The sequence below is a fragment of the Podarcis vaucheri genome (genome assembly GCF_965113315.1).
Source record: "Podarcis vaucheri genome assembly, chromosome: 3".
Taxonomy (NCBI): domain Eukaryota; kingdom Metazoa; phylum Chordata; class Lepidosauria; order Squamata; family Lacertidae; genus Podarcis; species Podarcis vaucheri.
Window position 1 is genome coordinate 3,451,392 of NC_138761.1, and position 277,025 is coordinate 3,728,416.

Sequence of the window (277,025 nt, forward strand, 5' to 3'; positions counted from 1 at the left end):
CAGAACGCCGTCACCAATCAACCACACCAGACCCAAACCCAGACCCTCTCCACAGACATATTACAGACTCCATCCAGTATCCAAACTATAGTGGCACCTCCGGATGCTGCACCCCCCTGCAATCCCTACACAGATCTGGCTGGCACAAGGCACAAAACCACAGCTCGCCCCTATACACGAAGCCAAGCCAGAGCACAACTAAATGCAGCACAGCCATCTTCTCAGAAAAACTCTTCACAAGCTCAAGAGGTCAAGACACGAAAGCTTTAGCAACTAATCTACACTTAATGACCCACCCAGTGGTATTCATAATATCACTCATGAAATCACCCAAGATATCCCTCAAGTAATTAAGGAACAAAAGAAAAAAAGGCACACTAATCTAGGAACTTCCTCTCTGCCCAGAACGTTGGAGGCTATACACCACACCCCTCAACAGTATTTATAGGAACTCAAACACCAGATTCTGCTCTGTTCCAGTAACAAGAAGCCGAAAGCACCAGCCTGAAGATGACGAGTGAGACCTCGTCGAAACGTCGCACAGACACCCCGACTCTTACACGGGAAGACACCCGAAGACACCAAAACCTGCATTCCTGTACCCGTGAAAATCTACGAAAGCATATATATATATATAAGCACCAGCCTGAAGATGACGAGTGAGACCTCGTCGAAACGTCGCACAGACACCCCGACTCTTACACGGGAAGACACCCGAAGACACCAAAACCTGCATATATATATATATATATATATAATGCAAGACTTGTTGCCAAAAACAGAATAGTTAGTAGTTCACCAGCAGCATCAGCATCAGCAAAACCTGCTCTGTGTGGAATAACATGTATGTTATTAACTCTACAGGAATGTAACATTTTTATATATGGAACGGTATTTTTTGCAACATTTTGCTTAAGTTGTCTGTTGTATTCATTTTCCCCAATCTGAACTATAAAATGGTGATTTTATGGAGCCAAAATGAGACGAGCCAATTTATATAGAAAAAAAGCACTGCGTACACCACTTAGAAATACTTCAAATATATTCACCCATCGTGGGTGAAACTTGCGGCGCTAGGACCTGCCCATCCCCTGCCGGCTTGGAGGAGGGGGGCAGCGGGGGCGTGGCTCGACGTGAGGGGCGTGGCTTTTTCGCGCAGGTGGGAGTAGGCGTGGCCCACTTGTCCCTGGCCGACTTCTTGGAGGAGGGGGCGTGGCTTCCCTCGGCGGGTGGGCGTGGCTTCGCCTTCCCCTCAGATTCTCCTCAGAGACTCTTTTCCCTCAGAGCGTCTCTACCTCGGGAGGCGATGGCGGCGAAGCGGCGGGCGGTGCTCTTCGACCTGGGCGGCGTCCTCTTCGGCAGCGGCCTCCCGGGAGTCTTCCGGCAGCTGGAGCCGTCGCTGGGCCTGCCCGGGTGGGTAGCCGGCCGCGAGGGGGGCAGGACGCGGCGGCGGCGGCGAAGGGGGCGGAGGCAAACCCGCCCGCCCGACTGCTGCTCTTGGCTCGGGGGGCGACGCCAACCGCAAAAAACAGCCCCGCAGCCGCCGCCGCGTCTCTCGCGTGTGCGTTTGTGTGTTGTTGGTCGCGCCCGGCCGCGCGCGAGTGAGAGAGAGGCTGCTGCGCTGAATGAATGTCTTGGGAGTCAGAAAGAGAGAGAGATCCACTCGTTGGATATTCGTGATAATTATCGCAATTTAATGATCGCTATTCTTTAATTGACAGTTAAATGAGAAATAATTACAGAATCGTGTGTACTCAAAAATAAATGAACAATAATGTTTATATAATATAATACTTAATAATAGTTAATAGTAAGGGAGAGGAGTTGGTGGAAGAAGACTGGAAAAAGTTTAAAGAATATCTACAGAAATACTTTAAAATTTATGAATGTTAAACAGACGTTGGATGGAAATTAAGCGGTGTTGGTAAAAAGATTAATAAGAATATGTAAATATAGCCTGATAATGAGGAAAAATGTATTTTTAATATAAGTTAAGATGCTGAGTAAGGTTAAGTGATAGAGGGTAAGGATTTGCTGAACTAAATATCTGAACTGGAATACAAAAAGGGAGGTGCGAGGAGGTCAAGAAACTAGGGAATGAAGTATAGGATATGAAAATATTAAGCTTTCTTCTATTTTGCTTTTTGGGGATTTTTGTTTTTCCCCCCTATTTTGTTAACTACTTTTTTCATCTTTTGTATTGTGTATTTTTGTGTGTTTTGCTTGGTGTTTTCTTGTTTTTGTGGTTTTTTCTGGCTTTTGTAATCTATGTTTAAATGTTCAATAAATATTACTTTAAAAAAATAATAGTTAATAGTAATAATAATTTAATTATTTTTAAATAAATTTAAATTTATTATTATTATTTATACACTGCCCCTCTGGCTGGGTTTCCCCCTACTGTATATAATCACATATAGTTAGCTAATTATAGTTGAATACTGTAATAGTAATCAATTATTATATAATTCCACGTAATCATATAATCGTGAATGACTAATTAATTATAACTAAATAATTCTTAACTGTTACATAATATAACCCTGGAATAGAGGGGCCGGGTGGTGCTGCCTCGCGGTTGCCTTTGGGATTGGTGGTGGTGGCCCCGGGGGAGTTGTTGCGCTCTGCACGTGCCCAGAAGCTTCCTGAGCCTGCTGCCTTGTGGGAAGTGAGTGTCCTGGGCATTGGTGCCAGAAGGCCTTCAGAAGTGGTGGCAGGGGGGAGTTGTTGCACTCTGCACATGCTTAGGTGTTCGTTGCTACGCTCACACAGTGCTTGACAGAAATGGTACCTGTGGCTTTTTTTGGACCCAGGACCCGCTTTGAACCCAAACGTGCGTTGGGGGACCCGTTTCTTAATCCTTTACCACATGTTTGTTTGGTTGCAAACTACCCTGTGATCTTCAGGGGAGGAGTAGTATATCAATCAATCAATCAATCAATCAATCAATTTTAATAGATAGATAGAGGTTCTGCTGAATGTATTGGACATCCCTGAGAGTCAGATTGAGAGAGACAAGTTCATTAAACATATTAAAACCCCAGGCTTATGTGCCCCCCAGCCGCTGGCAAGGCAGTTGCTGCACTCTGCACATGCTTAGAGGTGTTTCAAGTCTGTTGTCATGTAGGCACTGTCCTGAGCATTGGTGTTGGAAGATTGAAGATCAGGGCTCTGTGGTGAACGCCCCACATTTAGGACTCTTGAGATATGTTTGCACCTTGAGGTGTTTACTGGAATTGTTTGTGTACAGGGGAGGGAGATGAGGACGGCTAAAGGGGTCCTATTGCTTTGTGGTTATTGTTACGTATTGCTAATTTTGTTATTTATTTTGTTATTTATTTTCCAATTTCTCTTTACATTTTTATACAATGTTTCAAGACAAGTTCACAAGCCGTAGAAACAGCAAAGATTGCACATCTTATAACAACCCGATCCAATGGAAATAAGTCATAATAATAATTAATACTAATTTATTATTTATACCCCACCCATTTGGCTGGATTTCCCCAGCCACGCTGGGCAGCTTCCAACAGAGACTGAAAATACATTAAAAACTTCCCTAAACAGGGCTGCCTTCAGATGTCTTCTAAGCGTCAGATAGTTGTTTATCTATTTGACATCTGATAGGAGGGTGTTCCCCAGAGCGGGCGCCACTACCAAGAAGGCCCTCTGTCTGGTTCCCTGCAACTTGGCTGGTGCTGGATCTCAGTGTCTGGGCAGAACCTGACTTTAAAATAAACAACATGTATCAAATAAAGTAACATGCTACTGTGTCATTAAACAAAAAACGGAAGTAGTTTGCAGCAACAAAACATACCGTATTTTTCACCCTATAGGATGCACCGGCCCATAGGACGCACTTATTTTGGGGGGGGGAGTAAAGGGGGGGAAATTATCCCCCCCCCGAGCCCCAAAGAGCAAATAAGCCATGACAGCGAGCGGGATGGATCCCGCTCGCTTTCCTGGCTTCGTTTTTAGCCTCGGGGCTGGGGGTCCAAGAGCAAAGGCGAGGTTGCAGAACCTCGCCATCGCTCCCGGAGCTTGCGGGGCTGGGGGCAGGGGAAGCCCGAGCTTCCTCCGACCCCAGCCCCCCAGAACAGGTCCGAGAGCGATGGCGAAGCTGCGCGTGGCTTCGCCATCGCTCTCAGAGCTTGCAGGGCTGGGGGGATAGCTTCCTGAAGCCTGGAGAGTGAGAGGGGTCGGTGCGCACCGACCCCTCTCGCTCTCCAGGCTTCAGCGAAAGCCTGCATTCGCCCCATAGGGCGCGCACACATTTCCCCTTCATTTTTGGAGGGGGAAAAGTGCGTCCTATAGGGCGAAAAATACGGTAGACAGCGTACAGTAAAACCCACTGAAAAGTTGTGAGTTAACCATTGTACAAAGATGTCGTCTTAATTGCCTGCACAGGCCTGGCACAATAGAAAGGTTTTCAGCAGGTGCTTAAAACTTGGCACAAAAGGCACCTGCTGAATCCCTAGTGGCAGAGCATTCCACAGGACTGGGCCAATGACACCAAAGGCTTGGTTTCCTGTTGCTGTCAAATGGGCATGGTGCCTTGCAGAATGCAAGAGACGGCAGGTGTCTGCACCAATGAGCCCTGCAAGCTAAAATTTGGCGTGATGGAAATTGAGGCAGCTGGTAAACAGGACAAGAAGCGTGCATATACACATATATATTTACACTTCACTGTGATCCTCATGCATAACCATGGCAACAAACCAGTATGGTAGGATGCTATTAAGTTTGTAATAATTGCAATTCAACTGTGGAATTTACACCCAAAAGGTGTAAAGGTAAAGGGACCCCTGACCATTAGGTCCAGTCGTGACCGACTCTGGGGTTGCGGCGCTCATCTTGCTCTATAGGCTGATGGAGCCGGCGTTTGTCCGCAGACAGCTTCCGGGTCATGTGGCCAGCATGACCAAGCTGCTTCTGACGAACCAGAGCAGTGCACGGAAACGCCGTTTACCTTCCTGCCGGAGCGGTACCTATTTATCTACTTGCACTTTGATGTGCTTTCGAACTGCCACCCGCATCCCTTTTGCAATTCATAATTGCAATTCAGCTGTGGAATTTACACCCACAAGGTGTAGTAACCATTTATTTGTGATGTTTTGCAACATCCCTAGGTATATGCTGACCTCTGCCAAGAAAATCAGGTTGCTTGTAATCCAGCTAGCACAGGCTGTGCCCAACTCTTATCAAAAGAACAAATCTTTGCCTCTGGTCTTGGAATATAGTAGTTTCCGGGGAACGGAAATGGGGAGAGTGCTCCTATTGCTGGATTAGCCATTGTGAGAATGGGATGATGGATTTAGAAGAGACTTTGGCTTGATCCAGTAGCCACGCTCTTAAGTCACGTTCTGATTGTTCTTAAGAGTGGGCTTCCGGAAGCCATTTAGCAAGCTCCTGGTAAAGGTTGCACTTGAGCTTGAGGTTTCCTCATTTGTGGCTCACTCCCTTAATCGCTGTGCAATATCCTGAGTTGAAGGACAGTACCCGGGCAGCCTTTCAACTTCTGCCAGGGCTTCGTATTGACAGTAGGGGCTCCCATGATGGAATGGGCCCTCTATGCAAAAGTGTTTCATGCCGTTGCAGGGGATTCAAACCGCCGACCTTCTGATCGGCAAGCCCTAGGCTCTGTGGTTTAGACCACAGCGTCACCCGCGTCCTAATCTGCACATGTAGTATGTCCCAAAACCTTTATCAATTGCAACTAAAGAATTCCTGACAGATGGCCATCCAACCTCTGCTTAAAAACCACCACCATCTTCTGAGGGAGTCTGTTCCATCGTTGAACAGCTCTTCATAACTTTTGTCGGAATCTCGTTTCCTGTCATGTGAATCTGTTGAGTCTGGCCCTGCCCTTTGGAGCAGCAGAAAGCAAGCTTGGTCCATCTTTCATATGACAGGTATTAGCACTGCTTGTGAGCAGTCCTTGATTCCTCCTGCCAGTCATCATAGAAGAGCCAGCCTGCTGGGTTGGGTCTAAAGGCTCATGAGCCCAGCATCCTTTTCTCCCAGACGCCTTTGGGGAGTCCGCAGTAAAGATCTGAGTGCAGCTGCCATCCCCACTGGTGATTGATTCCCTGCAACTGGTGCTCAGGGCATCCTACTTGACCTTCTAGGGAACGGGTGGTGCTGTGGTCTAAACCACTGAGCCTCTTGGGCTTGCCGATGTTCTGCCCAAGTTTCTGTCAACCTAGCAGTTCGAAAGCATACCAGTGTGAGTAGATAAATAGGGACGGTAAACGGCGTTTCCATGCGCTCTGGCTTCTTTCACGGTGTCCCATTGCGCCAGAAGTGGTTTAGTCCTGCTGGCCACATGACTTGGAAAGCTGTCTGTGGACAAACACCGGCTCCCTTGGCCTGAAAAGCAAGATGAGCGCTGCAACCCCATAGTCGCCTTTGACTGGACTTAACCGCCCAAGGGTCCTTTACCTGACCTGACCTGACCTTCTCTTCCGCTCTCTTCCCATTCTCAGTAAATTATGAATGCTTCTCTCTTCTGTGCTCAGACTTCCGTTGCTGTTCTTTGAGCAGGTATGATCCAGTCCAAGACTGGAACTGTCCCAGCTAAGTGGATATGGGAGAGGTTGCAACGTTTGGGGCTTCTTAGTTGAGAGCAAAGGGGAGTAAGAAGATGCAAGACAGAACTGTATAAAATTATTCATGATGTGGAGAAAGTGGATAGAGGAGTTACTTCTCCCTGCCCTTTAATAACTAAAACCCTGGACCACATGTTGAAGCTGAAAGCTGGACAATTCAGGACAGACAAAAGAAAGTACTTTTTCACACGGCACAAAGCTAAACGATGGAATTCGTTGCCATGAGAGGCTGTGATTTATTCATTTTTTGCATTTATATTGTTGTTTAGTCGTTTAGTCGTGTCTGCCTCTTCATGACCCCCTGGACCAGAGCATGCCCCCTGGACCAGAGCATGCCAGTTTTCCACTGCCTCCCGCAGTGTGGTCAAACGCATGCTGGTAGCTTCGAGAACACTGTCCAACCATCTCTTCCTCCGTCATCCCTTCTCCTTGGGCCCTCCATCTTTCCCAACATCAGGGTCTTTTCCAGGGAGTCTTCTCTTCTCATGAGGTGGCCAACGTATTGGAGCCTCAGCTTCACGATCTGTGCCTTTATATAGCCCACCTTTTTATCCAAGGAGCTCAAGGTAGCAGTCATGATTCCAGCCAGCATTGGGTTGCCAGTGATGTGTGTGCAACCATGTCACAGCACCAGCAAATGATAAATGGGGTTCAGGCAATTACACCATCTGTTGCTGGGCTTGGAATGGAGGGTGGTGCAGCTGAATAGTGAAGGTTGCAAGATTCAGGGCAGATAGAGGATTTTTTTCACGAAGCGCATAGTTAAACTATGGAACTTGCTCCCCCAGAAGGCAGCAGTGACCACCAACTCACTACTTGTAGGTACTTGGCATTGTTTTGAGAGGTATTGTATTGAGCTTGGCTTTGCAGGGAACAGATGGCGCTGTGGTCTAAACCCCTGAGCATCTTGGGCTTGCCGATTGGAAGGTCGGTAATTCGAATCCCCACGACGGTGGTGAGCTCCCATTGTTCTGTCCCAGCTTCTGCCAACCTAGCAGTTCTAAAGCATGCCTGTGTTGTTGTTGTTTAGTCGTTTAGTCGTGTCTGACTCTTCGTGACCCCCTGGACCAGATCATGCCAGGCACTTCTGTCTTCCACTGCCTCCCGCAGTTTGGTCAAACTTATGCTGGTAGCTTCGAGAACACTATCCAACCATCTCATCCTCTGTTGTCCCCTTCTCCTTGTGCCCTCCATCTTTTCCAACATCAGGGTCTTTTCCAGGGAGTCTTCTCTTCTCATGAGGTGGCCAAAGTATTGGAGCCTCAGCTTCAGGATCTGTCCTTCCAGTGAGCTAATCAGGGCTGATTTTCTTAAGAATGGATAGGTTTGATCTTCTTGCAGTCCATGGGACTCTCAAGAGTCTCCTCCAGCACCAGTGATCCCCCTTCATGGATCACTGCCTTGCCATGGCAAAGGGGCTTGAATAACTCAGAGAAGCTATGAACTATGCCAAGCAGGGCACCCAAGATGAACAGGTCATAGTGGAGAGTTTTGACCAAACCTGATCCACCTGGAGGAGGAACCGGCAAGCCACTCCAGTATCCCTGCCAACAAAACTCCATGGACAAAGACAAGAGGCATATAAAAGCATGCTTGTGCAAGTAGATAAATAGGTACCATTGTGGCAGGAAGGTAAACGGCATCTTTGTGCGCTCTGGCTTCCATCAAAGTGTCCCATTGCGCCAGAAGCAGTTTAGTCCTGCTGGCCACATGACCCGGAAAGCTGTCTGTGGATGAACGCTGTCTCCTTCGGGCTAAAGCGAGATGAGTGCCACAACCCCATAGTCGCCTTGTACTGGACTTAACCATCCAGGGATCCTTTACCTTACCTTTGGTTTCAACTAGATTTGGGGGAAGATCTCTCCAAGTCAATATGGGGGTTACTTAATGCGATGTCACCTTCAGGCCCTGTTTGCAAAAGTTGGTGTCTTCCCTGCCTGTTTGGGAATAAGTTCAGACCGCTGTGTTCGGTGATGTCTACTCAACAGATAAGCTTGCACAGGATCTACATCTCTCTCATCTGCTGCTGCTGTCCTCAGAAGGGACAGACAGCATTTTTTTTTATAACCGTCTCTTATCTTTGACTTTAGACTTCAGATACACCACAAAGAGGCTAATTTTATAAGGCGTTTGGACATGAAAAAAGAAAGCATATGAGCACGTGTTTCCACTGGGAGAGGGAGAAGGGGGAGACAGCATTTCACTGCACCCTCTTCTTTTATTTTGTGATTTTAATTGTGCCCAGAAAACACCATAAATATCTGTTTATTGAAACAAACAAACCCCATGCCATTTGGTCCTGTCAATTTTGCCATTCTCTTTAGAGGGATATTTTATTGATCTTTGTCTGAAACTACAATCATTTCGTCCCACCATTTCCAGCAAATGCACCTTAAGGTTACTTGCACTGAAACTGAACTTAATACACATTTCAATCACAGTACAGTTAAAAGGAATTTTGTGCTTTAAAAAAAGTGTTGCTAGAATAAATCAATCAATACAAACAGTGACAGGAACAGAGGAAACTGTCTCTTTTTTCTTTTCCCTATATAATTGTGTTTTGTATTTTTGTATAAATGAGTTAGAGTTTTGAGTGTTTAATGGGTTAAAAAAAGCTTTCAATAAAAATGTTATTGGCAAATAAGGAAACTGCCTTATTATATGTGAGTAAGTTCGAAAGCACATCAAAGTGCAAGTAGATAAATAGGTACCGCTCCGGTGGGAAGGTAAACGGTGTTTCCGTGTGCTGCTCTGGTTCGCCAGAAGTGGCTTTGTCATGCTGGCCACATTACCTTTAAGGCATGAAAACTGCCTAAATCTCTCTTACCTAGGCAACACAGGGACCTTGCTTTATTTCCTTCACGTATTTTCCAACACCTTTATCACTCAGTGTTCTCATGCTAACTGCACCCCAGCTTTCTTTGAAACCACTCACTCTGTCTAACTCACAGGTTGTACCCTTTGGAATGCATAAAGCAACACCTATGTACTTTATTGTGACATTTCGGAAGGTATCTTTTGTAAAGTTATCTGAGTTGATCAGGGATGTACAGTGGTGCCCCGCAAGACGAATGCCTCGCAAGACGGAAAACTCGCTAGACGAAAGAGTTTTCCGTTTTGGAGGTGCTTCACAAAACGAATTTCCTATGGGCTTGCTTCGCAAGACGACAATGTCTTGCGAGTTCCTGCTGGTTTTTTTCCCTCCCCCCTTTTTCTAAGCCGCTAAGCCGCTTATCAGCTGACCCGATCAGCAGATAAGCCGCTAATAGCGCTAATCCGCTAATCCGTCAATGGGCTTGCTTCGCAAGACGAAAAAACCGCTAGACGAAGAGAATCACAGAACGGATTCTTTTCGTCTTGCGAGGCACCACTGTACCTGTAGGCTCCTGTAGGTGTTAGGAGTGCAGTTTCTTCATGTAAGAGATAACATTGAGTTTAGCCCAGTCAGTTGCTGAGCAAGTAGTGTAACTCCTGTTTATTCATAGACTGCAACAACCTGTTTGCACAAGGCAGCTTTTGCAAGAAGATGAGATGGAGCAATAAGCCAGTTGACTTCTGCTGGGAACTGATTGGCAACCCGTGAGCTGGTGGTGGATTAAATGCTTGCAGAGTGAAGCAGCTACTAGTCACTCTTGAGAGATGAGCTGGCTGCCTCTCCAGGCTTGAGGCTGGAAGAGAAGAACCTTGCAGCTGAAACTCTCCCAGAGACATTTCATGGGTGTGTGGGAAGGCAGGAGAAATGGGACTGGTTAAGCAGCCCAGACCATTTGTCCCATTAATGTTGCTAACCACAATCACTCTTGCCTGCCTAACTCTTCGCACGTAACCATGGCAAGTCATTGTTAGTGCATTAGCAGCCTAAAGAGAGCGAGGCAGATTCATGGAGGAGAGGGCTACTGATGGCTTCTAGCCATGATGGCTGTGACCAGTTACTGGAAACCTGGATGCTTTAGCTGAGATTCCTGCACTGCAGGGGGTTGGACTACATGACCCTTGGGGTCCCTTCCAACTCTACCATTCTATGATTTAGGACAGATAGAAGAATATACTTCTTCATGCAGTACATAGTCATACTATGGAGGCAGTGATTTATGAAGGAGAGGGCTGTCAATGACTACTAGCCGTGATGCTTCTGGCTACCAGTTGCTGCCAACCACGAGATGGGAGAGCGCTCTTGCTCACGTTCTGCTCGCTGGTTTCCCAACAGGCTTATGGTTGGCCATTGTGAGCAGAGAATGCTGGACTCGATAGACCAGATGGGCCACTGGCGTAATCCTGCAGGCAGCAATAATAATAATAATAATAATAATAATAATAATAATAATAATAATAATAATAATTTATTTATACCCTGGCCATCTGGCTGAGTTTCCCCAGCCACTCTGGGCGGCTTCCAATCAAGTGTTAAAAACAGTACAGCATTAAATATTAAGAACTTCCCTAAACAGGGCTGCCTTCAGATGTCTTTTAAAGAAAAGATAGCTGCTTATTTCTTTAAATCTGAAGGGAGGGCGTTCCACAGGGCGGGTGCCACAACCGAGAAGGCCCTCTGTCTGGTTCCTTGTAACTTCACTTCTCGCAATGAGGGAACCGCCAGAAGGTCCTCGGCGCTGGACCTCAGTGTCTCGGCTGAACAATGGGGGTGGAGACGCTCCTTCAGATATACTGGACCGAGGCCGTTTAGGGCTTTAAAGGTCAGCACCAACACTTTGAATTGTGCTCGGAAGCGTACTGGGAGCCAATGATTGTCCTTTTTACCGATTGTTGTCTTTTTAATTGTATGTGTTGCTTGTTTTATGTTACTATGGCCATTGGCTAATGCGAATAAAGTTTATCTATTGTGCTTGGAAACGTACTGGGAGCCAATGCAGATCTTTTAGGACCGGTGTTATGTGGTCCCTGCGGCCACTCCCAGTCACCAGTCTAGCTGCCGCATTCTGGATTAATTGCAGTTTCTGGGTCACCTTCAAAGGTAGCCCCACGTAGAGCGCATTGCAGTAGTCCAAGCGGGAGATAACCAGAGCATGCACCACTTTAGCAAGACATTCTGTGGGCAGATAGGGTTTCAGCCTGCGTACCAGGTGGAGCTGGTAGACAGTCACCCTGGACACAGAATTAACCTGTGCACCTGGTCCTTATCTTATCTTCTTATGCCCTTTGACATCAAATGGCATAATTGGTAGGTAGTGTTCTCCTGCATTCTATTGTTTGCTTCACCTTCATGTTCCCTCCCCTTTCCCTACCCTACAACTCTATGATGGGAAAGATCAGCTCCTTCCATTTGATATATGATGTCAAACACAAAGCCCCACTTTCAGAAGAAATGCTTTGATGAAAATCCAAAGCCCTCAAGGAAGAGAGTTGGTACATCTGGAACACCACGTTCTTCCATTCTCCATACACACCACGTGCAAAATTCCATCGGGAACATGGAGACATCCTTTCAAAGGCACTCATGAGTGATGGCTTTAAGAAGAGGGATTAGGGGAGGTTGCTGAAATGCAACAGAACAAGACAGCACATGCTGCCTTCTAATGGTAGGACAGGGTAGCAGATATAGGATCAAGACAGTACAAGAGGTTCTGCCATCTAAGGCCCAGCCTTTAGCCTGAGGGATGAAACAGTCCGTCTACGGAACAACTAAAGCTCTTCTAGAAAAGACTTGAGAAATTGTATTTTCATCCCAAATCCCTTGGTTGATCTTCAGCCAGACCCACAACTGGATATAATTACTAGGTGGAGATTCTGGGGCTGCTGAGTGCTCTATTCTGCCTTGGTCAGACCCCACCTGGGGTCCTCTGTCCCGTTCCAGGCACTGCAGTTTAAGAAGGATATTGACAAGTTGGAAGCTGTGCAGAGGAGGCTGAGCAGGATGATGAAGGGCCTGGAAACCAAGCCATATGAGGAATGGTTGAGGGAGTAGAAGATGTTTGGCCTGGAGAATAATAATAATAATAATAATAATAATAATAATAATAATAATAATTTTTTATTTATACCCCGCCCTCCCCAGCCAAGGCCGGGCTCAGAGCGGCTTACAAGCAATAATAAAAACAAGATGAATGATTACAACTTAAAAACAAAAATAAAATACAACATTAAAATAATGGAACATTAAAATATTAAAATGTAGCCTCATTGCAGGAGAAGGAAAAGAAAAAAGAAAATGGGGGGGGAGGGAATCAAATTGGCTCCAAGCCAAAGGCCAGGCGGAACAATTCTGTCTTACAGGCCCTGCGGAAACAAATCAGATCCTGCAGGGCCCTGGTCTCATGAGACAGAGCGTTCCACCAAGTTGGGGCCAGTGCTGAAAAGGCCCTGGCTCTGGTTGAAGCCAATCTAACTTCCTTAGGGCCTGGGACCACTAGGGTGTTGTTATTTATGGACCTTGAGGCTCTCCGTGGGGCATACCAGGCAAGGCGGTCCCGTAGGTACGAGGGTCCTAGGCTGTGAAGGGCTTTAAAGGTCAAAAGCAGCACCTTAAATCTGACCCTGTACTCCACCGGGAGCCAGTGCAGCTTGTAAAGCACTGGATGAATATGCTCCCATGGCAGAGACCCCGTGAGGAGCCTCGCTGCAGCATTCTGTACCCGCTGGAGTTTCTGGGACAGCTTCAAGGGCAGCCCCGCATAGAGCGAATTACAGTAGTCAAGCCTGGAGATGACTGTCGCATGGATCACTGTGGCCAGATCGGGGCGGGAAAGGTAAGGGACCAACTGCTTGATGCGGCGAAGGTGGAAAAATGTCGCCTTGGCTGTTGCTGTAACTTGCGCCTCCATGGAAAGGGAGGCGTCAAGGATTACACCCAAACTCTTAACGGAAGGCAATGGCACTAACTGGGCCCCCTCAAGAGAAGGGAGTTGGTCCCTCATCCCCATACCATCCCGACCCAGCCATAGGACCTCTGTCTTCGAAGGATTTAGTTTCAATCGGCTCCCACGAAACCATCCAGCCACAGCTTCCAAGCATCTGGTCAGTGTGTCCGGGGCCGAGTCAGTGTGGCCATCCATCAGCAGATAGAGCTGAGTGTCATCAGCATATTGGTGACAGCCCAGCCCAAAGCTCCGGATAATCTGGGCAAGGGGGCGCATAAAGATGTTAAAAAGCATCGGGGAGAGAATTGCGCCCTGTGGCACTCCACACACCAAGGAGTGGCATGACGACATTTCCCTCCCTAGTGCCACCCTCTGTCCCCGACCAGAGATAAAAGAGCACAACCAGTTACGGGCTATGCCCTGTATCCCCACGTCTGCGAGGCGATGGTCCAGAAGAGGAGGCTGAGAAGTGATAGGATTGCCATCCTCACATATCTGATGGGCTGTCACATGGAAGATGGGGCAAGGTTATTTTCTGCTGCCTGAACCAATGGTTTCAAATTATAAGAAAGGCGGTTCCGACTAAACATTAGGAAGAACTTTCTGACATTAAGAGCAGTGTGACAGTAGAAGAGACTCCCTTGGAAGGTGGTAGACTCCTTCCTTGGAGGTTTTTAAGCAGAGGCTGGTTGGCCTATCTATTACAGAATCTTCAGCTGTGATTTCTGCATTGCAGGGGGTTGGACTAGATAGAATCTATGATTCTGATTCAGCCTGGAGCCTTCCGCATGCAAATCAGGTGTTCCGCCGTGGAGCCTTGACCCGTCCTCGTTACCATTGATTTTTGAAGGCCGAGATTGCACTGTTATAATTTGAAATGATAAATAAATGAGACAAAAGCAGAGCTGCCAAACAAAGAAGCCAATTAGCATAAATATGCATTATGTAAGGAAAGGGCATTCTTAATGGAAGCAACTGTGCCAGAACCGTCGGAAACGGATGAGCTTTAAGCGTCCCTCAAGTTGACAGGTAACTCTATCAGAAATGCAGAGCTTCCGGCTGCTTTGGGTTCTCAATGAGCAGAAGAACAGGGTACAAATAAAAATATAGAAAGAGAAGCTCCAGAAAGTTGAGTTCCCAAGAGGGATCCTAAGAAGGGAAGCCAAGGGAATCTATTTAGTGCAGAGAAGGAATCAAAGAGCAGAGTGAAAGAATGGGAAGTTAGGAAAAATAGGCAAGAGAAATTCAAGTCTGTTCAAGTCACAGCCGAGTGCTGGCCTTGAATACTGAAGCTCCATAAGAACTTAATAAGAGCCTGCTCTACCTGGCTGCTGGCCAGTCTCGTCCAGCATCCTTTTCTCGCAATGGCCAACCATTTGCCTGTGAGAAACCAGCAAGAAGGATCTGAGCGCAAGAGCCCTTTCCCCCCAGTCAGCTTCTAGCACCTGGTGTTTCAGAAGCATCACTGCTTCCAACTGGGTGGAGACCGAGCATAGCTAGCAGCCATTCATAGCCCTTTCCTCCATGAGCTTGTCTAATCCTCTTTTAAAGCCATCTAGGATGATAGCTGGGATGCGGGTGGTGCTGTGGGTTAAACCACAGAGCCTAGGGCTTGCTGATCAGAAGGTCTGCAGTTCAAATCCCCGCGATGGGGTGAGCTCCCGTTGCTCAGTCCCTGCTCCTGCCAACCTAGCAGTTCGAAAGCACACCAGTGCAAATAGATAAATAGGTACCGCTCCGGCGGGAAGGTAAACGGCGTTTCCGTGTGCTGCTCTGATTCGCCAGAAGTGACTTAGTCATGCTGGCCACATGACCTGGAAGCTGTACGCCGGCTCCCTTGGCCAATAAAGCGAGATGAGCGCCGCAAACCCAGAGCTGGCCACGACTGGACCTAAAGGTCAGGGGTTCCTTTACCTTTACTATTGCCTCCTGCTGGAGCAAGTTGCATAGTTTAACTGTGTGCTGCCATGAAGAAGGCACCTGTTGTTTGTTACATTGCTACTCACTCTTCTTCCAAGGAACATGGGCTCCTCCACGTCAACTCCCTGACAATTGTGTGAGGTAGGTTAGGAGGAGATCGCAACTAGCCTAAGTTTACTCACTAATTTTCATGGCTCAGAGGAACTCTCATTTAAACCTAGATCTTCCCAAGCCAAGGGCAGCACCTTTAAACTACACACCACCACTGGCTGTCAAAAGCGGGTTAAAGTACAGCCTCTGGAACTTCTTTCATATGAAGGCTACACTTGCAGCCAGAGTAGAACTTGCCATGTGCCATCAAGAATGGGAGGAGGAAGAACGGGGTATTTATGGGAGACCAAAACATCATAATTGTAGGTGACTGTCAATGATAACTGAACTCTGTTGCTTAAACCAGGCAGAGGGTCTTCTCGGTAGTGACGCCCGCCCTGTGGAACACCCTCCCATCAGATGTCAAGGGAATAAACAACTACAGTGGTACCTCTGGATGCGAACGGGATCTGTTCCGGAGCCTCGTTCGCATCCAGAAGCGAACATAAGACGTGACTGTGTGTCTGCGCGGGTCGCGTTTCGCCGCTTCTGCGCATGCGCATGACGTCATTTTGAGCGTCTGCGCATGCGTGAGTGGCAAAACCTGGAAGTAATGCGCTCACTCCATTACTTCCAGGTCGCCATGGAGCGCAACCCGAAAATATTTAAGGTGAAGCGTATTCATCCCAAGGTATGACTGTACCTGACTTTTAGAAAACATCTGAAGGCAGCCCTGTTTAGGGCAGTTTTTAATATTTGATGTTTTATCGTGTTTTTCATATGTTATTGGGAGCCATCCTGAGTGGCTGGGGAAACCCAGCCAGATGGGCGGGGTATAATTTTTTTTTTTATTAATAATAATAATAATAATAATAATAATAATAATAAATAATAATAATAAATTAAAGCACCTGTCGAAGCTAGACCCTGCTACAGGAGTGCATGATTTGGGTTCATGTGCAAAGCCTTGCACCCTTCATTAAGAGCAATAACCTTAGGGAAGGGGAAATAAGATTGGCTCCCAAGTCCTAGAATGTTTGATTTGCTATGTTTACTACAGGGTCAGCATGTTCTTCCTCTGTAAATCTAAAAGAAAATCACTACCGAGGGTTATTTGACACCTTTAGGATTGAGCATGGCTTATGCTGACCACAATGATACGTTTTGGAAATGTAAATATAGTGTCTGCTCCTGGTTTAACATAGGGGAAGAGGGAAGTTAGAAGAGGCTTTTGGATAGAGATAATGAGTTATCCACAAAGTGCTGACCATCCTGAATGCTTTGAGGTTGTATGGCATCTGTGGATGGCCGCATGGGATGGTACCCAGCACAAGGCATCTGAGAAAGCTTTGGGTCTCAGATTTATCTGACATTGTCTTCTTGCACTCTATATTGGGGTGGGGTGCCAGTGGCCCTCCAGATGCTGTTGAACACCCAACTCCTCTATCAGTCCCAGAAGTCAGCATGGCCAACGGTGAGGGTTGATGGGAGCTGGGACATGGCCACAACATCTGGAGGGCCACAGGTTCCCCACTTCTGCTGATCTGCTTGTTGTGTGTTGATGATGTGTCTTACCTTTGGTTTTTTGCTTTTTTAAAAAAAGAGGGATGAGACTTAATACATAGACACCATTTGGAGAATGGTACTTCCTGAGACAGGGATGTGGGTGGCACTGTGGGTTAAACCACAGAGCCTTGGACTTGCCGATCAGAAGGTCGGCGGTTCAAATCCCTGCGACGGGGTGAGTTCCCGTTGCTCGGTTCCTGCTCCTGCCAACCTAGCAGTTCGAAAGCACGTCAAAGTGCAAGTAGATAAATAGGTACCGCTCCAGCGGGAAGGTAAACAGCGTTTCTGTGCGCTGCTCTGGTTCGCCAGAAGCGGCTTAGTCATGCTGGCCACATGACCCGGAAGCTGTATGCCGGCTCCCTCAGCCAATAAAGCAAGATAAGCGCCGCAACCCCAGAGTCAGCCACGACTGGACATAACGGTCAGGGGTCCCTTTACCTTTTACTTGCTGAAACCCCAAGCCCAGGCATGCAGCAGATTGGTGGAACTGCACAGCTGCCAGTAATGGCAGTGCCCAGGGCAGAAGGGCTGAGACACAAAGAAATAGGACAGTTCAACGAGGCCCTTCAGTATTGCCTGGAAAGGCTGGGGAAGGGAACGTGAAACAACAGAATGCAGGAGGACATAAAATAATAATGATCATTATTAGCACTACTACTGTTTTACTTATTTCCTGACTTTCTCCAGAACCAGGACCCAAGGTGGCTAGAAAAAAACAAATGAAAAAAGGAGAAAAGAGAAAAAGTGTTGCTGAATCTGAGGAAGTGATTGCGCATCAGGGTGGCTTTCTGGTTTTGCCCAATGCTCCTTTCCAAATCTTCCTGGCTGCTGAAAAGCAACCCTTCCCCCCCCTCTATATCTCTGGCATCTCACCCCAACCTTCCCACTCAACACTTCTGCCTTCATTTGCTCAACTCTGCCTCCTTGTTTTCCTTCATTTGTGGGCAGCATGGAGGTGTGAGGAAGGGTTCCCCGGGTGAGGAGGCAAACTCCTTTCCCTGGCTGTTCTGTTTTCTGCCGCTGCCCCTTGCAGAATGAATTGGTTGCAGGCGCTTAGCAGGGAGCAATGGCCCTTTTTCCGTCAGGAAGACCTTTCTGACCCGTCTCTCTTGACCAGAGAAGGTGCCAGTTAATTCCCCCGGCTTTTCAGATTGTTATTGTGGTTTCTTCTAGAAGAGGAAGATTTCTGCTTTCTGCTGAACTGTTTTTGGCATTGAAAGAGCAGTGCTTTCAGACGATTTTTGTTCTTGTTGCTAACTATGCGCAGCACTGAGCCCAGAGCTCAGAAAGTGTGCATTCTAATGAAATTCCCTGATGCAAAATGCACCTAGAACAATGGGAGTTTTGAACACTGGACGGAATCCTTTCCACGCTGGGCTGCAACTTCCTGACCCACAGTCACTGGGACAGAAAGGGTACTTCCATTCCCACAAAGCCCTGAATGCTCCCCCCATATTGAAAACACTCTACAGACAACCAGTTACAGTGGTACCTCGGGTTAAGTACTTAATTCGTCCCGGAGGTCTGTTCTTAACCTGAAACTGTTCTTAACCTGAAGCACCACTTTAGCTAATGGGGCTGGTCCGCCGGAGCACTATTTCTGTTCTCATCCTGAAGCAAAGTTCTTAACCTGAGGTACTATTTCTGGGTTAGCGGAGTCTGTAACCTGAAGCGTATGTATCCTGAAGCGTATGTAACCTGAAGTACCACTGTATTCACCACCAACCAATTATGGCAATTGGTGTCAAAGGGCATAAGAAAATAAGAATAGCTTGCAGGATCATGCCAATGGCCCACCTGGTCTGTTGAGTCCAGCATCCCATGCTCACAATGGCCAACCATAAGCCTGTTGGGAAACCAGCGAGCAGAACATGAGCAAGAGCGGTGGACTCGTAATCTGGTGAACCGGGTTCGCTTCCCTGCTCCTCCACATGCAGCTGCTGGGTGACCTTGGGCTAGTCCCACTTCTCTATAGTCTCTCAGCCCCACTCACCTCACAGAGTGTTTGTTGTGGGGGAGGAAGGGAAAGGAGAATGTTAGCCGCTTTGAGACTCCTTTGGGTAGTGATAAAGCAGGATATCAAATACAAACTCTTCTTCTTCTTCTTCTTCTTCTTCTTCTTCTTCTTCTTCTTCTTCTTCAACACCTGTGATTCTCAGCAATGCATTCAGAGCCATATTCCCTCCAATACACTGGTGGAGTATGTAGCCATCATGGCCTGGGACAGGGTTCTGTTATCATCCATCCATCCATTTCATAATATTTATACGCAGTGGAACAGGCTCCCAGTGTGAGATGGTGGACTCTCCTTCCCTGCTGCCAAACATCTTACCCTGGTTTCCTTGGGGCCACATCGGCAAGGCCAAGATGGAGGGCTTGTCGTCTGGGCAGCCTGGGACCTCTATGCACACTTCCCAGGCTTGGGGGTCCGGCGGTCACTAACAACACAGCCTTTTGGCTTCACCCCCAGAGGCACACTCCATTGTCTCCTGAGATAGACAGATGCCACCAACAACTGGGTCTTAATCTTCCTTCCTCCCTATCGCCTGTTCCACCCCGCAATAATGAAAGAGCACCAAAGAGATTAAAACACCAAGCACCGGCTTCCAAGGTATTGCGTACATTTCACCTGGAAAGGCTAAAACTCACTTAGTCAGAATCCGCCCTTGAGCAGTTCCCCGGAACAAAGAGATACGGATACTGCCTTAATTACAAAGGCTGGAGATTATCTGATTGAAAAGGAGGCAGATGAAAGAACCTGAGGTTTGGTCCGTTTCCCTTCTTGACATCTTAGTACTACAAGGGTATGCCTGGAAAGATTATTATTGCTTTAATTAACAACCCACCCTCCACCCTAAGGTCCCAGGGCTGGTTGCAACAGTTTTGAATGCAGTCGGATTGGTGAAGCCATCACTTTTATAGCTTTGGAGTTCAAACTTAAACCTGTGGTGCTGGCTGGCATTTCCATTGATGCAATTGAATAAGAGTTTGTCCTTGAGCTCTAGTTGACTCCCTTTTGTCCACAGGACTCCCTCCCCTGCTTGTGAAGCCTCTTTGCCTGTATACCCCCTTCCTTTGAACCCTGCAAGGCCCACCAAAGTCCTTCCTAGAATGCAACTAGAATGATCAAGGGGGTGGAGTGGCTCCCCGTGAAGTTAGGCAACGCCGGGGCTTTTCAGTTTCAAGAAAAGGCCAGCAACAGGGGGCATGGTGCAAGTTTTCAAAATTATAGAATGGGGAAGATGGATAGAGAAAAGTTAGATAAGCCTCCCAGGCCAGATGAGTCACTGGTCTGCTCCATGTTCTGTTGCTTCTGGGAAACTTGGCTTGGTTGGGCTTCCCAGGCATGTACAGTGGTGCCTCGCAAGACGAAAAGAATCCGTTTTGTGATTCTCTTCGTCTAGCGGTTTTTTCGTCTTGCAAAACAAGCCCATTGACGGATTAGCGGATTAGCAGATTAGCAGATTAGCGCTATTAGCGGCTTTTAGCGGCTTATCTGCTGATCGGATCAGCTGCTTAGCGGCTTAGAAAAAGGGGGGAAGGGGGGAAACCCCAGTAGGAACTCGCAAGACATTGTCGTCTTGCGAAGCAAGCCCATAGGAAATTCGTTTTGCGAAGCACCTCCAAAACGGAAAACTCTTTCGTCTAGCGAGTTTTCCGTCTTGCGGGGCATTTGTCTTGCGGGGCACCACTGTATACCCTTTTGAACGCTAGGCTGCTTTCTATACATATGCACGGGAGCCCCCTCCTCCTTCCATCCAGGCAAGCCAAAGGCATTATCAGAGTTCCAGGACACATTCCAGCCTGGTGCAAGCCTGCTAAAGGGGGCGTGGTCTGGAGAGTCGCAAGGGCCACTTGGAGAGAATGTGGGGGCCACAGAAGGCCTGAGTTTACCGACCCTTGGTGTAAAGTGGGAAGCCCTGCTTGGTTTTCAGGGTGTGTTTGTTTCATTTATATATGTTACAGTGGTACCTCGGGTGACATACGCTTCAGATTACAGACGCTTCAGGTTACAGACTCCACTAGCCCAGAAATAGTACCTCGGGTTAAGAACAGGGAGAGAACAGAAATCGTGCTCCGGCGGCGCGGTGGCAATGGGAGGCGCTTCAGGTTAAGAACAATTTCAGGTTAAGAACAGACCTTCGGAACGAATAAAGTACTTAACCTGAGGTACCACTGTATATTGTAAGCCGCTCTGTATTTCGGATGAAAGGTGGAATATTAATATTATTAAAATTAATAAAACTTAAGGTACCTGAAGGAACGTCTCCACCCCCATCGTTCTGCCTGGACACTGACGTCCAGCGCCGAGGGCCTTCTGGCGGTTCCCTCATTGCGAGAAGTGAGGTTACAGGGAACCAAGCAGAGGGCCTTCTCGGTGGTGGCACCCGCCCTGTGGAATGCCCTCCCATCAGATGTCAAGGAAATAAGCAGCTATCTTATCTTTAAAAGACATCTGAAGGCAGCCCTGTTTTGGGAAGCTTTTAATATTTAATGCTGTATTGTTTTTAACACTCGACTGGAAGCTGCCCAGAGTGGCTGGGGAAACTCAGCCAGATGGGTGGGGTATAAATAATAAATTATTATTGTTATTATTATTGTTATTATTATTATTATTATTATTATTATTATTATTATTATTATTATTATTATTTATTAACAAGCTGTGCTATCATAATGATTAAGGCCTTAAATGATAGTTTTAGGTTATATGTTAGCGACTAAATTTTAATTTATATATTTATTAACTGTTGCTATATCTGTATTGTCGCTGTTATACCTAATTTGCAAATTCATATGTATCCCTATTGTGTTTTATGATTCCTTGATATTGTATGTGGGCTGGAACTGGTCTGTGACCGAAATAATAAATTCATCATCATCATCATCATATTATTAATTTACAGTGGAGCAGAGATTCATTTGCCAGTCTTACTGTGGTCTAATTTTGTATGTGTGCGTGTGCTTTCATCTTCTAGCGATTTCTTCCAAAATGCTGCCTTGCAAGGAGGCAATGATGGACACTTCTCCAAAGTGATGACGGGCCAGATGGCACTCACTCAGGTAAGACTGAGGGGCTGGGGGGGGTCTTGGCTTGGGGCAGAGCGTGTCATGGGGAGTTCCATCGTTGGGATCTCTAGACAGCAGGACAGTTCCGTCAGGCCTGGTCCGGTGGGATCCGAAATACCTTCTCAAATACCTGCCTTCTCAATCGCGCTTGCTGGAAAGACCTAGCCTTTTCTTGCACAACTGTTTCAAGATAAATAATGCAATTCTCCCTAAGGTTTGATGGCTGGGGAGCACACAGGGAAGATCGTAAATCTGTGGCAGGTCACCTGCAGAAGGTCCCAGGTTCAGTCCCTGGGTAGGGAACCTATAAAGCCTGGAAACCCTGGAGAGCTGCTCTCCATCCATTCAGACAACACTGAGGTGTTGTTGTTGTTTTGTTGTCTAGTCATGTCCGCCTCTTCGTGACCCCCTGGACCAGAGCATGCCAGGCCCTCCTGTCTTCCACTGCCTCCCCCAGTTTGGTCAAACTCATGCTGGTAGCTTCCAGAACACTGTCCCACCATCTCGTCCTCTGTCGTCCCCTTCTCCTTGTGCCCTCCATCTTTCCCAACATCAGGGTCTTTTCCAGGGAGTCTTCTCTTCTCCTGAGGTGGCCAAAGTCTTGGAGCCTCAGCTTCAGGATCTGTCCTTCCAGTGAGCACTCAGGGCTGATTTCCTTCAGAATGGAGAGGTTGGATCTTCATGTAGTCCATGGGACTCTCAAGAGTCTCCTCCAGCACCAGAATTCAGAAGCATCCATTCTTTGGCGATCAGCCTTCTTTATGGTCCAACTCTCACTTCCATACTTCAACACTGAGGTAGTGGGACCCAATGGTCTGACTTGTCATGAAGCAGCCTTCTGTATTCCTGTGTTTCAGATGATGGCCGGCTTTGAAGAAGACTGTAAGAAGGCTGCTGGTGCCTCCGGAGCCTCCCTCCCAAAAGAGTTCTCGGTGGCTCAGGTCGTTGAGAAATTGATGGAGGAACATTCCTTCAATACCCCTTTCCTGCGGGCAGCTGTGAGGCTCAGGGAGAACGGTAATGGCTCCTTCGTGTGGCAAGGGGTGGCTGTTACACAACCTGGGTGCCTCCGATGGTTCACGGCTATGTTGGTGTGGTATTTTTGTAGGGTGCTTTTTTGTGAGCTTAGAAAGAGCCCTTTATTTATTCACAATGTTGATATCCTTCGTTTATTGCTTGTATGTTTAAAAGCATTTCTGAAACGCTTAACATTTTAAAAACTCTCAAAGTGGCATAGTCATGCCTCAGGTTACAGACGCTTCAGGTTCCGTTTTTTCAGGTTACGGAGCACCAAAACCCGGAAGTAGCGGAACGGGTTACTTCCGGGTTTCGGCGGTCGCACATGCGCAGAAGCACTAAATTGTGCTTTGCGCATGCTCAGAAGCACCGAATCGCAACCCGCATGTGCACAGACGTGCTGCTGCGAGTTGCGTGGCAAGTCCCCTCCCCCATGTGAAATGCAGACACTGGATACATTATTTAAGGTTAATGGGCATAAAAAGGCCACAACTTTATTGATTACAGAATTGAAAGGTATTGGCCTTAGGCATTGGCTCCTATCGACTACCCGGCATGGAGACTGGGAAGGGTTATCCACAAGCCGTGGGAGTCCTGTTGAAGTACGCCAACTAGGATCCCACGGGTGTCACTGCTCGGGGGCGTACCGGAGGCCCTTACCTCCCTAGGTTTCGGACAAGGCAACGCCCCCCGGAGTCCTCTACCGGACTACCCTTTCCTTGGGGGAAGCTGATGGCGCTTCCTTCCCCCCCATTCATTTGCATAACAATGAACCCTGCCAATGCCTAACCGCCAATACCGCGGAAGTTGTGACGTTTGCTACGAGGTAGGCGAAAAAACCAAAAGGCTGACAGTGCGCCAAATTGGAAAAATTCCTACCAGGCCCCTTGCGGCGACCAACCGGAGTCCATAGCAAGGTCATACCTAGCTAAGCCTAAGGGTGGGTGGGATGGGAAAACCGCTCAGCTGGCAAGGGGAAAGAGGGCGGTCCCCGGGCGTACCTGGCCTTAAGAATGCTAGGCCACGCCTCCCCAGCCCGCCGATTGGTGGGCCGAGTCAAAGGCACGCCCAGGGATTCCCTGGATCTCGTGGGGGCAAAAGGCCAGCCCCCTCATGTGTGGGAGGGGGTAGCCCGCAACCCCCTCTCCTCCCAAGCTCGGAAATGGCTTTGCGAACGTGCATCCCACACCAATCAACGTTTGCAGCCCGAGCGTCCACTGTACAGCGATCCAACAGAAAAGCAATATGACAGTATTCCGAAAACAGGTGCAGCATGAAAGCTTTCCCCTCTGAATGGGTCATGTCAGGGGATGGTTAGCTGCTTGTGCTTAAAATTGTGCCCCTTCAGAGTTTGTGCGACCCCACAAACCTCTGTGTGTGACAGAGCTCCTCAGACATGTCTGCTCTAGTCACTAGTAGAGTCTGACAGTGGCTGTCTGCGGAAGCGCTTCCAGCAAAGAAGTTCCTTAACGGAAACGCGTCTCCTGGACTCACGACGTGGCAGCTTCCGGCGAAGCATGGGTCTCCCTGCAGTTGCTTCTGACACCTCCCCGCTATTTTCGCTCGAAGTGTCTCTCACCCCTTTCTCTCCCCTGCTGCTTCCTGCCTGGGCTGCTGCGTCTCTCTCAGCATTACTGAGATCCTCCTCCAGAGACCCCGCGCTCCCCCTGCTGGTCCCTGCTTTGGCTGTTGACTCTCTCCCAGTCTCTGGGAGCCTTACCACTTCCCTTTCCTCCGATGTCAGTTCCCTGACATCCACCTCCCCTCCAGGGCCCCCCTCTCCCCCGCCCCTACTCTCTCCTCTGGGCGGTGAGGAGCTGAAACCCCTAAAAGAATCCTCTTCATCTTCCGACGTCTCGAACAATTCCCTCCATCGGTCTTCGTTCCGACTCGCTGAATCCTCCTCCACCTCGGAATCAGCGAACCCCTCCAACTCTTCTTCGTCGTCGGTGGTGGCGAAGTATTCCCTCCGGAACCTCGCCACTGGCTGGGGTTTTCTAGGGAATCTCTGATGAAAAGTTTCAATCAAAACCTCGTCATCTACATCCTCTGCCCTGACCCAGGTGTTTTCCGACTCCGGCTCCCCTTCCCACATTACCAAATACTCTACTTGCTCTCCCCTCCACCTGGAATCGAGAATCTCCGCTACATGGTAGCTGTGTTCTTTTTCCTCCATAGCTGGTCCCCTATTGACCCTCCCCTCTCTGTCCCCTATATACGGTGACAGCAATGATCTGTGGAACACTGGGTGCAACTTCATGTGGTTCGGTAACCGGAGTCTGAAAGCCACTGGGTTGACCTGTTGCGTGACTTCAAATGGGCCCAGTCTTTTGGGTCTTAACTTCTTACAACCTCCTTTAAATGGTAACCCTTGGGTGGACAGCCACACCTGGTCCCCCACCCTAATGCTTTCCCCTTCCCTTCTGGTTTTGTCTGCCTGCCTCTTATATTCCTCCTTCGCCTTGTTTAAATTAAGTTGGAGCTGGCGATGGATCGCTTCCATTTCTTCAACGAACTGTTCTGCGGCAGGAACGCTCCAGTTCTCCCCCTCCCCCCCTGGGAAGGCTCGGGGATGACACCCGTGATTGGCCAAAAAAGGGCTCATCCCCGTGGACACGTTCTCTGCATTGTTATAGGCAAATTCTGCCAACGCCAGCTTCTCCACCCAATCATTCTCTCTGTCATTCACATAACACCTCAAATATTGCTGGAGGACACCATTAGCTCTTTCCGCCTGCCCATTGGTTTCTGGATGACGGGCAGTGGAAAAATTCACCTCTACATGCAATAAGCTCATGAGCTTCCTCCAGAACCTGGAAGTAAATTGTTTCCCTCGGTCCGAAACCACCCTCAAGGGGGCACCATGCAACCTAAACACATTTTCCACAAACAATTTAGCGGTTTCTTCTGCTGTGACCGCATGTGAGCAGGCTATAAAGTGGGCCATCTTGGTTAACAGGTCTACCACAACCATAATGGCTGCCTTCCCTTTGGACCTGGGCAGATCAGTCATGAAATCTATTGCCACTGCCTCCCATGGTCTTTCCGGCGTGGGTAGTGGTTCTAATAAACCTGCCGGTGCCCGCCTCTCCCCCTTGGCTCGTTGACATCGGTCACACCCTCTCACATATTCACGCACATCTTCCCTGACCTTGGGCCACCAGAATTCCCTGGTAACCAGCCACATGGTTTTGTGTTGCCCAAAATGCCCTGCTGTGGGGCTATCGTGCAGTTGCTTGAGTACCTTTTCCCTCAATTCCCCTTCAGGTATGTATAACGCTCCCTTGTAGTACAACGCCCCGTTTCTCTCCTCAAAACCCCCGGGTTTGTCTCCCTCCCTCCTGAGACCCCTGAGTTTGTCCTGGGCGTATTCATCCTGCACCGTTCCCTCTACCAGTTCCCTTTGCCCCACCAAAGCCGCCCCACACACCCAGCGGTCCTCGGGAATGACATGGGTCTCTTCGGGTGCACCCTCTCCCTCCAAATATTCAGGTTTGCGTGAGAGAGCGTCCGCCCTCACGTTCTCCGGGCCTGGTACATAACAAATCTCAAAGTTAAATTTGGAGAACTCCTGGGCCCATCTCAACTGCCTTTGGTTGAGCACTCGCGCAGTTCTCCAATACTCTAGATTCTTATGGTCCGTGCACACTTGCACCTTCTGTTGTGCACCAATTAGTAGGTGCCTCCATCTCCGGAAGGCCTCATAAATCGCAAGAAGTTCCCGGTCGTACACCGTGTAGTTTCTCTCAGATTTGTTCAGCTTTCGCGAAAAGAAGGCACACGGTCGCCACTCTGACCCCTCCTTCCCCGGCCGCAGAAGAAGCACCGCCCCTATGGCTCTGTCAGAAGCGTCTGTTTCGACCCTCAGCTTTTTTTGTAAATCCACATGTAGAAGTTGTTCGTCAGAGGCGAAGGCCCTTTTCAGTTCCTCAAACGCTCGCTCCGCCTCCCCCGTCCAAACAAACTTCTTTTTGCTGCTGAGACAGTCCGTGATGGGCGCCGTCAGGTGGGCGAAGTTTCGGATGAACTTACGATAAAAGTTTCCAAACCCTAGGAACCTCTGCACATCCTTCTTGGTCTTGGGTGTTTTCCATTCCAGCACCGCTTGAACCTTGCCGGGGTCCATGGCCAACCCCTTGTCTGACAAGCGGTACCCCAGGAATTCCACCTCCTTGGTATGAAACTGACACTTCTCCAGTTTCACCCACAGTCTGTTGGCTTGCAGCCTGCTCAACACTTCTCTGACGTCTCTCACATGTTGCTCCTCATTCTCCGAATACACCAACACGTCATCTAAGAAGGCCACGCAATTCTTGTAGAGCAAAGGCCCCAGTACATGGTTCATAAAGGCTTGAAAACACGCGGAGCCTGTTTGTAATCCAAAAGGCATAACGAGGTATTCAAATGCCCCCAAAGGGGTGAACATGGTGGTCTTCCATTCATCCCCTTTCCTTATACGTATCAGGTTGTACGCCCCCCTTAGGTCCAGCTTTGTAAAAATCTTTCCTTTTCGCACCCTGGTCAAAATATCATCAATCCTGGGCATAGGAAAAGCCGCCGGCTCTGTCACTGCATTTAGGGCCCGAAAGTCACATACCAGCCTCGGCTTGTCCGTGTTTTTTTTTATCCACAAAAAACACTGGGCTACCCCCCGCTGCCTTGGACTCTCTGATGAAGCCTCTCTTCAGGTTCTTGTCAATGAACGCTCGCAACTCCTGCATCTCCCTGTCTGACATGGCATACAACTTGCCTACAGGAAGCTGTGCTCCAGGGAGTAAATTGATCTGGCAATCAAAGGGCCTATGCGGGGGTAGTTGGTCCGCTTCCTTCTCGCTGAACACGTCGCTGAGATCAGCATACTGTGGTGGCACCTTCCCCTTCTCCATTACTTCCGTCCCTGCTAGGGTGGCTTGGGCCCCTGCTGACCCCTTTTCCGCCCTGCAGTGTTCTAAGCAGTGTGCGGAACCGAAGGAAACCACTCTTTGATGCCAGCCCACCAGCGGATCATGTAGGGCTAGCCAGCTCATTCCCAAAATAATGGGAGCGCCTCCCAAGGTGGCCACATTAAACGCTATCAGTTCTGTGTGCCTTGCCACCCTCATTATCATTGGGACGGTCTGCAAGCTGACGCCTCCTCCCAACAGTTCCCTGCCATCGATCGTGGTCACCTGCAGGGGGTTGCTTAAAGGGATAGTCTGTATCTGGTGCTCAGCAGCAAACTCCTTGCTCATGAAATTGCAGGAGCTGCCTGAGTCCAACAGCGCCTTTATTTTTAGGGGGTGTCCATTTTGCAGCTCTAGCGACACTTCAATCACTAGAGCAGGTCGAGGAGCTTCTGGCACTGGCACTTGGGGAAGGGGCACTTTCACTGCTCTTTGGCCTGGCTGCAGTGCCCTGCTGGCAACCAGGCGTTGGCTTTTACCTGCTCCGTTTCTCCCTGCTCTCCCCCCTCTTAAAATTGTGCCCCTGCTTAAAATTGTGCCCCTTCAGAGTTTGTGCGACCCCACAAACCTCTGTGTGTGACAGAGTTCCTCAGACATGTCTGCTCTAGTCACTAGTAGAGTCTGACAGTGGCTGTCTGCGGAAGCGCTTCCAGCAAAGAAGTTCCTTAACGGAAACGCGTCTCCTGGACTCATGACGTGGCAGCTTCCGGCGAAGCATGGGTCTCCCTGCAGTTGCTTCTGACACCTCCCCGCTATTTTCGCTCGAAGTGTCTCTCACCCCTTTCTCTCCCCTGCTGCTTCCTGCCTGGGCTGCTGCGTCTCTCTCAGCATTACTGAGATCCTCCTCCAGAGACCCCGCGCTCCCCCTGCTGGTCCCTGCTTTGGCTGTTGACTCTCTCCCAGTCTCTGGGAGCCTTACCACTTCCCTTTCCTCCGATGTCAGTTCCCTGACAGGTCATTTCTATTATTATTAAATTTCCATGCCACCCTTCACCCGAAGATCGCAGGGCGGTTTACAAAGTACCCAAGCCCTTCTCCCTGCACCCTAATTCTTTATGCTATCTGAATCCACACCTGGAATTAAGACGTATTTCCTAACTATGGTACGGAATGTGGCCTGGGCTTTGGTTCATCTTCTGACTCTCCTGCCTCTCCCCTTCCAGGCTTCAAGACAGCTGTCCTGACCAACAACTGGGTTGATGACAGCCACTTCAGGCACCGTACAGGCCTTGCCCTGTGTCTGCTGAACAGATATTTTGACCGGGTGATTGAGTCATGCCGTGTCGGTCTGCAAAAGCCAGATCCCAAGATCTATGAGTATGCACTGGATGTGCTGAAAGTGAAACCTGAAGAGGTGGGTGGCACACATCTGAGAGCCAGTGTGGTGTAGTGGTTAAGAGCAGTAGACTCGTAATCTGGGGAACCGGGTTCGCTTCCCCACTCTTCCACCTGCAGCTGCTGGGTGACCTTGGGCTAGTCACACTTCTCTGAAGTCTCTCAGCTCCACTCACCTCGCAGATTGTTTTTTGTGGGGAGGAAGGGAAAGGAGATTGTGAGCCGCTTTGAGACTCCTTCAGGTAGTGATAAAGCGGGATATCAAATCCAAACTCTTCTTCTTCTTCTTCTTCTTCTTCTTCTTCTTCTTCGGTCTTGTACTTGCAAAAACTTCTGTTGTTCCTTTCAGGATCTCTCTCTCTCTCTCCAGATGTGTTTAACATCAGTCCTGAACTGCAGGGGGTTGGACTAGATGACCCCTGGGGTCACTTTCAACTCTACAATTCTATGCTTCTAGGCTCTGGTGCAGGGATGGTGGTGAGGAACCTTTCACTGTCAGAAAGTTCTCCCTACTGTTTAGCCAGAATCTCCTTCCTTGTACAGTGGTACCTCGGGTTACACACGCTTCAGGTTACAGACTCCGCTAACCCAGAAATAGTGCTTCAGGTTAAGAACTTTGCTTCAGGATGAGAACAGAAATCACCCAGTGGCAGCAGGAGGCCCCATTAGCTAAAGTGGTGCTTCAGGTTAAGAACAGTTTCAGGTTAAGAACAGAGCTCCGCAACGAATTAAGTGCTTAACCCGAGGTACCACTGTAGTTCGAATCCATTGGTTCAGCTCCTCCCCTGTGGAGCAGCAGAAAACAAGCTTGTTCCATCTTCCATGTGACAGCCCTTCAGATATTTGAAGGTGACCATCCTGTCACCTCTCAGTCTCCTCTTCTCCAGGCTAAACACACCCAGCGCCCTCCAACTTTCCCCGTAAGATTTGGTTTCCAGACCCTTGATCATCTTGGTTGTTTTCCTCTGTACACTCAGTGCCAGTTGTGTGGCAGGTAAAGACATGGCAGGGCCAAAAAGGGGCTTGTATGCACCACTGATCAGCTGCTTGGCAGCACCCACAACTCCCCCACCCCTTTGCAATTGCCAACAATCAGCTGACTGCGCGAGCAAAAAATGGCTCACCTGATGTCGTCGTGATGTCAAGCGAGTATCCTCACCTACCTGTCAAACTTGGCCACAGGATGGTGGCGGGAATGGATCTTGTGGTGAAAAACAAGGATTCAGAGAGCAAATTGGATGAGGCCTTGGGAGAAAATCCATGATCCGTTCTCCTTTCTCTTTCATTTTAGTTTCAGAAGTAGGTCTGTGTGTATATACATGTAATTTGGACCCCAGTGGTGGTCAATGGGGAGAGCAAACCCATACCATTTTCCTGATTTGATCCACACACTCAGTATACTCTTTGCCACATTAGAGGGGATAAGGCCTGTGGTCCCATTCCAAACAGAGCAAATTGCAGTGTGTATGTTTGTTTGGCGCTCTCTCTCTCTCTCTCTCTCTCACACACACACACACGTGCACACACAGACACACACTCATACTTGGCATGTTTGTATTCAACTCTTCAGTTAAAAAGGCTCCCTGAGTAGCCTACATGTGATCAGTTGAAACAGTCCCTGCCCACAAGCTGCCAATCTAAAGGGGGGGGGAGCACATCACACAAGGGAGAAGGGACAGGGATGGAAGTAGGGGGCAGGAATCAAACTCAGGCACCCGTTCTTAGGGAGCTGTTCTTACATGTCATCAGCCAGTCCTCCAAAGGAGAAAGAGAGAGAAAGAGACTGTGACCTGTCCAGGAAATTGTGGCGGAAAAAGGGTTAACTGCCCCCACTTGGCTGCTGTTTTGATTCAATCTTGCCAGACCACAGAGTTAAAAGTGTGAAGCCCAGGATTGCAGATAATGGATCTCTAGGCTCTTTCCTAGCTTGTCCACCAGCATTCTGCTGCAGATTGTAGTCTTCCCCAGTGGCTATGGGGTTATGCTTGGGGCTGGCTGACCTAGAGGGTCAGAGGGGTGAATGGATCAAATCCCTTGAGGGTTTTGGGGGCAGAGGGTGGTGTCATGACTCCTAGCCCCTTCAGATTATGCCAGTTCCCTAGGCCAATTTAAAGGGGGGGGAGCACAACACGCAAGGGAGAAGGGACAGCCGCCCAGAGTGCCTGGGGAAACTCAGCCAGATGGGCGGGGTATAAATAAAAAAAAATTATTATTATTATTATTATTATTATTATTATTGAAGTAGGGGGCAGGAATCAAACTCAGGCACCCGTTCTTAGGGAGTTGTTCTTACATGTCATCAGCCAGTACTTCAAAGGAGAGAGAGAGAGAAAGAGACTGTGAGCTGTCCGGGAAATTGTGGCGGGAAAAGGGTTAACTGCCCCCACTTGGCTGCTGTTTTGATTCAATCTTGCCAGGCCACATAGTTAAAAGTGTGAAGCCCAGGATTGCAGATAATGGATCTCTAGGCTCTTTCCTAGCTTGTCCACCAGCATTCTGCTGCAGATTGTAGTCTTCCCCAGTGGCTATGGGGTTATGCTTGGGGCTGGCTGATCTAGAAGGTCTGAGGGATGGATGGATCAAATCCCTTGAAGGTTTTGGGGGCAGAGGGTGGTGTCATGACTCCTAGCCCCTTCAGATTATGCCAGTTCCCTAGGCAAATCAGGACAGTCCTGTTTTCCTTGCTGCAGAATTAGGACTGGCTGAGTGCAGAATAAGTTTTTTAAAAAGAAAATTGTGGTGTATACAGTGGTTCCTCGCAAGACGAAATTAATTCGTTCTGAGAGTTTTTTTGCCTTGCGAATTTTTCGTCTTGCGAAGCATGGTTTCCCAAAGTCTTCAAAATCACCAGAGTCTTCAAAAAAGGCTACCACACCGCGTGCTATGAGTTGCTCCTCGAAGTCAAGTCGCAACTGCACCTCTTCAAGCAATGCACCCTGGGTATTAACGGTTTTAAGAAAAAGGAAACAAACTTGCAAGACGTTTTCGTTTTTTTGTCTTGCGAAGCAAGCCCATAGGGAAATTCGTCTTGCGAAGCAACTCAAAAAACGAAAAACTCTTTCGTCTTGCAAGTTTTTCGTCTTGCGAGGCATTCATCTTGCGAGGTACCACTGTATACACAAGGCATTCCTTGCAGCCACGAGGTAGTCAGAGGCCCACTAGATCTAATAATGGCAGAACAGGATAGGTGCGTTCCTCCTTTCCTTTCAGCTGACTCTGGCTTTTGCTTTTTCCTCGCGCCAGGTTATTTTTCTGGATGACACTGGGGCAAACTTGAAGCCCGCTCGGGAGATGGGCATGGCCACCATCCTCGTCAAAGATTTTGACTCGGCTCTGAAGGAGCTGCAGGACCTGACGGGAGTTCAGGTGAGGAGCTTTTCTGCATGCGGACATTGCGTGGAAATGACTTTCTCTCTGTAGGTTGGTTCCTGAGTTTCAGCAATTGCACCTGTGGATTGCATTGCAATCCTTATGAGTAATGTTCTCATAAGGACATAAGACGGAGGCTGCTGGATCAATCCAATGTGCTCTCTAAATAATAAATTATTATTGGATCTTTAGAAAAAGGCAGCCCTGTGTGGGGAAGTTTTTAATGCTTGATGCTTTACTGCGTTTGCTGTTTTAATTCGTTGGAAGCTGCCCAGAGTGGCATATAAATTATTATTATTACTAATCCAGGATCCTGTTTGCACAGTGGCTATCCGGAGGCTGCAAATGGAAACCTACAAGCAGGATTTGAGCCCGAGAGCATTCTCCTCTCCTGTGGTTTCCAGCGACTTCTGTTCAGAAGTTCTTGCTGTCTCCAATTCCTTAGTCTGGACACTGTGCCTCTGTTGATGCAGCCAGTGTGGTGTAGTGGTTAAGAGCGGTAGTCTCGTAATCTGGTGAACCGGGTTCGCGTCTCCGCTCCTCCACATGCAGCTGCTGGCTGACCTTGGGCCAGTCCCACTTCTCTGAAGTCTCTCAGCCCCACTCACCTCACAGAGTGTTTGTTGTGGGGGAGGAAGGGAAAGGAGATTGTTAGCCGCTTTGAGACTCCTGAAGGGGAGTGAAAGGCGGGATATCAAATCCAAACTCCTCTTCTTCTTTTTTGCTGCTTCATCAAATTGTTGACGTGTTTATTTTTATTTGTTTGTTTATTTATTTAATTTTATATATACCCCGCCCTCCCTGGCCAAGACCGGGCTCAGGGCGGCTAACATCAGGTATAAAAACAATTGATTAAAATACAACTTAAAAACAAGATTATAATACTACTTAAAATGCAGCCTCGTTTGAGTGGAAGCCCAGATCAAAAACTGTTGGAGGTGGTGGGGGGAAACGTCAAATCTTCACCAAGGCTAACTATCCAGACTGGTCCTACGTGGGCCAGAAAAGCCAGGGAAGTCCCCAAATAGGAGTTCCATCACAGAAGGAGAAAGGAAAGGAAAGAGGGGAAGGGGATCAAGTTGATTCCAAGCGAAAGGCCAGGTGGAACAACTCTGTCTTACAGGCCCTACAGAAAGAAATCAGATCCTGCAGAGCCCTGGTCTCATGAGACAGAGCGTTGCAGCAGGCTGGAGCCAGTGTTGAAAAGGCCCTGGCTCTGGTTGAGGCTAATCTGACTTCCTTAGGGCCCGGGACCTATAAGGTAAAGGTAAAGGTACCCCTGCCCTTTCTCGGGCCAGTCTTGACAGACTCTGGGGTTTGTGCGCCCATCTCACTCAAGAGGCCGGGGGCCAGCACTGTCCGGAGACACTTCCGGGTCACGTGGCCAGCGTGACAAAGCTGCATCTGGCGAGCCAGCGCAGCACACGGAACGCCGTTTACCTTCCCGCTGGTAAGCGGTACCTATTTATCTACTTGCACCCGGGGGTGCTGCTGGGACCGAGCAGCGGGGGTGCTGCTGCGACCGAGCAGCGGGAGCACACCCCACCGCGGGGATTCGAACCGCCGACCTTTCGATCGGCAAGCCCTAGGCGCTGAGGCTTTTACCCACAGCGCCACCCGCGTCCCCCCCGGGACCTATAGAGTGTTGCTATTTATGGACCTTAAGGTCCTCCACGGGGCATATCGGGAGAGGCGGTCCTGTAGGTACAAGGGTCCTAGGCCGCTTGTGGTCTCCTAAGACCCCTAGATCCTTTTCAGATTTACATATTACATTTGTGCAGCTGACCATTCCTGCCTAAGTGCATTTATCCTTGCATTTATCCCCATTGAATTTCAGTTTGTTAGTTTGGTCCCAGTTGTCCGATCTGTTAAGGTCATGTTGAATCTCGATTCTGTCTTCTGCAGTTTGGTTCATCTGCAAATTTGACAAGTGTTCCCTCAATTCCTTCATCCAAGTTGTTTATAAATATGTTGAACAACAACGGGCCCAGGGTAGAACCCTGAGGCTCCCAACTTGTCACCCAGGATGATGAGGAACCAGCAGTGAGCACTCCTTTGGGTTTGGTTGGTCAACTATCTGCACATAACACAACAGCCTGTTCACATAACGTAGCTTTTGCAAGAAGATGAGAGATGTGACAAGCCAGTTGGCTTCTGCCGGAAACTGGTTGGCAGCCCGTGAGCTGAAGGCTTAAGTGCTTGCAGAGTGAAGCAACCTTCAGTCACGCTTGAAAGGTGAGGTGGCTGCCTCGCCAGGCTTGATGCTGGAAGAGAAAAACCTTGCAGTTGTAGCTCTGCAGGAAACATTTCTGACATTTTGTGGGTGTAGAAAGGCAGTGAGAACAATAACAATCATTTATTTTTTGATACCCCGCCCATCAGACTGGGTTTCCCCGCCGCTCTGGGCGGCTTCCAACAAAATATACAAAAACACAAATGTCAGGTCTATTGGGATACTGCTGGGGAGACGGGGGCATCTTGCAGGCCCCCAGCTGGCTCCAGCCACCGGCCGGCAGCCGGACAATCACCGGTCTCCCTTGGAACAGCATCAATCAGCGACACGAGCCTCAGATACGTTTAGAGACCCGTGCACGCTCTGTCAGCAGAGTGTGTAAATCTCACAGCAGAAGAGGCGGACAGAGCCACGTGTAAGCAGTATATTACAGCATTTTATTCAGCAGCAGGAACAAAGGGAAAAAAATGTCTGCTTTCCTTAGTCTCCAGGCAAAACAGCAGCAATGCAAAAGCTCTATACAAACGGAAGTTCCCAGCAGATCTGTGCTGAAAGTAAACAGGCATGTGACACACAACAGTCATGCCTGTACTCTTTTAAGGTGGAACAGAACTATATCCTAACAAGGTCTTCCTCAGCCTTCTGGAAATACCAACTGATGGCTCATGTCTTATTGCACTTCCATATTTAATAATCTAACTAAGATCATGGCCACTGGGCCCATCACCTCCTGGCAAATAGAAGGGGAAGAAATGGAGGCAGTGAGAGATTTTACTTTCTTGGGCTCCAAGATCACTGCAGATGGTGACAGCAGCCACGAAATTAAAAGACACCTGCTTCTTGGGAGAAAAGCAATGACAAACCTAGACAGCATCTTAAAAAGCAGAGACGTCACCTTGCCAACAAAGGTCCGTATAGTTCAAGCTCTGGTTTTCCCAGTAGTGATGTATGGAAATGAGAGCTGGACCATAAAGAAGGCTAATCGCCGAAGAATGGATGCTTTTGAATTATGGTGTTGGAGGAGACTCTTGAGAGTCCCATGGACTGCAAGAAGATCCAACCTCTCCATTCTGAAGGAAATCAGCCCTGAGTGCTCACTGGAAGGACAGATCCTGAAGCTGAGGCTCCAAGACTTTGGCCACCTCATGAGAAGAGAAGACTCCCTGGAAAAGACCTTGATGTTGGGAAAGATGGAGGGCACAAGGAGAAGGGGACGACAGAGGACGAGATGGTGGGATAGTGTTCTCGAAGCTACCATCAATAGTCTGACGAAACTGCGGGAGGCAGTGGAAGACAGGAGGGCCTGGCGTGCTCTGGTCCAGGGGGCCACGAAGAGTTGGACACGACTAAACGACTAAACAACAACAATTTAGTCATCTAGCTTAGTATTGTTTGCACTGACTACCAACAACTCTCCAGGCTTCCAGGCAGGGACTGGAGATGCTGGGAGCGTCTTCACGCAGCGCAGATGCTCGCCCACTGAGCTATGGCCCTTCCCTAAATGACACCTCAAATTATCTCTGCCACTAACATCCCCTCCACCAACAAGGAATGAAATGAACCTGGGGAAAGAGGTTAACAGCAGAGCATCCTGAGGCTGCGAAAGAGGCAGCTGCGTCAAGGGTTATCCAGGACTGCTGATTTCAGCAGTGTTGGGCATATTAACCTTGTAAACCTTCCTCCGTGACTGGCCCAGCAGGATCTCGTTACTCAGTGCCGGAGCAAAGTGCCTCTCCGTAGTGCTTCCGTTGCTCCTAGTTCTAACAAGCTGCTGCATTTTCCCTCCCCGTCTACAAAGGTAGCTCACGTACCAGCTGATTCTTTGAAAGTGGATCCCCTCCATCCTTTGGAAGGTTCCTTTCTTCTGCTCTCTAGAGAGGCCTCTGCTGAGTGAACTATTAACCGCAGAAGCGTAGAAACTTTCTCTTCTGCACTGACTGAGCCAGGCTTGTACTTTGGCACTCACTGAATTGCTAGGTTTTGTGGTACGTCCTGAAAAAAAAAGAAAATACAAAGGGCGCTTTTAGATGACAAGATTGTTTCAGAGCAGGAAAAATCTTTTGAACCTTTGGATCATCTTAATTGCACTCCATTTACATTTCAATATGGGCATTTGCATGTGTGTGGCATTGAGCAGAACTTTGCATTTTTGCTTGCTTTTTAAAATGCAGTAGTATTTAATATTTAAAAGGCAAGTTTCCAGACCTCATGGTTGTAGATATTAGAAAGGTTGCTATTTATCTAGGCCTCCTGTGTGTATGAGAGCTAAGCATATTTGCTGCGCATGAAAAATACCTTTGCCTCTTTCATACACAAACGTTTTGGGATATTTCCCAGGCTTCCTGACAATTCACTGAACCAGTTGTCATTTTCTTGGGTTGGCATTTGGGGACTGAGGTTTGCAGGATTTCCTTTGCTTTAGTGCAGGTCAGTGTCTGCTTGCTCCTCAGTCTGAAAAACAGCCCCCCCAAAAAACACCACCAAACAATTCCTTCACCACCACCACACATAAGCACCTTGCATGGGATGCTATGGTGAACAAGAGGTTCTGAGTGCCAAACAAGTGACCAAAGAGGAAGCAAGAAAAACCAAAATAAAGAGAACCTTCCAGCCAGCTTGACGAGATGCCAGAATGTCATTGTGGGTAGGCTCTGGTGCTAGACTCTGGCTGCATTCCCATCTCTGATAAACCTTGAAGTTCCTTGAATGCTTTTAGGACGGTCTCTCTCTGCTTCTTTGCCTCGCCACAGAATCATGATGGGGGTAGAAATTTGGTTCAGCTTGCGGTCTAGGTCCCACTTACCTACGGGACCGCCTCTCCTTAAGGTCCACAAATGACAACACTTTGGAGGTCCCAAGTTGCAAGGTGGTTAGATTGGTCTCAACTAGGGCCAGGGCCTTTTTAGCACTGGCCCCGACTTGTTGAAACTCTCTGTCACAAGAGACTAGGGCCCTGAGGGACTTGACATCTTTCTGCAGGGCCTGCAAGACAGAGCTGTTCTGCCTGGCCTGTTCCAGTCTGACCCTTATGTCTTCCCTCCCCTTATGGTTTTGATTTACTAATAAAACGAGGCTGCTTTTTAAATTGTATTTTAATCTGTATTTTAAATTGGGTTTTGGGGGTTTTTGTTTTGTTTGCCCCCCTATTATGTTTCTATTGTAATTTTACTGGTGTTAGCTGCCCTGAACCCGGCTCTGGCTGGGGAGGGCAGGGTATAAATAAAAATTGTTGTTGTTGCTGCTGCTGCTGTTGTTGTTGTTGTTGTTGTTGTTGTTATTTCAAGGCAGACCTCCCTGCTTTGCGCTTTCCCAAACAATATGTGAACTGAAACGCATCCATTCTTTGAAATCCTCACTTTCCCGAATTTTTCGGTGCAGTTCTCCAGCCAAGTAACGTGCACATAAATGCATAAAAAACCCCACATGCGGTGAAAACTTGAATGTTCGCTTTAAACAAAAGTTCCCAAAGTGGGCAGTGGAATCACCTAGTGGGGTGCTAAGAGGCAAGGGGGAAGCAGGGAACCAAACTTGAGACTGGAAAAATTGAGAAACCCAAAGATGAACATATTGGTCCATTTCGATTTCTTTCGGGTTTCTCATTTGGCCACATTTCTGTATCCGTTTGCCGATTTCTTTGGGCAGCATCCAACTAACTTGCTCCCGTCAGTTCAAAGATTTCCACTTCTGCGGTAGCGCTTTTCCTGCCTCTTAAAGGGTAAAGGGACCCCTGACCATTAGGTCCAGTCACGGACGACTCTGGGATTGCGGCACTCATCTAGCTTTATTGGCCGAAGGAGCCGGCGTACAGCTTCTGGGTCATGTGGCCAGCATGACTAAGCGAACCAGAGCAGTGCACAGAAATGCTGTTTACCTTCCCGCCGGAGTGGTACCTATTTATCTACTTGCACTTGATGTGCTTTCAAACTGCTAGGTTGGCAGGAGCAGGGACCGAGCAATGGGAGCTCACCCCGTTGAGGGGATTCGAACCACCGACCTTCTGATCGGCAAGTCCTAGGCTCTGTGGTTTAACCCACAGCGCCACCCGTGTCCCTTCCTGCCTCTTATGCTCCCCTAAGTGAGGGTTCCCCTCATCCCTCAGAAAAGGGTTTGGGAAGGTTTCAGGGTGTGATCCAAAAAGAGTTTAGGTTCGCAAGTGGAAGTCCTTCCACTAACAGAATGAGTTAGTTGGATGTCTCCCATTAAAAAGGAGTACTTGTCAAAATTCATCTGTGCTTTACTGCGCATGTCTCCTAATTACACACCTTGTGTATTAGGCAGCTTTCTGCTATTCCTGAATCTGCAAAAGGTGTTTGAAATCTCTCTCCTTCCTTCAATTATCTACTTCTTCCCAGCTTCTTGAGCAGGAGGAATGCCTTCCGCCCGCCTGCGAACCGGACAGTGTGGTCCACGGCTATGTGACTATCAAGGTAAGAGCAGATGGGCTGCTTTGGGGGTTAGGATCCTATAAGTGCTTTCTCCGGGGAAAAGAATCCTGTGAGTTGTTCCTTGAAAACTGCCATGAGACACTTCGTTGCTGGGAGGCTGGCATGTATACACTGCAAACAAATAAAGCCAGTCCCGTCGCTGCTACTTTGCAGTTTTCAAATCTGCTCTGCAGATTGACGCATGAGAGTCCAGTGGTGGCTTCCCAGACTGCAGCAATCTTGACTTTCTGGCAACTTGGAACTTATTTATTGTATTTTTATTCACCTGTAGATTTGTAAACCTCTTCACAACCCAAATTCACCAAAGTGGGGTACAATAAACCGAGATAAAATAGAAAACACAAAAGAAACAATCTTTCCCCCAAAAAAATTTTTTTTATTCATTTTATAACACATATAAAGAACACAAACAAAAACAAACAATACAAACAAATTCTTTTTTTTTTTTTATTCAATTTTTATTCATATTCAACAAAAAAAAAACAACAAAAAACAAACAAACAAACAAATGTGTACACAGACAAGTCAACATAAATTGTCATTTCCATTTCCCATTCCGCACAAACACAGATTAGACACACAAAATCATAAAATCATAAAGATAGACTTCCCTCCACCCTTTTGGTAAGTTTCTAATAAATTCTATAATTACGTATTTATTTTTAATCTTAGGATTGTCACTGATAGAGTTTTCCTTTCCCCGCCAGATCATCTTATAAGTCTGTTCCAATATAATTCCAGAATTTACTCCAATTTTTTTTGAATTTCTGTTCATCTTGATCTCTTAATCTGCCTGTTAATCTGTCCAGCTCGGCGTAATTTACCATTTTAACCTGCCATTCACTTATACTAGGTACAGTTTCCGATTTCCAATTTTGTGCCAGCAGGATTCTTGCAGCTGTGGTGGCGTAGAGGAATATTATTTTATCCTCACTTTTTATTTCTTTATCCATTATTCCCAACAGAAATGACTCTGGTCTCTTGGGAAAAGTGTATTTCAATATTTTTTTAAGTTCATTGTAGATTAGTTCCCAAAAGACCCTCACCTTACTGCATAACCACCACATATGGTAAAGATCTCCCTCTACTTCACCGCATTTCCAACATGTCCTGTTCTTTAATCTGTACATTTTGGCCAATTTCGCCGGTGTGAGATACCATCTGTACATCATCTTCCAGATGTTCTCTCTTAATGCCATACAGGCCGTAAACTTAATATTACTGTTCCACAGTTCCAGCCACCTTTCAAAATCGATATTATACCCAAAGTCAATTGCCCACTTAATCATTACTTCTTTCACCTCCTCATCTTTTGTGTACCATTCTAACAGCAAATCATATATTTTAGATAATGTTTTGTTCTTTCCTTCTACTATCTCTATGTTAAATCTTGATTTTTTATCCTCGAAGCCTGTTTTCCTCTTATCCTCTTTTAGTAGGTCGTTCACCTGATGATATTGTAACCAACCAATGAATAAATGTTTTATCTCTTCATAAGGTTTAAGTTTGGGTCCTTGTTCCGTTTTTCTTACCAGATCTTCATAGGTAGCATTTTCCCCCTCCATGTTAGTTTTCTTAATTGTTAAAACCTCTATTGGTGAGATCCACCAGGGGGTCTTTTTTTCAAGGAGATTTTTATTTCTCTCCCAAACCTGATATATTGGTCCCCTGAAAATATGATTCAGGAAGCCCCTATGGACCTTCACCTTCTCATACCAGAGGTATGCATGCCACCCATGCCAGTTGTTGAAACCCTCCAGGTCCAGCAAATCTCTGTTCTCTAACTTTATCCAATCCTTTAGCCAGAGTAGGCATGCTGCTTCATAATAAATGCCCAGGTCTGGTAGTGCAAAACCCCCTCTTTCCTTTTTATCAATCAATATTTTCATTTTTATCCGTGGTCTTTTCCCCTGCCAGATGTATCTCGCCAGGGCTTTCTGCCACTCTTTACATTGTTTTAAGCCTTTAATTACTGGAATAGTTTGGAATAAGAACAGCATTCTGGGCAAAATATTCATTTTAACCACTGCTATCCTCCCCAAAAAGGAAAGTTTCATCCTCCCCCAAATTTCCATGTCTTTCTTTATATTCCTCCAGGTGACCTCATAATTATCCTTATATAGATTTAGGTTTTTGGCCGTAATCCACACTCCAAGATATTTCACTTTTTTAACTGCCGTTATTTCCGCCTTTCGTTCTACTTCTATCGTCTCTTCCTTATTTAAGTTTTTAACCAGCATTTTAGTTTTATTCCTATTGACCTTAAAACCTGCCACACCCCCAAATTCCTCTATTTTTTGTAAGGCTTCTTTAACACTCTCCTTTGGATCTTCTAGGGTCAATACGATGTCGTCCGCAAATGCTTTGATTTTATATTCCCTTTTTCCCACCTTAATTCCTTTCACTTCTGTTGCCTCCCTCAATCTCTCATTAAGTATCTCCAATACTGTTATAAATAATAAAGGGGATAGGGGGCAACCTTGTCTAGTTCCTTTATAGATGTTGAAATATTCCGTTGTGGTATTATCTATTACCAATTTTGCTTTCTGCTCCTTGTATATTGCTTCTATCCCTTTTCTAAATTTTCCTCCTATTCCCATCATTTCTAAACTTTTCCTTAGGAAGTCCCACGAAATATTGTCGAATGCTTTTTCAGCATCTATGAAGACCAGAGCGGCCTGTCTATCTATTTTCATATCCAAATATTCAATAATATCTATCAGATTTCTTACATTGTCCCGTAGTTGTCTCCCTGGAAGGAAGCCTGTTTGATCTTTATGTATTTTATTAATCAAGACCTTTTTTAATCTTTCCGCCATTATATCTGCGAATAGTTTATAATCATTATTTAATAATGAGATTGGCCTGTAATTCTTCACTTCCGTATTATCTACGTCTTTTTTAGGGATCAATGTGATATATGCTTCCTTCCAGGTATTTGGAATCTTTCCTTCCCTCAATACATTATTCATCACCTCGCCTAACACTGGGGATATTTGATTACTTAGTGTTTTATAATATTTGGCCGAGAGGCCATCTGGCCCCGGGGCTTTCCCCTCTTTCATCTTTTTTATTGCCTTCTTTATCTCTTCTTGACTAATTTTCTGATCTAATAGCTCTTTTTCCTCTTTTGAGATTTGTTTCAAATGGTATTTTTGTAAATATTGGTCTATTTCTTGTTCTGTTTCATTTCCTCTTTTATACAGATCCTTATAGAATTTCTGAAATATCCTTTTTATTTCTTTGGGATCTTCCACAATTCTTTCTCCTTCTCTTATTTTACTAATCGTATTTTGTTTCTTCCTTTCTCTTATTTGCCATGCTAGATACTTCCCTATCTTATTTGCGGATTCAAAATTCTTTTGGTTCAGTAATTTAATTTTCCACTCTATCTCTTGGTTTATTATTGTGGAGAATTTGGCTTGTAATATTTTTAAATTCTGTTTTATAGTCTCATCGCTAGGGTTAATAGTTAATTTTCTTTCGTTTTCCATAATCTGTAATAAAGTCTCTTCTTTCTTTGTCTCTTTTTCTTTTCTTGATTGGCTGTTTTTCTGTATCAAGAATCCCCTCATAACTGCCTTTCCTGCATCCCACACAGTTTCTATGGGGGTTTCTCCATTTAAATTCCACTTAAAATATTCTTCAATTGTTTCTATGGCTTTGTTTACAATTTTCTGATCATTAAATAGGAATTCATTCATTCTCCATCTACCTATTTTAACATCTTTGCCTTTTAATTCAATAGTAACCGCGTTGTGATCGGATATTATTCGTGTTTGAATTTCAGATTTAGTTAAATTCCGTATCAGTTCCTTCGAAATCCAAATACTGTCTATTCTCCCCCAGCTTTGATTTGGGTTTGAGAAAAAAGTAAATTGTTTCGTGGTGGGGTTCTTAAATCTCCATGCATCAATTAACCCCAAATTGTTTACCATATCGAAAAAGGATCGCGGCAATTTACCATCTTTCATCTCAGATAGGTGGAACTTGGGGAAGCCCATTTAACAATGTTTAGAAAAATAAGGATATGACAAGAATTTGTAGAGACGAAACAAATTCTTGTCATATCCTTATTTTTCTAAACATTGTTAAATGGGCTTCCCCAAGTTCCACCTATCTGATTTTCATTTTACTTCATCATTAGCAGTTTATGTATATCATAATTTCTAACCATCTTTTTTCTTTTAATCACACTTAAAATAACTTCACATTTTATCACTTACAAATAATACTATTTTAAAATACACTATTTTCTACTTCTAACCCTACAGCCTATATCCACTTCCAAAGCTATTCTGAGATTTAAATATTAACATATTTTTTCAATTATTCCTTAAACTTCTTCCACTCTTCTTCTACCGTCTCTTCTCAGTCTTGCTCCCTCTTCCATGTGACAGTGCTTCAGATAGTTGAAGGTGGCTCTGATGTCACCTTTTCTCCAGCCTTGATGTTCTTTGTCATGCTGGGCTTTGTCCTGCGATTTGGACGTGATGTTGCTTCCAGCTCTGTCTGTGATTCTGACTCATGTCTTACACTGTCTCCCCTTTAGCCTGGTACCCGGCTGCACTTTGTGGAGCTGGGTAGCGGCCCGGTCATTCTCCTGTGTCACGGCTTCCCAGAGTCCTGGTTATCTTGGAGGTACCAGGTAAGAGATATTCCGTGCAGGTGGAGAGAAGGGTGACCTCCATCCTTTATATTTGCAATAGGGCCCCATTAGCGCCCACCGCACTGTGTGCAGCAGCCTCCCATAACCTGATGCTTTGGACTACAACTCCCATCAGCCCCAGCCAACGCACCTGGGATTCGTAGTGTGGAATGGCGAAGAGGGAGGCGGGTCTTGGGCAGGCAGGCTGCGTGCATTGGTTTCTCCTGCGCACAGGGAGCTTTAACCCAGCCTTCTCCTGGTGTTTTGGAGCACAACTCCTATCCAAGCCCATCTTGGGCCTCACCCAAGACCTGAGAAATGCACAGAGGACCCAGTAAAAGGTGGAGAGGTGTGAACCGCACGGACTGGAAAATGAATTCAGCTGCTGCTCTGGTTTGCATGGAGAAGCAGAGTCCCCCAAACCCTGGGCGGCCCCCTTGAGGAATAATGACTCAAGACAACATGCTATGGGATTAAAATTGGCCACAACTTTATTATGTTTCAGATGTGGGTAGACCTTGGCTCAGGCATTGGGCATTTATCCCTCCCAGTCCCCCGCCAGGGATCTGGGGAGCATCAGGGTTATCCGGGGGGGGGGCTGGCTCTGGAGAACATATGTTCAAGCAGAGAGAGCCCGCCCCCGTTACGCCGCCGTCACAGGGGAGAGCAATGACGACCTCTTGGCGTACAGCCAGAGCCTCCCCTCAAACAACCCCTTTTAGGGGGAACCCTGGTATCGCCGCTGCAAAGAGGAGGGGGGCGTGGGTCACCGCTGCACGCCCCCCCCCATTCAGGGAAGATAGACTAAAGGATTCCGTCCAAGGTCTGATACCGCCAAAGTTGTGATGTTTTGCTACGGAAAAGGCAAACCTGCCAATGCAGGAGAATTCCTTTCCGGCCCTTCAACAGCGACCTTGACGTAGTAGCGCCCGCGTACCTGTGGAGAAAAGGTTAAGCTGCAAAAGTAGTCTTAACTGAGGGTGGGTAGGGTGGGAGAAGCTCTGGAGCCAGATTCCCAGGTAAGATCCTCCGCCTATTGTGTGGGCAGGTAGTCCCTCCCCCTACCTGGCGCGATCACCTTGGCAATGCCTCCCCAGGCAGGATTGGGCAACTGACGGAGGTAGGCGGAGACCTCCAGGTATCCCACCTGGGGGGAGGCGAAGCCAAGCCTGTGCTAATGGTGCCGCATAGGGTCCAGGGGGCTGCACGCGACCATGCAAAGGGCGCCCCCCCATTTAATGTGGGGAGCAGTCATTCCAAAATCTCACCAAGTGTTGCCCATGTGTCTTTCCATTTGAGTTCATGCCTTCCCCCCATTCCTTCCTTTGCCTGTTCAGACAGTAAGCCTGTGGTTTTTTTATTATTTGTTACAGTACCCGGTTTCTTAACAGTTCCTATCTGTACTTCGCTACGATGCCCACCTTGATAGCGGTGACTGTGTGTTGCTTAGAGCCTGTTTCCACTCCTAATCCCTCGGAAAAAGACTCCTAAGCTCCTTGCGTGCAGCAAGTGTTGACAGGCCGGATGGTGCAGGATGAAAGCAAAGGAACCCTTTGTGGCCTGGGGGCAGACCTGGATGGAGGAAAGAAATAAACATTCCAATAATCCGAGTTAATTCTCACCCCACTGCCTTGCGGTTCACTCTTGTTTTTCCGTCCTAGATCCCGGCTCTAGCTGACGCTGGCTTCCGTGTCATTGCCGTGGAAATGAAAGGATACGGAGACTCCACAGCTCCCCCAGGTGAGCTGACTTTCAGCCCTTGTCTTGAACATATGGACAGAGGAAGTCGGGATCCTGCATAGCAGTGGGTTGGGCTGGATGACCCTTGGGGTCCCTTCCAGAACTCTACAATTATGTGAAGCTGCTTTCCACCACATCAGGCCTTAGTTCTGCCCAACTCAGTACTATTCACCAGTTGAGGTAGCCAAATGGCACCCTCCAAATGTTGTTGGGTTACAACTTCCATCACCCGTTAGATCTGCCTTTGCTGCAGGACACCAGCTGCCCACTGGACGGTGTGAGCCTTGAAAGGCAAAGGCCTTGCAAAGCCGCCCTGCTTGTGCCCACAGTAATAATAATTTATTATTTATACCCCGCCCATCTGGCTGGGCTTCCCCAGCCACTCTGGGTGGCTTCCAACACAGTATTAAAATACAGTAATGCCTCAAACAAGGGACGCGGGTTGCCCTGTGGGCTAAAGCCTCAACGCCTAGGGCTTGCCGATCGAAAGGTCGGCGGTTCGAATCCCCGCGGCGGGGTGCGCTCCCGCTGCTCGGTCCCAGCGCCTGCCCACCTAGCAGTTCGAAAGCACCCCCGGGGGCAAGTAGATAAATAGGTACCGCTTACCAGCGGGAAGGTAAACGGCGTTCCGTGTGCGGCTCTGGCTCGCCAGAGCAGCGATGTCACGCTGGCCACGTGACCCGGAAGTGTCCCCGGACAGCGCTGGCCCCCGGCCAATAGATGTGAGATGGGCGCACAAACCCCACAGTCTGTCAAGACTGGCCCGTTCGGGCAGGGGTACCTTTACCTTTACCTTTAATGCCTCAAACATTAAAATCTTCCCTAAACAGGGCTGCCTTCAGATGTCATCTAAAAGTCTGGTAGCTGTTGTTCTCTTTGTCATCTGGTGGGAGGGTGTTCCACAGGGCAGGTGCCACTACCAAGAAGGCCCTCTGCCTGGTTCCCTGTAACTTGGCTTCTCACAGGGAGGGAACCGCCAGAAGGCCCTCGGCACTGGACCTCAGTGTCTGGGTAGAACGATGGGGGTGGAGATGCTCCTTCAGGTATACAGGAATGAAGCTGTTTAGGGCTTTAAAGATCAACACCAACACTTTGAATTGTGCTTGGAAACATACTGGGGGCCAATGTAGGTCTTTCAAGACCAGTGTTATGTGGTCTTGGCGGCCGCTCTCAGTCCCCAGTCTAGCTGCCGCATTCTAGATTAGTTGTAGTTTCCGGGTCACCTTCAAAAGTAGCCCCACGTAGAGCGCATTGCAATAGTCCAAGCGGGAGTTAACCAGAGCATGCACCACTCTTGCGAGACAGTCTGTGGGCAGGGAGGGTTTCAGCCTGCATACCAGATGGAGCTGATAAATAGCTGCCTTGGACACAGAATTGACCTGCGTCTCCATGGACAGCTGTGAGTCCAAAATGACTCCCAGGCTGCGCATCTGGTCCTTCAGGGGCACCGTTACCCTATTCAAGACCAGGGAGTCCTCCACACCTATCCACCTCCTGTCCCCCCAAAACAGTACTTCTGTCTTGTCAGGATTCAACCTCAATCTGTTAGTCGCCATCCATCCTCCAACCTCCCCCAGACACTCACACAGGACCTTCACCGCCTTCACTGGTTCTGATTTGAGAGAGAGGTAGAGCTGGGTATCATCCGCATACTGATGGACACCAAGCCCAAACCCCCTGATGATCTCTCCCAGCGGCTGCATGTAAGGGCGCCTCTCCTCTTCCTTCGCTCTTGTTAATGCCAGACACGTTCCTGGCAGCGGCTCATAAGATCCCAAGGGCTTTTCATCCACAGGTGAGGAACCTCTGGCCCAAAGCATAGCTGGAGATTAGCCTGATGAAAGGGTGGGTGGGAAGGAAGAGAGAGGCTGGGACACACTCCCTTCTTGATCTGCTTAAAGCTCGGCTGCCCTCAGCTGCCCTCTCCTCCCTTCCATCAGCTCCCCCCCCCCTTTTTTTAAAAAAAAGCTCCCATTGCCTTCCAACTTTGAGGAAATAAGCGCAGGAACCTAGAGTCATAAAACTGTAGGGTTGGAAGGGACCCTATGGGGTCATCTAATCCAACCCCCTGTAGGGCAGGAATAAGAGTCTCAGACCATTATGCCATCTAGTTCAGTATCGTCTGCTCTGACTGGCAGCAGCGCTCCACTGTTTGGGCAGGAGTCTCTCCCAGCCTTGCCTGGAAATGCCAAGGACTGGACCTGGAGTGTTCTGCATGCAAAACAGATATTCTAAGTGACGAAGGTGTGCTGAGCCTCGTGAATCCAGCATTTTGGGTCTGTCCAGCTATCCTTTTTCTCCTCCATTCATGACAATTTGTGCTCTCTTAATGATATATTTGGGGGGGGGGGTGTTACAGGAGATTCTCCTTTCATTCGTGCTGTTGCCTGCAAGAGTTTTGGGGTAAACAGATAGCTTCGTTTGCAATCATTGTGTGCTCCGAAACTTCCAGCTAACTTTTCAAACCACAAATGGCAATTTGTTTAAGTTTATATCCATATAGTTAAAGCTATGGTTTTCCCAGTAGTGATGTATGGAAGTGAGAGCTGGACCATAAAGAAGGCTGATCGCCGAAGAATAGCCAGGTGTCCCCAGTTGTACCGCTGGTTCTTCCTGCTTAAGCGTAGGGCCCTACAATTGTCCCTGCTGAAATTCATTTTGTTAGTTTTGGCCCAGTTCTCTCTTTAGACTCATCTTGAATCCCAATTCTGTCTTTGTAGCATTAGCTGCCCCTCCCAGTTTGGAGCCATCTGCAAATTTGATGAGCGTCCCCTCAATTCTTTTATCCAAGTCGTTCCAAGACCTGTTGCTGAATGCTCCAGTACAATGCTTATTCATCCTTCTCCAAAAAGCAGCTTCTCTTTCTGTATCGAGTCCAAAGAGGCAGACACTTGCAGAGATTGGAAGATTGCTCACGAGGAGAGGCGCATGGCAGCTTTGGAACATTAAAAATGAATTTTGAGGGCACTAAAATGGCTTTAATAATTGATTTTGTTTTTGCAGAGATAGAGGAATATTCACAGGAAGAAATATGCAAGGTAGGTCACAGCATTCAGGAGCCTACCTCTGGCATGCGCTCGCTTGAATCGATCCCGTGCAAATGCTTAAAACTAAAGTTGGATCAAGACTGTATTAGAACGGAGAAAAGGTAGCCTAGACTTCGTTAATGGGGCTGGGGGAAAAGGTGCAGAGTTCAGCCAAAAACCAGGAAGCTGCTATGTACTGAGTCCATCTAGCTAATTACTGTCTACACCCCAGGAATCATAGAGTTGGAAGGGACCCTGAGGGTCATCTAGTCCAACGCCGTGCAATGCAGGAATATGCAGCTGTCGCAGGACCTGCAACCTTGTCATTATCAGCACAACACTTTAACTGGCTGAGCTATGAGCGATTTATTTATTTATTTATTTAGAATCATAGAATCATAGAATCATAGAGTTGGAAGAGACCACAAGGGCCATCGAGTCCAACCCCCTGCCAAGCAGGAAACACCATCAGAGCACTCCTGACATATGGTTGTCAAGCCTCTGCTTAAAGACCTCCAAAGTAGGAGACTCCACCACACTCCTTGGCAGCAAATTCCACTGTCGAACAGCTCTTACTGTCAGGAAGTTCTTCCTAATGTTTAGGTGGAATCTTCTTTCTTGTAGTTTGGATCCATTGCTCCGTGTCCGCTTCTCCAGAGCAGCAGAAAACAACCTTTCTCCCTCCTCTATGTGACATCCTTTTATATATTTGAACATGGCTATCATATCACCCCTTAACCTCCTCTTCTCCAGGCTAAACATGCCCAGCTCCCTTAGCCGTTCCTCATAAGGCATCGTTTCCAGGCCTTTGACCATTTTGGTTGCCCTCCTCTGGACACGTTCCAGTTTGTCAGTGTCCTTCTTGAATTGTGGTGCCCAGAACTGGACACAGTACTCCAGGTGTGGTCTGACCAGAGCAGAATACAGTGGCACTATTACTTCCCTTGATCTAGATGCTATACTCCTATTGATGCAGCCCAGAATTGCATTGGCTTTTTTAGTTGCCGCGTCACACTGTTGGCTCATGTCAAGTTTGTGGTCAACCAAGACTCCTAGATCCTTTTCACATGTACTGCTCTCAAGCCAGGTGTCCCCCATCTTGTATTTGTGCCTCTCGTTTTTTTTGCCCAAGTGCAATACTTTACATTTCTCCCTGTTAAAATTCATCTTGTTTATTTTTGCCCAGTTCTCTAATCTGTCAAGGTCGTTTTGAAGTGTGATCCTGTCCTCTGGGGTGTTAGCCACCCCTCCCAGTTTGGTGTCATCTGCAAATTTGATCAGGATGCCCTTGAGTCCATCATCCAAGTCGTTGATAAAGATGTTGAATAAGACCGGGCCCAAGACAGAACCCTGTGGCACCCCACTAGTCACTCTTTTCCAGGATGAAGAGGAACCATTGATGAGCACCCTTTGGGTTCGGTCAGCCAGCCAGTTACAAATCCACTGAGTGGTAGCATAGTCAAGACCGCATTTTACCAGCTTCTTTACAAGAATATCATGGGGCACCTTGTCAAATGCCTTGCTGAAATCAAGGTAGGCTACATCCACTGCGTTCCCTTCATCTACCAGGCTTGTAATTCTGTCAAAAAACGAGATCAGATATTTATTTATTTATTGCTTACTAACCAATAAGAACGGGCAGGGGTACCTTTACCTTTACCTTTAACCAATAAGAAAAAAACAACAGCAATCGTTTAGGACTTTCAGAAAGTTAAAATAACAATAGACTAAATAAAGGTAAAGGGTAAAGGGAACCCTGTCCGTTAGGTCCAGTCGCAGACAACTTTGGGGTTGTGGCGCTCATCTCACTTTACTGGCCGAGGTAGCCGGCAGACAGCTTCCGGGTCATGTGGCCAGCATGACTAAGCCGCTTCTGGCGAACCAGAGCAGCGCATGGAAACACCATTTACCTTCCTGCGGGAGTGGTACCTATTTATCTACTTGCACTTTGATGTGCTTTTGAACTGCTAGGTTGGCAGGAGCAAGGACCGAGCAACGGGAGCTCACTCCGTCACAGGGATTCGAACCGCCCACCTTCCGATCGGCAAGTCCTAGGCTTTGTGGTTTAAAACTCACATCAACTTTCTGGACATCTGGGCAGGCTTGTCTGAGCAAGGATGTTTTAAGGAGGCACTGAAATGAGCGCAGTGAAAGTGGCTGGCTGATATCAATAGGGAGTTCCAAAATGGAGTCACTGGGACACTGAAAGATTGAGTTCTTACAAATGCAGAATGGGTAATTTAACCCTGCTGGGGCAGGCAGCGCTGGTCTGTGTCAGGGGTAGGCAACCTAAGGCCCGGGGGCCGGATGCAGCCCAATCGCCTTCTCAATCCAGTCCGCGGACAGTCTGGGAATCAGCGTGTTTTTACATGAGTAGAATGTGTGGTTTTATTTAAAATGCATCTCTGGGTTGTTTGTGGGGCATAGGAATTCGTTCATATTTTTTTTTCTAAAATATAGTGCAGCCCACCATATGGTCTGAGGGACGGTGGACTGGCCCATGGCTGAAAAAGTTTGCTGACTTTTTCACATAGCCCTGGGCTATGTGATCAAATTTGCCATGTGGAGCTTGATCATACAGCCAATCGCTAGGGAAAGCAGATTTCAAGTCACCGCCCATCAGCTGTTAGGTGGAGACTTCAAGCCTGCTGATCATTGGCTCTTCACCTGACATCGTTGTGATATCAGGTGATTGACAGGTGGGCAGTGCCTCCCATCCGTCAGATTTGGCCTGCCACGGGTCAGAGAGATTATGAAGTTCGGCTGATTCGAGTGTTCATGCTCTTAAGTTTGCTGCTGAAGTTGTGCAAGCCGTTGAAAATAAAATGGGTTTCCTAACAGCTTTATATCAGTTACGGTGCTACCACACTTGAAATTAAGTTCCAACCCTATGATTCTACAAAAACTACGTAAGATTATGAATGCAGAGGGGATAGTGAGTTTTCCTCTTCCTTTCATTATACGTGAACTAAGGGACATCTAGTGAAGCTGAATTTTGGAAGAATCAGGGCAGACAAAAAGTACTTCTTCACACCAGGCACTGTTAACCTATGGAATTCACTGCCACAGTATGTAGTGGTGGCCTCTAAGTTGGATACCCTTAAAAGAGTGTGGAACGTGTCCAGAGGAGGGCAACCAAAATGGTCAAAGGCCTGGAAACGATGCCTTATGAGGAACGGCTAAGGGAGCTGGGCATGTTTAGCCTGGAGAAGAGGAGGTTAAGGGGTGATATGATAGCCATGTTCAAATATATAAAAGGATGTCACATAGCGGAGGGAGAAAGGTTGTTTTCTGCTGCTCCAGAGAAGCGGACGCGGAGCAATGGATCCAAACTACAAGAAAGAAGATTCCACCTAAACATTAGGAAGAACTTCCTGACAGTAAGAGCTGTTTGACAGTGGAATTTGCTGCCAAGGAGTGTGGTGGAGTCTCCTCCTTTGGAGGTCTTTAAGCAGAGGCTCGACAACCATATGTCAGGAGTGCTCTGATGGTGTTTCCTGCTTGGCAGGGGGTTGGACTCGATGGCCCTTGGGGTCTCTTCCAACTCTAGGATTCTATGAAAAGTCTGGGCAACGGAGATTGGGTTACACATCCCCTTTTAGTGTAGCCTTGTGAGCTGCCAGTTCAGACTCCTGCTTGCTTGCATCCAGAGAACGCCTGGGCATGTCCAGAGTTGATAGATGTGTGTTGCAGTGTAGACTGAGCACATTTGCAGCTGCTTACGATCAGCATCATTTTAACAGCTAGCGTGTGTCAGGGGATGATTAGCTGCTTGTGCTTAAAATTGTGCCCCTTCAGAGTTTGTGCGGCCCCACAAACCTCTGTGTGTGACAGAGTTCCTCAGACATGTCTGCTCTAGTCACTAGTAGAGTCTGACAGTGGCTGCCTGCGGAAGCGCTTCCAGCAAAGAAGTTCCTTAACGGAAACGCGTCTCCTGGACTCACGACGTGGCAGCTTCCGGCGAAGCATGGGTCTCCCTGCAGTTGCTTCTGACACCTCCCCGCTATTTTCGCTGGATGTGTCTCTCACCCCTTTCTCTCCCCTGCTGTTTCCTGCCTGGGCTGCTGCGTCTCTCTCAGCATTACTGAGATCCTCCTCCAGAGACCCCTCGCTCCCCCTCCTTGTCCCTGCTTTGGCTGCTGACTCTCTCCCAGTCTCTGGGAGCCCTACCAACTCCCTTTCCTCTGATGTCAGTTCCCTGACATCCACCTCCCCTCCAGGGCCCCCTTCTCCCCCGCCCCTACTCTCTCCTCTGGGCGGTGAGGAGCTGAAACCCCGAAAAGAATCCTCTTCATCTTCAGACGTCTCGAACATTTCCCTCCATCGGTCTTCGTTCCGACTCGCTGAATCCTCCTCCACCTCGGAATCAGAGAACCCCTCCAACTCTTCTTCTTCGTCGGTGGTGGCGAAGTATTCCCTCCGGAACCTCGCCACTGGCTGGGGTTTACGAGGGAATCTCTGATGAAAAGTTTCAATCAAAACCTCGTCATCTACATCCTCTGCTCTGACCCAGGTGTTTTCCGACTCCGGCTCCCCTTCCCACATTACCAAATACTCTACTTGCTCTCCCTTCCACCCGGAATCGAGAATCTCCGCTACATGGTAGCTGTGTTCTTTTTCCTCCATAGCTGGTCCCCTATTGACCCTCCCCTCTCTGTCCCCTTTATACGGTGACAGCAACGACCTGTGGAACACTGGGTGCAACTTCATGTGGTTCGGTAACCGGAGTCTGAAAGCCACTGGGTTGACCTGTTGCGTGACTTCAAATGGGCCCAGCCTTTTGGGTCTTAACTTCTTACAACCTCCTTTGAATGGTAACCCTTGGGTGGACAGCCACACCTGGTCCCCCACCCTAATGCTTTCTTTGTAAATCCACATGTAGAAGTTGTTCATCAGAGGCGAAGGCCCTTTTCAGTTCCTCAAACGCTCGCTCCGCCTCCCCCGTCCAAACAAACTTCTTTTTACTGCTGAGACAGTCCGTGATGGGCGCCGTCAGGTGGGCGAAGTTTCGGATGAACTTACGATAAAAGTTTCCAAACCCTAGGAACCTCTGCACATCCTTCTTGGTCTTGGGTGTTTTCCATTCCAGCACCGCTTGAACCTTGCCGGGGTCCATGGCCAACCCCTTGTCTGACAAGCGGTACCCCAGGAATTCCACCTCCTTGGTATGAAACTGACACTTCTCCAGTTTCACCCACAGCCTGTTGGCTTGCAGCCTGCTCAACACTTCTCTGACGTCTCTCACATGTTGCTCCTCATTCTCCGAATACACCAACACGTCATCTAAGAAGGCCACGCAATTCTTGTAGAGCAAAGGCCCCAGTACGTGGTTCATGAAGGCTTGAAAACACGCGGAGCCTGTTTGTAATCCAAAAGGCATAACGAGGTATTCAAATGCCCCCAAAGGGGTGAACATGGTGGTCTTCCATTCATCCCCTTTCCTTATACGTATCAGGTTGTACGCCCCCCTTAGGTCCAGCTTTGTAAAAATCTTTCCTTTCCGCACCCTGGTCAAAATATCATCAATCCTGGGCATAGGAAAAGCCGCCGGCTCTGTCACTGCATTTAACCGCCTAAAGTCACATACCAGTCTCGGCTTGTCCGTGTTTTTTTTATCCACAAAAAACACTGGGCTACCCCCCGCTGCCTTGGACTCTCTGATGAAGCCTCTCTTCAGGTTCTTGTCAATGAACGCTCGCAACTCCTGCATTTCCCTGTCTGACATGGCATACAACTTGCCTACAGGAAGCTGTGCTCCAGGGAGTAAATTGATCTGGCAATCAAAGGGCCTATGCGGGGGTAGTTGGTCAGCTTCCTTCTCGCTGAACACGTCGCTGAGATCAGCATACTGTGGTGGCACCTTCCCCTTTCCCATTACTTCAGTCCCTGCCAGGGTGGCTTGGGCCCCTGCTGACCCCTTTTCCCCCCTGCAGTGTTCTAAGCAATGTGCTGAACCGAAGGAAACCACTCTTTGATGCCAGCCCACCAGCGGATCATGTAAGGCTAGCCAGCTCATCCCCAAAATAATGGGAGCGCCTCCCAAGGTGGCCACATTAAACGCTATCAGTTCTGTGTGCCTTGCCACCCTCATTATCATTGGGACGGTCTGCAAGCTAACTCCTCCTCCCAACAGTTCCCTGCCATCGATCGTGGTCACCTGCAGGGGGTTGCTTAAAGGGATAGTCTGTATCTGATGTTCAGCAGCAAACTCCTTGCTCATAAAATTGCAGGAGCTGCCTGAGTCCAACAGCGCCTTTATTTTTAGGGGGTGTCCATTTTGCAGCTCTAGCGACACTTCAATCACTAGAGCAGGTCGAGGAGCTTCTGGCACGGGCACTTTCACTGCTCTTTGGCCTGGCTGCAGTGCCCTGACGGTGGCAACCAGGCGTTGGCTTTTACCTGCTCCGTTTCTCCCTGCTCTCCCCCCTCAACTGCTCCCACCATCCCTTGCCATTCCTTCCTCTGGGGGCATACTCTGGCAAAGTGGCCTGGCTGTTGGCAGAGATAGCATTTCCGGGCTCCCTTTCCCTCCTTCTTCGCCCCCTCACTGGGCTTTGAAACTGCGCGCGCGCGGGCTGTTCCGATTTCCATCGGCTCTGCCGGCGGGAAAGCTGGCTCAGGAATGTCTGGAATGCGTAACTCCTTCCAACGTTCCCCTCTCCCTTCCCGCCTCTCCAAGGCTCTTGCCTCCTGGCGCGCTCCAATGGTCAGCGCAGATTTGGTCAGCTGATCCATAGACACCGCCCTGGGGCTCCTGGCCAGCTCGTCTTTCACAGCCGAAGAAAGACCTTCTTCAAATAGCATCTGAATGGGTGCTGCCGATAAATCCCACCCCAATCTGTGAATCAGCATAGTAAATTCAGTCCAGTACTCACGGACAGATCTGCTTCCCTGCTTGCAAGCCATTAGCTGTCTGCGCACCACCCCTTCCTCAATATCGCTGGAAAACATGATATCCATTGCACGAAAGAATTTCATAGTGTCCTTTAGGATATCGTTGTGCGTTGCCATCAGGGGTCGAACCCAGTCCCGCGCCCCCTTCTCAAGATGCCCAATTACGAAAGCAACTCGCGATTCCTCATCAGGGAACTCATCAAACTGCACATTCAGGGCATATTGCATCTCGGTCCTAAAGGCATGGTAATCCTTGGGGTCCCCCCCAAACTTCTGCACCAATCCTGGTACCTTTCTGGGGAACTGAGTGGTTCTCCCCTTTTTGTCAGCATCCTGAGCCCTTCTCTCCTCGAGCCTCGCCGTCTGCAGCGCAAGTTGGACCTCCAGAGCTTGATACCTTTCTTCCAAGCTTGGACCAGCTCCAACCCCTGCCTCTCCGGTTCCGGCTGGGTTGCTCATGATGCTTTCTCCTGCACAGGCAGCGTACAAAGACTGTCAGACTGCTGTCAGGGGATGATTAGCTGCTTGTGCTTAAAATTGTGCCCCCTCAGAGTTTGTGCGGCTCCACAAACCTCTGTGTGTGACAGAGTTCCTCAGACATGTCTGCTCTAGTCACTAGTAGAGTCTGACAGTGGCTGCCTGCGGAAGCGCTTCCAGCAAAGAAGTTCCTTAACGGAAACGCGTCTCCTGGACTCACGACGTGGCAGCTTCCGGCGAAGCATGGGTCTCCCTGCAGTTGCTTCTGACACCTCCCCGCTATTTTCGCTGGATGTGTCTCTCACCCCTTTCTCTCCCCTGCTGTTTCCTGCCTGGGCTGCTGCGTCTCTCTCAGCATTACTGAGATCCTCCTCCAGAGACCCCTCGCTCCCCCTCCTTGTCCCTGCTTTGGCTGCTGACTCTCTCCCAGTCTCTGGGAGCCCTACCAACTCCCTTTCCTCTGATGTCAGTTCCCTGACAGCGTGGGTTCAGTAGCGACAAAATATTCTCGGAAGAAAAATCCTGGAGGCTTGACTTCCGTATTTACGGGGCCGCCTCTCCTGGTCTGCCCTGCAGAGGACCTTAAGGTCCATGAATAGCCATAGTTTTGAGGTCCTGGGCCCTAAGGAAGTCAGACTACCCTCCACCAGGGCCAGGGCCTTCTCAGTGATGGCTCCCACCTGGTGGAATGCTCTGTCCCAGGAGACCAGGGCCCTGCAGGATTTATCCTCCTTCCATCGGGCCTGTAAGACAGAGCTATTCGGCCTGGCCTTTAATTTGCATTCAGCCTAATCTTTTATTTCCCTTCTCTTTCGTACCCCTCCCCTTTTATGAAGATCACCCGCTCTGAGACCCCACAGCTAATTCTCCCCTGGCCTCCTCGCTGGACCCAGTAGGACCAATTCAGCCAGCTAGCCCTGGGGATTATCTAATTGATTTTTGATTTTTGAATTTTATTGTTATTCATGTTTTTAATGCTGCTTTTATAATTAAGTGTTTTAAATTTGTTGTTAGACGCCCTGAGCCCGGTTTTTGAACTGGGAAGGGCGGGGTATAAATAAAAAAAATATTTTTATAAAAAAAATTTAATATTGACTTTTCATTTGATCTTTGCTTCCTTAGGATCTGCTGGTCTTCCTGGACAAAATGGTAAGTTTCAAAAAATATTCAGACTTGAAACCTTTTCATGGCTGTCCATCTCTTGCGACGTGGCGTATCTGTGAGACACCTCTGTGTGTCCCAGTGGATTCTTCTTCTTTTTCCTCTTCTTATGATGTCTTTTTACCATTTTTATGTTGACTTGCACTGCATGTATGTTTTGTTTTTTTAATTAAGTGACTTAGAAATATATCCAAATAACTAAATTATTATCTGCAGCATATTTGGATCATGCATGTTCTGTTCGCCCACCTGGACCTGCTCACATTTCCTCATCTGCATGGCATAAATGGGATTTTAAAGGGATCCGTGGGACTCCTAATGTTTCGTGTGGATGTTAGTCCACACAAAAGGAGTGTCTCCACCCCCATCGTTCTGCCCAGTCACTAAGGTCCAGCTCCAAGGACCTTCTGGCGGTTCCCTCATTGCGAGAAGTGAGGTTACAGGGAACCAGGCAGAGGGCCTTCTCGGTGGGGGCACCCGCCCTGTGGAACACCCTCCCGTCAGATGTCAAGGAAATAAACAACTATCTGACTTTAGAAGACATCTGAAGGCAGCCCTGTTTAGGGAAGTTTTTAATGTTTGATGTTTTATCGTGCTTTTAATTCTGTTGGGAGCCGCCAAGAGAGGCAGGGGGAAACCCAGCCAGATGGGCGGGGTATAAATAATAAATTATTATTAAAATAAAAAAAATCCTTCCAGTAGCACCTTAAAGACCAACTAAGTTAGTTCTTGGTATGAGCTTTCGTGTGCATGCACACTTCTTCAGATACACATGTGTATCTGAAGAAGTGTGCATGCACATGAAAGCTCATACCAAGAACTAACTTAGTTGGTCTTTAAGGTGCTACTGGAAGGATTTTTTTTATTTTGACTATGGCAGACCAACACGGCTACCTATCTGTAACTTAAATTATTATTATTATTATTATTATTATTATTATTATTATTATTATCATTTATTATTTAGAGTTGGCTTTCGCTGGTGCTTTTGAGGCATGGGGATTGTCTTGTGCCAAGATTCCTGGCTTGGTACCAAATCAGGGATGGGAATACTGCATCTCTTTGGGTATTGCTAGACTTCAGTTCCCACCGTCCCTGCTGGCTGCTGGGAATTGTAGTCCAATAGCACCTAGGGTCCTCCAGGTGTGTTCCCCATCCTTGCACGAGATCTCCAGCCCTTCAGATTCCTGCCCAAGTGCCTTCAGGTTAGCTCTCCTCTCCAAACCGATTCCGCTGTTGTTGCCTGCATCCTTTCCCTCTTCCTGTGACATGTCCTTCCTTTATCCCTCTGATTATAACCGACCGACGGAAAAAGACGGTTAATGGAAGTGCTCTTAAAGTTCAGCCGTGTCATTCTTTGAGCCTCGCTGGGAGAGAGTAGTAAAGGAAGATTCCCCCGTGGCTTGGCAAGCAGCTGGAGTGAATGTTCTAATCAATTTTTCTCTCTTGGCTAAAGTACAGCCTCTCGTATCAGTTTAACAGCGGATGCATCCTCTGTCAAGAGACTGATGCTTCGGGGAGGGAGATGCGAGTGCTCGTTAGCCGTCCGAAAAAACACACAAGCGTGCTGTTGCCCTGTCCGTTGTCATATTCCAGCTAGCCCCTGGACTTGTTTGGGGTCATTAGTTTCTGTTGCCTCTGAGGCTCCTTCTGATCACCCCAGCATCCAGGATGACTTGATCCAGGGGTGGTTGGGGAGATAAATTGTCCCCATGACTCCTTCAGCCCTTGGCATCAGTGGTGGTTTTTCAGAGCAGGCTGGTTTCCAAATGCACCAGCTCTTAAGTTGTGTGTGCATTCGGACTGTGCTCAGTGTTCCTGCAGCAAAGGGAAAGAGCCTAATGGGGGGTAAAACATATATTATTTCAGTTTATATCCTCGTTTTCCACCAGTAACACACAAGACTACTGACAATAGCGATAATAATACAGCAGTAATAAAATGTGCATATTTTATGTGGGTATGTTTATTGCTGCTGGTGCTGCAATAATAATAATAATAATAATAATAATAATAATAAAATATAATAATAATAATAATAATAATAATAATAATAATAATAATAAAATAATAATAATAATAATAATAATAATAATAATAATAATAATAATAATAATAATAATAATAATTTATTATTTGTACCCCGCCCATCTGGCTGGGTTTCCCCAGCCACTCTGGGCGGCTTCCAACAAAGATGAAAAATACACTAAAATGTCACATTAAAAACTTCCCTGAACAGGGCTGCCTTCAGATGTCTTCTGAATGTCAGGTAGTTGTTTATCGCTTTGACATCTGATGGGAGGGCGTTCCACAGGGAGGGCGCCACCACCGAGAAGGCCCTCTGCCTGGTTCCCTGTAAGCTCACTTCTCACAGGGAGGGAACCGCCAGAAGGCCCTTGGCGCTGGACCTCAGTGTCCGGGCAGAACAATGGGGGTGGAGACGCTCCTTCAGATATACTGGAGTGAGGCCGTTTAGGGCTTTAAAGGTCAGCACCAACACTTTGAATTGTGCTCAGAAACATACTGGGAGCCAATGTAGGTCTTTCAAGACCGGTGTTATATGGTCTTGGCGGCCGCTCCCAGTCACCAGTCTAGCTGCCGCATTCTGGATTAGTTGTAGTTTCCGGGTCACCTTCAAAGGTAGCCCCACGTAGAGCGCATTGCAGTAGTCCAAGCAGGAGATAACCAGAGCATGCACCACTCTGGCGAGATTGCAATGCCCTCACTTGGTATGGGCAGGGAAGAGAATGTGTGTCCCAAGGCATCTCTAGGTGCCATTACTGCCTGAGTGGGTTCCTGGTTTGCTGGCGGGCATCCATCTGTCTCAGGAGACAATGGAGGAGTGTGCCTTTGAGGGTGAGCTGTTGGAAGATTGCAGCCAGAACTAGAAACTGAGATATGAAAGCTAGGAGCTAAATGGCACCTTAAACCTAGGTTATGAGCGCAACAACAGAATGCCTAGGCTGGACTTACTGTGCCCCTGAAGGGTCTCTTCTCAGGTGCGCAGCCTGGGAGTCATTTTGGACTCACAGCTGTCCATGGAGGCGCAGGTTACTTCTGTGTCCAGGGCGACTGTCTACCAGCTCCACCTGGTACGCAGGCTGAGACCCTATCTGCCCACGGACTGTCTTGCCAGAGTGGTGCATGCGCTGGTTATCTCCCGCTTAGACTACCGCAATGCGCAATGCGCTCTACGTGGGGCTACCTTCGAAGGTGACCCGGAAACTGCAATTAATCCAGAATGCGGCAGCTAGATTGGGGACTGGGAGCGGCAGCCGAGACCATATAACGCTGGTCCTGAGAGATCTGCATTGGCTCCCAGTACGTTTCCGAGCACAATTCAAAGTGTTGGTGCTGAGCTTGAAAGCCCTAAACGGCCTCGATCCTGTATACCTGAAGGAGCATCTCCACCCCCATCGTTCAGCCCGGACACTGAGATCCAGCGCCAAGGGCCTTCTGGTGGTTCCCTCATTGCGAGTGAAGTTACAGGGAACCAGACAGGGGGAACGCCCTGTGGAACGCCCTCCCTTTAGATGTGAAGGAAATAAGCAGCTATCTTATCTTTAAAAGACATCTGAAGGCAGCCGTGTTTAGGGAAGTTTTTAATATTTAATGCTGTATTGTTTAAACATTTGATTGGGAGCCGCCCAGAGTGGCTGGGGAAACTCAGCCAGATGGGTGGGGTATAAATAATAATAAATTATTATTATTATTATTATTATTATTATTATTATTATTATTATGGTGCACTTTTTTATAACAAGAATAGAAAGCTGAAAATGAATGAACTGCGGCTAAAAAAAATCTTATATTCATTTCTTATATGGTCTAGTCCTCATCTAAAGACTGCAAAAAACAAAGCCATACCTCCCCTGCCCACCTGCCCCCTAATATTCTTAAGAGGGTCTCTTCTCAAGTCTTCAGAGAGTGGCTGGAAGTGGGGAGGCAGAAAAATGTCCTCCTTTCCTTTCACTCTGCAATTTTAATCTGAAATCTTTGGGGCAGTACTGCGCCCAGAGCTCAGAAACAGCTCGCGCTAATGAAATTCCTTGTCACAAAACGCGCCTAGAGCAATGGGAGTTTCGAACCCTGGTTGCAGCGCCTGCTGTGGCTGTAGAGACCGAAGAAGGGAGAGACATGGTTTGCTGCAGCTGGGGAAGATGAAGGCATCCGGTTGTGCTGATGCAAATGCACCATGACATTCCTTTTCTCTGCGCTCCTTCCAGTGGTCATTCCTCCTCTGGTCACTGCTATGGATGCATGACCTGACAGCCTGTCTCCAGGCACTGCGGTTGTCTGCAAGGGATTCCCACCTGGCAGGGTCGACGTTGCCAGCCTACATGTTACGTTTGCAGACATCTTTGTAATGCAGAGTTGGCCTGCCAACAGGCCTGGTGCCAGCTCCCCGTAAAATACCGTATTTTTTGCTCTATAAGACTCACTTTTCCCCTCCTAAAAAGTAAGGGGAAATGTGTGTGCGTCTTATGGAGCGAATGCAGGCTGCTCAGCTATCCCAGAAGCCAGAACAGCAAGAGGGATTGCTGCTTTCACTGCGCAGTGATCCCTATTGCTGTTCTGGCTTCTGAGATTCAGAATTTTTTTTTCTTGTTTTCCTCCTCCAAAAAGTAGGTGTGTCTTATGGTCTGCTGTGTCTTATAGAGCGAAAAATACAGTGCATCCTTGGAGATCCTGCCATCTTCCATTCTGTGCAGGCCACCTAGAAATTGCTGAAATTCTAGATCGAAGCCTCAGGCTCCTTTTCAACCTGATGAGCTCTCTCTGGGGTGATTCTTCCATGCCATTTAAATCTGGTTGTGTTTTTATTTTTGAGATATGCTGCTTCAGTGCTTAAGCTGCCGACGCTTAAGCTGCATTCCCTTCGTGAAAATACGACTTCTTTTTTATATATATCTCTTATAACGTTCTTGAGTAATGTCTACGTAATGGAGCACGTTGATCGAGCCAGTTGTAGATTTCATCCAAGGCTTGGTCCTGGTGCACTTTTGCCGACGAAGCGGATTAATTATTGCACGTCGTTTTGGTTGAAATATGCCAATCCTGCTTCTCTGACCTTCCTGGATAAAACGGCTTCCCTTTTGCTTTTTGCTTTTGATAAACGGCCAGATCTCGAACACAGAGAGAGGTCACCCAAACCCCCGCCTCCGAGGTTAAATAACGATTCCTCCTTTTAACCTCTTTGGAGACATTAATCTGTTTTGACAATATAATTAGGATTGTAGTTCTGATTGCTGGCCCTGTTGGAAGGAAGGAATCAATTCAGGATTTATTAAAATGAGGTAGGTGCGTATATCTTGAGAGAGTGTGTTTGAAGTGTTGGTGGGGGTGTAAAGCTGAATTGTCGAACTAGGCAGGTTTTGCTTTTTCCTGCGGATATCTTGCAGAAGATTTAGGACAGGTTTTATTTTTTGGACATGCTGTTCTACCAAAGAATTCCATTTTTCTAAAATAATAATAATAAAAGATCTCCTCTCTGCACTTTCCAACAGGGGCTCACTATAGTTCTCTTAAAGAACTGATGGTTCAAATAAACTATTAGTCTTGTGCCTTTTAGTTGCTGAGTTGTTCTCAGAGGAGACTTCCCAGTATTTGAGGTCTTCTGCTGAGAAACTTGCACCCGCTGCCCCTGCTTTCAAAGGTGGTAAAGGTAAAGGGATCCCTGGCCATTAGGTCCAGTTGTGACCGACTCTGGGATTGCATCGCTCATCTCGCTTTATTGGCTGAGGGAGTCAGCATATAGCTTCTGGGAGCTCACCCCATCACGGGGATTCGAACCACCACCTTCTGATTGGCAAGTCCTAGGTTCTGTGGTTTAAACCACAGCGCCATCCGTGTCCCTCTTTTTCAAAGTTGGAGTGGGGGGGCAAATATGGCAAAAGGTACTCCAAATTGGTTGACATTCAGGCAACAAGCTAGGATGATTTTACCATCTTATGTCTTTTAAATTTAATTCTACAGTGGTGCCCCGCAAGACGAATGCCTCGCAAGACGGAAAACCCGCTAGACGAAAGGGTTTTCCGTTTTTGAGCTGCCTCGCAAGACGATTTTCCCTATGGGCTTGCTTTGCAAGACGAAAACGTCTTGCAAGTGTTCCTATTTTTTTCCGCTTCCCCCCCTTTTTCTAAGCTGTTAAGCCGCTAATAGCCTTTTAGCCGCTAATCTGCTAAGCCTTTAATAGCCGCTAAGCCTTTAATAGCCGCTAAACCACTAATAGCGCTAATCCGCTAAGCCGCTAATAGGGTTGCTTCACAAGACGAAAAAAACGCTAGACGAAGAGACTCACGGAACGGATTAATTTCGTCTTGCGAGGCACCACTGTACAGTGGTACCTTGCTTCCCAAACGGAAACACCGTTTACCTTCCCTCCAGAGCGGTACCTATTTATCTACTTGCACTTCAATGTCCTTTCGAACTGCTAGGTTGACAGAAGGCAATTTACTATAGTAGAAAAATGCAACTCAGTAAAGCAACACAGTTTGAATAAAACACACCAGGAATACAATATAGTAAAGATAAGGGCAGTAAAATTCAGCAGAACTGAAATAAGTCTGTTTCTTGGGCCCAGTTGGTACCAATGCCCATGCAACTTATGCCACTTGGCAACTTATGGTGGATTTGGTGCCTGCGCCACCTTCATCAGAATGAAATCACATACCCCCACAATTTTATCTAGATTTATACTTTCCTCCCCCCGCTGAAAATTAGCAGTAGTCACTACAGGGACTCTGGTTTGCGGTGTTGACATATTCTCTCCCCTGCTACGGAAAAGGCCCGTTGTCATCTGTTTGCACACCTCCTTTCTAAGGTCAGTAACTGTTTGGTGCCCTCAGAAGAGCGAGATTTGCTGGCATGGCTGCGGCCTGAATAATTTGTTTGCAGGAGTGAAAGTTCAGCAGTTGGTGGAGCAAGGACTTTGGAATGACATTAGATAAAGCAGTGCAGGGCAGCAGGGGAGAAAGCAGCATTAACAGAATTAGCGAAAGCGAAGGAACGTACGCTGGTGGTTTAAATGTTTAATTCATGCAGTGACCTTGATCTGCCGCGGAGCGATGTCGCTGCTCTTATGTGTGGCTTTGTGGAGAGCGTTTGTGTGTCTACAAAGGGGCAAGGAGCGACTTTCCTTTTCCCATTGTGGTTCCTCCTGTAATTGGACATCCATTGAAACGGAATGTTGGAAGATCCAGGGTAGATAAAAGGAAGCGTTTCTTCATGCAGCACACAATTAAACTGTGGGACTCACTGCCACAGGAAGCAGCGAGGGCCACCAACCTAGACTGGTGTTGTAAACCGCACTGCGGGCTCTTGAAAAAGGGCAGTGTATAAATTTAATAAATAATTGTTGTTTAGTCATTTAGTCGTGCCCGCCTCTTCGTGACCCCATGGACCAGAGAACGCCAGGCACTCCTGTCTTCCACTGCCTCCCGCAGTTTGGTCAGACTCATGTTTGTAGCTTCGAGAACGCTGTCCCACCATCTCGTCCTCCGTCGTCCCCTTCTCCTTGTGCCCTCAATCTTTCCCAACATCAGGGTCTTTTCCAGGGAGTCTTCTCATGAGATGGCCAAAGGATTGGAGCCTCAGCTATTATTAATAATAATTATTATTATGGCTAGCAGGAGCAAAGCCCTGTTGCTGGAGATTTGGTCAAAGAATTGGAGTTGGCCAAAGGATTGGAGCCTCAGCTTCAGGATCTGTCCTTCCAGTGAGCACTCAGGGCTGATTTCCTTCAGAATGGAGAGGTTGGATCTTCTTGCAGTCCATGGGACTCGCAAGAGTCTCCTCCAGCACCAGAATTCAAAAGCATCAATTCTTTGGCGATCAGCCTTCCTTATGGTCCAGCTCTCACTTCCATACATCACTACTGGGAAAACCATAGCTTTAGCTATTGTTGGCAAGATCCGCAGACTATAAAAGAAGATTAGATAAATTCACAGAGGAGAGGGCTATCTGTGGCTACTAGCCATGATATCTTCTCTGCCTACACAGCTGGATGCAATGATGCCTCTGAATGCTAGTTCCTGGAAACCACAAGTGGGGAAAGGGCTCTTGTTCTTGGGTCCCGCTTGCCGGTTCCCCAATAGAGGCATTTGATTGGCCACCAGGAGCGTACCTAGCGGATGGTGTTTGGCCCCCATTAAGAGCACAGGCCAAGCACCGGATTTAGCTCAGAGTGTAATTTGACCTGTACAGGAAGTACAGGAGGTGGAGTTTGTCTCTCTGCTGTTGGAGTCTGAAGAGAGCAGACGCGTTTCTCTGTAATGCTGCAAAGACAGAAATAAAGGCATGTAAATACATTTCTGTCTCTCTCTTTCCCCTCCCTGGGGGGGAGCCGGGAGCAGGGAAGAGTGGTGTGTTCTTCTCACGCTTGAGGAGGATCGCCGATCGTGACCTAGCCTGTATCCTGCCGGGAAACGCAGACAGGGAGGTCAACAAGGAGATCAAGCCGGGTGCCTGGAGAGTGGCCAGTTTCTCCTGATAAGGCTCAGATTTCCTGACAGAGAGCCAGCATGGTGTAGTAGTTAAGAGCATGGACTTGTAATCTGGTGAACCGGGTTCGATTCCCCGCTCCTCCACATGCAGCTACTGGGTGACCTTGTGTCAGGAGTTCTGCCTACACTTGAGTAGGACCCTGGCAGAGACACATGCCCGACTAGCATGTTCTCTCCCTCCTGGTCGTTCGTTTGGGAGCTTCAAAAGCTTTCTTCAGCCCGAACATCACAGCGACCAATGCCAACAGACACCGGCACACTTAGGGATCCGCAGAATTTGCGCACCTTACGTGACAGACCTCAGCAACTCAGCATTTTGGCTAATCTACTTTATTTACATATAAACACACACGGAGCACTGAAACATGGCGCTCTCTCTCTCTCTAGCATCAGACAGCAAAGAGAGAAAAAGAACAAAGGACAATAGTCCCACTTCACAGAACACAGTAACACAAACATCCTGTCTCCGTCACTTCCCAAAACATATACCGTCATGTGAAAGACAACAATCCCATGACTGCAATCACGGAGCAGGAATTCTAACACCTTGGGCTAGTCCCACTTCTCTGAAGTCTCTCAGCCTCACTCACCTCACAGTGTGTTTGTTGTGGGGAAGGAAGGGAAAGGAGATTGTGAGCCGCTCTGTGACTTCCTAAGGGGAGTGATAAAGCAGGATATAAAAATCCAAACTCTTCTTCTTCTTCTTTTGCACCTCTTCACTCAGGTTCAGAGAAGCTAGAAGCCTGCCCACTCATCCGTGCACTCTCTGGGCTGTTCCTCTGCTGCTCTGGGCGACCTCTGTGTGCCTGGGCAGAGGAATTTGGTGTGAAAGCAGTGAGCAGAGGGAGGCAAGAAGCCTGGAAATCAAGCCTGCTAACTCACAGAATCATAGAGTTGGAAGGGACCCCAAGGGTTCTCTAGTCCAGTCCCTTGCAGTGCAGGAATCTCATCTGAAGCATCCATGGCAGATGGCCAGCCAACCTCTGCTTGAAAACCTCCAAGGAAGGAGAGTCCACAGCTTCCTTAAGGAGTCCATTTCCAGTGTCGAACAGCTCTTGCCGTCGGGAAGTTCTTCCTAAAGTTTAATCAGAATATCCCTCCTTGCCATTTGCATCCCTTGGTTTGAAGATGGCTATGGTATCACCTCTCTGTCTCGTCTTCTCCAGGCTGCACACACAAGGCTTGGCTTCCAGACCCTTGACCATCTTGGTCGCCATCCTCAGCACACACATTCCAGCTTGTCAATACAGCAGAACCTTGGTTCCCGAACAGCTTAGTTGCCGAACAAATCGGCTCCCAAACACCGCAAACCTGAAAGTAACATGTTCCGGTTTGCAAACGTTTTTCGGAAGCCGAAAGTCCAACGTGGCTTCCGCTTGAGTGCAGGAAGCTCCTGCAGCCAATCGGAAGCCGTGCCTTGGTTTTAGAATGGTTTTGGGAGTTGAATAATAATAATAATAATAATAATAATAATAATAATAATTTATTTATACCCCGCCCATATGGCTGGGCTTCCCCAGCCACTCTGGGCAGCTTCCAACAAAATATTAAAATACCATAATACGTCAAACATTAAAAGCTTCCCTAAACAGGGCTGCCTTCAGATCTGGTAGTTGTTGTTCTCTTTGACTGGTGGGAGGGCATTTCACAGGGTGGGCGCCACTACCGAGAAGGCCTTCTGTCTTGTTCCCTGTAACTTGGCTTCTCGCAGTGAGGGCACTGCCAGAAGGCCCTTGGAGCTGGACCTCAGTGTCCGGGCAGAACGATGGGGATGGAGACGCTCCTCCAGGTATACTGGGCCAAGGCCGTTTAGGGCTTTAAAGGTCAGCACCAACACTTTGAATTGTACTGGGTGCCAATGTAGGTCTTTCAAGACCGGTGTTATGTGGTCCCGGCGGCCGCTCCCAGTCACCAGTCTAGCTGCCGCATTCTGGATTAGTTGCAGTTTCTGGGTCACCTTCAAAGGTAGCCCCACGTAGAGCGCATTGCAGTAGTCCAAGCGGGAGATAACCAGAGCATGCACCACTCTGGTGAGACAGTCTGTGGACAGGGAGGGTCTCCAAACAGATTAAGTTCGAGAGCCAAGGTACCAAGGTATCCTTCTTAAGGATTTCAAGAGAGTTCTAGTTTCCTTCCTGCTCTGTTCTTTTCTACACCTTTGAATGCAGCTGCTGCCCAACTCCTGCTGCCCACCCCAAACCCCATCGCTGGCTTTGCTGAGGTTATTTGATATATTTTTTTAAAGAATATTTATTGAGATTAGACAAAAAATTACACATAAAGAAAAAACAAACACAAGCTAACAAACACAAGCTAACAAGAAAGTTGACAAAAAGGCAACCTAGAAAGAAGGAAAAAGGAAATAGGAAAAAGAAAAAAAATATTTTAAAAAAGGATAAATCCATTTTTCAGCATCTTTGATCTCATTTGCTTATTTCCTTGACCTCCTCACACCTCCCCTTTTGTATTCCCGTTTTCCAAGTCTTTTCAGCAAATCCTTACCCTCTTTCATTTGACTTTGCTCTATACTTAACCTATTATAACTATACATTTTCATTCGTATAACTATCTATATTTACCTATTCTTATTAACCCTATTACCAAATTTGCTGAGGTTATTTGAATTTCCTCCGCGGCAAACAGGAATAAAATTGCCGAGGCACTTTTGTTCTCGGCCCCCTGACCCCAATTCTGATGGTCTTTGTTTGCCCAATCAATAGCTGCTTAATATGCTCTCTTTCGGTGCTGGGCTGGGCTTGCCTGCTTTCCTAAGGGTGGTTCAGGGTTTGCAGGAAAAGAAAAACAGTGCTTCATTTCTTTCCTGAAGACCTAAAGCACAGACCCAGGCAGCCATGTAAAGCCTAGACCAACTTTAAATTGCTTTTTGCCCTCTCCGTGAAATGCCAAGCTTTGAGCAGTGAGGAAGCATCCTGGAAAGTTGAGGGAGGAGATGATTTTACAAGCCTTCAGGTCTCTGATCATTATTGCTTGTGTTGTGTAAGAGGAAACAGGAGGTGGGGGCAGTTTCTTTGGCTACATTTCTCTCCGCAGGAAAAGGCAGCAATGCTTCTGAGTACCAGTTGCTGGGAAACATATGAGGGGAGAGTTGCTCTTGTGTTCGAATCTTGCTTGTGGGTTTCCCTTTGGCGCATCTGGTTACGTTTCCGAGCACAATTCAAAGTGTTGGTGTTGACCTTTAAAGCCCTAAACATCCTCGGTCCAGTATACCTGAAGGAGCGTCTCCACCCCCATCGTTCTACCCGGACACTGAGGTCCAGCGCCGAGGGCCTTCTGGCGGTTCCCTCCCTGCGAGAAGCAAAGGTACAGGGAACCAGGCAAAGGGCCTTCTCGGTAGTGGCGCCCGCCCTGTGGAACGCCCTCCCATCAGATGTCAAGGAAATAACTATCTGACTTTTAGAAGACATCTGAAGGCAGCCCTGTTTAGGGAAGTTTTTAATGTCTGGTGTTTTATTGTATTTTTAATCTTCATTGGAAGCCGCCAAGAGTGGCCGGGGAAATCCAGCCAGATGGGCGGGGTATAAGTAATAAATAATAATAATAATAATAATAATAATAATAATAAAAAATTAGCCACTGTGAGAATAGGATGCTGGACTAGGGGGGCCATTGGCTGATTCAGCAGGGCTCTTCGTCCCCCCCCCATTTCACTTTTAATTTGCATACAGTGGACCCTCTGGATACGCACTTAATTCGTTCTGGGGGTCCCTACATACCCCGAAAAGTCTGCAACATGAGGAATCGCTTCTGTGCATGTGCGTGGCAAAACCCGGAAGTATACACTTCCAGGTTTGCCACGTTCGCAACCTGAAAGTTACGTTACCCGAAGGTAACGTAACCCGAGGGTCCACTGTACTGCCTTTCTGCATTACTAGACACAAGGCAGCAAGCTGAAGCAGCAGCAAAATAGACAGCAAAGATCACACACCTAATAACAATCCGATCCAATTCCAAAAAGTCAGAGTAACTTTAGATGAAAAAAACTTATATCAAATAAAGCAACATTCAGTAGTCCATTAGAATAGTAAACAGTAAAGTTGAATATCAATAAAAATAACGGCCAGTCACAATGCATAAAATTCCACAAAGCCATTTAAAATGATCAAATTGAGAAAGAAGGACACACAACTTGTAAAATATTTAAATAAATAAATAAATAAATCTGCTTTGAGAATTCTTCTTCTGTTCTCAAAGCCATTGCCCAGTGGGCAACAGAATTTCATTTTCCTTTAGAGATCTTTCTCTGATCTTATGATGGGCCAGGTGGAGATTTAGTGTGCAGCAGATTCTGTGCTGGGGAGAAAATCAGTGTTGGCTGGCCCTGAATTGGCCTGATCAAGCATTCTGATGTTCTTATTTGTGGAGGCGAGGGCCACTGAGGGCTTCTTGGGGGTGCTCTGGCCAGAGGCAGCTATGCCTCTGAATATCCAGTGCCACAGGATGGGAGAGCACTGCTCTTCGGCTCAAACCCGAATTGTGCTCGAAAACGTACTGGGAGCCAATGTAGGTCTTTCAGGACTGGTGTTATATGGTCTCGGCGGCCGCTCCCAGTCACCAGTCTAGCTGCCGTGTTCTGGATTAATAGCAGTTTCCGGGTCACCTTCAAAGGTAGCCCCACATAGGGCACATTGCAGTAGTCCAAGCGGGAGATAACCAGAGCATGCACCACTCTGGCGAGACAGTCCGTGGGCAGGGAGGGTCTCATCCTGCGTACCAGATGGAGCTGGGAGACAGCTGCCCTGGACACAGAATTGACCTGCACTTCCATGGACAGCTGTGAGTCCAGAATGACTCCCAGGCTGCGCACCTGGTCCTTCAGGGGGCACAGTTACCCCATTCAGGACCAGGGAGTCCTCCAAACCTACCTGCCTTCTGTCCCCCAAGAACAGCACTTGAGTTATGTGGTTTAAGCAATTGCCATTTCACTATGTACACACAAAAAAACAGAACTGGCATGAATCAAAAGTGCAGAGGCAGTGCCAGAAGCATTTAGGGCACGTGTTTTCGTGTTGCATCCCGGAACGGTTACTTATAATAATAATAATAATTTATTATTTATACCCTGCCCATCTGGCTGGGTTTCCCCAGCTGCTCTGGGGAGCTCCCAACAGAATATTAAAAACAATACAGCATGAAACATTAAAAACTTCCCTATACAGGGCTGCTCTCAGTTCTCTTTTAAAAGTAAAATAGTTGCTTATTGCCTTGAGATCTGATGGGAGGACATTCCACAGGGCAGGCGCCACCACCGAGAAGGCCCTCTGCCTGGTTCCCTGTAACTTGGCTTCTCTCAGTGAGGGAACCGCCAGAAGGCCCTTGGCGCTGGACCTCAGTGTCCGGGCTGAATGATGGGGGTGGAGACGCTCCTTCAGGTATACAGGACCGAGGCTGTTTAGGGCTTTAAAGGTCGGCACCAACACTTTGAATTGTGCTCGGAAACGTACTGGGAGCCAATGTAGGTTTTTCAAGACCAGTGTTATGTGGTCTCTGTGGCCGCTCCCAGTCCCCAGTCTAGCTGCCGCATTCTGGATTAGTTGTAGTTTCCGGGTCACCTTCAAAGGTAGCCCCCCATAGAGCGCATGGCTGTAGTCCAAGCGGGAAATAACCAGAGCATACACCACTCTGTAGAGACATTCCGTGGGCAGGTAGGGTCTCAGCATCGATGGCAGATGGCCCTCTAACCTCTGCTAAAACCCTCTGAATGAAGGAGAGTCCAGCACCTTCCGAGGGAGTCCATTGCACTGCTGAACATCTTTTACCGTCAGAACGTTCTTCCTGGTGTTTGGTCAGACTCTCCTTCAGTATTCTCCATCAGACCACAGCTGCCCCACTCCAGAGGCTCCTGCATGCTCTGACATGCGCTGCAGGATGTGTCCCGTCTTTATGCTGGTCTGCTTCGCTCCCCGCTGCACAAAGAGGACCAACATTTCCCTCGAACTTTCTTTCCTTATCTTTGCTAACCCCCTTGCCTCCTCCGTCAAGCAAAATCTCTCTGGCAGGAGCCAGCTTTAGATTTAATTAACTTTCCAGGGCAGGGCTTTGAACATGTAAGTACTCCATAAGCGCTAACTATGAAAACTGGCATGAGCGACCTGCTTGCGGGGAGGTGCTTGCTTAATTTGCTTGCTGATTAAACGTCCCTCGCACCATCTGCTGCCCGGAAATAATTACGGAGGAAAGTTAAGAACCGTGACTTTGATCCCGGGAGGGGAGTAATCTAGAACAATGCACTCCTGGTAAACTCCTCCTTTGTTTTAATCTTACCCATCCTGTGAGATGCATGATGCAAGAAAATATTTGGATATGTGGGTTCTGCCCCCACCAAGCCGAGTTTGTCTAAAACATTTATATGCTGCCTTTCGACGTTGTAAAGGTCGTCTGTGCAGCTAAATGGCAGTCGAAAGAGTTTCTCCTTGCTTTGCTTTCTAAGATAGCACACATTAGATAAGAGAAATCTTTCTTTAGTCTTCTAATAATTAGCCCGCTAATTAATGTGGCTTGTTTGTTCAACTCCCTGAGCTGGGAGAGCAAATCCCTCTCCTTTTCTGAGCAGCTCTTGGCTGTTTGCAAATGCATTTGTGGCTTTTAATTAATATTGTGTGATGCATCCCTGGGGTCTCTCGTTCGAAGGCTTGGCTGCAAGAGCAAGAGCTATCACAACCAGAACTCCACTCCCATTCTTGTTTATTTTACTGATTTAGTTATTTATTTATATTTATGTGCCACCCTTCATTTGCAGATCTCAGGGTGGTCCACAACATAAAAAATACTATATAAAAGCACAAAATACATGCTAAAAACATTCTTCTGTCTTCTCTTCAGATAGTTTCTTGGAGCAGCTTAATTGCCATCATCATAATTTTGTTCATGCCCTGCCCATCTGCCTGTGTTGCCCCAGTCACTCTGGGCAGCTTCCAACATAATAAAAACACAGCATCAAACATCAAAATCTTTGTTCTTCCTTCCTGCAATCCCAGTTTGGAGTGTTTCCCAGATGTAGAGACCTCTGTTTATAACAGTAGGGCCCTACCTGGGGCGGGTGGAGGGGAGCCTTGCACACACATGGATTCTTCAGGGAGTTTGCATGCGTTTATTACTATTATTTAAATGAAGCATAAAATAACCTCAAATTAGAGGTTCAGGCTATGTCCTGGAGGCACCAACGAGAAACGGCAGGAGGGGAGAATGTTGTGCTCAGGTCCTGTTTGCAGATTTCCCATTGAGGGTGTTATAAGAGAATCCATGACGAGAGAGGCAATCCTGAAATAAATTTGTGAACCCTGCTTGGTGTGCCTATTGCTTTCAAACCATTGCCCTGCAAACTGAAACATTCCTTGCACATGTTGGAAACTGGCTGGCTGGCTCGCCAATTGAAATTCTTATTTCAAAGGAACTTGGTTGCCCACTGTGAGAACAGGATTCTGGTTTTTTTTAATAATATTTTATTAGGTTTTATCCATAAAAAAGTTTAACAAAAAACGAAAAAAATACAAAATTACAAAATACAGAAAAACATTAAACACAAAAAAGAAAAGAAAAAAGCACATATAAAAAGACAAAAATTCCTTCTTTCTTAATTTCTCCTCTTTGATTAACTTATTTTCCTGACTCCCTCACGTCTCCCATTTTTGTATCCCTTTTAAAAGTTAGTTCAGCAAATTCATGTCCTGTTAGTCTATCTCTTTGTTAATCCAATCTTACAATTTACCTTGTTGCTAAAACCCCTGCATTTCATTTCAATGTCCTCAACATTCAAAAATTTTACAATATTTCTGCAAATACATTTTAAATTTCCTCCAATCTTCTTCCACCAACTCTTCTCCCTGATCTCGAATTCTGCCAGTCATTTCCGCCATCTCCATATTAGCTGCATCTGCCATTCTTCCAAGGTGGGTAGGTCTTGTGTCTTCCAATGCTTTGCGATGAGAATTCTTGCTGCTGCTGTAGCGTACATAAAAAAAGTTCTATCCTTCTTTAACACCGATTGGTCCACTATGCCCAGGAGGAAGGCCTCTGGTTTCTTCGGGAAAGTATATTTAAATACCTTTTTCAATTCATTATATATCATTTCCCAGAAAGCCTTGATCCTTGGGCACGTCCACCAAAGGTGAAAGAATGTACCTTCAACTTCTTTACATTTCCGTGAGAACAGGATTCTGGACTACATGGGCCACTGGCCTGACCCAGCAAACTCTGTTTGCATTCTTACATAACCCTTTGGCTGACTCTGTGCAACAGTAGACGTAGCCTTTTGCTGTACAGTGGACGCTTGGGTTGCGAACGTGATCCGTGCGGGATGCACATTAGCAACCCGCAGCAGTGCGCCTGTGCATGCACAAGTTGCGATTCGGCGCTCATGTGCAAAGCGCGATTTAGCGGTTCTGCGCATGCACGACTCCCGAAACCCGGAAGTAACGCGTTCTGGTACTTCCAGGTTTTGGCGGGTCCGTAACCCGAAAAAAATGCAACCTGAAACTTCTGTAACCCGAGGTATGACTGTATCTTCCTACACACTGTAGGCCAGAGTTCATGGGGCTCATCTCTTCCACTTATGCCTCTGGATATGTACCAACAACAACAATTTATTATTTATACCCCACCCATCTGGCTGGGTTTCCCAGCCACTCTGGGTGTCTTCCAGCAAAGATTAAAAATACATTAAAATGTCACACATTAAAAACTTCCCTAAAGAGGGCTGCCTTCAGATGTCTTCTAAATAATCAGGTACAGTGGTGCCCCGCAAGACGAATGCCTCGCAAGACGAAAAACCCGCTAGACGAAAGGGTTTTCCATTTTCCGATGTGCTTCGCAAGACGAATTTCCCTATGGGCTTGCTTCACAAAACGAAAAAGTCTTGTGAGTCTTGCAATTTTTTCCCCTTCCCCCCCTTTTCTAAGCCGCTAAGCTGCTAATAGCCTTTTAGCCGCTAAGCTGCTAATAGTGCCAATCCGCTAAGCCGCTAATAGGGTTGCTTCGCAAGACGAAAAAACCGCTAGACAAAGAGACTCGCGGAACGGATTAATTTCGTCTTGCGAGGCGCCACTGTAGTTGTTCTTCTCTTTGACAACTGGTGGGAGGGCGTTCCACAGGGAGGGTGCCACCACCGAGAAGACCCTCTGCCTGATTCCCTGTAACTTGGCTTCTCGCAGCAAGGGAACCGCCAGAAGGCCCTCAGTGCTGGACCTCAGTGTCCGGGCTGAACGATGGGGGTGGAGACGCTCCTTCAGGTATACTGGACTGAGGCCATTTAGGGCTCCAGTTTTTGGAAGCCACGGGATGGGAGCATGCGCTCATCCTGTTTGCAGATTTCCCACAGGCATGTGGCTGGCCATGCTCGGGACAGGATGCTAGACTAGATGGACCACTGCCTTGATCCAACAGGGCTGTTGTTCTGTTCTTGTGATGGGGAAAGCAGAGCTTTGAGTGCGCAGCAGCTTCTGCGCTGGGGAGAGAATCCGCGTTGGCTGCCCCGGCTGGCCCCATATTCTCTGAACTTGGCTTTGTGCAATTTGTTAATTTTCCATCCATCTGAATATTCTTTAGATCCACGACTCTGGAGATGGCGGGGGGCGTGTGGCACAAAAACGGTCCTCTGTGTGTGTGTTGGGTTTGTGTGTGTGTGATGTTTTTTGTCTGCCAGAGTCTGAAATGGAGAAATAGTCACATAATTGATGCAGAGACTAAGCCACTGCACAGAGGATCCCGGACTGATAAGAGAGCTTAGATTTCAGCCTTTTCTGTGACACTACAGAAACCCATGAGAAATCCAATTAACACCGCCTTTCAGCTGCTGCGGCAGCGGCAGCGTATGAAGCCTCATGAAAGGTTTCTGAAACCAAAATGCCAGAAGGAGATTGTCTCTTACATTCCATTTTTTAAAAAATGGTATTTGAGTTTCCACTGTTCTTCACAGGGTCAGCTCCACCATTGCAGACAATCAGTCTGCTAGCTGAGGTTTTGTAGATCTGGGGGGCTGCTGCTCCCCGGCCACCTTTGTTTTAAAAATACCGTATTTTTTGCTCTATAGGATGCATCCGACCATAGGACGCACCTTGTTTTAGAGGGGGAGAACAAGGGAAAAAAATTCTCCCCCTCTCTGCTCAGTGCCCCTTCAGCGAAGCAGCAGGAGAAACGGAGCCCCTTCCATTTCTCCTCCCGCTTGGCTGAAGGGGCGCTGCGCAGTTCTCCCTCTCTGCTGAAGCCAGGAGAGTCTTGCTCTCCCAGCTTCAGCGAAAGCAACGGGAAGCCTCCGGAGCGTGGAGGGAGCGCTCCCTCTGCGCATCGGAGGCTTTGCGTTGCTATCGCTGAAGCCAAGGATCCTGCACTCGCTCCATAGGATGCACACACATTTCCCCTTAATTTTTGGAGGGGAGAAAGTGCGTACCATAGAGCAAAAAATTCTGTAATAATTGCAAATTTGGGTCCCTATGGGCGTAGCCTGTCCAGTATTGGGAGCTATGTCTACAAAGCGCAGTGCCCTCCTGTCTTTTGACACAAGGGGGAGAACTGTGACTCAACGGTGGAGCATCTTCCTTGCATGAAGAACGTCCCTGGTTCAGTCCCCTGTGGTATCTCCAAGTAGCGCTACGGCCTGAATCCCGGTGCCCATCAGTGTGGATCAGTGGTTCCCAGAAAGTCGGTAGTACCATCTCCCGTGGGAGCAGTATTTGGAAAAGTGGGGTTTGTGGTGTTCAAATTTTCAGGACGGGGTGTAAAAATTGGCAGGTTTGAGGGCTTGCAATGGGCTGCATGCAGGCAACATATCAGAACACATATGGAAATGTCCCCTTAGGCATGTGGAACTAGCTCTGCAGAACGAAACCACCCAAAGTGTCTGTGCTTTGCATTTCTCTCTCTCTCTTTTATACATTTTTATTAATTTTTTAACATATAATTTCCAACAGTCATTTAACACACATTCTTATCTTATACAATATTTTAGACTTCCTTCAACTACCTCTGAAGATTTTCTGTTCTTTATCACTTAATCTGCATTTCTTAATTTCTCTGTTACTTTTAATTGTCCTTAACTCATAATTCTCTTCGTAGCCTTCCTTGCAATATTTCACCTAATCCTCCTTACAGAAAATTCTTGCAGTCCTACTAGCGTAATCTTTTTATTACAATTGCTTTTCAAATAGTTCAAATATTTACTCCAGTCCTCTAAGAATCTTTGGTCCCGCAGGTTTCAAATCCTTCCTGTCAGTTTGTCTAATTCTGCATAGTCCATTAATTTCATTTGCCACTCTTCTTTCATCGGTAATGCTTCTTGTTTCCATTTTTGTGCCGATAATATTCTTGCTGCCGTTGTTGCATATAAAAACAATTTACAATCCTGTCTGTTAATAACCTCCCCTACAATGCCAAGTACCATATTTTTCGCTCTATAAGATGCATTTTTCCCCTCCAAAAATAAAGGGGAAATGTGTGTGCGTCCTATGGAGTGAATGCAGGCTTTTGCTGAAGCCTGGAGAGCGAGAGGGGTCGGTGTGCACCAACCCCTCTCGCTCTCCAGGCTTCAGGAAGCTATCCGCAAGCCTTCGGAGCCTGGCGGGAGTTCCCGCCGGGCTCCCAAGGCTTGCGGATAGCAGCAAGCTCCGGGAGCAAAGGCGAGGTTGCGTACAACCTCGCCGCCGCTCCCGGACCCGTTCTGGGGACTGGGGTTGGGGGAAGCTCGGGTTTCCCCCACCCCAGCCCCACAGCTAAAAACGAAGCCAAGACAGTGAGTGGGATCCATCCCGCTTGCTGTCTTGGCTTCTGCCAAAGCCACGTGCAGCCTCTCCCGGCTGGAGAGGTTGTGTGTGGCTAAAGAGGAAGCCAAGGCAGCCAGTGGGATGGATCCCACTCGCTGTCTTGGCTTCGTTTTTAGCTGTGGAGCTGGGGTGGGGGAAACAAATTTTTTTCTTTATTCCCCCCCCCCCAAAAAAAAAAAAACTAGGTGCGCCCTATGGTCCGGTGCACCCTATGGAGCGAAAAATACGGTACTTTAAGGCATTGCTCCTGTGATTATTACTATGGTTGCCCTTGTTCCTGGCCTGTAGTTGCGCAAACCCTCCATCTTCCAGGCCAGACCTTTGTGCTGCTGCTGCTTCCCCCAACAAGCCTTGATTTTTGTTCCTTTTTCTGCTGCTGCAGCAGAAGCCGCTGCCATCTCATTAACCGGCTGCCTGTGCGGCTCGTGCAGGAGCCTGAGCAAAAGAGCCTGCTCAATCAAACGGAATTTGCCACGCCAGGCTGGGACAGCGGCTGCTGATGAGGCAGAAGCAGAGAGCCTTGGCTCGCAGGGAGAGGCTGAGAACCCAAAGCAGGCTGATAGAAGCTGCTGGAATGACAGAACAGGGGACCCTTTGCTCCTTCCGTTGTTCTTTGCTGGGGGATGCGCTGGACGCCTATCCTACAGCTGACGTGCATGTGTGAAGGGTTGTGTATGTGTGTCCTTGTGCAGAGTTGTATCTCAAGCTTCCCAGGGCCCAAAGGGTGCAGGGTGTCAGGCACCAACTGTTTGTCAGCTCCTAGGCGTTTGTCTCTCTTCCGAACTATCAGTTGCTAATCCAGCGCAGGTTGGATTAATGTGGTTCCTTAACTTATAAGGAACACATGCTCACACGCCCACAGAGCCTAGGACTTGCCAATCAGAAGGTTGGCAGTTCGAATCCCCACATTGGGGTGAGCTCCTGTTGCTCTGTCCCAGCTCCTGCCAACCTAGCAGTTTGAAAGCACACCAGTGCAAGTAGATAGATAGGTACCACTGCAGCAGGAAGGTAAACAGTGTTTCCGTGCAATCTGGTTTCCGTCACTCTTCTAAAGCCATCTAGGATGATAGCTGGGACACGGGTGGCACTGTGATCTAAACCACAGTGGCTTGCTGATCAGAAGGTCGGCGGTTTGAATCCCCGCGACTGGGTGAGCTCCCGTTGCTCGGTCCCTGCTCCTGCCAACCTAGTAGTTCAAAAGCACATCAAAATGCAAGTTGATAAATAGGTACCGCTCCGGCAGGAAGGTAAACGGTGTTTCCGTGCGCTGCTCTTGTTTGCGGTTTAGTCCTGCTGGCCACATGACCCAGAAGCTGTCTGTGGACAAACAGTGGCTCCCTCGGCCTGAAGCAAGATGAGCGCCACAACCCCATAGTCGCCTTTGACTGCACTTAACCGTCCACGGGTCCTTTTTTTTTTTTTGCTTCAGTCAAAGGCATGCATTTATAAAGGCAAAGCCGATCGCATGTCTGGTTTATCTCACTGTGTCATTCAAATGTCTGCTTGCTAAAACGTTGCTTGCTGCTTCAATGGGAAGAGAACCAGGACTTGAACGATCAAGGGAGGCGCTGTAATTTGGTGGCAGCCCATATGCTTTTTGTGCAGAAGGTTCAGCCTTAAGCATCTCCTGTTTTTTGAAAAGTAGCAAATAGATGATTGCTGGTGGGGAGGGAGCTTCTCTGTTCAAGAGAGCCAGTGTGGTGTAGTGGTTAAGAGTGGTGTAGTCGTAATCTGGTGAACCGGGTTCGCGTCTCCGCTCCTCCACATGCAGCTGCTGGGTGACCTTGGGCCAGTCCCACTTCTCTGAAGTCTCTCAGCCCCACTCACCTCACAGAGTGTTTGTTGTGCGGGAGGAAGGGAAAGGAGAATGTTAGCCGCTTTGAGACTCCTTCGGGTAGTGATAAAGCGGGATATCAAATCCAAACTCCTCTTCCTCCTCCTCTTCTTCTTCTTCTTCTTCTTCTTCTTCTTCTTGCCTTTGGAGAATGGCTGCCAGTCAGAGTAGACCAGCTTGCCTCGCCCTACCCCTCACCCCATGTCTTGGACTACAACTCCCATCATCCCTGACCATTGTCCTTGCTTGCCAGGGCTGATGGGATTTGCAGTCCCAAGCTTTTGGGAGAACTTCAGGCTAGGGAAGGTGGAAATAGACAATGCTAGGGTAGGTGGCCAAATAGTCTGGCCCAGGATAAAGCAACCACCTTTGATTCTATGCCGGATTAGCTACCTTGGCAACTACCTAAGTACGGAGAAGGAACTGCCAGCATCAGAACAAAGAATCATCATCATCATCATAATTTTTTATTTATACCCCACCCTTCCCGGTTCAGAAAACTGGTCTCAGGGCAGCTAACAACAAATTTAAAACACTTAATTGATGCAACAAAAAACAGCTTAAAATACAGGATAAAACATGAGTAATAAGGAAGAGCCCTGGGCCAACATCTTCAAAAAGTTATTCACTGCAGTCCCAAGGTTTCTTTCCTTGTGAGTTGCTACCAGTTATGACTCCATTAATGTACATGTGAAGTTAAGATTTATTTTTTTGCCCCACTTTGCAACACTTTACACTTGCTTACACAGAACCACACTTGCCATTTTATTGCCCAGTTCAGAGGCAGCCTTTCAGAGTTCCTCGCAATCCCTTTCTGCCGCCCCGAACGATTTTGTAACACCAGCAAACCTGAACACCACCCTGACTCCAGGTCATTTAAGAAAATGTTGAAAAGCACAGTCACCCCACTCCCAAGGGCTTGAAAAACGTAGATTGGCAAGGCAGGTTTTGGCAGGCTCTGTTTGGGATCAGATCTGGGGTGAGGGAGAAAGGGCTGTTTCCATGAAAGACGCACCCCTTTGCGGGCGGTGGGGGCTTCTTTGGGCAGCCGCTGAGGCTGAGCCAACCTACTCCAAAGGAGCTTGCCTCTTGCCAGGGCTAATTTAGGACTCAAAGAGCAAGCAAGGTGAGTCTCCTTTCCACGGGCTTTCGGAATAAGCGAGGAAAAGGGTTAGTGGATGCAAGCTGTGTCTCGAATGAAGCCGTATCTTGAGCAAACAGCTGGCTCTTAAAAGCCAGAATGGCCCTTTCAAGTTAAGAGAGGGCTTGGATGCTTGGAATTTGGAGTTTAGCTTTTTTTTTTTCCTCGCCCCACTCCTTTTCAAGATAATTTGGCAAGGCACCCCCTCTGAGTTGGCCTGGCTCTGGGCCAGCGTAAAAAGACAAACTGGTCTGGAGCCTCAACCCAGGGCAGAGTTTGTTTTACTGGAAGCCATGCTTTGCAGGACTGAGCACTCCTTAAGGGTATCTCCCCTTCCCTCTTCCGTAGTGGGCTGGTCTAAGCAAAAGGGCTCATAACATGCTGGTAGACTCTTGGACTGTGCCATGACAAACTTTGGGGCAGGGGGTGGGGGCTCAAGGACTGAATGCTGTCTTGTACTATAAATAAAAGACATTATCATGGCACATAGCTGTCCAATGCCAACAAAGGTCCGTATAGTTAAAGCTATGGTTTTCCCAGTAGTGATGTATGGAAGTGAGAGCTGGACCATAAAGAAGGAGAATTGATGCTTTTGAACTATGGTGCTCTTGAGAGTCCCATGGACTGCAAGAAGACCCAACCTCTCCATTCTGAAGGAAATCAGCCCTGAGTGCTCACTGGAAGGACAGATCCTGAAGCTGAGGCTCCAAGACTTTGGCCACCTCATGAGAAGAGAAGACTCCCTGGAAAAGACCCTGATGTTGGGAAAGATGGAGGGCACAAGGAGAAGGGGACGGCAGAGGACGAGGTGGTTGGGCAGTGTTCTTGAAGCTACGAACATGAGTTTGACCAAACTGCGGGAGGCAGTGGAAGACAGGAGTGCCTGGCGTGCTCTGGTCCAGGGGGTCATGAAGAGTCGGACACAACATAGTTGTCCAAGAGAAACATTCCAGTCAAGGGATTGGGGGGAGATTTGATCCAGTTTGCATTCAAAGGTGAGCTTAAGTAATTCACACTTAATGAAATAACCTGTGTGAACTGACCTGAGACCGGTATATACAATATACAAATAGGACAGTATATACACATTTAAACAATAACTGAAACATAGCCATCTTGCAAAGTTTGTGCTTTTCCGAATTTTGCGATTCAATTCTCCAGTGCCAGTAATGTGTATAGAAAATATGTATAGTGTGCATTCACATGCATATTAGTGAAAGTAATATAGAAAAATGCAATACAATAGGGAAATACCTTGCAAAAATCTGTACAACAGGCAAAACTGCATAGCAAGATGTGCATATTAGCATGAACTTTCACGAGCACTAAAAAACAAAGCACATTCACAAACTGATGCGGAAATGTGGAGAACTGCTCTTAAGACTGGAAAAATGAGAAACTGAAACTGATAAATCCACCCGCCCTTGTTCTATGCTCTGAGTTTAATTTTCAGTGTTTAAGGGAGCTTTTCCATGCAGATTCAGGCACGCACTTCCCCGCCTGAAGTGGTGCAGTCCAGAAACAGCTTTACCAGGTGACGATGAACTGTTTTTAATCTGTGCCCAAGACTCGCAAGCCTTTCCTTTCGCAAAAGATAATTGTGCTGCCACAGCACAGGCAATTCCAAGATTGTTTTTGTTGTTGTTTAGTCGTGTCCGACTCTTCGTGACCCCCTGGACCAGAGCACACCAGGCACTCCTGTCTTCCACTGCCTTCCACAGCTTGGTCAAACTCATGCTGGTAGCTTTGAGAACACTGTCCAACCATCTCATCCTCTGTTGTCCCCTTCTCCCTGTGCCCTCCATCTTTCCCAACATGCGGGTCTTTTCCAGGGAGTCTTCTCTTCTCATGAGGTGGCCAGAGTCTTGGAGCCTTAGCTTCAGGATCTGTCCTTCCAGTGAGCACTCAGGGCTGATATCCTTCAGAATGGAGAGGTTTGATCTTCTTGCAGTCCATGGGACTCTCAAGAGTCTCCTCCAGCACCAGAATTCAAAAGCATCAATTCTTTGGCGATCAGCCTTCTTTATGGTCCATCTCTCATTTCCATACATCACTACTGAGAAAACCATAGCTTTAACTATATGGACCTATGTTGGTAAGGTGATGTCTCTGCTTTTTAAGATGCTGTCTAGGTTTATCATTGCTTTTTCTCCCAAGAAGTAGGCATCTTTTAATTTCGTGACTGCTGTCACCATCTGCAGTAATCATGGAGCCGTAAAATTCCGAGATTAAGTGCGTCCAAATGACATGTGATTGCGTGCATTGAGCCGAGGTTGGAAGTAGCCCCAAAACATCACATAAAGGGGCAGAGCAGAATGGGCTTATGTATACAGGGAAACCCCAAACAAAACGAGAATATTCCATATATAAAGCACCTCCCGTTAAGTTGCACCTCGCTGCTTGAAGTGCAGCAGAGCAGGAAACATGCCTTGCGCTTTTGGGAAGGGGAGCTTCCGAACCCTCCGTCAGCTCACTGCTTTTTCCGTTCTCCTTCAGGGCATCGCCCAAGCTACCTTCATCGGCCACGACTGGGGCGGTGTCACGGTGTGGCACATGGCTCTCTTTTACCCAGAGCGAGTCAGGTGAGTTGAATTAGCATTTGTGCAGCATTTTTAATTCTAAGGAAAATTAACATATTTAGCGGTTCCTCTCAACCTCCACCATGCACACATCTTAAGACAAAAAAAAAACCAAGTCAGGTAAGGGCCGTAGCTTAGCAGGGAAGCCTCTGCCATGCAAGCAGAAGGTCTTGGGATCGGTCCCCAATGGCACTTCCATGTAGGGCTGGAAGACTCCTGCCTAGAATCCTGGACAGCTGCTGCTGGTCCGTGTGGACAGTACTGAGCTTGATGGACAACTGGGGTGAGGAAACTTCCTGTGTGTGATGGCCTGGGACTCAGACTCGGGACCGGAGGAGTCTCGGTCCACACCGGATCCTCTGCCTCAGGCGGCACCCGAACCAAGTCTTGGGCCTGATCCTGAAGAGTCCCAGTCTGCACAGGTTCCCCTGCAACAAGCACCAGCTGGGCCAAGTCAGGGGCCTGAGCCTGCCCTGGCTCCAGATGCAGGGATTCCCTCGTTGCTTCCAGCTGGGCCATCGCTTATAGCTGCTCCACTACCGGTTGGGTCAGGGGAGGCTGAGGCGGCCTCTGGGTCTAGTAAGCCACTGATGTTTCCCGAGCTGCAGAGACTGAGGTCTGAGAGAAGGAGAGACCTGAGTACTGTCAGGAAGGAGTGCTTGCCTTTGGGTGAGACAGGGAGGTGAGTCGCCGGGGGATCAGGACCTGCCATTACCCCGACAGAGATAAAAGGCTGTCGGACCCTACCCCAGGTTGCAGGGGCAACATTGCTGCTTGCTGGAACCTGCCTGTTACCCTGTGCCTGACCTAGCCTGGTTTCCTGCCTTGGCCCTGTTGGACTGACTCCTCATGGAATCCTTGGATTCGGGACCAGACCTGGACCTCGTTGCTCGGGTTAACCCCCGGGCCCAGCACACCCAGGGTTCCTGACAAAACAGCATTAGTATCTTGAACTTACCTGGGCAGTGGTGTTAGCAAATGATTCCCAGGGTGCTATGTGCAAACCTCTGTTCTTTGCTCAGAATAAACATGTAAAGTAGGGCAACCTGGCCTCTCTGGGCGGCTCCCAACAGAATTAAAAGCACAATAAAACATCAAACATTAAAAACTTCCCGATACAGGGCTGCCTTCAGATGTCTTCTAAAAAAGTCAGGTAGTTGTTTATTTCCTTGACATCTGGTGGGAGGGCGTTCCACAGGGTGGGTGCCACCACTGAGAAGGCCCTTTGCCTGGTTCCCTGTAACCTCACTTCTCGTAGGGAGGGAACCGCCAGAAGGCCCTTGGAGCTGGACCTCAGTGTCCGGGCTGAATGATGGAGGTGGAGACGCTCCTTCAGGTCTACTGGGCCTAGGCCATTTAGGGGTTTCAAGGTCAGCACCAACACTTTGAATTGTGCTCGGAAACGTACTGGGAGCCACTGTTGGTCTTTCAAGACTGGTGTTATATGGTCTCGGCGGCCGCTCCCAGTCACCAGTCTGGCAGCCGCATTCTGGGTTAGTTGTAGTTTGTCTTGTTATGCTTGTGACCAATCCTTGATGCTTTGTGTTCAAAATCAAGAGCAGGATTTCTTGGCCAGAGCAGTGATCTGTCTCACTCGGGAGGGGTCGTAACTAAATTTATTTAAAATGTTTAAGATGCTGGAAGACTGTTGCTTTTTGCAGCCACAGACTAACACTGCCCTCTGGCTTCTTGCTGCGATGTTTCAGGGCAGTGGCTGGACTGAATACTCCCTACAAGCCTTCAGATCCCGCAGTGGATGTAATGAAAAGGATTGAAGCCATACCTGTCTTTGATTATCAACTCTACTTCCAGGAGCCAGTGAGTATCATAGGGTCAAGATTGTAGAGTTGAAAAGGGTCATCTAGTCCAACCCCCTGCAAGGAAGTGTAAGAGTATGGAAGTTGGTGACGTGTACTCTGTTGGTGTCCAGCTGAGACTGTGCAAGAATCTAGACTTGGGGTAGGTACTCTGTTTTTAATCCAAATCGTCTGCTGTTCATCTTTGGAACTGGACCCTGAACTCGACCATACAGAGGATCCTGGTCTGTAGCGGACCACACGAGGGCAGAAGGCCAGTCCAGTCTAGAAGCTTTGCTGCACAGACAAATCACAGGAGCTGAGGTTGCACTCCTATCCATTCCTACCCGAAGAGGGCTCTGAGACATGAGCAGGCAGAGGCTCCATTCACACATCGTGCTACACACTAAACCATGGTTTCGTGTTCACTTTCTTCTGTTCGCTAAACCATGGTTTGGTATTCATTTTCTGCTGCTCACTAAGCCATGGTTTGGTGTTCATTTTCTGCTGTTCACTAAACCATAGTTTGCTGTTCATTTTCTGTTGTTCACTAAACCATAGTTTGCTGTTCATTTTCTGCTGTTCACTAAACCATGGTTTAGTGTGACACTGCAATTGTGTTGGCTCTCGAGAAGGAGGAGTTTGCAGCCGCTCTGCTCCACTCCAGGCCTGTAAGGTCAGCTCAGGGCAGCCACTAGCTCAGGTTTGGCTTAGTGTGCCATCCAAACCCGTGATCGCAGTTAAGGTTTTCGGATGGCTCAGTTGGTTGGAACGTGGTGCTGATAATGCCAAGGTCCCAGGTTTGATTCCCTTATGGGCCAACTGCATATTCCGGCTCTACAATTCTGTGGTTCTATTACATCCTAAGCCCAACCTGTGATGACCTAAAATGTCTACAGAAAACCAAAGTGGGTAAACTCCACTCTGACACCCCTTTTAGGCAGCAAGACTCCCAGCTCAGAGCTCAGAGCTGAGAGCCAGAGTGTCGGTTGATTCCTCTTTTCCACCCTGGAAGATATGGAGCACAGACAGTTTGGGCTTCAGCTGCTGCCAGTTTCCTGCATTTAGTGTGCTCAGAGCGATGCAATGGTTCAAAGGAAGCAAAACTCTTGTGCAAGCCCAAAATGTAGCTCTTGGTTCCGTGTTGGCCATTTGTTTTGTCGCCTTTGATCTTGGGAGTTTTATCGTGCTTTTCTTGTGCCCTGCCACGAGTTGATTGCTTATGAATAGTCTTAGGGATGAGTTTTTTTGTCTGCAGATTGTTTCAGGCCTGCAAGAATACGTTACGATATGATAATCTTTATTGTCATTGTCCCATACAGAACAATGAAATTGAAAAAAATCTACATCAGACATTCAAAAACCAACAAGCCTGCTATCCCAACCTGGTTAGCCCCCTAAAAACTCTGATACCCCATAATTAAATACAATATACTCCCATAGAGACAACTTTATACCGAGTTTAAAACCAAAATCGCATTTGGGTAGAAACTGTTTCTCAGGTGGCTAGTCCTAGTCTTTATAACCCTGGACCTTCTTCCAGAAGGCAGAAGCTAAAAGAGATCATTTCCGGGGTGCGCACTATCCTGCGCTATCTCTGCCGCTTTCTTATGGCACCTGGAAGCATAGATTTGATCCAAGGTGGGAAGAGTTCACCCAATTATTCTCTCCACAGTCTTTACAACCCTGGACAGCATTGTTTTTCCCCTGACCGTGCAGCTCCCAAACCACACACACAGACCATAAGTTGATACACTCTCAACAGTACAATGGTAAAATGCCATCAACAGGTCCTTTGAGAGATTGTTTTTCCGGAGGATTCTCAGAAAATATAACCTCCCGAATGCCCTCCGTTCAGTCTTTTCCGCGTGATATGATTTTTCATCCCCAGAGGCATGCTGGGACACGGAAGCAAAGGGAGGGACCTCAGATAGCAGCTCCTGTCTAATATTCAAGGGGAGGGAGTTCCAGAGTTTTAATGCCACTAGCACTAAGAGCCCAAATCCTGCATTGAATTTGAATTAATTTTATAATGAAATGATTTTAGAATCTTGTACTATTTTATTGTTGTTAGCCGCCCTGAGCCCGGCTTTGGCTGGGGAGGGCAGGATATAAATAAAATTTATTATTATTATTATTATTATTACTTGGAATGGACCTCCTGATGATAGGATGGTTTCTGCAGCAGGCCCCCCACTGGGTATCTAAGGGAGTGAGATGATCTCTCAGAAACCAAGATAGTCTTCCTAGCACGACCCAGAACTCCAAATACATTTTTAAGGCTGAGAAGAGGAATAAAGGGGAAATTCACAGTTCTTGTATTAGCAAGGCTGGAAGTGAATTTGAGAGAGAGAAGGCGCTCTGTAGAGCAGCCTTTGCAAAGCTGGTGCCCCTCCCCCCAAAATGATTTGGACTACAGTTCCCATCAGCCCCTGCCAGCATGTGCTCTCCCTACTGAACTGCTTCCCTCCCACCCTCAATCGGCCCTCTGACCACTAGGCATCCTGTTTTGCAACCTTCGGCATTTCTTCTTTATGTGAGGTTTTGGTTTTGTGTTGGTTCTGGAGCGAGAGATTTGTTTTGGCCGCGATAAACTATTCCCTTGCCAGAAAAGATCTATTTCTCACATCTGTGGCGAGCTGCAGTTTTGCCTTTGCCAGCATGAAGCAGCCAGCCCTGATTCCGGCTGGAAGGGCTGAGCCCGTCCTGGCAGCTTCTGGGGAAAAGCTTCACTCAGTGGGATGAAGAGGTCCTAAGCTTTTCTTCACATTGGACTGAGTTCAGCCTCTGCCTTCTCTCCTCTCCTCTGTGTGTGTGTTTGGAGGCAGGGTGAGGGAGGCAGCCCAGCTGGAAGTGCATTTCCTTGTCGTCGCCCTGCTTCGCTCGCAGTTTTGATTAAAGGGATGAATTATTGAAGTCGCCCAATTGCCGCTCAAGGTTATTGCTTTCCAGGGTTGTTTTAGCTGGCGTTTATTATGCAAATGCTCTTCTTCTACCCCAAATTGTCCTCTTCCCTAACTCTTTGCACTGATTTTGTATGTGTGTGTGTGTGTGTGTGTGTTCACGCATGCGCGCTCAGTTTTGCACCCTTAGGAAAGTTTGCATCCGTGGGAAGCAGGTGTTTCATTCATATATATATATATATATATATATATGCAGGTTTTGGTGTCTTCGGGTGTCTTCCCGTGTAAGAGTCGGGGTGTCTGGGCGACGTTTCGACGAGGTCTCACTCGTCATCTTCAGGCTGGTGCTTTCGGCTTCTTGTTACTGGAACAGAGCAGAATCTGGTGTTTGAGTTCCTATAAATACTGTTGAGGGGTGTGGTGTATAGCCTCCAACGTTCTGGGCAGAGAGGAAGTTCCTAGATTAGTGTGCCTTTTCTTCTTTTGTTCCTTAATTACTTGAGGGATATCTTGAGTGATTTCATGAGTGATATTCTGAATACCACTGGGTGGGTCATTAAGTGTAGATTAGTTGCTAAAGCTTTCGTGTCTTGACCTCTTGAGCTTGTGAAGAGTTTTTCTGAGAAGATGGCTGTGCTGCATTTAGTTGTGCTCTGGCTTGGCTTCGTGTATAGGGGCGAGCTGTGATTTTGTGCCTTGTGCCAGCCAGATCTGTGTAGGGATTGCAGGGGGGTGCAGCATCCGGAGGTGCCACTATAGTTTGGCTACTGGATGGAGTCTGTAATATGTCTGTGGAGAGGGTCTGGGTTTGGGTCTGGTGTGGTTGATTGGTGACGGCGTTCTGTGTGCCTCTGGTTCTGGTGTCGGTTGTACATTGGACAAACAAACAGACGAATAAATGCACGTATCGCAGAACACAAGAATGCCGTCAAAAAAGAAGAAAAAACTTCCTCTCTTTTCCAACACATGAAAGAAACAGGACACGAAATTAATTTTGCAGATTCCAAATTGCTCTTTAACATGGAACATCACCACAAGAGAATAATCATGGAAGCCATCGAGATAGAGAAACACCCTCACAACATGAACAAGCGTGACGACACGTCCCGCCTGCCAGACATCTGGAAATTAGCCCTCCCCACAAAAACCGACACCAGAACCAGAGGCACACAGAACGCCGTCACCAATCAACCACACCAGACCCAAACCCAGACCCTCTCCACAGACATATTACAGACTCCATCCAGTAGCCAAACTATAGTGGCACCTCCGGATGCTGCACCCCCCTGCAATCCCTACACAGATCTGGCTGGCACAAGGCACAAAATCACAGCTCGCCCCTATACACGAAGCCAAGCCAGAGCACAACTAAATGCAGCACAGCCATCTTCTCAGAAAAACTCTTCACAAGCTCAAGAGGTCAAGACACGAAAGCTTTAGCAACTAATCTACACTTAATGACCCACCCAGTGGTATTCAGAATATCACTCATGAAATCACTCAAGATATCCCTCAAGTAATTAAGGAACAAAAGAAGAAAAGGCACACTAATCTAGGAACTTCCTCTCTGCCCAGAACGTTGGAGGCTATACACCACACCCCTCAACAGTATTTATAGGAACTCAAACACCAGATTCTGCTCTGTTCCAGTAACAAGAAGCCGAAAGCACCAGCCTGAAGATGACGAGTGAGACCTCGTCGAAACGTCGCACAGACACCCCGACTCTTACACGGGAAGACACCCGAAGACACCAAAACCTGCATATATATATATATATACACACACACATACACATACATATATATATATATATATATTATTCATTTTTCTTTTTCATTCATTACATACATCTCAAATTCTTAATATTCACTATGTATTCCTTTCTCCCTCCCCTCCTAGGCTTCCCCCAACTTCCACTTCTGGTTTGTTTCTCCTTTCACCCACTTTGCTACCTCCTAACAGAAAAAGTAAGGTCCATATAGTTAAAGCTAGCAAAATTAGTCATAAACAATAAATATAACACAGGAAAGGACTGGATGGACCCCCTTCGCCGTAATAAAAGCAGGGCTCCTTTTCCACAGTTTTGCTCCCCAGCATGCCTGCAGTGGGGCAAGTAATCTTGACTCATCTGGCCAGCATTGAGGGGAGAAAAATCTCCTGGGCTGGCAAGTGTGTATCTCAAGAAGCAGAGCTGGTAGATCTGCCCACAGCCTTGAAGAATTCTTTCCTGCTCCCTGGTGCCCATCCAAGCTCTGTATGGCCAGCAATCCCACCTCATCAGCAGTTTGGCTTGTGGGGTTGGGAAGAATTAGTGCTGAGGCTGGGCTCTGAATCACAGCTGGGCTAGTCTACAGCAGTAATCCAATTTAGCTTTGCAAGGAAAGAACCCATCATTCACCGAGAACAGAGAGTGGATGACAATCCAACCGCATTCAGGCAATTGGAAATTGGAGCCGACTGGCGCTGTCAACCCAGAGTGATGAGGGGCTATAAAATCTGCTGCTGGCACCATCTGACTTTTATTGATTTCCTGGTTATCTCAAATGTCAGGAGGGTGCTTTGTGTGTGTGTGTCCCCCCCCCCCATTTTTTTTCTTCCAGTGTTATCATTAACCAGTTCTTTAAAAGCAAAGTGCATTAAACCGACTTTAATCCTTTCTTTAACATGTTTAGTAGATAAAGGGAACACTCTGAATGTAAAATACCTGGATCTGCAGCAAGCTGTCTTGCACAGAATGCTGCTGTTGGTTCAGTCTGAGGTTTCTGGGCCAGGAGCGCAGTCTGTTTCGAACAGCACACTCAAAGAAGCACAGGGGCAGAATTTGCAGGCCTTTGCAGGGCTGCTGGATCTCTGGAGACTAGGGGTCTGAGAGCCCAGGGGTGGCAACTGAGCCTAAGACTATAAAAAGAGCCTGCTGCATCACGCCAGTGGTCCATTTATTCCTGCATCCTGTTCTCACAGTGTCCACCCAGATGACTCCATGGGAAACTTGCAAGAAGCAGGATTTGAGCACGAAGACCTTCTCCCCTCCAGCGGTTTCTAGCAACTGGGATTCAGAGGCATCTCTCCTTCGGGCAGTAGAGGGAGAGCAGATGCCGCCATGGATGGAAGAATGGATGCTTTTGACTTCTGGTGCTGAAGGAGACTCTTGAGAGTCCCATGGACTGCAAGAAGATCAAACCTCTCCATTCTGAAGGAAATCAGCTCTGAGTGCTCACTGGAAGGAAAGATCCTGAAGCTGAGGCTCCAAGACTTTGGCCACCTCATGAGAAGAGAAGACTCCCTGGAAAAGACCTTGATGTTGGGAAAGATGGAGGGCACAAGGAGAAGGGGATGACAGAGGACGAGATGGTTGGATAGTGTTCTGGAAGCTACCAGCATGAGTTTGACCAAACTGCGGGAGGCAGTGGAAGACAGGAGTGCCTGTCGTGTTCTGGTCCAGGGGGCCACAAAGAGTCGGACACGACTCAACGACTAAACAACAACAACAATGATTCTTGCATTGCAGCGCCAAACAGTTCCCAGTCGTCGAGGACATGCTTTCATTCCAGCTCAGCTGACCGGCTCTGTGCCAACGCCGTTCCCGTTCTTATACTGCGTATTATAATAATCCTGACCAGACCAAAAAATAAAAGAAATTACCTACTGTAATTATGATACTAAACATATCGGTAAAGTTGTTCTGCTTGATGTTTAAAATATTTATTTCTTAATTTTGGGCTCAAAAAAACAGGGGTCGTATTATACATGGGAGCGTCTTATACACCAAGAAATACGGCAGATACTGTTGTGGGTTGGGGGGGCTGAATCCCTGAGTCCCTTCTAGGAGGCCTGTGCCCACTGAGGGTTAGAACATAAGAGAGGAAGAGGTTGCTGCAGTAGTCAGACACGTTTCTTTGCAAAATGATGGCCTTCTCTGGCCACTGGAGTGACCTCAGCAGCATCCCAAAAGAATGAGCCAGGTTGCGAGAGCTTCAACTAAGTGACGGGGCCCTCTTAGCTAACGGGGGGGGGCTTTCTTCCACCCCCACCCCTAGCTGCTAGGTAGGAGACCGTGAGCCGGAGTTTTTGGATGTGAGCTGAGCTGGAAGCTGGAGACACAGAGAGCTGCTTGCTCTGTGTTGGACCCAAAGCTGGGACTAATGGAGATATGTTGGGGTGATAATTCTGGGAGCCGCTCCGTCTTAGCCCAGAGTTGTCTTATTTGTGCAAATGGATCAAATATATGCTTCCAGGTGCCATAAGAAAGCTGCAGAGATAGTGCAGGACAGAGTGCACCCCGGAAATGACCTCTTTCAGCTTCTGGAAGAAGGTCCAGGGTTATAAAGACTAGGACTAGCCGCCTGAGAAACAGTTTCTATTCAAATGCGATTTTGGTTTTAAACGCAGTGTTAGGTAGTTTCTGGGATGCGGGTGGTGCTGTGGGTTAAACCACAGAGCCTAGGACTTGCCAATGAGAAGTTCGGCGGTTCAAATCCCCGCCACGGGGTGAGCTCCTGTTGCTCCTGTTGCTTGGTTCCTGCTCCTGCCAACCTAGAAGTTCGAACTCCCTATTGATATCAGCCAGCCACTTTCACTGCACTCATTTCAGTGCCTCCTTAAAACATCCTTGCTCAGACAAGCCTGCCCAGATGTCCAGAAAGTTGATGTGAGTTTTAAACCACAAAGCCTAGGACTTGCCGATCAGAAGGTGGGCGGTTTGAATCCCCGCGACAGGGTGAGCTCCCGTTGCTCGGTCCCTGCTCCTGCCAACCTAGCAGTTCAAAAGCACATCAAAGTGCAAGTAGATAAATAGGTACCGCTCTGGCAGGAAGGTAAACAGTGTTTCCGTGTGCTGCTCTGGTTCGCCCAAAGTGGCTTAGTCCTGCTGGCCACATGACCCAGAAGCTGTACGCCGGCTCCCTCGGCCCGTAAAGCAAGATGAGCACCGCAACCCCAGAGTTGGCCACAACTGGACCTAACGGTCAGGGGTCCCTTTACCTTTAAGGTAGTTTCTATGGGAGTATATTGTATTTAATTATGGGGTATCAGAGTTTTGAGGGGGCTAACCAGGCCGGGATAGCTGGGATAGCAGGCTTGTTGGTTTTTGAAGGTCTGGTGTAGATTTTTTCCAATTTTGTTGTCCTGTTTGCGACAGTGACAATTAAGATTATTGTATTGTATCGTATTGTAAAACCACATATCCTCAAGGCACTGCAGTCTCCGCTGACTTCAAGCAAACCAGACCTGGCTAAACTCCCAGAACCCCTGAACTCTCCCCGATATAGGAGTGGCATGTGACAATACTCTAATAAATAAGATCTTGGAAAATCCAGTGCCTGGTTGTAGCCAAGAGAGATATTCTTCCTCCTACGGTGCCTCCTTGCATCCACACTTCAGTGTTTTGCCTTTTTCCTCTGCAGGGAGTTGCGGAGGCTGAACTGGAGAAGGACATCAGCAGGACCCTGAAGTTCATGATCCGGTCGACACGGAAGGAGGTTGGTGTCTCCTGAGTGTGGGGTGTTGGGGCAGGAGAGAGTGTCCTGGGATGTCGGAGGCCCTGCTATTCACGTCTGGGCTCAGGTTGCCCTCCTGCTGAATTTGATGCTGTTTGTACTTTGTGTGCGCACAGGAGAGCAAGGGAGGCCAAATGTGTTGCAGAAGCCCTTGTGGGCATGGAGGGTTTAGTTTATTTTTATAATTTTTATTAGATTTTCTGTTTTACAATTTTAAATACTCATTTAAACATCCTTGCAATATCAGTGACTTCCCTTCTCTTTCTGTGGTTCATTTTGCATGCCATAAATCCCTGCACATTTAACATAGAATCATAGAATCATAGAATCGTAGAGTTGGAAGAGACCACATTATTACATCCATCTAAACTTATTTACACGGTTGAATTTATCTTAATGCCGCCAGTGTTTTCAGCTGTACACAATTATTTCCAATATATTCCATAAACAATTTCCAGTCTTCTTTAAACATGCATTCTTCTTGTTCTCTTATTCTATATGTTAAGTCTGCGAGCTGTGCATATTCCATCAGCTTAAGTTGCCATTCTTCTTTAGTCGGAACCTCGCTCATTTTCCATTTTTTGGCCAACAAAACACAGGCCACAGTAGTGGCATACATAAATAACCTTTTTTGACACCTGGGAATTTCTGTGTGAATTATCCCCAACAGAAAGGACTCTGGGGTTGTTGGGTTTTTTTTGGAAAAGTACTTTAAAACATTTTTTTTTTGATTCATTATGAATCATTTCCCAATACTCTTTTGCCCTTTTAAGTCCACCGCATATGAAAAAACATTCCCTCGACCTCCTTGCATCTCCAGTTTAATGGGCGAGTTTAGTTGAATGGTGGGCAGTGCCTTAAGACCTCCAGAGGGGATACAGTATGGAGGGGGCTCCGTCAGACTTTGCCCCTCCACATGACTGCAGAAGCTAAATTGCATCGTGCAGATTTGGCCGAACCTGTATTATTCCCCCCCCCCATTTCTTTAGCAAATTTATTAATACAAAAATAGAAAAAGAAAAAGTACGTTCTACCCAAACAGAACCACACAAAAATACACTATTATTTACACAAACATAAATCCTTCCCCCCCCCCATTCCCCTCACACCACCTTGACTTCCCTCCACCACTCTGCAACTTCCTTATTTTTTAGTTCTGTATGATCCTTGCACTCTTTAGATTTTGAATTTTTATCTCTTTATAACATTCCTGGATAATGTTGTGCTTTCCGCTTTACTCCTTTAATCTAAACATACAGTGGTGCCCCGCAAGACGAAAAACTCGCTAGACGAAAGGGTTTTGCGGTTTTGCGTTGCTTCGCTAGACGAATTTCCCTATGGGCTTGCCTCGCAAGACGAAAACGGCTTGCGCTTTTTTCTTAAAGCCGCTTGAAGAGGCGCAGTTGCGACGGACCGTGCTTCGCAAGACGAAAAACATCGCAAGACGAAAAGACTCGCGGAACGAATTATTTTCGTCTTGCGAGGCACCACTTTATCATTGTATCATTTTTATTTGTGCTGAAATATCCAGCCTTCCGTGGCTTAAAAGCTGGGTTACGTTTGCTCAGATTCATTTATTTTTTGACTCTCTCTTGAGATTGCTGAGCTAAGTGGTCCATCAGTTCTGACTCTAGCACAGGGATAGGCAACCTAAGGCCCGGGGGCCGGATGCAGCCCAATCGCCTTCTAAATCCGACCCAGACAGTCCGGGAATCAGTGTGTTTTTACATGAGCAGAATGTGTCCTTTTATTTAAAATGCATCTCTGGGTTATTTGTGGGGCCTGCCTGGTGTTTTTAATATGAGTAGAATGTGTGCGTTTATTAAAAATGCATCTCTGGGTTATTTGTGGGGCCTGTCTGGTGTTTTTACATGAGTAGAATGTGTGCTTTTATTTAAAATGCATCTCTGGGTTATTTGTGGGGCCTGCCTGGTGTTTTTAACATGTGTAGAATGTGTGCGTTTATTAAAAATGCATCTCTGGGTTATTTGTGGGGCCTGTCTGGTGTTTTTACATGAGTAGAATGTGTGCTTTTATTTAAAATGCATTTCTAGATTAGTTGTGGAGCATAGGAATTCGTTCAAATTTTTTTTCAAAATAAAGTCCGGCCCCCCACAAGGTCGGAGGGACGGTGGACCAGCCCACAGCTGAAAAAAGTTGCTGACCCCTGTTCCAGCAGATCCCTTTCCCTCTCCCAGCTCCTCTCCACCTCCCCTCTTTGCCTCCCCACCACCACTAGCCTACTGGCTTACTTCTGATCATTCATTCAAAACACTTTCCTTGCAGGACAAGATAAACGGCCCTTCGCTTGATGTCAGGAAATGCCGGGAGCGAGGTGAGAGAACACAGCAGCCGGGCAAGTGCTCCGGCAGTTCCCACGTGATATGGGGTGCATGCATTTGGGCGTGGGGTGGAAAAGGGGAGACGGAAAACCTTCTGCTCCCTCCCTCATCATGTGCTGGTCCCCAGGGTTAACCGTGAGGCGAGGTCCAAGTCCAGTCTGAGGTCGAGGGTGCAGTATGGAGGCTGTCCGTCAAAGCTGAAGCTGGTTCCAAGGCAGGGAGTCGGGTGAGGTCAGAAGCTCCGGCAGGACAGGGCACAGGCAGGAACTGGCTACCAACAATGTTGCTCCCACAACTTGGCACTGGGGCTGGCTGGCTTTTATCTGCCCCAAGGCACAGGGCGGCCCCGATCCACAGGTGACTCGCCTCTCCTGGCCTGGAGGTGAGCACTCCTCCTTCAGCTTGCGAGTTCCCAGCTTAAGTATGAGTGTTCAGTGAATTTAAACTCCTGGTGGGAGAGTCTTGCAGTGAGGGAGCCCTTGGAGCTGGACCTCAGTGTCCAGGCTGGATGATGGGGGTGGAGACGCTCCTTCAGGTCTGCTGGGCAGAGGCCGTTTAGAGCTTTAAAAGAATATGAGATGAATTCATAGAGGAGAGGGCCGTCAATGGCTGCCAGCCATGATGGCTATGCGGCACCTCCACAGTTGGAGGCAACAGTGCTTCCAAATACCAGTTGCCAGAAAGCACAGGAGGGGAGAGGGCTCTTGGGTTTGAATCCTGCTTGCTGGTTTCCCAGAAGAAGCATCTGGGTGGCCATGGTGAGAGCAGGATACTGGGCACTCTAGGCCATTGGCCTGGTGCAACAGGCTCCTCTTGTCGGACTTGCGTTCACTATGACCGAGCTACTCCTCCTCCAGTCGAGTCCTTCGGAATCACCTCCAATGATAATTAACGACCTGAGCCTTTGATAAGCCTCCAGGCATGTTCCCCATTCAGCAGAGTTTCAAAGCAGCAGAAGTGACGAGATTTATGAGCTACATTGCAAAAACTTTTATTTCTCGCTATGCAGACAGAAAAGAAATAAACATGCTCTCTCTGTGAAAGCAGAGAGCAACTGAAAAACAAAGGAACAGGAAATCAGTAACATCACATCCGTCTCCTGTCTTCCATGAGACTTCCAACACTCTGGAATCCCTGGAATGTAAACAGAGTCTTGTGACTCCAAGAGCACTCCACAGTGGCAACACACAGAAACCAACACCTCTTCCGCTCTTATAAATCCCACCCACAAAATAGCGACTGTCTGGAAATGCCATTTTTTGCTCAGGCCGGGCCCGCCATTTGCAATTAATTATGGCCACAAAAGCATTACTTTCATTCCAGTCTTCCTTCATTTGCACTGCAGGAGGACTGCTGAAAGGACTTTCCGAAGACGCACCCTCAAGTTCTCTCCTGCCAGAGCCTGTGCTGCAGTACTATCTCCAACAGTTTCAAAAATCTGGATTTAGGTGAGTGGCAGGGAGGGGATGAAGCAGGAGTAACTTTGGCTCTCATTTGTGTAGGAATAGATTTAGACAGTACGAGAGAATTTATTGTTTAGTTATTATCCTTCCTTATGAGATCAGCAGAGTACCATCCTTTGCATCTTGGGAACTAAGACAAGGTTGACTTAACCATCTAGCAACAATAATCCAAGATGCTTTAAGACAGACTGTGTTTTCCTGGTATTACCTGTTTTCTCCCCCTTAAAAATAGCAATCGCACTCCCATTGTTTTGTGAAGAAATAAAAGAAGTATTTACTTACATAATCCAAGTCTTGAAGTAGTACAAAATATACAGTGGTACCTTGGTTGTCGAACGGCTTGGCTCCTGAACAAATCAGCTCCCAAACGCTGAAAACCCGGAAGTGAGTGTTCCAGTTTGCAAACGTCTTTCGGAAGCCGAACATCCGATGTGCCTTCTGCATCTTCCGATCGAGTGCAGGAAGCTCCTGCAGCAAATTAGAAGTTGCCCCTTGGTTTTCGAACAGTTCCGGGAGTCGAACGGACTCTCGGAATGGATTAAGTTTGGTAACTTTTTTGAATCATTGTAGACGCAAGGACTTACACTGCTGCCTTTAAGGGGAAAGTGAAACTGTTTCTGCATTACTTTTATAGCAGGTGGAACATTATAGACTGTGGAAAATTTTTGTTTTTGGGAAAGTTTCCTTTGTTTCTTTTTGAAGATCTGCTCTGACTGCCCCTGGTGGATTTCTGGAGTTATAACTGCTTGGGATTGGTTTTTTTTTTTTTCTCCTACTTTTTTCTCTAACTTTTTATCTACTTCTGGTGTCTGTGGTTCCCATGGGATTATAAAGGACCTGACCTTGGCACGTAGACAGGGTGGAATGAGTGGCACTGGAAAAACAAGGGCGGCCAAAGCGAAAGCTAAGCAATCTACGCAATTAACATTGACATCCCAGCTGCGTAGATCATCAGTTCCCACGGTCTTGGGAGCACAGGAAGCAGAGATTGAGGTGACTTCATTAGAAGGCATGGCAACTGGAGGAGAGGACTCAGTATTAGATAAAATCCTACAGAAATTGGAAATATTGGACAAGAAAGCAGATGTACAAGCTGCTAAGACTGACCAGAACACAGCCAGCCTTAATAAATTAACTGAACAAGTCACCTTACATTCACAATCAATTGGGAAATTGTTTGAAGCAACAGCTGAGAATCGTAAATTGGTTGAAGCGGCCAGCCAGAAAGTGGAAGCAGTGAAGGAGGAAGTTAGACCACTACAAAAACAGGTCGGGGAACATCAGGCCTACCTGTCTATGATCCAATTGCATTCCAGGGAAAATAATTTGAGGCTGAGAGCAATTCCAGAATCTGAACAGGGAAATTTGACAGACTACTTGACAAAAGAATTTGCCAAGTTTTGGAACTTGGAAGAAAACAAAGACTTTAAAATTTTGACCGCCTTCAGATTGGGAAGAATACTGAAGAAGGACAGACCCAGAGACTGTTTGATTACTTTGAGATCTAAGGAGGAAAGAGATAAGATATTAGGCCTACACTACGAAAAATACCTTCAAATACAGGGCACGAGAGCTGAAATCTACAAAGACATCCCAAAAGAACTTTTGGAACTTAGAGCTTTCTACACGGATCTGACAAAGCTTCTCAAGGGCAACAAAATTCCCTTTAGGTGGGAATTTCCTCAAGGATTATCATTTACCTTCAAAGGGAAGAAGGTGAAAATTAAAACACCAGCGGAAAAAGACAAGTTTTTGAAAGACCACGAAGAAGATCTTAAGAAAGGAACTGCAGGGCCTGACCCCTGGCTATTATCACAACTTAAATCCACACCTTTGGGATCAATTGACAAAGAGAAAGAAACACCATCGCCTACTGAATAACATATTGGTCCGGGATGTCTCTGCAACTTCTTAGTTGGAATATTAATGGCGCAAATTCCCCGGAGAAAAGAAAAAGAATATTTCATATATTAAAGAAAGAGCAATTGGACATTATTTGCTTGCAAGAAACACATGTGATTAGGCTCCACAGGAAAGTGTTAATAAATAAAAGGTTAGGCCAAGAATTTATCTCATCTGATCGAGTAAAAAAGAGAGGAGTGGTGATTTACGCAAAGGAGAGCCTCTTACCAAAGTTTCTTTTTAAAGATGAGCAAGGAAGAATTATGGCAATTGAAATACAAACTCAGGGTGAAAAATTTTTGATTTTGGGAATTTACGCTCCGAATGAAGGAAAATCGGAATTTTATAAGAGGTTGCATGAGACACTGCTGGACTATATGGACTATAACAACATCATAATGATGGGAGATATGAATGGGGTGGTGTCTACAAATATGGATAAGTCACAAAGTCATAACATCACAAAAGATGGCAGACTACCTAAAACCTTCTTTGAAATGACTGACAATATGGACTTGATCGACACATGGAGGATGAAAAACCCCCTAGGAAGAGAAGGAACATTCTTTTCTGAGGCCCAACTGACATGGACAAGAATCGACCAAATTTGGACATCTAGAGGCCTGGCACCTAAGATTAGGAAGGTGGAAATCTGCCCAAAGACTTGCTCCGACCATAACGCTGTAAAGATGGATATGAGACTAACTACAACTGGTACCTTCAGGTGGAGAATGAATGACAACCTGTTTAGAGATCAGGAGATTATTAAAAAGGCCCAAAAAGCGTTGAAGGACTATTTTGAAATAAATTTGAACACTACGGTGGAAAAAAGAGTAATCTGGGACGCTAGTAAAGCTGTTATGAGAGGGTTCCTGATACAACAGAACTCCGTCAAGAAAAGAACACAGAATGAGAAAAAGGACAAGATTTTGGAGAAAATTAAAGATTGTGAGAAGAAGTTAAGATTGAAACCGAAATCACAAGAGATTCTGAGAGAAATTAAACTTCATCAAACACAATATTCTAAATTGATGAATCAGGAAGTGGAATGAAAAATTAAGTTAATGAAACAAAGATCATTCGAATCGGCTAATAAATGTGGAAAGTTGCTAGCATGGCAACTGAAGAAGAGACAAAAATTAAATACGGTGACTAACCTAGAGATTGAAGGAAAAAACATTCAGAATCCCTTGGAGATTAGAAAGTGCTTCCAGAAATATTTTAAACAACTCTACACTCAAGGGCCGCAAAATGCGACTGAGATTGATCAATTTTTGGAAAGGAATGGCCTACCGGAATTGACTCAAGAAAATAGAACAATCCTGAATCATAAAATATCTCAACAAGAGATTGAGGCTGCCATTCATAATATGCAATTGGGCAAATCCCCAGGACCAGATGGGCTTACCTCCAAGTATTATAAAACATTGAGAGACCATTTGATACAACCATTAATGGAGGTTTGCAATGATATTATGGAAGGGAAAAAGGCGCCGGAATCGTGGAAAGAGGCATTCATCACCTTGATACCTAAATCAGAAGCTGAAAAGACACAACTGAAGAACTATCGTCCCATCTCCCTCCTGAATGTGGATTATAAAATTTTTGCTGACATCTTAGCAAACAGATTCAAAAAAGTATTAAATGGAGTAATCCATAAAGACCAAGCAGGCTTTCTCCCAGGTAGACACTTGTATGACAACACTAGAAATATTATCGACATTTTGGAACTTTTACAAACGAACATGAATACTAAAGCTGTGTTGATTTTTATTGATGCGGAGAAGGCCTTTGACAACATCTCTTGGGAATTTATGAAAAAAAACTTGGGAGGGATGGGAGTGGGACGGGGGTTTGAAAATGGGATAGAAGCAATATATTCAGATCAGAAAGCGAAACTAATAGTTAATAATGTGGTGACAGAAGAGTTTAAGATTGAGAAAGGAACACGACAAGGTTGCCCTATTTCCCCTTTGTTATTTATTTCAGTCCTGGAGGTGCTCCTGAACATGATTAGAAGGGACCAGTTGGTTGAAGGGATACAGGTCGGAGCTAAACAATACAAACTTAAAGCCTTTGCAGATGACCTAGTTTTGACACTGCAGGAGCCAGAATCTAGCACAAAAAGGGTTCTGGAACTGATAAATGATTTTGGTCGAGTGGCGGGTTTTAAACTAAACAAGCAAAAAACCAAGGTTTTGGAAAAAAACTTGACAAGTGCTGAATCAGAAAGGTTTCAGAAAGAGACAGATTTAAAAGTGGTTAAAAAGGTGAAATACTTAGGGGTGAACATGACTGCTAAGAACCTGAATTTATTTAAGGATAATTATGAGAAATGTTGGACTGAGATTAAAAAGGACTTAGAAAGTTGGTCAAGACTTAAACTCTCCTTGTTGGGCCGAATTGCTGTGATTAAGATGAATGTACTGCCCAAAATGTTATTTCTGTTTCAGACCCTACAGATTGTGGACAGAGTGGAATGTTTTACAAAGTGGCAGAGAGATATTTCCAAATTTGTCTGGCAGGGCAAAAAGCCCCGAATAAAGTTTAAGATATTAACGGACGCTAAGGAGAGAGGGGGGGTTTGCCCTGCCAGATTTGAAGCTGTACTATGAATCTGCTGCTCTCTGCTGGTTGAAAGATTGGATTTTGCTTGAAAACACTGATGTCCTGGATCTGGAAGGGTTTAACAATGCTTTTGGTTGGCATGCATATTTGTGGTACGACAAGGTAAAAATCCATAGACTTTTTAAGAACCATATTGTCAGGAAAGCAGTGTTTAATGTCTGGGTAAAATATAAGGACTTATTAGAAAACAAGACCCCAAGGTGGTTATCACCAATGGAAGCCAAGGCCCATAAAAGACTCAATACGGAGGCCAAATGGCCGAGATATTGGGAAATTTTGGAAAAAGAAGGAGACACTTGGAGGCTGCAGAGTTTTGAGAAATTAAAGGATAAGGTGCAAAATTGGTTACATTATGCTCAAATCAGGAAGGTTTTTAGACTAGACATGAAAATAGGTTTCCAGGTGGAAAAATCAAAACTAGAAACAGAACTGTTAGAACCTAAGACTAAGGTGCTTTCAAGAATGTATAACTTGTTGCTGAAATGGAACACACAGGATGAGACGGTTAAATCAGCTATGATAAAATGGGCACAGGACATTGGTTATAATATTATGTTTGCTGACTGGGAAAAGTTATGGACCACCGGAATGAGGTTTACGGCATGTAATGCCTTAAAAGAAAACATTATGAAAATGATATATAGGTGGTACATGACCCCAGTCAAGCTTGCAAAAATATATCATTTGCCCGACAACAAATGTTGGAAATGTAAAGAAACTGAAGGAACATTTTTCCACCTCTGGTGGACATGCCCAAGGGTTAAGATCTTCTGGGAAATGATCTATAATGAACTAAAAAAGGTATTTAGGTATACCTTCCTTAAGAAACCAGAGGCCTTTCTTTTGGGCATCGTCGGCCAAGGGGTGGTAAAGAAAGATAGAACTTTTTTTATGTATGCAACTACAGCAGCAAGAATACTGATCGCAAAACACTGGAAGACCCAAGATTTACCCACACTGGAAGAATGGCAGATGCAACTGATAGAATACATGGAACTTGCAGAGATGACCGGTAGAATCCGTGACCTGGGAGAAGAGACGCTGGAAGAGGACTGGAAAAAATTCAAAGACTATCTTCAAAAGCATTATAAATTGTATGAATGTTAGGAGGGTGTAGGTTTGAAAGTAACAGGACATCAGTAATTTGCTATTAGGATATATGAAAATAAGCTGATAAAGATATTTAATTTTAGAAAGATGATACAAAAGTAAGGTTATGAAGGGAAACAAGGTAATAAACTGCTGTTTATAAGATTTGAACTGAGAACGCGGAGAAGGGAAATGTGAGGAAGTCTTAAGGTTATGAAAATATGATTAGTTAAAAATTGTATTGTATATTTATCTTTCTTTTCTTTTTTCAACTATTTTTGTTTAACTTTCCTTTCTTATACTTATGTGGTGAAGGAATTTTGTATGTTGGGTGTTTTTTCTTATTATGTTATGGAAAGAAAACCGCAATAAATATTATATTTTTTAAAAAAAAGGATTAAGTTTGGTAACTAAGGTACCACTGTATGTTCAAAAATAGTGTCTGAGCTGCAGAGAGAGTTCTGTGAGCAGCAGAGCTCGGACATGCATGTGGGGCCAGCTCGGAAGCATGATGAAGAAAGAAGAGGCTGACCAGGCAGGAAGGAGAAACCCCACAGAGAAACCTACGGTCTGCAAATAATAACATCCTCAAGGTCCCAGGCCTCAGAGAGGTTAGGCTGGCCTCAACTAGAGCCAGGGCCTTCTCGGCTGCGGCTCCAATCTGGTGGAACGCTCTGTCACAAGAGACTAGGGCCCTGCGGGACTTGACATCTTTCCGCAGGGCCTGCAAGACAGAGTTGTTCCGCCAGGCCTTTGATCAGGGCGCAGCCTGACTCCCTCCTCTGGCAACCTGCACAGAATTTTGCTTAATTGGTTGCCATCAATTTGATTTAATTATTTTTTATAATGAAATATTTTTAGATTGTGTAACTATTTTACTGTTTGATTATTTGACTGTTGTTAGCCGCCCTGAGCCCGGCTTCGGCTGGGGAGGGCGGGATATAAATAAAATTTATTATTATTATTATTATTATTATTATTATTATTATTATTATTATTATTATTATTTAGTGTTACAGCTTCCTGCCAAGGCAGGCAAAGGAAGCCATCTCACAAGGTTCTCTCTAGCAAATTTAAAGGAAAGCTCTGTGACCCTCAGCCCCTTCATGGGCCTGTCTGGCACAATGTGAATTGTTGGTTTGACCAGGGCCACCTGACCCATAGGCACAAGGGGTGCGGGGCACCCGGGCGCCAGGTTCTCAGGGGCGCCAGGCCGAGAGTCCGGGGCCCGAGAGTTGAGCCCATTGGACGGAGCGTTGCGTTGGGCTCTTCTGCTGTGGGCAGCTCTGTGCCGTGAGTTCGGGGGCGACCGAGCCAGCGATATTGCCCTGGGTTTGACAGCAATATCGTCCCACAATTAGGTATGGAGGGCACTTTGCCTTGGCATGGCATGCTCTCCCGTTCTTCTGCGCAAGGACTGCAATGCAGCTTGTACTTGGGAGTGCAGGCATTGTTAGGATATAGTTCCGTTCCACCTTAAAAGGGTACAGGCATAACCGTTGTGTGCCACATGCCTGTTTACTTTCAGCACAGATCTGCTGGGAACTTCCGTTTGTATAGAACTTTTGCTTTTTGCTGTTTTGCTGGAGACGAAGGGAAGCAGATATGTTTTTTCCTTTGTTCCTGCTGCTGAATAAAAGCTGTAAATATGCTTACACATTTCTCTGTCTGCCTCTTCTCCTGTGAGAAGATTTATTCACTCTGCTGACAGAGCGTGCACGGGTCTCTAAACGTATCTGAGGCTCGTGTCACTGATTGATGCTGTTCCAAGGGAGACCGGTGATTGTCTGGCTGCCGGCCAGTGGCCAGTCTCCCCGGCAGTATCCCAACAGGCATTGCATGTGAAGGGGCTCTGTGGGGCTCAAGGACTTCTGATTCTTTTGCGGTGGTTCACACACTGCAAGGGGTTGAACCGGATGGTCTTTGGGGGTCCCTTCCAACTCTACGATTCTGTAACTGGCCTCTTACGAGCCTCCTGCTCTTCTCCCCTTCACCTCTTTCAGAGGACCACTGAACTGGTACCGAAACATGCAGGCGAACGTGCGCTGGGGATCCCGTGCAAGGAGCTGGAAGGTAAGGGATGGAGAAGAAGTGACTCCCTTGATTTTCCCACCCTCTTGCCCTGGAACAAAGCTCCAAAAGGTCACCGTAAACCTCTAGCTGGCCAAATGCAGTAGATCTTCATCGAAAGGTTTATCTCCAGCACAGATTTTGCCAACCTGGCCCCCTTCAGCAGTTGGAGGGCACCAGGTTGGCACAAGTCTTGAGCGAGCAAGTTGGCATGGGCAGCCTTCCATTCAGGAGAGGAAAACGCACACGAAAAACAAGGAGGGAGTTGCTCTCCTAAGTCATTTTCACAGCTAAAATCTGTCTCTTAGATTTCTTGGCCCAAAACCCTCTTGCGTGTTTACTATTTGAGGATAATACTTCATGCATCTGACAGAGAGGGCCATTCCTGTCCACAAAACCTTATTCCCCCCCAAAAAAAAAACCTATTAGTCTTTTAAGGCACCACATAACAAAGCCAGAAAGCACAACCACTACTCTGGAATTTCCACCGTATAACCCAAAATATTGGGGTTGCTCGCCTACTGCTGCCGCCTGGGAGACTTTGCATCTCCCAAGAGACACTGTTCCTTGCCTATGGGATTTGGCAGCTGCACACAAGCCAACTCTCCCCCCTGCCCATTTCTGCAACACGTAAAATCATGCCTGGATAATCACTGCTGCAAACTGACCTCCATTCCCTTTGCAGATCAGAGTTCCTGCTTTGATGGTCACTGCTGGGGGGGACGTAGTCCTGTCCCCGAAACTGAGCAAAGGCATGGAAGAATGGGTGAGTGACTAGTGCTGTCAACCTCTTCAACAGGTGGGTGATGTTTGCCTGCAGATGCACCGAAGCTGCAGGTTGCTGGAACCGAGGCGTCCTTCTCAAACATCCTTTCTGTGTTGTGGCCTCCCGGGTTGGATTGCTGTAGTGCTCTTTACGTGGGGCTGCCCACGAAAGACAAAAGTCAGCTGCCGATGTTGTTCGAAACTGAGCTCAAATGAAGTCAAAGGCATTGGACTACACAATGCCCCTTCCTCTTGCCATCTGTAACGGCTTCCAGTTCGTTTGGTCTTCTGTAGCCCTAAAAGATCTCAAACAGGGTATCTCAGCAGCACTCTGCTCCCATAGGACTCCATAGGCTCACTTCCATGTTTGCCCGCTGATAGAGGCATGGGGGGGTGAGCCTTACACTTCTATTGGAGGAATTGGCACTGTGTAGAGGTGCCCCATAATCCGCGTCCCCCATTTGTAAGAAATCAATCTTTCAGTATGGCGACTCCTGCACTTTGGAACTCCCTGCCGATTGATAGCAGGCCGTCACCTTCACTGTGCTCTTCAGCACCTACTAAAAGCATCAAAGAGATACCAGACTTTTAGAAGACTTCTGAAGGCAGCCCTATTTAGGGAAGCTTTTAATATTTGATGCATTACTGTATTTTAATATTTTGTTGGAAGCCGCCAGGAGTGGCTGGGGAAGCCCAGCCAGATGGGCAGGGTATAAATAAATTATCATTATCATTATCATTATTATTTGTTCAGACAAGCCTGTCCGGATGCTTAGAAAGTTGGTGTGAGTTTTAATCTGTTTTCAGCCCGTTGTTATTTTAGCTTTCTGAAAGTCCTAGATTGTTGTTCATTTCTCTTAGAGATAATTTTATTCCTTTATCTTTTCTCTTTTTTTTTGTAAACTGCTTTGAGGTTTTTGTTACAATCGAGCGGTGTGTAAATTTTATGAAATTATGAGATAAGAAAGTAAGTTGTGGGGAGAGGTGCTATTTGACCGGCAAGCAAGCGATGAGGCAGTCTGGTAGGGCCTGTCCCTGCCCCCTTTCAGGGCAGCTGCTCCAGAGTCAGATTCGTGGCCCTCCTCCCTCGTTCCGTCACCCTGCGCTGGCTTCCCTGGAGCCATTTCCGTGTTCTTCCTTGGCTTCTTAACCAAGGAGCACTGCCCTGCCCTCCCAGCTTCAGCTTCCCGCTGTCGACCCCTCTCCGCTCGTGATCCCTCACCATGGAGAAGCCATCCATGGTTTTAACCTTTAAAGCCCTATACAGCCTAGGACCCTCGTACCTACGGGACCGCCTCTCCTGGTATGCCCCACGGAGGACCTTACGGTCTTCAAATAAAAACATCTTGGAGGTCCCGCGCCACAGGGAGGTTAGACTGGCCTCAACCAGAGCCAGGGCTTTTTCAGCTGTGGCCCCGATCTAGTGGAACGCTCTGTCCCAAGAGACTAGGGCCCTGCGGGACTTGACATCTTTCCGCAGGGCCTGCAAGATGGAGCTGTTCCACCAGGCCTTTGGCCAGGGCACAGTCTGACCCCCTCCTTGGGTAATCTTCACAGAACTCTAGCCCAGTGGTTGCCATTAATTTGATTTTGAACTGATTTTAAAATGAATTGATTTTAGAGTGCTGTATTATTTTATTGTTGTTAGCTGCTCTGAGCCCAACTTTGGCTGGGGAGGGCGGGATATAAATAAATCATCATCATCATTATTATTATTATCATCATCATCATTGTCCTACGGCTGGCCTGGGTCGTAACCCAAGTCTTGTCTTTTCAGATTCCACATCTGAGCCGTGGGCACATTGAAGAGTGCGGACACTTCACGCAGATGGAGAGGTAAACATGGAGCCCGCTTCCCCTCCTGCGGTTTCCAGCAACTGCCATCCAGAAGCATTTCTTCCTCACAACTATGGAAGTGGAACGTAACCACTGTGTCTAGCAACCACTGGTAGCCTTTTCTTCCTCCGTGAAGTTGCCCAGTCCTCTTGTAAAACCCTCCAGGTTGGTGGCCCTTGCTGCCACCATTTGAAGAAGGACTTCGTTTTCTCAGTCCCAAATCTCCCAACATTCAGCTTTGTTGGCTGCCCAGGAGTTCTGGCGTTAGGAGGGAGGGGAGAGAATCTTCTCCTGTATCCACTTTCGGTGGCGGAGTTACGGAGGTGCTGTGCCCTTCGGCTCCTTCCCATCAGGGAGAAACCAAAATTGACCGCTGCACGTCCCTATTCTTCCCATCAATTCCCATCACCTTGCCAACAAAGGTCCCTATAGTGAAAGCTCTGGTTTTCCCAGTAGTGATGTATGGAAGAGAGAGCTGGACCATAAAGAAGGCTGATCGCCAAAGAATTGATGCTTTTAAATTCTGGTGCTGGAGTAGACTCTTGAGAGTCCCATGGACTGCAAGAAGGTCAAACCTCTCCATTCTGAAGGAAACCAGCCCTGAGTGCTCACTGGAAGGACAGATCCTGAAGCTGAGGCTCCAAGACTTTGGCCACCTCATGAGAAGAGAAGACTCCCTGGAAAAGACCCTGATGTTGGGAAAGATGGAGGGCACAAGGAGAAGGGGACGCCAGAGGACGAGATGGTGGGACAGTGTCCTCGAAGCTACCAGCATGAGCTTGACCAAACTGCGGGAGGCAGTGGAAGACAGGAGGGCCTGGCGTGCTCTGGTCCAGGGGGTCACGAAGAGGCGGACACGACTAAACAACAAAAATTCTTCCCAGTAGAGTGACGTGTGCCTGCAGACCTCTAGGCCACTGCAGTGAAGGTGCACTCTAAACCAAGCCCCCCACCAGCTCCCCTCACCAAAGTTTCCTTTGCACGAAGTTCTTCCATGCCTCTCTGTGTGTATATGTTCAAGGAGGTGCTTTATTTCTTCCATGAACACCCACCCCGCCTCACCCCCTTCCTGCCCCCATTGTTCATCCGCGACTCATAAACCTACATCTCATCCTAATGTCGCACCAGCTGTAAAAAAATAACCCAACTATCAACGCTCTCTAGAAGACCATTAAATGAGCCGCTGGGTGGAATTGCCTTTCGGCAGAGACATCCCCCCACTGACGGGACAATAAATTCCGGCGCATGATGAATAAATCGGGGCGGGAAGCGGGGACAGCTCAGCTCTGAGTAAGGGTCAGAGTCGTCTTTCTTTCTTGCCCGCTCCCAACCCCCACATCAAACTTTACAAGGAGGTATAACATCTTGCCAATTTAAACGACATGGTGGAATATTCTCCTGGATTTATGGGGCGGGAATTAGAGTGATGGGGGGTGAACACAGTTGCAAAGGGCACATGGTATCTAATCTGCAGGTGGATGCAGCACATCGGCAGAAAGACCGCTGTGCATGTGCAGAGGAGAGAGTATTTCTTCGTGCAGCACACGGTTAAACTGTGGAACTCCTTGCCACAGAAAGCAACCTGTTGTTGTTTAGTCATTGAGTTGTGTCCGACTCTTTGTGACCCCCTGGACCAGAGCACGCCAGGCACTCCTGTCTTCCACTGCCTCCCGCAGTTTGGTCAAACTCATGCTGGTAGCTTTGAGAACACTTTCCCACCATCTCGTCCTCTGTCGTCCCCTTCTCCTTGTGCCCTCCATCTTTCCCAACATCAAGGTCTTTTCCAGGGAGTCTTCTCTTCTCAGGAGGTGGCCAAAGTCTTGGAGCCTCAGCTTCAGGATCTGTCCTTCCAGTGAGCACTCAGGGCTGGTTTCCTTCAGAATGGAGAGGTTGGATCTTCTTGCAGTCCATTGGACTCTCAAGAGTCTCCTCCAGCACCAGAATTCAAAAGCATCCATTCTTCGGCGATCAGCCGTCTTGATGGTCCAGCTCTCACTTCCATACATCACTGGGAAGCAACCTAGATGGATTTAAAAGAGGACTGTGCAAAGAGGAGGAGAGGGCTATCGATGGCTCCTCGCTACCATGGCTTGCTCTGCCTCCACCACTGAGGTAGCAACGCTTCTTAATACCAATTGCCGGAAACCGGAGAAGCAGAGACTGCTCTTGTGCTCAGATCCCGCTTGCGAGTTTCCCAGGGGAGGCATCTGGGTGGCCACTGTGAGAACAGGAGGCCGGATTAGGTTGAGCCCTCAGTTGCCCTTCTCTGCAGCCTCCTGCAAGCCAGGATGTGCGCCAAAAGTGTGACAATGCCCCTTGCTTGTCTGGGTTGAAGATGGCAAAGTGTGTGTGTGTGTAGAGTCGTACCTTGGTTCTCAAACACCTTATGACTCGAACATTTTGGCTCCCGCCTGCCGCAAACCCAGAAGTAAGTGTTCCAGTTTGTGAACTTTTTTGGGGAGCTGAACGGACTTACGGAACAGATTCCGTTCGAGAACCAGGGAACGACTGTATAAACCTCTGGAATGTACCCTGCTGTTCAAATATATGAATCGCATCCATTGCTCATCTCACTTTGCCCCTGGCCACACACACTACTGGCGAGTGACTCACAAAAGGGTTGCCCTTGAAGGCAGGCAGCCCTCCGTCAGAAAAGGTTTCCCAACCCTGGTGTGAAGAGTTAGCCTTGCTGGCTAGTCTTAGCCATTCCCTCAATTGCCCAGAGCTGGATTGTAGTGCAAGGCTTTTATCCCTGCCTAATGCCTAAGGGACGCGGGTGGCACTGTGGGTTAAACCACAGAGCCTAGGACTTGCTGATCAGAAGGTCGGCGGTTTGAATCCCTGTGACGGGGTGAGCTCCCATTGTTCGGTCCCTGCTCCTGCCAACCTAGCAGTTTGAAAGCACACCGGAGCAAGTAGATAAATAGATACCGCTTTGGCGGGAAAGTAAATGGTGTTTCCATGCGCTGCTCTGGTTCGCCAGAAGCGGCTTAGTCATGCTGGCCACATGACCCAGAAGCTGAACATCGGCTCCCTTGGCCAATAAAGCGAAATGAGCACCGCAACCCCAGAGTCGGCCACGACTGGACCTAATGGTCAGGGGTCCCTTTACCTTTACCTTTAATGCCTTTCCCAGGTCACCAGTGCAGGACCCGGAGGGACGCAAAGGGATGAAGCCACTCTTGAGACTTGCACGCTGGACAAAGACTGGAGCCATTTCAAGGCACCTGGTTGAAACATTCCCCACAAAACTTCGAGTCTACCCACAAAGTACCTGCTGCCCCTGCCCCCTGAACCTAGGGCCCAGTAACTTACCTTAAGATAGAGCAGGGGAATATACAGAGGCAGAGTCTCCGAGCCCCACAGGCTCATCTGCGCTCCCATCCCTGCTGGAGAAGGGACTGGAACTTCCAGGATCTCTGGCAGGAAACCAGAGAGGATGCAGAATGGACCCTTTTTGCTCCTGTTTCACAGTGAGCTAAACCAGTGACTTGGTGTGTCATTCAGACTGGGACTCAAATTTAAACTTCCACACCAACGGCGAGATGCAGCTCATAAGGAGAGAGGCTTGTCAGGAGGTCCTACACACGAGTAGGAGTCCGGCAGAGACCCATGCCCAACTGGCATGTTCTCTCCCTCCTGATCAGTCGTTCGGGAGATTAAAAAACGTTTTCCATTCTGAACATCACAGCCTCAAAGGCATCGGCACACTTCAGGACCAGCAGAGTATAGGCAGTCAGCGTTCAGACTCAGTAGCGCAGCATTTTCTCTAAACTATGTTTATTTACATATATACACTCGGAGCATCGTAACTCAGCTCCTCCTCCTTCAGCATCAGACAGCAAAGAGAAAGAACAAAGGACAAAAGTCCTACATCACGGAAACACAGTAATGTAAACACCCTGTCTCCGTCACTTCCCACAATGTGGAATGAAAACAAACACCGTCATGTGATAAAAACAATCCCATGACTGCAACACGGGAAATGAATCCTAACAAGGCTAACCAAAAATTCTGCTTCCTATGGCATGGTAGACCACATGTTGACTTAGCTCTGTAAGGCACAAGGCTAAGGAAGGTGCTGGAGGAGCAAAGGAGCTTCTGGGTCCTCTGCAGGATAGGATAGGATAGAATATAGAATATAGAATATAGAATATAGAATAGAATTAGCAGGGGCAATCTAGCTCAACCCCCTGCAATACAAGAATCACAGCAAAAGAATCGCTGACAGATGGACATCCAACTGCTCTGTAAAAACCTCCAGTTGAAGGATTCCACCACCTTCCCAGGGAGTCCCTTTCACCGTCAAACAGCTCTTGCCACCAGTAAGTTCTTCCTAAGGTTTAGCAGGAATCTCCTTGTCACTTGAAACCATTGATTTGGGTCCTACCCTCCAGGTCAGGAGAAAGCGAGCTTGCTCCATCTTCCAGTTGAGGAGGGACCGAGCAACAGGAGCTCACCCTGTCGCGGGGATTCGAACCACCGACCTTCTGATCGGCAAGCCCTAGGCTCTGTGGTTTAACCCACAGTGCCACCTGCGCCCCTAGAAACTACCTTACACTGCATTTAAAACCAAAATCGCATTAGAATAGGAACTGTTTCTCAGGCGGAGTTTCTCAGGTGGCTAATCCTAGTCTTCCGGGTCATGTGGCTAGCATGACTAAGCCACTTCTGGCGAACCAGAGCAGCGCATGGAAACGCCGTTTACCTTCCCGCCGGAGCGGTACCTATTTATCTACTTGCACTTCATGCTTTTGAACTGCTGGGTTGGCAAGGACCCCCTTCAGATATTTGAAGATGGTTCTCACATCTCCTTTCTCCATCTTCTCTTCTCCATGTTTTTGCGATCCCTGTAAAGCCACAGTTTACTGTGTCATGCGAACCCGGCCGCTGTCACTGTGGTTTGCAAAAGGGCAACTCTAGTGTGCTCATGGCAAAAGCGAGATGCAGTCCAGCTCCGTTGCAGCTACAGTTCCCAGGAAGCGCACCAAAACAGCTCCCTTCCACCTTGTGCATTGTATTGTCTGCATGTTCTTTCCCCGGTCATGCTCCACCACACATGAAAAGGAGCATGGAAAATCTGTGCTGCGTGAATTTTTTTTGCAGAATGTGGCCTGGCAGCAGTTTAGTTTCTGTAGGCACTGGGTTGAGGTCTTTGTTTTTCATACCTGCCTTGCCAATGACGTGTTTTCCTCTCAGGCCTGCGGCTTTGAACAAGATCCTCATCGAGTGGTTGCAAGGCGTTCACAAGGATGTGCCCCTGCAGTCGATGGCCAAGCTCTAAGCAGGACCCAGGCAGCAAACCTGGCTCAAGCGCTGGCGGTTGGCTTTGGGAAGAAGCCATTGCGGATGTGCTCTGAACGGCTGTGGGTGCTTTCGGAAACAAAATGGATTTTCACGTTGGTGGTGTGGAAGAAAATGTGTTACAGTGGTACCTTGGTTTTCGAACGTCTCCATTGCCAAACGTTTCGGTTTTCAAATGCCATAAACCCAGAAGTAAATGCTTCGGTTTTCAAACACTTTTCGGAAGTCAAACATGCCACCTGGTTTCCATATTGAGTTTTCTGTTCTGAGGCTTCCGTATTGAGATTTCCGTTTTCAAACATTTCGGAACTCAAACGGTCTTCCGGAAGGGATTACGTTCGAAAACCGAGGTACCGCTGTATAATGTAATTCGTTCTTAACAACAGAAAATGGACTAACAATCATGTTTTAATAGCACAAAGCCCAAAACACCAGAAATAGCCCCTTCCCCACAAGTTCTCAGCTCATATTGATTCTGCTGAAAGTTCGTAAGTGAGAGAATAATTATATTTTTAAGAAAACTGTCCAAGATAATTCACCTGGCTTAAGAATTTCGGGTCCAACACACCATGGTTTATTGGACTGAGAATAAGCACTTCCTCCTTCCCCTCCTTGAATCAAAGAATTGTAGAGTTGGAAGAGACCCAAAGAACCATCTAGTCCAATCCAGGCCTGAAGAGGAGGCCTGCTAGTTTGTTGGAGTACAGTTTCCCAAGGACATGCAAATCAGGAGCTTATGGTTCTTAAGCATGTCCTACAAATAGGGGGGGAGGGGGTCAAACCACAATCAAACCATGGCTTGCAATCTGGGTCAGTCAGCAGCACTTAAACCACTGTTTACAGGTTCCAGCATCAGAGGGAAACCGGCTTAACAAACCCAGGATGGTGATTGTTGTAGTGCAACAACATTTGCAAGGCCACAGGTTCTCCACCCCTCCTGTAAGATTTTGAAGATTTGGTTGCAATTGTGTAAGCCAATAATAATAATAATAATAATAATAATAATAATAATAATAATAATTTATTATTTGTACCCCGCCAACTGGCTGGGTTTCCCCAGCCACTCTGGGCGGCTTCCACAAAGACCAAAAATACACTAATATGTCATACATTAAAAACTTCCCTGAAAGCCCCAGAGCCAGAGAATCTGTTCGTGAAGATTTCCACCAAGTGAGGGTGAGGTTTCTGTGCCCCGCATCTGTGCCCCTTGGCCTTAACTAGGAAAACCAGGACAAATCGTGGAGACTAGGGGAGAGTATGATGCAAATTCTGTGCTCAGAAGTTGGCGTCAGGATTCTAACACAGAGCTGTGCCTAACCGGAGGTCCCAGGAACTGAGGCTTGGGCCTTCCGTGTTCCATGAAAAACATGTGCCTTACTGCTGAACAAAAAACCCAGCCCTGCCTTATGCTTCTGCAGCTTCAGAGTGCCTTAGGAATCTCTTTACTGGGATAGTGAATTATTGGCTTACGTTGATGAGAGGAAAGGTTTCTTCTCTGCTGCTTTTATTGCTGCAACAATTACTTGTAGAAAATCAGTAACTGGAATAAAAAAAGAAGTTTACAAACTGTGTTTCCTCTTCCTAATTTATTTTAATACAGTTTTCATTATTGCCATTTCCAAAAATCACATTCACGTTCAAATGTACATTTCCACCATTAATATCTTTTAATAAAAACATTCAACGACTTCCCTTCTTCCTTTAATTTCCCCACCATCCCTGCATATTTATACATATCCATTTAAATAACCTTCACGCCTTGTTCTTCAGGTTACAGACTCCGCTAACCCAGAAACAGTACCTCGGGTTAAGAATTTTGCTTCAGGATGAGAACAGAAATCACGTGGCCACAGCGCAGCAGCAGCAGCAGGAGGCCCCAGTGGTGCTTCAGGTTAAGAACAATTTCAGGTTAAGAATGGACCTCCGGAACGAATTAAGTACTTCAGTGTTTCCCAACCTTTTTTGGGCAAAGGCACACTTGTTTCATGAAAAAAATCTTGAGGCACACCACCATTACAGCCCCGTGACGTCAGCGCGCAGCGTCACGCCGGGAGGGACATGAATTGCTAGCAAATTACATAATCACCTCCTTGAGGGCTGGCTCATCTTCTCCGAAGGCAGAACCCCATTAATTAACAGCACAGACTCACACCATAGCCAAGACGAGGGGGGAAAACCTCAGTCATGCACATGTGGGGGCTAAATGAGGACGAAGACCGGGCAGAGAGCAGGGTTCAAATCACCCCACCTGGCCAGGACAATCCCTGGGTGCCCCCTTGGGCCACTCGCCTGACCCACCTCACAGGGCTGTTGTTGCGAGGATAACACGGGGAGAACCACGTGCGCCCCCGGGAGCTCCTTGGAGGAGAAAGCGGGCGATGAATGCAATGCACGAAATATATGAGAGGCGACCAGGTTTTGCAGGTGAGGGGCCCCCGCCAGCCTCCGCTTCCAACACCCGGCGCAACGACGCCAAAGTTTCCCCCCGGGCTCGGCTTGGGGAGCAGCGCTGCTCCCCCCCCGGCTCCCCTTCGCCCTCCCGGCTCTCTCTGCCGCCCACTGGGGATCCCCCTCACCTGCCAAGTCCGGAGCGCCGGTGGAAGTTGCATGCATGCATGCAGGGCGCCGCGTTGCCATTGCATTGCACTGCACTCCATGCAACGCCTGCACACATGCATTGCCTTGCACGCCCGCCAAGGGGTCTCCCCGCGGTCCAATGCGTCCCCTCCGGCGCGGATGCAGCATTGCAAAAATAAAAAACCCCCGACGCAGCCCTACCTGGGGGGCAGCCTCCGCCTTTGCCGCTCCGCCTCCGCGGGGATCCCCGGGCTCCATCCTGCCGCCCGATCTCCGCGGGGGCGCAGGCAGGCTGCGCGGGGTCTGCGCGGAAGAGCCCCTGCCCGCCCGGCCGCCGCCGCTGTGCTCATTCCATGGCCGGGAGAAGAGCGCTTCAAACAAAACGCCCGGCCCGCCAGGCCACGCTGGGAAACGTAGTTTGCGCACCCCGCGCGGGCGCGGAGCCCAAGGGCGAGGGGACTATGGATCCCGGCAGCCCCCGTGCCGGGGACGGAGGGGGAGAGGCCGGGTGCAGGGATGGAGGGACGGGTGGGCGAGCGAGTGAGTGAGTGGCAGCCGCCAAGCCTTGGCCGAGAGCCAGGAAGGGCCTCCCCGGAGGAGGAGGAGGAGGAGGAGGGAGGCGCAGAGCGGGAGGGAGGGAGGGAACCCCAGGGGTCATCTAGTGACGGCGCCCCAATCGAAAATTTGACTTTAAAAAAAAAATAATCTTTCGAATTTTTTAATTTTTCCCGCGGCACACGAGGTTGGGAAACACTGAAGTACTTAACCAGAGGTACCACTGTAGAAGTCAAAGAAGAAACTGAGCCAGAATCGACACACTCCTGAGTCTTCCGAGTTGGCGATTCCGGCCCCAGTTTTGCATTTTGCAAGCCAGCCTCCTGTCTGAGTTAGATGGGGACAGGCAGGGCAGGAGGCCTGCCCCACAATTTCACAGAGCGATTGAAAGGGACAGTCCGGGTGACAGCAGGCAGCCTTCCCCATCCCTGAGTTTTCAGTTTAGAGAGGTCCTTCCTTGCCCTGCAGCCAGCCGAGGTGTTGGCAACCACTGAGCAGGGCAGAGGCGATGCTGATGGAACCCAAATCATCAGCGGCGTTGCAAAATGCAGCGTGAGGCTGGCAGCTTCACCCCTTCCGACTCCAGAGCGCCCTGTTCACACATACGTGCTCAAAGATTGGTTTTTGGTGGAAAGCAAGGAGCTGCCTCCAGGGCCTTCGCACTTTCAGAGCACTAAAGCTGAAGTTTGCTAGTGCCGGACGTCACTTTGAACACAATGCTTTTTCAAGGAGCGGCGAGCGAAGAGGCGTCAAAGGAAGCAGATGTGTCAGTCGACCTCGCTCTTTATAGACAAAGCACCAGGCTTTGTTGCAAGTTTAAAGTCCTATATGACCACCCTTAGTGATGTATAGAAGTGAGAGCTGGACCATAAAGAAGGCTGATCGCCGAAGAATGGATGCTTTTGAATTATGGTGCTGGAGGAGACTCTTGAGAGTCCCATGGACTGCAAGAAGATCAAACCTCTCCATTCTTCAGGAAATCAGCCCTGAGTGCTCACTGGAAGGACAGATCCTGAAGCTGAGGCTCCAAGACTTTGGCCACCTCATGAGAAGAGAAGACTCCCTGGAAAAGACCCTGGTGTTGGGAAAGATGGAGGGCACAAGGAGAAGGGGACGACAGAGGACGAGATGGTTTGACGGCGTTCTCGAAGCTACCAGCATGAGTTTGACTAAACTGTGGGAGGCAGTGGAAGACAGAAGTGCCTGGCGTGCTCTGGTCTAGGGGGTAACAAAGAGTCGGACACGACTAAAAAACAACAACATGACCACCCTTTTCAAAGCATTGACAGCCTTTGCTGTGAGCCTTCTCCATTTCCTTCCCTAAATGCCCTACTCCAAAGGAGAAGAGGCGAGTAAAGATAAGCTACTCAGCATTAGACTGCAGGCAGGCAGGGAGTTTTTAAAAGCCCTCTCCTTTTAAATCACAGTTCTGTTTCTCATGAAAAAGGAATTGAATTAAAACTGAGAGAGAAACTGCTCAGGAGCTAATTCTCCCCGCCGCTGCCGCAACTCCCCACCCCCCAGCCCGGCTGCCAAAGCTATAAAGCGGTTGGTGGCAGGTTTATGCAGACTAAATCACGCCTGACAGAGCTGGTGACCTTTTCTTTTTATAGGATTACACACAAAACGGGGCGCCGTAAGGTGGGATTTATTTGGGAGGGTGTGAACGAAAGCGTTTGATACAGCAGTTAGCGGGATACGTCTTGGGGAATGAATTCAGATTGACTTAGACTGAAGCACACAACCTCCGAGGGGTGGGAAAGAAGCAGGAGACTTGGGGATTTGGTTAGTGGGTCCGCTCTGTCGACGAAGCAGGTTGGGGCGAGAGTGTCACAAGAGTGCTCTGTCCACTTTCTACATGCTGTGCATCATTTTTGAACCTTCCTACCATGTCACAAGATGTGGGTGGCGCTGTGGGTTAAACCACAGAGCGTAGGACCTGCCGATCGGGAGGTCAGCGGTTTGAATCCCCACGACGGGGTGAGCTCCCATTGCTCAGTCCCTGCTCCTGCCCACCTAGCAGTTCGAAAGCACGTCAAAGTGCAAGTAGATAAATAGGTACCGCTCCAGCGGAAGGTAAACGGCGTTTCCGTGCGCTGCTCTGGTTCGCCAGAAGCGGCTCAGTCATGCTAGTCACATGACCCGGAAGCTGTACGCCGGCTCCCTCGGCCAATAAAGCAAGATGAGCGCAGCAATCCCAGAGTCAGTCACGACTGGACCTAATGGTGAGGGGTCCCTTTACCTTTACCACGTCACCCTCTCGCCTGCCTTTTCTCTGAACTTCCAGGAGGCAAGAAGGAATGGCCGCTTCATTGGGATGGGGTTGGATTTCCTAGCAAGACGGTGAGGCTGTAAAGGGGAGGTGAAACTGAAGCAGAGAGTCCATTTGAGGCCAATAAGAGAGGGGCACGTCCATTTTTATGCTTGTGAAAACCTGGCAAGAAGCCCATAAGTACATAAGAATGGCCTGCTGGGTCAGGCCAATGGCCTGTCTCGTCCAGCATCCTTTTCTCCCAGGGGAATCCCAGAAGCAGGATTCGGGCACAGAAGCCCTTTCCCCTCCTGTGGTTTCCAGCAACTGGTATTGAGAAGCTTCGCTGCCTCCGACTGTGGAGACAGAGCCTAGCCATCAAGGCTAGTAGCCAGCGATAGCACTCTTGTCCAGGAATTTCTCTGATCCTCTTTTAACGCCATCCAAGTCATTGGCTGTTGCTGCTTCCTGTGGGAGGGAGTTCCATAATAATAATAATAAATTTTATTTGTTCCCCTGCCAGAGCCGGGCTCAGGGCGGCTAACAACAGTAAAATTACAGTAAAAACATAATGGGGGGGGGATTAAAATACAGGTTAAAATGCAATTTAAAATGCAGCCTCATTTTAAAAGTAGCCCATAAATCAAAACCATAAGGGGAGGGAAGGCATAAGGGTCAGACTGGAACAGGCCAGGCAGAACAGCTCTGTCTTGCTGGTCTCTTGGGACAGAGCGTTCCACCAAGTTGGGGCCAGTATTGAAAAGGCCCTGGCCCTAGTTGAGACCAATCTAACCCCCTTGCAACCTGGGACTCCCAAAATGTTGTCATTTGTGGACCTTAAGGTAGTTTCATGTGCTGCCTGAAGAAGGGCTTCCTTTTACCTGCCCAACCATTTTGTGGGTGGATGTTCTGTGTGTATATATTTACAGGGGTTATGGAAGTGTGGAACCACAGAATTGTAGCGCTGGAAGGAACCCCCAAGGTTCATCTAGTCTAACCCCCTGCTGTGCAGGAATCACAGCTATCCTGCCCTTGGCCTTCTTGCCCACTTTCACTGTCCTTCAATCCACCCCCTTCCCAACCTCAGCAGTCTCCACCCCCCACTTCTCTAGGTCACATTCCCTTCCATCTCATGCTAGGCCTTGACAGAGAAGATAATTTGAGCTCATTTCCCTTTGTAAATCTGACGTACAGCCATCGACTTCACTGAGGCTGTGGTTTTCAAATTTTATATCTGTGGGGATGTGATTGAAACAGATGACAGCCCTTCACCATAAAATTTGCCTTTTGCACACTGACCTGGGATAGCCATAAAAGAAAAAGGAAAAAAAAACCGGCTCTTTCATCTGATATATCTCAAAAGGCCTCGTCTCCAACAGTTCTCTCCTCTATCTTTGTAGAGTTTAAATAAGATGGAGGGTAATAAATCTGAACTCAGTTCCTGGAAAAATGGAGCAGTTTAATGAGCCCCAGAAGCTGCTGTAATGTCATGCTATAGCATTGATTCAGCCTGGGCTTTTCATGGAGGATAAGTCTGTCAATGGCTATTGGCCACAATTACTATGTCCAGTGAGCCTCTGAATACCAGGTGCTGGGAATCTCAAGTACAGAAAGTTGCAGTTGACCTCAGGTGTGGCCAGTGTGAAAACAAGTGGTGGAGTCTCCTTCTTTGGAGGTCTTTAAGCAGAGGCTTGACAACCATATGTCAGGAGTGCTCTGATGGTGTTTCCTGCTTGGCAGGGGGTTGGACTCGATGGCCCTTGTGGTCTCTTCCAACTCTATGATTCTATGATTCAAGTGTGAGGTTCTGCACTTAAGCAGGAATAAACAGGTCACAAATATAATATGGGGGACACCTGGCTTACTAGCAGTACATGTGAAAAGGACCTAGGGGTCTTGGTGGACCTCAAGCTGAACATGAGTCAACAGCGTGATGCAGCAGCAAAAAAGGCTAATGCTATTCTGGACTGTGTCAACAGAAGTATAGTGTCTGGATCTAGGGAAGTCACTGTTCTGCCCTGGTCAGACCCAACCTGGAATACTATGTCCAATTCTGATCACCACAATTTAAGAAGGAGGGCAACCAAGATGATCAAAGGTCTGGAAACCAAGCCTTATGAGGAATGGTTGAAGGAGCTGGGAATGTTTAGCCTGGAAAAGAGGAGACTGAGAGGAGATATGAGAGCCATCTTCAAATATCTCAAGGGCTGTCCTATGAAAGATGCAGCAAGCTTGTTTTCTCCTGCTCTGGAGGAGAGGACCTGAGAGGGTGCATCAAAACCTGGTTAACTCCACATTCCAGCGAGCCACCAGGGAATCTTCTGAGAGGCCATCAACATGGGAACTTATTCAGGGACAGCCCCATGGAGCCCATGCTTTCTATGAAGTCCCAAGCAGCCCCATTGTAAGGTTGTGTCGTTATGGATGTTAAAATCCCCTAGGACCACCAAACTAGGTGTCTCCAGGGGAACATCTGCCATGACCTGAAGCAGCTCGGGCAGGGAATCCTTGGTGCAGCGGGGAGGTCGGTACACCCAAAGGAATCCTGCACTGCCTCTATTGCCCAGCTTCCAGAACTTGCACTCAGAAAACTGGGTCTCCCCCATAGGACACCTGGTGAAATCTAATGATTTCCTAGAAAAATCTAGGTGCGAGGCTGCTCAGCCACCCAGCTGGTCGGGCAGAGCCCGCGGGTCCCTGCGGAATAAAGGAAGGAGTCCAGCCACCAACCGGAGCAAATAGCTGTAGACCAAAGTTTATTGCGCAACAGGTTCAAAGAGGAATTTTGAACCCCGTGGATGGGGTGACAAGGACTTTTAAAACTTTCTTATCCCAGCGTACAATTCATTAAGCATCATCACTACATCATTGCTACATCAGAAAAGAGGAGGGATATACATGATTAACATAGGAGGAATGTGTTGGGGCAACAGGCGGATACAGGATATGTATTGGGAAGTACATTCTAAGCACCTACTAAAGGTAAAGGGACCCCTGACCATTAGGTCCAGTCGTGGCCGACTCTGGGGTTGCAGCGCTCATCTCGCTTTATTGGCCAAGGGAGCCGGTGTACAGCTTCCGGGTCATGTGGCCAGCATGACTAAGCCGCTTCTGGCAAACCAGAGCAGCGCACGGAAACGCCGCTTACCTTCCCACCAGAGCGATACCTCTTTATCTACTTACACTTTGAAGCACCTACTACAAAGGGACAATAGAACTTTGGTTTGCATAGTCTGCCACCTGGGCAAGTCCGGAGGAGTGCCTTTGCCCAGCGATTGACACCTATGAGCACCTTCCTGTGAGTACCTGACCTCCCGCTTGAGGGATTATGGGGGGGACTGAGTGGTTTCCAAGTCCTTGGCCAATGAAGCAAATTGGCGGTGGAATGAAGGAAACTGGCAAAGGAGTTGATTTTATATGGCTTTTAAAGCTAGGTAACTTCCCTGAGCTGTCAAGTTGAAAGGATACATCTATGCATAATATTTGTAACATTTAACAACTTTAAAGATGCCCCCCCCCCGTAATTTCCGTAACACCTTAGACCCCCACCCACATGCCCTGGGTTGCTGTGCATAAGAGAAACCTGGCAGACAAGTAGGCAAGAACAGGCCGAATGTGTCCTTCGGCTCTGATCTCCCTCTTGTTAGGTTTTTGGCAAGGTAAATTCATCCAAACACAGACCCTTCCTCTGTTGCTAGGGATATCTTTGAGCCACTTTCCTTCCTGCCCGCATTACATTCCCGTTCGCTGTGGATATCCTCCGCCGGCCAACTGGGGCTCCAGGTTTAACATAATTATTTTTCACTGGTGGGTGGGCAAGGAACAAAAGACTCTGAGCACGGGCGAATGATTGAATCTGTCCAGTGAGAATGCAGAAGAGTCCATTAGACACCTGTTTGACTGGCTGTCAGCCAGAACCTCCTCGGAGCTAACCTGGATGATGGAAGCAGCCTGCGGGGAGCCAGGAGATAACCTTGCTTTTGGCTTTTAATCACATTAGAAGCTAATGCCCTGGCCCGGCATGCTTTCCATCTGTTTTACAAGGAGAGAAAATTAAGCAAACATGATGGCGAGGAAAGGATTGTCTGCCCTCCGGAGTCTGACACAGCAAGGTGTGAAGGAGGGGAGTGGGGAGGGGGAAGCAGGGTGAATTCTCTGCTCTGTGGAAGGGAAGGACTGACTGCAATGCTGACTCTGCTTACCTGGGTGTTTTCTGCAGTCATTAATCCAGGACAATTACTGCACCCCCTGATTCCTCACTCGGGGTCACAAGCGTTCGCAGAAGTTTGTGCTGCATGGAAAGGACAGCAGCGGTTGACATTTGTGCCATCCCGATACAGGAGGGAGGTTAATCGGAATCTATGTTGGAAGATTCGGGGCAGAGAAAAGGAAGGGCGTTTTCGTGCAGTGCAGTGTTAATCTGTGGAACTCGCCACCGCAGGAAGCAGGGATGGCTACCAGCCTGGATGGCTTTGAAAGAGGGTTAGACAGAGTCATGGAGGAGGAGAGGGCAATCGGTGGTGTGATAGGAATCTGAGATATATATTCATAAGTGTACCAACCAGGCACGTACATAGATCAGCACAGGAAGACCGACCTGAAACCGTTTTGATTCCCAAACTGAGCAAATGTTTTCTCTGCTAGGTCAAAGGAAAATGGAAAAGCCTCCCTGTTGTCTTTTCCTTCACAAATCCTGCCTTAAGGGCACATTTAAGATATGAATAGGGTGTGAGGCTGTGACCTGGCTCAGGAACTAAGTATTTATCCAGTTACAGATAGGTAGCCGTGTTGGTCTGCCATAGTCAAAATAAAAAAATTCCTTCCAGTAGCACCTTAAAGACCAACTAAGTTAGTTCTTGGTATGAGCTTTCGTGTGCATGCATGAGAGCCAGTGTGGTGTAGTGGTTAAGAGCGGTAGTCACGTAATCTGGGAAACCGGGTTCGTGTCTCCGCTCCTCCACATGCAGCTGCTGGGTGACCTTGGGCCAGACACACTTCTCTGAAGTCTCTCAGCCCCACTCACCTCACAGAGTGTTTGTTGTGGGGGAGGAAGGGAAAGGAGAATGTTAGCCGCTTTGAGACTCCTGAAGGGGAGTGAAAGGCGGGATATCAAATCCAAACTCTTCTTCTTCTTCTTCTTCTTCTTATTTTAAGTATTTATCATTACAAAAGACTGGCCAGGCTCCCCAGGGTATCCAATCAAGTGAACATTAAACAGGTAACCTGGCAGACAAGATAAACAAAACACTCAGATTTCTGCTGTAGACCGCCTTTTCTGTAATGTAGGTATGATGTATCGGGGGGGTGGTCTTAGGTTACACCCCTTCTGTGATATATGTATAATGAATGGAGGGGTGGTCTTGAGCTCCAGGGCAGGGAATTTAAAATGTCTATATAAGGCCTTGCACGCCATTGTTCTGGGTTCCTCCTCCCTCTTGCGTGTGGGGAGTGAGGACCCTGTTGCAACAGATCAATAAGATCAGGCTTACGAGCTGCTTTGCTTCTCAATATTCTCTGGTTGGCCTCTGTTATTTTCTCCTACCAATAGGGAACCTACGTAAGGACTCTAAATGGGCTCTTGGATACCCCATAAGGGGAAAAGGGCAGATTTTTTTGTTTACAACAGTGGCTTCTAGCCAGGATATGTACGTCTCCACTGCCACAGGCTATAATGCTTTGGGATCCCAGTTTCTGGAAACCACAGGTGGGGAGAGTGCTGGCCTTGTGCTCTGGTCCTGATCACTGGTTTCCCACAGGCATCTGGTGGGCCACTGTGAGAAGAGGATGGTGGTCTAGATCAGTGTTTCCCAACCACTGTTCCGCGGCACACTAGTGTGCCGCGAGATGTTGCCTGGTGTGCCGCGGGGAAAATTAAAAAATTCGAAAGATTTTTTTTAAAAAAAGTCAAATTTTCGATTGGGGTGCCGTCACTAGATGACCCCTGGGGTTCCCTCCCTCCCTCCCGCTCTGCGCCTCCCTCCTCCTCCTCCTCCGGGGAGGCCCTTCCTGGCTCTCGGCCAAGGCTTGGCGGCTGCCACTCACTCACTCGCTCGCCCACCCGTCCCTCCATCCCTGCACCCAGCCTCTCCCCCTCCGTCCCCGGCGCGGGGGCTGCCGGGATCCGTAGTCCCCTCGCCCTTGGGCTCCGCGCCCGCACGGGGTGCGCGAACTACGTTTCCCAGCGTGGCCCGGCAGGCCGGGCGTTTTGTTTGAAGCACTCTTCTCCCGGCCATGGAATGAGCGCAGCGGCGGCGGCCGGGCGGGCAGGGGCTCTTCCGCGCAGACCCCGTGCAGCCTGCCTGCGCCCCCGCGGAGATCGGGCGGCAGGATGGAGCCCGGGGATCCCCGTGGAGGCGGAGCGGCGGAGGCGGAGGCTGCCCCCCAGGTAGGGCTGCGTCGGGGGGGTGTATTTTTGCAATGCTGCATCCGTGCCGGAGGGGATGCATTGGACCGCGGGGAGACCCCTTGGCGGGCGTGCAAGGCAATGCATGCGTGCAGGCGTTGCATGGAGTGCAGTGCAATGCAATGGCAACACGGCGCCCTGCATGCATGCATGCAACTTCCACCGGCGCTCCGGACTTGGCAGGTGAGGGGGCTCCCCAGTGGGTGGCAGAGAGAGCCGGGAGGGCGAAGGGGAGCCGGGGGGAGCAGCGCTGCTCCCCGAGCCGAGCCCGGGGGGAAACTTCGGCGTCGTTGCGCCGGGTGTTGGAAGCGGAGGCTGGCGGGGGCCCCTCACCTGCAACATCTGGTCGCCTCTCATATATTTCGTGCATTGCATTCATCGCCCGCTTTCTCCTCCAAGGAGCTCCCGGGGGCGCGCGTGGTTCTCCCCGTGTTATCCTCGCAACAACAGCCCTGCGAGGTGGGTCAGGCGAGTGGCCCAAAGGAGCACCCAGGGATTGTCCTGGCCAGGTGGGGTGATTTGAACCCTGCTCTCTGCCCGGTCTTCGTCCTCATTTAGCCCCCACATGTGCATGACTGTGCATGACTGTGGTTTTCCCCCCTCGTCTTGGCTATGGTGTGAGTCTGTGCTGTTAATTAATGGGGTTCTGCCTTCGGAGAAGATGAGCCAGCCCTCAAGGAGGTGATTATGTAATTTGCTAGCAATTCATGTCCCTCCCGGCGTGACGCTGCGCGCTGACGTCACGGGGCTGTAATGGTGGTGTGCCTCAAGATTTTTTTCATGAAACAAGTGTGCCTTTGCCCAAAAAAGGTTGGGAAACACTGGTCTAGATGGTCCCACTGGTGGACTGGTCCTGCAGCAGAAGTTGGGGGTGGAGTGCTCCAACCAAAGTCCTTCCAGGTCATTTCTGCTGATTCCAAGGATAGAGAAAGAAGACCTTCTCTGCCTGCTTTCCCCAAGGCCATTTTTCAGGATGGGCGAGGAAGGAAAAACTCAATGTGGGTTTGGTTTTTTTAGCTCAGAGCATATAAACCATCCTTTTTGTGGCTGAGTCCAGATAATGGAATCTGTTGACCAAAACAGCTGGAGGGAATGACAACTGATTGGGGAAAACTCATATGAATCATCAGGCTACCTCTTTTCAAATAACATTCTGGTTATTTTCTCCTCATCTCTCCCCCAACGTGTATGTTTTCCCAGAAGAAAAAGGGGGCGGGCACGTAATTTCTGCCCTTCCATGCTCCCAAATTTCTGAGAATCGCATCTCTGTTTCCCGTAGAACCGGAGCGTCGTCGCCGTGTCGTTTGTTGGGTGTCGTGCTCCAGCTCCTTGTCGCTTCGTTTGTTCAGCTCATTTGCATACAATTTCTCAAAGGTCATCGAGGCATAAATTGAGGAGGTTTGATCTCTCCTCTCCCCACCAAACTGCCCGATTAAATAGGCCGCGATTGCAGGAAACATCTGGCAATGAGCGCCTGGCAGTTAATTCTCCCGGCGCGGAGGCGGAACTCGGGCGACAGCGCGGAGCGGAACGGAAGATTTATCCTGGCACTAAACCTCGTATGCGGGAATAAACAGCTTCATTTGCCCCTTTATTCATTCTCCAATTTAGTTCATTGTTTAAAGCGGGGCAGAGCGGGGCGCTGGAAGCAGACAGGCTGCCGTTCTCACTTGCAAAAAAAAGCAGTAAAAAGACTGAGCTCACCCCACCGGTTTCATAATTGGGTGGGTTTCTCCATCCCGTATAGTAAAAGCTCTGGTTTTCCCAGTAGTGATGTGTGGAAGTGAGAGCTGGACCATAAAGAAGGCTGATTGCCGAAGAATTGATGCTTTTTAATTCTGGTGCTGGAGGAGACTCTTGAGAGTCCCATGGACTGCAAGAAGGTCAAACCTCTCCATTCTGAAGGAAATCAGCCCTGAGTGCTCACTGGAAGGACAGATCCTGAAGCTGAGGCTCCAAGACTTTGGCCACCTCAGGAGAAGAGAAGACTCCCTGGAAAAGACCCTGCTGTTGGGAAAGATGGAAGGCACAAGAAGGGGACGACAGAGATGGTGGGACAGTGTTCTCGAAGCTACCAGCATGAGTTTGACCAAACTGCGGGAGGCAGTGGAAGACAGGAGTGCCTGGTTTGCTCTGGTCCAGGGGGTCACGAAGAGTCGGACACGACTAAACGACTGAACAACAACTCCATCCCCTTCCTTGGAAAATGCCCCCAGGCTGGAGGTTACATAAGGCAGCCGCCGGGTCTCGTGGGCAGATGGGACACTCAGATTTCGGATTGGTTGTCTCCAGGATATTTGTCATTTTTAAGACTCTTTCACTCCCCTAAAAAAACCCAAAAAAAGTTACACTTGTAATCAACAGCCCTTGCACGGGAGACCTAAATCTCCCTTGGAGTGGGGCAGAGAACTCCCAAAGAATGACCCTGAAGGACTAACTGCCAAAAAAAATACCGGTAATTTGGGAAGGAGCTGTGAAAATAGATGGCAGACACTGCCTTTTCTGTGGTGGCCCCCTGTTTGTGGAAGGTTCTCTCCAGGCAGCCTCACGTGGCACCATCTCTAGGGGTCAGCAAAATCTTTCCATCATAAGCAGGCCTTTGGCCTTTAACTATCTGTGACCTTTCAGAAGGGCTTGGGATGGTATAATGTATTCCCCTCACCCAGGGCCATCTTTACACAGGGGTGCAAGGGGTGCGGTGTACCCGGGTGCCAAATTCTAGGGGGTGCCTGCCACTGAAGCCACCTAAGCTCTTAACAGTGATCCCGGGGTGATTGCACTCGATAGGTAATTTCTGCAGAATCAATGTATCTGGCAGTGGCACCTAGTGGTGTCTCATTTTCACATGATTGCAAAACGGAAAGACGGAGTTATCTATCGTTGCTGCTTTTTATTTATTTTTCATGATCCCCTCTTTAGAAGCTCAACAACTTTGAGCTGCTCCTCTACAAAAAGCTCAACAACTTTGACCTCCCCCCCCAAAAAAATGGGGGTGCTGGGTGGATCTTAGCACCCCGGCATCACATATGCTAAATATGGCCCTGCCATCACCCCCTGGTTTTAATGTCTCTATGGGGGGAGGTTGGGGGGTTGTATGTTGCTTTGGGTTGCCCTGGGCAACTAACAAATTTAATTCATAATAATATATTGGCTGTGAGTCCTGGAAGACCTGTTCCTTGCCTTGCAGGCTTTTCCTACCTGGTGTAGGAGTGTGGAGCCTGGACTGACTCCAGCTACAAAAACTGTTCAGCAGGCTCTTGGGGTATTGTTTAGGGAAGGTTGCTGGGGGTGGGGTTGTCTCCGTTACTAATATTATTATTTTTTCCATTCCTAACCACGTTGGTGTCCTTGATTTGAAACCAGGTTGCATCTGGCTTCATTCCTCAACAAAAACAAGGCTTTTATAGGCTGTTCCTGGTCAGCCAAACTGGCCTTTATTTTTACAATGACAATGCTTCTTTAAATTCTGGGCTACTCTCTCCACAATTCATTAAGATGCCTTTTTTGGGGGGGAGGGGAGCAGGGTAAGGAGGATGCAGTTTGTCAAGGGAGAGAAGGCAGGTAAAGATGAACCCAATCTATTCTGACAGGCGGGAGCCTCCGATCAGTGGAAGAGCCCATTCGCAATTACTCCAATTTGTTCGAGCGCCGCTGGCCGTGCCTCGTCCCCTTGTTTGTGTTTACTCTCCAGCAAACAATGTTCAAATCCACAAAAGGAATCGGGCAACCTTGGAACTACTCTGGTCATGAGATAATCAAAGCAATTAAGCACATCAGAAGCTCCTGCTGGAAGCAACCAGCTCAGATGGGTGAGGTACAAATAATAAAAATATTATTATAAAAATATCATCATTATTAGGTAAAGGTAAAGGTAAAAGAGCCCTGGATGGTTAAGTCCAGTCCAAGGTGACTATGGGGTTGCAGTACTCATCTCGTTTTCAGGCCGAGGCATAGCTGTCAACGTTTCCCCTTTTTTAAGGTTAATTCCCTTATTCCAAATAGGATTCCTCGCAAGAAAAGGGGAAAGTTGACAGCTATGGGCCGAGGGAGCCGGCATTTGTCCACAGACAGTTTTCCGGGTCATTTGGCCAGCAGGACTGAACTGCTTCTGCTGCAACGGAGGACCATGACGAGTGCCAGAGTACACGGAAACGCTGTTTACCTTCCCGCCACAGCGGTACCTATTTATCTACTTGCGCTGGTGTGCTTTGGAACTGTAAGGTTGGCAGGAGCTGGGACATAGCAAAGGGAGCTCACCCCATCACGGGGATTCGAACCGCCGACCTTCCGATCAGCAAGCCCAAGAGGCTCAGTGGTTTAGACCACAGCGCCACCTGCGTCCCCTATCATCATCATCATCATTATCTTTATATATATATATATATATATATATTTATTAAGGTTTTTACAATGTTACAAAATGAAAAAGAGAAAAGAGAAAATACAAAATAAAAATAGTTTTAAAAAATTCAATCTTTTCATCACTTATCTTTCATTTACTTGTTTCCCGGACCTCCTCATACCTCCCCTTTTTGTATTCCAGTTCAATTTATTAGTTCAGCAATTCCTTTCCCTCTTTATTATATCCTGATCTTTAATCTTGATATATTGTAACCTAAATTTACCAGTTAAGAATCCAATTTTTTCATATTCTTTTATACCATTACAGCTAGAAACCCCTTAACTTCAATCCAACATCATTCTAATATTCATTAATTTTACAATGTTTCTGTAAATACCATATTTTTCTCCCTATAGGACGCACTTTTCCCCCTCCAAAAATGGAGGGGAAATGTGTGTGCGTCCTATGGGGCGAATGCAGGCTTTCGCTGAAGCCTGGAGAGCGAGAGGGGTCGGTGCGCACCGATCCCTCTCACTCTCCAGGCTTCAGGAAGCTATCCCCCCAGCCGCGCACCTTCGCCATCGCTCTATGACCTGTTGGGGGGCTGGGATCGGGGGAAGCTCTGGCTTCCCCCACCCCCAGTCCCGCAAGCTCCGGTAGTGATGGCGAAGATGCGCTCACCTTCACCATCGCTCTCCGACCCATACATTTCTTGCATACATTTTTTGGACACTACCATAAAAATACAGGATGGGCGCATAGACACCACCTTATACCGCAAACCAACTGACCGACAAACATATCTACATGCCTCTAGCTACCATCCCAAACATACCAAACAGTCCATTGTCTATAGCCAGGCACTACGTTACAGCCGCATCTGTTCCAATTTTACAGACAGAGACTCTCACCTAAGAGATCTACAGCAAACCTTTTCAGAACTAAAATACCCAGCAGATGAAGTTAGACAACAGATCAACAGAGCCAGACTTATACCCAGAGAGAACTTGCTGCAAGACAGACCCAAAAAAGAAAATAACAGAACACCTCTAGTCATCACATACAGCTCCCAAGTTAAAACAGTACAACGCATCATCAGAGATCTACAACCTCTCCTGGACAATGACAGTTCTCTTTCTCAAGCTCTGGGAGGAAGACCTTTCATTGCCTACAGACAGCCACCCAATCTTAAACAATTCCTAACCCACAATAATACTACAACCAGACTTAACACGGACACTGGCACCAGAGCCTGCAATAAACCCAGATGCCAACTTTGCTGCCACATACACCCGGACAACACCATTACTGGCCCCAACAACATCACACATACCATCTTGGGACTATTTAATTGCTCATCGTCTAACATTGTGTATGCCATCAAATGCCAACAGTGTCCTTCAGCTCTCTATATTGGACAAACAGGCCAAACCTTACGCCAAAGAATAAACGGACATAAATCTGACATCAAGAATCACAAAACAGAGAAACCAGTAGGAGAACACTTCAATCTCCCAGGACATTCTATACAAGATCTCAAAGTAGCTGTTTTACTGCAAAGGAATTTCAGAAATAGACTGGAAAGAGAAGCTGCTGAATTGCAACTCATTACCAAACTTAAAACCATGGAGAGACCTGGTCTGAACAGAGACATTGGATTCTTATCTCATTATACATGACTAAGCCATTTTTCACCTTCTCACCCCTTGCCTTTTCCTGCAAGACCTATTACAGTCGTTAAGAGTCGTCAACAGGCTCATCTCAGCTATCTGCCAATCTCCCATTCCCACCACCCTTCTGAGTAATACCCCTCCCCACCTTCTCACTATATAGAAGGATCTGGCTACTTCTGTTTCAGTGTATCTGAAGAAGTGTGCATGCACACGAAAACTCATACCAAGAACTAACTTAGTTGGTCTTTAAGGTGCTACTGGAAGGAATTTTTTTATTTTGACTTCTTGAAACAGTCCATTTTGTCCACAATTTGCAATGTTTGAAACAAAAACAACATTCTAGGCAATACATTCATTTTATCGCAGCAATACGGCCTAGCAGTGAAAGCTTCAAATTTGACCAAATTTCTAAATCTTTTTTCACTTCAACCCAGCATTTTTCATAATTGTCTTTAAATAAATTCCCATTTTTTGCTGTCATGTTAATCCCCAAGTATTTGACTTTCTTAACCACTGTTAAACCTGTCTCATTCTGAAACCTCTCTCTCTCAATTGGTGTTAAATTTTTCTCTAAAACCTTGGTTTTTGACTTATTCAGTTTAAACCCTGCAACCTGACCAAATTCTTGAATCAGTTCTAAAACTCTTTTAGTACTAGATTCTGGCTCCTGTAACATCAATACTAAGTCATCTGCAAATGCTCTCAATTTGTACTGTTTGTCTCCGACCTGTATACCTTTAACCAACTGGTCCCTTCATCATCATCATCATTATCTAGTCCAGCATCCTGTTATTGCAGTGGCCAACCAGATGCCTGCAATCTAACATGAAGAAATCCTTCCTTTTGACTGCCCTGAATCTTCCAGCATTCCGCTGCATTGCATGTCCACGAGTTCTAGGGTTAGAGGGATAAAAACTCTTCTCTAGCCACTCTCTTGTTACCATGCATGATTTTAAACACATAATAATAATAATAATAATAATAATAATAATAATAATAATAATAAATAAATTTATATCCTGCCCTCCCCAGCCGCAGCCAGCCTCAATTCATTCTAAATCAATTCATTCTAAAATCAGTTCAGAGTCAAATTAATGGCAACCATTGGGCTAGAGTTCTATGAGGAGTACAGAGAGAGGGGGTCAGACTGTGCCTTGGCCAAAGGCCTGGTGGAACAGCTCTGTCTTGCAGGCCCTGCGGAAAGATGTCAAGTCCCGCAGGGCCCTAGTCTCTTGTGGCAGAGCGTTCCACCAGATCGGGGCCACGGCCGAAAAAGCCCTGGCTCTGGTTGAGGCCAGCCTAACCTCCCTGTGGCCTGGGATCTCCAAGATGTTTTTGTTTGAAGACCGTAAGGTCCTCCGTGGGACATACCAGTAGAGGCGGTCCCGTAGGTACGAGGGTCCTAGGCCATATAGGGCTTTAAAGGTTAAAACCAGCACCTTAAACCTGACCCTGTACCCCACTGGGAGCCAGTGCAGCTGGTACAGCACTGGGTGAATGTGAACTCGCAGCGAGGACCGCGTAAGGCGTCTCGCTGCAGCATTCTGCACCCGCTGGAGTTTCTGGGTCAGTCTCAAGGGCAGCCCCACGTAGAGCGAGTTACAATAATCCAGTCTGGAGGTGACCATCGCGTGGATCACAGTGGCAAGGTCAGGGCGAGAGAGGTAAGGAGCCAACTGCTTAGCTTGGCGAAGATGAAAAAATGCCGCCTTTGTTATAGCTGCAATCTGCGCCTCCATGGAAAGGGAGGTGTCAAAGATTACACCCAAACTCTTAACGGACGGTGCTGGCACTAATTACGCCCCTACAGTCTCTCATGTCACCTCTTCCTTCCCTTGTTTCTAAACTAAAAAGCCAAAAACATTGAGACGTTCCTTCATAAGAGAACCGCTCCATCCCCTTGGCCATTTGAAATCATTTTTATTTGGTTTTACAAATTAGTGTTCACATTCAAAATCACAAATGATAACAAATACACAAGATTCTTCCGAATCTCTAGACTTCCCTTCGCCCCTCCATAGGTTCTTTATTTAACCTTTTCAGCTGCATACTACAAGTAGCCCTAATTTTTCAGTTCTCCGTTATGTCCAAAGTCTTTGTTACGTTACAAGAGATATTTAAGACCTCCTAAAGAGTTCAAACGTTTCCAGTGGTCTCTCAGATCAGTTTCCTCCATTCTTTATTGAAGTTTTGATCCTCCTGATTTCTAATTTTCCCGGTCATTTCTGCCATCTCTGCATAGTCCAACAGTTTAGTCTGCCATTCCGCTCTGAAAGGGCTTTCCAGCTCTGGGCTTCTAGCATCCTTGCAGCTGTCGTATCTGTCATGGCTAAAAATTGGCCGCTGTTTTTTAATGCTAAAAGAACTAAGTCAGCATGAGTCAGCGGACTACAATGACTCATGCAACCTTTCACCAAATAGTACCTGTATATATAGAGTGATCAATGTCAGTCTTGGGTGTGGGTTGGTTGGGTGGTAGAAAGCTGGTTGTGTTTGGTGTGTGTAAAAGCTGTCGGTCGTGGTTGGAGAAGAAGACTTTTTAAGACTAAAACCAGCAATACTCTGCAAGAATACTCTTTTGTGCCAACTAAGGTCTGAGGAAACCTATGCGTTCTTAAGGAAATCAGCCCTGAGTGCTCACTGGAAGGACAGATCCTGAAGCTGAGGCTCCAAGACTTTGGCCACCTCATGAGAAGAGAAGACTCACTGGAAAAGACCCTGATGTTGGGAAAGATGGAGGGCACAAGGAGAAGGGGACGGCAGAGGACGAGATGGTGGGACAGTGTTCTTGAAGCTACCAGCATGAGTTTGACCAAACTGCGGGAGGCAGTGGAAGACAGGAGTGCCTGGCGTGCTCTGGTCTAGGGGGTCACAAAGAGTTGGACATGACTAAACAACAACAACAAAAAGGTCTGAGGACTAGGCAAAGGAGTAAAAAGGAGGTCAGAACCTTTTCTTTTTCAAACACTGGCAGTATCCCCTCCATCATTTGGGTTCCCTGAACCTTTTCCAAGTCTGCAATATCCTTTTTGAGGCAAGGTGACCAGAATCGGGCACAGTGTCCATTCCATTCTTATCACCCCAGTTTCTTACTCCACACTAAAGCTATAGACTTTTATCCGCAGATGGGACAGATTAATTTGGTCTCGCCTAACAAGGTCAAACTGGCCTGACAGTCAGCCAGAGCTATTGCCTGTTTCCCTGCTGAGATAGAAGGGGCTTTCTTTGCAACAGAGTATGTAGCAAATGGTCATTCGGCTATGATATCAATAACTGTGTTTAAACGACAACAGCCTGCGAGGTCTGAGGAGGCTCCAAGTTCAGACAAACAGCAGATTACTCTTGACCAACAGGTCATTCATAAGCTAATCTTCCACTATATGAAAGCCCCTGCTATTGAAATTTCCGATATTGAAAGACACACACACAGACAGACAGACAGACAGACAGACATTAGCAGCAGACGTAATAGGCTGTTTGCAAAGATGCAAGACTTGCTTTCAGTTTGCTTTCTGAAGATGGTTTATTTGAGCGCTTTTGCTGCTCTGAAAACACAGGCGCAATGGGACAAGCTCTAGAAAGATGGCAGGGAGGGTTTCTACGCCTTTTCAGCCTGTTGAACAAAAGCTGGGTGTGGTTGGTACCTACTGGATAGTGCCTGTGTCACCAACCACCTCTCCTCTTCACTCCCACCTCTCATTTCCACTAGAAGAAGCAGCTACAGTGCTTTTTTTCTTTTAAAAAAACAACGTTTAGGAGTACTCTCATTTTCCTACTCATTTTGAAATACTGCCCCTGAATGAAGCCAAACTTAGATTCTCAAAATGTTTAGGGGTATGCGTACCCCTGCGTTCCCACCAGAAAAAAAGCACTGAGTACCTACATGTTAGCAACAACAATAAAGTGTAGAATTGAGTCAGCCCATTGCATCCTGACTCAGAAGCAGAGGCCTCAGCATTCAATGTGAATAGCATGGCTGCAGCTTCTACAGGTGGAGGCAAGGAAGCTCAGGAGGGGCTAGATTGTGTCCCAGAATTCACAGCTAGAGATGCCTTATGAGGAACGGCTAAGGGAGCTGGGCATGTTTAGCCTGGAGAAGAGGAGGTTAAGGGGTGAGATGATAGCCATGTTCAAATATATAAAAGGATGTCACATAGAGGAGGGAGAAAGGTTGTTTTCTGCTGCTCCGGAGAAGCGGACACGGAGCAATGGATCCAAACTACAAGAAAGAAGATTCCACCTGAACATTAGGAAGAACTTCCTGACAGTAAGAGCTGTTTGACAGTGGAATTTGCTGCCAAGGAGTGTGGTGGAGTCTCCTACTTTGGAGGTCTTTAAGCAGAGGCTTGACAACCATATGTCAGGAGTGCTCTGATGGTGTTTCGTGCTTGGCAGGGGGTTGGACTCGATGGCCCTTGTGGTCTCTTCCAACTCTATGATACTATGATTCTATGATGATTATTCATCATCATCATCATCATCATCATCATCATCATCATGCAAGGGGGGTGGAGTAGATGACCCCTTCGGGTCCCTTCCAGTTCTACAGTTCTGTGATTCTATCATCTTATGCTCAGATCACAGTGCCTGCACTGGTGTGACTGACTGAACCTGCTGCTAATGTGTTTTATTGGTTGCAGGTCCTTAGTAGCTGATAATGTTGTGGCCCGTTTCTCCTATAGAGTGGTCCCTTGGTTCTCAAACGCCTTGGTACTCAAACAACTTGGAACCCAAACACTGCAAACCTAGAAGTAAGTGTTTTGGTTTGCGAACTTTTTTTGGAAGCCAAACGTTCTCCATTTCAAGTGCTACACTTCCGTTTTGAGTGTTAAGCTGAGGTTGGTCTGTTTCTGCTATTTATTTTGCGTTTTTGTTTTTGCAGCTCTTTTGTTTTTGTGACTATGTGGAACAAAGTTCAGCTACTGACTGATTGATTGTGTGACTGCAGTACACGGTTTATTGCTTTCATTTTATGGATCGATGGTCTCGTTAGATAGTAAAATTCATGTTAAGTTGCTGTTTTAGGGGTTGTTTTTAAAAGTCTGGAACGGATTAATCCGTTTTACATTACTTTCTATGGGAAAGTGCGCCTTGGTTTTGGAACGGATTAAGTTTGAGAACCAAGGTACCACTGTACCCATCTGTTGCTCCTATATTTATCCCATATTCATGGCCGTTCCAGTGGGCTGCTTTTGTCCCTCTTAGGAAAACTCCCCTGGTGAAGAAAGGAAAGGCCATCCCATTTGCTGATGGATGAACACCTACAAAGTAGCGTGAGTCGTTCTCGTGATGTTAGTCATCAGCCTTAGATAATATTTCTCTTGTATTACCATGAAATCACCCTTACTCAACACTGTGGCATCTCTGGGTCCCCTTGTCCCCGAGTTAATGCACAATGTTACATGTCTCTGTGTGCATCCATGTATCAAATTGTGCATATTGTAGTTTTTAATCTGAACAAACAAGGCATTGTGTCGTTTGCATCTTCTTGTGGGGACAGAGATAAGCCTGCTTGGTGTGCAATTAACAGATAATTTGTTGCAAATAACAAGAGCGATAACCCGAAGGTGCTCTGCAATTAGCGGGTTTAATTTCATCCTCTCCAACGAAAGCAGCACTCCTGGCATCTGTGTGTTTATGCGTGTGTGATTGAGACAATTTGAGCCTTAGATGATCCAGAAGGGGGAAACGTACAGATAACATGGGAAATGTTATTATGTGATGTGCAAAGTCTCAATCACGCGATGCGATGAAGCTACCTTGGCATTGCCAAATCCCTTGTTGAATAAAGGAACCTTGTTTCAAGCTGTAATCACAGTGCTGAGCCAAAATGGGGTGTATGTGCACAGTTTGCAGAGATGATTATCGATGTATGGAAGTGAGAGCTGGACCATAAAGAAGGCTGATCACCAAAGAATTGATGCTTTTGAATTATGGTGCTGGAGGAGACTCTTGAGAGTCCCATGGACCGCAAGAAGATCAAACCTCTCCATTCTGAAGGAAATCAGCCCTGAGTGCTCACTGGAAGGACAGATCCAGAAGCTGAGGCTCCAAGACTTTGGCCACCTCATGAGAAGAGAAGACTCCCTGGAAAAAAACCTGATGTTGGGAAAGATGGAGGGCACAAGAAGGGGACGACAGAGGATGAGATGGTGGGACAGTGTTCTCGAAGCTACCAGCATGAGTTTGACCAAACTGTGGGAGGCAGTGGGAGACAGGAGTGCCTGGTGTGCTCTGGTCCATGGGGTCACGAAGAGTCGGACACGACTAAACAACAATTATCACAGATGAAAGAAGAAACGAGAATAGTAGAACTGGAAGGGACCGCAGAGGTCATTTGGTCCAGCTCCCCGAAATGGAGGAATCTCAGTTAAGCATCCCTAACAGATGGCCACCCAACCTCTGCTTGAAAACCCCAAACAAAGGAGAGTCCGCCATCTTGCAAAGGGAGTCTGTTCCACTGGCAAACAGCTCTTACTCTCAGAAAGTTCTTCCTAAGGTTTTGTCAGAATCTACCTTCTTGACATGTGAATTCATTGGTTCAGATCTTACCCTCCAGAGCAGGAGAAACAAGCTTGCTGCATCCTCCTTCAGATATTTGGAACTCCCTCAGCCATTCCTCATAAGGCTTGGTTTCCAGACCTTTGACCATCTTGATCACTGTTCCCAGCTTGTCCATATCCTTCCTAAACAGTGGTGCCCAGAACTAGACACAGGACTCCAGTTACCCCACTACCAGTACAATGGTACCTTGGTTTAAGAACATCTTAATTTATGAACAACTTGGATTAAGAACGCTGCAAACCCGGAAGTAGGTGTTTTCATTTGTGAACTTTGCCTTGGCAGCAGAACATGTTCCGCTTCTTGTTGAGTGTAAATTGAGCCCCCAACTCCTATGGGAAAACATGCCTTGGTTTAAGAACACTTTGGTTTAAGAACAGACTTCCGGAATGGATTAAGTTCATAAACCAAGGTACCAGTGTACTAATCAGAAGCCATGGAACACGGGTGGCGCTGTGCTAAAAACCACTGAGCCTCTTGGGCTTGCTGATCAGAAGGCGGGCGGTTCGAATCCCGTGACGGAGTAAGCTCCTGTTGCTCTGTCCCAGCTCCTGCCAACCTAGCGGTTCGAAAGCACGCCAGTGCAAGTAGATAAATAGGTACCACTGTGGCGGGAAGGTAAACGGTGTTTCCATGCGCTCTGGTTTCCATCACAGTGTCCCGTTGCACCAGAGGCAGTTTAGTCATGCTGGCCACATGACCCAGAAAGCTGTCTGTGGACAAACGCTGGCTCCCTCGGCCTGAAAGCGAGATGAGCGCCGCACCCCATAGTCGCCTTTGGCTGGACTTAACTATCCAGGGGTCCTTTATCTTTACCTTTTACTAATTAGATGACCAGTGCAAGTCCTGTCCTGTCCATGCATTCAAAACTACCTGCAACGGCCAAGGGAGAGTCTTCCAGCATGAAACTATCCTCTCTCTAGACAGACACCTGCCTTTCTCTGCCTCTAGAGAGGAAGGTCTTCAAAATTAATTGAAAAAGTTGTTTAAAACAGTCTTTCCCCCACACAAAAATATTGAAGCATTTCTTTGGGGAATAGGGGCAGAGGTCCCCCCCACAAAAGTTGGTTAAACTGTTTATGGATGCTCCCAGCCAGAATATTGAATGTAGAGAAATCAAAAGCAATTCCAACGAAAGAGGAGTAGATTTCAAAGCTATTGGAATATGTGGAGATGGTGAAAAGAAGAGACCCAAAGGACGAAATGTTTGTGGGAGAGTTGAGACCCTTTCCAGGTTATCTGAGAAAATATTATAGGCAAATGAGATCGCAGACTGGGCTGGAAATATAAGCAAAGGAATGTGAATGATAAAGGAATGTAATGTAGTATATATGTTATAGAAATAAGTATTAAAAGGTTTTTAAAAAATGCTGGATGGGTATGTCCAGTCAAATTCGCCTATGGGGTGCGGCGCTCATCTTGGCTGTCATGCCAAGGGAGTCAGAAATAAGTATTATATTTAAGGCAGTCGATAAAAGGTTTTGTACTGAAACATCATGGAAGTAAGGACACGAAGTCGAAATGCTAAGGGAGTATTGTATGGGAACTGAATTGGATTTGTTAAATTGTATGAAAACCAATTACAAAATTATGAGGCTGATTCATTTTTCAGGTATCTGGTGGAAATCCCATTCATTTTTATTTTTAAAGCGAAATTAATAGCCCTTCTTTGCCCTTCTTTGCACAAACGGTTCAGACGTGTGGACCTGGCACACACACACACACACACACACATATATATATATATCCCTTTTGGAAATTGGGAGCGAAAAGGGGACCAGGCCTCCAAAGAGATCTGCCATTTCAGAAAAACACACAGAGCTTCGGCCGCCTCGTCCTTATACTGCGCGCAGCGGGGGCATCGTGACATTTCCTTATCTTCAAGGCCGCTCTATCCCAGAGCAAATCATGTTTGCTTTATTTATTTATTTTCCCTGAGAGTGAGATGCTGAGAACGCCAAGAAGCGAGATAAAAGGAGGAGGATGTTGCAAGGGGGAGAGAGGAGGGGGGGCAAGAACAGAGCAATGAGAAGATTGGGGGGGGGGTTGGTTGGCGGCTTTCAATGCAATAAAAGTCTTCCAATGGAAATGCTTTGTGATAGGGCCGGGTTCCGCCGCTTCGGGTTAGCTAATAAATCCAGGGTGCCGTCCGCAGAGCATGATGCCCTTTCGTTCTGCCTCTTATCTGACGGATGGCGACACTCCTTAATTAGCTGGGGGGGGCGGTCCACCAAAGCCCTTTCTATTAGCCCGACAGCTCTGCTGCTGCAGGGGACAAAAATAAAATAAAATTCTACCCACTGACATTTGTCTCCCAAGTCTTTTGCAATATGATCGGTGGCCCAGTTTAATAAGACGCCTCCTTTGTTAGCAAAACCAGGGCCATAAAAGAGAGATGGTTTGGGCCAGTTTTCCAGGTGGCATTGCCTTCAACAAAGAAGCGGCATGAACAGATTCTCAGAGTTCAAAATCTCTCTCTCCCTTTCTGCCAGTTAATTTCATTGATTTTGTTTTGTTCGTTTATTAAATTTGTATGCAACTTTATACCACCAAGTACTATCAAGAGATGGTAAGGTAAAGGGACCCCTGACCATTAGGCCCAGTTGCGGATGACTCTGGGGTTGCGGCGCTCATCTCGCTTTACTGGCCGAGGGAGCTGGCGTACAGCTTCCAGGTCATGTGGCCAGCATGACTAAGCTGCTTCTGGTGAACCAGAGCAGTGCATGGAAACACCGTTTACCTTCCCGCCGGAGTGGTACCTATTTATCTACTTGCACTTTGATGGGCTTTTGAATTGCTAGGTTAGCAGGAGCGGGGACCGAGCAACGGGAGTTCACCCCGTCATGGGGATTCGAACCACCAACCTTCTGATCAGTAAGTCCTAGGCTGTGGTTTAACCCACAGCACCCTTGATTCAAGAGATGGTACCTCAGTCTAAACCACTGAGCCTCTTGGGCTTGCTGATCGGAAGGTTGGCGGTTCAAATCCTCGCAACGGGGTGAGCTCCCGTTGCTCGGTCCCAGCTCCTGCCAACCTAGCAGTTTGAAAGCACATCAAAGTGCAAGTAGATAAATAGGTACCGCTCTGGCGGGAAGGTAAACGGCGTTTCCGTGCACTGCTCTGGTTTCGCCAGAAGCGGCTTAGTCATGCTGGCCACATGACCCAGAAAAACTGTCTGCAGACAAACGTCGGCTCCCTCAGCCAGTAAAGTGAGATGAGCGCCGCAACTCCAGAGTTGTTCGTGACTGGACTTAACTGTCAGGGGTCCCTTTACCTTAAATATATGCTCTTATGAAACTGTAGGTTATTACAATAATATTGCTAATGTTTTCATCTGTTTGCAATTTATCTGTAAATATTCAATAAAACATTTCCATTCTTAGATTAAAATTTCTGTTATCTTCGTTTCTTATTCTTCCGGTAAATTTCGCCATTTCTGAATATTCCACAAGTTTTTGTATCCATTCTTCCTTTGCTGGGACTTCTGCTTCTTTCTGCTTTGGGGCAAAAAGTGCCCAAGTGATTCTGTTCTCCTTGATGCCCGTGGGTTGCCCTCGCTTCAAGCCGATAGAAGACACGTCTGACATCTGAGGACTGTATGAATATTCAGCAACAGTCGCGGCCCTCCCCAAATCTATGCAAGTTGCCCACTTTGCATTGATTCAATCAGTGTCTCGTGCTTCTAATTGTCAGACGCATTCAAAACTCACAGCCATCAGATCACTGACATCACTCTGCAGTCGCAATCAATTGGTTGCGATCGCAACTTGCCTTCTCAAAATTCCCGTGCATTCTCATGCAAATTTGCATTTGCAGCTTGCTCCATGTATTATTCAGCTGCATAAATGCACCGCATTTGCATGCTCCTGACCTAAACCGATCACGGCAGGCCTGTCTGCTGTACCTGTTTAGCAGACACAATGGCCTTACAGATGCTAAGCGCCATCCTCAGTTACGCAGATTGCTTCCTATTAGTCCAAGGTGATTGGTGGTGTCTCATCAATGAGGGCTAATGATAGAAGACAGGCTCCTGGTAGCTGGGATTCTATCCAGAAACTTTGGAATGAGACACCCAGCATAGTTTGGAGAAGTTCATACTGCTTCAGTGGGGTGAGATGGGGAGAGAGGGAGCAAAAGATGATTAAAGTGGATCACAAGAGCTAAGAGTTTTCTAGTGAGAGTTGACTGGAAATTAGATGGAGCCTTGGAAGATGCTTTATAATAATATAATATAATATAATTATAATACAATACAATACAATACAATACAATACAATACAATACAATACAATACAATACAATACAATACAATAATATAGGTATAATCAAAGGAGGATTCCCTGGATGTCAAGATCCAGGTTTGGGGCAAGAACTCTTTGCTGAGAGCACCCCAGCAGAAATTTAAAATCGCAAAATAGGCATCAAAGTAAAGCATGGAAATATAGACTGTAAAACCTTTAAAATGCAGTCATACCTCATGTTACGTCTGCTTCATGTTACGTTCTTTTAGGTTACTTCCGGGTTTCGCCACTTGCGCATGCGCAGAAGCGGCGAATCACAACCTGTGCGTGCGCAGACACGCCGCTGCAGGTTGCGCTCTTTTCATGTTGCGAACGTGCCTCCGGAACGGACCCCGTTCGCAACCAGAGGTACCACTGTATCTCCTTCTAAGTTGCTTCCAAAGTTCCAAAGTTGCTTGGCAGGGGGTTGGACTCGATGGCCCTTGTGCTCTCTTCCAACTCTATGATTCTATGATTCCCCACTCTCCTTAGCATAGAAAAATACCACTCGTTTGGTGAGTTAAACATGGTTTACTTACAAACTCTTCAAAGGTCAGGTTCATGTGCTTTTCCATACAGCAGTCAGAAAACACAGGCCGTAAAACTTAGGTTCCAAAGTGGTGAGTATTTCTAAATCATTTGTATGGGAGGACAGCCTACTCTATGACCTTATCCCCTTCATGCATTAATGAGACTTAAGCATGTTGGTTATATGAGGCTGCTTATCCCACGGCTTCTGAACCCCAGTTGCTGGAAACCACAGGAGTGGAAGAGGACTCTTGAGCTCAAAACCTGCTTGAGAGCTTCCCATTCAGGCATCTGGTTGGCTACTGTGAGAAAAGGATGCTGGACTAGATGGGCCATTGGCCTCATCCTGCAACCTCTTCTTATGTTCCTATGCTTGTTAAACCAGTTGTAGCCCTTTTGCATTTCCCAGTAAGCCTCTTATAAGCACTGATGTATGGAAGTGAGAGCTGGGCCATCAAGAAGGCTGATCGCCCAAGAATGGATGCTTTTGAATTCTGGTGCTGGAGGAGACTCTGGAGAGTCCCCTGGACTGCAAGAAGATCAAACCTCTCCATTCTGAAGGAAATCAGCCCTGAGTGCTCACTGGAAGGACAGATCCTGAAGCTGAGGCTCCAACCCTTTGGCCACCTCATGAGAAGAGAAGACTCCCTGGAAAAGACCCTGATGTTGGGAAAGATGGAGGGCACAAGGAGAAGGGGACGACAGAGGACGAGATGGTGGGACAGTATTCTTCAAAGCTACTAAAATGAGTCTGACCAAACTGCGGGAGGCAGTGGAAGACAGGAGGGCCTGGCGTGCTCTGGTCCAGGGGGTCACGAAGAGGCGGACACGACTAAACAACAACAAAAGTCCTTCTGGTGCAGAGTCTTGTTCTGCCTAAGGAGCCAGTGAGCTGTGTGCATAAAACAGAGAGCCACACACACATACGGAGCTACAAAATTAATCATCACAAAGTCTGCTCTGTAGCTAGATTAGCCTTCTCTTCTCCAAAGTCTCCTGAGCACTATATTTTGATGACTAGCAGTAAATTCTTTTCAAAAGTGATACGGAAAGGAAGGGGGGGGCTCCTTTCTCCCTTCCTTCTAGGAACATCCGAGGCCCCGCTTATTCCTATGGCCCCGCTTTAGCCAATCACAGCCATGCATTCGTCCTGCAGAAGCTAGCTCAGGGAGCTCCTGCACGCCTCATTTCACCCCTGACAAGCTGCTGACGGCCCCCCACGGCGAGAACAGTGGATCCGAAACCAGGGACCTCCTGTTACAATGTATCCATTCTGTTTCTGCTTTTGCCCTATAGTACAGAAGGGGTTTGAAATAATTGAAATCTTTAGAAATTGATATAAAATCAACCGTAACTCCGATTTCTTCGCTCTCAGTGTCATTCAACTCAGTTCCCCGTGGACTCCATGATGCTATCCCTACTTCCATAATCCCCAAAGCGGCAGGTCACGTACGCAGGAACTTCTTAATTCGCCAAACCTTCCCTTTAGGCAATATTAGGTGGCAGACGATGCATATCTCTGACCCATTGTCTTGCCACCACCGGTACTCAATAAATGTGTATCTATGTATATTTGCCGCTCCGCATATCCCCCCTCCCTCATCCGAAAATGCTAATTAATGTAATCCCACCTTTTCATAATGTATTCATGACGTGTAAAGTATATTCATGATGTAACTTGTGAAACCCAACCTTCCCATAATGTATTCGTGACGTTTCATGCACTGTATTCTGGGATATGGAGGGAAATTTCAAAAGTTCATGTCACCCCTTTCTCTGGGTTCAATCTCGCCTTGAACCTGTTGCGCAATAAACTTGGATCTTCTGCAGTTTGCTCCTGTGTCCGGCTGAGCTCATTTTCTTCCGCAGGGACCCACGGACTTAGTCCGATGAGCTGGGTGGCAGAGTAACCCCGCACCCAGATTTTAGCCGTAACAGTTGGCGCCCAACGTGGGGCTTGCGGTTCTCCCGAGCTGCTGACTGGGGGCCCCGAAATCTTCAGCCGGCTCCGGGCCATTTTGCCTGGGAAGATCCTTTTGGACCCCCAGCCATCTTCTGGGCGGTAATCGAAAGCCCTAGGAGTTCAGCCGGGGAGCAAAGAGGGATCCAGCCGGCTTATTCATCGATCCCGGGATCATCATAGAAGACGCATGAGTATAAGGAAAAAGGAAAATCCAGTGCACTGGTGGGAAGGGGGTGGAAGTCTCCTGGCAACTGAATTCTCTGCCCTCCTCTCTATCGCTCCTTCTTGCCTTTCTCTTGGTCCGGTTAGTGAGAGAGACCGTGGACCGCTGCTCAACCCGAAAGGGGGGTTCTGAGCTCTATCTCTTTTCCTTAAAATCTCCAGCCAGCCGCACCAATTGGGAGTCCGAAAGTAAGACGGTGAGACCCGGCTTGGAAAGACAGCCGACTTTCCGCAACGGGCATCCCAGTTGAAAGCAAGGGGTTGGAGCTCTCTTTCCGAACTTCCCGAGCGCCCTTACGGAGGGGGCAGGAAGGGGTCTGGCTTTCTATCCCAATCCCAGCCGCACTGGTCGGTGCCACGTAACCGTGCGTGAGCCCGCTTCCAAAAGCAAGGGGGATTTTCAGTTCGAAATTCTATCCAGGGACCACCTGATCTGGCACTGCATGGCGCGGGCGTCCAGTAGGGCCCCTTTTCCTGAGATGTGACGATAGGTAGGAGGTTGCCAGGAGGGATAGCCCATGAGGAATTGGGCAGGACCGGCAGAGTGGAAAGAGACCCCAGGTTATAGGAAATAAGGAAATAAGGAAATAAGGAAATAGGAAATAAGGAAATAGGAAAGGGAACGCAAGGAACCGGATAGCTAGAGCTCTCTAAAACCCACTAAGGAAGTTACCAGGCAACTAGAAGCCCCTTCTCCTCTTTACTATACGTCCCTGTACTAAGCGTACCAAACCCCTAGACATACCAATCCTAATCAACCCCTCTTTTTTCCCCTTCTCTATCCCAGACACCCCCCAAAAAAAAAAAGGAAAAAGCAAAAAAGCAACAACAGCAACGCATGCATCTATAAAGGGGTACCCAGTCAACCAAGCGTTGTGAGCCCTACCAGTCTGATTACCTGGTGGTGTGTTTGAAGAGGCAAGGAGGCTCATAAAACCATGTGGGACCTTCCTACTAATTTCACTTAATGAAGCCAAAGGTAGTGGCCCATCTCCTTGCAATAACCAACTAAAGGATGAGAATATATATGTTTACATGTTGTCTGTTATGTGTGTTGTCTGTTAATACATATATGAGAATATGTATGTTTACATGTTGTCCGTTATGTGTGTTGTCTGTTCCTTCTGTCTCTGGCAGACTGCCTTTCTTAAGTGTGCATAGTTTAAACTGCAAGCTTGCTTCAAAATTTAAATCTAAGGAAGTCATGCTGGATCTTAGCAGTCCTAAATAAGAGAAAATGAGAATGAAGTGTGCAAATGTTTACCCCACCTCTTGCTTTGCCCCAACTTTTGAGATTGCGAGTCTACAGTCTTATTTTGGAAGGTGCTGATAACCTAATGTTTCTGCTGCAAAAGCCTAGTTGAGCCAATTGCTCTCAAGCTAAAATGCAGTGTATGTATTTCATTAAGCATATGCCTATGAAAGTATGGTGTTCCTTCTAAGAAAATATCTGAGTCCAGTTTTAACTTTGATTTGGTTGGACAGAAGAGTTATTGTAAGGCTCCTGATATCAGTCTCTATAAGACTTCCTGGCCTCTTTTCTTAGAAAATGCCCCCCCTTGTTTCATTCTGTCTCTTTCAGGGTTTTTTTTTTCCCTCCTTCTCCTTCTTATTCTGTGCCAGGTAAATTTACTCCTGAGTAAGCTTCCTTTAAAGGAAACTGCAAGGGGGGGCATAGATTAGGCTTACTATTGCTCTGCAAGTTCAACAAAATTGTCAAATCTATGGCTGTTGTAATTATTTGTGAGTGGTTATATCAATTGAATTAACTTTGCTTTATAAAAGATCCTCTCCCTATCTTAGGAAAAATGTTAACTTCAATCTTCCTTTAAAGATAATTTCTATAGGTATGTGTGTGTTTCTAGTAGTACAAATCTTGCTATGAACCCTGTATTTTAGGGTTGGACTAGATGACCCCAGGTCCCTTTCAACTTTCCCAATTTGTGGCTGATGAGTTGAAATTCAGCCCAGGTTGGCTCTTTGTTTTTTAAAAGGTGTGATGAGAGGTGAAAGCCATGATGTTTGAAGCAGAACTGGTGATATCAAGCATTTAAGTGATTACAGTGTTTATCATTTTGTCTATTATTTACAAAAATCAGACTTAAAAGTCTACTCAAAGTTTAAGCACATACAAATGGATAATCAAGTAGAATTAGCCTTGACCAATCCATTTGTCTGCAAATGGTAAGGCCGAAATGACTGAGAATGTTTAAAAAAAAAAAATTCCTATGAATTCTAACTCTCTGGCCATTTTTTACTCATAAATAAGAGAGCGGTTGATTGTTCCGCGAATGGCCAGAGGGATATTAGCCCTTTCCTGTACATAAAGGAAGCAGTCCCGTTTGCTTGGGCCGAAATCGCTAGCTTTGGTAAATACTTAAATTGCTGAGTTTCTCTTTTTTGTTTAAAATCAAACCCTGTTTTCAAAATCTACTCCATACCCTTCCCTTCCCTTATTCAAATGTTAATTTAGCCAAAGGATGCAACATTTTCAATAGTACAAAAGGTTTGCTGAGACATGAACTCTGCACATGCACAGAGGCTAGATCAGCTAAAGAAGAGAGAGAGAGAGGACGGGGGGGGGGGACTGTAAGGAGGGAGAGGAGGTTTCTTCCAAATGTAAAAGAAAAGTCAGAACCATTGAGGGAAATCACCCTTAATCTGTCTTTGCTCCAGGGGCTACTTAAGACAAAAGGCTACAAAAAAAAAAAAACTAGCCCATCAAAAGTCAAGAGCTTTCCAGGTTCCAAATCTTAACATGCAAAATTCTTTTCACAGGTAAATATCAAAGCATTCCCCCCTGATTGGGAATTTTAGGAACAGCATTTCCTGACAGGCTTCTCACATGAAATAATTTTCCCTTTTAACAGGATATGTGAACCCCGATAACAAAGTGTTTGTCCCTTTTCCTCCCACAGCAACTTTCTTTCTGTTCTGTGAAACAAGTCTGAATCCCTGCTGTATTAGTGACCTCTATCTCTTTGTGCCTTTGACATTTTTTAAAGTTACAAATAATCTGTTTTCATTTATTTAATCAGTTTCTCCATGATGTCTATGAAGTTAATCGAAGCACAACCAAACATTGTTTGTGGAATGGTACTTGTTTACCTTTGGCCTGAGCATTTCTTACTAATTCTGTCATTTTGGCTAGTGCAAGGTACCTGCACAACTTTAAATTGCCATTCATTTTATTGGTATTAACTCATTTCCCAGTATTCCGCTATTAACATTACAGCTGATGTCACATCAAGAAACACTTTTATTTTCATTTGGGATGTTAGAATGCCAAAACAGATTACTTCAGGTTACTTATTAATTGTGTGTCTTAGCATTTATTTATTTTGGTTCCTCATAGCTCATTTTTGTGTGTTTGTGTTTTACTTTGGGGGACATGTTCATCACATGTTGAAAGTCAGTCTCATGAAGTTCTTTTATTGAATAGCACATGGTGAATTTTAAGTTTTCCTCATTGTTTTTCCATTTTTTTTCAGTCCAGTAGTAATATGTGTGGTTTTGATAATATCTTTGTACTATTTAATAATAGTTATTTTCTGAATCTGATGTCTTTGTGTCAAGTCCATTTTCATCTAACTGGTAATCTAATTTTTTGCTTTCTTTTTTATTTTTTAACCTTTGTATTTTTTACAGTTCTCTTTCTATACATGTGGAGTAATTTTTTATTTTATAATATGAAAAGAACAACAACAACAAAAATTAAGTGAAGGAAAGCAAACAAACTTAGCAGATAATAACAGTAATTATATGGAAATGTGATAATGAATAAAATGTTTAATCCACTAAGATTTTATTATTTGCAACTTCCAACAGAAACCGAAGGACATCCTTTTCGCCTTTTGCCCCCTCCCTTTTCTAACTGTCTTTAAGCCCCAAAACCCTGCCCCTTACAGGATATCACTTCTACAGATGTGCAAGGATGAAAAGCAGCAACAACCCCTCATGGCTAAGGGGAGGAGTTGAATTGCAAGGACATTTTCTCACTTTTGAACCTTAAGACTGTGCTCCAGGATTCAAAAGATACATGCATAAAAGATCACAATTGTGTCAAGATATGTAACTGATATTTAATTAGTTTGTTTTGTATTATGTGTTATTATGTAAGAATGTTGAAATGTGTCTGACAGTGTGATTTCCACAAAGGGGGGCAATTTTTGTGTGTAATTGTTTTTATGTTTAATGTCTTATTGCTTACACACCAATGGAGAATTCTCATGCATTTTATACTTTCTAATAGCTCACACTATTGTGTAGTCCAATGTTTAGATCAACTTATAACCACATTTAATTGTTCCACCTGGCACCCTGCCAACTTTCCCTATCCATTTTAAAATGTGTTAAACCTCGTTTTGCCAAGGACAAGCTTCTGGATCCATAAAACACCAGGTACATGAAGGTGCATATGCTTTGGTTTAGCAGGAATGATCCCTTATAGAGTTAAATTGACTTATTTGGACAACTGCCCTTGTTAAGAATGGTTTTCTTTTAACAGATTGGTTTGAAGAGTTGAGAACCATGGGGCAAGATAAATTCAAATTGGACTCAGTTTGAATTGGGCACGTGTATCCAGGCTGCAATTAGCCTTTTGGTCCTTTAAGTGCAAGTGAGCAACCCCCATGCGTGCAAAACCACAGCCTATAATGGAATCCCATAGCTAAAGGCCAAGGCGAAGAAATCTCCCTCACGAGATGCCCAAACCTGTGCCAGCTATGGTGAATGCCAGGCAACATGGTTAAATGAAAGCCCCGAGGGGATTCAACAGACAGGATGTGTTGCTGTAGCACTATGTCAGTGTGAGACCACAGAAGAGCTAGCTTGACACCTGAGAAATACACAAAAATGGCGAAGGACAAAACACCAACTGCATTTTTCAGTCAATTAGACCTTCCTGCTAGGTGTAAAGCATAAAACACTATTGAGAATGCCACAAGTAATTTAGCAACAAAATACAAGAGGTGTTCTTTATATAATACCCTATATGCAGCTACCTGCACTGCTATACTTGCAAATGACCGTAAGAGGCATGGCTTGCAAGTCCCTTTCAGGTTTGCATAAAGCCACACATCCCATTCACCGAGATTTAGGGTGCGGAGAAAAGATTTGCAAGTTCTTACAGAACTTTAATGCAAATCTATCTCCGAATGGGGGACTGATACGGAAAGGAAGGGGGGGGGCTCCTTTCCCCCTTCCTTCTAGGAACATCCGAGGCCCCGCTTATTCCTATGGCCCCGCTTTAGCCAATCACAGCCATGCATTCGTCCTGCAGAAGCTAGCTCAGGGAGCTCCTGCACGCCTCATTTCACCCCTGACAAGCTGCTGACGGCCCCCCACGGCGAGAACAGTGGATCCGAAACCAGGGACCTCCTGTTACAATGTATCCATTCTGTTTCTGCTTTTGCCCTATAGTACAGAAGGGGTTTGAAATAATTGAAATCTTTAGAAATTGATATAAAATCAACCGTAACTCCGATTTCTTCGCTCTCAGTGTCATTCAACTCAGTTCCCCGTGGACTCCATGATGCTATCCCTACTTCCATAATCCCCAAAGCGGCAGGTCACGTACGCAGGAACTTCTTAATTCGCCAAACCTTCCCTTTAGGCAATATTAGGTGGCAGACGATGCATATCTCTGACCCATTGTCTTGCCACCACCGGTACTCAATAAATGTGTATCTATGTATATTTGCCGCTCCGCATATCCCCCCTCCCTCATCCGAAAATGCTAATTAATGTAATCCCACCTTTTCATAATGTATTCATGACGTGTAAAGTATATTCATGATGTAACTTGTGAAACCCAACCTTCCCATAATGTATTCGTGACGTTTCATGCACTGTATTCTGGGATATGGAGGGAAATTTCAAAAGTTCATGTCACCCCTTTCTCTGGGTTCAATCTCGCCTTGAACCTGTTGCGCAATAAACTTGGATCTTCTGCAGTTTGCTCCTGTGTCCGGCTGAGCTCATTTTCTTCCGCAGGAACCCACGGACTTAGTCCGATGAGCTGGGTGGCAGAGTAACCCCGCACCCAGATTTTAGCCGTAACAAAAAGAAAATACTCAAATGTGCCCAGAAGCGTTTTGGGGAATTTATGGGGACTCTGAACCAATCCAGGCAATAGTTAACTTATTGGCTGCCGCATGTTAACCATTCTGTGATTAACAGGACAATTATCTTAGCTGAACTTTGGCCTGCAGCTGGAGAAAGGGGACAAAACCATTTTCCCGTCTGCTTCTTAAGAGTCTGGGATTTAAGATTTGGGGAGGGGATGCCTGCCCCACCGATGCAGACACTACTATTTATTGATTTGAAGTACCGTTGTGGTGCTATTCATTCGCCCAAGTCCCATGGTGGTTTGCACCAGTTAGAACAGCAATAAAAGCAACAGTAAGGGAGGAGGAAGGGACGTGGGTGGCGCTGTGGGTTAAACCACAGAGCCTAGGGCTTGCCGATCAGAAGGTGGGCAGTTCAAATCCCCACGACGGGGTGAGCTCACGTTGCTCGGTCCCTGCTCCTGCCAACCTAGCAGTTCAAAAGCACATCAAAGTCCAAGTATATAAATAGGTACCGCTCCGGCGGGAAGGTAAACAGTGTTTCCGTGTGCCAGAAGCGGCTTCGTCATGCTGGCCACATGACCTGGAAGTTGTACGCCGGCTCCCTTGGCCAATAAAGCGAGATGAGCACCGCAACCTCAAAGTCATCCACAACTGGACCTAATGGTCAGGAGTCCCTTTACATTTTAAGGGAGGAGGAACCCAAATATACAAAGAGCAAGGCTGCAAACAACATGAGAAAGAGCAGCTGTTGGTTCCAAGAAGCCATCCGAAACTTCTCTTCTGCAGAAAGTGGGCAGGAGGTGATTGAATGTTCGGAATGAAGCACCTATAGGAAAATGTCTGCTCCCGCAGGCTAATGGGGAAAGGGTGTGGCTCAGGGGAGATAATTTGCCTTGCACTCAGAAGGTCTTAGGTCCAAACCTCAACATCACCAGTTAGGGCTTGAAAAAGTTTCCCTCCTTGAAACTTTTTCCTCTGGTCCTGTCAACTGCTAGCAAGCTGCCCCTGGAAAGTTATTTATTTTAAAAAATTGTACACGGCTTGATTGTAAAATAAAATGAAACTCTCAAAGCAGTTTACAAAAAAAGAAAAGAAAGATGATAAACTGGTCACTAAAACAATTAACAGTAATTTTTAGGGGGGGAAGCAAGGGGGGAAGCAATAAACAGAGGAGGAGGAGGGGGAGAAGAAGAAGAAGAAGAAGAAGAAGAAGAAGAAGAAGAAGAAGAAGAAGAAGAAGAAGAATTTATTATTTATACCCCGCCCGCTTCCCCAGCCACTCTGGGCGGCTTCCAACAAAGTATTAAAATACAGTGGTCTGTTAAACATTAAAAGCTTCCCTAAACAGGGCTGCCTTCAGATGTCTTCTAAAAGTCTGGTAGTTGTTTATCTCTTTGACATCTGGTGGGAGGGTGTTCCACAGGGCCGGTGCCACCACCGAAAAGGCCCTCTGTCTGGTTCCCTGTAGCTTGTCTTCTCGCAGTGAGGGAACCTCCAGAAGGCCCTCGGCGCTGGATCTCAGCATCCGGGCTGAACAATGGGGGTGGAGACGCTCCTTCAGGTATACTGGACTGAGGCTGTTTAGGGCTTTAAAGATCAGCACCAACACTTTGAATTGTGCTCGGAAACGTACTGGGAGCCAATGCAGGTCTTTCAAGACCGGTGTTATATGGTCTCGGCGGCCACTCCCAGTCCTCAGTCTGGCTGCTACATTCTGGATTAGTTGTAGTTTCTGGGTCACCTTTAAAGGTAGCCCCACATAGAGCACATTGCAGTAGTCCAAGCGGAGATAACCAGAGCATGCACCACTCTGGCGAGACAGTCTGCGGGAAGATAGGGTCTCAGCCTGCGTACCAGATGGAGCTTAATTTATGGAGATTAAAACACCCACCCACATTCTATATATCTGGGCAGGATAGGCTATGTTTGCATCTGCCGGATACAATACAGTGAAGGCGCCTGCCTGATTTCCATAGGCAGGGAGTTCCGCAGTGCAGATGCTGCCGCAGAATGTGGAATTATGTGGTACTTTTTAACAGTGCCCCTTCCATAGATTGATATGGCCACGTGGGCATGTAACGGGTAAGGCGATCTCGCGGTCAACCAGAATGCGGCTCTCTGGATTTAGAAAGCTTGCTGTCCTTCCTAGAACGCTATCCAGGCTCGTTTGTTCTGCTCGCCCGACTTTCAGCCAAGGAGGTGTGTCAGCAGGAAACAGATGAAGAGGGGAAAGGGATGGAGTCGCAGTTTGAGAAGGTTCGAAAAGCAAGGACATCGGAAGGAAGATCTCCAGCTCAGCAGATGGGAGAGAGAGATACGGGGACAGTGTTTGGTGCAGAAGGGGACTGGGCTGACCCTTTCATTCCAGAGACAACATATCATTTCTTGGCGAAAGCCCCAGAGTGGGTGCCCAGAAACTATCTGGGCGTCATTCCGGAAGCTGCCTCCTTCCCTGGAGTTGCTGGTTCTGGAACCAATGGGCTCTGCCAACTTTTGATTTCACAAATACCAACAATCTGGTATTTTTAAGTTGAACCTGGCAAGGACTTTGCTATAGAATCATAGATCTGTAAAGATGGAAAGGACCCCAAGGGTCATCTAGTCCAAAACTCTGCAATGCAGAAATCTCAACTAAAGCATCCATGACAGGTGGCCGTCCATCCTCTGCTTAAAAACCCCCAAGGAAGGAGAGTCCAGCACCTTCCGAGGGAGTCTGTTTCAGCATCAAAGGGCTCTTTCTGATGTTTAGTTGGAATCTCCTTTATTATTACTTGAAGACATGGGTTCGAGTCCTACCCTCCGGAGCAGGAGAAAACAAGCATGCTCCATATTCCATGGGGCAGCCCTTGAGATATTTGAAGATGGCTCCCCTATCTCCTCTCAGTCTCTTCTTTTCCAGGCTAAACATACCCAGCTCCTTCAACCATTCCTCATCAGGCTTGGTTTCTAGACCCCTCATCATCTACGGTTCCCCTCCTCTGTGCATTCTCCAGCTTGTCACTATCCTTCTTAAATTGTGGGGCCCGGAACTGGACACTGGATTCCAGGTGTGGTCTGACCAAGGCAGAATAGGGTGGGATTATTACTTCCCTTAGGGACTCGGGTGGTGCTGTGGGTTAAACCACAGAGCCTAGGGCTTGCCGATCAGAAGGTTGGCGGTTCGAATCCCCGCGATGGGGTGAGCTCCCGTTGCTCGGTCCCTGCTCCTGCCAACCTAGCAGTTCGAAAGCACGTCTAAGTGCAAGTAGATAAATAGGTACAGCTCCAGCAGGAAGGTAAAAGGCGTTTCACCAGAAGTGTTCACCAGAAGTGGCTTAGTCATGCTGGCCACATGACCTGGAAGCTGTACGCCGGCTAAATCGGCCAATAAAGCGAGATGAGTGTCGCAATCCCAGAGTCGGTCACGACTGGACCGAACGATCAGGGGTCCCTTTACCTTTGTGACTTCCCTTGATCAATGGCAGAACCTACCCCAGACCCAGTTTAGAAACCCCCTTGTTTTGGGGCCCTTCCCTGATACATGTCAAGTTTCCTCTGCTACGCCTCATCCTTCCTTCAGCACGAATTGCCAGGATCATCATTAAAGTTTGCTTTAAAGAATCTCTACCTGTTGTCTGTCAACTATCTCAAACTGTCTCAAATTAACCACAAGCCAGCCTTGCAGAGGTTACTCATTAACCCTTTTTTCCCTGGAAAGTGGCCCTCCTTGCCTTATCCCAATTCCAGCAGCTGTTCTCCTGAGATCTGCTGTAGACCACACCCGCCTTGTCTCGGAGGAAGACCCTCAGTCTCCTGCTAAGCTTTCCTTTGGATATTCAAAGAAGCCACAAACACAATGGTAAGAAAACTCTCTTTTTTAATATATGTGTGTGTGTGTGTGTGTGTGTGTGTATCCTGGAATGGATCTTGTTCTTCATTTTGAAGCTGGTGGGTGCGGGGAGCAGAGGGAGAACCAGACACGGTGGCTTAAAAGGCCATCCATGCACTTAGAATCAGAGAATCGTAGCGTTGGGAGGGACACCTGAGGGTCATCTAGTCCAACCCCCCTGCAATTCAGGAGTCGCAGCTCTCCATTAAACCATGGGAGTGGAGTGCACAGAACAAAACTGTTCCCTAAAGTTGGCTTGGAACGGCTGTCGCCAAAAGCAGTGCAAATGTGAAAGGGTTTTATTTTTAAAAATGTTGTTGTCGTTTAGTCGTTTAGTCATGTCCGACTCTTCGTGACCCCATGGACCAGAGCACACCAGGCATTCCTGTCTTCCACTGCCTCCCGCAATTTGGTCAAACTCATGCTGGTAGCTTCGAGAACACTGTCCCACCATCTCGTCTTCTGTCGTCCCCTTCTCCTTGCGCCCTCCATCTTTCCCAACATCAGGGTCTTTTCCAGGGAGTCTTCTCTTCTCCTGAGGTGGCCAACGTCTTGGAGCCTCAGCTTCAGGATCTGTCCTTCCAGTGAGTACTCAGGGCTGATTTCCCTAAGAATGGAGAGGTTGGATCTTCTTGCAGTCCATGGGACTCTCAAGAGTCTCCTCCAGCACCAGAATTCAAAAGCATCCATTCTTCGGCGATCAGCCTTCTTGATGGTCCAGCTCTCACTTCCATACATCACTACTGGGAAAACCAGAGCTTAAACTAGACGGACCTTTGTTGGCAAGGTGATGTCTCTGCTGTCTAGAATTTTTTTAATAAAATGTATTTATTTAGTTTTTCTGATTAAAACGTTACAGTCACATATCCAACATGCCAAGAAAAAGCACACCAAGAACTCAGGCCAATATAAGTTTCGATAGTGGGAGTGGTCCCTAATCACAAATCAATAGTCAATAGTAACAAAAACTAATCCATTCAAAAGCTTTTCTGTGTGTTTTCAATTTGGAAGTGAGCCTGTTACCTTTTATATGCACTTAAAGGGGTAGATGAGACCCCCTAGATCTTCTCAACGGCATAGAGTTCTAAAGTTCAGTTGCAGTTTAATTTGAGGTCTTAAAGAAATGATGTATAATCCTGATAGCTATTCAGACCCGTAGGGGTCATGGTCTTAAGTAAACACACAGAAAAGCTCAAGATACACGTTGATCTACCCACACATAGTTGTTACCCCTGAGAAACGTAGAAAATAACAGGATGTATTTATCTGAAAGTCTTCAAACTTACAAAAATTGGCTGATGAAGGTGAATACATCGAAACAGGGCCCTGTCCTGGTTTCTAATCCATAATTCTGACATCTGCTCTATGTTTAAAACTGAGACCTTTACGTCGAATTTGACTTCTGACTTCTGTTCAATGATTGAAACTAAGCCTTCCATGCCAAATCTGAGTCTGGACTAACATTAACTTACCTCTACACATAAACTCTTAACCCTAATTCTGTAACGAATTATTGTGTTATACATATCTTTATGAGTTTGAGTTTGTAATCTCTGTTAGAGTTTGTAACCTCTATTTGAGTTTGTAATCCTTGTCAGAATGCATACTTTTGAATGGATTAGTTTTTGTTACTATTGACTGTTGATTTGTGATTAGGGACCACTCCCACTATTGAAACTTACATTGGCCTGAGTTCTTGGTGTGCTTTTTTCTTGGTATATTTAATAACAAGTACTCCAACTTATCTTACATATCCAACATGCAACATAAAAACAAGATTCCAGAGCTTCCTCCCTCCCTTTGTGGGTCCTATTGTGAATCATTTCCTCCCACGTCTTTTATGATAATCCAAATCTTTTACCTCTCCATTGTGTCCAAAATTCACATTAAACTACAAGTGATATTCCAATCCAATTTACGATTTCAGCTGTTTACAATGGATTTTAAGATAAGTTATAAAATTTTGGTCTTCCTGACTTCTGATTCTTCCGGTCATTTTAGCCGTTTCGGCATAATCCATCAACCTGATCTGCCATTCTTCTCTGGCCGGGACTGCATCTTCTTTCCATCTCTGGGCTAATAACATCTGCGCAGCCATGGTCGTGTACATAAATTGTCTTTTCTGCTCCCTTGGGATTTCGGCACCTGAACGTCAAAGGGTTTTTCACTTCACCCGATGTAAATGCCTGCCCAGTACTTTCTGGTGGAAGAAATCCACACCTTGGAGCAATATCATCAGCAAGACCATCAGCAATAAAAGGGCAAGGGATGTCCGTATGTGGCCATATAATGGGCAATAGGTGTCCATGAGGATGTCCCAGCGCTGAAACCATCCTGAATGGTGATGTAAGCAAAATCTGCTCCTTTTCCCTTATGGGGGTATCCAAGAGCCCGTATAGAGTCCTTAAGTGGGTTCCCTATCGGTAGGAGAAAATAACAGCTAAAAAAGCCAATGCAATTACAGCAGCTAAAAAAGCCAATGCAATTCTGGGCTGCATCAATAGGAGTATAGCATCTAGATCAAGGGAAGTAATAGTGCCACTGTATTCTGCTCTGGTCAGACCTCACCTGGAGTACTGTGTCCAGTTCTGGGCACCACAGTTCAAGAAGGACACTGACAAACTGGAACGTGTCCAGAGGAGGGCAACCAAAATGGTCAAAGGCCTGGAAACGATGCCTTATGAGGAACGGCTAAGGGAGCTGGGCATGTTTAGCCTGGAGAAGAGGAGGTTAAGGGGTGATATGATAGCCATGTTCAAATATATAAAAGGATGTCACATAGAGGAGGGAGAAAGGTTGTTTTCTGCTGCTCCAGAGAAGCGGACACGGAGCAATGGATCCAAACTACAAGAAAGAAGATTCCACCTAAACATTAGGAAGAACTTCCTGACAGTAAGAGCTGTTTGACAGTGGAATTTGCTGCCAAGGAGTGTGGTGGAGTCTCCTACTTTGGAGGTCTTTAAGCAGAGGCTTGACAACCATATGTCAGGAGTGCTCTGATGGTGTTTCCTGCTTGGCAGGGGGTTGGACTCGATGGCCCTTGTGGTCTCTTCCAACTCTATGATTCTATGATTCTATGATAACAGAAGCCAACCAGAGAATACTGAGAAGCAAAGCAGCTAGTAAGCCTGATCTTTATTAACTGTTGCAACAGGGTCCTCACTCACCACACGCAGTAGGAAGGAGGAACCCAGAACAATGGTGTGCAAGCCCTTATTTAAACTTTTAAAACTGCCCACCCTGTAGCCCAAGGTAAAGGGTAAAGGTAAAGGGACCCCTGACCATTAGGTCCAGTTGTGGCCGACTCTGGGGTTGGGGCACTCATCTCGCTTTATTGGCCGAGGGAGCCGGCGTACCCAGCATGATTAAGCCGCTTCTGGCGAACCAGAGCAGCGCATGGAAACACCGTTTACCTTCCCGCCGGAGCAGTACCTATTTATCTACTTGCACTTTGACGTGCTTTCGAACTGCTAGTTTGGCAGGAGCAGGGACTGAGCAACGGCAGCTCACCCCCTCGCAGTGATTCAAACCGCCGACCTTCTGATTGGCAAGTCCTAGGCTCTGTGGTTTAACCCACAGCGCCACCCGCGTCTCGTAGCCCAAGACCACCTCCCAAAACATCATACATACATTCCAGAAGGAGGCAGTCTACAGCAGAGGAGACGGTCTACCGCAGAAATCCTGCCTCTCGGGGTACCTGATAATGGTCACTGATTGCATTACCTGGGCAGCCTGGCCATTCGTTTGTGATGGTAAATACTTTAGTTCCTGAACCCAGGTCACAGGCTCACCCTATTCATACACAGATACGCCCTTAAGACAGGTAAGCAAAAGACAATGGAGAGGCTTTCCCATTTCCTTCCTCCTTGCAGAGAAACATTTGAAGTCAATTTGGGAGAGTCAAAATGGTTTCAGGATTGTTCTCCTGTGCTATTTCAGACACGCGGTCTACATACTTATGTGTTTGCCTTGTAAATTTGTGAACATTTAGTTTATATATTTGAGACCTGAACTTCTTATAACAATGGTATTTGTTTTGTGTCTCTGGGCGTTAGGTCCATGGCCAAAGTGGTGTCAGATTCCAGAACTGGGCTAAGACTTATGGCTCCTCCCCGGAGATGTATTTTCAGCCAACAACGGTGGATGAGATCAAGGAGGTAAGTGGAGGGAGGTTCCAGTCAGTGTGACTTTCCCAACTTTCCCTAGATATCAGGTGTAGGACAGACAAACAAAGTTCACCCTTCTAGCCTTCCATCTTTATGGTCTTGGAAGACCAGGAGAAGGATGCCATAGCCACAAGCTCAGTGGGGAGCCAGGGTCAGCAAGGGTTAAAGTCACATGGGAAAAGAAGTCAACAACATATCTCTGAGATATGACTCCAAAATGATAGAGCTAGTAAAAAAAGAACAATGATTTCGGCCAAGGCCTTTGTTTTTCCCTACAATTTACCCAACGTGAGCACCAGAAAACCATGCACAATTGAAATCTCATCTGAATAATCTCCATTAGTTCAATCGGCGTGACATCGAGGATTTTGAAACGGGGCCTTTCTGACTTGAATATGCAAACACTTGTTTTTAACTTGGGTTCATCCGAGGGGGCATCGTTGCGTGGTGAGTTCCCGCCTCCCCCCAGTGGAAATAAAGACACATGACACAATTATTTAGGTTAATGGGCTAAAAATGGCCACAACTTTATTGGTTGCAGGTAATGAGCAGTATTGGCTTAGGCATTGGTCCTAACCGACTATATCCAACTTCAGCCCATCCGCTTGAAGTCCAGGAAGGGTTAACCACCAGTAAGGGGAGTCCTGCTGATGCACATCAACTAGGAAACCCCGGGGTCACCGATAGGGGGCGTGGCTTAGGCCCTCACCTCCATAGGCTTCGGACAGGGCCATGCCCCCCGGAATCCTTTACCAGAATACCCTTCAATATGCGGGGGAGGTGATGACGCTTCCTCCCCCCTCTCATCTACATAACAATACCCTTACCAATGCCTAACTGCCAATGCAGTGGCGATTTGCTACGAGGTAGGTGGAAAACCAAGTGGCTGGAGCCAATTTGCAAAGTGGAAAAAATTCCTACCAGGCTCCTCAACGCCAACCAGCCAAGGTCCATAGCAATGTCGGAAAGAAAAACCTAATGGGCGTGAGGGTGGGAAACCGGAGCAGCTGAAGCGGTCAAAAGAGGGAGACCCCCAGCCGTGCCAGTGCTAAATAGCGCAGGCCACGCCCCCCAGGCCAGCCGATTGGCTGGCCAGGGGATGATGCGGCCGGGGATTCTTTCAATCACGCGGAGGCTGAGGCCAGCCCCCACATACGTGGAGGGGGCGTGAAGCCCGCAACCCCACCTCCTCTCCAGCTCGGAAGTGGCTTTGCCAGTGGGGGCTGGTGCAGCAGAAAGTGGGAGGCCCATGGTGGGTGGGGCCAACTCATTCTAGGCTGGTCCCCATCCTCCTGCCCCCTGTTCATTCTACATCTATATATGCTGGCTGGACTTGTGGGAGTTGAGTTCGAAACATCTTGAGGGCGCCAAGTGAAGGATGAGCCTTCAGAGATCATGGAGGGGATGGGAAGTGGAAAGGGGGGTGGAATATCAGTGCACCTCAAGGCCTCAGGGTATGGATGTGGAACCTGTGACCCTCAAGACTCCAACTCCCATCATCCCTGACCATTGGCTATTCTGGCTGGGGCTGTTGAGAGTTGGAATCCAGCAACATCCAGAGGACCACGGCTTCCACTTCCTTGAGCTCGGGGGTCACCTCTGTACCAATGTCTGGTCGCCCTCTCTGCAGATCTTGGATCTGGCCAGACAGAAGAGTAAGAAGGTGAAAGTGGTGGGAGGTGGACATTCCCCCTCGGACATTGCCTGCACGGATGACTACATGATCGAGATGGGAAGGATGAACAAGGTGCTCAAGGTAAGAGAGAAGGATTCTCCCTTTCTGGGTCCTTCTCATGACCCACATAGCTCAGATTCCAACTCACAGTACCTGGCCAGAGAGATGACTTGGAGCAGAGCTCATCCCTGGGGTGACCTCCAGAACGTGTTAGGAGACATACTGGGAGAGGATGAAATTAAGTAAGACAAACCTTAAACCGCAATTATGTGCAATTTAGGTTATAAACGTCAACACTGGGTGAGCAGGAAGTCACTAGTTGCGTTGAATTGGGATATAATTGTTGAGTAACAAATGTAACTTCCTATATGGTAAAAAGAACAAAATATTACCGTATATATAAAAAAGGTAAAGGGACCCCTGACCATTAGGTCCAGTCGTGGCCGACTCTGGGGTTGCGGCGCTCATCTCGCTTTATTGGGAGCCGGCGTACAGCCTCCAGGTAATGTGGCCAGCAGGACTAAGCCGCTTCTGGCGAACCAAAGCAGCGCACAGAAACGTCGTTTACCTTCCCGCTGGAGTGGTACCTATTTATCTACTTGCACTTTGACGTGCTTTCAAACTGCTAGGTTGGCAGGAGCAGGGACCGAGCAACGGGAGCTCACCCCGTCCTGGGGATTCGAACCGCTGACCTTCTGATCTGCAAGCCCTAGGCTCTGTGGTTCAACCCACAGCGCCACCCACATCCCATTATTATATATAGATACAGATAAAAGAGCCAATCTTGTCGCTTGCAGGTGGACAAAGAGAAGAAGCAAGTAACAGCAGAGGCTGGCATCCTTCTCTCTGATTTGAACACCGAGTTGAGCAAACACAGCTTGGCTTTGCCCATGTAAGTAAGACAACTTTGCACGTGCTGAAATGCCCCCAATATCGGCGCTTAGGGGGGCACCGGGTTGGCAAAGGCCGCTGTGAGTCAAAGGACCCAGCTGGGATCTTTCACCCCCGATGCCCTCTCTTTAGCCCAGACAGCACTCAGAAGCCTTTGTGGCAAATGAGTTCTTTTGAGGAGTGACCTGCGGGAGGCGATGGGCTCGCAGCATCGCATGCAAATTTGCTCAGATGCCCTGACATTGGGGCCAAAGGAGCCTTTTAATCACAGAAGGGCTTAATAAGATTGACTCCTCTTTTTTGTCCTTCCATCTGCAGAATAATTGCAGGCTCTCTGCAATTCAGGACTCTTGTTCTGCTGGAGTTTGGGTGAAACTATTAGTTGGAAGGAAAGGTTCGCGTTGGAGGGGAAATGTCGAAAAGGCAGGTTTGCCTGCTAATTTGGGGCACATTGGAGTGCTATTTCAGCTGCACACATCTCAAAGGAATATCTGTATTTTCAGAAATGCAGATCAACAGCCAAGGCGCCTTCCTATTTCAATGCGCTTGTTCTGCGGCTTGATGTGCCGTGACATGCGTGTCTCATTTGATTTTGGCGTGTTCGGGATCCAGAGCAGGTGGCAATTAATTACCTTTTGTGCCAAACGTCACGTTCGCTAATATCATTGTCTCAGCAGCCGCCTTGGGGAATAAACAATAGAGAAAGCCTCTTTCTTCTTGCCTACAGCTCACAATCCCCCCTCTTCCCCACCTTCAGTCTAGGAGCCGTTTCGGATGTGACAGCCGCCGGCGTCGTTGGCACCGGAACCCACAACACGGGGCTCAGGCACGGCATTTTGGCGACGCAGGTAAGAACCACACGGGCTGTAGCCAGAGGAGTCCAGGTGACTGGCAAGCGAGCAGGTCACACGGCAACTTCTCAAGTAGCACAAAAGAGATGGAAATGCTGAGCAGGACTTGAAGAGTAAAAGCTTTGTCCTAATATTCACCAGGGGACACGGGTGGTGCTGTGGTTTAAACCACAGAGCCCTAGGGCTTGCCAATCAGAAGGTCGGCGGTTCGAATCCCCGCCACGGGGTGAGCTCCCGTTGCTCGGTCCCTGCTCCTGCCAACCTAGCAGTTCGAAAGCACGTCAAAGTGCAAGTAGATCAATAGGTACCACTTCGGCGGGAAGGTAAACGGTGTTTCCATGCGCTGCTCTGGTTTGCCAGAAGCGGCTTAGTCATGCTGGCCACATGACCCGGAAGCTGTACGCCAGCTCCCTCAGCCAGTAAAGCAAGATGAGCGCCGCAACCCCAGAGTCGTCTGCGACTGGACATAACACTCAGGGGTCCCTTTACCCTTTACCTTTAAAATTCTCCAAAAAAGAGAGCTTATAAGGAGAGTCTGCTGGATCAGCCCCAAAAGTCCACATATCCTAAGACATATCTCAGTAAAAGCTAAAGGAGCCCTGGACGGTTAAGTCCAGTCAAACTATGGGGTTGCGGTGCTCATCTCGCTTTCAGGCCGAGGGAGTCAGCGTTTGTCCACAGACAGCTTTCTGGGTCATGTGTCCAGCATGACTAAAATGCTTCTGGCGCAACGGGACACAGTGACGGAAACCAGAGCTCATGGAAAGACCGTTTACCTTCCCGCTGCAGCGGTACCTATTTATCTACTTGTGCTGGTGTGCTTTCGAACTGCTAGGTTGGCAGGAGCTGGGACAGAGCAATGGGAGCTCACCTCCGTTCCGGAGGCCCATTCACAACCTGCAACCCACGCCTGCGCGTCTGTGCATGCGCAGGTCGCATTTCGCCACTTCTGCGCATGCGCATGATGTCATTTTGCGCGTCTGTGCATGTGTGAGCGACGAAACCTGGAAGTAACCCTTTCCGGTACTTCCAGGTCGCTGCAGGACACAACCTGAAAACCCGCAACGTGAAGCAAACATAACATGAGGTATGACTGTACATATATACCTAGGTATTACTGAAATGTATACAGTGGTACCTCAGGTTACAGACGCTTCAAGTTACATATGCTTCAGGTTAAAGACTCCGCTAACCCAGAAATAGTATCTCGGGTTAAGAACTTTGCTTCAGGATGAGAACAGAAATCGTGCTCCGGCAGTTAAGAAGGGACCTCCAGAACGAATTAAGTTCTTAACCCGAGGTACCACAGTACCTACTGTTTCACTAAAGGACTTTCAAATTTGTGCACTCATTTACCAAAGATGTGCCGCACTAGCTGCGGCGCTTGTCGTTCACAACGGCGGCGCTTGTCAGACTTGGGGGCTCTGGGCGGATCTTCGCACCCTGGCGGTGCATATGCTAAAGACTCCCCTGGTTAGAAGGGACCCCAATGGTCATCTAGTCCAACCCCCTGCAATGTAGGAATATTTTTGCCCAGCGTAGGACTTGAATTCGCGACCCAGAGATCGAGTCTCATGCTCTACCGAGTGAGCCATCCTAGTGACTAGATGTGCCATTGGTCTCATCCACCAGGCTATTCTCACGTTCTTACTTTCATTTCTCTGATCTGAATCTTCCAGCTTTCAGATGTCCACAAAATCTTGTGTTATGAGAGAGAAAGAGAAGCATTCCTCTATCTACTTTCTCTCACGTCGCCTTTAACTTGCCTTTTCGTTAAACTGAACAGTCCTAAACCTCGCAATATTTCCTCGTATGGGAGTCACTTCCAGTTTAGGAAAGCATTTTCCTAAACAGATGTATCCTTCTAGCTTTAATAATAAAACATAGGAGGGGGATTGCTATAAGATCAATGATGTGAGAACAGGAATGGAACCAAACCAGATGGCAAATTGACAGGCGGTGAGATCATTAGAAGTTTCCCCCTAGATTTAAGGTGGCAGGAAACGCCGAGGAAAATTGGGCATTTTAAAAATCGTTTGTCTTGCGCCAAGCACCCACAGCGAAACGCTTCCTCAAGATATGCAGAGGGAGCCCCCATATTTCACATAGCAGCAGTCAGGGCTCCCCAGAAATGAAGGAAGGTGAACGGCAAAGGTACAGGGTGATGAAGATTCAGCTAGGGGCACCTGGCACCCAACTGCTTACGTTCAGAAATGATGGGAGTTTGTAAGGTCCGCTGAGCACCGAGACAGAAAGGAAGCCTGCAAAAGAGATTATTATTAATTCAAAGAATGTGATTATTTATAGCCCACTGTTTAGCCAAGACCATCCCCCAAAGCAGATTTCAATTAAGCTACAATAACAAAGGTGCAATAACTTTGGGGATATATTATGGGGAAATAACTGTCTTTCCTGGCCCCGCGCTGTTACCACTGAGTTATTTACTTGCTTGGAGCAAAAAAATCACTGATAAAACTCCCACAAAATTGTGCATCACTGTTAGACTCAGCTCAGTATGCTGTCTTCCAGCCTCTGATAGCCAAGTGCTCTCTGAACATTTTTGGACTACAACTCCCATCAGCCACAACCAGCATGGGTGATGGGAGTTGTAGTCCACGACAACTGCAGGGTGCCAGGATGACAAAGGCTGCTGTAGTCATTTATTTTGCAACCATCTGTCGTCTATTGATTTAGAAGCCAGGAGGGTCTTTGCCCATCAGGTTATCTATTTTATTTGTTTATCTGTAACATTTATATGCCACCTTTCTTTCCAAGGAGTCCAAAGTGGTGTGCATGGTTCTCCTTCTCCCTCGTTTATCCTCACAACAACTCTGCGAGGTAGGTTAAGAGATAGGGACTGCCCAAGCTTCAGGTCTGAGTGGGGATCGAACCCTGGTCTCCCAGGTCCCACACTCTAACCGTTAATGCCACACTGGCTGACTTATATACACATGAGAAAGAAGAAGAAGAAGAGTTTGGATTTGATATCCCGCTTTATCACTCCCCTTCAGGAGTCTCAAAGCGGCTAACATTCTCCTTTCCCTTCCTCTCCCACAACAAACGCTCTGTGAGGTGAGTGGGGCTGAGAGACTTCAGAGAAGTGTGACTGGTCCAAGGTCACCCAGCAGCTGCATGTGGAGGAGCGGGGAAGCGAACCCGGTTCACCAGATTACGAGTCCACCACTCTTAACCACTACACCTTCCTGGCTCTGTTAGATGTAAGAGGTGACATGATTAGCCCATCTTTGAGTATCTGAAGGGCTATTGTCACATGAAAGATGGAGCAAGCTTGTTCAAGGATCTGGAAACTAAGCCTGATGAGGAACGGTTGAAGGAGCTGGGTATGCTTAGCCTGGAAAAGAGGAGACTGAGAGGAGATAGGATTTGATGTTGTTGTTTAGTCATTTAGTCGTGTCCGCCTCTTTGTGACCCCCTGGACCAGAGCACGCCAGGCACTCCTGTCTTCCACTGCCTCCCGCAGTTTGGTCAAACTCATGTTCATAGCTTTGAGAACACTGTCCCACCATCTCGTCCTCCGTCGTTCCCTTCTCCTTGTGCCCTCCATCTTTCCCAACATCAGGGTCTTTTCCAGGGAGTCTTCTCTTCTCCTGAGGTGGCCAAAGTTTTGGAGCCTCAGCTTCACGATCTGTCCTTCCAGTGAGCACTCAGGGCTGATTTCCTTAAGAATGGATAAGTTTGATCTTCTTGCACTCCATGGGACTCTCAAGAGTCTCCTCCAACACCATAATTCAAAAGCATCCATTCTTCGGCGATCAGCCTTCTTTATGGTCCAGCTCTCACATCCATACATCACTACTGGGAAAACCATAGCTTTAACTATACAGACCTTTGTCGGCAAGGTGACATCTCTCTTCAAATACCTCAAGGGCTGTCACATGGAGGAGGGAACAAGCTTGTTTGCTCTGGAGAGTAGGACCCAAACCAATGGCTTCAAGTTATGAGAAAGGAGATTCTGACTGAATATCAGGAAGAACTTTCTGACATTAAGAGCTGATCGACAGTGGAACAGTCTCCTTCACGAGGTGGTTGACTCTCCAAATTACAAGAAAGATGTTCCTAGCTAAAACCTTAGGGAGAACCTTCTAGTGGTGAGAGCTGTTCAGTGGTGGAACGGACTCCCTAGGAAGGTGGTTGACTCTCCAAGGTCACTCGGTGGTCTTTATGGTCTAGTGAGAACTTGAACCCTGATCTCTCAGGTCCTAGTCTGACGCTCACTAACCACTTTACCACACAAGCTCTCATTGACACGTGCCAGCAAAATCGAGGAAGAAACTTGCTGCACCTTGGAGACAAACACATTATTATTATTTTAAAAATGGCATCATAAGCTTTTGTGCACTTGAATCCGCGTCATCAGGTGCAGGAGAAAAACGATGCCAGCAACTCACCCTAACGAAATTAATTGGCATTTATTTCCAAGAGGCAGTAACAGGGACACTGATTTATCAGGGATTGGCAGGTAATGTGAAACTCTCAATGATTTACGAATCCCACCCAGCCCCCTCCTTGCTCACACACACAGAGAAGCAAATTCACCTGATCTGTGAATGAAGTATTTACCAATTTACCAATCTCATACGTCTCGTAGTTTTTTTGTGGGGGTGTTATGTGGGAGCTGTGGGCTTTGGGTTTTTGGGGAACACAGAGCTCCCCCACTTCCACGTTATTTGTGATATCATTACCATCATCCCAAGGCTCTTTGCGAGATGAATGGCTGTTCCTGGCTCGGATTTTGCAGCGGCGGGATGGATTATCCGGCTTCCAACGCAATTGATAGATTCCATGCACCTTGCAAAAAAACAGTGACTTATAAGAAGTGACGGATAGGCGGGGGGCGGGGGGCGGGGGGCGGGGGAAGGAGAAGGGAGGGAAGGAGAAAGGAAGCTAATAAAAGGGGGCAGGTGATCGATAGGAAGACAAAAGAGGCAGGGCAGCGGCTGCCGTTCGGGAATCGACATTAGTTAAAATTCATGAGCAGCCGTCAAAAACAAGTCCATAAAATAACTAAAGGAGAAAATTCTAAGACATGAGAGAAGGGTTGGTGGTTTGGCAGTGGGAAGAGAAGGCTGTCAATCTGCAGTTGCCAGCAGAGACCCCAGAAATCTTGCAAAGGTCCTCACTTCCTGCACAGCCTGAAATTTCTCATTTGCAATTGGCCCTTGAGTGCATGAAAACTAGCTGCTGCCGCGCTCCCTCCAAAATGTCCTACTATCAGCCACAGTAACTATAGTAAAGGTAAAGGGATCCCTGACCGTTAGGTCCAGTTGTGGCCAACTCTGGGGTTGCGGCGCTCATCTCGCTTTATTGGCCGAGGGAGCTGGCATACAGCTTCCGGGTTATGTGGCCAGCATGACTAAGCCACTTCTGGCGAACCAGAGCAGCGCACGGAAACGCCTTTTACCTTCCCGATGGAGCGGTACCTATTTATCTACTTGCCCTTTGACATGCTTTTGAACTGCTAGGTTGGCAGGAGCAGGGACCGAGCAATGGGAAGCTCACCCCGTCGCGGGGATTCAAATCACCAACCTTCTGATCGGCAAATCCTAGGCTCTGTGGTTTAACCCAGAGCGCCACCTGTGTCCCAGGTGCATTCCGCCGGTAACTATAGAGGCCCTATAACTCTTGTACCCCATATAAGCATGCAAGAAGCCCCAGCTGAATCAGGGCAAAGGCCCATCTAGTCCAGCGTCCTGTTCTTGCAGTGGCCAACCAGATGCCTGAATGGAAACCCCCCAGCAGGATTCAATCACAAGAGCAACTCTCCCCTCCTGTGGTTTCCAGCAACTGGGATTCAGAAACATTATTCACTCTGAATATGGAGGCAAACTAAGATTTGATTTAACTCACCTTAACGGCAACACACCAAGCGACCACACTTAAAAATCAGCCTTCGGGGCAGAATGCACCTGGAGTACTGTGTCCAGTTCTGGGCACCGCAGTTCAAGAAGGACACTGACAAACTGGAACGTGTCCAGAGGAGGGCAACCAAAATGGTCAAAGGCCTGGAAACGATGCCTTATGAGGAACGGCTAAGGGAGCTGGGCATGTTTAGCCTGGAGAAGAGGAGGTTAAGGGGTGATATGATAGCCATGTTCAAATATATAAAAGGATGTCACATAGAGGAGGGAGAAAGGTTGTTTTGTGCTGCTCCAGAGAAGCTGACACGGAGCAGTGGATCCAAACTACAAGAAAGAAGATTCCACCTAAACATTAGGAAGAACTTCCTGACAGTAAGAGCTGTTCGACAGTGGAATTTGCTGCCAAGGAGTGTGGTGGAGTCTCCTACTTTGGAGGTCTTTAAGCAGAGGCTTGACAGCCATATGTCAGGAGTGCTCTGATGGTGTTTCCTGCTTGGCAGGGGGTTGGACTCGATGGCCCTTGGGGTCTCTTCCAACTCTATGATTCTATGATTCTATGAATTGCAGTATCCCTTTATGCTGTCAACATCTCCGAATGCAAGAAAGTTGGGCTCTGGTGAAATCTGGAGGAGGAGAAAGAAGACTTTGAAGGCTCTGTCTCTCAGGGCTGACCTTCTAAACCTTCCATAACATCTTCCACCATAGCCCTGCTGGCTTGGACACCCAAGGGCACCAGGTTGGGAATGCTGGTGCAGGAAGAATGCAGGGCTGGAGCAGAGAGTCAGTCCCTTCTGCTGCCTCCTTGCACCTCCAGGACAGGTCTGAGCCCAGGTGGTAGGGAAGGCTGTGTCAGAGTCACTGGCTTCACTGGGCGGCCACTGGCAGACTGGGAGAGAGAAGCCCCCTTGCCCAGGAAACTGGCCCGTTCTTTTACCCACCGCAAAGCTGAGTTTACTGAAGGGCATTATTACAGATTTGAAAGCAAGAGCTTCCGTGGATCACATAACTGAGGTAATAAGAAGAGAGTGGCTGGTGGATCTTCGAGTCCAGCATCATGTTCTCACAGTGGCCGATGCCCCAATGGGAAACTTGCAAGCAGGACCCGGGCACAAGAGACCCTCCGATTCTGAGTCCCTTGGTCGCTTTGGAGCAACAGCATGCCGCGAAGCAACTCTGATTCTTTAGCGCCCTCGGCCTCTCTCCCAGGAAGTAGTCAAGCTCAGAACCGTCGCTGCCTCCCCTCTCCGTCTCTTGCTTTCTCAGCACTCCAGGATTCAAATAGATTTGCAGTAATTGGTGTCTCACATCTGCCTCTAATGGGTCCCATTTATTGGGGCTTTAGGCTGCATTTGCTAGGATTAAGACGGCACAGGCAAGAGCCTGCGCTCCCTGGATGATTCAGGATAACCGAGACGTCCTCTTTTGGGCAGCTACCAAGATGTGTGCCGTTACAGGAATCTGTAATGTGGCCACAAGTGTCTATAGTTCAGATTGCATCTTATCTTTCAAAGCAAAGAAAATCAATGGGGAGAAGGGTATAGGGGAATTCGAAATATTATTTATAATATAAAAGCTTTAATATACAATTTCTAACTGTGTTGTATTTGTATATGGCAAAGAGACGTTTAGAGTAATTAGATCTATTTTAATTTAGTTAATTATTTAATAGGTTTGTGTTAGAAAATGATTGCGGATGTTGAATTTGATGTTTGTAATTTTTCTTTTTTCGGTTTTGGAAATAAAAAAAGAAAATCAATGAATGGCAGGAGTAACTATGATTCTCTTATGACCTGTTATCTGTGGGAATTATAATTAATAAGGATATAACATTTTCTCTTCCATCCCCCCCCTTACAAGACTAGAATTCAGGGGCACGCAATGAAGCTGAATGCTAAACGTATTAAACTGTGATATACTGCATATGAAGTAGACTCGTAATCTGGTGAACCGGGTTCGCTTCCCCGCTCCTCCACATGCAGCTGCTGGGTGACCTTGGGCCAGTCCCACTTCTCTGAAGTCTCTCAGCCCCACTCACCTCACAGAGTGTTTGTTGTGGGGGAGGAAGGGAAAGGAGAATGTTAGCCGCTTTGAGACTCCTTAAAGGGAATGGAAGGCAGGATATCAAATCCAAACTCTTCTTCTTCTACTAGCCAGGGTGGCTGTGTTCTGCCTCCACAGTCAGAGGCAGTGATGCTTTTGAATACCAAGTGTTGGAAACCAGAGGAGATTGAGAGTGTTGCTGTTGTGCTCAGGTCCTGATTGCGGGTTTTATACAGGCAGCTGGTTGGTCACTGTGAGAACAGGGGGCTAGACTAGATGGGCCACGGGCCTGATCCGGCAGGCATTTCTTAAGTCCTAGTGTTGAGAGTACTGAACACAATGGACCAATGGTCTAATTCCAGCTCGGCATGAGGCAGCTCCCTATGGGAGCAGCACGCTTGCTGTATTAATAAAAATAGGCAAGCCTCTGAGTTATACAGGACTCCGTAGCGAGCAGAAACCGTGATCCGAAACACTGCCACAAAAAGGTTAATGGAATTTGCCACCCGGTTTGACTCTGAGCGCAAACAGGCAAAGAGACACCTGCAGAGAGCTTACTGTAAATATCAGACCTCCAGGTTGCCTCTCTTATTTACTGCATACGTCTCTCTTAGACAGAAGTAAAGGTAAAGGGACCCCTGACCATTAGGTCCAGTCGTGGCCGACTCTGGGGTTGCGGCGCTCATCTCGCTTTATTGGCCGAGGGAGCCGGCGTACAGCTTCCGGGTCATGTGGCCAGCAGGACTAAGCCGCTTCTGGCAAACCAGAGCAGTGCACGGAAACGCTGTTTACCTTCCCGCCAGAGTGGTACCTATTTATCTACTTGCACTTTGATGTGCTTTTGAACTGCTAGGTTGGCAGGAGCAGGGACTGAGCAGTGGGAGCTCACCTCATTGTGGGGATTCGAACCGCTGACCTTCTGATCGGCAAGTCCTAGGCTCTGTGGTTTAACCCACAGCGCCACCCGCAACCCTAGATGGAAGTACAAACAATTAAATGGAAAAGACAGAGAGCCGAAAGAAACGTCTGGTACAGCCTAATAAAGGCCTCGCACAACAAGGACACATCCTGTTTCTGGAGTACCATATCAGGCCTACTGGAGCATGAGCGTAGTGGGCCGATTTGTACTGTCGAACCCCAAGAATGGACGCAGTACTACCGCTCCCTTTTCCAGGACCAGGATGTTCAGCTTAATCACCCAACAGTATCTCCAGAAAACTTACCGTCTTGGCCCCAGTGTCCACGACTGGAATGAGGATATTGGCTTACCAGTTCTGCTGCTCTCTCTCTTTTTAACAAAAAAACAAAACATCGTAGCAAACAGCATGATGTGGAAATGACAAAACCTCAGCTGCAAACTTTGCAGAGTGATAGGCAGACCGCTTTCAATTGCTTTTCCGTGTGATTTCCCTGGAGCATGTTTTCTCCTCCGGACCTCTTTGACCTCGCAGAATTACCTATATGGAGAAAAGGCTGAGCAGCAGAGCGGTGCTTTGCTCAAGGTCCCTCTGGGGCTCTTAATTCTACACTCCTCTCATTCTGCGGCTTCCCTGTGCGAGGTTAAGCACAGTCGGAGTTGTCATCGTTAAGGAGGAATTCAGTCAAACTGACAGTGCTGCAGTTTCACCTTGAGCAGGCAAACTCTGCAATCAGGACAGCAGAAAACAATTGCCAGCCAAGCCGGTCCATGAAGGAAGAGCGAACAGGAGCCAGGAGGAAATTTGCTGTGCAGAGAGGTTGGTAGGAAGGCTGGCGCTTAAAGTCAGCTCGCTTGCACCGCCTGCTGGAGCAAAGGCTCAGGAGCTCGGAGGAGAGTTAAAGGGATGAGCTTTGGGTTCACAGAAGATGCTGAACTACACAGCGTATCATCCCCAGCCACCTTAGCCAATGCAGAAAGCTTGCAGTGTCTAGGACTTTTCCATTTTAAAGAAAAGGCGAGCGAGTGGCAAGATGGTAGAAGTTTATAAAATTATACACGGCATGGAGAAAGTTTACTGTGTCCAACTCTGGGTGCCACAATTTAAGAAGGGTGTTGATAAGTTGGAAGATGTGCAGAAGAGGGCGACCGAGATGATCAAAGGTCTGGAAACCAAGCCTGATGAGGAATGGTTGAAGGAGCTGGGAAAGAGGGGACTGAGAGGTGATAGGATAGCTATTTTCAAATGTCTCAAGGGCTGTTACATGGAAGAGGGAGCAAGCTTGTTTTCTGCTGCTCTGGGGGGTAAGAATCGAATCAGTGGCTTCAAGGTACAATAAAAGAGATTCCGTCTAAACACCAGGAAGAACCTTATGACAGTAAGAGCTGTTCAACAGTTGAATGGTCTCCCATTGTGGACTCTCCTTCCTTGGAGGTTTTTAAGAAGATGGCTGAATGACCATCTGTCATGGATGCTTTAGTTGAGATTCCTGCATTGCAGAGGGTTAGACTAGACTGCAGCAGCAGAAGAAGAAGAGTTTGGATTCGATATCTGCTTTATCACTACCCGAAGGAGTCTCAAAGTTGCTAACATTCTCCTTTCCCTTCCTCCCCCACAACAAACACTCTGTGAGGTGAGTGAGGCTGAGAGACTTCAAAGAAGTGTGACTGGCCCAAGGTCACCCAGCAGCTGCATGTGGAAGAGCGGAGACGCGAACCTGGTTTCCCAGATTACGAGACTACCGCTCTTAACCACTACGCCACACTGGCTCCTGCAGCCTTTCTCAACCTGTGGGTTCCCAGATGTTGTTAAACTACAACTCCCATCACCCCTAGCTAGCAAGGCCAGAGCTCAGGCGTGATGGGAGTTGTAGTCCAACAACATCTGGGGACCCACAGGTTGAGAACCGCTGGACTAGAGGATACCAAGAGCTCCCTTCCAATTCTATGATTCTGTGAATTTCTTCCAAGCGAAATCTCAGCTGTGGGGGATGGATGGAGAGGGGATCCTTTAGGAAAGATCTCTGTAGGCAGATGTGCACCCATGCGCCCCACGTGCCAGACCTGACTACAGGCAATCGAATGTGAGAACTGACTCCAGCAGGGAGTGCCCTGTTGGTGTCACTATGAAGGCTCCCCCTGCAGTGTTGCGCTTGGGACCCGCCATTCACCAACACTGCCAGCGCACAAACGATACAGCAGCTGAACCCAAATGTCACCTGAGATAGAAGATGTCATGGCTTGATAAAGGTAAAGGGACCCTTGACAATTAGGTCCAGTCGTGGCCAACTCTGGGGTTGCGGCGCTCATCTTGCTTTATTGGCCAAGGGAGCCGGCGTACAGCTTCTGGGTCATGTGGCCAGCATGACTAAGCCGCTTCTGGCAAACCAGAGCAAACGCCGTTTACCTTCCCACCGGAGCGGTACCTATTTATCTACTTGCACTTGGACGTGCTTTCGAACTGCTAGGTTGGCAGGAGTAGGGACCGAGCAACGGGAGCTCACCCCATTGTGGGGATGCGAACCGCCGACCTTCTGATTGGCAAGCCCTAGGCTCTGTGGTTTAACTCACAGCGCCACCTGCGTCCCTCTATGGCTTGATAGTCCCCAGACTAAAGCATGTCTCCCTTTCCTCTTACTTCCCCCTGGCAGGTGGTCGCCTTGACGCTGTTGACGGCTTCTGGGGAAATGCTGGAGTGCTCCGAATCTGTGAATACTGAGCTGTACCGTGCAGCCTGCGTCCACCTGGGCTCCTTGGGCATCATCCTGACCATCACCTTCCAGTGTGTGCCAGAGTTCTACCTGCAAGAGACGACCTTCCCGTCAACGCTCAAAGAGGTAAAATAACAGTGTCAGGGAAACATTTTGTTTTGTTTAGTCATTTAGTCATGTCCGCCTCTTTGTGACCCCCTGGACCAGAGCACGCCAGGCACTCCTGCCTTCCACTGCCTCCCGAAGTTTGGTCAAACTCATGCTGGTAGCTTCGAGAACACTGTCCCACCATCTCGTCCTCTGTCATCCCCTTCTCCTTGTGCCCTCCATCTTCCCCAACATCAGGTTCTTTTCTCTTCTCAAGAGGTGGCCCAAAGTCTTGGAGCCTGAGCTTCAGGATCTGTCCTTTCAGTGAGCAATCAGGGCTGATTTCCTTCAGAATGGAGAGGTCTGATCTTCTTGCAGTCCACGGGACTCTCAAGAGTCTCCTCCAGCACCAGAATTCAAAAGCATCCATTCTTCGGCGATCAGCCTTCTTTATGGTCCAGCTCTCACTTCCATACATCACTACTGGGAAAACCAGAGCTTGAACTATGCGGACCTTTGTTGGCAAGGTGATGTCTCTGCTTTTTAAGATGCTGTCTAGGTAAACATTAGGAAGAACTTCTTTGGAAAGTGGAAACGACTCCATTGGAAGGTGATGGGCTCTCCTTCAGTGGAGGTTTTTAAGCAGAGGTTGGGTGACCATCAGTCATGGATGCTTTAGCTGAGACTCCTGCAGTGCAGGGGGTTGGACTAGATGACCCCTGGGATCCCTTAGCCCTCTACAATTTTACGAGTCTATGAATCAAACTAACACTTTTTTGAGGTGTGTGTGTTTTATATAAATGCAGTCTCCAAGAACATCTCTTGGCAGGACAAATGATCCTAGAACACTTCAGCCAGCCTGCAATTGCAATTAGTTAATGAATATTCTTCCCACACGCCTACCGTCTTCGAGTGTCTCATTTGTTAGAAAATCTTTTAAGCTGAGGACTTTAACTAGGAAGATTAAGTGACTTGCAAGGAGTATCTGTTCTTTGGAAATAGATTTTTCATTGTCTGCTGTGTTTATGTGCCTTTTCCCATGCAACCTGAATTCTTAACCATTTGTTTGCTACACGTAAGCCTGGGAAAATATTTCTGCGTTGGCCTGCACCTCTTCCCCTCCCCCTTATTTTGTCTTTTAAAATTCTCCTAAACAATTTTGTGATCCATTTTGGCTCATATACACACTTTTGCAAGCCATTCCCTCTAAGGCAAAGCATTTTGAAATTCCGTTCTCACTAAAATCAGTGGCGTAGCGTGGGGGGTGCCAGGGGTGCCGGCCGCACCGGGCGCAACATCGGTGGGGGCGCACTCGCTGCCTCCGGAGTCGCCGAAGAGCCTCGGGCGCAGGCTGTAGCGGAGCCGCATGTCTCGCGGAACCGACGAGCTGTGCGCGCGTCTGGGCTGAAGGCGCCCGGCAGGCAGCGGCTCTCACAGCCCTGCCTCTGCCGGTGCTGCTGCAGCTGCTGGGCCGTTGCATTTTCCTCGCCTCTCTGCGCCCCTCCTCCTCCGGGCAAGCGGAGTCGTTTGGGCGGCAGCGCCAGCGGCAACTCGCAGGTTAGGGGTTAGGGGGGCGCAAATTACTTGCGTTGCCCCAGGTGCTGACAACTCACGCTACGCCGCTGACTAAAATACAGTGGTACCTCGGGTTAAATATGCTTCAGGTTACAGATGCTTCAGGTTACAGACTCCGCTAACCCAGGAATACTACCTCGGGTTAAGAACTTTGCTTCAGGATAAGAACAGAAATCATGCTCTGGTGGCACAGCGGCAGCTGGTGGCCCCATTAGCTAAAGCGGTGCTTCAGGTTAAGAACAGTTTCAGGTTAAGAATGGACCTCCGGAACGAATTAAGTACTTAACCTGAGGTACCACTGTATCTGTTTCTGTGCATATTTTCTCCTAATGCAGTTCACGTTTTTGTGAACGTTGTTTTTGGCTGATGAGCCCTACCACAAAAATCAGGGAAGGGGCGATTTCTTGAGGGATAGCTGTGTGCATGATTTGTGCATGATTTCCGGAAGCAAGGATTAGAATCGTAGAGTCGCAGAACTGTAGAGTTGAGTTAGGTGGGGATTGCATTAAAATGCGACGCGGACCGGGTTTTGCTCCATAGCCTCTCTCCAAGGTCTGAGGCTGAAATAAGCCTTTTCTTTTCCTCACCTTCCTAGGTGAGGTCTCTTTGAGCTGCACTGAGGTCAGGACATTTTGCATGCACTCTGCTGCTTTGCTGGGGACACCGCCGGGCACTCACTACAGCAGCACAGAAGGGACACCTTCGGGTTGACAGTGATGAATTGGGTTTTCTTTGCAGTTCACCTCTGGGGGTTCACGACCAGGCAGTGCAGGATGGGAGCATCCGGGAGCCTGCAGACGGTGGCTGCGAGGGAAATGGAGCGAAGGGATCTAAATGGGCATCAGTCATGGTCAGGAGGACTGAGGTTAGCACAATGAGCATATGCCAGGGCAAGGGAATCATAGAATCATAGAATCATAGAGTTGGAAGAGACCACAAGGGCCATCGAGTCAAACCCCCTGCCAAGCAGGAAACACCATCAGAGCACTCCTGACATATGGTTGTCTAGCCTCTGCTTAAAGACCTCCAAAGGAGGAGACTCCACCACACTCCTTGGCAGCAAATTCCACTGTCAAACAGCTCTTACTGTCAGGAAGTTCCTCCTAATGTTAAGGTGGAATCTTCTTTCTTATAGTTTGGATCCATTGCTCCGTGTCCGCTTCTCTGGAGCAGCAGAAAACAACCTTTCTCCCTCCTCTATGTGACATCCTTTTATATATTTGAACATGGCTATCATATCACCCCTTAACCTCCTCTTCTCCAGGCTAAACATGCCCAGCTCCCTTAGCCGTTCCTCATAAGGCATCGTTTCCAGGCCTTTGACCATTTTGGTTGCCCTCCTCTGGACACGTTCCAGTTTGTCAGTGTCCTCCTTGAACTGTGGTGCCCAGAACTGGACACAGTACTCCAGGTGAGGTCTGACCAGAGCAGAACAGGGTGGCACTATTACTTCCCTTCATCTAGATGCTATACTCCTATTGATGCAGCCCAGGATTGCATTGGCTTTTTTAGCTGCTGCATCACACTGTTGGCTCATGTCAAGTTTGTGATCAACCAAGACTCCTAGATCCTTTTCACATGTACTGCTCTCAAGCCAGGTGTCACCCATCTTGTATTTGTGCCTCTCATATTTTTTTTGCCCAAGTGCAATACTTTACATTTCTCCCTGTTAAAATTCATCTCCAGTTCCTCCCCAGCCAGTCCGTCTCAAAAAAGGATATTGCAGAGCTCAGAAAGGTGTCGGAAAGGAACACCCAAACCAGCCAAGGAGCTGGAGCACAAGGAAGCAGAGGCAGCTGTCTTTGTACCAAGTCCATCTAGGCTAGTATTGCCAGCACTGACTGGCATCAGCTCTCCAGGGATTCCAGAAAAGGACTGAAAAATACTCGGAGTCGAGAGTGGATTTCATGCGCGTTATTCAGCTCATAGTAGTGAGGAATGGAAGTTTCCCCGAACTGTCTGCTTTATATATATTATTTCCACAATGGGCCCCACGTGATTGGCTAACTCCGGGATTCTCCTGTAGGCCAATCAGGTTGCGGATTCACTTCCACCTGTAAGCTGTAAGTTGTTAAAATGACCACACAGGAAGCGTCCCTCTGCCAGGAAGTGGTGAAGTTGTGGAGAGATTGTCTCTTCCAGGCCTATATCTAGATAGGCAGAGACCAAAATAAATATAAAATAGAGCTGCGTTTAATTATGTAATCAGGTAATCAAATTAATTTGCTGAATTTCTTGAGAGGTCGTGTCTTGAGAGCAAAAGCACAGAGCATCAAGGTTTCTAAATATATCTCGTGTTTGGAACAAGGGTGGTTTCTGAAGATGGCAAAAGTGAGGGGGAAATCTGTATATTGGGGAGAAAGAGGTAAACCCTTAAGATAACCAAAAGTCTGCTTTTAAAGTCGCTGTCTAAAGCGCTCAGAGGTTTGGCGATTTCTATCGGTGGTTCCTAGCCACAATGCCTCCACTTTTGGAGAGGAGGTTTGGTCTTGTGTTCAAATCCTGGTTGTTGGTTTCCCATAATGGACATCTGGTTGGCCATTGTGAGAGCAGAGAAAGGGCTCTTTCGACATTCACACTCCCTGCGCCTGTGTCGCGCCTGGCTCTTTGGGTCAACCTAAGTTCAAAGGTAAAAAACAGCCGGCTCTCTTCCCTGGGCGTTGCGCTGCAAGGCGGATCGCCTCCATCGGCCAGAGAAACAAGCCAACCTCGGCCGTGATCGATGTTCAAGGAGGCATTTGACGAAGGCAGCATCTGCCCTGGAAGGGTCTATTTTGGGGCTGGCCTGTCCTCTGAAATCAAGCTCTCTCATAAGCAGGCAGCTGGACAGACAAAACGCAACCCAACCCCCCCCCCCAAGGAAATGCAGATCGCACATGATATGTGGCCCCTGCAAATCTTATTACGAAGAGCAGCAGAGCTGCACTCTTGTGGCATTTTGACATCTCTGGGCTTCCATTTGCATCCCAGTAGGAAGTTTGGATGGAAGAAGAAATTCCACCGAAAGAAGAATGGCAGACGAAATGAATGGACTACGCAGAATTGAGGTGCTCTGGTCAGACCTCACCTGGAGTACTGTGTCCAGTTCTGGGCACCACAATTCAAGAAGGACACTGGCAAACTGGAACGTGTCCAGAGGAGGGCAACCAAAATGGTCAAAGGCCTGGAGACGATGCCTTATGAGGAACGGCTAAGGGAGCTGGGCATGTTTAGCCTGGAGAAGAGGAGGTTAAGGGGTGATATGATAGCCATGTTCAAATATATAAAAGGATGTCACATAGAGGAGGGAGAAAGGTTGTTTTCTGCTGCTCCAGAGAAGCGGACACGGAGCAATGGATCCAAACTACAAGAAAGAAGATTCCACCTAAACATTAGGAAGAACTTCCTGACAGTAAGAGCTGTTTGACAGTGGAATTTGCTGCCAAGCAGTGTGGTGGAGTCTCCTACTTTGGAGGTCTTTAAGCAGAGGCTTGACAACCATATGTCAGGAGTGCTCTGATGGTGTTTCCTGCTTGGCAGGGGGTTGGACTCGATGGCCCTTGTGGTCTCTTCCAACTCTAGGATTCTATGATTCTATGAATTGGACAAAATGACAGGAAGCATTCGAAACCTGCGGGACCAGAGATTTAGGGAAGATTGGAAGAAGTATATGAATTATTTGAAGGGCAACTGTAATCAATAAACCACGCTAGTAGGACTACAAGAAGTTTTGTAAGGAGAAATATACTGTAAGGCCCAAGAGGCGCAGCAGGTCAGAGGGGCAGACCACACAACCCTTTGAATTAATTCATGCAGATCTGTCTGGCCCCATGTCTGTTGAGTCACTGGGAGGATCAAGGTATTCTCTGCTTTTGATTGATGATTTTTCGATGTGTTACAAAGTAGAAAAAGATAGAGATATTGGTCATGAAGAGTTGGACACGACTAAACAACTGAGCAACAACAACCAGCTTTCCCCCCAGGTTTGTTTTGCCTGCTTCCCACCAGTTGCATAAATGCTCTTAAATATTAAATCGCTTTCCCCCAAAGCTTTGCCTCTTCTCCAGCGCAGCTTAATGGCGCAGAGTTAGGAGAAGGGTGGTGGAGACTGTTTGTTTCGTCGTGCCTCCCACTGCTGCCATGAACAGTTCCCTTTGGCCCTCGCGCATTATGCGTCTCATTGCTCCTGGTTTTGCCCCTGAGCCGCAGCAATGGGCTGTGCAAGCAGATGTGGCTTTTATGTCCAGCAGAACTGCCTGGCTCCGCCATTGAGCCACTGAAGTCCCGTGTCGTCGTCTCCTCATTTGCTATGTCCAATTTGTGCTCATTAGCTCTCCTACTCTCTTTGCCTCGAGCACATCATCATGAGGGTAGTAATGAGGTTTCATGGAACTCCCTCTGGCTTATCGCATCCTTCAGCTGATACCCTCTGTCAGGGGATGATTAGCTGCTTGTGCTTAAAATAGTGCCCCTTCAGAGTTTGTGCGACCCCACAAACCTCTGTGTGTGACAGAGCTCCTCAGACATGTCTGCTCTAGTCACTTGTAGAGTCCGACAGTGGCTGTCTGCGGAAGCGCTTCCAGCAAAGAAGTTCCTTAACGGAAACGCGTCTCCTGGACTCACGACGTGACAGCTTCCGGCGAAGCATAGGTCTCCCTGCAGTTGCTTCTGACACCTCCCCGCTATTTTCGCTCGAAGTGTCTCTCACCCCTTTCTCTCCCCTTCTGCTTCCTGCCTGGGCTGCTGCGTCTCTCTCAGCATTACTGAGATCCTCCTCCAGAGACCCCGCGCTCCCCCTACTGGTCCCTGCTTTAGCTGTTGACTCTCTCCCAGTCTCTGGGAGCCCTACCACTTCCCTTTCCTCCGATGTCAGTTCCCTGACATCCACCTCCCCTCCAGGGCCCCCCTCTCCCCCGCCCCTACTCTCTCCTCTGGGCGGTGAGGAGCTGAAACCCCTAAAAGAATCCTCCTCATCTTCCGACGTCTCGAACATTTCCCTCCATCGGTCTTCGTTCCGACTCGCTGAATCCTCCTCCACCTCGGAATCAGCGAACCCCTCCAACTCTTCTTCTTCGTCGGTGGTGGCGAAGTATTCCCTCCGGAACCTCGCCACTGGCTGGGGTTTCCAAGGGAATCTCTGATGAAAAGTTTCAATCAAAACCTCGTCATCTACATCCTCTGCCCTGACCCAGGTGTTTTCCGACTCCGGCTCCCCTTCCCACATTACCAAATACTCTACTTGCTCTCCCCTCCACCTGGAATCGAGAATCTCCGCTACATGGTAGCTGTGTTCTTTTTCCTCCATAGCTGGTCCCCTATTGACCCTCCCCTCTCTGTCCCCTATATACGGTGACAGCAATGATCTGTGGAACACTGGGTGCAACTTCATGTGGTTAGGTAACCGGAGTCTGAAAGCCACTGGGTTGACCTGTTGCGTGACTTCAAATGGGCCCAGTCTTTTGGGTCTTAACTTCTTACAACCTCCTTTAAATGGTAACCCTTGGGTGGACAACCACACCTGATCCCCCACCCTAATGCTTTCTCCTTCCCTTCTGGTTTTGTCTGCCTGCCTCTTATATTCCTCCTTCGCCCTGTTTAAATTGAGTTGGAGCTGGCGATGGATCGCTTCCATTTCTTCAACGAACTGTTCTGCGGCTGGAACGCTCCAGTTCTCCCCCTCCCCCCCTGGGAAGGCTCGGGGATGACACCCGTGATTGGCCAAAAAAGGGCTCATTCCCGTGGACACGTTCTCCGCATTGTTATAGGCAAATTCTGCCAACGCCAGCTTCTCCACCCAATCATTCTCTCTGTCATTCACATAACACCTCAAATATTGCTGGAGGACACCATTAGCTCTTTCCGCCTGCCCGTTGGTTTCTGGATGACGGGCAGTTGAGAAATTCACCTCTACATGCAATAAGCTCATGAGCTTCCTCCAGAACCTGGAAGTAAATTGTTTCCCTCGGTCCGAAACCACCCTCAAGGGGGCACCATGCAATCTAAACACATTTTCCACAAACAATTTAGCGGTTTCTTCTGCTGTGACCGCATGTGAGCAGGCTATAAAGTGGGCCATCTTGGTTAACAGGTCTACCACAACCATAATGGCTGTCTTCCCTTTGGACCTGGGCAGATCAGTCATAAAATCTATTGCCACTGCCTCCCATGGTCTTTCCGGCGTGGGTAGTGGTTCTAATAAACCTGCCGGTGCCCGCCTCTCCCCCTTGGCTCGTTGACATCGGTCACACCCTCTCACATACTCCCGCACATCTTCCCTGACCTTGGGCCACCAGAATTCCCTGGTAACCAGCCACATGGTTTTGTGTTGCCCAAAATGCCCTGCTGTGGGGCTATCGTGCAGTTGCTTGAGTACCTTTTCCCTCAATTCCCCTTCAGGTACGTATAACGCTCCCTTGTAGTACAACGCCCCGTTTCTCTCCTCAAAACCCCCGGGTTTGTCTCCCTCCCTCCTGAGACCCCTGAGTTTGTCCTGGGCATATTCATCCTGCACCGTTCCCTCTATCAGTTCCCTTAGCCCCACCAGTGCCGCCCCACACACCCAGCGATCCTCGGGAATGACATGGGTCTCTTCGGGTGCACCCTCTCCCTCCAAATATTCAGGTTTGCGTGATAGAGCGTCCGCCCTAACGTTCTCCTGGCCTGGTACGTAACAAATCTCAAAGTTAAATTTGGAGAACTCCTGGGCCCATCTCAACTGCCGTTGGTTGAGCACTCGCGCAGTTCTCCAATACTCTAGATTCTTATGGTCCGTGCGTACTTGCACCTTCTGTTGTGCACCAATTAGTAGGTGCCTCCATCTCCGGAAGGCCTCATAAATCGCAAGAAGTTCCCGGTCATACACCGTGTAGTTTCTCTCTGATTTGTTCAGCTTTCGCGAAAAGAAGGCACACGGTCGCCACTCGGACCCCTCCTTCCCTGGCTGCAGAAGAAGCACCGCCCCTATGGCTCTGTCAGAAGCGTCTGTTTCGACCCTCAGCTTTTTTTGTAAATCCACATGTAGAAGTTGTTCGTCAGAGGCGAAGGCCTTTTTCAGTTCCTCAAACGCTCGCTCCGCCTCCCCCGTCCAAACAAACTTCTTTTTGCTGCTGAGACAGTCCGTGATGGGCGCCGTCAGGTGAGCGAAGTTTCGGATGAACTTACGATAAAAGTTTCCAAACCCTAGGAACCTCTGCACATCCTTCTTAGTCTTGGGGGTTTTCCATTCCAGCACCGCTTGAACCTTGCCGGGGTCCATGGCCAACCCCTTGTCTGACAAGCGGTACCCCAGGAATTCCACCTCCTTGGTATGAAACTGACACTTCTCCAGTTTCACCCACAGTCTGTTGGCATGCAGCCTGCTCAACACTTCTCTGACGTCTCTCACATGTTGCTCCTCATTCTCCGAATACACCAACACGTCATCTAAGAAGGCCACGCAATTCTTGTAGAGCAAAGGCCCCAGTACATGGTTCATAAAGGCTTGAAAACACGCGGAGCCTGCTTGTAATCCAAAAGGCATAACGAGATATTCAAATGCCCCCAAAGGGGTGAACATGGTGGTCTTCCATTCATCCCCTTTCCTTATACGTATCAGGTTGTACGCCCCCCTTAGGTCCAGCTTTGTAAAAATCTTTCCTTTTCGCACCCTGGTCAAAATATCATCAATCCTGGGCATAGGAAAAGCCACCGGCTCTGTCACTGCATTTAGGGCCCGAAAGTCACATACCAGTCTCGGCTTGTCCGTGTTCTTTTTATCCACAAAAAACACTGGGCTACCCCCCGCTGCCTTGGACTCTCTGATGAAGCCTCTCTTCAGGTTCTTGTCAATGAACGCTCGCAACTCCTGCATCTCCCTGTCTGACATGGCATACAACCTGCCTACAGGAAGCTGTGCTCCAGGGAGTAAATTGATCTGGCAATCAAAGGGCCTATGCGGGGGTAGTTGGTCAGCTTCCTTCTCGCTGAACACGTCGCTGAGATCAGCATACTGTGATGGCACCTTCCCCTTCTCCATCACTTCCGTCCCTGCTAGGGTGGCTTGGGCCCCTGCTGACCCCTTTCCCCCCCTGCAGTGTTCTAAGCAATGTGCGGAACCGAAGGAAACCACTCTTTGATGCCAGCCCACCAGCGGATCATGTAGGGCTAGCCAGCTCATTCCCAAAATAATGGGAGCGCCTCCCAAGGTGGCCACATTAAACGCTATCAGTTCTGTGTGCCTTGCCACCCTCATTATCATTGGGATGGTCTGCAAGCTGACGCCTCCTCCCAACAGTTCTCTGCCATCGATCGTGGTCACCTGCAGGGGGTTGCTTAAGGGGATAGTCTGTATCTGGTGTTCAGCCGCAAACTCCTTGCTCATGAAATTGCAGGAGCTGCCTGAGTCCAACAGCGCCTTTATTTTTAGGGGGTGTCCATTTTGCAACTCTAGCGACACTTCAATCACTAGAGCAGGTCGAGGAGCTTCTGGCACTGGCACTTGGGAAAGGGGCACTTTCACTGCTCTTTGGCCTGGCTGCAGTGCCCTGCTGGCAACCAGGCGTTGGCTTTTACCTGCTCCGTTTCTCCCTGCTCTTTCCCCTCAACAGTTCCCACCATCCCTTGCCATTCCTTCCTCTGGGGGCAGACTCTGGCAAAGTGGCCTGGCTGTTGGCAGAGATAGCATTTCCGGGGTCCCTTTCCCTCCTTCTTCGCCCCCTCACTGGGCTTTGAAACTGCGCGCGCGCGGGCTGTTCCGATTTCCATCGGCTCTGCCGGCGGGAAAGCTGGCTCAGGAATGTCTGGAATGCGTAACTCCTTCCAACGTTCCCCTCTCCCTTCCCGCCTCTCCAAGGCTCTTGCCTCCTAGCGCGCTCCAATGGTCAGCGCAGATTTGGTCAGCTGATCCATAGACACCGCCCTGGGGCTCCTGGCCAGCTCGTCTTTCACAGCTGAAGAAAGACCTTCTTCAAATAGCATCTGAATGGGTGCTGCCGATAAATCCCACCCCAATCTGTGAATCAGCATGGTAAATTCAGTCCAGTACTCACGGACAGATCTGCTTCCCTGCTTGCAAGCCATTAGCTGTCTGCGCACTCCCCCCTCCTCAATATCGCTGGAGAACATGATATCCATTGCACGAAAGAATTTCATAGCGTCCTTCAGGATATCGTTGTGCGTTGCCATCAGGGGTCGAACCCAGTCCCGCGCCCCCTTCTCAAGATGCCCAATTACGAAAGCAACTCGGGATTCCTCATCAGGGAACTCATCAAACTGCACATTCAGGGCATATTGCATTTCAGTCCTAAAGGCATGGTAATCCTTGGGGTCCCCCCCAAACTTCTGCACTAATCCTGGTACCTTTCTGGGGAACTGAGTGGTTTTCCCCTTCTTGTCTGCATCTTGAGCCCTCCTCTCCTCGAGCCTCGCCGTCTGCAGCGCAAGTTGGACCTCCAATGCTCGGTATCTGTCTTCCAAGCTTGGACCAGCTCCACCCCCTGCGGCTCCGGCTCCTGCTGGGTCGCTCATGATGCCTTCTCCTGCACAGGCAGCGTACAGAGACTGTCGGACTGCTGTCAGGGGATGATTAGCTGCTTGTGCTTAAAATAGTGCCCCTTCAGAGTTTGTGCGACCCCACAAACCTCTGTGTGTGACAGAGCTCCTCAGACATGTCTGCTCTAGTCACTTGTAGAGTCCGACAGTGGCTGTCTGCGGAAGCGCTTCCAGCAAAGAAGTTCCTTAACGGAAACGCGTCTCCTGGACTCACGACGTGACAGCTTCCGGCGAAGCATAGGTCTCCCTGCAGTTGCTTCTGACACCTCCCCGCTATTTTCGCTCGAAGTGTCTCTCACCCCTTTCTCTCCCCTTCTGCTTCCTGCCTGGGCTGCTGCGTCTCTCTCAGCATTACTGAGATCCTCCTCCAGAGACCCCGCGCTCCCCCTACTGGTCCCTGCTTTAGCTGTTGACTCTCTCCCAGTCTCTGGGAGCCCTACCACTTCCCTTTCCTCCGATGTCAGTTCCCTGACACCCTCCTTCCCTTTATTTTTAAATAAAAAGCTACTGTGAGAGCGAGTTACAAAAGCCAACCCAAAGAGTTTTTGGAGGTTACATTTTTATTTTTATTTCCTTTTTATTAAAGTTTCCACTTTAACAATCCAATCAAATCACATTAAATAGTCCAAATTATACATTGTTGTTGTTTAGTCGTGAACCCCCTGGCCCCCCTGGACCAGAGCACGCCAGGCCCTCCTGTCTTCCACTGCCTCCTGCAGTTTGGTCAAACTCATGCTGGTAGCTTCGAGAACACTGTCCTACCATCTTGTCCTCCGTCGTCCCCTTCTCCTTGTGCCCTCCATCTTTCCCAACATCAGGGTCTTTTCCAGAGAGTCTTCTCTTCTCATGAGGTGGCCAAAGTATTGGAGCCCCAGCTTCAGGATCTGTCCTTCCAGTGAGCACTCAGAGCTGATTTCCTTCAGAATGGAGAGGTTAGGGTGACGAGTGCCAGAGTGCATGGAAATGCCGTTTACCTTCCCGCCACAGCAGTACCTATTTATCTACTTGCACTGGCGTTCTTTCGAACTGCTAGGTTGGCAGGAGCAGGGACCGAGCCACAGGAGCTCACCACAACACAGTGATTCGAACCGCCAACTTTCCAATCAGCAAGCCAAGAGGCTCAGTGGTTTAGACCACAGTGCCACCCGTGTCCCTCCAGTTGCTGTAAACCGCAGGAGGGGAGAGTTGCTCTTGAACTCAGGCCATGCTTCAGGGTTTGTCCGAAGAGGCATCTGAAAGGTAGACTAGATGGGTCCCTATTGCCTGATCCATCTTCTTATGTTCCTAAGCTTTGGAGGGATTTAAGCTAGAGAGTTGGAGCTGAGCCAAACAATTAAGCACCCTCTCCTCCTTACCCAAAACGCATCGCCCAAATTACTTGGGCTGTTTCAGTCATGCAACTTGGTTATAACATGTAGTTTAGCTCTTTTTTAAAAAAAAAAATATTAGAGTTTCCAATTTTTTACAAAACCAAAAGAAAAAAGCAAACATAAAAACATTAAAAACACATAAGTTTCACAACTTTTTTTCTCATAACTTATTTCCCCGACCTCCTCTTACCTCCCCTTCTTGTATATCCAGTTCAAATTATTTATACAGCAAATCCTTATCTCAAAGCATTACAGCTTAAAAAAAGAAAAAAGAAACACCTTATTTTCTCTCCAGCATCTTAGATTGTTATGACTTTAAATTCTTACTTACAAAAAGAAAACCATTTTATCATATTTACAGCTTGAAACCACTTAATTTCAATCCAACATCATTCAACATTCCTTAATTTTACAATATTTTTGTAAATAGTCCTTAAATTTTTTCCAGTCTTCTTCTGCCGACTCTTCTCCCTGGTCACGGATTCTGCTAGTCATTTCTGCCCATGTAGTTCAGCTCTTAGGCAGAGAGTCTGGTTTCTTACTAATGAAATTAATTTGACGCTGATAGTTCAGAGAGATCCAGTAGAAGAGCCAGCTGTATCAAGCCAGTAGCCCATCCTGTTCTCTCATTAGCCAGACAGATGCCCCAATGGGAAACCAGCAAGCAGGATTCGAACACAGGAACTGCTGTTCAGAGGCACAATGCCTCCGACCACAGAGTGGAAACATTGCCATCAGAGCCAGTGGCCATGGGTAGCCTTTTCCTCCGTTACTTTGACTAAGCACTTTGTGATGGTATCCACGTTGGTGGCCGTAATACAATGCCTAGTTTTATGGGATTACCAGCAGCGATGGAATAACTATGCGCAGTCATTACAAAACATCCAGCATACCTGAAATAGTTGTGCGGCAGACCATAAATAGCCAGATGAACGAGAAGCAGTTTCTCAACACTACATCATCCTGGCCTCTGACCTCTTCTGTGTTGACCTAACACCAACATTGCCTTTTTCCCCCAAACATTGTTATGGGCTAAGAATGGATAACTTTGAGGAATGTGCCGTGTCTGCAGACAGTGCCCAGACCTTTGTTATTCCCCGGTCATCAGAATTTATTCTTGTCCTCCTCATGGTCAAAGTCCTCTTCACGTCACCACCAAGACTTAGCACCCCAGCTCACATTCCTGGCAGGAGCGCCTTTCTTTAATCTCTGTATTTATTTCTAAATCCGCCACAAAATGATCCCGGGACAGTTTCCAATGTTTGTTGTTGGCATCTGTCTGCCTCAATGGAGTGAGCCTCCGGGGGTGAAGTCCAAGCACCGTGTTTGCAGCACTGAAGTGACCTCCCTGAAGCACAAGTCGGGGTCGTGTGTCTGGAGGTTCTGGGCTGCCCAGATGACAAGTCGCCCCTCCCAGCCTCTCTGATGTGTTCCAGAGGAAAGCAGAACAAGACATTTGGCACCAGTTTGGTGACAGGAGTTGCCGGGAGGAGGCGTATGGGTGCCATCCAAGTGTCTTAGGGACTCCACTCCAGGTCTGTGTGGAGTTTACTTCTTAGCCTTTTCTCTCATTATCTCCCACTTGGACTACTGCAATGCGTGGAGCTACCTACGTGGATCTACCTTTGAAGGTGACCCAGAAACTACAACTAATCCAGAATGCGGCAGCCAGACTGGGGACTGGGAGTGGTCACCAAGACCATATAACACCAGTCCTGAGAGACCTATGTTGGCTCCCAGTACGTTTCCGAGCACAATTCAAAGTGTTGCTGCTGACCTTTAAAGCCCTAAATGGCCTCGGTCCAGTATACCTGAAGGAGCGTCTCCACCCCCATCGTTCTGCCCGCACACTGAGGTCCAGCGCCGAGGGCCTTCTGGCGGTTCCCTCACTGCGAGAAGCAAAGCTACAGGGAACCAGGCAGAGGGCCTTCTCGGTGGTGGTGCCTGCCCTGTGGAACGCCCTCCCATCAGATGTCAAAGAGATAAACAACTACCTGACATTCAGGGGAGGGTGGAAGGAATTGGAAGAAGGGATGGTGACTCCACTGGTCGCTATGCTCTATCAGATGCCAAGGAGATAAAGGACTACACAACTTTTAGAAGAAATCTGAAGGCAGCCCTGTTTAGGCAAGTTTTCAATGTGTGACATTTTTGTGTATTTTTAATCTTTGTTGGAAGCCGCCCAGATTGGCTGGGGAAACCCAGCCAGATGGGCGGGGTACAAATAACAAATTATTATTATTATTATTATTATTATTATTATTATTATTATTATTATTATCTTCTCCTGAAGATATCCTGCAAGGCAGTTCAGGATCAGAGTCTTCCTAGACCAGGCATAGGCAAACTCGGCACTCCAGATGCTTTGGGACTACAATTCCCATCACCCCTGACCACTGGTCTTGTTAGCTAGGGATGATGGGAGTTGTAGTCCCAAAACATCTGGAGGGCCGAGTTTGCCTATGCCTGGTCTAGACTCCCCATCTGACTTCTCTCTGCAGCACATTCAGAAACTGCCATCTTGACCATTGGACGCACCCTTGGTCTTGTCTGCTCAATCCGCCGGAGCCTGTCTTCGCATGCAGGGAAGTCCCTACGTCAAAGAGGGTTTGAGACCCATCGGCTGCCCTCGCGCCGTTTCCAAGCCGTTTCCTGGGATTATGGCTGCTGTGACAGCTTCTAGGAGCCACAAGTGAGAGCTGAGTTAGGGAGAAGACCAGATGTGGACAGACTGCTCCAGAAGGAGCAGGACACATTCCCCACCAGAGGTGCTTCCCCTCCTCAAACAACCCATACACCCCAATTTCCCCAAAATACATGTTATTGTTTAGTCATTTAGTTGTGTCCGACTCTTCATGACCCCATGGACCAGAGCACGCCAGGCCCTCCTGTCTTCCACTGCCTCCCGCAGTTTGGTCAAACTCATGCTGGTAGCTCTGAGAACACTGTCCAACCATCTTGTCCTCTGTCGTCCCCTTCTCCTTGCGCCCTCCATCTTTCCCACATCAGGGTCTTTTCCAGGGAGTCTTCTCTTCTCATGAGGTGGCCAAAGTCTTGGAGCCTCAGCTTCAGGATCTGTCCTTCCAGTGAGCACTCAGGGCTGATTTCCTTCAGAATGGAGAGGTTTGATCTTCTTGCAGTCCATGGGACTCTCAAGAGTCTCCTCCAGCACCTGAATTCAAAAGCATCAATTCTTTGGTGATCAGCCTTCTTTATGGTCCAGCTCTCACTTCATGGATCCCCTTCATGGATCACTGCCTTGCCATGGCGAAGATGCTTGAATATCTCAGAGAAGCTATGAACTATGCCGTGCAGGGGCACCCAAGATGGACAGGTCATAGTGGAGAGTTTTGACCAAACGTGATCCACCTGAAGCAGGAACTGGCAAGCCGCTCCAGTATCCCTGCCAAGAAAACACCATGGACAAAGACAAAAATGCATAATGCACAGCAAACACATCAAAGACCCAACAATTATGAATGCAACCAATTAATTGAACTCCAAGGACAACAGCGTGACGATACTAGAACCAATGGATGGTCTCTCTAATTTACTCCAGATGCCCAGGAGAATGGTATTTGGTGGGCCCCCATCCAAAGCTCCACCACCTATACTTCAACAGGAAGGGCATTCTGGTCAGGGGGCCATAACACAGAAGGCCATGCACTCCTTCCAGTGTCAGAGGCCAGTTTCTGGGGATCGCAAGTAGGAAGAACACTGTTGCGTTCAGACTGTTTGTGGGCTTGCTGTCGGGGCATCTTTTTGGCTGCTATGAGAAGATGAAGCTGGACTAGATCCTTTGGCCTGATCCAGGCTCTCCTTACAGTCTTGAGTTCCTTTATCTGCAAATCCTGCACTGCAAGGGGTTGGACTACATGACCCCAGGGGGCCCTATGGGCCACTTGGCCTGGCCCTCCGATTCCAAAGGGGGCCTTGGTCAGCAGATTCACAATCGCTTAATGGTTTAGCAAAACATAAACCACGATAAGGCCAAGTTGCTTGATTTTTCCTGCGTAATTCAAGAATTCGCAGAAAGGAAAGCTAGGAAAGCATTTTTAAATGTAAAAAAAAATCCTTTCCCCTATGTATTTTTAAAAAGCACTCTTGTATATCTATCTGTATTTTCCATTTTGTCTTTATATGCAGATACGGTTCAAGCCTTGAAATAAAATTATTTGTCAGCATAACTTTTGTGAAAATTATTTATATACTTATTTATTTATAAGATTTCAGTTATCCCCAGGGTTAAAAGGGGGGGCACATTATCTACCTGGCCGGGGCCTCTGCCTGGTTCTGCAAGGCCCTGTCCCCTTCTAACCGTACACTTCTATGATTCTATTCTATGTGCCCCGGCAAATAATCATCAAGGCTTGTTATTTTAAAAAAAAAAAAACAACCACTATCGTTCTTCCTGGGGAGGTGCAAACCATTAGTCCCGTGGCCTCGGCCAAATTGCCACTCCACCCACTTGCCATAACCCTGGGCGAATCTGTTTGGACTTCTGTGCTGGACCCAGAGGAGAAAATGGAAACCAGGCTGGTCATGTGACTCATGCCCATCTCAGGAGGCGGCCATGAGGCAAGTCAGCCACGGGCACTGCCCGCTTCTCCACGTTCGCTGCTACTTTCCTTTTCAACCTTCAAGCAGAGAAGGAACATCTATTACCAAAGATAGCGTCCGCATGATAAATGGGCGCAGTATTGTCCAATTCGTCTTCTTTAGGAGCGGCTTAGCTCTCAAGCGTTCTGTGTCGTCTGGCACATCCCTGACTCAAACCTTCCTTTCTTTTTGAAGTTCATTATCTCTGCAACATCGGTAGCTCCAGGACTCTCTGTTTGCAACCAGCAGCCTTCAGTTGCTTCGTACTTCCTCTTAGATTCAAGGCGTCTTCCCAAACCCCAGCGTCAAAGCGGCTGCAGAGAATGCAGGCCTCTTTGGCTCAGGAGAGGGGCGTGTAAACACCAAGGAGCAGATCCAGATTTGTTCAGAGAAGGGAAGCGCCGTGTAAATGCTAATCTCTCCATTAATCCTGTCTGTCAGGGCCCATTTCCCAGTCTCTGTGTCGGTGGGCCCAGCGAAGTGGAAGAGAGCGAGTGAGCGCGGAGAGGCTTGAAATATTCATGCCAAGGGAGGAGATGTCCTCAGCTCTGGCAGCGGATATACGTTGTGGAAAGAAGCCTCGGTCTAGTCTCTGCCACAGATTACTGCTTATGTAAGGCTACCCTCCTTCTCTCTCTCTCTCCCGTGGCTGCTTTTTTCTTGTTGTTGTTTGTTGTTTAGTTGTTTAGTCATGTCCAACTCTTCGTGACCCCCTGGACCAGAGCACACCAGGCACTCCTGTCTTCCACTGCCTCCCGCAGTTTGGTCAAACTCATGCTGGTAGCTTCGAGAACACTGTCCCACCACCTCGTCCTCTGTCGTCCCCTTCTCCTTGTGCCCTCCATCTTTCCCAACATCAGGGTCTTTTCCAGGGAGTCTTCTCTTCTCATGAGGTGGCCAAAGTCTTGGAGCCTCAGCTTCAGGATCTGTCCTTCCAGGGAGCACTCAGGGCTGATTTCCTTCAGAATGGAGAGGTTTGATCTTCTGCAGTCCATGGGACGCTCAAGAGTCTCCTCCAGCACCAGAATTCAAAAGCATCAATTCTTTGGTGATCAGCCTTCTTTATGATCCAGCTCTCACTTCCATACATCACTACTGGGAAAACCATAGCTTTAACTATACGGACCTTTGTTGGCAAGGTGATGTCTCTGCTTTTTAAGATGCTGTCTCCTTCATGGATCACTGCCTTGCCGTGGTGAAAGGGCTTGAATAACTCAGAGAAGCCATGAGCCATGCCTTGCAGGGCCCCCCAAGATGGACAGGTCATAGTGGAGAGTCTTAACCAAACGTGATCCACCTGGAGCAGGAACCGGCAAGCCACTCCAGTATCCCTGCCAAGAAAACTCCATGGACAAAGAGAACAGGCTTTTTTGTTAGAGGTTACCAAAGCAATATTGGGTGATGAAGGATCCTGCCAGCTGCAAGAGCAAAAGCCTTTTTCCTGGAAGGATTTCTGCATCCTGTCAGAGGCAGGTGGTTTCCCCCTTGGAAGATAAGAGGCTGCTGGATCAGGCCAATGGTCCAGCTAGTCCAGCAATCCTGTTCTCACAGTGGCCAACCCGGTGCCTGTGGGCAGGATTCGCACACAAAGCCAATCTCCCCTCCGGTGGTTTCCAGCAACTGAAATTCAGACGCATTGCTGCCTCCAGCCGTGGATTTGCTTTCAAAGGGCACACCTGGAGCAGAACGACTCCTGGAACCTCAAGAGAACCCCCGTCTTTTACTCGACAGCCTTCGCTCATATGTTCCAGCCTGGGAATCATGGCAACGATTCTTTTTGGCGCTCGGCCCCTGTGCCAGCACCTGTGGTTTTTCAAAATCGTTATTTCTGCTTGCCTTCCAAAGCGCTTTTCTTGAAAAGGTGCAAATCAATGGTGCCACGGGGTTTAGATGTTGCATTTCATTGCGCCAACTGCATTTCATAATCCCGCTATTCACTGCCGGAGGAGCTGTGTAGGCGAGCAGGGACAGCCATCGGTGCCCTTTCCCCCGCAAAAAACTCGTTCAGAGCCACCCCACAAGGTAAGTTAGGCTCGGAAGGAATGTTTGTGATTTTTCAAAACATACATTTAAAGCGGCAGAGGGCTGGGAGCCCGGCGATTACTGTTGGTTTGATGCACCTGGTGGGAATGCAAACCACAGCTGCTAGAACAGCTGCGGAGCCCGCGATCCAATTTTAATCCACTTTACTGCGGGACAATTTGTGCCTCTCCTCTTCCTTCCTTCCCGTTCTGACGGCCAAGTTCCATCTCAGCAGGGCTCAATTCCTTACCAACTTCTCCATGCAATTTGGTGGCCCAAGGTTTCCTCACTTTCCATCCCCTTTAAATAAGAAACACAGATTTACATAAGAACACAAGAATAATAGCCCTTCTGTGGCCGCCTCTCCTGGGATGCCCCACGGAGGACCTTACGGTCCGCAAATAATAACATCTTGGAGGTTCTGAGCCTCAAGGAGATTAGTCTAGCCTCGACCAGGGCCAAGGCCTTTTCGGCTGTGGCCCCAACCTAGTGGAACGCTCTGTCACAAGAGACTAGGGCCCTGCGGGATCTGACATCTTTATGCAGGGACTGCAAGATGGAGCTGTTCTGCCAGGCCTTTGGCTGGGGTCCAGTCTGACTCTCCCAGTCTGACTCCCCCTTTCTCCTTATAAGAACTTGCATGAAAGTGGCCCCCCAACTTTTCTCACAGGCTCATATAAGATCAGTATAAACAGTTAGGCCTGATGAGCATTTAAGGTCCTCATCCCTAATTTGCGGGTTGCCATCTGATTGCATTTCACTTTGATTCTGATTTGATTTTAGGATGTATTTTAATTGATTGTTGTTGTTGTTGTTGTTGTTGTATTTTACCATTGTACTGTTGAGAGTGTATTAACTTATGGTCTGTGTGTGTGGTTTGGGAGTTGCACGGCCAGGGAAAAAGCAGTGCTGTCCAGGGTTGTAAAGACTACGGAGAGAATAATTGGGTGCACTCTTCCCACCTTGGATCAAATCTACGTTTCCAGGTGCCATAAGAAAGCTGCAGAGATAGCACAGGATAGCGCGCACCCCAGAAATGATCTCTTTCAGCTTCTGCCTTCTGGAAGAAGGTCCAGGGTTATAAAGACTAGGACTAGCTGCATGAGAAACAGTTTCTATCCAAATGCGATTTTGGCTTTAAACGCAGTGTAAGGAGTCTCTATGGGAGTATATTGTATTTAATTATGGGGTATCAGAGTTTTTAGGGGGCTAACCAGGTTGCGATAGCAGGCTTGATGGTTTCTGAATGTCTGATGTAGACTTTTTCAATTTCGTTGTTCTGTATGGGACAATGACAATAAAGATTATTGTATCGTATCGTATTATTATTATTATGTCCTTCATCCTCTCCTCACAGGGGCCAAACAGACTCTCCAATGGTAAACCCACAAGCAGGAATTGAGCAGAAGAGCTCTTTGCCCTCTTGTGGTTCCCAGCAACTGGGATTCAGAAGCACAGCTGCCTCCAACCGTGGAGCCAGAACATAGTCATTGTGGCTAGTAACCATCAATAGCCGGCCCCCCTCCATGGCTTTGTCTAATCCTCTTTCAAAGCTATATAGGTTGGTGAGCATCCCTGCCTCCTGTGGCAGTGAGTTCCACAGTCCAACTATGTTCCGCATGAAGAAGTCAGACGTCCAGCTTCATTGCATGTCCACAAGTCTTAGTGATATGAGGAGAGGGACAAACGCTCCACCTAAATCTCATCCAAAATGGGTTGTTGTTTTTTGAGACATTTACTCTGCACCACCAGCAAAAGCGAAGCCATAATTGGCACGTGTCAATCCACTAGTTCTTCAGAGGACAGAGCGTGGCCGCGAAGGAGCCTGGATAATGAAGTAACTGGGAGCAGGAGCCCGTGCTGGGGCGACGTTGGCCTTCTTAAATTAGGTGGATCTGCTGCTAATTTGCCGCGTTTAACTGCATTAAATTCATTAGCACGGACCATTGCACCGACGTGCACTGATGTTTTGCTTTCTTCCCTGAACATAACTTTTTAAGATGGAGCCGCTGTATACAGCTGCTCAGTGCTGAGAGAGAGAGATGGCTTCACAATCGGCAAAGTGAGAGCAATTCTGGACTCAGGGCTCCGGGCACCAGCCAGCTGTTGCTCTTCGGCAGAGCTTAGGGCCGGATCGGGCAATGCCTTCATTGCTTACGACATGCACCTTCTGGCAATGCCCAAATATACAGATGAATGTCATGCGAGAAATGAGTGATGATGGAGGATGAATCGCAGCAGCTGGCGTGGCTCCTGGGTGCTTTTCATTCAATTCCGTGTCCAGTCAATTCTGTTTCAGTCAATTCTGTGTCCAGGGCGGCTGTTTATCAGCTCCATCTGGTACGCAGGATGAGACCCTCCCTGCCTGCGGACTGTCTCGCCAGAGTGGTGCATGCTCTAGTTATCTCCCGCTTGGACTGCTGCAATGCGCTCTACGTGGGGCTACCTTTGAAGGTGACCCAGAAACTACAACTAATCCAGAACGCGGCAGCCAGACTGGTGACTGGGAGCGGCCGCCGAGACCATATAACACCGGTCTTGAAAGACCTGCATTGGCTCCTAGTATGTTTCCAAGCACAATTCAAAGTGTTGGTGCTGACCTTGAAAGCCCTAAATGGCCCTGGTCCAGTATACCTGAAGGAGTGTCTCCACCCCCATCGTTCAGCCCGGACACTGAGGTCCAGCGCCGAGGGCCTTCTGGTGGTTCCCTCACTGCGAGAGGCCAAGTTACAGGGAACCAGGCAGAGGGCCTTCTCAGTAGTGGCACCCACCCTGTGGAACACCCTCCGAACAGATGTCAAAGAGATAAACAACTACCAAACTTTTAGAAGACATCTGAAGGCAGCCCTGTTTAGGGAAGCTTTTAATGTTTAATAGGTTATTGTATTTTAGTGTTTTGTTGGAAGCCGCCCAGAGTGGCTGGGGTAACCCAGCCAGATGGGCGGGGTATAAATAATAAATTGTTGTTGTTGTTGTTGTTCAGAGCCGCAGATTTTGCTGTTCCCCACCCCCCACCCCAATAAAAGACAGGGCTGAACTCCTACATAGGCGCCGACTCCATGGGGCCTGAGGGGGCCCGAGCCCCCTCAAAAATTCATTTGGGGGGGCTCCGCCCCCCCAATAATTTAAGAAAATTATTAGGCACCTTGCCAAAAACCGTGCAGGGGACTCCGGCGCGTGCCTCCCAAAGTGACCGGGAGCTCCTGAGAAGGGGCGGGCAGGTCGGTCAGTCAGAGGAAGACCCCCAGCGGCGGGACTTTCGAAAGGAATGGAGCCGCGGGGCCGAGGAACGGCGTATTCATCGCCGGCGAGGGACCGGGGTGTGGGGAGAATGGAGGGGACGGGAGTTCCCGCCGCCGGAGCGGGGCTTTTTTTCTGGGTTCGGCTAAGGTGACGTTGGTAGGAGGGGGTGACCGCCTCCCGGCGCGAAGCCTGGGGAGGGCAGGCCGGTTCTTGCATGCAAAAGCACCACTGCCACCCTGCCGCCAGTATGGACCCCGGTATGGGCCCCCCCAATATTTTTTATAAGCCGGCGCCCCTGAACTCCTGCCTTCTGAGAGCGCTCAGGGCACCAGGTTGGGGAAGCCTGAGCGAGAGAACTGAGCAGTAATGTCTTTGGATCACAGCAAAAGCAGCCGATCCACCAGGAGCCTGTGGGCTGCAGCTCAGGGTGGTGCTTGGAAGATGGAGAGAGCAAGCTTTAAGCAGTTCCATCTTCTTAATGATGCTGCTAAGTCCGTGGCAGTCGAGAATAACCATCACGATCCCGCAAGGGATAATTCCTCAGAATGAAAAAGCTCCGCTGCCTCTACCAAACCTGTCCTCCCCCAACCAATAAATGCAGACTAGAAATCAGAACATTACAGCTACTGACGCTGGACTTTGGGACTCTGCAAGGCGAGAACCTGGAAGGAAACGTTCCATAATAAGATGCCGTCATGTCGCTGAATTTGCGTCCCCACCTGTAACCTATTAAAAGCTAGGAGGGTTGTGTTGTACCTCCAATCACTGCTACTCTGAATTCTCAATCGGTGTGTCTTCAAATACATTTGAGCTTTGCCAAAAATTGCCACAGAGTGAAGATTTTGCATTTCGTGACTGTTTGGCCCCACTTTCTATGGCTGCCATGCCTGTCAGCTGAGGATAATGCCTCGTGCATCTTTTGAAATGGATGTTAGTTCTCAAAGGTTAGCACCACGATAAATCAGAAAGGTGTTTTTGCTGCATCGGGCTTCTTCTTCAAACCTCCCCCCTCCCTCATCTTCCTTCTCCTTGTTATGTTACCACCTTTCACATAAATTTCAAGGTCATACCCTAAAAACAACTAAAAATAGGTATAACCAGAATCCACCCCCCCCCCAAAAAAAAACCCTGATAGATTTAAACAGGGGCAGACTTTGTCTTTTCAAATTTAAGCGGCGCTCCTTGCGAGGTGAAAATTTAGCTCCTCTCTGTTTCTCGCCTTCTGTTCTTCTCAATTCACTACCTCATCATTGCCCAGCATGGGGGAACCAGTCGTGCTGCCCTAAGTCCACCTCTGGTTTAAAAAGAATACAAATAAAAAGCCCCAAGGCCTCAGAGATCTAACTTTCTCTTTCCATCCTGCTGGAAAAGCTCGCCAAACAAAGGCGTCTTCCATTGTTTCTGTTATGTTACTAAGCTTGGATCCTAGAACGATAGACCAGTAGGATCCTAGAATGCAGCAACTGATTGGCTTGCAGGAAAAGACCAATCAGGCTCCAGGAGGAGGTTAATCAGCCTATTAGGGTGGTAGGATCGTAGAATGCAACAACGGATTGGCCTGCAGGAAAAGACCAATTAGGCTCCAGGAGGGAAGCAGAATCAGCCAATCAGACAGGACTCATTGTGTAAATAGTGTACAGTGGTACCTCTGGTTGTGAACGGGATCTGTTCCGGAGGCCCCTTTGCAACATGGAAAGAGTGCAACCCACAGCAGCATGTCTGCACACGTGCGGGTTGGGATTCGCCGCTTCAGTGCATGCCTGTGACGTCATTTTGCGGTTCTGCATATTCGTGAGCAGCAAAACCCGGAAGTAACCCTTTCCGGTATTTCCAGGTCACCATGGGATGTAACCTGAAATAATGTAACATGAAGCGGACATAACATGAGGTATGGCTGTATATAAAAGCCTGAGGTTTGGGGGGCAATTCAATCACTGTTTTACAAGCTGCAATGTTGTTGTTGTCTAGTCGTTTAGTCATGTCCGACTCTTCGTGACCCCCTGGACCAGAGCACGCCAGGCACTCCTGTCTTCCACTGCCTCCCGCAGTTTGTTCAAACTCATGCTGGTAGCTTCGAGAACACTGTCCCACCATCTTGTCCTCTGTTGTCCCCTTCTCCTTCTGCCCTCCATCTTTCCCAACATCAGGGTCTTTTCCAGGGAGTCTTCTCTTCTCATGAGGTGGCCAAAGTATTGGAGACTCAGCTTCAGGCTCTGTCCTTCCAGTGAGCACTCAGGGCTGATTTCCTTCAGAATGGAGAGGTTTGATCTTCTTGCAGTCCAGGGGACTCTCAGGAGTCTCCTCCAGCACCAGAATTCAAAAGCATCCATTCTTCGGCGATCAGCCTTCTTTATGGTCCAGCTCTCACTTCCGTACATCACTACAGGGAAAACCAGAGCTTTAACTTTGTCGGCAAGGTGATGTCTCTGCTTTTTAGGATGCTGTCTAGGTTTGTCATTGCTTTTCTCCCAAGAAGCAGGCGTCTTTTAATTTCGTGACTGCTGTCACCATCTGCAGTGATCATGGAGCCCAAGAAAGTAAGATCTCTCACTGCCTCCATTTCTTCCCCTTCTATTTGCCAGGAGGTGATGGGACCAGTGGCCATGATCTTCATTTTTTTGATGTTGAGCTTCAGACCATATTTTGCGCTCTCCTCTTTCACCCTCATTAAGAGGTTCTTCAACAAGCTGCAATAAAGAGCATGAAATCACTACAGGACTCCGAGTATATTTCAGTTTCCAAAAACTGCACCAAGTGGGGCACCTCTCGTATTTTCATATGGATGCTGTTCTGCAGAACAGGGTCAGCCAGACTGAAAGCCCCCGATGTGGCCATTACAGTGGGAATCATTTTCTCTCGAGGTGCTGCAAGTTTTGCACCCGGGACTGAGTTTTTCAACACACCTGACTTTCCTTCGGGATGCTCCCTTATGCTGAGTCAGATCTTTGGTCCATCTAGGTCAGGCATGGCCAAACTCGGCCCTCCAGATGTTTTGGGACTACAACTCCCATCATCCCTAGATAACAGGACCAGTGGTCAGGGATGATGGGAATTGTAGTCCCAAAACATCTGGAGGGAAGCAGATGCTGTTCTGTTGACCAGCATGCCTGGACAGGAAATCTGAGCAGTGCTTTCCTCCATTCAGCTTCTAGCCCATCTACTCTTGTCTCCTTTTCCCTCTGCCAGGTCCTGGACAACCTAGACAGCCACCTGAAGAAATCTGAGTATTTCCGTTTCCTTTGGTTCCCTCACACTGAGAACGTGAGCGTCATCTACCAAGACCACACCAACAAGGTAAGTTGATGCTCGGGTGGCCAGTGGAATAGCTGTAAAGTCTTTTTTTTGGAGGGTGGAAGGAATTGGAAGAAGGGATTGTGACTCCACTGGTCGCTATGCTCTATCTATCAGATGTCAAGGAGATAAAGGACTACAGTGGTGCCTCGCAAGACGAAATTAATCCGTTCCGCGAGTCTCTTCGTCTTGCAGTTTCTTCGTCTTGCGAAGCACGGCTATTAGCGGCTTAGTGGCTATTAACGGCTTAGCGGCTTAGCGGCTATTAATGGCTTAGCGCCTTTAAGAAAAAGGAAACAAACTCACAAGAACTCGCAAGACATTTTGTCTTGCGAAGCAAGCCCATAGGGAAATTTGTCTTGCGGAACGACTCAAAAAACGGAAAACTCTTTCGTCTAGCGAGTTTTTCGTCTTGTGAGGCATTCGTCTTGCGGGGCACCACTGTACACAACTTTTAGAAGACATCTGAAGGCAGCCCTGTATCTGGAAGTTGTTTTTTTTAATGTTTGACATTTTATTATGCACTATATTCTGCTGGAAGCTGCCCAGAGTGGCTGGGGAATAATAATAATAATAATAATAATAATATAGGCATAAACTGAGCAACCTCCAGCCCACAGGCCAAAATTGCCTCACCAGGCCTCTCCATTATTTAAAATAATATTTTTATTAATTTTCCATCTCATAACATTTAAATACATCTTTGTTATTCACATTTATTTTCACTCATATGAGCTGATCGGTTTCCCTCCCTCCCGCCTCATGGTTTCCGTAATTCAATTCCATATCATAGCATTTGTACCTCTCCCAATTTACAATTAATTCATTCCCATTTTCATAAATTTTTAAATAAATATAAAAAGGTATTGGTCACTGACGTTGCAAGTCTGTTTAAATCAACCCTGTTAGTGTTGTTAACTGTTTTCAGTTTTCCCTCAAATATTATAAAAAAATTACTCCAATCTTTTTGGAAAGCTTGATCATGCTGGTTTCAGATTTTCCCAGCCAGCTTCAGCAGTTCTGCATATTCCATCATCTTTGTCTGCCACTCTTCTTAATGTTTGGACTTTCTGCTGCTTCCATTTTGGGGCTAAAAGAATCCTTGCTGCCGTTGTTGCATACATAAACAATTTTTGGTCTGTTTTGGGGAATTTCTTCACCTACTGTACCCAGTAAAAATGCTTCTGGTTTTTTAAACATTTTGTACATTTTCTTCAACTCATTATATATCATTTCCCAGTAAGCTTTTACTTTACTGCAAGTCCACCACATGTGATAGAAGTTTCCCTCCCACCAGGCCTCTCCATTTGGCCTGCAAGGCTGTTTTGCCCAGACCGTGCCCACCTGCCCTTCACCTTACATTATATGTCACGCCAGGTGTTTGGTGGGCAGAGAGGTGGCTGCTTTCTCTTCAGAAATCAGGGTCAAAACATGCACAGCCGTCTAACATTTGTTAAAAAACCTGAAGCATTTTTGTTAGGGATTGTAGGGAAAGACCTGCCAAAAAAGCTGAAAAACATCTTCATGTATGCGACAACGGCCGCGAGAGTCCTAATAGCACAAGGATGGAAGACTGAAGAAATTCCAACTAAAGAATCATGGCAAGAAAAACTGATGGACTATGCAGAACTGGCAAAACTGACACATAAATTACGGGACAAGGATAACTGTGACTTTAAAGATGAATGGGAAGCTTTTACAAAGTATTTGAAGAGGCAACAAAGTGAATTGGACTCCTTGGCAGGTTTTGAATAAACAAAGGAGGAAAGGGGGGGGATTAAGGATGATATGTTTTTGGATACAGTGGTACCTCGCAAGACGAATGCCTCACAAGACAAAAAACTCGCTAGACGAAAGGGTTTTTTGTTTTTTGAGCTGCTTCGCAAGACGATTTTCCCTATGGAATTGCTTCGCAAGACGGAAACGTCTTGCAAGTTTGTTTCCTTTTTCTTAACACCGCTAATACAGTTGCAACTTGACTTCGAGGAGCAACTCATAGAACGCGGTGTGGTAGCCTTTTTTGAGGTTTTTAAAGACTGGTGATTTTTGAAGCTTTTCCAAAACTTTCCCGACACCGTGCTTCGCAAGACGAAAAAAATCGCAAGGCGACAAAACTCGCGGAATGAATTAATTTTGTCTTGCGAGGCACCACTGTAATATGTTTTGTTTAAATTTTCAATAAAAATTATTTAAAAAATAAACATGCACAGCCATCCATCAGGCGACGTGTAGGAGTTGAACCGTGCTCTGTGAGTGTCTTCCTGCCAAACCTGAGACGCAGCTTTAACAGCTGGACGAGATGGTATCAGGGGATCAACAGGTGGATAGGACCACCCACCTGCCAATCAGCTGGTGTCATAGTGATGCCAGGTGACAGACAGGTCGTTGGTCCAAGGGATGGAGGGAAGTAAATATCTGCCTCCAAAACTCCCAGGGCTTAAGAAGGATCCCTACTTCTGGCATAGGGGGTCCTCTTGAAGCTGCCTGACAGTGGAGGGTGTGATCGCCCCCACACTCTCCCACATGAATACACACAAGCACAGTATCCCGCACAGCTGATCCATGCAGATCATCCCTGCTCATCAAAGGATCGATCTGATGACCAGAGAAGGGAAGATTTTGTTCCTCATCAGGACCCTGGGCTGATCAGAGAGCAGTTTTAAGCTCTCCACCTTGCCCTCTGTGGGAATGTTCAGGGTGGCAGGAGAGGATATATTGTTTATTAATATCCTTCCTAACTTGCGCTACCAAGTTACTTTACATAGCAGAGTTACATTCCCCGCTTTTTATATGCACAGCAGATAGCTGGTTGCAAGCTCGTGTGAGCCTCTCAACTATTACAGTGGTACCTCAGGTTACATACTTAATTTGTTCCGGAGGTCCGTACTTAACCTGAAACTGTTCTTAACCTGAAGCACCACTTTAGCTAATGGGGCCTCCTGCCGTTGCGGCGCCACCGGAGCACGATTTCTATTCTCATCCTGAAGCAAAGTTATTAACTCGAGATAATATTTCTGCGTTAGCAGAGTTTGTAACCTGAAGTGTATGTAACCCAAGGTACCACTCTGTACAATTCAGTCTGTCTCAGATTGAATTGTATGTTCCTGGTAAGTTCCCTTGAATCCCTCTTTAAAAATAAAAATGCCACAATCTTATTCAAAGTCAATAAAATGAGTTTACTCACATCAGTTCACGGTTGGATTCCGGAAGGCAGACTTAGTTACAAATATGTACATGTGGATCTACCCCATATGGGGGAATAATCCCAGTGCTTCTGCTAGCTGAGAGCTAGCAGAGCAGTCCTAGATAAAAGGTGGTCCAATGAACAAGGGAGTCAAAAAGAGGGAAGGGTGCTCTTGCGACTCGTCCTTTTGTTACCTGGACAGGTAAGGTCACGCCCACCTTCTATCACAGGCAACAGGAAGGATGTTCCAGCCCAGGAGGAACAGGAAGTTTCGACTGGCTGGACCAAACATTCCCTCGCATGTCCACTCTAGGAAAACAAGGAATGTTGTACTTGACTGCCTCTCATGGATCACATCCCACCCCCTCCCCATTGCTAGGTCTGTGTTGTGTGTGTGTTTTACCGTCGCCACGCAAGTCAGTGGAGTCTCAGGGCAGGAGGTGATGTAAACTTACGTGGCTGGGGGCTGATCTGGGCCAAGGTTTTGAAGGCCACATCTTCCCTGCTGGGCAATGTCTTTGCAGCCTCCCGCTTCCTCTGCCAGCTGGTTTTGGGACTACGTGATCGGATACTACCTGCTGGAGTTCCTCCTTTGGGTCAGGTGAGATTCAGCATGCCTTGGCAAGGTATTAGTCTGGGAAGGACCACAGATTTCAAAGAAGCTGCTTGGTGGGAGGTTGAAGGTCAAAGGCTGGCAAATGAAGCTTGCTGACTTACAAGCACACCCTACGTTCAGAATCTCATCTTTGGCCTGAAACTCTGTCTGGTCCTTCCATTATTCCAGAGCAAGTTAGAGGGGCATTGTGTGCAGTTGTTCTGCCATCTTGTGGGCAGCAGCTGAAAGGACACAATCTCTGGCGTTGGTTTGGCAGAGAAAGCCACAAATCCAGAAGCCATTGACCCCAGTGGCCTTATAACTGTTGGCTGGTGGTTGTTTCTGCAAGATGCAATCACAGATTGGCTTAATAGAAAGGGGCACCAGGAACCAGCAAGTCAAACTCCTGTGGCATTTTATTTTATGCAATAAATGTGGGCTGTTAAAACATGGGTGCTTCAAGCATTGTACTGAGGCAAGAAGGAGCAAGAAGGAGAAGTGTCATTGTTTTGAAGACGTTGATTGAAGACGGGAGGGAGTTCCATAGGTTAACTATGCTAGGTGGTCCAAGATTATTGCAGTAGAGTGTGTGCAAAATCTACTAGATATGCAATCGAAAGCATCTGTCTCTGAACTGCAGAAGCAGCGTGGAATTCATTCCGCTGGAGAAGCTGTGTGCGAGCAAAGGTCTTGCTTTGGTATCAGCAGCGTCTTAGCAGCACCGTCTGTGTCCATGCAAAGAGGCTACTGCTTGTAGCTGACTCACCTCCCTAGTTGCTAAGGAAAAAGCTGCCAGGGGGCTTCTGCAAGGGGAGGTGGGATGCCCTTGAGGCCCCTCCTCATCCTAGAGGGCACTGCTCCCATCAAAGCACATAGTTAAACTATGGAGCTCCCTGCCACAGGAGTCAGTGATGGCCACCAACTTAGATGGCTTTAAAAGAGGATAGGACAAATTCGTGGAGGAGAGGGCTATTGGTGGCCACTAGCCATTCTGGCTATGCTATGCCTCCACGGTCAGAGGCAGAAATGCTTTTGAATACCAATTGCTGGAAACTACAGGAGGGGAGAGGGTCCTTGTGCATGAATCCTGTGTTGTAAATAAAAATCTGCCCTTTTTTCCCTAATGGGGTATCCAAGAGCCCATATAGAGTCCTTACGCAGGTTCCCTATTGGTAGGAGAAAATAACAGAGGCCAAGCAAAGAATATTGAGAAGCAAAGCAGCTAGTAAGCCTGATCTTTATTGATCTGTTGCAACAGGGTGCTCCCCTCACACGCAGGAGAGGAAGAGGACCCACAAAAATGCTGTGCAAGGGCTTATAAAGACTTTTGAAATTCCCATCCTCTAGATCAAGACCACCCCCAGAAAGATTATGCCTACATCACAGAAGGGGTGTAACCTAAGACCACCCCCCAGATACATCATACGTACATCACAGAAATGCGGTCTACAGCAGAAATCTGAGTGCATTGTTTATCTCGTTTGACAGGTTACCTGTTAATGGTCACTTGATTGGATTGCCTGGGGAGCCTGGCCAGTCTTTTGTAATGATAAATAGCCTGAGCCAGGTCACAGCCTCACACCCTATTCATATCTTAAATGTGCCCTTGAGACAGGATTTGTGAAGGAAAAGACAATGGGGAGGCTTTTCCATTTTCCTTTGACCTTGCAGAGAAAACATTTGGTCAGTTTGGGAATCAAAAATGGTTTCAGGTCAGTCTTCCTGTGCTGATCTATGTACGTGCTTGGTTGGTACACTTATGAACATTTAACATATATCTAAGACCTCAAAATTCCTATCACGCTTGCTTGTGGGTTTCCCACAAGCATCTGGCTGACTAATGGCCTGATCCAGGAAGCTCATCTTAGTTTCTTATATACAGGTACAATCCCAGCTACTCTCAAAGGGGGAGAAGGAAGGGTCAGCCCATGTTCCCTGTATCCGAATTCCCATCCACCTCGGATTTCTGCCCATCTGACTTCCACCTTGTTCTCTCCTCCTCTTCCTCCTCCATCAGCACATTCCTGCCCTCCTTGGTTCCCTGGATCAATCGCTTCTTCTTCTGGCTCCTCTTCACCGGCAAAGTGGAGAATGTCAACTTGAGCTACAAGATATTCAACTACGAGTGCCGCTTCAAGCAGCATGTGCAGGATTGGGCCATCCCCATGTAAGCTGATTTGACCTCGTGTACGGAGGGTTGGAAGAATAGGCCTGATTCCAAGATGATCAGGGCTGGGGTGGGTTTTCACATGTGAAATTCAGGTTGTAGTCATCTCTGCAATTTGAATGATGTTGTGGGTTTGGGGCACCAGTCTGCATGAAGTCCTGAGTGTCTTCAAATCCTTGGGGTCCTGTACCCAGGTAGTGTTAGAATCTAAGAAAGGAGGTTGCTGGACAAGTTTCTTTGTTAGGCAACGACCTTAGCTGGCCACTCAAATATCCTCATCAGCATCCCAAAAGGAAGAGCCAGGTTGCTATAACTAAGTGATGGGGCCCTTTGGGATAATGGGGTGGCGGCTTCCCTCCACCCCCTCACTTAGCTGCTAGGTAGGAGAACATGAGTTTTGGGGTGTGAGATGAACTGGAAGCTGGAAACACAGAGATTTGCTTGCTTAGTGTTGGAGTCATAGCTGTCTCCAAGGGAGAAGCAAGATCTGTTGGGGTGTCTATGCTCTGAGCCCCTTCATCTTTGGCTCTGGTAGGTAAAGGTAAAGGTAAAGGGACCCCTGACCATTAGGTCCAGTCACGGATATCTCTGGGGTTGTGGCGCTCATCTCGCTTTACTGGCCAAGGGAGCCGGCGTACAGCTTCCGGGTCATGTGGCCGGCATAACTAAGCCACTTCTGGCGAACCAGAGCAGCACACGGAAACGCCGTTTACCTTCCCACCAGAGTAGTACCTATTTATCTACTTGCACTTTGACGTGCTTTCGAACTGCTAGGTGGGCAGGAGCAGGAACTGAGAAACAGGAGCTCACCCCGTTGCGGAGATTCAAACTGCCAACCTTCTGACCGGCAAGCCCTAGGCTTTGTGGTTTAACCCACAGCGCCACCCGCGTCTCTATGTATGGGTAGATAAAACCAAATATCCTAAAAACACCACAGTCTGTGCTGACCAAGGAAAGAGAACCTGGGTAAGCACCGGGAACCCCTGGAATCTCTCACCGCTTGGGGATTGGGTTTGGCGTGCAACAATATATTTAACTAACTCGGTAGTCAGGGTCTTGCTCTTAATATAAAGCAGGCAAGACAGTGAGCAATGCTGGAAGGTGGCTGCTATGGAGCAAGGATAGGGGCTCATCTCTGGTTCTGACAGGAGGACCAGAGATTGGCTCCTTCAGGACCTTGGAGAGTTCCCAAGGGAAGAAAGGGACTTCCCCAAAAAAAGATCAAAGCCCATTTGAGTGTCTTAAGCCAGAGATGGAGAACCTTCATCCTGGGTGCCACAAATCTCCAGGCCGGCAGTTTACCGCAGTTCCTTGTGAAAGGGAGGGAGGCATTGACTGTTACACCCATTTGGGTGTAATCCCCTTGCACAAGATCTCCACGGCGTTGGGTCTTTTCGTACAATCTCCTTACAGTGAGAAAACGAAGGAGGCTCTTTTGGAGCTGAAGGGGGTTCTGGAAAGCAACCCCAAAGTGGTGGCCCACTACCCAGTGGAAGTGCGCTTCACCCGGGGAGACGACATCTTGCTGAGCCCCTGCTTCCGAAGGGACAGTTGCTACATGAACATCATCATGTACAGGTAAGAGGAGTCGGGTCCAGGCGGGTTGCCTGATGGATAAGCCTACTGCTGGCCTCTAGCAGCGATGGCTGTTCTCTGCCTTCACGGTCAGAGGCAATATCGCTTCTGACTACCAGCAGCAAGAGGAGAGAGGTCTCTTGTGCCCGGTTTCTGCTTGTGGACATCCCACGGGCATCTGGTTGGTGGTGGTGAGGGCCAGATGCAGTCCTAGAGGAGCCTAACAGTGGATCAATGAGGCAGAGGCTAAATATTAGCGATCGGGCATCCGATGTCCTCAGGCTTAACATCTAAAAGGCATGACCCCAAAAGGAAAAGGGCTTGGCAAGGAGGAGGAAAAACTCTTCCTTGGTAGGCATTCCTGTAACGGCCAGCTAGAATGGAAACATTTGGAGACAAGCTATGGAACTCCCATTCCGCGCCCATCAGAACTGAAGGTCAGCTACGTTGTTCCACAACGGAGAGTAAAGTTCAGCTTATTTTTTTATCCCATTCAGGCCCTATGGGAAAGATGTCCCACGCCTTGACTACTGGCTCGCCTACGAGAGCATCATGAAGAAGGTTGGAGGGAGACCTCACTGGGCAAAGGTACGAAGGTGGGGGGAGTGTTTATGGAACTGTAGAGTTGGAAGGGATCCCCAAAGGTCATCCAGTCCAACCCGCTGCAGTGCAGGAGTCACAGCTAAATAATCCCTGGCAGATGGACATCCAGTTTCTGTTTAGAAACCTAATAATAATAATAATAATAATAATAATAATAATAATAATAATAATAAATTCTACCCCGCCCATCTGGCTGGGTTTCCCCAGCCACTTTGGGTGGCTCCCAACGGAATGTTAAAAACAGAATAAAGCATCAAACATTAAAAACTTCACTAAACAGGGCTACTTTCAGATGTCTTCTAAATGTCAGATAGTTGTTTATTTCCTTGACATCTGATGGGAGGGTGTTCCACGGGGCGGGTGCCACCACCAGGAAGGCCCTCTGCCTGGTTCCCTGTAACCTCACTTCTCACAGTGAGAGAACCGGTAGAAGGCATCCAGAGCTGAACCTTAGTGTCCAGGCAGAACGATGGGGGTGGAGATGCTCCTTCAAGTATACTGGGCCAAGGCTGTCTAGGGCTTTAAAGGTCAGCACCAACACTTTCAAATGTACTAGGAGCCAATGTAGGTCTTTCAGGACCGGTGTTATAAGGTCCTGGTGGCCACTCCCAATCACCAGTCTAGCTGCCTCATTCTGGATTAGTTGTAGTTTCCAGGTCACCTTCAAAGGTAGCCCCACGTAGAGCGCATTGCAGTAGTCCAAGAGATGAAGGAGAGTCCACCACCTTCTGAAGGAGTCTGTTCCACCATTGAACAGAAGTTACCATCCGAAAGTTCTTCCTAGTGTTTAGTCAGAAATCTCCTTTCTTGTATTTTGAATCTGTTGCCAGAAAGGAGGCTCTAACTAAATATTAGGAATAAGTCCCGTTGAGGGCAAGGATTTCCACCTGCAATGGGATTTTCTTCCCCTCACCCTGTGCACATCCTACACCCTCCCCAAATCTGCTCTGGAGGGTTGGGGGAACCACTTGGACCCGCCCCACTAGTCCTGATCTGGGGAAAAGGAGGGATATAATGAGGATGAAAATAATTCCTATACAGAAGGGTTGGGGCAGAGGAAGAGTGCGTTCTTTTTTATGGACTGAAACCTAATTTTTGCACATTTATTCACTGAGGTGTCTTAATTTTGGAATGTGAGGGATTCAAATCAGCTATTTTTGTGCTTGGACAACATTTAGCTTGGTACATTTACGCTTGATGAAGAAGCACCTAAGCTGCTTTCAGAACTCCTAAACATTTCAGGTGATGCTAAATAATAAGAATATTAATAAACACTACGACTGCAAGTACTTGGCCATCGTTTTTAATGATTTCTATGCAGTTTCACACACATTTTACTTACCAAGCAATACTTAATTATACTAATTTAACTGAAATATCCTTTTTACTCCCAAGTCATGTTACAACCTTTTAGCACCCCTCATTTCAGGAGGTTGAAAAATTCAACACTCCCTAGAGGAGGCTGCAGCTGGGGAAGGAATAGTAAAACCTCCTTGTTCGCTGTGGCCTCATACACAGACCAAAAATTTAAAAAAACCACCATCCCACAGTAATTAGGCTTTGTAATAAATCTCTGTGGATGTCAATGGGATTCTTTTTTACGCCCCAGTGGTGTAAAAGAACAAAAGAGGGGAGGCAGATGGGCAGAAGAGGGAGTTGAGAGCATGGAATAAATACAACCCAGGTGGTTAAGAAAGCCCAACAGAGACTCCATCTCCTCAGAATATTGCAAAAGAACGATGTCAATCAACATCTGATGATCTCCTTCTACCGGTCCACAATAGAAAGTGCCCTTTCATACTGCATCACAGTGTGGTACGCTGGTTTGACATCTTCTGATAGGAAGTGCCTACAGAGGGTGGTGAATACAGCACAAGATATTATGGGCTGTCCCGTTAATCCGCTGGATGAAATACAGTGGTACCTTGGGTTAAGTACTTAATTCGTTCCAGAGGTCCGTTTTTAACCTGAAATTGTACTTAACCTGAAGCACCACTTTAGCTAATGGTGCCTCTTGCTGCTGCCGCACCGCCGGAGCACGATTTCTGTTCTCATCCTGAAGCAAAGTTCTTAACCCGAGGTACTATTTCTGGGTTAGTGGAGTCTGTAACCTGAAGCGTATGTAACCCGAGGTGCCACTGTAGCGGGAAAACGTTGCCTCAGGAGAGTGAGGAAAATTCTCAGGGATGATTATTCACACTCTGGCTGGCACTTTCTTGATCTCCTGCCCTCGGGCAGAAGATATAGAAGCCTGATTAGTCGCACCAACAGGGTAAAGAACAGCTTCTATCCTGGGCTGTTAGGCTGCTGAATGAAAAGATAACACCAGGGCAACTGACTTTCGGGTTTGGTGGGTGTGCGTCAGTAAACGAGGGGAATTAAGACTAAGAGAGCTGAGTGGGGGGTGCTGGTGTAATCTCACTGTACACAAGTTGTACAAGTGACAATAAAGTATTTCAATTTCAATTGGTGTGTCTGTGAAGTGGCTCTGCCCCACCCACTCTCAATATAGGCCCCACCCACTCTCAAAATAGGCCCCGCCCACCACTGACATGCTGGCCCTGCAAGGTTTCCGACCAGGGAACATGCCTCTCGGACTGAACAGTCTAATATTTATTAGATTTTCACAAATTATAAAGACACACACAATACAGTATACAATACAAACATACACACACAAAAACAAACAAATATGTATAATTTCAAATCCTTTTTTTTCTTGAAACTTACTTCTCCGACTTCCCCATACCTCCCCTTTCTGCATTCCAATTTCCAAATTTGTTTCAGCAAATCCTCCCCCTTAATTTTATCTAATTGTTTCCTTTCCTTTTCTTTTACTTAAACTTTTACAGCTGTAATCCCTTACTTTCTATAATCACAACATTTTAACACTCCTTAATTTTACAATGTTTCTTAAGATAAATTTTTAATTTCTTCCCATCTTCTTCCGCCGTCTCTTTCCCCTGGTCTCGGATTCTGCCAGTCATTTCAGCCAGCCCCATATAGTCTATCACCTTCATCTGCCATTCTTCCACAGTGGGTAGATCTTGTGTCTTCCAATACTTTGCGATGAGTATTCTTGCTGCTGTTGTAGCCGACCCGATACAGACCCACACAGAGGGAGGAAGGGCACTTTCGTAAAACCGCTTCTCTGCCCGCAGGCCCACACGTGCACTCGGAAGGACTTTGAGAAGATGTACCCTGGCTTCCAGGAGTTCTGCTCCATCCGGGAGAAACTGGACCCCAGAGGGATGTTCCTGAATGCCTACCTGGAGAAGGTCTTCTACTGAGAGGCGACATGGAGAAGTTGGTGGCGGCGGAGGAACCTCTCGTGTGGGCTGTGGCTCCCAAAGTGGGTGGCAGTAGCGCCCTCTTGGGGGTGGTGGGATTATCAGGGGGGCGCACTAAGAGGTAAGGGGGAAGAAGGGGGGCACTGGAGGTGACTATCTGGAAAGCTGGCATTGCTGGATCAAGTCCATCCATTTCATTGTAATCATTATTTTCAATTGGATTTTGAATAAATGCACAGCTGTTACTGTTTGGAATTTTATTGCCTTATCATCTTCCTTAGAAGGTCGTGCAAACCACTATTCTGAATAATGCTGTCTAGAGGGTAGGGGGCACTGGAGTCTATGGAACTAAGGGGGCAGTGACCCTAAAAAGTTTGGGGATCCCTGCACTAGGGGATTCTCCAGTGGTTGGTGTCATGATGGATGGGGGACGCTCCTTCCCCGAGATTCTGGCAGCCAAACGAAGCTACCCAAAAGGCGAATTATTTTCAGGACTGCCGAATACATTTAAATGTTCTTTTGTTTCCCAGATTAGAAGGCTTAATTATACAGCACAGTCCCACGCCTGCTCAGAAGTTTGAGTCATGGTGAATTCAATGGGGCCAACTTCCAGGTAGAGCTAGGACTGCAGTCTAAGAGAGGAAATAAAATCCAAATGTAACAGCAGGGAAATTGATTTATTAGTACCAACTGAAAGGCTACAAAGAAGTGAGCAAGCCTTTGAGACCTCTCCATCTGGCTATACAAAAAGCTTAAAGGGGGTGGAGAGAAACAGATGTTGCTGAGCGCATATAGAATCATAGAATTTTAGAGCTGGAAGGGACCACCAAAGGCCATCCATTCCAACCCCTACATTGCAGGAATCACAGCTCAAGGATCCCTGGCTGATGGCCATTCAACCTCTGCTTAAAAACTTCCAAGGAAGGAGACTCCACCATCTTCTGGGGAGTCTGCTCCACTGCTGAACAGCTCTTATTTTCAGAACAGTATTTCTATTCAGTTGGAATCTTCTTTCTTGTAACTTGAATCCTTCGGATCAGGTCCCACAGCAGCAGAAAACAGGCTGAAGCTGTGTGATCCCAGATTTCACCAATGGCAAGAGGACAAAGAAGCAGGGCTGCTTTTTGCCTCGGGAAAGATAAAAGCCAAGGAAGTAAAATATATGAACGTTTCTTTACAGTGCTAATTGGATTTGTTAATTTTGGATTTCTTTCTCTGTCTCCCCACTCCCCAGGAATGCGCCAGCATAGTTACCTGCTAACTTTCCCTAAACGCTCCGTTGAAGGGTGGAGGTGAGGGGTCACCTGAAATGTGTGGTTAAGGTTGGAGACTCCCCCAAGCACACAGAAACTACTACCCTTTATTTTTTTTTAGGTGGACCCAGTTTACTGCCAAACTGATAGGCCCAAGACCATCCATATGTCATCACAGTGTACAGGGTTTATAAAGTCTCTGCCCCCAAACCGCTTACAGTCTCAATGTTGATAATGGGGGAAAACAAGAAAGGGTGTTTATGGAAAGGAGGAAGAGGGACGAGCGTGAGCGTCACACTTGCTACTTTGGCATAGGCCATTTTGTTTCATCATGTTCTTACCGTTGATTATGTTTCAGCCACCTACTGGAATGAAATCCTTCCTTTCAGTTCTTTTCCTCTTTATGTAATAACTCAAAGTTTCCAGTAACCATTACGAAAACCGAGTCTGCTTGTTGCTGCAATCCTATAAATGCTTACCAAGGGAGTAAGTCCCCTTGAATTCAGTGGGACTTACTTCTGAGTAGATATGCATAGCACTGCACTGTTGCTGATCATCAGTTCCACAACAACTCGATGAGGTAGACCACCACCATTCCCATTTTACAGCTTGGAAACTAAGGCTGAGAAATAGTGCCATGTCTAAGGCCACGTACAAAGTTCCTATCTGAACAGTATTTTTTAAAAAATAAAATAAAAATCCAGGTCCATTGGTTAGTCATTGGTTAGTCGACCATGGAAATGCAGACATGATAAATCCACACGATTCTTAATCCTTGTCCAAAGAGCCCCTTTTCAGAAAGCTGGGCTCATAGCTCTGGGAACACGATTGTAACCTGCAATGACATCTGTCTTTCCCTTGGGGAGATTAATTCAAGTGTGTTGCTTTGAAAAGTCTCTTTTCTCCACGCTCCTGTTCTGCATCAGATCCCATGTCTGACGGGGGAAGTTCCCAGGGCTGGCTTTCAAAGAGTGGAGATGCTGGAACAGGTAGACAAAATGAAGTAGTTAATGTCAACAGCGAGAAACTAAAAGGAAACAGCCCCTTGCAAAATTAAACCTAGCATTGACATTCTTTCAACCTATCTGTATTGCAACGGAGGCTTGTCTTAAGATACGGGGGTGGAGGTGGGGCACCTGGGTATATCCAGCAGTGCCTTCTCTCGCCCCCAAAACATGTCCAGATGATAGCAATAAATAATAATAATAATAATAATATTAATTATTATTATTATTATTATTAATGACTTTGTAATGTTTGCTAGTATCCCAGAACATCAGTGATCTGCTCCAAAAGCACATAGCAGAATTTGACTAGCCTGTTGCTCCAGTCTTTTAAACAAACCCTCTAACCTACAATACAAAAAGAGAAGGAAATATATTAGCCTTGTTTCTTACCAAGTAATCCAGAATGCGGCAGCTAGACTGGTGACTGGGAGTGGCCGCCAGGACCACATAACACTGGTCCTGAGAGATCTGAATTAGCTTCCAGTACATTTCTGACCACAATTCAAAGTGTTGGTACTGACCTTTAAAGCCCTAAACGGCCTCGGTCCAGTATATCTGAAAGAGCGTCTCCACCCCCATCGTTCTGCCTGGACACTGAGGTCCAGCTCCAAGGGCCTTCTGGCGGTTCCCTCCCTGCGAGAAGTGAGGTTGCAGGGAACCAGACAGAGGGCCTTCTCGGTAGTGGCGCCCGCCCTGTGGAACACCCTCCCTTCAGATGTGAAGGAAATAAGCAGCTATCTTATCTTTAAAAGACATCTGAAGGCAGCCCTGCTTAGGGGAGTTTTTAATATTTAATGCTGTATTGTTTTTAACACTCGATTGGAAGCCGACCAGAGTGGCTGGGGAAACTCAGCCAGATGGGCGGGGTATAAATAATAAATTATTATTATTACCGGCTACATTGGCTATCAGTAATAAGTTACGGATGCCAATGTAGGGGCCAAGTCTTGGTGTCGTTTTTAATTCGTAATTTTGCTTTGCCTATGGTTAAGACTGCAGCTTGTCAAAGCTTTATTATTTCATCCAACTTGTGAGGGATGTAGTTTTGGGCGCCTTTTTCGTTGAAAAGCTCTCTTTAAAATCGCTTAGGCTTAGCTAGCGTTCTTGTCACGGCCAAATTTGTGCATGGTGATGAAGGGATGGGTTTCTGTGTAGTCAGTTTAAAACTGACTCAACCCCCCCCCCTTTCTTCTCAGCATTTCTAAAATGCATAAACTTGAGCCGTTGAGCAAATGCATAACAAGAACACAGCTCTCTCCTTTATCAGTCACGGGAAGGATGACCTTGACTGTACCAGTAGAACAGGGATGACACGTCTAGGTCTTATTATATCCTGACCACACTGACGCACAGACCTAGTCTGGGAACAGCGCCAGAGTATGTTCTTGGAGATGGTGACCTCTTGCTCCAAGATAAGAGTAGGAACAGGAATATCCTTTTATGGTCAGAAGTACAGGAAGGAATACCCTTTTATGGTTAAGAATACCGGAGCAGGAACATATGTGATGTCAACCTGCGTGTATAGGCTGACGTGATTGGATTCCTGGGGAAGGAGGGAGAGGGTGCCTGGAGGATATATATACTGCATGAAATTTCTCATTTCTTTGGACTTGCTGTGGACTGACCACGCAAGTGCCTTTCTGCTGTTCCGGAGAGCAGAAATAAAGAACTCTTTCTCTGAACCAACCCTCGGTGTCATTTGACTTCCTTCCTCCTATCCGGGAGCAACGCAGACCCAATCGCTGAACTCCAATAAGGCTACAGCGAGAGTGATACTGAACTTTTGTCTACAATTTCAAAAACTCGGTAGTAACAATAAAACAACAAAATGATGATGTGAGTGAAAGGGGGTTGATATTTTCAATGCTCACCCACCACCCCCACCCCACCCTTACGTGAAATGACCGGGTTTACTGACTTGGAGAGCTTCTACTTGTTCGTGCAAAGGCCTTCTTCCCCTTCTCGCTCAGCTGTGGGACTGGACCCTGGGCAGGCGCCGGCCGTATCCCAGCGTTCCACTGGGCGCTCTGGGCAAGGATCTTGGCCATTGCTTTGGTGGCAGGATAGCCCGCAGGGTGGTAAGTAGCCCAGTTGGGGCGAGCGGGGGCTTTTGGCTGCGAGCCAAGGTCTGCAGAGAGGGACACCTGGGGAGCAAGGCAGGAAAAAAGCAAGAAATGTAGTTTCTCGTGGAGCTTGTGGACATCCGATGGAGGTGAATCATGGACGATTCAAGGCAGACAAAAGATTTTACGCAGAAGTAGACATTCGCACAGAAGTACTTAAACTATGGGACTCGCTCCACCTAGATGGCTTAGACAAAATGATGGAGGAGAGGGCCTTTGATGGCTCTGAGCCACGATGGCTGTGCTGTGCCTTCACAGTTTGAGGCAGCAACACTACCAGTGACTAGAAACTGCAGGAGGGGAGAGCTGCTCTTGTTCTCGGATCCTGCTCACGGGTTTCCCACAGGCAAGGAGTTGGCTACTGGGAGAAAAGGACGCTTAACTAGATGGTCCAGCAGGCTTGTCTCATGTTCTTATGAGATTTAGAGGGATACGAATCTCCTGCGGTTTTGAATCTGTCAACAGAACCAGGAATTGCAATCACAGTCCCTGACCTAAAGCCACACACACACATGACTTGAATCATAACTTGAGTCACCACCCAAACTTTGCTGTTATCCAAATTCTGAGCAGGTAGGAAATATGCAGGAAGACAAAGCCACAGTCCTACACACATATACTTGGGAAAAGTCCATGAAACTCCAATGGGGGACTCACTTTCAGGTAAGTATCTTTTCTTCTGTTTGGTTTATGTAATTACATAGTTTATGTAATTACAAGTCAAACCTCGGTTTTCGAACATCTGGGCTTCCAAGCGCCGAAAACCCAGAAGTGAATGCTTCCATTTTCGACGTGCCTCGGATGTCGAACGGCTCCCGAAGCGTGTTTCTCAATTTTCCCCACTGAACTTGCTGGCAGCCCTTTGATCCTTGGTTTTTGAACGTTTCAGAAGTTGAACAGACTTCCAGAAAGGATTACGTTCTAAAACCGAGGTTCCGCTGTACTTTTTCAGCAAATTATTTATTACCTGCATTGTGATAATGCTCCCAGGGTGGCATTCAATTAGGAGAATCCAAACAAAGCAATAAAATACAGCAAATTGCACTTATAAAAGCACATAGAAAGCAGCAATATGGATTGACGACAACTAAAAGAAGTACATGAGATGATGGAATGTCTGGGTGGTGTTTTTTGTTTTTTTAACAAAACAGTATTTGCCTGGTATCAAGGAGATATCAGAGGAGGCACCAGGCAGGCTTCTCTGGGGAGGAGAATCCAAACACACGACACCCCAATCCCAAAGGAAGGCGGAATCAAGTAGCCTTTTGGTTTTAGTTGCAGAAACTGAGTTTCTTTAGGAAAGGAGCAGTGTGTGAGCAGGCCTGCCAGCCAGCTGGGAGACACACACACACACACACACACACACACACACACGCCAGCTCTTTCAGCTGCCTTGGGTTAGCTGCAACTGAAGAATTTTAGAGCTATTTTCTTGCCACGGCTGAGCAATAAATAACATACCTGGAAGCGAGAGAGTGAGGACTTTTACCCTGGAAAAAGGATTAGGGGTTGCATTTTCATAGAATCATAGAACTGTAGAGTTGGAATTCTAACCAAGCCCTACTCAAGAGTAGACCCAATGAAAGCATGTGGGGAATATTTTTGCATGCCAGAGCACTTTCACGGTGCGCTGAGCCCACACCCAAAATCCAAACGGAGTGATAACTAGGCCTTTGTTCTTTGACATAGAAAAACATCTCTTCAAACTTACTCAGAAATAAGTTCCGCTATGTCTACTTCCAGAACCTATAGGCATATATTAATATATTAACCTATATTAATAAACATTTTCTGAAGAGATGTACAACAAATAGAAAAATATGAACAGTAAAATACGAATACTGTTTAAAAAGTAACAGAACATTGGGATGCCTGTTCAAAAATATGGCTAGGTCACTAACCCAGAAATGACTTGGGAAAATAAGGAAGTATTTGAACATGTGTTTAAAAATCAAAATGGAGAACTGCTCCAGATCACGGCAGAGCAGAGGCTGGGGGCACATGGCATCACCAGGAAGGCTTGACCACAATGACCTTGCAGGGACCAGCTCCCACCCTGGTCCATGTTAATGGGCCCCTGCCAGGAAGCCAAACCCAGCGTGTTGTCTCTCCCCCAACCCAGGTACTTACTCCCAGGAAGTGTGCATAAGAGTACAGCTTCAATCTGTTTGTTTAATCTCTTGTTTAGGGTGTTGGGGAAAGCCAGGGGCAATAAAACACTTACTCAGAAATCCATTCAGGCAATAAAGGCAGATAAGGGCACAGCAGTCAACACTTCAACTGCTGAGTGTGAAAAGAATTTGCTTATTGGCTACAGTCTCCAAAATTAAAACTGAAGAAGAAAGTCTGGTCCCTCCGGCATGTGAAGGAGCGCTCTTGCTCACGGCAGTAGCAGATCCTCTATGCAAAACTTCCATTAAAATCAAACTTCTGCACAAAGAGCAACAAACTCTTTGTTTTTTTAGGACAAGCCAAGCCATAATCATGAATCTTTAAGTGCTACCTTCACATAATTTTTTTAAAAGGGTGTGTTTGAAAAGAGTAATACGGGCATTTCTCATTTTGCTAGCATCCGAATTATGAGACCGGGACGGGAGACGCAGACAGTGTGTGAAAGGCAGACATTCATTTTAAGCGGCTTAAAAAGAAGCAACGTAAAGATTGGCAGGGATCAACCTAAAGAGAAGCAGGTGAGCATGCAAGGGCTTAAAATGTCAGGGTTGCAGATGCCGTGTGACGGGACAGGCAGGGTCAGAGTCTCCCACCCCGCCAGGAATGAGTGCAGCACACAAAGCAAGGCTTTGACAGGCTCCGTATACCTGATTCCTGCACTCCTGGGTCCTTGTCAGCTCAGCCCCAGGCTGCTGGAGGACAAGGAAGCAAAGCACGTTGAGTTACAAGGTCCTTCCCAAAGGGGCAGAAATATGCAGCCGGAGACGCTCAGTCTGCAATCGGATGCACCCTTGAGGCAAGCAAGGGAGCTCCACGGAGCTCAAACGCAGCAACCCACCTAAATAACTGCTAGGAAGCTGCCTCGGACCAGGTCGGGCCACTATTGTGTGTTCTGACTGGCGGCGCCTCTTCGAGGAGAGAGGCCAGAGACCATGGCCAGAGAACATGGCACCTTCCGCATGCAAAGTGTGAGCTCTGCATCAAGGCTGCACAGCAGGACTGCAGAAGCACGAGGGCAACAACCATAACTGATGCTCCAAGATTGAACGCCAGCTTTGCTCAAGGTGCAGCCCTTAAGTGGTGGACTTAGGCAGCTAAGGACTCAAAAGGCAATGCAAGGCAGCGGGGCTTTGGGGAGGGGGCCACCACCATCAAGGCTGCTCCCTTCCTCACCAAAGGCTTCGCACCTCACCAAGTTTGCTGCTTAGCCCAGAAGGCTGACCACTTAGGATACTTGCCAGGGACTTTGCTTTTCGGAGTTTGTACGATGCACTGCTTGGTTTCCTTTTCTTCTGGAAGGCCGACTGGCTGAGGTCTGGGGTGAGCCCTCCTCCTTTCTTCCTACTGCAGTAATAATAATAATTATTATTATTATTATTATTATTTATATTCCGCCCTCCCCAGCCGAAGCCAGGCTCAGAGCGGCTAACAACAATAAATGTAACATAGCATTCTAAAATCAATTCAAAATCAAATTAATGGCAACCATTGGGCTAGAGTTCTGTGAGGATTACCAAAGGAGGGGGTAAGACTATCCCTTGTCCATAGGCCTGGTGGAACAGCTCTGTCTTTCAGGCCCAGGAGAAAGATGTCAAGTCCCACAGGGCCCTAGTCTATTGGGACAGAGCGAATGGGGGGAAAAGATGTATTAAACAAAGTTAAAAGGATTTCCCAGGACAGGGCAGGGAGAGGCAAATCCTTTTTTGAAACACAAAAAAATGTATGGGCCTGAAGCTTGTTCTGCCACCTCTCATTTCAGAGACTGGAGCTGCAACCCTAAGCACAGCTACCTGGGAGTGAGTCTGAAGTCCCAAGCTCCGATACAAGAGTGGCCTGGACTCAGAAGAATATATTTCTGAATCAATATGCATGATTGTGCTTCAGTGGGGCTAGTGCCCAGATGTGCAGATATTTCAGCACTCAAAGAACCACAGAACTGTTGAGTTGGGAACCCAAGGGCCATCTAGTCCAACCCCCTGCAACGCAGGAATCACAGCTAAATCACTCAAAGGTTTCTGTAGATTTGCACCAGTGTTTCTCAAACTTTTGGACTACAACCCCCCAGCATCCCTAGCTAGCAGGACCAGTGGTCAGGGATGATGGGGGTCATAGTCCAACCACAGCTGGAGACCCAAATTTGAGAAACACTGATTTACATGAAAGCCACTATGGTATCATGGCTAGAGTGTTGGGCTAAAGGCAGGGAGAGGTGGGTTCAATTCTCCTTTCTGCCACCAAACTCAATGGGTGACCTCGGGCCAGTAGCTCTCTTAGCCTAACGTATCTCACAGGCAGGTTTTTGTGACAAAAAAGTGTGAGAGGGAGAACTGCAGACACTACCCTAAGATTCCCGGAGGAAGAGTAAGCTAATTCTACTCAGGCAGCTCCTTATGTACATCCCATCAGTCTTGTGAAAAGTGAATGTCTTTCTGATCTGTGCTCCTGGCAACAGGTTACTTTCCCAGAACAAGAAGGCAGAAAAATGCTTGGCACTGTCATCTGCTCTCGTGAAAAACAATCTTCCTCCCTTCAGCCCACAAAACTCGCCCCCACGCCTCTCTAACGCAGCTCTGGGCTATGTTTGGTGGGCTGGGTTTTGAAAGACATTCTGTTATTAAGGAAGAAACTGGGACTGCTGAACACGTAGATAGTTGGCATGTGTGTCAGATCTTTTCTCAAGACTTTATGCCAAGAGTAAGAGCAACAACTGTACATCCTACCACTGAAGAAGCAACGTGTTTAAACTAAGGGTGGACACATTTACTGTAGCTGCAAGAAAGCATCCTGATCTAGATTACAAGAGCAATGAGAAAAGAACCAGGCATCTAAAGATGCCGTGGAGGTGTAAGGTGTCAAGAAGACTTCTCCGGGGGACTGTCATGGAACAGGGTATGGTTGCAGCAGATGAACCTATTAAGTAGCGTTATACCAAGTCAGGTAACCTTGGTCAATGGAGCTCAGTACAGTCTAAACTGACTGGGAACGGCTTCCCTAGGTCTTAAGAAGAGGGAGAAAGCTTTCCCCCATGATCTGCTTTCTTGGCATTATGCCTCTGAACACCTGTTGATGGGTATCCTAGGAGGGCAGAGTGCTGCTGCACCCAGGTCCACCTTGCGGGTTTCCCAAAATGGGCATCTGGGTGGCCAGTGAGAGAACAGGATACTCAGCTTGATGGACCATTGGCCTGATCCAATAGGAGCATCTTATGTTCTTGCATTCTTAACAAGGATTGAACATGGAGCCTTTTGCATGCAAAATAAGGCATTCTACGGGCTACCTCTCTCATTTGCTGGATCGTCACCTTGTCGTGATGAGCAGGCTTGCATGTCCCTATGACCTTGTGAGCGAAGCCACCGGGAGTCTCGTACTCCCAGCAGGGTCAACCCAAGGCAGTAAGGTCAAAGGGAAGGAGCTAGACAAAGAATGATCCAAGAAGTCCTCAATGGCAGAACAGGCGGATGATAACACGCGGTATGTTACAACGGCTGTGAAGGTGGATGAAGGTTACCAAAGGTGTCATGGGCTTTGAAGACACTCGAACACAAGGGAGAAATGTGCTAAGAGGAAGGCATGCTTGGCAAATCCACACTATGATCAACTCCCACCCGGAAACCAATGTCCCCACTGTGGAAGGACATGTGGATCCAAAATTGGCCTCCACAGTCACTTACGGAGTCATTGTCAAAACCGTGTTTATGAAAGACAAACTCAGCTACAAGGGATCACCAGAGAAAGAGAGGAAGAAAGGAAAGACCTCTACTTCTGGAAGTGGATGGTAAGGAACAGAATGTTTAACCAGCATCCTGTGTGCCGCCGAGATGCTACTTCAAATATCCAAACACAGAAATACCGTATTTTTCGCTCCATAGGGCGCACCAGACCATAGGACGCACCTAGTTTTTAGGGGGGGGGATAAAGAAAAAAATTATTTTCACCCCCAGCCCCCAGAACAGGTCTAGGAGCAGCGGCAAGATTGCGCGCAACCTCGCTGCCGCTCCCAGAGCTTGCGGGGCTGGGGAAGCCCAAGCTTCCCCCAACCCCAGCCCCCAGAACAGGCTGCTATCCGCAAGCCTTCAGAGCCCGGCGGGAACTCCCGCCATGCTCAGAAGGCTTGCAGATAGCTGCCTGAAGCCTGGAGAGTGAGAGGGATTGGTGCGCACCGACCCCTCTCGCTCTCCAGGCTTCAGTGAAAGCCTGCATTCGCTCCATAGGGCGCACACACATTTCCCCTTCAATCTTGGAGGGGGGAAAGTGCGTCCTATAGAGCGAAAAATACGGTAGTTGAAGGGATGGCATTCCAAAGAGAATTTGAGCTGGCAATCCAGTCATTGTAGAATGGTTTTTGGACCGCACCCAGGACTACTGCATTTCATCTGGGCTGGAAATAATTTGGAAGGAGAGGCTCAGCAGGTCTTGGGGACACCTTGTTTCACACACCTTGTTGACCCTTTCCCACACTGGGCACCAAGGGCATGTACAGAGAAGGCTAAAGTTGCCTGGGGTTTCTCCTTCGTCTTCTGACATGCTCTGCGCATGCCTAAAATGGACAGCAGAATCAACCCCACCATCTACTCCAGAATTCTGCTGGGGTGGGATCAATCCATTCTGGGCTTGGTCCAAACTTTATGGAGCAGATCCAAGAAGCCCTATTAATTTCCTACCTGACTGAAGTCGGAATCCATCTTGGATTAACCATTAATTAGGAAGAGATTCACAAAGAGGCTTTAAACTTGCAGACTTAGCTCTCCCCTACAAACATTAGAAAACTTGAGGACAATAACTCTTCTCCCGAACATGGCAGGGTTGTCACCTACCCCAGGGGGAGAGGGAGCAGCTGAACATCAAATTAGTTTGATGTTTGAGAGAGAAAAGAAGAAGACAGACATGAGGGTGTGCCTTACGCCTGCCTCGCTTGCTCGATGGGATCAAAGTTGTCCAGGTAATTGAATCTGACGGTGTCTGTGGGATGCTTATCTGAAGAACGCCACGGAGGGAGATCTTGTTTCTCCTTGCTCATCTTCTTTCCAAGAGGACAGGCTGATTGGAGGACTGACGGTGACAGGGACTGTTTCACCTCCAGACCCTCTTTCGTTATAGGCTGAACATCGACCACCACAAAGTCCTCTTTCGGAGGGGTCTAAAGGGATGGAAAACAAGTAGGCAAAATCAATTGTGTGCTATTGGGGAGGAGGGAAGCCCTCGGATATTATTACAGTCAAACCTCGGTTGTCGAAAGTAATACGTTCCGGAAGCCCGTTTGGCTTCCAAAATGTTCGACAACCGAGGCGCGGCTTCTGAGTGGTTGCAGGAGTTTCCTGAACTCAAGCGGAAGCCGCTTTGGACATTCAGCTTCCGAAAAATGTTTGAAAACTGGAGCATTCACTTCCGGGTTTTTGGCATTCAGTAACCAAGGTTTGAGTGTATTATTATTTACATTCCTAGGCCACCCTTCATCTGAGGCTCATGGGGCGGTTTGCAATATAAAGAAACAAAAACACATACCATAGTAACAAACAAAAACAATACCCCTACCCCAATGTAAAAGGCTGTGAATTGTTTAATTCATGGGTAGGCAGACTAAGGCCTGGGGGCAGGATGCGGCCCAATCGCCTTCTAAATCCAGCCTGCGGACGGTCTGGGACTCAGCGTGTTTTTACATGAGTAGAATGTGTCCTTTTATTTAAAATGCATCTCTGGGTTATTTGTGGGGTATAGGAATTCGTTCATCCCCCCCCCCAATATAGTCCGGCCCCCCACAAGGTCTGAGGGACAGTGGACTGGCCCCCTGCTGGGAAAGTTTGCTAACCTCTGGAGTTAGCTAAAAGTCTAGTTAAAATGTATTTGCCTCGGTGCAAGAAGAATGGAAAAAATGTAAAGACTATCTACAGAAATACTGTAAAATTAATGAATGTTAAAGGGACGTTGGATTGAAAATAAGTGGTGTTGGTTAAAAGATTAATAAGAATATGTAAATAGGGATTGACAATGGTGGAAAATATATATTTATTATAGGTTAAGATGTTGAATAAGGATAAATGATAGAGGGTAAGGATTTGCTGAACTAAATATCTGAACTGGAATACAAAAAGGGAGGCGTGAGGAGGTCAAGAAACTAGTGAAAGAAGTATAAGATATGAAAATACTATTTTTTTCTGTTTTGTTTTTTGGTGTTTTTTCTTCTTTTCTATTCTGTTAACTGTTTTTTATTGTGTACTTCTATGTGTTTTGTATTTTTTCATTTTTGTAGCTTTTTTTTGGTTTTTGTATTTTATGTTTAAATTTTGAAGCTTTTGATTGTTTATGAAACTTTAATAAATATTATTATAAAAAAAATAAAAATGTATTTGCCTCGCAGCTAAACATGTGTAACGATGGCGCCAGGGGAGTTTCCCTAGGGAGCGCATACCACAAGTGGGGAGTCCCTGCAGAAAATGCCCATTCTTGTGTTGTTGCTCTCCAGACCTCATGCGGAGGAGGCACACAAAGAAGGGCCTCAGGCGATGATCACAGGGTCCTGTTTGGTTCATATGGGGACAGGCAGTCTTTGAGGTATTACGGTGCTGAGCCATTTAAGACTTCATAGGTCAAAATCGGCACTTTGAATTGGGCCCAGAAACCAATCGACAGCCTGTATCACATGTTTCAGCAACAGACAGAATTAGCCTATCTCTGCCCAGATAGGTATGCTGCTGTCAGGTGTGCATGTAGGAGCCAGGCCCTGTGACCAATAGGACTTTGTAGGACAGGGGCCTTCCTAAGTTTGTTCTGGAGAGGCAAGGCGCAGCCACACAGCTGAGGCCAATTGGTAACTCACAGCACTTGGTGGCAAGAGCTGGGAAGGGATACAAGGTCAGCATTTTCCTTCAGCTCTTTGCCACAGCAACATGTTCCCTGCCTTGCTGCATTTGATTCCTTGCTTCTTGATCCTTGGACCCTTGACTTTGTGACCCCTTGCTTCCTGACCCTTGGCTTCTTGACTCCTGGCTCTCTGACCCTCGGACTCTTGGCTTCCTGACTCCTGGCTTCTGGACTCCCGTTCCTGCTCCCACCCCGCCATCTTACCCCCGGTCCCAATGTCCCCAGCCGGGACTTTGATTGCCCGTGAACCGGACCGTGACAGCAGCCGGGCCACCAGCTGAAGCTGATGGAAGGGACTCCACGCCACCAAGGCCACCTGAGCTTCAAGCGACAAGAGGATGGTGGCCTGTGCTGGGTCTTTTCATCACAGGCCACTACTAAGCTGGAAAACTGGAGGAGTGGCTTAAGAACATGAGAAGAGTCTGCTGGATCAGACCCAGGGCCCATCTGCGTCCTCTTCTCACAGTGGCCTTTATATGGACTCTTTGAGGGTACGTATCAGAAGGAATCATAGAATCATAGAATCATAGAGTTGGAAGAGACCACAAGGGCCATCGAGTCCAACCCCCTGCCAAGCAGGAAACACCACCAGAGCACTCCTGACATATGGTTGCAAGCCTCTGCTTAAAGACCTCCAAAGTAGGAGACTCCACCACACTCCTTGGCAGCAAATTCCACTGTCAAACAGCTCTTCCTGTCAGGAAGTTCTTCCTAATGTTTAGGTGGAATCTTCTTTCTTGTAGTTTGGATCCATTGCTCCGTGTCCGCTTCTCTGGAGCAGCAGAAAACAACCTTTCTCCCTCCTCTATGTGACATCCTTTTATATATTGGAACATGGCTATCATATCACCCCTTAACCTCCTCTTCTCCAGGCTAAACATACCCAGCTCCCTTAGCCGTTCCTCATAAGGCATCGTTTCCAGGCCTTTGACCATTTTGGACACGTTCCAGTTTGTCAGTGTCCTTCTTGAACTGTGGTGCCCAGAACTGGACACAGTACTCCAGGTGAGGTCTGACCAGAGCAGAATACAGTGGCACTATTACTTCCCTTGATCTAGATGCTATACTCCTGTTGATGCAGCCCAGAATTGCATTGGCTTTTTTAGCTGCCGCGTCACACTGTTGGCTCATATCAAGTTTGTGGTCAACCAAGACTCCTAGATCCTTTTCACATGTACTGCTCTCAAGCCAGGTGTCACCCATCTTGTATTTGTGCCTCTCATTTTTTTGCCCAAGTGCAATACTTTACATTTCTCCCTGTTAAAATTCATCTTGTTCGTTTTGGCCCAGTTCTCTAATCTGTCAAGGTCGTTTTGAAGTGTGATCCTGTCCTCTGGGGTGTTAGCCACCCCTCCCAGTTTGGTGTCATCTGCAAATTTGATCAGGATGCCCTTGAGTCCATCATCCAAGGCATGTGTGCACTAGGCTTTTAGGGGATCTAGGTCCCTCAAGAGCCAACTCACACTTTCAGGGAAAGCCCATGGTACAATTCTACTGGGACTGCTCCACTTCAGAATGCAGGTCAGTTTACAAGACTAAATGTCAAAAAGTTACTGCATAGGGAAAAAGCAGAACATCCAAGACGAGGCTAAACTAGAGGTTTTCAGCTCAGCTCCAAAAACCGTTTGTCTCTCAAGGATTGCAGAGGTACCTTAGGGCTGGTGACCCAGAACTCATTCACCACCTCAATGTAGTGTCTCTTCCAGATTCCTTGCTCAAACGGGGTTGGAGAGAAATTGAGATACCACCCAAAACGCAGACATTTTGGCATCCAGAGCTGATCTAGTTCTACCAAGTTCTTCCAGTGCCAGCTCACCTGAGAATGAAAAAGGCGCCATTATTATTGTTCTGAGCGACCTATCGGGGCAAAAATCAGAAACAGAGGAGGACACATAATCCAGACGCAAAAACTATTTCAATATCTTCAGAAAGCAATAGAGTTCTTAAAAAAACAAAAACCCTGAGTTGGCAACTGCAGTTTTTCCTTGTCTAACCCAGATGGAGGCCTGGTTCACGCACGCAGGAATGGGGTTGAATTTCAAACAGGTATATCCCTCAGGCATGTGCTTTCCCTCATTTGAATGGGCAAAACTGCAACTCCAACTGCTGTGCTTGCGCTGCTCAAAAGAGGGAGGCTGGCACTACAGGCAGAGGAACAACTGCATGTTGCTGGGCCCCCAACTCTTTTCTGGTTCATATACTACATCAACAGACCACTGATGGAGTTCTGTGTCCAGCCCTGGACGCCACCATTTAAGGAGGATATTGACAAGCTGGAAGGTGTGCAGAGGAGGGTGGCCGAAACATAGCTGTCAACGTTTTCCTTTTTTAAAGGGAAATTCCCTTATTCCGAATAGGATTCCTCGCAAGAAAAGGGGAAAGTTGACAGCTATGGACCAAAATGATCAAGGGTCTGGAAGCCAAATGAAATATACAGTGGTACCTCGGGTTAAATACTTAATTCGTTCCGGAGGTCCGTTCTTAACCTGAAACTGTTCTTAACCTGAAGCACCACTTTAGCTAATGGGGCCTCCTGCTGCTGCCACACCGCCGCCGGAGCACGATTTCTGTTCTCATCCTGAAGCAAAGTTCTTAACCCGAGGTACTATTTATGGGTTAGCGGAGTCTGTAACCTGAAGCATCTGTAACCTGAAGCGTATGTAACCCGAGGTACCACTGTACTCGGAGTCCTGTAGTGATTTCATGCTCTTTATTGCAGCTTGGAAAACAGTGATTGAATTGCCCCCCCCCCCAAACCTCAGGCTTTTATATACATTATTTACACAATCAGTCCTGTCTGATTGGCTGATTCTGCCTTCCTCCTGGAGCCTGATTGGTCTTTTCCTGCAGGCCAATCCGTTGTTGCATTCTACGATCCTACCAGCCTAATAGACTGATTAACTTCCTCCTGGAGCCTGATTGGTCTTTTCCTGCAAGCCAATCAGTTGTTGCATTCTAGGATCCTACTTGCCTATTGTTCGAGGATTCAAGCTTAGTAAAAGGTAAAGGGACCCCTGACCGTTAGGTCCAGTCTGGGCTGCGGCACTCATCTCACTTTATTGGCCAGGGAGCCGGCGTACGGCTTCCGGGTCATGTGGCCAGCATGACTAAACGACTTCTGGCAAACCAGAGCAGTGCATGGAAATGCCGTTTACCTTCCCGCCGGAGTGGTACCTATTTATCTAATTGCACTTTGACATGCTTTCGAACCGCTAGGTTGGCAGGAGCAGCGACCGAACAACGGGAGCTCACCCCGTCGGGGGGGATTCAAACCGCCGACCTTCTGATCGGCAAGTCCTAGGCTCTGTGGTTTAACCTACAGCGCCACCCGCATCCCACCAAACCTAATGAGGAGCACTTGAAGGAGCTGGGTACGTTTAGCCTGAGGAGACTGAGAGGTGATATGATAGCCATCTCCAGTAGTGGTCAAAAGGACTGTCACATAGAAGATGGAGTAAGAGTGTTTTCTCCTGCCCCAGAGGGTAGTACTCGAACCAATGGCTTCAAGTTACAAGAAATGAGATTCCATCAGGAAGGACTTTCTGAAGGCGAGAGCTGTTCAACAGTGAAACGGTCTCTCTCAGGAGGTGGTGGACTCTCCATCCTTGGAGGTTTCTAGGCAGAGGTTGGATGGCCATCTGTCATGGGTGCTTTAACTGAGATTCCTGCATCTCAGGGGTTGGGCTGGATGACCCTCAGGGTCCCATTCTAGGATTCTACACTCTATGATTATAGGCTAAACATATCCAGCACCTCAAACTTCGTTATCTCCCCTCTGCATCCTTCCCAACATGTTGAGCTTTACCTGGGCACATCGGGAGAGACTACGAGGGTCCAGGAAAGAAAAGATGTAGAGGGACAAAACCCTGGGGAGCTTGGTGGTGAAATCCAGGGCCTCCACTGGAACTCGAGCCTGCAGCTGCTTGACGCAGAACCTGAGCTGCAAGAGGGAGCAGCGCTCTAGGAAGTCCAGCAGGACTCTTCGCCTCTGGTTGTCTGTCCATTTGTCAAACTGCGGAGGAGGGAAGGGAGAAGAGGTGAGTTGAGGGTTTTGTGGCACCTAGACACGGCGCCACAGAAGTGACTTTCCCACCATGAAGCACTTCGCAAACACATGGACCACAAGACCATATTGCACTTCATCTTTGTGCCCCAACCCCCGGGTATTTGTTAGAATTCCTGCTCCGTGATTGCAGTCATGGGATTGTTGTCTATCACATGACGGTATATGTTTTGACTCCACAGAGTGGGAAGTGACGGAGACAGGATGTTTGTGTTACTGTGTTTTGTGAAGTGGGACTATTGCCCTTTGTTCATTTTATCTTTGCTGTCTGATGCTAGAGAGAGAGGGAGCCATGTTGCAGTGCTCCTTGTGTGTTTATATGTAAATAAAGTAGATTAGCCAAAATGCTGAGTTGCTGAGGTCTGTCACGCGATGATACGCGAACTCTGTGGATCCCTAAGTGTGCAGGTGTCTGTTGGCATCAGTCACTGTGATGTTTGGGCAGAAGAAAGCTTTTGAAGCTCCCGAACGATTGACCAGGAGGGAGAGAACATGCCAGTCGGGCATGTGTCTCTGCCAGGGTTCTACTCGAGTGTAAGCTGAACTCCTGACAGTATTCTGTGTTCTGGCTGCTAAAAAGCACAGGAACGGTTGGCTCTGGTCCATCTTCTAGACCAGTGTCCTGCCTCCATTGGGGAGTGGTCTCCAACATGGCTTGAAAGGGGTAAAGGCCTCCTTCTGCCTGATAAGGAAAGACATTCTACTGCATCTCCTCACAGAGACAGAAATCTGTTCCATTCAAGTAGAAGAGTTAACTACCATTGATAGATACTGTATAAGGCGCTGTGGATCAAACCACAGAGCCTGGAACTTGCCGATCAGAAGGTCAGCGGTTTGAATCCCCGCGACAGAGTGAGTTCCCGTTGTTCGGTCCCTGCTCCTGCCAACCTAGCAGTTTGAAAGCACGTCAAAGTACAAGTAGATAAATAGGTACTGCTCTGGCGGGAAGGTAAACGGCGTTTCCGTGCGCTGCTCTGGTTCGCCAGAAGCGGCTTAGTCATGCTGTCCATATGACCCGGAAGCTGTACACTGGCTCCCTCGGCTAGTAAAGCGAGATGAGCACCGCAACCCCAGAGTCGTCCGCGACCAAACCTAACAGTCGGGGTCCCTTTACCTTACCTATAATTATAATAATAATTTTATCGTTTGTACCCCGCCCATCTCAATGGTTTGCCCCAGCCACTCTGGGAGACTTCCCACAAATATACAAGCCTTCTCCAACCAGGTGCCCTCCGGATGTTTTGGACTTTGGCACCCACCTTCTCCAGCCAGCACAGCCATCTGGCACTGACAGGAGCAGTCATCCAAAACATCTGGAAAGCACCAGATTGGAGAAGGGTGACATAAATAGCTTGCTTGCTGGATCCCAGGTCCAACTATTGCAAATCCTGTTTCCAGCAGCAGTCAGTGGCCTCTGGGGATCTGGCAGAAAGGACGTGATGTCATCACTAGGGGACATGACCACACATGGGGCAAACCATCCTTTTTGGGAAGAGGCACATACTTGACATAATCTGGGACAAAACATACCTCTCTAAACAGATTAATTGCATGCAGACTTCCACCATTCCCCCCCTTACATTTTCAACTACAAGTTTTTAAAAATCCAAACATTGCATGGAGTGCAGAGCCTTCATAACCCTCACAGTGACTGCGTGCGTTACACAAAGTTGACTCTGTGCTTACATGTCCTACTACAGCCTGATCACCTCGCAATAAGCAGTGAAGCACATGGGATTTGCAGATGAGGGAAGAAAATATCATTACCCATTTCCCCAACAGATTTCTTCTTTCTTCAAATACCTTAAAAACATTTAAATAAAACACAGTTCAGTACAGAGTGAACACAGGACTGAGCGAGAAATGAGCAATCAAACCATTAGGCATGACCCAATAAGTGACTCCCCAGAATACTAAAGGGATTGAGTGACTTAAGAAGAAATTCTAACTCAGAAGTTCTGAAAACAGTCCTATTCACTAGGGGGCGGGGTATGTTCTGGGGCTGCCACATGTGTATACTCAAACTACCTCCTTAGAACTGCCCCACACTTAAATAAATATATAAATAAATCTTTATTTATACCCCACCCTTCCTGGTTCAAAAACCGGGCTCAGGGCAGCTAACAACAAATTTAAAACCCTTAATTATAAAAGCAGCATAAAATACAGTATAAAAACATGAATAACAATAAAAATAAAAAATCAATTAGATAATCCCCAGGGCTAGCTGGCTGAATTGGTCCTACTTGGGCCAGTGAGGAGGCCAGGGGAGAATTAGCTGTGGGGTCTCAGGGCAGGTAATCATAAAAGGGGAGGGGTAGGGAAGAGAAGGGAAATAAAAAATCAGGCTGAATTCAAATTAAAGGCCAGGCGGAATAGCTCTGCCTTACAGGCCCTGCGGAAGGAGGTTAAATCTAGTCTCATGAGACAGAGCATTCCACCAGGTGGGAGCCATCGCTGAAAAGGCCCTGGCCCTGGTGGAGGATAGTCTGACTTCCTTAGGGCCCGGAACCTCTAAACTATGGTTATTCACTTGGCTATCCTTGCCTTCTGGAGCTTGCGCCCTGCATGGGCCTTACCCCCCCAAGCAAGGCAGAGAGTTTTTAAGCTCTCTGCCACGCTTGCTGGCCTCCGGGAGGCTCTCACAGAGCCATCCAAGATCACGCAAGAGCCTCCAAGAACTCAGCAAGGAGGCAGAGAGCCTTAAAGTTATTTCCACACTGGGAAAACCCTGCGCTAAAAGAGCTTTTAAGCTCCCTGCCTTCTGTGCATTTAATCTGTGTGATTTCAACCGGCCAGCCGCCAAGCCCGTAAAGTTAAAATCACATCACTCACAACTTAGACGCAAGGCCTTGTGTGAAGGGCCACCTGCACCCATTATCAACTGGTCTAGAACTTGAAACTAAACTCAGGGGACCTGCCTGTGGCCCCTCCACTGAGATCCAAGAGACTGGCAGGCACAAGAGAGAGGGCCAGTTGGGAGTTGCTCCCTGCTTGTACAGCTCCTCCCTAGAGTATTCCCTATTTTAATGTCTTTAGTATGTAGCGTTTTAACTGCTGCTGATTAAATGTTGTTTTATTTTTCAACCCCTTTCTTAATGGCCCCTGGCATGGAATTTGACATTTTCACAGCTGCCGCACACTGGGTCAGCACCTTCATCAAGCTACAAGCCCAAGGTCTCGTTTTGGGTCAGATGCTACCAGTTCAGACCCCATGAACTGTGAAATTAAGATTTTCTTGTCTTGACATGAATCACTTTACACTTGTTTACACTGAATTGCATTTGCCACTTTGCCATCCGTTTGGAGAGATCCTTTGGAGCTCATCATCATCTCTCTCTGTTTTAAACAACTCTAAATAGTTTAGTATTGTCAGTAAACTTGGCCACTTCACTGGTCACCCCCAGATTGTTTATGGACAAGTTAAAAAGCATAGGTCCTACCACAGTGATACCTTGGTTTTAAAGAGTCTTGGAAGCCGAGCGTTTCGGTTTTTGAATGCTGAAAACCCGGAATTGCTTCCGTGTTCGAACACGCCTCGGAAGTCAAACGGCTTCCGCTGCATGTTTTTCTTTTTTCTCCATGTACTTTGCTGACCGCCCTTTGCGCCTCAGTTGTCGAACTTTTCGGAAGTCGAATGGTCTTCCAGAACAGATTACGTTCAACAAGCAAGGTACCAATGTACCAACCTTGTGGGGGACTCTGCTTTTTGTATCTCTACATCAGGAGAACTGTCTCTTCATTCCTACTCCCTGCTCCCTGCTACTTAACCAGTGTGGATCCACAAGAGGACGTTGCCTCTTAATTGACTGACTGACATCAGGCCTGTTGGCAGACCAACTCTGTGTTACAAAGATGTGTGCAGTTGTGACATGAAGGCTGGCGACATCAATCCTGCCATGTGGGAATCTATAGCTGTCAACATTTTTCCTTTTTTAAGGGAAATTCCCTTATTCTGAACAGGATTCCTCGCAAGAAAAGGGAAAAGTTGACAGCTATGGGGAATCCCCAGCAGACAGTCACAGTGCCTGGAGGCAGATAGTCAGGTTATGCATCCATACCAGTGACCAGAGGAGGAAAGACCGCTGGGAAGAGAAGCAGCGCCATATTACTTATTACTGCAGCATCTGCGATAGCACAACCAGACACCTTCATCTGCCTCTGCTGCAACAAAGCATATCTTTCCCGAATTTGTCTCTACAGCCACAGCAAGCGCTGTAATTCTCCAACAGTTTGACTTCGCCCTCTGCATTGTCTCCTGAGACAGATAGGTGCTACAATCTCACTTAGGAGTCTTTGGTGAGGTACTAGGATTCAGTAGCAATTAGCGTTCAGAAGCACACTCCCTCGGAATATGGAGGTCCCACTGTGGCCAACATCTTAGACAGTAACATCAAGACGTTATGTTCTATCCTTGCTCACTTTGTTGTTTCCGAGGTGTCTACACATATATGGTTGGCTTCATTTAAGATGAAGCAAGAAGCACCTGCCTGTGCCAAACCTTTGGTGGAGGTGTTTCATTATTGTCACAAGGAAATGCTAAACAGATCTGGGATCACATTTTGGTTCAGGGGCCTAAAGGGGGAGGACAGGAGAGCTGTTTGCATTACTCAGTGAGCCTTATAGGCTTTGATCACAAAAACATACAATGTTTGCTTTCCAAGCTCTTATGCGTCCACCTTAGCCGACTCATGACAGGCTCCATTAGAAAACAAAGCATGTATTTGTTAATCCCTTATGAAATCATCAGACGCCAGTGTGACCATCCCAACGCTTCTCTTTGTCTCATAATAGCCCTGTTCAGAGAAGTTTTTAATGTGTGACATTTTAGTATTTTTTTGTCTTTGTTGGAAGCCGCCCAGAGTGGCTGGAGAAACCCAGCCAGATGGGCGGGGTACAAATAAATTATTATTATTATTATTATTATTATTATTATTATTATTATTATTATTATTCTGAGCATTCAAGTATTGCCAGGTTAGAGAAGGGTCAAGGCTGGCCGACTGAGGGCTTAGCTGCTTTTTATGGAGAATTTGTTGTTACTGCTCACCCAAAGGTCCCCTCTGATTGTGTCTCCAACGTAATGTCTCAGGGAAGGCCCATACTTAAATTGGCTGAATGATACTCACCTTGTCATTCATCAACTGGTGATTCAGGGGTGTCCATGTGCTCATCTTGGTTTGCATCTTTGGGCCATCCAGGTTTCTGGGAGGTGCAAATGCCATTGCTTTCCTGAAGGAAGACGCCAGTTAATTAGTTTCAAGGATCAAAATAATTATTTGAGGCATTTCTGCAAATGCTAGAGCTGCGTACAAAGGCAAAAGTACTACTGCCCTAGACTTGAATCATAGAATCATAGAATCCTAGAGTTGGAAGAGACCACAAGGGCCATCGAGTCCAACCCCCTGCCAAGCAGGAAACACCATCAGAGCACTCCTGACATATGGTTGTCAAGCCTCTGCTTAAAGACCTCCAAAGTCGGAGACTCCACCACACTCCTTGGCAGCAAATTCCACTGTCAAACAGCTCTTACTGTCAGGAAGTTCTTCCTAATGTTTAGGTGGAATCTTCAACTTGGCTCTTCTGCCAATCCCACTGATATTAGAAACACAAACATTCTTTTTACAGTTGTGCTTTTTCTGAACACAGAGCAGCCTTGGCCAACCCAATGCCCTTCCAGGTGTTTTGGAGTGTAATTCCCATCAGCCCCAGCAGAGCATAGCCATGCTCCAATCAGCAGCATCATGCTAGCTTGGACTGATGGGAGATGTAGTCCAAAGTATCTGGAGGGCACTAGATTGAGGAAGGCCGGGCTATGACTATTCAAAATTGTGAGGTACAGTATGACACAGTTGGGCTTGCTGGTCTCAAAGGATGTGATTATTCAACTCAGGCAACAAATGTGGTTCATGCCATAAAAAGGTAAAGGTAAAGGGACCCCTGACCATTAGGTCCAGTCGTGACCGACTCTGGGGTTGCGGTGCTCATCTCACTTTATTGGCCGAGGGAGCCGGCGTACAGCTTCCGGGTCATGTGGCCAGCATTGACTAAGCCACTTCTGGCGAAACCAGAGCAGCACCCAGAAACACCGTTTACCTTCCCGCTGGAGCGGTACCTATTTATCTACTTGCACTTTGACGTGCTTTTGAACTGTTAGGTTGGCAGGAGCAGGGACCGAGCAATGGGAGCTCACCCCGTCATGGGGATTCGAACCGCTGACCTTCTGATCGGCGAGTCCTAGGCTCTGTGCTTTAACCCACAGCGCCATCCTGGTTCATGCCATAGACCATGACTAAATCACAGTGTGGTGTCAGAATGCCCACAATAGGGTGGCACCCTGCATCATTTGTTGTGGGATCTTTTGGCTTCACCCACCACCCAATGAGTAAGCTATACTATTGCTAGATAAGAGGGTGCAGGGTGCCAGGGTTTCCTCAACATTTTTTCAGAGGCATTTGCTTGCCTATGGCAAAAGACTTTGATTTAAAGTATGTCCCAATTCCTAACAAATCCTGTGAAAGGAAAGGCAGAAGAACAAGCCAGCTGTTGACTCAAAAGCCATAATTTGATAATGTTTAAGAAAGATTAATGCACTGTAATGCTCATATCATATTAGCTAAGGGCATTAGACTGATTTCCTGGATTGTGTTAATCCCGGTTTAACCCTGCAAAAATGCTAAACCAAGGGCCGTCAACAAAAGCAGGCCTGTTTTGTGAATGCCTTGTGTCAACATTACTAGGAATATAAATTCAATTAGGTATTGTTTGGTAAAGCTTTTTTATCTCACTCACTCATTCACACCCACACACTTAGCCTAGAGACCAAGATCTACTACATGTTGACTTGATCATGGTGTTGAATTTTCCTTCTCTAGGGAGGGGGAAATGCTGTATCTCAGATTACAGAAATGTTAACTCAACGGAAATTAATCAAAACACATTTCTAGAGCATCTGTGCACCAGGACTTGAAATTAAGGTCACCTATAAAGCTACTCTTGGCAGTTGCCCTGCAACATATGGAAGCCTCTTCCACTAGACATTTATGAGTATATTCAGTAAGAATGTAAGGAGAAATAATAATAATAATAATAATAATAATAATAATAATTTATTACTATTTATACCCGCCGATCTGGCTGGGCTTCCCCAGCCACTCTGGGCAACTTCCAACAAAATATTAAAATACCGTAATGCATCAAACATTAAAAGCTTCCCTAAACAGGGCTGCCTTCAGGTGTCTTCTAAAAGTCTGGTAGTTGTTGCTCTCTTTGACATCTGGTGGGAGGGCGTTCCACAGAGTGGGTGCCACTACCGAGAAGGCCCTCTGCCTGGTTCCCTGTAACTTGGTGTCTCACAGCGAGGAAACCGCCAGAAGGCCCTCGGCGCTGGGCCTCAGTGTCTGGGTAGAACGATGGGGGTGGAGATGCTCCTTCAGATATACTGGACCGAGGCCGTTTAGGGCATTAAAGGTCAGCACCAACACTTTGAATTGTGCTCGGAAACGTACTGGGAGCCAATGTAGGTCTTTCAAGACCAGTGTTATGTGGTCTCGGCGGCCGCTCCCAGTCACCAGTCTAGCTGCCGCATTCTGGATTAGTTGTAGTTTCTGGGTCACCTTCAAAGGTAGCCCCACGTAGAGCGCATTGCAGTAGTCCAAGTGGGAGATAACTAGAGCATGCACCACTCTGGTGAGACAGTCTGCAGGCAGGTGGGGTCTCAGTCTATGTACCAGATGGAGCTGGTAAACAGCTGCCCTGGACACAGAATTGACCTGTGGCTCCATGGACAGCTGTGAGTCCAAAATGACTCCCAGGCTACGCACCAGGGTTCCTTTACCTTTTACAGGCACCAGGTTTGGGCACTAAGGGTGCCTAAAGAGCTTCTCCAACTCTTGGCAGTTGCTCGGCAGGTTATGGAAGCCTCTTCCACTAGTCATCCATGAGCATTTTCAGTGGGTCTGCAATGTTCTTTTTTAAATCCACTTTAGGAGGTGGTACTTCATTCTAATGGGACGCGGGTGGCGCTGTGGGTTAAACCCAGAGCCTAGGGCTTGCCAATCAGAAGGTCAGTGGTTCGAATCCCCGCGACGGGGTGAGCTCCCGTTGCTCGGTCCCTGCTCCTGCCAACCTAGCAGTCCAAAAGCACGTCAAAGTGCAAGTAGATAAATAGGTACCGCTCCAGCGGGAAGGTAAACAGCGTTTCCGTGCACTGCTCTGGTTCGCCAGAAGCGGCTTAGTCCTGCTGGCCACATGACCTGGAAGCTGTACGCCGGCTCCCTCGGCCTATAGAGTGAGATGAGCGCCGCAACCCCAGAGTCGTCCACGACTGGACCTAATAGTCAGGGGTCCCTTTACCTTTACTTCATTCTAGGAAAGTCACAGGTGTGTCATATTCATACACATATACATACAAACACACACAAAATCACACACACATACACACATACACACAAAATCACATACACACACACAGAGGGATAGAACATAAGAACATAGGTAGGCCATGGAGGGAGAAAGGCAGCATTTGAATGCAATAAATAAATTCAAAATTTCCTTTCCAATAGCTGTCTGAGTGAAATGCCAATAATGAAACGGCATGCGCATTTCCAAGTCCCCCAAAGCTGCTTCTTCAAGCCAGCTTGACAAGGGCCTCGAAAAGCCTGAGTGCTATTGGGCCCGTGAATTAAAATTATTATTATTACTATTATTATCACCAATGGCGTCTGCTAGTCGCTTTACCTTGCCCAGCAGCCACCCCGAAGCTCCTCGCAGCCAACGAAGGCACCTCCCCGCCTGCCCCTCCCTGCCGGGCCTCAAGGGCCGCAGCGACACGCGCACACGCATTCATACGTGCCTTCCCCGCCCCCCCCCCACTCCCGACCCGCGTGCGGCGCGCAGGCCCCTCACCTGAACTCTCGCCGCTTCTCTCCGCCCACCTTGCCCCCGCAGCCGGCGCTCTCGACACGTGTCTGCCCGTATGCTTCTTCCCACCTGAGGCAATGCGAGTTGACAAGGCCGCCGCCGCCTCCTGCGAGTCGGTCCCGTTCGCCATGGAAACCGTTGCCTGGCGGCGGCGGCGGCCTATCAGAAGCCGCCGTCCCGCTCTGGCGTTCACCTTCTACCTAGCAACCGGGCGGGGGTGGTGTCGGAGGCTGGGGCGCGATTGGCTGGCTTTTTTTCTCGGCGCCCCGCCCTCCCCGCGAGGGGGCGGGGCGGAAGGCGGCGGGGGCCTCGGAGGCGGAGGCTCCTTCATTCGGGCCCCTTCAGCCGCCGCGCCGAGGAAGGGCCGGCCAGCGCCGCCTGAGGGACGCGCTCAGGTAACGGGGGGGGGGGGGCAAAAAAGGGCCGGGGTTACAGCTAACAACCCCCCTCGCTCAAATCTCAAATCCCCCCCCGCTCAAATCACCTCAGTGAAGGGGGGGAGGGGCGCGCCTCACACTTCTTTTCTGGGGGGGGGGTTAAATTCCTGTCAGGGACCGACTCTCCCCCCCCCCTCAGAGGATTGGCTTCCTCCCACCTGCGCGCGCACGCGCGACCCCTTCACCTCCCACCCGCATTAAAAGACAATGAAAGGGGGGGTGTTTCATGGCAGGATTTCCTCATAGGAGCGCCTCCCCCCCCCGTTCCTCCTTTTTTTCTTATTTTTTCTCAAACGTGGGGGCGATGAGGTTTGCTTTTTTTTATGTGGGTGGGTGGGATTCGCATCCCCACCACCATAGGAACCGACTTCCAAGGGCCCCTTTGGCCACCCCCCCCAATATTATTTGAGGGGTCTGCCCCCTCCCCCTCCAAAGTTGAGGGGCAGTGCCATTCAAATTGCGTGTATGTGTGTCATGTCATGTGATCCATTATATTTTACTGTTTTTGTTGGAAATGTTATTTACAACATATGTGATCAGTTATGTGGGGCTGTGCTTACCTGCTCTCTCCCCCCCCCCCCCATATTTTATTCAAGTTGGCACCCCTGCCTCCCTCCTGGTATTGTGTCCAGGTCAAAGGGGGGTGGGCTTTGAGGGCTGAAAAGAGTTAAAACAGAGGAACTGGGTGGGTGTTTTTCAGCCCATGTCTTTTTTAGGAGGGGGAAGGGGGTTGGTGTGTAGGAGGGAGACCCCCCCTCCTCACCCAAAGAAGGATAAGGGGGGGAGGGTCTCCTCCTCCTTCTCCTCCTCTTTTGCATTGTGCCCTCTTCCCCCTGCATTGCATAGGTTGGGGCCGGGTAGGTGGCCTCCTGAAACTGCAGCTGATAATTATGTTATAATTAAACATTATTTATATCCTGCTTCTCTCCCCCCGCCCCTTTTCTTCTTCTGTCTGATCGAGGGCCTGCGAGGCAGCTTAGCCGTAAGTTAATATAGGCTAATGAGGATAATAAGGTTGAAACAAAACAAAAAGGTTGTGATGACTGATGAAGACTCAGGCCCTCGTTATTAGTAATTAATGCGCTTTAGCTTGCCCTGCTGCTTCCTCATCAGCCAGAGAGAGAGAAGAGAGGTGTTTTGATAATTTCCTCCTTATTTTCTGACCAACCCCCCCCCAACACATGTACAGGCACTGAAACACTAGTTTATGAGGGGCTTGCTTTCATAGCCATGGCGTTGTGTTTTGTGGGGTAAGCCAGGGAGGTTCCCAGGCTTCAAGGGAGGTGTTACTTTGGAGAAAGTGTTGGCAATTAAAGGATCCTGTTGAGAAGTAGGGGTTTTAAACCACCTTCATGTGTGAGGGGGGAAACAAGAATGAATGAATGAATGCTAAGGGGACGCTGTTTTCTACCTTCTTCCCCCAAAAGAAAGGAGATGGGTGGTGGCAGCGGACGAGACCCTCTACTGCCTTCATTGCATCCTGGGCTTCCCTTTGAGCTGATTACTGCTGCAAACTGAATGCTGGTCTAGGCAGAAACCTAGCCTTTCCGCCAACCATGCACCCTCCAGATATGTTGGATTGCAACACCTATTATGTCTGAGGCTGGCGGAAGTTATAGTCTTTAAAACATTCATTAGTATATTGAGAAAGATGCATAAAATTGCTTAATCGAAGAGCTGTGTACATAATAACATTGTAATAAAACACAGCTAAAATCTGCAATACTATTGAACAGATATTCGTAAAATAGTTATCATTAAGGCACAGAAAATGTCAGCCAAAAATGTAAAACGTATATAGGTAACTAAAGGATATTTACTTGCTGAGGTAAGTGTTCAGAAAGTGCCTAAAACAATAGGTAGGGTGCCTGTCAAGTGTCAATAGTCAGGGAGTTCCCAAGGTACTTCCATACTAGAAGTTGGGCTCACAAATGCAGAACCGACATTACGTAGCATTTGTGAAAGTTCCAAGGATAGCAATGCTATCCTGTAAGTAAAGGAGGGCACTGAGTTGAGAAAGGCTAGGATAGTCTGATCCAACAGGGCAGTTTTTATATTTTTAAGACTCCTTAAAAGGTGTCCCAATTTTGCTGATAGCAGCTCGTCTCCCCTGCATCCTCACTGCTCCCTAGGAAGGTCCCAGAAGCAAAGGAGTTTTGTTAATGTGTTCTCTCTGAGCTTCACCACCTCCCCTGCAACAATGGAGGCAAAATGTTTCTCTCTAAGTAAACTGAAGTACAGTACTAAATATCCAGAGCTGAGTAAAGTGACTGGAGCTCTCCTTGCAGGAATGGGCGCTGAATGCAGTGTGGTCAAACCTTTTGTGTTTCTTATAATTTGTAGGAGCTTTGTGTTGATGGGGGAGGGATGGTGGAGAACCTCTCCACTTCAATACATGGCAGTATAGGGAGTGAATCTCCTCCCAGTATACGGGACACATATTTCCCTGGAGAGGTAAGAGAAGCCTACTCCCTTGCAGCAATGACAGGTTAGTGTGGATTGCTTTTTCCCTTGTTGGTGCAGTTTGGGTGAAAAAATGCCTACCATCTGCATTCCTTGCAAAAGATTATCCTCTCCTTGCTTCCATGTGCCATGCTTTTCTTTCCTATTTAGAATTAAGACAAGGGCCCAAAGGATAGATTAAAGTCTGCAGTTGTTGTGTTACCCCTTCCTGGACATAGTGGGGATCAGAAGGATGGGGGTGGGGACAGTATGAATCTTCAGGGTAGGATGGTTTAAAAATTAGAAATCTGACTATAATCATTGGAATAGATTCAGAGGGATTGTTTTCTTTTGTACTGAAACAGCCGTTGGAATAATTACTGCAGAGAGCACTTTGCCATTGAGCTGCTAAAATCTTGCAGCAGTTAAGGATTGTGTTGAGTGAGCAGATCTTTCTGGGCGGTAAATAAATTCTCTTCAAAAATTCTAGAAATTTATCATGATTGTTATTTATTCATTTTTGTTAGTCACCTCTGATTACACTTGCAATAATTCTTTTTGTAAGTTTAGGAAAGTGGCAGGCTTGCATTCAATTGGTTGAAAATTCAAGTGTATAGTAACTAGTTAGCTTTTTCTCTTGTTATGATTTAAGTACCATAAATGATCTAGGTTAGTATATAGAGAATGATTAAGATTTTGGTATGGTAAATCTTTATTTGCATAAGATGGTTTGTTCATGGTTGCTATATTGTGTTTAAAAACAGTACAAAAGTCAAGTGAGAAGAAACCGAGTTAACACCCAAGGAAAGTAAAATTGGGTGGTACCCATGGATCACAATCATTTATTAATTGTAGTTAAAAAATCTGTGTGGTCAGACTCAATCCAAATATTTCTTGGATTGCCTCCATATTGCCACTGCCTCCTGTGTTCTTTTCTTCTTGGCAAACTACTTTTAATATAGGTTTTTAAAATCTTTGACAGTGATGAATTGTTTGTGTTGTCCAAAATAGCCAAACTTTGCCAAAATATTCAAGTCTTGAAAGCCCTTGAAGCATATTCAGAGAAAAGTGACTAGGGTGGTGAGGGGCTTGGAAACCCAGTTGAAAGAGCAGGCTTTGTTTAGCTGGAGAAGAAGAGGTTAAGGGGGAGGCATTATAGCTGTCTTCATATATCTGAAGGGCAGCCATGCAAAAAAAGAAGCAGACTTGTTCCCAGTTGCTTCAGAAGGCACAACTGGAGCCCATGAGTGGAAGTGGCGGGAAAGTAGATTTTGGCTAAACGTTAGGAGAAACTGCCCAGTAGTAAAAGCTGGAGGTGATGGGCTTTCCTTTTCTAAAAGGGTTTAAGCAGAGGCTGTGCGGCTATCTGTCAGGGATGTTGTAGTTTCATCCTGCATTGCAGATCTACATTGAGCAGAGGGCTGAACTTCAAGGTCCCTTATAGCTACAGTACAGTATATGATTCTATTAAATACTCTTTTCTCCTGAATCAGCTGCCATTTGTTTCATAAGGAAACGTTTTCACAGTCTGTGACCCTGGTGATATGAGTCCTTTGCCTTCTATAGACTGCAGCTATCAGCTAGAGATTTTGCTCTGAAATAGCCGTATAGTAGTTTACCGTAAGTGTAATCCATAAATCATAAGCTATTTAGAAAAAATGGAGGTAGTAGTAAAGCTAAAGCGAAAAACATCAAGCCTCATAAATCTTGAGACATGATAAGCAGTTGCAGCTTCAGACTACATGTTTGGAATGATTGAAAGCTTGGCAATATCTGGTAAATGTCTGGTGTACTTGCACACATGATCAGTAGAAAACTCTCTGTCAGTGGGGTTTGCCTTTCGATTTTATTATTTGTTTACTATAGTTATACAGTGCCTTTCTGCTTGGGAGAGGAGAAGCCAAGTGCTGGTTGATCAAGCTGTGGTAGTCTCTTGCTATCATTTTTCAGTTGTGCTTAGCACTTTTCTCCCAAAGTTATATGAGAGCCCATGAGACATAACTAATAACTTTCTTTGAATGGTTAGCAATACAGTTTTAACACTTTTATTACTTTGTCTTTAGAGCGCTTAATGAAAGAAGAGAGCCTGTCAACATGGGGTCTGTTTGGGAGTGCGGTTAGACAGCCAGCTTTGATGACCTAATGCAACTTGCATGGCAATATGAAACAAAAGGCCAAGATGAAGTACCTTATTAGTGCTTTGGGAATGAAAGCCTTCTGTGGGACTCATCTAAGTTGCATCAATGCAAACAAACAGCCTTTCTCTGAAGAATCTTAAAATGAAGACCTGAAATGCGGATGAATCAAAGAATCTTTCGGTCTCTGAAGAACCTGACAGTGGTTCACAGGTACCCAGCAAAGTCTACTAAATAATCTGGAGAATCTCATGGTTGCTGCAGAAAGATGGCTGCAAGCTGGGTCTTCCATGGTCTGTGGCTTTTGGCTGTTCTGATAGGATGCACAGGTGGCCACAGCCAGTTCTCATGTGAGCCCATCATCTTGAGGATGTGCCAGGATCTTCCTTACAACACCACTTTTATGCCTAACCTTTTGAACCATTATGATCAGCAAACAGCAGCTCTAGCCATGGAGGTAAGAGTTAACTTCCGCCTAAATGTATGATAGCATTCACAGTGGTGGAATTGCCTTTGGTACTGGAGAGTTGCCAAAAATAATTGAAGAGTTTCCCTACATCTGCTTGCAGGAATAATGCACAAAACAACAGAGGTGCATTGGTGCTCTTGAGGACGCTTTACACATTATGAACAACCTACATGGCGAAACCGCGTAAAACCTGCATATAAAGTGGTATTAGGTGGCTATATGCATATGCAGATTGAACTGCTGTTCTTTTACACAAAAGTGCTTTCCATTTAAAATAAATGGTATTTGAAGCAGTTCCTTGAGATAAAAAAGCGAGTTCTTTGCATGGTATAGATAAATACAGCCATCATGGATCATCACTGCAGCCCTGAGTCTGGGACTAGTTTTGTGGCATGTTTATATCTGGGGGGCATTCAGAAAAAATTGTGCTGAGGTGGTAGTTCATCCTGGATTTTTGATCCTGAAAATTGGTGGTGGGTTGGTTGAGAAGCGATTCCCCGTGCTTTTGGGTACAAAGTGTCATGGGAAAATCTGCTCCCCTCCCTGCTTGACAGGGTTGCAATAAAGGCGAACAGGAGTGTCCGTTTATGAAGAGTGGATGATTCTGCTGCAGTGGAATCATTGCCTCTTGTTTTTGGCCAAGTGCCTGAGGTCTCCTTAGCTTTAGGGCAGGATTGCCTAATGTATGGCTCTCCAGCTGCTGTTGTACTGCAGTTCCCATCACCCCTGACCTTTGTCCATACTGGCTGGGACTTGCGGGAATTGGAATCGAATAACACCTGAAGGGTCACAGGTTAGCCAACCGTACTTCAGAGCGACTTCAGTAGCAGGTTCCCCTTCCTCCAAGTACACCAAGAGATGAAGAACCAGTGAGGAGAGTGCCCTACCATGAAGTCCTTGCCCCTCATTTGCCCACATGTCAGCTTTTATCTCAGTGCAGTGGCTGCCCCTCTTATCAGTAATAATAATAATAATTTTATTATTTGTACCCCGCCCATCTGGCTGGGTTTCCCCAGCCACTCTGGGCGGCTTCCACAGAGACCAAAAATACACTAAAATGTCACCCATTAAAAACTTCCCTGAACAGGGCTGTCTTAAGATGTCTTCTGAATGTCAGGTAGTTGTTTTTCTCTTTGACATCTGGTGGGAGGGTGTTCCACAGGGCGGGCGCCACTACCGAGAAGGCCCTCTGCCTGGTTCCCTGTAGCTTTGCTTTTCGCAATGAGGGAACCGCCAGAAGGCCCTTGGCGCTGGACCTCAGCATCCGGGCAGAACGGTGGGGGTGGAGACACTCCTTCAGGTATACTGGGCCAAGGCTGTTTAGGGCTTTAAAGGTCAACACCAACACTTTGAATTGTGCTCGGAAACGTACTGGGAGCCAATGTAGGTCTTTCAAGACCGGTGTTATGTGGTCTCGGCGGCCGCCCCCAGTCACGAGTTATGAGCATTGCATCTCCTTTTGCCTGCAACATGCTTCTCATTAGCAGGGCTCACCTGTATGACTACTCCAGTAGGCACTGCCTTCATTCTTTCTTGGCTTTGTCTGCTCTTGGTGACTTCAGCATGTAGCCAAACTTTATTTGACTGTAGTGTCATAATTTCATCATGCTCACTGCAATAGATCAAACGTAAACATAGACGAGGTTTTAATTTGTATGTCCCTGTTGCACAAACACAAAAACTGTGTACAAAATAACAGTTCATTTGAATCACACTTTTCCTCTTGGGGTCAAGAAGTTGTGATTGCCTTCTGATTTATTTAGGGGAGCACTAGGTAAACTGGAAAAGGGTGATTATAAATTACTTCCAGTAATTTTGAACATGCTTTTTAAGCTTCCCAATGTTAGGAGCATTCCCAAAGGGGAAAATTTCCTCAAAGGAAATTGCCATTGCAATATACATATTCCTGCTAGTGATCCTGCTGTTGCATTGCAGACTCTGCTATGATCAAGACTCTAGCTGCTTGGTATTCCTGCCCTTTGTGTTCCAGATTAGATTTGCCACATTTCTCCAAATATATTCCATTTCCAATATAGTCTTACCTAGTGACAAGTGTGTGTTATTACAAATGAAAGTTCCCCAAATTCTATTTTGAATTAAACAGAACAATCTCCTTGTTATGTTGGCCTTCTAAGCATGAGAATTACCTTCTGTTCTACAGTATAATTTTAGTAGTTAAAAAGTGGGTCTAGTCTACACCCAATGGCCTCTTGTGCCCCACCAAGCAGTGCTGAGAATGACACAGTTTTTCTTCAGCTTCTGTAGAGCAATCTTATATGGTGGGCAGATATTTTTAATCATACTTCCTCAGAACTTCTTAACTATTGAAATGGCTCCCTCATCCAGACTATTATAGAATCATAGAGTTGGAAAGTATCGCACTGGTCATCTATTCCAACCCTCTAGTAGGCCTTGGCATTTTTCAAAGTACATTACTTGTATCTTACAGAGACCTAATTTGTATATACTAACAATACTGCGACGATATCTCTCCACATCTTTTTAATTTCTCTCTGGTTTAAAGTCTGGGCTGTCTCCTTATTTTGCTCAAGTTACTAAAGTCTCTATAAAGGTTGGACAGGCCTTTATTCTCTGTTGTTTTGATTCCCACTCTGTGTGGCATCCGTCCTAGTAGTTGGATGAGCTGTTGTGATACCATAATTAGGGAGGTTTCCTTTCCAAGATAAAATTGTTAGCATCAGTTAACTTAGTTTGGGAAGTAAGGTATGTCACATTTATCCTTCTTTTCTGCCCTTGAATTTCTGTCTTCATAGGATGCATTATTTCTTCTAGTGTATGGCTTACAGTAACAGTATCTTCTTCTTACTTTCAAGAGTTACCAAAAGCTGCTGTGATGAAATCTGGTTATCATTGGAAGTGGAATGTTGAAAATTACAAAGGCCTCCCATCCACCTTGTTTCTTTGTCCATTTTGTTGTTCTGTCATCATATTAAAACTGGTATTTCATTGTTTAACCTAAGGTTATCAGTTTCTTGTATTCCAGTGTTCCCCTATAATGTGTTGGCAGCCTCAAATAGTTTCAGATGATTTCTGCATTGCAAGGGGTTGGACTAGATGACCCTTGGGTCCCCTCCAACTCTATGATTTTATGATTCAGATGTGGGCTTAAGCTTGTACAGTGATACCTCAGGTTATAGACACTTCAGGTTACAGACTCTGCTAGCCCAGAAATCACACCTCGGGTTAAGAACTTTGCTTCAGGATGAGAACAGAAATTATGCTCCGGCGGCAGCAGGAGGCTCCATTAGCTAAAGTGGTGCTTCAGGTTAAGAATAGTTTCAGGTTAAGAACGGACCTCCAGAACGAATTAAGTTCTTAACCCGAGGTACCACTGTACTTTGAGTTATATCAGTGACAAATGAAGAAGAAGAAGAAGAGTTTGGATTTGATATCCCGCCTTTCACTCCCCTTCAGGAGTCTCAAAGCGGCTAACATTCTCCTTTCCCTTCCTCCCCCACAACAAACACTCTGTGAGGTGAGTGGGGCTGAGAGACTTCAAAGAAGTGTGACTGGCCCAAGGTCACCCAGCAGCTGCATGTGGAGGAGCGGAGACGCGAACCCGGTTACCCAGATTACGTGACTACCGCTCTTAACCACTACACCACATTGGCTCTCAGTGACAAATAGGGTTTGCTGGAGAATTTAAGGTGGGGGACCCCACGTGCACCTCTGATCCTGAGGCACACAGAGTAACACTGTCTCTTGGAGCTACTGAAAGCAACTCTTTCCTAAGCAGAGGCACAGTTCTGTTTGACTAGTTTCTTTAAATTCTGGCGTATTGGTCAGATTGAGCTGTCCAAATTGTAGAAGCAGAGGAAGTAGGAGCTGTCCAACATTGATCAGGGTGCTAAGAAGATATGCATTGACTTACAAATTAAAAAAAAACAAACCCTGTATGTTTCAGCATTCACTTGTCTCTTGAAATATGTGATAAATTTGCTGATGGTCTCACTGAATATTGCCCTGCTCCACCATACTCCCTCTGTGGAAGAGCTTATCATACAGAAAACCTCATCTAGCAAACATTGTACCTATGTCATTGAATTAAGTTTATCTTTCTAACTACCTATTCAGCTGTTGACAAAAATATGGAGAGGGGAGCTGTGATAGAGTTCAATGAAAGTTTGTAGTAGGAACCAGGGTTTAACCTAGAGAAAAGAAAATATGTGTATGTTTTTCTGTTTTCAAATATTTACAGTGTTATCCATTTAAAAGTAATAGCTCAGTATTAAGTAGCTATGGATTTGAACATTTAAGCAGAATGATCAACATCAAGAGCAGACAAGCTGTGGAAAAGGTTGTTTAGTGAGGTAGATTCTCCCTGCACATTTTGAGGGAAAGACAGAAACGTATCTTCTTATGAAGCTCTCCTTGCTTCAGATGGAGGGCCTTCGTCCCCCCCCCCCAGTTGACAAACCAGCAGCTACACTCTGTCTGCTCCCACTGGTGTCCTGCATTTTCCTTGATGTTAGAACAGTTAGTCTCTCATAATCTTGGCTCAGTTGTGCTCTCCCACCCTCACGTTGCAAGGAATTAAAGAGGCTATTCTCGCTCCTGCTTTGTGCCCATTTAGTAAAATGGCACTTGAGAAATGCAGTAAGCAGTATTGCATGCAAGCATAGCAGGTAAATAATGAACAATTAGACATTTTGCTAAATGTTTTTAAAGACTGCTTTGGGGGATTTTACTTCTAGAATGTGGTGGGTTTGTTGCCATTTTCCCTTTTTAATTTATGCATACTGACTTTGTTTTTTGGGATCACCCAGGCAGATGGCTTGGTATTATGGTTAATTCAAATGTCTAGGAGAGGCTTAACAGCAGGAAACTTATGCTGTGTTAGAAAAGATGAACATAAGAGGCTGCTGGATCAGGCCAGTGGCCAATCTAGTCCAGCATCTTGTTCTCACAGTGAGCAACCAGAGGCATTTACAAAACCCACAAAGAGGGCCCAAGCGTAGGAGCACTGTTGCAGTTTCACAGACTATAAATGCACCAGTAAAAAAACTTCCATGGATGAATGGAGGCAATGCAAGACTTTCTTTTTGGTTGCGACCAGGCTTCCTCTTTCTTTCTTTCTTTCTTTCTTTCTTTCTTTCTTTCTTTCTCCCTTTACAGCAATGGCAGTTTTGCATTTTGAAATATATAGTTATTGCCACTGTGACAGGTGGGGAGCTGTATTCTATGCCAGGTGAAGCATCCAAGTTTTCATTAGCCCCAGGTAGAACTGGACTCTAGTTTTCGGCTGACAAAAACCACTTACTATTTTTGTTCTTCATAATGGCCTTTCAGTTTTTCTGAGCTACTCCTTGATTAGGAAGTGAGCTGAATGCAGGGGGTGTGGGCAGCCCCCCCCCATTAAACTTAGATCTTTTAGAAGACATCTGAAGGCAGCCCTATTTAGGGAAGCTTTTAATGTTTAATAGACTATTGTATTTTAATATTTTGTTGGAAGCTACCCAGAGTGGCTGGGGAAACCCAGCCAGATGGGTGGGGTATAAATATTATTATTATTATTATTGTTGTTGTTGTTGTTGTTGTTGTTGTTGTTGTTGTTGTTGTTATTATTACTACTACTATTACATCCTACCGTTCAGCCCAACAGTGATCCTTGCTTTGCTTCCAAACAGCTTACCTCTCCAGTAGTTGGTTGATTTACATAAAGCACCCTCTCTCTCTATATATATACATATGATTTGCCGAAATGGCAGAAAAAGCAATAAAATTCATGGGACGTGCGTATCTGCACGCCTGTGCCTTCCCTGGCACCTTTGCCTCTGTTTCCCATATCATGTCTCTGGCCATGATATTAGCAAACCTCTTTCTCTGCTGGCAAAGGACTGTTCCTATGGATTCCAGCCTTTTGTGCTGGGACAAAGGTTGGCATTCTGATTCCCCGGAGCCAAATTGTGCCCTTTGACTCTCTCCCCTTTTCACACTCCTCGCTGAGCTTGGCCTGTTGCTATGCTTCAAAGCCTGTGGGTGTAGGGTTACCATGGCAATGGGGATGAAACTCCCGAGAGAGGAGGGGCCACAGTGTGAATAGAACACACAGGCCTTGTTAATCTGAATGTGAATGAAGGAGGAAGGCTCCTTTGTACTTCATCTCCATGTTGCCCAAACCTACAATTTATCAGCAGGGAAGCAACTTTCTCGTTTGCTAACTTGTTTATATTTGCTGTTTCTTGAGGCTTATGGAACAAAAGTGGTCGTGTCAGAGGCAGCGAACAGCAAACACCTTGGGTTTTAATAAAAATTGTTTCTTTGACTTTATAGAGGCTTTTGTTCCTTTTACAGCCAGAACGCTGCTCCCCAGATACTACTCCATAGCTTTCCTTTTTAGATCACAGCTCACCCTTCTGTGTTTACAAAGAGGTTTCCCCCTGAAGTTCAGAATCCATGGATCCAGTGCGGGAGGGGGCGTGGGTGGGTGCAGGACCAAATTTAGGGTGGTTCAGGCAGTTTCCCTGCACAGGGTGCTAAGCCAAGGGGGCGCAAAATGCATAATTTGGGGTGCCAAATTTTGGCCTTGCACATGGCACCATATTACAAAAGGTTACTCAAGTCCGTCCCTGGTAGGTGCAGGGGAAAAAATCCTTCTTAATCTATATCCCCTAATTCCTTGCTATCTATCAGCTCTGCTTGTCTAGACATGAGCAGTTGTGTGTAGATCAACTTAATGTTGATCACATATACTGTATTTAAGCCTAAACAAATAGGTTCATGCCATGAGAAGAATAGGTGGTAAGGGGTTCCTGGATGCTTGACTTGTATATCCTGAGGCTTTTTCTTCACTGTGGAAGGAAATATGAGGGCTGGTGAAAGGAGGCGGCTGTATACAACCTCCGGAGACCATCATAGTTCTGTCATAGAGTGGAAGACAAAGGAATGCCAGGCTCAGCTCCTGATCAGAACTCTTTTCCCTTCCCCCTTTACAAATTCAAATAGTTACTAGGGTAACGCAGAGGCAACAGTCCTGTTCTAAAGTGCAGGCACCATGTTCATTAGAATAACAAAATGAGACATGAATTCCACCCTGTCACTAATAGTAAGGGAGAATGAATTAAAAATGTAGGAGGAAAGCTCTTTTGCATGGCTCAATCCCATCAGTAGAGACGTATGCTTTTCCTGATTGCAGCTTTTGTAGCTATGCTTCTCGTTGCATGATGTCTGCTTTAACGTCTCTGTTTAAGCTAATAGAAGACTATTCTGTCTTTCTTTCTCTCTACCCCACTCCCAGCCTTGCATGGTTCCCCCCACACACGAGAGAGAAATCATGGGGGTTATGGACCAAGGCTATTTTAGTATAAGCATGTCTGCCATAGTTAGAAGGGTTAGCCACATGGCACCTGACTTACAAATGGCCATTCATTTGTCATCTCTGACAAGTAGAATTTCCCCATCCGTGCTAAAAAAGTTTCTGGTTCTTGAAGCAGGAAGCAGCTCAGTCCAGGGCCTCCATAATGCAGCTCTGTTTAATACAGTGTCTTTGCCAACTCAGGGAGGAATTCAAGGTTGTTTTCTTTCAAGAGAAGCATTTCGGCTTGTTCAGTGGAGTGACCTGCCCATCTCGTCCTGCACATTGCTTTGGGTTTTTCTCTGATTCCCCAGAGCCAATGGGGGGGCACATGGGGGAGAGCGCAGGAGTCTGGTTGCGCTAGTAGAAATCCTTGTGCTGGCTGCAGCTAATGGAGCTATGTAGTTTCCATCACCCCAGCCAGGACTGCTCTCTGGTGCTGTGGCTGATGGGAGTTGTAGTCCGGATCTGTAGAAAGGCTGTTCTAGAGGCTATGTATGAAACTTTCCCTCTTCCAGCTTTGGAGCTGGAATGACATTAAGTGGAAGAGCACTTGCCATCAGTGATTTCGGAGGGGATGTTGACCCCTCCCCCTCCCCCACACCACCCTTCTCCAAAGGGAGAGAGTGATCAAATGGCTTCCTGGTGCTTGCTTTCATAGGTGACTGCCAACTAAAAATCTGCATACACTAATATCATGTACTCATTTGCATATGTTCACTTCCTCTGGGGACACTGGTAACCATAGCAGTCACTGACAGCATGTGTGTCTCATTACTTTTTATGTCTAGACAGCTTATTGTAATATTGGGGTGCGGGGAACTGACTTATCACATCGTATTTGTATCACACCCTTCCTTCAAGGAGTTCAGGGTGGTATACATTGGCTTATCTCATCACAAACCACTCCTTAAGGAGGTAGGATAGGATTAATGTAGGAGATAGTGACTTGCTCAAGGCCAACCTGTGATTTCCTTGACTGAGTGGGAATTTTAACCTAAGTCTTTCCCAATCTAAACCAAACACACTATTTATCTACTACAGCACTCCAACTATGTATTACTGTACTTAGAATCTTAGAGTTGGAAGGGTAGTCTAACCCCCTGCAATACAGGAATCTCAACTAAGGCATCCATGGCAGACGACCATCCAACCTCTTTTAAAAACATGCTTTATAGCATCTGTTTCTTTATAGTATTGTATCTGGTTTTTATACACAAACTGTAGCATAGCAGTGTTAACTTAAACAAGCATGTATTGTTGATTTGGTTTCTTTTTACACCCCTGCTCTCATCTCTTTAATTCATAAGGAATGTGCCATATTTTTCTGCTCCTATCTAAAAATTGAATACTTGGCAGCTTAATGTCTAGGATAGCCTCAGGGTGAATTCAGATTTACTACCTACATTGTACCACCAAGGAAGGGTAGCATCTTAGAAAATACTTTAACATATAAGATGTGGGACAAGAAGCTACAGTTAGAACTGGATATGGAACAACTGATTGGTTCAAAATTGGGAAAGGAGTACGGCAAGGCTGTATATTGTCTCCCTGCTTATTTAACTTATATGCAGAATTCATCATGCGAAAGGCTGGGCTGGATGAATCCCAAGCCGGAATTAAGATTGCCGGAAGAAATATCAACAACCTCAGATATGCAGATGACACAACCTTGATGGCAGAAAGTGAGGAGGAATTAAAGAACCTTTTAGTGAGGGTGAAAGAGGAGAGCGCAAAATATGGTGTGAAGCTCAACATCAAAAAAACGAAGATCTTGGCCACTGGTCCCATCACCTCCTGGCAAATAGAAGGGGAAGAAATGGAGGCAGTGAGAGATTTTACTTTCTTGGGCTCCATGATCACTGCAGATGGTGACAGCAGTCACGAAATTAAAAGACGCCTGCACCTTGGGAGAAAGGCGATGGCAAACCTAGACAACATCTTAAAAAGCAGAGACATCACCTTGCCAACAAAGGTCCGTATAGTAAAAGCCATGGTTTTCCCAGTAGTGATGTATGGAAGTGAGAGCTGGACCATAAAGAAGGCTGATCGCCGAAGAATTGATGCTTTTGAATTATGGTGCTGGAGGAGACTCTTGAGAGTCCCATGGACTGCAAGAAGATCAAACCTCTCCATTCTGAAGGAAATCGGCCCTGAGTGCTCACTGAAAGGACAGATCGTGAAGCTGAGGCTTCAATACTTTGGCCACCTCATGAGAAGAGAAGACTCCCTGGAAAAGACCCTGATGTTGGGAAAGATTGAGGGCACAAGAAGAAGGGGACGACAGAGGACAAGATGGTTAGACAGCATTCTCGAAGCTACAAACATGAGTCTGACCAAACTGCAGGAGGCAGTGGAAGATAGGAGTGCCTGGCATGCTCTGGTCCATGGGGTCACGAAGAGTCGGACACGACTAAACAACAACAACAATAGAGTTAAATTTCTAGCTGGCTGAACGTGTATGTTTGGCACGACATAGTGCACAGTGTTGTGTGTCTCTGGTGCTTTTCATAGAATCATAGAATCATAGAGTTGGAAGAGACCACAAGGGCCATCGAGTCCAACCCCCTGCCAAGCAGGAAACACCATCAGAGCACTCCTGACATATGGTTGTTAAGCCTCTGCTTAAAGACCTCCAAAGTAGGAGACTCCACCACACTCCTTGGCAGCAAATTCCACTGTCGAACAGCTCTTACTGTCAGGAAGTTCTTCCGAATGTTTAGTTGGAATCTTCTTTCTTGTAGTTTGGATCCATTGCTCCGTGTCCGCTTCTCTGGAGCAGCAGAAAACAACCTTTCTCCCTCCTCTATGTGACATCCTTTTATATATTTGAACATGGCTATCATATCACCCCTTAACCTCCTCTTCTGCAGGCTAAACATGCCCAGCTCCCTTAGCCGTTCCTCATATTTTGCTATAGAAATAGGTCAGGGATCACCAAAACAGTGCCCATGGGCACCAGTGTACCTACCAGATCTGCCCTGTGAAAGGACATTTCTTATTAAACTAGGCCTGTATAATTTGCACTTTGCAAAACAAAATGCGCGGGACGTGGGTGCGCTGTGGGTTAAACCACAGAGCCTAGCACTTGCCAACCAGAAGGTCAGCAGTTCGAATGCCTACAACAGGGTGAGCTCCCGTTGCTTGGTCCCTGCTCCTTCCAACCTAGCAGTTCGAAAGCACCTCCGGCGGGAAGGTAAATGGCGTTTCCGTGCACTGCTCTGTTTCGCCAGAAGCGGCTTAGTCATGCTGGCCACATGACCCGGAAGCTGTACATCGGAAGCTGTACATCGGCTCCCTCAGCCAATAAAGCGAGATGAGCGCCGCAACCACAGAGTTGGTCACGACTGGACCTAATGGTCAGGGGTCCCTTTACCTTTACCTTTAAACAAAATGTAGCTCATCAGCCATGTCTGGTGGCCATCAGGGGCTTGATAAATTCAAAGGGCTACTAATGGGTGGGGTGAGGATGTGGTTTCAAGCAATTGTCTGGTGGGCTTATTCAGCTCAGTAGCCCATGATTTGTGTGGTGACCTCTGAAGGTGCAAGTCCACCAAGCAAAGGGAAAGTGCGTTACGATGGCATTGAGCAAATATTTGTGTTGGCATTCCGTGCAGTCTGTTGCCAGAATTATCTGTCGTATTTGATCTGTTCCTCCCCACCCTGAAAAAGCTGGGCAGAGATTATGAGATCTTAGATTATGATAACCACCCAGGCTGTTTCACAAGACGGAATCTGAAACGGTGGCTTGGAGCTATTTAATTTTGTTTTCTCTTCATAGCCATTCCACCCAATGGTGAACCTTGAATGTTCCCGGGACTTTCGGCCATTCCTGTGTGCTCTCTATGCTCCTGTTTGCATGGAGTATGGCAGAGTCTCCCTCCCGTGTCGCAGAATTTGCCAGCGAGCCTACAGTGAGTGTTCAAAACTCATGGAGATGTTTGGTGTGTCTTGGTCAGAGGATATGGAGTGCAGCAGGTGAGAAAGCCTCTGGATTTGTGTGTGTGTTTAAACGGCCACCTACAGATTTTAACACGTGCCAGGAATTATAAAATTACTTTGTTTTTCAGCCTTAGTTGCTGTACCCCCCCCTTCCCTCCCTTTTCTGGACACTAAACCAACTTAGTGACCCACAGTAACTCTCCTGCTTTGACTGGGTTCCTACCCAGCAGGCAGAGGCTACTACATTTCAGAGTCTCGTCAAACACTTGAAAATTCCTGCTCCAATCTCCCTTTTCAATTTTTTCTCCCCACAAGCCAACTTGCCCCTTTCAGACAAAAAGGTGACGGCATGGTGAATGACAAAACAATTGTTCAGTCTTCAAACCAGCTGAGCATGTTCCCTACTTTAATTGAGTAATCTCAAATCTTTTTTTGCTTTCGTTCAAAAGGAGAATATGCCAAGTGAAGGTGTCATGGCACATAAAGAACACAAACAGTGCATACACAGGGCAGCTGAGACAGACTAGAAAGGCTTTACTAGCTTAATAAAGGCATTAGAGTGAGAATAATCACTCTGGCCACAAGAACTTGGCTTCTTGTGTTATTTTTGCATCTCTCCTTTTTCTCTTTCCTCATTTGGCTAAGCTACAAGAAAAGGCTCATAGTTTATGTTCAAAAAGTCAAGAAAGCTGGTCATAATCTACAGGAGACCAGACAACCAATGTTCTGTTCTGCTTTGCAGTGAACTTGAGTCATCTTTTGTTGTTTGCCCTAAGCTTGGCTCCGGAGAGAGACCTTCTCAGTCATAAAGCCATAGAGACATAAAGCCTCTCAGTCCATTCTGCCCACTTCTCTTCAAGTCCAGCATGAAGTTTTACTGTCCATCTGCTGTCCTACACTCTTCCTCTTGTTCACATGCAGGCCGTCCAGTAGGCAAAGTGCTGGTCTAAGGCCTGGGAAACCTGATGGAGACCATCTAATAGATAGGAGAGGTACTTGTAGTAAGGAGTCAGAGGATTGAAGGTCATATGTATTGGTAAAAACAGTGAAGTGTGCTAAATAAAAGTTGGCCAAAGTGACTGATTTGATTTATTTTAATTAACAAAATGTGTATACTGCTTAATTTTAAATAAGACCTCTAAGCAGTTTGCCAAGAATACAAACATTAACATGATCAATAGAAATCAAAAGTTTAAAAACAGGTTTAAAAGCGATGTCCAAGAATCCCAGACTACAGTGTCAGGATGTTACTTTGATTCTTAGGTATACAGCCGGTCTCAAAACCTTGAGGAGACAACATCTCCTCCACTCCATTAATAATTATTATTATTATTATTATTATTATTATTATTATTATTATTAATTATTTGTACCCCGCCCATCTGGCTGGGCTTCCCCAGCCACTCTGGGCGGCTTCCCAAAAATATATATTAAAATACTCTAATACAGCATTTTGTTACTCCTCCAAGGCTATTCTGGTTTAGGGCCAAGGAAGCCACATGATTATTTTGTTGACATTAGTAAAATGTGTGTGTCCAACAGCAGCTTCTCCTTTCTTGCCATTCTAGGTTCCCGGATTGTGACGAGCCTTACCCTCGCCTTGTCGATCTCAATGTAGTTGGGGAAGTGACGGAAGAAGCACCAGTGGCAGTGCAAAGAGATTACGGCTTCTGGTGCCCCCGAGAGTTGAAAATCGACCCGGATCTGGGCTACACATTCCTGCGGGTACGGGACTGTTCCCCTCCTTGCCCGAATATGTATTTCAGGCGCGAAGAGCTCTCTTTCGCACGATACTTCATTGGTGTGATCTCCATTGTCTGCCTTTCGGCCACCTTGTTTACTTTCTTGACTTTCTTGATTGACGTCACGAGGTTTCGCTACCCAGAAAGGCCCATCATCTTTTATGCCGTCTGTTACATGATGGTATCGCTCATTTTCTTCATTGGCTTTCTGCTAGAGGACCGGGTGGCCTGCAATGCCTCCAGCCCCACCACGTACAAGGCTTCCACGGTGACTCAGGGCTCCCACAACAAAGCGTGCACGATGCTTTTCATGGTGCTCTATTTCTTTACCATGGCTGGGAGCGTCTGGTGGGTGATCCTTACCATTACCTGGTTCCTGGCAGCTGTGCCAAAGTGGGGCAGCGAAGCCATTGAGAAGAAAGCCCTCCTCTTCCACGCCAGTGCGTGGGGCATCCCAGGAACCCTCACCATCATCCTCCTAGCGATGAACAAAATCGAAGGCGACAACATCAGCGGCGTGTGCTTTGTTGGCCTCTATGACGTGGATGCCTTGAGGTACTTTGTCCTTGCTCCCCTCTGCCTGTATGTGGTGGTTGGGGTTTCTCTGCTGCTCGCCGGCATCATCTCTTTAAATCGGGTTCGTATTGAAATTCCTCTAGAGAAGGAGAACCAGGACAAGCTGGTGAAATTCATGATCCGGATCGGTGTCTTCAGCGTCCTCTACCTCGTGCCACTCCTGGTTGTGATTGGCTGCTATTTTTATGAGCAAGCTTACCGAGGTGTGTGGGAGACGACGTGGATACAGGAACGGTGCAAAGAGTATCACATACCCTGCCCTTATCAGGTGAGCAAGCATCTTTCTCTCTGCAAGGTATTTGCACATGGTCCACTCCCATTTATTCCCAGGTTTATAAACCTGGCGTCGCTCTCCTACTTCCTTGTAGGAACATGCTGCAAGTACATAATCATATAGACAACTGGAAAGTATGAGTTAGGGAAGAATTCTGGTGGAAAAATGAAATGAAATAGGAACAGGAGCTGGAACCATCAGAACCTTTTTACTGGTGGATTATTTTTGTCCATGATGGTAGGAAGGCCAGCTGTTTAGGAACTGAAGGTTTGTAATATACAAAGCACATAAAACTGAGTAAGATAACCAAGACAATCCCTGCCTTGCAGGCTTACAGTCTAAGGATGACATGGCACAGAAGAGAAAAGGGAGCAAGCTTGCATGAGGGATAGTTTTAGAAAGAACAGATACAGCCCATTGGAAAGAGGCCATCTCTCTTCTAGGTTTTCAGGGGAATTTTGGTTAATAAATAGACTTTTGAGGTTGGATGGAGGTGACACATGGCTTTTTCCTTGCCAAAGTCAACAACAGGCTTATAAAGGCAATAGGAGGACAGGAGAAATTGGGTTGGTGGTTGGGTGAGATAAATAAGGCAGGCAAGTTTGCAGTCACTCCTATTTCTGTTGCCAAAAGCACAAGGGAACAACAAGGCAGTCCCTCCTCTTTCACCCCAAGGCAGCCCCCAAGTCCTCACTGCTAATATTACAACTGCCATAAAGCAGGTGAGCTCACACTACCTACTCCATAACAGGGCACAAAATCGAAGGGCCAACTGGCCTGGCATTCCTTCTTCTGCCTCCATCACCAACACAAAGCAGACAAGCACCTTAGAAATCCAACCTCCATTGCCCTGATGAAGCCAACTGGCCCATTTTGTTCAATAATATTGCTGTGCTTGAATGATGGGGTTTTCGTTAAGCAAGTAGGGCTGAAATATAAGAGATTCTCAAGTGTTTCAGCAGTTGTGGTTGGCATAATGCAGCGGGCTTCACATACACACTCTTGCAATTTCACCTGTCCCTGGGTCTTTGCTGCTTTCTTCCTTCCGTAACTTGTTCTAGCACAACGAGATTAAAATCTTTCTCATTACTGTGACATATACCTGTACCAGCAAATATCACATTTCTTTCAGTAATATTAAGGGTGGGTGTGATTAACGTGCATAGCTGTGTAACAATATGCAGAATGGCTGCTTCCCAACTGCTCAGAGTTGAGAATTTAATCAGTAAGCTTATCTTGAAAAGAACAGATTAATTATGTTTATTGGGCTACTGAAAGCTTAATGAGGAGAACATAAAATTCACAATGCTGCTTGATAGTTAAAAGGGGGTGTGTATGAAGGAAAAGTGTAAATCTGCCAACTGCTATTTTGATATGAGAATGGAAGATACGCCATTTTCTAGTGACAGGCTTTATGCCTTTTGCAACCTATGCTTAAGATGCTTGCAAAGGCTCCACAGTTTTAACATCCATGTACAACCTTCTAGGAACTCTAACCCAATCAGAGGTGCTTGGACCCCCGTGTTGCATGCCTGTTGCATCCTCCTCACGCGTGGGCTAGAAGGGCGAACATGAGGACGACACAGCTGTGCAGGCATGCACCCTTCCAATCAGCCTTTTGCATCCTCCTGACGCCCTGCCAGCCCCACGTGGCTTTGCCAGGCTGGGATCAGACTCACAAAGCAGCGTGGGACTAGCAGGGGTGGCATGTGGAGCAAAATGCATCCTCGAAAAAACTGTTCCTAAGCCGATGGCCCCCCTCTCCCCACCCACACTACACCTCTGCTAAGATCTCGTGTAGTGGGAGTGAGCCGGTTGGGTTGGACTTTAGGACCCACCAGCAGAGAAGGCAGGACAAACATCTTAGGAAGGAGGCAGAGCTCCCAGCATTCCTCGGTCTGTCCTGCCTTCACAGCAAAGCAGCACACATCTTCCTTAAGCTGCAGTGTTTGTCACGGGAGGTCTGTTGCCCTGCCAGCTTTCCCCCTCCCTTCTGTGGCTTCTACCCATGAACCGTGTACACACTTTGGTTGTAGCGCCAAAGGTTGTTGGCAGACTCCTTTCCGTCTGTGGAGTTTCCCCAGCAGGAGCTGGTGCCGTCCATTTCTGCTTCCCAGCTTAGTCGAGATGGGAGCAGATCAGTTATCTGTCTTTCAAATCACCACAGCCCTGTTTTATTTTTGGAGTTCTGTTCCAAGGAAAGTGCTCTTCTGCTCCCCAGGTAGCCGCAGGCCTAACTCTGAGCAGTGACTGGAAGTAATTTGTTATATAAAGGGAGCAAGAGTGTGCTAGCTCTTAATTGCAGCTGGCAGTTCTCCAGAGTCAAACCTAATCTATGTGAGCAAACGGCAGGAAAGGAAAGATGTGCACAGCTCTCAGTCTTGTCCAAAGCGTGATGACGTTGGGCCTGTCCACCGCCAGACCAGGAGTGAGATGCCACCTCCTCCAAGCTGTGAACAGCTGGTTGAGGATCCTGCAGCTATTTGGAGCTTGAGGGTCTTGCAGCTATTTGAAATCTCATTTCAGAGAGAAATTCTCAAGGGTTCAGATAATCGGAGGATCTCCCAGTTTGGATTCTTTACTTCACCTTGTGATGAGAGGGACAGAGAACAGGCAGTGCTGACTGTGCGAGCCAAAGACCCACACCTGGTCTCTCCTTGAGGGTAGTCCCAGGGGTGAAATGTTGAAAGAGGTTTGGGCTGTTCTTAGCTTTCCCTCAGGAGTGAAATTGCCCAGACCAGAAGCTACTTGCCATCTGGTCTAGTCAGATACGCTATCTGAATTATAGCTTTGAGACTAGCAGAAGCAGCTGCTGTTTGGAATTGGGAAGATCTTGAATTCTCAACACCCTGTCCTAGTTGTTCTTTGCCCTGTGCACAGTATCAATTAAGGGAGTACAGGGCACAGACTGAGACTGCAGCTCCATGAGCATTTTTTTCCCCCAGCTTTGTGTCGCTTCCTGTCAAGTGGGATCAACTGCCACTTCATTGTCCAGCCACCGCTTGGCATCTCTCATAATACGTTTTTCTGCCTCAGAGCCATAACAGAAGCTGATGGCATTTGACAGGCACAATAAATGCCTCCAGATTCAGCTGCTCTGAAAGTGTCCTGGGTGGCATTTGCAGGGGCTTCAACTCCACTCTGTTTCAAGAATAGGATTGATACTTGTTGAGAAACAGCCAGCATTGGAGAAGCAGAAGAGCAGTGCTTCTTCGTAAGTTAGCATTTCAGTGAGTGTATGCAGGCAGTCCTTTCTGAATCTGCAATGGAACAACTGCTTTCTCGACCTTATTGTGCTATCAGCCCCAATCAGCTATGGTAGCTTTATAGCTCTACAAATTAATGGAGCAGGTGTGCAAGCCTCAATTGCAGAAGGAGAAAAGGCCTTTTCCCTTGTGCCTTGCAGTGCCAAGCTAGAGACGATGATAAGCATGCTTTGTTGTTGTTTAGTCGTTTAGTCATGTCCAACTCCTCGTGACCCCATGGACCAGAGCACGCCAGGCACTCCTGTCTTCCACTGCCTCCTGCGGTTTGATCAAACTCCTGTTAGTAGCATCGAGAACACTGTCCAACCATCTCGTCCTCTGTCTCCAGGTAGTGTGGTTGCTGACCTTGAGCCAGACATCCTGGAGAGCGAACTCAAATGGGCCTTAGAAAGCACTGCTAATAACAAGGCCAGTGGAAGTGATGGTATTCCAGCTGAACTATTTAAAATTTTTAAAGATGATGCTGTTAAGGTACTACACTCAGTATGCCAGCAAGCTTGGAAAACTCAGCAGTGGCCAGAGGAGAGGATTGGAGAAGATCAGTCTACATCCCAATCCCAAAGAAGGGCAGTGCCAAAGAATGCTTCAACTACCAGTATGGTGTAGTGGTTAAGAGTGGTAGTCTCGTAATCTGGGGAACCGGGTTCGCGTCTCCGCTCTTCCGCATGCAGCTGCTGGGTGACCTTGGGCCTGTCACACTTCTCTGAAGTCTCTCAGCCCCACTCACCTCACAGAGTGTTTGTTGTGGGGGAGGAAGCGAAAGGAGATTGTTAGCCGCTTTGAGACTCCTTAAAAGGGAGTGAAAGGCGGGATATCAAATCCAAACTCTTCTTCTTCTTCTTCTACCGCACAATTGCGCTCATTTCACACGCTAGCAAGGTTATGCTCAAAATGCAGCTACTGCCAAAAGCAGCACTCCAGCATTTTGCTCTCCCATATTCCTAGCAGAGTTTACAGACCTTGTGGTGTTTGGCCTTTCCCTGCCCCTTGCCAGCCGTTAGCCCATGGAAAATTGCAAAATCAGGGTGCTTACAAAATACACCGGATACTATGGAGGAGGATCTGGATGGTTTTCATTGCCATCTTCACAGTTTGCATGCACTCTGTCCTGGCTCATAGCTCAATGTGTGATTGAGCCTGATTCTCCACAACTCATTACACTTGTGTTTATAAAATTTCATATATGCAAGTAAGAGACAGTTGCTGTTGTGGGGCTGTTAATATGAGATTGTGACTCTCCACATTTAGTGAGGACTTTCACAGCATTTCCACCAAATAGTTGGTCAGCTAAGGAGCTATCTTGTGGTGCTCACATGTCAGAGTGCTTTCCCCCCACAGTCTTGTGAATTCAGTCCATGGCAAGTGATAGCATTGCCGTTATGATCCATACGTACTTCAGCTAAACAGAGTGGGAGTTAATTCCATGTGAATACTTCACACGCTTCTCCAGAAAAATGTATTGAAATCAATTGTTTGGGTGTGATTTGTGGCTATTTTCCTTGCCAATGTTGCCTCTCTGTTTTAATGGTTATGCACTGACATGTTCTCTGGCTTTGGAAATACTTAGGAATGAGGAATTAAATTGGAGTTTTGATTGAAATGATTTTCTGTGTGACTGAAATACTTCAGATAAATTGCCTGGATTCTGTGGACCCATTCTGTAGATGGGAAATGGAGGGACTGGACTGATCTTTGTTTTTTACTAGTGAGTTAGAGAGATGGAGCTGTGGATCTGCAGCAGTGTCTCATGTTTGCCCTTGTCTGCTCCTTCCAGGTCACGCAGATGAGTCGTCCAGACTTGATCCTCTTTCTGATGAAGTATCTGATGGCTCTGGTGGTTGGGATTCCATCTGTCTTCTGGGTTGGAAGTAAAAAGACCTGCTTTGAATGGGCCAGCTTCTTCCATGGGCGCAAGAAAAAAGAGTGAGTTGTGATACATAAAAGGTGGCATGGAACAGGTTCTGCTATAACTCAGATTTTACTCAAAGCAGTTCTTAAGCAAGAGGCAGATTTTCTTCCCTCATTTTTCCCTGCTTGCCTTTTTTCAAGCTTTCTTTGACAGGGGTAAAAACAACAACTCCAAACTGTTGTTTTCATTTCATTTCATTTTCTCAAAGGGGAATATGGAAAGAGTAGATTAGGCAATCTCCACGCCACCTCCCACAAACTCTTAAACTCCTTTCCCCAAATATACATGGCAATGGGGGGAGCAAAGTCCCCAACCACTCTTAATCTCTCTCACTCCCCCACCCCATGCAGCCTTCTGCATGCCAGAAAAAGGGAGGGAAGGGCCTGCTGGGTAGCAGGGAAGAGACTTTGCTTCCACCATTGCTCCTGTCTTGCTGCTGGGGCAGAATGAGGCCACCAAATTGCTGACAGGTTCAATCTTCATCTGAGACCCTTCACATTTCTTCATCCCTCTTGACAAAGGCCATCCGTTAGGCCAGCCAACACTAAGTCTGTGCCAAACTGCTGAACCTGGATTGAAATGGACCCAGATAATCTGCTTAATTCAGCCGTGCTTGTTGTTGAGCCGCCGCCACCTTCTCAAGCATTCTGCCCCCAAAGGGGATATTGGCAACTGGGCGATAGTTGTTAGTAGTTGCTGGGCCCAAAAAAAGGCTTGTTAAGGATAAGCCACTGTTCCTTCAAGGCAGACAGTACCACTGCCTCATACAATGAAGAGTTCACCTTAGTCAGGGGTGCAGAATCGGATGTGGCCAGCAGGCTTCTTTACCTCTGAGGGAGGCGTCTTACAAGGCCACTGTCTATAGAATCAGATCAGCTACACTGACTGGGAGTGGCTCTCCAGCATTTCACAGATGGGTCATTCGTTCCCAGCTTTAGCTTGAATTGCCAAGGGTTGAACCTGGAACCTTCTGTGCTCTGATACTGAGCTGTGGCCCAGCCGTACTGTCTTAACCTATGCAGCAGAAACGCTGAAGGTAAGACACGCTGAGAGGAGTCACCAGTGGGAAGAAGGCTGTTGCACTGAGGCCCTTCTTCTACAGCAGCGGTTCTCAACCTGTGGGTCCCCAGATGTTGTTGGACTATGACTCCCATCATTCCTGAGTTCTGGCCTTGCTAGCTAGGGGTGATGGGAATTGTAGTTCAACAACATCTGGGGACCCACAGGTTGAGAAAGGCTGTTCTACAGGTTTCTCAGAGGCTTCTGGCTGACAATTTTTTAAAAAAGGATGCAGGATTAGGTGGCCCCCCCTTCGGCCTGATCCAGCAGCGGGACTCTGCAGCTACTAGTAAAAAACGATGCTTGCCCTCCAAAAATTATTGCTGGCTTGTATTTCTACAACAGTGAGCACCATTTCTAGGTCTGAATGATCCAGATACAGTAAGAACAGACCCCTCCCATTCGCATTGGGTATTCAGTAGATTTTTTTCGCCACCTAACCTCTGCATGCTCTTGCCTATTGCCACCTGTCTCTCTGGAGTCAAACTGACCGGGCTTTACTGTTGTAAACAGGGTTGTGAACGAGAGCCGGCAAGTGCTTCAGGAGCCTGATTTTGCTCAGTCGCTCTTGAGAGACCCCAACACACCCATAATCCGTAAGTCCAGAGGCACCTCCACCCAAGGGACATCCACCCACGCTTCCTCTACCCAGCTGGCTATGATGGACGACCAGCGAAGCAAAGCGGGCAGCGTCCACAGCAAAGTCAGTAGCTACCACGGCAGCTTGCATAGGTCACGGGATGGCAGGTGAGGAGACTGAAATGGCTGTGTAAACGCAGCACACCTAGGCAGAGAACACGTCGCCATTTAAACGGGGGGGTTGCCATTTGCTGGGTGAATTTGTGGGAGCTGATAGCCTTCCCCCCACCCCTTAGAGGTCTGTTTCAAGTTCTGTCAATAGAGGTGTGAGCTCTTTTTTCTCTCCCACACTGTCCACATAGAAAACAGCATTAAATGGAGTTAGATCCTGGCCGTTCTTTCCTACCCGGGTTGGCAGCAGTTCTCCAGGGTTTCAGAGTGGGTTTTCTCCTGACCATCGAATCACAGAGCTGGAAGGGAACACACACACCCCGGGTCATAAGCGTAGCTGTCAACTTTTTCCTTTGTTTAATAATAATAAGGGCGGTTAACAAGCAATAATAAAAACAAGTTGAATGAATACAACTTAAAAACAAGATTAAAATACAATTACATTAAAATATTAAAATGCAGCCTCATCACAGGAGGAGAAAGGGAAAAGGAAAAAGAAAGAGGGAGAGGGAATCAAATTGGCTCAAAGCCAAAGGCCAGGCGGAACAACTCTGTCTTACAGGCCCTGCGGAAAGAAATCAGGTCCACCAGGCCGGGGCCAGTGCTGAAAAGGCCCTGGCTCTGGTTGAGGCTAATCTGACTTCCTTAGGGCCCAGGACCTCTAGGGTATTGCTGTTTATGGACCTTGAGGCTCTCTGTGGGGCATACCAGGAGAGGCGGTCCCATAGGTACGAGGGTCCTAGGCTGTGAAGGAATTTTTTCTAAGGGAAATTCCCTTATTCCGAATAGGATTCCTCGCAAGAAAAGGGAAAAGTTGACAGCTATGCATATGGTCTAGCCCCTTGCAATGCAGGAATCACAGCTAAAGAATCCCTGACAGATGAATATCTGACCTTTAAAAACCTGTAACAAAGAAAAGCCGGCCTTTGTCAGACCTCGGGAGTGAGACCGAGCTCTGCTGAATCTGATCTGTGTTATGCGTTGTGTGGGGTGGGAGGGGAGTTCCTGCAGCTCTCTGAAGGGGAAACCCATTCTTGTCTGCGTTACTGAAACCGATGAGTCTTTATGAATTAGGTATACCCCCTGCAGTTACCGCGGGATTGAAGATCGACTACCTCACGGCAGCATGTCCCGACTGACGGACCACTCCAGGCACAGCAGTTCCCACCGGCTCAACGACCAGTCGCGTCACAGCAGCACCAGGGACCTCAGTGGCAATCCGGCGACCCACATCACGCACGGCACCAGCATGAACCGGGTGATCGAAGAGGACGGTACTAGCGCTTGAGCTTGTTCCATGAGCAGTGCTCGTTCCATTTCAGTTCAACAGAACTCAGTGTTAGCCCTTTCTCTTAGGTGCTAAGCTTGCCCCGGTGGAACCTAACCAGCTGCTGCCTTTCCCCCCTAGCCAGCAATTTCTCAGAAACATTTTCTCCCAGCAAAGGTATGCTGCTCAATCAAGTCTACAAGCTAAACGGTTTCTGGTACTTGACTCCTCGATACAAACTTTATTTATTATGCTTGACAACTGGAATTTCTTAGCGCTGTTTTTTAATTGTCCGTATGCTTCTCTAAGAGATGTCTACTATGAAGATCCTGTGGAAGGGGGACAAAAAAAAAACCCCAGGCAGAAGACTGGCTTTTTGTTTGAAAAAAAATCCCACCCCTGCAATCTTTTTGTTGCTGTCTCTGATTAGATAATAAACTGGTTAGCTGTTCTCATGCAGCGCAGAGGGTGGCCTGCATGTTTTTTCAAAACTGCACAAAGGACATCTGTAGGGGATCAGCAGGAGATTTTAAGCGGTTACACTGGAAATGCAGCAGAAGGATAATGAGCAGAGAAGGCTCTGCAGAAGGGTGTCTGCTCTTAACTGAAATTGCTAGTCTCTGGGAGGGAGGGAGGGTGGGTGGGTATGAACAAATGGTACTTAGCTTCTTGTATCGTCTGTGCTTTTGTAGAAAATGTTCCAATTTCCTACTTGTTTACAGTTTTTACACAGGGAAGAAGGGAAGTGGGCGTTAGTTCCCAAACTGTATCAGTCGCCTCTCAAGCCCAACATGGATGCGAGAGGGAAATGGATTTTGACAATTTAGCTACCTTTTGTTCTCCTGACGAATATTGTGTAAATACCCCCATCCCTGACCCCTTTCAGCCTCAGTGCCTTGAACAGCTCCTGCTGTATCTAGGGCATTCTATGGGGGGGGGTTAATGACCTCTATTAAGACATAATGGGAACTGGGGTGCTGTTTGAGAAGGGAAGGGCAAGTGGACCCATTCATACACTTGCTAAACTGTTGGCTTGTTTAATGAAGTGTGTTTTGGCCAAGGCCTGAGAACAGTCATTAAGGAGAGAAAAGTTTGAATTTGCTCGTCACTTCGCAAGCCAGGCTCAAGAAAGAGAAGTGGAAGACATGCAGAGCAAATGAGGCTTTTTCCACCCGGTTCCTTAAATCAGGTTCAGAATAGGGCTGAGGGAATTCTTTGTGGAGTGCGCTTAGCTTCCTTTTGCAAATGTTGTTGTTAGGATAACTTTGACGGTGCAGGTGCTGAAGGCAGGCACATTTGAACCATGCATTTAGTTCAGGGGTAGCTGACGACAGCCTAAGCACTTCTGAGTCGGGACTTCCATGTGGGTTATTTGAGGGAGGGGGACCTTAGTCCATACAGCTGTGGCCACGGTGACCTTCCTGGATTCAAGACGCCACCAGTGCACCGAAGACTCTTGACGTGAGAAACAGATTGCAGGGGCTGAGATCCCCAAACCTGCACTTCCCTGGGGCTTGTGCTTCCTGCTAGAAGCAGCCCTCCTGCAGGGCATGCCAAACAGCTCTGGAAAATAAGGGAACTTTCTCACAGCAATTTGGGATACAGCAAGGGGGGCTGCTGTTAAGGGGCAAAGGTCCTCAATCCTGTGGGTGAACCTCAAGTGGCATTTTGAATCCCAGCCCAAATGTGAAGCTGGCCTCAACTCCCCCCCTCCCCCACTTTATTTGAAAAACTCAAGATTCAAGGGGCAGCTTAAGGTTCCCAACCTTTGGGTTTGCGCTTTCAAAACAGGGATATCCGATTAAGATTGCCATCTTAAACATACAAGCTAGTAAATCTCACTGGACAGAGTGGGCCTTGCTTCTGAGTGAATGTACATGGGGTCTGGTTTTAAGTATGACTTGTCCACCAGCTTTGGCCATGTACTTGTGCACTCCTGTGAATGATATGCAAATGAGTAATTCATATATGCAAATTAACAGCCCTTGCTGAAAACGTTGCCCACACCGCTTTTGGGAAGTAGACTTGATTTTTCTAAGGCAGCTATTGGCAAGTGTTTGAATTGTTGCCACAAGGAAGCACTGGCTTGTGTTCGAACCTACCTCACCTATTGCTCTGTAACACTATTGCTGGGAAATGTACAGTTGCTTTCTCTTAATATGCTTCACCCATCTGATCTGTTTCTGCTATATGATGTGCAGGAAACATGCCAAACACCTACACTCTGATGCTAGTGCTTGAGGATTGTGACAAAGCATTGTTTCGTTTTTATAGAATTTGTGGTTCCTAACATTTGATAGTATTGCAAGAAAGCGGGCGTGGGTGGAAGGTGAGGGGACCTCACTCCCCGCAGGGAAAACCTTGGAGAACCTGGGATTTAAATGCTACTCCGTAAGAAACCACCCCACGGCTACCTTTGGAAAATCTGGAATTGCTTGAGCTTCTCATTTCCTCAAATGAAAAGGGTAGCCTAGCTAAGGCTGGATGCTGGGCAACCTGGCAAACAGCAGCAGGCGCAAGTTTTATCTGATGCAATGAGACTTCCTTGCTCCTCCCTTTCTCCTCCTCAAATAACACATATACTCTCCAAATCAAATACTAGTTTTCTCATCTTCTCTCCTCCCCCTCCCCCCGTCGTTTTTCTACTAATAGTTTAACCTATTTCAACAAAATAAGTTGCTAATCCAGTATCTTTCAAAAAAAGAAAAGCATACTCTGGTGAGCATGGAGGTAGAAAATGTGATGTTACAAGCCCCTAACCCATGGGTAGGCAAACTAAGGCCTGGGGGCTGGATCCAGCCCAGTTGCCTTCTAAATCTGGCCCCCAGACAGTCTAGGAATCAGCGTGTTTTTACATGAGATAGATAGATAGATAAACTTTATTCGCATTAGCCAACGGCCATAGCAACATAAAACAAGCAATATATACAATTAAAAAGACAACAATGGGTACAAAGGAGTAGAATGTGTCCTTTTATTTAAAATGCATCTCTGGGTTATTTGTGAGGCATAGGAATTCATTCATTCCACACACACACCCAAAGTATAGTCCGGCCCCCCACAAGGTCTGAGGGACAGTGGACCAGCCCCCTGCTGGAAAAGTTTGCTGACCCCTGCCCTAACCTGTCTTAGCTTCCCACCGCCTCTTCTGCACTTCTCCTAAGCCTGATGCTACTTAAAAGGTGGGGTGGGGCTGGGTGGCAGTGCACTTCTACAGCTGCTGCACCCCTCTACATAAATGCACATCTGGGGTGCAACCTAAGCTCGGTCCAGTATAGCTGAAGGAGCATCTCCACCCCCATCGTTCTACCCGGACATTGAGGTCCAGCACCGAGAGCCTTCTAGAAGTTCCCTCACTGCGAGAAGTAAAGTTACAGGGAACCAGGCAGAGGGCCTTCTCAGTGGTGGCACCAGCCCTGTGGAACGGCCTCCCATCAGATGTCAAGGAAATAAACAACTTTCTGACTTTTAGAAGACATCTGAAGGCAGCCCTGTTTCGGGAAGCTTTTAATGTCTGATGCATTACTGTATTTTAATATTTTGTTGGATCCGCCCAGAGTGGCTAGGGAAGCCCAGCCAGATGGGCAGGGTATAAATAATAAATTATTATTATAAGCTTGCACCAGCTCCCAAGTAAATTTGGGGGGCTGCTCTGTTTATATCACAATGCACATAGAGGCTTGGATTCCTGTGGCATTCACTGCAGAAATGGCCTCTTGGGTGGAATCTACACGCATATTAAAAATGTTCTGAAAATGCTGTTGTTGTTTTTTAAGCGTTTTTTAAAAATACAATGGATTTTCCATAAGGCTTACTATCGCCATCTAGTGTCACACTGTATATTTGAAACACACTTCAAACGTTTTATTTGCGGCTGTATAGTTGAGTCCTCGGACTGCATGCATGCCTAAAATACTAGGAAAAAGCCACAAATTGCTTGAAATGCCTCTGCCACATTGTTCTGCTCTGGCTGTGGGGAAGTGGATAGATTGCTAGGCCAGCTTGCAGCATGTACCACTTCCTGGTTCGCCAAAGAAGCTGCTCTGCTTTAGCTACACAGGCTCATAAAAAGCCAAACCCTCTACTGCTTGGGGCAGGGATTAAAGTAAATCAGAATAGGAGAGGGATTTTTTTTGTAACAGCAAAGGGATTATGTTTATTGATACTTAGTTTTGCAAAGGGTCCCCCCTTTCCGCTCCCCTTGGCTTTTGCAAAATGCCATTGGAGTGTAGCTAGATTTGGCTTAAATGGGTATAGCTTCAGGCATCAGCAAGAATTCTTCTGTCGAGTGTGATGAGGTACAACAGAGCAGAGTTTTTAATGTAAGCTCTGTTATTTTCAATCCTTGGCTGTAGTCCTGGGTATAAAAGGGGCACACGGATGTGAAGAAGATTGCTGGTGTTTTTCTCCAATGAAGGAGAGAGCCCACCCCTTCCAAGGTAGCCAAAAATATATTCCTAATGCTTAGTCAGAATCTCCCTTCTTGCGATTTGAAATCAATTTGAAGGAGCGTCTCCACCCCCATCATTCAGCCCAGACACTGAGGTCCAGCGCTGAGGGCCTTCTGGCGGTTCCCTCATTGCGAGAAGTGAGGTTACAGGGAACTAGGCAGAGGGCCTTCTCGGTAGTGGCGCCCGCCCTGTGGAACGCCCTCCCATCAGATGTCAAGGAAATAAGCAGCTATCCTATCTTTAAAAGACATCTGAAGGCAGCTCTGTTCAGGGAAGTTTTTAATATTTAATGCTGTATTGTTTTTAACACTTGATTGGGAGCCGCCCAGAGTGGCTGGGGAAACTCAGCCAGATGGGCGGGGTATAAATAATAAATTATTATTATTATCTTAGCCACCCTCCTCCACACACATTCCAGCTTTTTGATATCCTTAAATTGTGGTGCCCAGAACTGGACACAGGACTCTAGGTATGGTCTGACCAAGGCAGAATAGAATTGTACTATTACTTTCCTTGATTGGGACACTAGGCTTCTGTTGATGCAGCCTAGAATAGCATTAGATTTATGTTATTTTTTTCTGCTGCATCACACTGTTGACGCATGTTAACCTTGTGATCTGCTAAGACCCCCTAGATCCTTCTCACATGTACTGCTGTCAAGCCAGGTGCCCCCCATCCTATATTTGTGCATCTGATCATTCATGCCTGAATGGAGAACCTTACATTTGTCCCTATTGAAAGTCCAGTTCTCGAACTATAGAATGATAGGATTGTAATCTGTTGAGGTCTTCCTGGATCCTAATTTCTATCATTTCAGAAGAATGGCACCATGTTTCCTCTCCATTGCCACCAAGACAGCCTCAAATCCCATATTATTGTGAATTCATTCAATTTTGTGGAGGGCACAGTTCGTTCTTCCCAGCAGACTTAAAAATCGCCTTGCTTCAGCTCCCATGGAGTTCAGAACCATGTAGCCAAGCCATCTAGAACAGTCTTCCCCAACCCTGTTGACCTTCACATATTGGACTACAGCTTCCATCATCCCTGACCACTGGCCATTCTGGGTGGAGCTGATGGGAGCTGTTGCCCAAAGCACCATGTTGGGGATTCCTTCTTATATCCCATGCAGGTAGCAAAATCCATCTACTGTATACCTCAAAGAAAACTAGATCTGACCTCTAAGCAAGTTGACCCTTCAGTGCTGTATTTTTCAGTACTTCCTTAGATGTCACGAGCTAGTGGATGTGGGCTCTCTCCTTGTCAGTGAAGGATCCAACTGAGGGGTAAGAGGTCAAAATGGCAGGAAATCCTGACAGATGTGGGCTGGTTCCCCCTTCCTCTTTCATATTAATGGGATTTTCCGCTCTTAACAGCAGTACTTAGGAAACCAGAACCTCTGGTCATCTCCATCCCTCCCTTTCCCATTATTGCTTGTCTCTTGTTTCAGGTTTTCTGGTTTGCTATCTCTCTGAAATAGGAAAAACAATTCTGTGTTTGTGCAAGGTTCACCTGTAGCAGAAACGCTTGCATTGCTAGCATGGTTCCTGACCTCTGCTGCTAACTGGTTCAACTTGCACTAAGCTCCTCGTATATTTGATCTCCTCGTTTACAGTGCCCCCGTGTCCTCCTCGGTTTTGTTGTTTTAGCACCTTAACTGTGAGTGTACAAATGGATTACATAGCATCAATTTAAGTATTTTGGGGTATGTTTTTGTTTTGTTTTTTAATTTTTAATAAAACTGCCAAAACGAAAACCTAACAGTTTCCTCTGCTTCTTATTTTGGTTACTACTACTACTTCCTTTAAACAGAAAGAATAAACTACAAAAAGTAAGCTTAGCGGCCATTATAGAAGAGAATATAGCCTTGCTGGACTGTCCAAGGACACACATAAGTTGGTCGGCTTGTGCTGCACAGCCAACCATCTTGCCTGCTTCATTACAAATTGTGTTCAATAAAATTTGAAAATTTGGGCTCCTCCCACAACCAGAGAATGACAATTTCCCCTCCAGCGCTTGGGAGACATGTCCCCGTGTCCCCAGTGACTTCGCCTACAGCAGTGATTCTCAACCTGTGGGTCCCCAGATGTTGTTGGACTACAACTCCCATCATCCCTGAGCTCTGGCCTTGCTAGCTAGGGGTGATGGGAGTTGTAGTTCAACAACATCTGGGGACCCACAGGTTGAGAAAGGCTGGCCTACAGTTTAAGAGCAAGAATAGCCAAACAGGTACCCTTCAGATGGACCCCCAACATCCATCAGCATCAGGTAGCATGACCAGTGCTCAGATATGATGGAAGCCAGGGTCCAATAACATTCAGAGAGCACCACTTTAGCTGCCTAGGAATTCCCTTTTTCCTTTTGTTTTGTTTTGTTTAGTTGTTTAGTCGTGTCCGACTCTTCGTGACCCCCTGGACCAGAGCACGCCAGGCACTCCTGACTTCCACTGCCTCCTGCAGTTTGGTCAAACTCATGCTGGTAGCTTCAAGAACACTGTCCCACCATCTCGTCCTCTGTCATCCCCTTCTCCTTGTGCCCTCCATCTTTCCCAACATCAGGGTCTTTTCCAGGGAGTCTTCTCTTCTCATGAGGTGGCCAAAGTCTTGGAGCCTCAGCTTCAGGATCTGTCCTTCCTGTGAGCACTCAGGGCTGATTTCCTTCAGAATGGATGCGTTTGATCTTCTTGCAGTCCATGGGACTCTTGAGAGCTGAGTCTCCTCCAGCACCATAATTCAAAAGCATCAATTCTTCGGTGATCAGCCTTCTTTCTGGTCCAGCTCTCACTTCCATCCTTTTTTCCTAGAATCATGTAATTGTAGAGTTGAAAGAGGCTCCGAGGGCCATCTAGTCCAACCCCCTGCAAGGCAGGAATCTCAGCATCCATGACAGATGGCCAGCCAACCTCTGCTTAAAAACCTCCAAGGAAGGAGAGTCCACAACCTCCCTAGGGAGTCCCTTCCATTGTCAAACAGCTCTTAGCGTCTTCCCAGTTCATTTCCACAATTTTCCCAGCTTTAAAGACGTTTTCGCTTTCTGTGCATTGCCAGGGCAAGTGAAAGGGGACAGTGTTACTTTATTTGGACTGGCTGGACGAAGAGTGGTGGGAGACACCAGCCAGGGAACCCCGCAAGGGAAATCCCAGAGGAGAAAGGCTCAGAGCCCAGGGATTGGTGGTGGGTCACAGAGGAGAGGTCAGAGGGGGGAGATTGGGAGGAGGGACTGGATATTGAAGCGACAACAGGGTTTGGTGAGCAGGAGGAACCTGTGACGGAGCAGTTCAGACTCCGAGGCTGAAGCAGAGGACGGAGGTCAAGAGACTGCTGAAGAATCCTGGGAAACTCCCTCTCCAGCTCCAGGATAATGAGGAGAGCCAACCAGAGGCCAAAGGTGTGCAGGCACAGTTTGTAGCTGCTTGGGAAACATCTGTGAGAGGAGGAGCCTTGGAAGAGGTGGAAGGCAGGGATCTTATAATAATGATGATGAGGATGATAATTTATTATTTATCCCCCGCCCATCTGGCTGAGTTTCCACAGCCACTCTGGGCGGCTCCCAATCAAGTGTTTAAAACAGTACAGATTAAATATTAAAAACTTCCCTGAACAGGGCTGCCTTCAGGTGTCTTTTAAAGATAGGATAGCTGCTTATTTCCTTCACATCTGAAGGAAGGGTGTTCCACAAGGTGGGCGCCACTACCGAGAAGGCCCTGTGCCTGGTTCCCTGTAGCTTTGCTTCTTGCAATGAGGGAACGCAAGAAGGCCCTTGGCGCTGGATCTCAGTGTCTGGGCTGAATGATGGGGGTGGAGACGCTCCTTCAGATATACTGGACCGAGGCTGTTTAGGGCTTTAAAGGTCAGCACCAACACTTTGAATTGTGCTCAGAAACGTACTGAGAGCCAATGCAGATCTCTCAGGACCGGTGTTATGTGGTCCTGGCGGCCACTCCCAGTCACCAGTCTAGCTGCCGCATTCTGGATTTATTGCAGTTTCCGGGTCACCTTCAAAGGTAGCCCCACAACCTTCAGCCCTGGCAACTGCTCCATAAGGGCAAGACCTACTAGGAAGCGTTGCTGAGTTGTATGCCGTTTCCTTGAATAAAGAGTGAACTGCAGTTGTACCTTGGATCCCAAACGCTTTGGTACTCAGACATTTTGGCTCCCGAACTCTGCAAACCCGGAAGTGACTGTTTTGGTGTGCAAACATTCGTCCAACGGGGCTTTCGCGGCTTCTGATTGGCTGCAGGAGCTTCCTACATCAGAAGCAGTGCTTTGGTTTTCGAATGTTTTCAGAAGTCGAACGGACTTCTGGAATGGATTCCGTTTGACTTCCTTTTTTAATATAATTTTTATTAATTTTCACTTTAAACAAAGAAAAAACAATAAATTTCAACCATCATTCACATAACTTCTTTTCCACCGCTCTGCCGAGTGAAGACTTCCCTCCCTCCTGCCAACCGGTTTTCCTATTACAGTCCATATCTCGCAGTTTCTTTGTTTTGTCAAGTCCACATTGTAAGACTTATTTCAGTCCTGCTAATGCCTTCAGACTTCTACAGTTATTATTTATATACTCTATAAATATACTCCAATCTCTTTGGAATTTTGATTCCTCCTGATTTCGGATTCTGCAGGTCAGTTTTGCTAATTCTGCATAATCCATCATTTTCATCTGCCACTCCTCCACCATTGGTAAATCCTGTAATTTCCACTTTGGGGCTAATAAAATTCTGGCAGCAGTTGTTGCATACATAAATAATCTTTGGTCCCCCTTTGCAATTTCCTTTCCTATCAAGCCCAGCAGAAAAGCTTCCGGCTTTTGGGGAAAGGTATACCGTATTTTTCGCTCGATAACACGCACCTGACCATAACACGCACATAGCTTTTAGAGGAGGAAAACAAGAAAAAAAATCTGAATGAAACAGTGGAAGTATCATTTTTGTGCTTCATGCTGTGGCCACAGACATGTGATTTGACGGTGAGTTTGGTGTAGCCCAATGCCAGCGCTTTGGTTTTCGAATGTTTTCAGAAATCAAACGGACTTCTGGAATGGATACCATTTGACTTCCAAGGTACGACTGTACACTGACAACTGAATTTGACCTCTTCGTTCTGACCCACATCTAACTCCAACCTTGACATAGAGTGACAACCTGGATACCAGCCTAGGCGGCTATAATATGCTTTATGCCACTTGAACTTCTGGTTACAATGATGGAAGCCAAGAACTCGCCTGAGCTTATCCTTCAGTGGTCTGCCAAAAAAACCCCCAACCCTGGATTTCCACCCCCCCCCCTCATTTGCTGCTCTCGTATTTCTTGCTCCCACCCACCAAGCACTTGTTGTTTATTTTGCTTTCTCTCCACTGGCTTCATCCTTCATGAGTACCCCCACCCCATAAATCCCTTAAGGCCTATGAACTGCAGCATAATCCAGCTACAAATCCCACCTGGAGCTGCCAGACCCAACAAGTCCAGACATCCCTCTTGTGCATTCCTCCGATGCCTTCACAAATCCTCCAAGCCTCTCCTTTGGAAATGCTCTGATTGAGAAGGGGGAAAAAAAACTTCTGGCTGCTTTGACTAAAACAGGAATAGCTAAAGCTAAATTAACTGCTTTTATGCAGAACGTAGGGGCTGTGACTCAACCCTGCCCCTCAGCCTCAACACCTCCAGAGCTACCCCTTCCCACCCCATCCAGTGCTATTTTTCTAGAAAAAGAGGTGCAGCAACTTGCCATCATCATCATCATTTATTATTTGTACCCCACCCATCTGGCTGAGTTTCCCCAGACACTTCCAACAAAGTTGGGCGGCTTCCAACAAAGATTAAAAATACATTAAAATATCACACATTGAAAACTTCCCTAAACAGGGCTGCCTTCAGATGTCTTCTAAATGTCAGGTAGTTGTTTATCTCTTTGACATCTGGTGGGAGGGAGTTCCACAGGGCAGACGCCACTACAGTGGTACCTCGGGTTACATACGCTTCAGGTTACAGACACCGCTAACCCAGAAATAGTACCTCGGGTTAAGAACTTTGCTTCAGGATGAGAACAGAAATCGCGCGGCATCGGTGGGAAGCCCCATTAGCTAAAGTGGTACCTCAGGTTAAGAACAGTTTCAAGTTAAGAACAGACCTCCAGAACAAATCAAGTTCTTAACCCGAGGTCCCACTGTACTGAGAAGGCCCTCTGCCTGGTTCCCTGTAGCTTTGCTTCTCGTAGTGAGGTAACCGCCAGAAGGCCTTGGCCTTGATGGGGGTGGAGACGCTCCTTCATCTCTCTTGTTATCTTATAATGCTAATGGCGCCCACCTAAGAGGTGCCTGGAATTCAGTTTCAGAGAGTTCCTGCTGGGGGAAAAATCCCTGCATAGAGCTGCTAAGCTTGCTTTTCACTTTCCTAGCTCCATTTGTGAAGCCACTTCTGTTCTGCAGGCCTGCTCTGCACCCATTTTCACCTTCATGCCCATGTCTCTCCTCCCCTTAGAAACCTGTATCTTCCTCCTTCCGTAGGTAAAGGTAAAGGGACCCCTGACCATTAGGTCCAGTTGTGGCCGACTCTGGGGTTGCAGCGCTCATCTCACTTTATTGGCCAAGGGAGCCGGTGTACAGCTTCTGGGTCATGTGGCCAGCATAACTAAGCCGCTTCTGGCGAACCAGAGCAGCGCACGGAAACGTCGTTTACCTTCCCACTGAAGGTTTTATCTATTTATCTACTTGTACTTTGATGTGCTTTCGAACTGCTAGGTTGGCAGGAGCAGGGACCGAACAACGGGAGCTCACCCTGTCACGGGGATTCAAACCGCCGACCTTCTGATTGGCAAATCCTAGGCTCTGTGGTTTAACCCACAGCCCCACCCGCGTCCCTCCTTCCATTTGTTGTTGTTGTTTAGTCATTTAGTCATGTCCAACTCTTCGTGACCCCCTGGACCAGAGCACTCCAGGCACTCTTGTCTTCCACTGCCTCCCGCAGTTTGGTCAAACTCATGCTGGTAGCTTCCAGAACACTGTCCCACCATCTCGTCTTCTGTCATCTCCTTCTCCTTGTGCCCTCCATCTTTCCCAACATCAGGGTCTTTTCCAGGGAGTCTTCTCTTCTCATGAGGTGGCCAAAGGATTGGGTCCTCAGCTTCAGGATCTGTCCTTCCAGTGAGCACTCAGGGCTGATTTTCTTCAGAATGGAGAGGTTTGCTCTTCTTGCTGTCCACCCTCCTTCCATACACTGCAACTAATAAGCACCTTTTCCACCTTGCAACCAATTACAAATTCACCATCCCCAGCTATTCTTCAGGCCCTTTCGTGCCCCTGCTTTCATCTTCACCCCCATTCCTACACCTCCTACTCCCTCCTTTTTTGCAACCCCCTTTGTACCCCGATGTTCACCTTCACCCTTCTTATCTCCCACTCCTCACTTTCCTCAGCTCTCCCTTGCACACAGACTACCCTCATTTCCACGCACCCTCGTCTTTCCTATTCCGCAGCCCCCTTTGCACACATATCATGATGATCTATATTACTATATATTTTTAAGTCGAACAGAAGCTTAAACACAATGGCGGCTAACAGATTGAGGTTGAATCCTGACAAGACAGAAGTACTGTTTTTGGGGGACAGGAGGCGGGCGGGTGTGGAGGATTCCCTGGTCCTGAATGGGGTAACTGTGCCCCTGAAGGACCAGGTGCGCAGCCTGGGAGTCATTTTGGACTCACAGCTGTCCATGGAGGCACAGGTCAAATCTGTGTCCAGGGCGGCTGTTTACCAGCTCCATCTGGTACGTAGGCTGAGACCCTATCTGCCTGCAGACTGTCTCGCCAGAGTGGTGCATGCTCTGGTTATCTCCCGCTTGGACTACTGCAATGCACTCTACGTGGGGCTACCTTTGAAGGTGACTCGGAAACTACAACTAATCCAGAATGCGGCAGCTAGACTGGTGACTGGGAGCGGCCGCCGAGACCATATAACACCGGTCTTGAAAGACCTGCATTGGCTCCCAGTACGTTTCCGAGCACAATTCAAAGTGTTGGTGCTGACCTTTAAAGCCCTAAACGGCCTCGGTCCAGTATACCTGAAGGAGCGTCTCCACCCCCATCATTCTGCCCGGACGCTGAGGTCCAGCACCGAGGGCCTTCTGGCGGTTCCCTCATTGCGAGAAGCAAAGCTACAGGGAACCAGGCAGAGGGCCTTCTCGGTAGTGGCGCCCGCCCTGTGGAACGCCCTTCCAGCAGATGTCAAAGCGATAAACAACTACCTGACATTCAGGAGACATCTTAAGGCAGCCCTGTTCAGGGAAG

General features: G+C 47.3%; 4 protein-coding genes and 1 long non-coding RNA gene across 9 annotated transcripts; 3 read left to right on the forward strand and 2 right to left on the reverse strand.

Moving 5' to 3' along the window:
- The first annotated feature begins 1,231 nt into the window (after nucleotides 1–1,231).
- EPHX2 (epoxide hydrolase 2) lies at nucleotides 1,232–114,346 on the forward strand. Its single transcript, XM_082217639.1, has 19 exons — nucleotides 1,232–1,413; nucleotides 21,979–22,063; nucleotides 22,927–23,086; nucleotides 29,193–29,383; nucleotides 32,608–32,730; nucleotides 39,319–39,393; nucleotides 43,964–44,059; nucleotides 45,721–45,799; nucleotides 48,803–48,837; nucleotides 57,319–57,345; nucleotides 83,104–83,189; nucleotides 84,893–85,004; nucleotides 93,289–93,363; nucleotides 95,668–95,716; nucleotides 97,069–97,171; nucleotides 104,809–104,878; nucleotides 105,561–105,641; nucleotides 107,418–107,476; nucleotides 112,676–114,346. Exons 1-19 carry the CDS (start codon nucleotides 1,307–1,309, stop codon nucleotides 112,758–112,760), a joined length of 1,698 nt encoding a protein of 565 aa, XP_082073765.1. The 5' UTR covers nucleotides 1,232–1,306; the 3' UTR covers nucleotides 112,761–114,346.
- A 39,429-nt stretch (nucleotides 114,347–153,775) lies between these two features.
- On the forward strand, nucleotides 153,776–212,255 carry LOC309529500 (L-gulonolactone oxidase). The gene is made up of 12 exons (XM_082217778.1): nucleotides 153,776–154,044; nucleotides 158,130–158,231; nucleotides 159,871–159,996; nucleotides 160,713–160,807; nucleotides 161,564–161,654; nucleotides 173,144–173,329; nucleotides 198,793–198,900; nucleotides 202,606–202,682; nucleotides 204,694–204,843; nucleotides 206,257–206,421; nucleotides 206,916–207,006; nucleotides 210,183–212,255. The coding sequence occupies exons 1-12, from the start codon at nucleotides 154,042–154,044 to the stop codon at nucleotides 210,309–210,311; spliced, it is 1,323 nt and encodes a 440-aa protein (XP_082073904.1). The 5' UTR covers nucleotides 153,776–154,041; the 3' UTR covers nucleotides 210,312–212,255.
- A 19-nt stretch (nucleotides 212,256–212,274) lies between these two features.
- On the reverse strand, nucleotides 212,275–236,824 carry FBXO16 (F-box protein 16). Of its 3 annotated transcripts, XM_082217781.1 has the most exons (10): nucleotides 236,695–236,824; nucleotides 232,917–233,019; nucleotides 229,555–229,590; nucleotides 227,530–227,736; nucleotides 225,376–225,540; nucleotides 221,768–222,003; nucleotides 218,105–218,210; nucleotides 217,514–217,558; nucleotides 214,490–214,715; nucleotides 212,275–212,544 (listed from the first exon to the last, which is right to left on the reverse strand). In XM_082217781.1, exons 2-10 carry the CDS (start codon nucleotides 233,010–233,012, stop codon nucleotides 212,432–212,434), a joined length of 1,230 nt encoding a protein of 409 aa, XP_082073907.1. In that variant the 5' UTR covers nucleotides 233,013–233,019; nucleotides 236,695–236,824; the 3' UTR covers nucleotides 212,275–212,431. The 3 variants fall into 3 exon arrangements, with proteins under 3 accessions (XP_082073907.1, XP_082073908.1, XP_082073909.1); XM_082217782.1 differs by lacking the exon at nucleotides 229,555–229,590; XM_082217783.1 differs by lacking the exon at nucleotides 217,514–217,558.
- Nucleotides 236,825–236,965: 141 nt separating this feature from the next.
- On the forward strand, nucleotides 236,966–264,697 carry FZD3 (frizzled class receptor 3). Of its 3 annotated transcripts, none has more exons than XM_082217578.1 (7): nucleotides 236,966–237,104; nucleotides 241,652–242,180; nucleotides 253,289–253,485; nucleotides 255,018–256,035; nucleotides 261,082–261,230; nucleotides 262,789–263,022; nucleotides 264,100–264,697. In XM_082217578.1, exons 2-7 carry the CDS (start codon nucleotides 241,992–241,994, stop codon nucleotides 264,311–264,313), a joined length of 2,001 nt encoding a protein of 666 aa, XP_082073704.1. In that variant the 5' UTR covers nucleotides 236,966–237,104; nucleotides 241,652–241,991; the 3' UTR covers nucleotides 264,314–264,697. The 3 variants fall into 3 exon arrangements, with proteins under 3 accessions (XP_082073704.1, XP_082073706.1, XP_082073705.1); XM_082217580.1 differs by having other exon boundaries at nucleotides 264,115–264,697; XM_082217579.1 differs by lacking the exon at nucleotides 236,966–237,104 and adding an exon at nucleotides 239,499–239,600.
- A 2,942-nt stretch (nucleotides 264,698–267,639) lies between these two features.
- LOC309529813 lies at nucleotides 267,640–271,081 on the reverse strand. The gene is made up of 2 exons (XR_014218484.1): nucleotides 267,819–271,081; nucleotides 267,640–267,720 (listed from the first exon to the last, which is right to left on the reverse strand). It is a non-coding gene; the product is annotated as an uncharacterized lncRNA (long non-coding RNA).
- Between the last annotated feature and the right edge of the window lie 5,944 nt (nucleotides 271,082–277,025).

Bases quoted from the DNA above. Each gene is read 5' to 3' on its own strand.
- EPHX2 (XM_082217639.1), top strand. From the start codon at position 1,307: ATGGCGGCGAAGCGGCGGGCGGTGCTCTTCGACCTGGGCGGCGTCCTC. The intron at 95,717-97,068 runs GTGAGAGAACAC...TTTGCACTGCAG, and splicing joins CAGGAAATGCCGGGAGCGAG to GAGGACTGCTGAAAGGACTT. The intron at 104,879-105,560 runs GTAAGGGATGGA...TTCCCTTTGCAG, and splicing joins CCCGTGCAAGGAGCTGGAAG to ATCAGAGTTCCTGCTTTGAT.
- FBXO16 (XM_082217781.1), bottom strand. From the start codon at position 233,012: ATGGCATTTGCACCTCCCAGAAACCTGGATGGCCCAAAGATGCAAACC. The intron at 229,591-232,916 runs GTGAGTATCATT...AATGTTTTTAAG, and splicing joins ACCAGTTGATGAATGACAAG to GTATTTGAAGAAAGAAGAAA. The intron at 214,716-217,513 runs GTATACGGAGCC...CTTGCTCCCCAG, and splicing joins CCCAGGAGTGCAGGAATCAG to GTGTCCCTCTCTGCAGACCT.
- FZD3 (XM_082217578.1), top strand. From the start codon at position 241,992: ATGGCTGCAAGCTGGGTCTTCCATGGTCTGTGGCTTTTGGCTGTTCTG. The intron at 261,231-262,788 runs GTGAGTTGTGAT...TGTTGTAAACAG, and splicing joins CATGGGCGCAAGAAAAAAGA to GGTTGTGAACGAGAGCCGGC. The intron at 263,023-264,099 runs GTGAGGAGACTG...TTTATGAATTAG, and splicing joins CATAGGTCACGGGATGGCAG to GTATACCCCCTGCAGTTACC.
- LOC309529500 (XM_082217778.1), top strand. The intron at 173,330-198,792 runs GTAAAATAACAG...TCCCTCTGCCAG, and splicing joins TCCCGTCAACGCTCAAAGAG to GTCCTGGACAACCTAGACAG. The intron at 206,422-206,915 runs GTAAGAGGAGTC...TATCCCATTCAG, and splicing joins ATGAACATCATCATGTACAG to GCCCTATGGGAAAGATGTCC.